Source organism: Melospiza georgiana, chromosome Z (assembly GCF_028018845.1).
Source record: "Melospiza georgiana isolate bMelGeo1 chromosome Z, bMelGeo1.pri, whole genome shotgun sequence".
Taxonomy (NCBI): Eukaryota; Metazoa; Chordata; class Aves; order Passeriformes; family Passerellidae; genus Melospiza; species Melospiza georgiana.
The window spans coordinates 21,864,220-22,152,577 of NC_080465.1; the positions used below are offsets into that span (position 1 = coordinate 21,864,220).

General features: G+C 42.3%; 2 protein-coding genes across 5 annotated transcripts; both read right to left on the reverse strand.

Annotated features, from left to right (window-relative positions):
- Positions 1-78,036: 78,036 nt before the first annotated feature.
- On the reverse strand, positions 78,037-181,143 carry NRG1 (neuregulin 1). Of its 4 annotated transcripts, none has more exons than XM_058043959.1 (10): positions 181,065-181,143; positions 179,945-180,635; positions 110,824-110,953; positions 103,980-104,038; positions 98,155-98,178; positions 93,601-93,700; positions 89,851-89,977; positions 89,198-89,328; positions 88,516-88,719; positions 78,037-84,563 (listed from the first exon to the last, which is right to left on the reverse strand). In XM_058043959.1, exons 2-10 carry the CDS (start codon positions 180,570-180,572, stop codon positions 83,912-83,914), a joined length of 2,055 nt encoding a protein of 684 aa, XP_057899942.1. In that variant the 5' UTR covers positions 180,573-180,635; positions 181,065-181,143; the 3' UTR covers positions 78,037-83,911. The 4 variants fall into 4 exon arrangements, with proteins under 4 accessions (XP_057899942.1, XP_057899941.1, XP_057899940.1 ...); XM_058043958.1 differs by having other exon boundaries at positions 89,198-89,325; positions 93,601-93,703; XM_058043957.1 differs by having other exon boundaries at positions 93,601-93,703.
- LOC131095838 (uncharacterized) lies at positions 181,023-181,252 on the reverse strand. Its single transcript, XM_058043964.1, has one exon. The coding sequence runs from the start codon at positions 181,182-181,184 to the stop codon at positions 181,023-181,025; it is 162 nt and encodes a 53-aa protein (XP_057899947.1). The 5' UTR covers positions 181,185-181,252.
- Positions 181,253-288,358: the final 107,106 nt, after the last annotated feature.

Below are 288,358 nucleotides of genomic sequence, written 5' to 3' on the forward strand. Positions count from 1 at the left end.
ACTCAGGACCCACAGCTATTTTTCACTCATTTGCAAGGTTTAACATGTTTATTCAGATAAAAAATTTTTACTTTCTTTATAATTCTGGAGGCTGGTGAAGACCCATTTGTTTCTCTATTTAGTTGTTCTTATGAGCTTGATTAAACTTCTGGAAGAGAACTGGGATTTAGTTAGCCTCCAAACAGCCTTTTAGCGTTGTATGTGTGAAGAATGGTACCTAATTTCTTCTTTTTGGTTTCATATTTTCACAGAGTGAATAATGCGAAAGGGAAGGTTTATCAAAACATGTCCAACATTTGAAACTAAGTGATTTGTTAAACAAAAGTAATATGATCCTTAGCTAGTTATTTGAATTTAGCTCCTGGTCAGAATGACCTCCAAGATTTTAACAGTAATAAATCTCATTTTATGTCTTGTTTACATTCATAGATTAGAAGAGGAAAATTAAACTTTTCTGCCCTTCCTTTTGCCTTCCATTTCACAGCTCTGACCAGACAAATAAGTAATCCTGAATGAGGAAAATATTCTCTGTGTGCTTTTGGAAGTGATTGCTCTCCCAAACTCAATTTACCTTTTCAAAACACCACTTTCTCCACGGCACAGCTAAGGATTTCCACTGGCTCAGGGTTCCCTTTTCTCTTCAAACATCAGCTCTAGTTTTTAAACTAGACTCACTTAATTTGGTATAAAGAGAAATTACTCATATTTTCATGTGCATAAATGAAAAAAAAGGTAAGTCACTGTATTTTCTACCTTCTGGTGAAAAGAAGGAAGGACTGGCATTTCCTGCAACTGAGCTCTCCCAGAGAGATGGATACGTTTTTCCTTTGAGCCTTTGTGTGACCGGAGCAATGACTAGCTGCTGTCCTCACGGCAGAAGGGAAGCAGCTGAGCTCGTGATGGTGGCATGTAAGGCAGCTTGGCCATGAGGAGCCCTCTGTGCTGTCACCCCTGACAGCACTGGACTTGCTTCAGGTGAGCAATCCTCAAAAAAGGCAAACCTAATGTACTCCAAGTCATCAAAATGCTCTGGCTGTGTGTGTGCTGGACTTGGGGACTGCTGCAGGGCAGGTGATTTTTGTGGCAGAGACACAGCCACAGCAGCATGGCAAGGACAGTGGCCTTGGCTCTCTGAAGCCTAGCCATTCATTGTACTGCCCACAAGTAATATGCCTCCCTGTGCTTTTCTGGCAGAGATCACACATCCTGGCCCAAACTTTAGTGAAAATCTGAAACCTTAATGTGAAGTGGGAAGTGGCACTGACTGCCTACCATGACCTGTTACTGGGCTGATGGACGAGGAGTTCATAATCCAACTCAGTACTGCCACAAGATGTGAGCCAATGTCCCAGCTCCTGGAGTCACAAGGTAGGAGTACACCAGGTTTTCTTTTGTTTATTTTTCTTTTTATGTAAAAGTTTTGAGAACATCCACTTGGAGAGGAAACCTGATCTCCCCTGTGGTACAGTCTTTCCTTCTCCCAGGCAGAGAAAACACACACACTGCATTTTGAGAAAAGCAATGAGTTATTTTTAGCAGCTGAGGCTGAGAAAAGCCATTTCTCCACTTCCTTTAACAAAAACATGTAGCTTAACTTCAGCTGAGGGTCATGTGTAGAACATAGAGGAATCTTTTCACCAGTAGTTCACTGCAGCAGCAATAATTGCTTTTAAATTTTAGTGGTCGTATTAAAAGAATATCAGGCTGAAACAGAAAATGTTTATCTGGTGCCCAATGGTGTAACTTTTCCGTTTTAAAAATTTGGATTATGAAATATGAGTTCATTGAAAGAAAGAAAGAATGAGAAGGATCATACAGAGTATCATAGAATGTCTTGGACTGGAAATAGCCTTAAAGACTATCTAGTTGCAACCCCCCTGCACTGGGCACAACACCTTTCACTAGACCAGGTTGCTCACAGCCCCATCCAACTTTACCTTGAGACACTTCCAGGATGAGGCATCCACAACTTCTGTGGTCAACCTGTTTCAGTCTGTCACTAAAGAATTTCTTCCCAATCTCTAAACTAAATGTACTCCCAATTTGAAGCCGTTTCCCAATATGCCCTGTCACAATATGCCCTGGTAAAAAGTCTTTCTCCATCTTTCTTGTAGGCTCCCTTCAGATACTGGAAGGCCATAATTAGTTTACCCCTAAGCATTCTCTTTTCCAAGTCTCTCAGCCTTTCCTCGTAGCAGAGATGCTCCATCCACCTAATCATTTTTGTGATCTCCTCTGGACTCCCTCCAGCAGTTCCATGTCCCTCCTGTGCTGGGAGCCCAGAGCTGGATGCAGGTTCCAGGTGGGCTCTCCCCAGAGCAGAGCAGAGGGGCAGAATCCCCTCCCTCCCCTGCTGCCCACGCTGCTCTGGAGGCAGCCCAGCCCAGGACACATTTGGCTCTGTGGGCTGGGAGTGCCTGTGGAAGAATGGCTGGAGGAAAAGGGCCTGTGGAAATGTTGTACAAGTAAACCCCATGTTATCTTAGCATTCATGTTAACTAACCAGCTTAGCATAAGTGAGCTGTACTTAGCATAACCAGGCCACACGCCATGATAGGAGGATGCCGTATCCTGCCTGCTGACAAGGCCAAAAGGGCAAGGACAGCAACGAGAATAGAAACCATAAAGTATGCATAACCACAAAGTAGGAGGAATATGTAAATGTAATCTCTTGCTTTAAACCAATAAACTCATGACATGTATGAGCAATTAAACCAATAAACTAACGACAAGTATGCACAATTACTGGAAAACAATATAAAAGTACTGGTGTACTCAAAATAAACCAAAACTTGCTTTACTAATCATATTGATTGATTGCTTGTCTTCCCTCGCCGCCCTCAAGTGCCCATGGCTGGGTCATGTCCAGCCTCTCACCCACAACCCACAACTCCCCCAAGTCCTTCTCACAGAGCTGGTCTCCATCTGCTCATCCCCAGTCTGTGTTGGTACCAGGGGTTGCCATGTAATAGACCAGGTGCGGCACCTTGCCCTTGTTAAAAATCATGAGGTTCCCATGGGTCCCTTTTCCTATCTTGTCCAGGTCTCTCTGTATGGCATCCCATCCTTCATGTGTGTCAACCACAGCACTCAGCTTGGTGTCATCTGCAAATTTGCTTAGACTGCACTCTATCCCTTTTTCTATGTCATTAATGAAGATACTGAATAGCACTGGTCCCCGTATTTACCCCTGAGGGGCCACTTGTCATCAATGTTCATCAGGTAGCCATTGACTAACTTCCTCTGGATGTGACCATCCAACCAATTTCTCATCCACTGAACAGTCCACGCATCAAATCTACCACTCTGCTTTTTAGAGTTGTGGGGGATGGTGTCTAAGTCTTTACAGAAGTTCAGATAAATGACATCTCAACTCTTCCCTTGTCCACTAACATGGTCACTCCATCATTCAAGGCTACTGGGTTGGTCAGGAAGGACTTGCCCTTGGTGAAGCTGTGCTGGCTGTCTCGAATCATCTCCCTGTTCTCCATGTGCCAGAACACAGCTTCTAGGAGAATCTGCTCCATGATATTCCCAGGCACAGAGGGGAGGCTGAGAGGTCCCTGGTTGCCAGGGTTTTCCTTTCTACCCTTTTAAAATATGGGTACAATGTTGTCCCTTTTCCAGTCACTGGAGACTTCCCCTGACTGCCAGGACCTTACAAAAACCATGGAGAGTGGCTTGACAACATCAGCCAATTCCCTCAGGACTCTGGGTTGCACCTTGTTTAGTCCCACAGTCTTATGTACTTTCAGATTCCTCAAGTAGTCAAAAGCCTGATCTTCATATACAGTGGGAAGCACTTGACTTCCCCAGTTCCCCTCTAGCAGTTCATCCACTTAAGAAGTGTAGGAAGAGAGGTTGCCATTGAAGACTGAGGCAAATAAATTACTGAGTACCTCAGCCTTCTCTTCATCCCTTATTATCAGTTTTCTGGCATTATTCATCAGGGAGGGTACATCTTTTTTGACCTTCCTTTTCTGGTTAATATACTTGTAGAAGCCCTTCCTGTTATTTTTTTGCATCCCTTGCCAGGTTCAGTTCCAGCTTTGCCTTGGCCCTCCTCACTTCATCCCTATAAAATCAAACGTCATCCAAAACCAAATGTACTTATCCAAGATTCTTGTTTTGTGGCTGTTCTCTGTAGATTGCCTTCTTTCCTTTTAATTTAATCAGCTGTTCCCTCCCATCCCAGTCTCTTGCCATCCCTGCTGGGTTTCTTGCCCCTCTCATTAGCACCCTGTCCCTCTAACCTTTGCATCTCATCCCACAGCTCACCAGGGACAAATCAGCCCTATTAGTTCCTGAGCAAAGACTCCTCAGTGAGAAACTGTGGGGGGTGAGTCCCGTCTGATGACAGCATGCCTAGTGCTGCATAGGCCTTTGATTGTCAACACCACCAAAATTTTAGCAGTGACACCAGCCACAGAGCCAAGTATTAACAGACTCAGCCAGTGCTGCTACCTTCAGCTGTAAGTATAGAGGAGAATATAACACGTGTCTCAAATTTCTAAATGTCCCAAGATCCCAAAGATCTTTTTGACTTCCCTCAAACTCTATGTTGCTACTTCATCAGCCCCAGTGATGAAGATCAGTATTGAGTAGTTGTCATGGGACAAGTGTAAGCTTCAGACAAGCCTTGTCTTAGTCTCAGATTTTGGCAGGAGTTTAAATGTAAGAAATTACTCTGGCCCACAAGTTTTAAGACTGGCATATCATGTCTATTTAAAAAATGAATTATTTATTAAATAGATAAAAGATAACAGATGAAAGGACTTAATCAGACTTACTACAAAATACAAAACTAAAAAGAACTATTAGTAGACTACGGCATAACATAGAACAGTGCACTCTATCAAGGTACCTATATTAAAGCCAGCAAAAGAAATAGTATTAATTAGGAGTAAGATGTAGTTTAACACTGTAATGACAATAATGTACACAGATTCCCTTCACTGAACCCCTGGGGAGTAACTGGGAAGTAAGCATTCCTACTCATGGGAGAAATCCCACACATTTCCAGGGAAATGTGTAGAAGATTTCTTCTTTGTGAAAGTTTGCTGTCACTTTTATAATCATAAAGGGAGGTGTCTATTAGTTGGAAATCCAGCTTATCTTTCCAGATCTCACTTTAGCAGTATGATGTTTACCAGCAGCTGGGAGATGCCAGACCATTGTTAACCCCTCAGCACCCAAATAACTCACTACAGGACAGCTTGTCCTGTTTGAGTTATCTGACCAGTAAACAAACAACAGATAAGCTCCTGTAGGAGGTGAGATGCCCTTCTCCAGTAGTAGTCTGGGCGCCTCACCAGGCTAGGAAGTTTCCTTCTGATGTCCTTAACCCAGGTCCTAGAGAGTCATCAGGTACTCTCTAGGGGTTGGGCACAGTCAGCATATTGGGTCCTCTGTTCCCCTTGGAAAAGAATCACCTACAACTATAACCCTTGTTTTATTCCTCTTGGAAGTTGTTGTGATATGAGGAAGTACACATTTCTAATTGTGGTGATGCCTCTGGTGTTACCAGGCTTTCATCCTCCTCATCCTTTGGCTGGTCTTCCATGTAAAAAGGCTCATAATTTTTGTGCAGACGCACCTCACTGTGGGAGTGAGGTAGGCAAAGAACGATTTTTCTTGTACCCCAAGCATGGACTATACTCCATTTACTCCTTTCTTTACAACTATTACCTCCTTGCTGGAGGATAGACAGAGGATTCCCTTGATCTTGCATTATTTCTGGTGGCTGCTCCTGTCTCATGGAGGCCAGAGCTTGGTTCCAGTGGTCTATCACACTTTCTGGCGCTCTAATACTCCTTAACCTTTCTACTTCATCCTGCAGCTCTGCTACCAGGCTGAGCAGGTTATCCACCTCATCACATCTGACACAACTGCTATCTCGGCTACAATCCAGCGGAAAGCTTAAGCATTCCCTATAGCCTGATGCTTGGACAGCTGTGTGTTTTTTAGTGAGCTCTGTCTGGGTCCCTGCCTCCTTTTTACAAGCACAGATGAGTGGACACCATTGTTGAGCTCTTCCCAAGAGAGTGATGGACACCACCTGGAGCTCTTGACACCTTAGAGTAACTGAGTAAACTTCTGCAAAGCAGGTACTGTAGAGACCAATTATTCCTTTTCCAGGGTGTATGGACACATGTTTTTAGCAAAACCAATAAAGTACCAGATTACTTCTTTCTCAACAATAACACCTTAAGACTTGCAAGTAAATGCTGCTGTTTTTTCTAGCTGATTTGCATTTGTCTAGCTATTCCTTTTAGGAGCTCCACTCTCCTCTACCTCTCTGATGACTTCAAGCTTGTAGCTCTGTAATTCCACAGTCACTGTTAGGTCAGCTTGTGCCTTGTGCAAGACCATGTAGAACCACAGGCAGCCCTCCTCCATGTAAGAGTCAGCAGCTGCTTAACATGAAAACCTGTCTTAAATTTAGTAAAAGAAAAGGATTAAGGAAGCTTTCCATCAACAAACTAGAAAAAAACCAAATCAGCAGAAATAAAGCAACCCAGCTTTAGACTATATTAATCAGAGAAGTCTGTACTCCTTTCCTGTGCCAGTACTTTACAAAGTCCCAGGATAAAGCAGATCAGTTTCCTCAGCAGATCAGAAATATTGATACAGTTGCCTTGCTTTTCTGGGAGTAGTCTTTTTTGCTGTTTATCTACAGCTGCCCCTTCTTCTGCCAGCTCTCCTGGCTGTCCCTATAGCACTAACCTGCTGAATGACTTTTCCTCCATAACCCCTGGGGTTCTTTAGCTATGCTGTGCAGCATGTGCAGCTCAGCCAACTTTCTGGAGATGCAATTTCCTCCTGTAGTTTATTGTGAGAGCATAAGGAAGAACTCACAGAAATAAGAGCAAGTAACAGGCCTGATATTTAGGTGTGTTTTTTTAAAAACTAACTCCGCTCAGTCCCTATATTTTTCAAGAGCCTTGAGGGTACTGTCAGCACCCTGTGTTCTTTAAAACAGACACACTGAGCTAGGCCCTGCTCCACTGTCTGACCCCATCCAGATCACAGTGTTCTCCTAAGGTTTGTTAGAAATCCTGTTAAAATGATCCATGATGTTAGGAGCTATGGAGCTAAAGACGCCAGTAGTCATTTTGATGGGAGCCCTCACATAGTGTTAAAATCTCCAAGTGCCTTCAAGTTGCTGTCACAAGGATGTCAGACACCATGTCTTACAGCATGCTTGAAGAAATCTGCTTGGACATGCAAAGCACGGAATGGAAAGATTATCTTTGAGGCCAGACCTCCATTGCCAGGGTCAGATCAAGAATAATCAGGAGGTTCCTGGGTGCCTGGGCCACTCCTAACACCCACTGATCATAAGCAGACTCCTTTGCAGCACTGCAGTGGGCCTCACCTGCGAAGCATAGTTTCTCTAGGCTACTTCTGCCTTGGGAGGAGAAATTTACTACTTTAGTGCTGAAGCTGGAGACTGGGGGCTGTGACCTCTCTGTCAGCACTGTTTGAAATCCTGTCTTGTGTGAGGCTGAGGAGCCAGCAGAGAAATTCAGACCTTCAAATTTTGATGGGTGATATTATAAGAAGTAGATAGTAAGAATCCAGGACACCTTTCTGGAGAAGAAGAACCCATGCAGAAAGGATTGGCTGTTGCCCATCATAATGGAAGTTTTCTGCTGGCACAGGAAATGAGAAAAGTTGTAGATGAGTACATCATCTCTGAGCTGGGAGCAAGCACTTTGTTTGACTGACACGGCCTGCAAAGGGGATTTGACTAACTCTTGGTGTGCCTAAGTGTCAGTAGAGAAACAGAGAGCACAGTCACACTGAAAAATGGGTCACCTTCACTTCCAGCTGCTTGGTATGAGCCAGGAGATGGACCAAGGGCAAATTTTACAAGTGCCAGTCTGCATCAATGCCAGGAGCCTAAAAGCCTGAAAAGTGTTTGGTTCCATGGTTAATAAGATGTTAACAAGTTCCTATGACAAGATGGCATTAACTGGAGAACTGAGTGGGAGTTCTGGTGTGAACCCCTTGATCTGCTGCCTGAGGTGCATAAACTGTCATTGCAAACAGCAAGGCTGTCAGGTGGCTGCTGGAACTACCAAACAGTGACTGACTTACACTCCTGAGAGGCTGCTAAAAGTCTACAGTCAAGAATAAAATTACAGAGCACATGGGTAAACACTGTACATTGAGAAGAAAAGGCATGGTTTTGTAAAGCTGTGTGCTGCCCCATCTGCCTGATGAGTCTTTGTAGATCATCCTCCAGAAAAAAAGTGCTGGCACCAGTTTATTCAGCATGTCCATCAAGATGCTGGAAAATTATGTAAATGAGAAAATTTAATGCATTTTGTGCAGAGAATGCAGGTCTTGTGTCTTGTCTCCAAGAAAGCATGCTGGATACAGAGAATGGAAAGAAAAGAGCAATTAAAATGTCTGTGGAGATGAAAAACCTTCAAAGGACACTAAAAAGGCAGGAGCTATTAGTCTGGGACTGAACTGAAGGATATCAGACTGGCATATCCAAAATCAGTAAATAGGAGCCCAAGCTTAAAGTGGAACCATAGCTCATTAAATCCTACAACACTGGATCCAAGGGCGTGGTTAAAAACAGAAAAGAAAGAAACTGCTTCTGCACAGAGGAGTATACAGAGGGGAAGGGAATTCTTGGAACTTGTTGGCATAGGAAGTTGTGGGAGCAGACTGTGTCACAAAGAGCTGGAGAAACTCATGTAAGGGAATTGCCTTGTGCCTTTTGCTGATGCAGCTTTTCCTGCTGCCACAGCTGGACACATGGTATTAGCTGAAAGAACTACTGTGCAGCAGCAGTAGCGTGTTTTTTTTTTCTCTCTTAACCATGTCTGCTCACACTTGATCCCATATATTTTCTCCAACAGCTCACTCCTCCTTTAGGAGGCTCCTTCGAGGAGCTGTGTGATGGACAGTGTCAGATGGGACGGAGAGGGACACCCATGTTGGACAAGATCCTGTCTGGTCCCTAGCTGGATGGGGTGTCTCCCATGGGGCTCTGTAGCTTTCCCAGCCCTGCACTGCACTGCAGACATGGATTGATGTGGTGTGGGCATCCCAAAGCACGTGCACCACACAGTGCTGGAGCAAGGCCTGCAGGGCAGGGTGCATGAGCACACGCCGGCTGGTGCCACTCAGCCCCTGAGGCAAGGCAGGCCTGCTTCTCTCTGCGACCTTTCCTGACAAAATGGCTTTCATTATGGGGCTAAGAGCTGACCCAAAAAGAGGGTCAAGTTATTAAAAATAAAAAAAGTAAGGGAGGATGAAACAAAACAGAGGAGGAAAGAAAGCTCTGGGCTCAAATGTTTGAGATGTCAGCCTCATAAATTCAGCATCAGCTTCCTTTGGTCCTCAAACCAAGTCAGCTCTAATGCTATTTGCAGATATAGATTGGTGTCTTTTTCATTACTGTTATCAAATGATGCATTTGTGGTGCAGCTTCAGAGCCCTTTCTGCCCTGGTAAGTGGATTATGCATCCTGGTGCCAGCGCTACTTGAGCTATACTTTTAATACTAAAAATAACAAAGAAATAATAAAATACCTCCCAGGCTTTTAGATTTTCTTCTTTTTCTTTTTCAAAGATCAAATTAAGATATTTATATCTTCAACGGGCAGAAAGGACCTGACCCCTGCTTTGTTAGCAAAATGTGACAAGAAGCACTTTCTTAGCATTTGCAATCACCACTGTTGTCAGCTAAACTTCTGGGAAATGGTGACACTGTTTCTTCTTGCTGCTCAAAGCTGAGCCAAGCTTCCCAAGATGAACGCCTCTGCAGGCTGGCTGGCTGCCTGATGTCGCTAAGGCATTTTGCATCCCCCTGCCAGCACTGAGTATGAAGGAGGAATGAGTTGCTGCCCCTTCCTAAGACTGCTGGAGTGGAAGTAGAGAGGTCCATTGTCCCTCTCCCAGTGCACATCCAACCACATCGCATCCACACTTCCAGCCACAGGTGGCACATTTTATGCCTGTGTTTGGCAGGCTCACCTGCCTGGCAGTTGTGCTGCTTGGAGATGCCCCAGGAAGCAGTGCATTTCTTTTGGAGCCCAACAGCAGTGTCATCTGTTTTGCTTCATATGAGTAGTAAACCTGACTGTGGCTCTTTAAAGGAACACTTCTCTCCCTTTTGGGTTAATGTCACCATTGCCCAGTAGAGACGAGACGCCAGCAGAGGTCTGAGTGCTCTTGAGTCTGATGAAGAATGGATAATTTTTCTCTACCAGAAATATATTAGTGTGACAGTAGGTATTTCTGAACCCATTTTTCACATTTTTTCTGTGTCTGTAATTTTATTTCCCTTATTATTTGCCTGCTTAAATCCTAAGGATATGGAAAGAAGCTGGATAGTTCTGAACTCATGTAGTAACATGGAAGCACATGGGACAAAATCTCATGTGTGATCACAGGCACAAGCTGGTACAGGAGTCTCTGGGTCCATTCTGTCAGCACCTGTTCAGCCAGCAGAGGTAAACCTCAGCTGGAAGGATTTTGGGAGTTCATTTACTTGCTACCCATCTGAAGCTCTGTGAGCCTCATGGTTTTATGCTTTAGTTTTTTGTATTTCTCCTCAATTGCCTATGATTCTTCCAATGCATGTGTGAGATTCACCTCAATTCCTGATTGCTGCCATGACCTGTGTTCTCTCCACCCTCACTACTCTCCCCTCTTTCCACAGGGACAGCATGTGCTTAAGCACAGAGTGGGGACATATTCACTGATGTACATGCAGTTAAAATAGTACTAAACATCTGTGAAGCAAGGATGAAAAGATTGCCTGAGATCAAAAGTGGTGTATAAAAATAACACCAGAAGAGAAATGCAGGCTCTGCAATGTGCTCTTCCAGTAAGAGCGGTATTGACCAAAGAGTGAAATAAAAGGTGGAAACATGAGCTACAATCAATTTTTTGGGTTTTTTAAACTTTAAAAAAAGGAAAGAGACTTAAACACTTGACAGCTGCTGAGTCAGGTCTATAGCACCCAGCATGTCAGACTCATGGTAAAGAGAGAGCAAGTGAGAAGCCAGGCAGTTCTGTAGGTGCTGCATAAAGCCCTGCTGAAGTCATTAAGCTGGGATGAGCTTATCGTGATAGTCATGAGCTTACCTGATCAGTTCAAAACTATCTTGACTTCAGGTGGTCTTGGATCTCTGTAACACTGTAACTCTGTAACGCTGCACTGTGAGAATGAATCCATTTAACATGCTAAACATTAAAGTTTAAATCTGCAAAACAAATAAGACATTTTGCTGTCTTTCTACCATTAGTGTTGGTGAGACCTCATCACCCTATGCATTTCAGCAGGTTTGAAATCTCATCCTCCTTCATTCTTACAGAGATTCTGATGAGAAGGCAAAAGAAAAAGAGAAAAAGATGCAGGACCAGAATTTCACTAGGCAGAAATCTGTGTTGCTTAACTGAAGACAATGGAACCACATTGAGCTACTACCCCAGTTAAGCTTTTGTCCATAATGGCTGCAGAGACCTCAAGAGCAATAAACGGCCAATAAATTGAATGCCATAACTTACAGCCACTGAAAAGAAACTTGGTGTCAGAAATCACAGAGCACAAAAAAGTTTGTTATATTAACAGGTCTGACTTTCTGCAGGGGTGTGTCACCTCAGGTTTTCCAGTGCTCTGCACTGTTGTGGTCTCACCTTGAATGTTGTATGAAATTTTGGGCTCCTCAATGTAAGAAAGATATTAACATCTTAAAGAGTGTCCTAAGGAAGGCAACCAAGATGGTGAAGGGTCTTCAGGGTAAGAGAGGGGTCCTGAGGGGAAGCCGTATGAGGAACAGCTGAGGTGCCTTGATCTGTTCTGCCTGGAGGAGAGGAGACTGAGGGGAGACCTCGTTGCAGTCATCAGCTTCCTCATGAGTGGGAGAGGAGGGGCAGACACTGACCTCTTCTCTGCAGTGACCAGTGACAGGACCTGAAGGAATGGCCAGAACTTGTGTCCAGGAAGGTTTAGATTAAGTATCTGGAAAAAATTCTTCCCCCAGAGGGTGGTTGGACACTGGAACAGGCTCCTCAGGGAAGTGGTCACAGCACCAATCCTGACAGAGATCAAGTGTTTGGACAATACATTCAGGCACATGGTGTGCTACTTGAAGATGGTGCTGTGCAGGGCAAGGACCTGAACTTGGTGATCCTTGTGGGTCTCTTCCAACGAGCATATTCTGTGTGGTTATTTAACACGTTGATCAGGTGGCCAGGATAAATAGGGGTACATAAAATCAAAGGCAACATATTAAAAATAAAGCAAAAATAGCAGGGGGCACAAATACACAGTCTGCAAAGGGGACCTAGCATAGGGGGAATAGTAGGAGATATTGCCTTTGATTTTAAGAGCTTGGAACTCTGTTTATTTGAGGGGAAGAATGACATCATTGTCTAACTATGTCAGCTAGAAAGGTTTAATGTGAGGAGAGATCATTACGGAAAAATAATGGAGTCAGCCACCGAGTCCATATCAGCTAGAAAGACACAGCTGTCAGCTTTTCTTCACTTAGACCAGGAGTTAAGCACACACAGGAAGAAGACAAGTTCGATCTCCTGTGCTCATGCAGCTCAGATGTAGGTTGACTGGTAGCTCTCAGGATCAGCCAGCCAGCTAACAATCAATCCTAAAAGCAAATGCTCCATGAAGCAAGGAGATGAAGGTTGTATCTTAGGTCAACCCTTAGCTCGTGTTTCTTCAGGCACAGCACGAATATTAAGTTCTGCTTCTACAAGCAGACAGTGGCTGAGATGAAGAATTAATTGCCTTGGGAAGAACCTGGACAGATTTTCAACACTTTCCAGAGGTTTCTGTTTCCTTTTGGCAGTTTTATAGTGGAGCAGATACCTTCTTCATGAAGAGATTGAATTTTCATGAATTCTCATGTCAGATGACAGTCTAAGGTGGCCTGAAGCATTCACAGAGCAGGACATGATAGCCTGCCCCTGCAGGTTTCTTCCTAGCCTCAAACCGCTGACCATTCTTAACAGTGGTGACTGATGGGGCTCCTCAGCATCACCACCTTACCATGCCCTTTTCCCCTTCATTGACTGCGCCTTCTTTCTTGGGTTACTATCTCTTGGCTTTGCTTTAAGTCTTGTTTGCCAAGACACAAGGAGGGCCTTAGCTCCCCATAGTGAAGGAAGATGGGTTTAACCAGTACAGGTGGCCATGGGTTGCTCAATGGACTACATGAAAAACTAGGGGAAAAAAAAAAAAGGGAGTATGTAAGCATGAAAGTGTTTGAAATGTTGGAGCCTTGAGCCAGGCAGTTAACTCACAGTGTCTTTGTAAGAACGCTGCCTTCTCCTTTTTGCCCTTCGTCCCCTGAGTAATTAAAAATCCAGTGGTAACTGCTGTGACGGTAGCTGATATGTCAGCGTTGTTAGTTCTCATTGCAAGGTATTTGCTGGGCTGCCAAGCCAAATGAACACTGCTCCACCAAAGTCATTCAAATGTCTCCCGATTACAGCAGCTGAGAATCATTTTTACTAGTTGCAATAAATAACAATCCTGACAACCTGGCTTGGATTCAAAGTGCACTGCAAAATTTTATGCAAGTTGTTGGAATGAAATTATTCTGGAGGCTCCAGGCACTCCTCTGGGACACAAAAATTAATGACCAGCACTTAAGTTTATCAGAATTTAAAAGAAAAATGTCCTCCAGCAGCCTCCAGTAGTGCCTCTTTGTTTTATTAATCTTTGGAGATTGATGCAGATTTCAGCTAGGAAGACAAAATTTAGATGAGAAAAAATACAACCAGAGGCTTGCCAGAAAATGACCATCAGCTTTCAGTGCAAGGGCAAGGGGATACTGAAAAATGTATATTTATCTATATAATTCTATATAATGCTAATATCCATATATAATACATATCCATCTATCTATGTACAGATAAAGCTATTATGTATAATATATGTTATGCATATCTGCAATGTATCTTTCCATTGCAAATATGTGGAGTGAATTTTCAAAACAAGTTAAGGCAGCTCTTTTTGAAGAACATGTGGTGAGGATGGGAAATCTGCAAGCCAGGAGAATTCCTTGGGGCTGTTGACTTGAGAAGTTTGAAAATTAGTGTATTGTACATAGCAGAGAGATGACTGTTATAGTAGCTGTAACACACTGGTAGGAGAGAGGAAAATGAGGGGAACTTATCTCTTCTTTGGATGTCTTACAGTCAAACTGCCTCTGATGCATAAGGATAGGTAGATAATTGAGATTATTATTCGTGAAATCCAGCACACTTGCATACCAAGTGCTGAGATCAGTTGGTAAGAGATGCCATGAAGTCTCCAAGGAAGTTGTAGTGCTTGTGTGGAGTCAGAAATGCTGTTCTTTTTCTACCCTTGCAAGACCATTCTTGCTCACCTTGCAATCAGGTGAGCCCTTTCCTTCAGAAGGAAAGGGATGACTGGGGAAATGAGGAGACATTGCATAGTAAGAAGGAGGGAGACTAGACATGGTGAACATATATATATGTTCACTTTCTCACTGGTTGGAACACTGTCTTCCTATATCACTCACAATTTAAACCTACTGCATGAAGGTAGGCAGCCAGAAGTTGCTAAGTCGTGATGTCACTTATTTGAGGAATAGCTGAAGGAGCTAGGATTGGTTAGCCTGGAGAAAAGGGAGAATTATCATTCCCTGCAGCTACCTGAAAAGAGGCTGTAGCCACGTAGGGGTCAGTCTCTTCTCCCAGTGATGGGACAAGAGGAAATGGCCTCAAGCTGCACCAGGAGAGGTGCAGGTTGGATGTCAGAAGCATCACTGAATGTCATCACTGAAAGGGTGGCTAAGCATTGCCCAGTGTCTCAGTCCCTCTGGGAGCCTCTCAGGAACCCTGGGCCAGTCCCGACACGGCCGACAGCGGGGAGACACTCTCTGTGCCCCGAGGGTACCGAGGGCACCCAGGCTGGTCGCCTTTGCAGCAGGAGAGACACCAGAGACATCGGTAGAAGGTAAAGGGTCAACTCTTAGCAGGGGTTAATCCAAGGTTTTATTCCAGGAGTCCCGAAGGAGCTCCTGCACCTCAGGGGCCTCCTGCCAAAAGCGCCGGGAGATGTGCCAAGGTTACATTTAAAGGGAGGTGGAAACTGAAAATAGATAACATTTTACTAACCAGTAAGTGACCCTAAGGGATGGGTACTGGGGATAGACATATAGGACAGCGTATGGAGCAAGGCTTGGGGGCTGACCCCTGGCCTCTGGCTGATCACTCGACGACCTGGGCCGAAGCTTCTAGATGGAGGGGATGGGATGGTGAGTGATTGACAGAGAGCCAGGGTGGGGGTTTGGGGATGATCTCATCCAGGGAGAGGGATAACACAGGTAAAGGGAGGGGGTACAGTCTGAGTTAAAACATTTGGGAAAAATATGGGGATACAAAACAAAACTACTTCAATGTATTACAAAGTATCAAAACACACTACAACACCCAGCCAAGTAGAGAAATCACCATCCCTGGAAGTGTTCAAGAAACAACTGACTGTGGCGCTTAGAACTAGAGTTTAGATGATATCATGCTGTTCAGTCAAAGGTTGGACTTGATCAGGAACATTCTTTCCAACATTCATGATCCTGTGTTGTGAAAATACACCCCTTGGACAGGGCAGATTGCACATTCACGTATCTCCAGGCGAAAAGGATTTGAACACAGCTCCTTGTGTGATGTGCTATTAACTAAGGAGTACCTTTTTTGGTACAGGCTTGAACATACCCACAGTTAAGAATCACACAATCACCGAATGAACTAGAATAGAAAAGACCTTTGAGATCATCAAGTCCTACCTATGACCTGACACCTCGTCATCAACTAAACCATGCCACTGAATGCCAAGTCCAGTCTTTCTTTAAATACCTCCAGGGATGGTGATTTCACCACCTCCCTGGGCAGATGATTCCAGTGCCCAATCACTCTTTCAGTGATCAATCTTTTCCTAATGTTTAATCTGTTCCGGGCGCTGCTTAAGACTGTGTCCTCTCATTCTGTCAGTTGTTGCTGGGGAGAAGAGACTGACCCCCATCTGGCTACAAACGCCTTTCAGGCAGTTGTAGAGAGAGGTAAGGTCTTCCCTGAGCCTCCTTTTTTCCAGGCTAAACAATCCCAGTTACCTCACAGGGCTTGTGTCCCAGACAATTCACCAGTCTTGTTGCCCTCTGCTAGACACATTCAAGCATCTCAACATTCTCCCTAAACTGAGAGGCCCAGAAGTGGACACAGCACTCAAGGTGTGGCCTCACCAGTGCCAGTACAGGGGGGCACTGCTCCTGCTGGCCACACTATTCCTGGCACAGGCCAGGATGCCCTTGGCCTTCTTGGCCCCCAGGGCACACTGCTGGCTCATGTCCAGCTGGCTGTGGACCAGCACCCCCAGGTCCCTTTCTGCCTGGGCCCTGTCCAGCCACACCATCCCCAGCCTATAATGCTGCAGGGGGTTGTTGTGGCCAAAGTGCAGGACTCAGCACTTGGACTCATTAAACTTCAAATTGTTGGACTCAGCCCATCTATCCGGACTGTGCAGGTCCCTCTGAAGAGCCCTCAGAAGAACAGCTGCAAGATGTTGGATATGCCCTGCGACACACAGACATGTGTGAGTTTACTCTTTCAAGGCCACATATTGCAAGGACCAAATCACATTCAGGATTTCCGTTGCTATTGTCCTGTGGTCTTGACTACCTGTTGCCAGGAGCTGGAGAAATCGTGGAAGTGTCTTGCTGAAAATACACCCCTAAGATTCAGACAGCACCATCAAGTTCACTTTTTACCAAAGGTAGCTGTGTGAGCATATGTTGGCAGGATAAGCTTGGTAAGGGCTAGATTTTGAAAGTGTGCTTATGGCTTTCCATGAGATCTTAAGTCTGCTCTTGGGAAAGTCATCACTGTTTGAGAAGAAGAAATTTATCTGCAGTAGCAAAAGGCTGGAATAAAGTTAAACTGGGGAAGCTAGGCCTAATACAACTTGAATCTCAATGAACTTGTTGCTATAGAGTACTGGGCTTGTACACTCTGTCAGAGGTGTAATTCCTTATTTAGGATTGTTGTTCTTTGCAGATACACATCTAAAACAATTATTGTTCTTGGGCTGATTGCCTTGCTTGTAAACCTGGCAGAAACTCACTTCAGATCAAATTTCTGATCTGTCAGTTCAAGAAAAGGGGACCTTTGCACTCTGCTGTTTATTGCCTCCAGCTCCTCAGACATTTTCAGTGCTGGAAGTGGCAACATCTTTTATGGTAGGAGGAAAAACATATGTAATTACATGAGAACACCAAATTGTAGAGAAGGAAAGCAAACAAGAGCTGAGGTCCTGGAGAAGCAGCAGAGAAAAGGAAGGAGTGGGGAAGTGGTCTTGAAAATACAGGTGGGACTGGCTGGACAACTACATGTGACAGGTAATGGAATAATGAATGGCTGCCTTGTCCCAGCATGTTGCCTCTGATGCTACCAGCTCACTTCACACTATGCAGTGTCACATGCAGGCAGAGGAAAATTTTCCAAAGACCTAAGCAGGTCATAGCTAACCTGAGTAAGGATATTTTACCTCTTTCAAGGGTCTGTAGATATTCAGGTTTCCTCTTCTCAAGTGCCCAAGAGCAGACCCCAGTTTTAATCCTTTATACTCCTTAAATTCCTGAATGTCTGTCAGGCTGATTCATACACAGACTCTGGGTGCTATCCTCTATTGATTTCCATCCATCCAATTGTGTTGCACCCTCCAACTTGCAGTGAATCTACAAGCCAGACACAGTTGCTGTGTTCATGCTGATCAGGTTCAAAAGTCATGTCAGACCAAGCTGATGGAGAATGGTAATCGTGCATAGCTGCAAAAATGAGGGTAAGGGACATGCCTACAGGACAGCCTGAAGTGGGAACTGGTTGGGCAAAACTGTATCTTGTCTGGGCAGGAAGTGCATTGTACATCAGGATGTTGTTACCATGCTGTATATTAATTGGAATATGTTTTCCTTTAATTAAGCGAGCCTTGAAACTGCCATGCAAGCAAAACAGTGTCACCAGTTAATGCCCTCTTTAGATGTGTGCTTACCAATACCCTGCTGGTCTGGTTAGTCTCTTTGACAGCTAACAGGAAAATTACCTCTTTCAACTTCCGTGGAGGACACTGTCACATATTCCGCCAGCCACTGTTCTCTTGCATGCCTCTATGCCACCCTCCCCCCATTTCCTTTCTGGAAAGAAGAAAGAGTATTACTATTCTCTGCCTTTCATCTTGAGACAAAAAAACAGCACACATTTTGCTGGATGACTTTTAAATGCAGAATTGCTGGATGATTAATGAGAATTTTATAAGAGACTTTTAACAGAATGCCTATGCTGCCTTTTATCTTCTAGTTTTCCTTTAGCTACTGCAAAACTGCCAAACTTCCACAAGGTGCTAGAGGAGAAACAGTATTTGGAACAGATAGAAAAGAAGTTATTTTAACTGCTGATTCCTTGTACAGCTCAGCTGTTCTGTGTAACTTGTGTGCTTTGTGTGTCTCCACATTTGTGGAACTGCTGTTTGCAGTGGGGTGGTGGTGGGTTGATCATGGCTGGATGCCAGGTACCCACCAAAGCTATTCTGTCCTAAGGTCTATCCCCCTTCTCAGTTGGATAGGGGAGAAAAAATAGAATGAAAAGCTCAGGGGTTAGAATAAGGACAGGGAGAGATCACTCATCAATTACTGTCGTGGGCAGAACAGACATGGGGAAATTAGGTTAATTTACTACCAATCATATCAGGGTAGTGCAATGAGAAATAAAACAAACAAAAAAAAATCTTAGAACTCCTTCCCCCCACCCCTCCCTTTTTCCCAGGCTCAGCTTTACTTACAAATTCTCTACATCCTCCACACCTCCCCAGCGGTGCAGGGGGACAGGGAATGGTGGCTGTGATCAGTTCATCACATGTTTCTGCTGCACCTTCCTTCTCAGGGGAAGAACTCCTCACTCTCTTTGCCTGCTCCAGCACAGAGAGTCTCCCATGGGAGACAGTCTTCTATGAACTTCTTAAATGTAGGCCCTTACCTCAGGCTGCAGTTCTTCATGAATTACTCCAGCATGGGCTGCCCATGGGGTTGCAAATCCTGCCAGCAAACTTGCTGCCCTCTGGGCTCCCTGAGGGGTCCATCTGCTTCTCCATCTGCTCCAGCGGGGGTCCTCCACTGGACTGCAGGTGATCCCTGCTCCGCTGCAGTCCCCATGTGCTGCAGGGGCACAGCTGCCTCACCATGGTCTTTACTCTGGGCTGCAGAGAAACATCTGCTCTGGTGCCTGGAACACTTTCTGCCCCTTCTTCACGGGCCTTAATTTCTTCAGGGCTGTTCTCTCACATACCCTCACTCCCTCTGTCTGCAATTGCCTTGCCCCGTTGTTACACTCCCCCATCTCCCTTCCTTCGTAGATACATTATCCCTGAGGCTCTACCACTGTTGCTGATGGGCTCAGCCTTGGCCAGTTGAGGCTCCATCCTGGAGCCAGCTGGCACTGGCTCTGTCGAGCGCAGAGGAAGCATTTAGCATCTTCTCACAGAAATCGCTTCTGTAGCTCCTCCACTTACAAAACCTTGCCACGCAAACCCAATACAATGATACAGCTTTAGCTGGTGAGTATGTGCATTTATGGGCACCAAAATGTTGCAAAGGCAAAATATAGCACAGCTGTAACACTTTATCTTGAGTCCATGCTTTCTAGGCATTTTGTAGGGCTGAAAGGTACCTTGCAAAAAACAAAGCTTCCCTTGAGCATTCCTAAGGGAGGGCGACTTTTATAATATCTCACAATAGTGGCAGGGAAACCTTTCTTTTCCTTTTGTGATGCTCATTTCCATTCTTTCACAACTACTACTGGCCCTTGGGCTCCCATTTACTGTGTTTTTATGACCTGGTCTCATAGAGGCTCCCTAAATCAAGGCTCTGCTTCTGTGACTGCCATACGTGTAGAGTAGTAAAATCAGCCATGCAGCTGGTAAAATAAGCCATGCAACTATAGCAAACAAGGATGCATGGAGAGGCTACCAAGACCCTTCCTGTGCCAAGCGCCCAATTAGCTGTTCAACAGTGCAAAAGATCTGCCTGAGCAAAAAGGATCTGCTGGTGACTCAGGCTGATGTATCCAGGGCAAAAATAACCCTACTGAGTTTTTCTGTATAGTCCTATGTAACCTCAGAGGAGTTTAATGCCTATACAAATAAAAAGGACTACTGACTCCGTCCCCAAATGCACTGTGGGATTAGGCACAGTACTGGGAAGAAGGCTGGAGCAGTGCATAGCAAGGGTAGGAGCCAAAGATCTGAGGTCAAATCCTTACGACCTTTGCAAATCAAGCAGACTTTGGTCTTGTTGAGGCATCACAGAGGACTTGTCAGCACAGGACACTGAAGAAAAATCATCCAAATTTAACAAGAGGTGTGCATTTCCACTGCCATAATTGAACTGCTAAGAGCACAGTGTGGATATTCTCAGAGCTGAAATGGTCACAATTCTGTTGAGTTTAATTGACTTAGGGCAAGAATTGAGTTAAATGAATTAATGCCAAATTAAACTAAACTGAGGTCATAGGGCTTTAGAGGAATTTAACAAATCCCTTTTCAAAGTTATTTTGAATTAATTTCCTCAAATGTTCCTGTGCCAACAAAGAACAAATGTTTGTCTGCAAAGGGACATTAATTTCGTTAATGTTATGGGATTAACATAAAGAAAAAGAGTGATTTGTGATTCACTCCCTGTGCATGTGCCTTTCTCATGCTGGCCTAAATATACCAATTTAATCTCATCTGCTCTGGAGCAAGCGCTGTTGTAGAGTGGACTATCAGGGGTAGCTGTTCCAGAAGAATCCTGGTACAGGAAAATGCTGAGTGCTGCAGAGAAATCCATTCCAAACTGCCAGTCCAAATTTAATTCCTTAATGTGCTGAATGGCAGTTCTTTGTTACCTCTGCAATTCAATAGCTCAGAAAACTGATATCTCCTTCTGAACACACCATTACCTACTCTCTCTCTCCCCTCTTTTTCTTTTCTTTTAAAGTGCTAGACTTGAAACAGATAAGGAAAAAAACCTAAGGCAATGATTTAAATTCTAAAGTAGTATTAGGAATGTATTGCAGGCTATGATATATGTAATTGAAAATCTATAAATACATCAGGCTGATGCTGGCTAAATCAAAGCCAGGTTTACTTCTATTACGGTTAATCTTTGGAGTGGTCTTGCTGTCTCTCCACTCCCACACCCTCATCCCTTGTGAGAGAAAATTGCGCATTCTTTTTAATGAAATTACAGCAAAGACCACCACATGTGTAATTTTAGCAACCCTAATTATTTAAATGAAATCCAGAGTAGTAAACTAAACAAACCAAATGAAACATTGCACAGCCAGATATGAACATGAACGTGAAGAGAGGGAGACAGGCACATTCTGCTTGCTTAAGAGCAGGGCGATATTTTCAGACCAATTTCTTCAGAAAATGAATGTTATGCAGTAACAATGTGCGTGTCCCAGCAGTTCTAACAAGGTGTGATTATCTTGGCCAGGTACAATCCAGTTTGAAGAGCAGGATCTCATGATAATGACATTACCCAGTCCTAGGAGAGAGCTAGAGAAGTCTTGACTCACTCTCCTGCTGAAGAGAGGGCTTACGTAAAGTGTAACTGAGCCCACACAGCAGACACACTGGATATGTGCTTTGTTCTTTCCATTGCTCAAGGAATGGCTTGGTTTTCCAGAAGCACACTACCAGATGTTCACAGATATGTCCAGATTATGAAAGAACATGGAAGAATTGTCAGCCCATGAGAGTTTCCAGTCTCGATTTCTCCACCTGGAAGGACATAAACTCTTTTCCTCAGCTCATTCCACTTCTTCCACCCTGACAAAAAGGAGTTGGCTGAGGACAAGGAACCAAAGCACTTATCAGCTGCAGAAAATTTGCATTTTACTGTCCCCAGGGGAGGAAATTATTCTTTGCCCTCAGAACTTCAAAATACTGTGCTGGGGTAGCAACAAATTGGGTTGATACAGTGGGGTGAGAGCTCTTCCCCTTTAGGAGGGGAAGGGGTGCTGGTGCAGAGCCACCAGGGATGTGGAAAGCACAGCAAAATTTAGCAAAATCTATCCCATCCCGTGGCAAGGAGGTCTGCAGCTCGCCCACCACAGGTAGGTCACTCACCTGGCTGCTAACACCAATCTGTCCCTGCAGCCTGCCTTGTGTGGCCAGGGCGAGCTGCTGAGCACACTGTGCTCTGCAAGCTCCAGGCAAAGCACCACTTGCCTCCAGAAACTGAAGGGTATGAGCAACATTGATTTGCACAAAGTGGTGTTTCATTCTGGAGCTTTTCTGCCCCTTTTTGGCTTTTGTGTGGCCGATGAATTATTTAGTAAACAATTGGCTTTCTTAAGAAAACTGCTTTGACTGCATGTGTCCACTAAGATGCTCTGGTGACATTCAAGAATAAAAGCAATTTAGAGAGGGAGAAATACCAGAATTGGCTCTTAGTAAGTCTAGAAATATTCACAGTGCAGGCCTTGCATTGAGATCAGAACATTGCACAATGAATAAATTGTGGCTGACATTTGATCAGTGACTCATTTTCCAACTATTTGGAAAGGAAGTATTGATCCCAGTGTGCTGGAAAAACTCTAACACTTTGCTAGAAAATGCCCTTTTTAATGTAGCCTTTTGGAGGGTGGGATGAGGGAGGAAATAAAGAAAAAGCATTTGGTATCTTTTTGTTATGGCTGCCAGTATATTCTTGACATTCATTCTGGACTGTCATCCCAAGTTTGCAAATATATTCCTCTTATTCTCTCATTTTTTTTTTTTTTTGGTTGACAATGGCCTTATTGTTTGATATTTACTTGTATGTAAATAGATTTGGAGCAGATAACTGAAACTGCCCTTGAAGTTAAATATTATTTAAGTACACTAGAGTAATAACAGGGTATGAAACAGGGACATTATTAAAAAAAACTTATTATAAAATAGATATTACATTATTGAAATTAAAAGACAGCTTTGGACCCTGTTGATGCCCTTATTTAGGCTGCCCTCAGCCAGCTGGTTGATGATCTGGATCGACTGTAATGATGAAAAACTGACCATAGGATTGATTGATAAACTGTGAGTGATAAACCATGTTTCTACTAGTGGGTAAGGTCAGGTCTTTGCTGCCACCTGCCATGAGAGTCAAATCAGTCAAGTCTCTGGGGGACATTGGGATGTAGCGATCCCTGCTTAAATATTTTGGGAGACTTATTTTTTCTCCTCGGACCACCCTGTTATTAGTGTTGTGGAGGGGAAAGTTGTTCTCCTCACCATCTGCATGATGAGGGAACTCTGATGAGGTTCCCTCATTTTCTGCCTTACTTTTGAAAGCTGGAGTAGGAGAAGGGATTTGGGCTGGATGTCACTGGCAAGGATGGATATCCAGGTACACACAGTGTGGTCCTTGGAGAAAGGTCTGGCTGATGAAGTAGGTAGTCTCCCCTGGCATATATAGTTCTGGTCTGTGGGCTTTTTCCATGGTCCAATCTCTCCTGTTCACTTTTCAGTGGAAAGTCCTTTTGTTCTGTGTCAGGGTGAGTGAGGTGTCCCAGCAACTCTTTCTATATCGTCTATGACAGATGTACCCTTTTTTGTTCGTGCCACAGAGAGGGCTGTTGAAGAGATAGCTCTTCATACCTGGCATCTGACGCTATCTTGCTGAATTTCTGTGTTTACAGAGGAAATCTTGAAGCTAGGAAGGTCATCAGAAAACCTTGCTAGGTTTGGGGATCAAAGTAAAACTGAAGATTAATAATATGTATTCAAAGCTAATCCAGAGCCCATGGCCAGTAAGTATAAAACAAATTACATGCTTTTTCTTTCTTCAGACACAAACCTTTGTGTACCGTTGGAAACTTGTGTTGGTCTTTGGCTTTGACATGACTCTTGTCTGTCGTATGCCACCTGTTAGCTCCTTGAGGGGAGCAGCATTAGTGCGGAGCCTTACAGGATGGATATTCAGCACGCACCATCCAGAATGCCACCACTCCTCTCTTATCCAAATACTGTTGCAAAAAGCTCTGTTTTGTGCAGCTCCGAGTGCTGGAACAGCATGTTGATTTCACCATTTCACAGCTGAATGTTAGAAGTCATCACTGAATCAGTCAAAACAGGCCCAAAAACAGCAAGGGCTCTTCTGGGGTATATATGGTGCTGCACTAGTGACAGGTGGTTTTTCTGCCCAACAAGTTTTTTTCTACTTACAGTTTTTTTACTTGCAATTATTTTAAAACCTCCTCTCAGCTGGCAGATCCCTTTCATCATTTGGCAAGGAAGGGAAATCTTGGCATTTTCAAATGAGAGCTGAGGGATGTGAATAGGTTGGAATTACAGAACTATGCTGTATGCCAAAGAGCAGTACAGCCTTTAATCATCCAACAAATTCTGTGTGCTTTATTGGAGAAATTAATATGAGAAATTAAATGTCTCTCTCTTTAAAAAAAAAAAAAAAAAAAAAAAAGAAGGGACAAAGAAGAATATTTAATTTAAAAAGTGAGGCTTCAGTGCCCACATCTTATCCAGAAATAGCTTTGAGGTGAATAAAACACAGGTTGAGATCAAAGGTCTGTGATGAGGCAGCATTTTGCTACTGTTCAGGGTATTAACTTGCATTTCCTTTGGCATCCACTGTAGCATGTCATGCTGCCAGGGCCAGGCTGAGAGCAGCCCCAGCAGTGCCCAGCAGTCAGGCAGCCCCCCCACACAGACAGCTTTTCCCTGCTGCAGTGAATGACTGCACTTTGTCCTCCAAACATAGATGGGTGGCTTGTGGCTGTGAAGAATAGAGCAGTAAGGTGATGGAGAGGTTTGAGTGCTTGGCAATGCCTCTGCTTGGGGGTTAGCGAAATTGTACCCACTTTACCTCAATCATTGCCTACTTTATACCTTTCTCTTTTAGAACACAACTTCATCTAGACTGTTTTGTTCTTCATCAATTTCTGCTCCAAAACTGAGTTGAGGTAAGCCGGGAACTAATCGCCTCCTGTGGTTGTCACTGCATGCACAAGTGTCACATGTGCATGTTGTCCCACAGGTGTCACTGGGACAACATAGCAACAAGAGATGTTGGAGTAATAACTCAGAATATGAGACACAGCCTTGCTCTTTCTGCCCTCTCCCAGTCTGAGCAAGGGAGAAGTGGGATAACAGCCAGTTTGTCAACTATTTTGCCAGCTGCAGGGAGTTTTCTGTAGACTGGGCTGAACCAAGGCAAGGGCAGAGCACAAAGATGCCTCAGTGTGCAGGAGGCAGGGGTTGTGTGGGTGCAGGATCCCAAGTTCCCATCTCCAGAATGTGTAGGAAGACATGCATGGATATCTTGCTGTGTAGGGAGGTCTGGCTTTTTGCCTAGCAATCATCTCTTCTTTCAGGGAGATGGTCACACACCAGGGCAGAAATGCTGAAGTTTGAACTCTTATAGTCCCATGGAAAGGAAGTGCTTTTGCATGTGGGCACTGAATTTTCACAGCTGACATCATTAGTATAAAGACTCTGTCTGACAGTCCATCAGCCAGTCTTTTTCCAGTGGAACAAAGGCTGGCATTTTAATGCACAGCCGTTTTTCTCTGGCTTGTCTTCGCTGCTTATCAGACTGGGAAACACCATGGAGCAAGTTTAGTGTGTTGCTGGGACACTAAAAAAAAAAAAAAAAAAATTAAAAATCTTCACGTCTCTGAAGGTGAGAAGCAGAGAGGAATCAAGGAATTAATCTAAAGAAAGTGCATCAGAAAACACTCAGCACAAGAACAAGCAAAAAGGATGACCTGGCCAGAGAAACTCTCTCTCTAGTTTTTAACTGAAGAAGAAACCATTCACTTGGCCAGGAGTCCACTGAAGTAATTTAATGGAAAACATATCCGCTTCCTTGTCTTGCACATTGTCTTAATAATTTTTTCTCCCTCCTTTTATTATAACTCAGTCAAAGATTGTGGTCTTTAGAAAAACATAATCTGTGATAACTAACCAGTCTTCAGAAACCTCTTGGAATCAGGCACATCTCTGGCAAAACTGTGATCCACACAACTTTTCACCCAAGAAGACAGAATTGTGTTTTTCCCCCCATTTAATTTTGTCAAATCTGATTTACTTTGCTAGGTTGACATTCGGCTGGAGAAAGACAGAGCAACCTTTCTGATCCAAAGGACACATAAATATAAAAAGTTTAATGTGAAGTAGTGTGTGATGTGATGTAGGGTTTGGTATTCACTTGGGAGTAAAGGTGCCTTGATTTTCTCCACACTTTGCCACTCACCTGCTGTATGATATTAGGGAACCATTTTGCCTCTATATGCTTTTCTTTTGTCCAATTACTTCATTTGTCTCTCTAGGAAAGGCTCAGATCTGTTTTCAGGGTGTGTGCCACATGGGACCCCAATTCCAGCAGGGATCTCGTAGAATTGTCGCAGTGCACTGCACAGACAGGTGCTGCGGGAAGAACCTCACTGAGGCATGGAGCTCTCTCTCTTCAAAGTAGCAACCAAAGTATAGGTTAAACAGTCTGACTGCTGTCTCCAAATGGCCTGCACATCTGAGGAAGGAGAGGCAGAAAGAGAGGCACCTCCAACACAGTCCACTCATCTTAGTCAGCTTTCTTTGGGATAAATTGCAGGCTGGAGGCGTCCACCAGGCTGACAGGCATGATGTCTTGGCTGGATTGGACATAAGGCTACAGATGTTTCAAGTGAAACACAGGGACTCCAGCCCCATGAAACAACCTGGTTCTGGGGTCAGAGAAGGAAACGAAACCAATAGACAAGGTGATGAAACTGACCAAATGCACCTCTAAGTAGAAAAAAAAAATTAATTCAGTAATAAAAATCTTGTTTTCAGTATTGTGTTGTTTTCTGCTGCCGGTACATTTGTATGGTGCAGCAGAACTTTCTCCTTGCTGTCAATGAAATATAAGCAAATTCTTAAACCCTTTCAAAGTCTCAGTCCTGCCTGACAGAGGAAATAATGAGCAGTAGAATGGACTCTTCTGTGTCTGGACTGGGGAAACCTAAAGTGAAAAATGAGCCTCTTGACTAAAGGTTAATTTAACTACCTGCAGAGTACTAAAACATTATATTGATGAAATTGTAGGTGAGAAAAATCTAGAGTGAGCACAGAGCAGAACTTTTAATAATTTTATAATATTCTGTTTTGGCTTCCTTTTTTGCTTTCAGTTTAAGAAGAAGAAATTTTAGACATGTGAAAGAATCAAGAGAATCCTGGACCAATTCACCTATCCATAACACAGGATTTGCCAACACAAGTTCATCACAATGAAAAAACTTTGCAGTAATATCTTCATATACCTGTATCACTGGAAACAACCCACAAGATATGTGGTTTCACCATGGGTTAGTGCTTGCACATGTGATTTAATAGTGGTATCTTTGTGTCACACACTGCTCCTGTGAATTGGGCATTGCAGAGGTACTGCACTGGATGAATTGTGCTCCTGAAATTTTGTTGAGGTTCCTCGTGGATGTGTTGTGTTTAGCAGGTCTCATCCTGATTTGCAGCTGCAAGTGTTTTAAAAGCAATAATGTCAATAACAACTGAACATTCTGCATGTTCTGTTTAATCTAACTGCGGAGGGCAGTGAAAGATAGCTTAAAAATGTCAGATCCTATTTCACTGAAGGAGCACATTGTTCTTCCAGTCTAGGTGATTTGATAAACTTTGGTACAGAAATGATTTGACAGCATTCCAAAGAGATGTTTCTGAGAAACTTTCCCAGTTTCTCGCAATCAGAAACAGCACTTTTTTTTTTTTTTTTTGAGACTGCTAACACAGTGCTGTTCAGTAAGCACATTGCTATCAGAAGGCTGTGAAATCTCCCTCTGAATCTGGCTCATACAAGATGTAAATTATGGTGGAAAAGCCCAAATGTGGAGAATACCCAGAAAAGAGGTGCAGCTGGTGCATTACTGTCCCAGCCCTTGCTCTGAGTAACAGCAGTACATAGAATCATTCTGAGATCTGTTCAGAAAGCATAACGAGGATCAGGGCTGTTGAAAGCATCTGCCTTGTGTGTGTTTCATATCCTCAGTGCCATCTGGTCAGCCTCCGCTGTCCTTCCCAAAGTGTGTCTCAGAGCTAGAAACATGCATGAAAATCCTGCTAGTGCAGATGATGAAATTTCTGACATTTCCTTGTCTTGCCATCCATCAGAGTATGTATTCTTTCCCCTCAGGGAATGATGTCCAACATTGTGTCAGTGTTTCTGTGCTCCATCCTCCTTTGGGAAGCTCCTGCGCAGTTCTCAGTCTTGGTTGAGGTTGCCAGGCTCCACAGAGGGACCCAGCTGTGGGCTGCTGTGGGCACAGCCCTATGAGAAGCAGGTGAGCACAGACTGGAAGAAAACTTCCCCAAGCAGCATCCAAACGCAGGCACACCAAGCGAACAGGTTATTATCCTTGCATCCGCAAAAGAAGTCCAGCATGTGGTGGACTTGATTCACCTAGACGTGTCTGTAGCTCAGTTCTGTGCAACAAGGCAACAGAAGCACAGACACATCTATGCCTGGTATTTTCCTCCCTGTGTTAGGCATATCACAAAGCAAACACAGAAAAAAATTCACTTTGCTCCATATAGGAAAAATACCACTGTGAATTACCATCTATCCAGTATGCATTTTGTTGGTTTAATTTCAGATTTTCTGCAGCTTTTCTTTTTTCTCCGCTAGTATTGCTGTTCTTTTTTTCCCCCATTTAACTGCTGCTGTATTATCTCCACAATCACACTTGATAAAAAATTCTGCTTTCCATCCGATGAGATGCAGGGCCTTGGCTTTAAAAAGTCATAGTTCAGGTCAGTAAGAGCCTCCTAAAATTCCAGCTAAATCACTTGGACTTGACAAGCTTTTCTGTTGAAGCTGAAAAAATCATGTTCAAGTAGTTTGCTTCATCTAGCCTTATGAAATAGGTTAATTATCTTGAAGAAATAAGATCCTCTGCCTAAATCCTAAATGATACGTGGGCTTAGCACTACATTGCTGAGAAAGGGCTTGGTCCCAGCTGGTGGACATAGACAGAACAATAATAGTATCCAGCTTTATGATAGCTGGGCAATATGCATGACATGCTGCCAGTCAGGAGGTCTGATCCACAGGTAAAGTGCAACTATACTGAACAGACAAAGCAACTATACTGGAAGACAGAGTTAACAGCACCTAAAATTTTATTTAGGGAAGGCTTACACTTTGTCCAAAAAAGTATCCTCCTATGCCCCATGCATAAGATATTTTGGCCACTTTTCTGCACACCCTGACCTGCGACTGGTCCAAAGCAAGGCAAGGGATAATTGGAATGTTAAATTCTTACAGGATCAGAATCTATCAATTCTGCTTGAAACTGAAGAAAAGAAGTTTAAAGATAGTGGAGAGTTGAGATAACTAGGTCCAAGAATATTCCTAATCTCTGGTTGTCACTTTCATGTTGCTGATTTTATGCATAAGGAAGTTGTGCAAGTCCTCCTGCCAGATGTCCAAAACACTGGTCCCATCTGTGAAACACTTGATCCCAGTATAATCTGATGCTCCAAGAACTCTATTTTAAATAAAAGAAGAAATATGTAACTGGTATAAAAAACAATAATATATTGTTTGTGAACCCCTAGAATGTTCTGCCTCCTTACAGCACATCTCTAATCTTACCACTTTTCACAATTTTTTCACTCCTCTCTGCCTGCCGGAGATCAGCATGTGTTAACTTAATCCTGCTGAAAATCTGAATTTTGGCTTTGAAGACTGCTGATTACAAGACACAGAAAATATCTTTTCCCATCTTTTTTTTGAAACCACAGATTTCTGATCTGAAGTATGATCACTGCAGACCCAAAAGCGGGAATAGTGCTAAGAAAAACCTGGAGATTGCGTGTGTCCCAGTTCCTGTCTTTCACAGGTGAAGAGACTACTCTCTCCTGACTTTATGCCTTGGATCCTGTTGCAGAGGGGAAACAAAAATAGGGCTGCTGTCTCCCCTGGTCTACTTTTGATAGTGTTTTTTTTTTTTTTTCTTCTCACAGGGGCTAAAAAGAACTGAAGAAGGGAGGGGCCTTTCGACTGACATAACTGCTGGCTGTAAGGAGAGAAGAACCTGACTGGGAGACAGGAAGATAGGTTTACAACACCTTCCAAAATAATAAAATACTTGGTTAACTAGAAAGAGGTTGGCCTGGACCTGGTCTTCTTGCATGTGCTTGAGCAGTGGGAAAATCAGCTATCGAGATGGCAGCAGTGCATCTGAACTGTGTGTTGGTGCTTATTTCCTTGTCTGCTCTGTGTTGGTCCAGCCTAGACAGGCCCTGATTACTTTATTAGTTTGTCGCTTCATGCGTGAGTCAGACACATGCAAGATCTGGTGGTTTGCACCCAGCAAGTTCCAGCAAAGGAGTTCTTGGTTATTACATTGCAGGTCCAGTCCTGCAGCACAGTCCTGTCAATACAGTTTCAACAGGGAGATATTCTATCTAACTGCACCTGGGATTTATGGATCCCTCTATGCACTGGAATGGCAATATGGCTTGAAAGGAATACATACCCATGTATGAGCCTATCACACATACATTCAGGATGAGCACAGTCCCAGACAAGCTCCAGGCAGATCACTCTAAGGAAGGAGTTCTGCGCACTAATCTTCTTTCCCACCCCTCTCCATCACTTCCAGGGTACTAAAACTGCTGGGAAATTGTGTCTCTGGCACATATGATAATCTCCAGCTTTTAGCAATAGCTATGCTCAATAATCACCAACAGGAATGGTGGAGGATGACAAAGGGCAATACAAAGTCAAAGTGAAAGATCAGCTCCTCACATGGTCTCTTTCATAGCTAAATGTTGCCTCTGTAAAGAGCTCAGACATTTTGATGATCTATTTACCTCCTTAGAAGAGGTAATCATACAGGGACCAAATCTCTGGTCTTTCTTTCTCACTCATTTTCCCCAAGCAAGTTCTGTCCTTAAGTCCCAAAATAAGATGCAAGATAATGGGATTTATTAATGGGAGAGAGTGGTATCCCAGTCTACATGAGCGAATGTGCAGCAGACATTCGAAGGGGTAGAAATACCAGTCCACTATTGATGAGTTTTAAAAACGTGGCAGTAGAGACTATGATCCCAGCATGTAAAGCATGGCTTTGGTGGTGCAAATCACGCTGTGAGAAAACCAAAGTTTTTGCCTGAAAGATGATGTGCAGCACCACACAAGAGAGCTTGCCTAGCCCTGGCGCTGCACAGTACATTTTCTGGAGGCAGAGAGGACAATCTGGCCATCATCATGTGGTTTTGACTACAATTCCAGTTCACCTTTTGTACAGGAGGATCTTGTCTTTAGGACAGTGTAACACGTTTTTAAAAGGGTAATTTTTCTCTGTTTTTTTTACAGGCAAAGAAAAAGAGACAAAGTGAACAAAGATACCTGAGGCCAATGAGAAGCTTAGTAACTGAATCAGACATTGGGCTGTCTAGTGGGTCAGCATCAAGTTAATCAGGTATTCATAAAGCTGTGTTATTTACTAATGTAAATGTGTCCACACTAGAGGGTGCTGCACTGCTTTTCTAAAGTAATTTCCTGTACTTCTTTTATTTAAGCTCATGCTGAACTCAAGTAAAACTTCTTTTTGCTTGACAGTGAAGATCTAAAGAACAGGAACTATGTTTGGGTAACTCAGTGTAGGCATGCAGTTTTGCTTTGGAGAATTAAGTTCCTAAGGAGGAAAAGAAACTCCTTTTTAGATCAATGAATTTGCAAAGGCATTTTCCCAGGAAATACTGTACGCATACATAACTATACATGTAAATAATCTCCTTTATTCATTAAAGCAATATAGAAAAAGGAAATAGAATAAGACAGAATTTTAACAGATACAGTGCAACAGAACTTGTGTTTCTTAAAAAAATTCAATCAAAATGTTGACAGTCAAATTTTTATGGTAGAATATGTAGATATAATAGACTGTATGAAAATCAGTTTTACCAGTAACAGTCTGACTTTAAATATCTTTTAAAAGTGCACAGACAGATTAAAAAATCCAACCCAAACACTCATTCTCCAGCAAACTCAAGAAAATTAACTTTAATTAAATTAACAAAAACCTCTCAATCTGAAAATGATGTGGGATGAATTGATGTAGCTCAGAGACTGTGAACACAGACTAGGCATGACATCAGGATCAACGACATTCCTAATCAATCAAGGGAGTGGCTGAGACTCTGCTCCTTTTAGGGGGGAATAAATTCAGAGAAATGTTGTTGAGGTTAATGGTGGCATGAATCTAAGATTTTAGCACCAGTGTCATGCTACCAAAGGCGTGTCCTTAGCAAGGAGCATGCATGCACAGATATGCATGTGTGCACATATTGAGAATGCAGACATCAGCATGTCTCAGCTACATTCTTTGGAACAATTTTCTTTGGCCTGAGAGAGGGAAATAAATTTTGCTGCTGGGAACATAAGAGCCCAGAATAGCTATTATAGAAGGAGTTAAAGGTTAGTTTTCTCAATGGGCAACTCAACAGACTCTAAATCAAACACCAGTGAGAGAAGCCATACTATGTGGAATTGATATGGACATAAATTATTCTGCTGTTTTTCTTATGTTTTCTTCTGTACTACAGTTACCTTATGCTGGCTTTAGCCAAATTAGTGTATCTCTCATACTTTTAGATACCAGACTGCACATACTTGTGAGAATTAATACACTATCTGCATATAGACCTGAGAAAGGCATGATTTTGAGCTGCTTTCATCAAACCATGGCTTCTTCCAGATCTTAGGTCCATAAGGTGCACAGGCATACTCTCTGCAAATTTGTGTTCAGGATTACAATTTGCATAGCATCCTTCATGAAGTTTGTGGGAATGCTGGATTACTCTGCTGGCAAATTTATGAGACGAAGAGAAAGGTTGTCAATAATTCAATTAAGCTGCTACTAATAATTTTTCAATATATTAACATATTTTCAATATATTTCAATGAAAATGTATATTCAATATATTCCAGTAGCTACTGTTGTAGGTCCTTTTAAAATGACTGCATAGCAGTGGAACTTGTTACATGTGAAGCTGAAAAGGCAATATGGCTGGGAAATTATGGTATGTATTGATTAATGCTGACAAAAAAAATCTCCTAGCTTCTATCAGAGGGGTAGCTGCTGGAATTGCAGGGAAGAGATTTCCAAATTAAAAAGCACTCTCCACAGCATCCAGACAATGCTGCACTTGATGCACATGCTGCAGCTTTCCACTGTGTTGAATTATCACCTGTCTTCAACTTCAAACTCACATGACACCTCTGGTTTCCTTGTTCCCTGACTTTGTGAGGAGTGCCACTCTCCTTGACACGTGTCTCCATGGCGCACTTTGCTACAGCAAAAGCTCTGCCCTCACATTTCTGCTCCTTATGGTGCTTTACTGCTGCTTTAAAAACAAGTGTTTTTATGTTTGGATTAAAACAGTAAGCAAACATACTGAAATCAGAGATGACAGTTCTATGAGAAACCCTAGTAAGTTCTCCTGAAATTCAGAGGAGGCTTTTTTGACAGGGGAGATAATTCCAAGTGCATGAATTAGGTTTTATCCTCTGGCTTTGCCTTGCATGGCTCCATGTGGCTCCTCAATGGACCATGACAACTCCCTCCTAAATTCCCCTTCAGCAGCAGACACTTCAGAAAACAAATTCTGGATGTTTTTTGCACTGGTACTCTGCACATGCCAGGGCTCAGAGTGCAGGGCTGAGCAGGGCCCCAGCAGGACTGAGTTGCCCAGACCAGGGAAGGTGGGAACGATGCTCTCCCTGCAAGGAGGAGCTGCACAGGGCAGATCACAGCAACCTGGTTTTGAGCCTGGGTACTGGAGACAGACCATGTGAGGTCTCTGAGTTGCACCTACCATTTCAGCATTGCACACTGGAGATACCTCATCCTATGAAAACAGATGGAAAGGAAACAGGAGGAAAAGTAGTACAGATAAAGCCAGACAGGGGCAAAACATGGTGTATCCTTCCCTTCCAGTGGCATAAAATGCATAGGAGTCCCATTATCACTGTGCCCTCTGCACCTTCTTCTCCAGCATATGGTATATAGATTTCACGGATGCCAGATGATATTGCAGAACCATTCTTTGAAACCCAGATGCACAAACTGTCACTTATTATTTGTATTTAGTGGATTACCATTGACCAAAGAAGATAATACTGGACTTTCTTTGCATTTGCTGATAGTAGAGCAGCTCTGCACGTCATGGGAGCTTGACCTTGTGAGGGATGAGATGCCCAGGTGCTGGAAGAATTGCTTCACACCAGGACAGTGAGAGGGACAATGTTTTTGTTGCTGTTTTCCTCACCACTGGTACTAGCACAGTGATGGCTGGGGTATCCTAGCCATCTAGCAATGCAATCAGCTGGTCTCTGTCACTTGAAGCAGGGAGAAGGTATCTGTGTGTTTCTACTCTCCTGAGGTGTGGTGCAGAGGTAAGAGCCACAGTATTGGCTGCTTTCAATAAGAGTATAAACCCTTATTGAAAAAGTATCTTTGGACATGGGAAGGCCAGGTAGAGCATGCAAAGCCTCAAGAAAACACTTTTGCTGTTTCACTCTGAAGAATGTTTTCTCATTAAACCAGCTACAATTACTTTGAAGGTCTCCAGTAACTTTTGTCTGCAGATCAGTAGGAAATTCACCTTGAAGTTGAGAAAATATTCATGTTCCTCTGTGCTCTTTACTTACCAGCTTTTCATGCCACTCTGATCTTTCTCTATGTTGCTCTGTCAGAAGTTGATGACTTTTTATCTTTTTTGTCTCTAAGTAACTTCTGTCTTCAGACAAGTTGTTTTATCTGGTCCTCAGCTTATCATTTAACCTCCCTGTGAGATGTGCTTTTCCTCTATTTCTTACCATATTATTTGTAGGGAGAGAAGAATCAGAAGACAAGAGCCCAGTCACATCTTTTACCACAGAGGAGGAATAGGATCACTGGTGATACAGGCGGAGCATGATGCAGGGAGAGATGTTATTTGTGCTTTCTCGGGCTTACTTTCAAGCCAGATCTCCTAAACTTGTATATTCAAGCATGCATAAACCACACACTTCTTCTCCCACACTGTTTGATTTATGATTCAGTGTGGTGCCTCTCTTCTCCCAGGCTTGTGTGCAAAGCCAAACCATGCCGCATAGCAGCTAGCTGGTGACCTTAGACCTTTAACCCCATCACCAGTAATGTCTGCTGATTCTTATATTTCAAATCCTGATGGATCACGTGGGTGGGCTTGTTTAACTTGCACGTGGCACTATTTGTATCTCCTTGTGTTAAAAACCTAGGAAACTGCATATATATATATATAAGAATATAAACATATATATATTGCACCACATGTTGCCAAGAGAACATAAGAGGTAAAAGCTGAGTACTTGGGAGTTAGGTAATGCCAAAAACACTTGAACTCCCTCGTGTGCGCACATTATGAAACAGTCTCTACTTACAGGATCACATTACTCCTGTTTCCACAGGTCAAGAATACTAGGTGCTGTAAGCTGGAGGAAAGCCTTGATTCTATGTCTCTCCTGCTCCTGTGACAGAAATTAGGGGATAAAATGCAAAACAGAAAACTGTGAGGAATAGGGTAGTTTGGCAACAGGTGTAAGCAAGAAAATCATCTGGTTGAGATGTAACACTTTCAAGGTGTGTGGCAATATTTAGCACAAATGTCCTGATAAAAGATTCCATCTGCATTCATACTATTCTCATGTGGTCTGGTCAGTCCTTGGGATTTTAGGCAGAAAATTGTAATTACGACCAGCAGTAAGATTCACCATCATGGGAAAAATAGAACAGAAGGGAAAGAACCATAGAGACAAAATATATTTTTCTTTCTGCTGCACATTGGTGTTCCAGAGGTGTGAGGAAGGGAAGGGATTTCATAAGACTAAATTGCAGAGTTATGTGACAGGTCAGCAGTTCCACTAGGTTTGTCCTTCATATTGGTGTGGAGTGTCAAACTCCATGCATTCAGGCACTTTACAAGTTTTTTATTGTGTATTCCAGGGAGCACAGTGAACATACTCTCCCCAGGCGTGTCTAGTGGTCTGCTGCACAGTAACCCTTTTTCTCTGTAGTAAAGAAAAAAATAATTTAGAAAAAGGAATTTAAAAAATGCAGGAAATTGAAGGGGAAAAAAAAGAGTGTAGACACAACCTGAAAGTATATTCACTTTGCCAAAACTTCATTCATAACAGTATGAACATGTTTATTGATGTTGAATTAACTTCAAACAAACACTCAGGATTCAGGAAAAATGGGTGTCGACTAGAAAAATGGCATAGCAACAGAATAGATGAAAATGTCCTCAAGGTCAGTTTTAGGACATCTGTTGTTCATAACATGTGTCTATATATAAATATAAAATTACTTGGATGAGGGTGTTGAAAACCTAAGCAATATTCAACTCTAGTTTCCGTTTGCTCCCTCTGGAGTAATTCCACAGACCTTAGTGGAGAAGATCCAGATTTACCCCAATTAAAAGATGGAAAGCACAGTCTGACTCTGAGAGCTCAAAACTCTGAGAGCTCAGAGTTTGCAGATGATGCAGAGGATGAACAAATATCAAGGAAGAGCGTAACCAGATTCCAAGGGATTTGGATTATATTGAGAATTGGAGCAGGCAGATGGGAAATGCAGTTCATTGTCAAAATGATAAAATAATGAGGCTGAGTTCAAGGAGACAATCTAGGGAATAACTGCTACATTCAGCAAACATCATAACTAGAAAAGAGATTAAGGCAAAATAATTGAATCCCTCAGTCTGTTACACAGCTACAGTAAATAAAAAGGCCTGTGAGGTATGTGCTTAAGTGCTGTAGTAGAGGTAAAGAATATTAAAGAAGATGCACAGTAGTCATAGTATCTATGGCACTGCCTAAGAAATTGTCTCTGCTGCCAATTATCAGTGTACAGAAAAGCTACCCTACCATTTTTCTTCCTTTCATGAGAAGGCCTAGCACTGATCTGGGCAATGCAACTAGGAGAAAGGACACCTTGGTGTGGTTTTGTCTCTGTCCTTTCTTCCCGTATAACTGTGAGATCCCATTTAGCAGATGGACGTGGAGAACGCCTCAGTGACACACAAGCATTCCATACCCTCACAAGAGAGAATTTAAACACTGAATTCCCCAAGAGAAAAATGTTTTAGGCTGATAGGTATGCCAGCATTTCAGGAAATCCCTCTTGTTTGTCTCGGACTTCTATGTTGGTCCAGCTTTGTGATGAATTTGCAATAATCAGAGTGAAGAGAAAGGACTCAAGAGCACCATATCTCTATCCCCACATTTGCCATTTGCCATTTGTGCTGGCACCATTCTCAGTCCCAGACTGAGAGGAACCAAGAGAAATCTTGTCTGAAAATCTGAGTGCCAAGGAGAGTGTACTCCTCTGATACTCAAGAAAGATCTGCTGGTAACAACTGATTCAGAGCAGGCAGAACTACTCATTGAGTTCTTTTCCTGAGTCTTCACTGGCAGTCAAGTTTTCCACTTTCTTTCAAGACCCCATCCTATGGGTAGGTGTGGGGGAATGAAGTCTGTTTCACTGTAAGCAAAATGCAGGTTTGGGATCACTTGATGAAGCTAAATAGCCACCAGTCTATGGGACCTGATGAAATACGTCACAGGATTCTGGGAGATCTGGCTCACATTGCTGCCAAGCCACTCTCCATCATATTTGAAAACTTATGGCAGTTGAGTAGAAATCCCTGAGGACCGGAAAATGGTAATTGTTGCTCCTAGTTTTAAAAAGGGGGAAAAGGAAGGAAAAGGAAAAAGGGGAAATACAGACTGGCAAGCCTCACCTCTATGCCTAGGAAGATCATGGAGTGTATACTCCTAGAAAGTATGCTATGGCACATTAAGAGATGATGGGGTGATTCAAGGCAGCCAGCAGAGCTTTATTAAGGGCAAAATGTGCCTGATCAATCTTGTGACCTCTGGAGTGATGGCAGTGGCCAACAGGGAAAGACTGAAAGATGTCATCTACTTAGACCTCTGCAAGGTTTTTGATATGGTCCCACATCACATCCTGATGTCCAAACTGGAGAGACATGGATTTAACAGATGGACTCTTCAGTGGATAAGGAATTGGCAGGATGGATGCCACCAGAGAGTTGTGCTCTCTGTCCAGGTGGAAGCTGCGACAAGTGACGTCCGTCAGGGCTGGGACTGGTGCTCTGCGGTGTCCTCACCAATGGCACAGACGGTGGGATTGAGGGCATCCCCAGCAGGTTTGGAGATGACACAAAGCTGAGCAGTGCAGCTGACACAACACAAAAATGGCATGTGTTCCAGAGAACAAATTGGAAAATTTTGCCTATGAACTTCATGAAGTTCAACAAATCCAAGTGCCAGGTGCTGCACCCAGATCAGCAATCCCAGACAGGAGTGAAAACTGGGGGAAGTCATTGAGAACAGCCCTGCTGAGAAGTGCCTGTGGACTCTTGTGGATGAAAGGTTGGACATGAGCTATGCACTTATGGCATGCATGAAAGGCTGGACATGAGCCATGCATAGAAAGCCAGCTGTATCCTCACTTCAGCAAAAGAAGAGTGGCCAGCAGGTAGAGGGATGTGATTTTCTGCCTATACTTGGCCTTTGCGAGACCCCACCTGGAGTGCTCTGTCCAGGTCTGAGGTCCTTCACACAGGAAAGATATGGACCTGTTGGAGTGAGTCCAGAGGAGGCCACAAGGATGACTGAAGAGGTGGAGTACCTCTCTTATGGAGACAGGCTGGGAGAGCTGGGATGTGTCAGCCTGGAGAAGGCTTCAAGGAGACCTCATTGCAGCATTCCAGGACCTTAAGGAGGCTTATAGAAATTAAGAATAAAGACTGTGAGAGCATATAGAGACAGGACAAGGGACAATGGTTTTTAGGAGGAAGAAAGTAGTTTAGATTAGATGTTAGGAAGAAATTCTTTACTCAGAGGGTGCTCAAGCACTGGAACAGGTTTACTATAGTGGTTGTGGTTGCTCCATCCCTGGAAATATTCAAGACTAGTTTGGATGGGGCCCTGAGAAACTGGATCTAGTGGAATGTGTCCCTGCCCATGACAAGAGGTTGGAGCTATATGATCTTGAAGTACTTTGCAGTCCTTCTATGATTCTATGCATCTATTATGAGGAGGAATATTTTGAGGATTCAGGTTAATACAATGGGCACATATTGCACTGTCCCTCCTCATAGAACATACTCTCACATTAATTAACTTCCTTGACAGTTCCTATAAAATTTGGAGATGAAAGTAATATATTAATTGATGACTAGTTTTTTCCTCCCACAAGGGAGTGACAGGACATTATTTCCTACACTATAAATTTGTGGTCTCAGTTCAACAGTTTACCTTTCTTAATTTCATCATTCTGCCCTTTAATTCTTACTAGTCCTGCCAGGATCACTCTGGAGGCAAAAAACTGATATGTTGAACACTTTTTGTTACAATACTATTGATTTTGATTAAATGCGCAAGATACTGAGGCTAAAGGTTTGATTTAATTTTCTGCTTTTTTTTTTTTTTTTCCAAAATCAACCTCCCTGATAAAACAGCTTTTGGATGTTTTAGTGGACTCAAGTTTTCTAATTTAACTGTGGTTTTTTTTCTGTCTCCTTTGATGTTTCCCCTGTGAGAGCAATTACAGGTTATACAGGACAACACTGGCTGTAGCTTTTCCAGCATTTTCCTAGCCAGTAATTGCCTCATTCTCACTTTGGCAAGCAGGTGAGCAGGTCTGAACGCTGCTCTACCTGCACAGCTCTGGCAGGGAAGGGTTTTAATGCCAACAAAAAGAGTAGGTGGGGAAAATGCGTGAGATAACAGTGAACGCAGCATACTTGCTGTGAATCAGCAGGTGTGTGCCAGCCACATGTCTAAGCCCTTGCACTTTATATGGAAGTGTCTTTGCTGTCACATCACTGACACCCTCCTCCTCCTCTGGCAAAAAAAATGTTCCTGTCAACCCTTCACAAGAAAAATCACAGGGGACATCCAACATTCAGAAACTGAAAAAGGATCTGGAAGTTACTCCTGAAGAACCAACCCCCCTCTCCCCGCCCCCAACAAATGTAGCTTTTAATGTTGAAAAAGAAGCAGAAGTATTGGAGAAGACCAAAGATGTTCTGTGACCTAAATGAAGGATGTCCCTTTTGCAGGTAATTCTGTGTGAAAATGTCTGCACCCTATGCTGTGATCCAGCCTAAAAATCAAACAGAAGAATTTCTATCAGAGAAGTCCGTAACCAAGCAGTCCAAGAGTCAGCATTTCATAGATTTAAAGGTCAGTAGGGACCATTATCTCATTTAGGACGACATCCGGTAAAGCACACAGGCTGTAGGCTTCATCCAATTACCTCTGCATCAGCCTATAGCTTTTATATGCCTGTGGCACATTTCACTCTGGAGAAATGGTTTTCCCTGGTCAGCCAGCTTCACCACTGAAAGCATGTGGTTTCTTAGGCATTTGTATGCAAATCTGCTGGAAATGCAGCAGTTTGCAGCAGGTCACACCCCCTCTGAGATTGCAGCGCAATTTGCAGGTCACACAGCTCTGGCGTCTGCAGTGTAGTGAGTGCTGAATGAGCAGGGAACAGTGACAAGAGGGAGGTGATTGTTTTTCATGGTGACACTGGGATGAGGCTCACTTGGACACAGCTGTGTCTCTCAGAGGAAAACATCATCTGAGTAATAAATTACAAGTTGTAGTTTGGTCTTTATAGTGGTATTTTCAGAGTCTTGACACGCCTTGTTTCTTTCTCTGTGTCAGACAAAAATGCTCATGAGACAGCAAACAGATTTCTAAACAAAGGACACACTAGTTTTTCAATTATTTCTTCTATCTAACAATTTTCTTCCAATATTTTCACATTTAAGGAAAAGTATGGTTGTGTTTTCTGATTTAAACAGCTGATCGTGGTCTCAAACTCAACTAAGAAACAGACATGTTTTAAAAGTCTTTTGAAACAAAGATGGTTAGAATTTGTTGTCTTTTTGTGCTTTGTCTATTTCAATGTAGTTAAGAATAAAATTTTATTTCACATGAAAACTAATGATAAATTGTTAATCTTGGTTAATTCTTTCTAAACAAAGTGATGTTTTTATTTCATGTATAGATTTGTATAGAAAAAGACAAATAACTAGAACAGTTTAAGTATACTTCCATTTATGCAAAAAAAGTCTGTTTTGCGTCTGTTGAAATACAAGTTCTGTACCAAAAGGTTGTGATTCCTCAGGTAATGTTAACAGTAAAAATAAACCAAGCAATTTGCAGAAAAGTCCTGTCTGGGGTGCAGAAATAGAACTGAGTATCATAAAGGCATTCACACTACACTAGAACAAGTGCACCGGTCCAGGGATCACCGGAGGAAGGATCATTCAAAGTCCATGCACAGATTTTAGGATTGGATGCCATCCCTACCTACAAACTCCCTGTGACTCCAGCCCCTCCTGGTCAGGCTGGAGTTTTCTGAAGTGCTCTATGGCTAAGACATCACTGGCTGCTGTATACCAGAAAATGTGCCAGACTCCGTACTAGCTCTAGTGGAAAGATTTGGAAAAAAGTACAGAAAAAGAGGTGAAATGGATGAGTACACAGCAGAGATTTTCAAAGAAGTCTGTCTCCCAAGGACAAATTCAGGATGTTTCTGTGGACTGGACCAGGAGTGTAGAAATGAGTTTGAAGGAAATGGATGCTGAACAGAATTAAACGCTTGGAGACGTAGCTCTTCCCAAGCTGGAAATCCCAACCCTGGCTCTGCCCCTTGCACCTAAGGAGCAACAGTCCTGAGACAGCAGTCTCAATCATTCCCTCACCCTCTCTGGAGCTTGGAGCTCTTCTGTGGTTTTGTGCTTGTGTGAGCAGTGGGTTGGATGAGCACACTCCATTCACGCCTGCTAGACTTCAGCACTATGTGCAGCTCCCTCTGTCATTCAGCACATACATCCTCTCTGCGCTTTCCTCTTGGAAAGCAAGTCTGGTCTCGTTAAGCTCTGCTGTCCCAAGGCAGCCTCATTGTTTACATCAGAGCAGCAAATCTACCAAGGAGGCCAATTAATTGAGATGTGTCTGTGGCCAGTTTGAAGCATCGAGCAAAATTCTTAATAAAGAATAATAGGGGATGGTGCAGGCCACAGAGATTATTTGGTTTCCAGGAAACAGCCTGCAACTGGGAAACCAATATGTTCAGTGCTGGGTGCCAAATTGCCAGCACAATCCTCCTGTTCCGTCCTGCAGGCAGCTAGCAATCGGCCTCTGGTGAGCTCAGACCGCCTGAAAAGCAGTGGGAGGAGCTGCTGTGAGCTCCCCTACCTTGTCACATTTCCAGTAATATGTCAGAGCAGTTGACCCCTGGATGACTCAGCCACATCTCATAAGGGAAATGCCTGGCAAGAAGATCATGCTGGAGGAAAGGTTTTAACAGCTGGGAGAAGAAGCCCCGTCATTGTGGCAGAAGAGGAAAGTAAGACAGCATGAAAGCAAGACAGCCTACCTGGACACCAGCATGCAAGGGTCAGGAGAAAATGGATGCCCCTATTGATGGTGGACTGAAGTTTTTGTAGGTCAAAGTCATCACAAAAGCCAGAGGGATCAAGCTCTGGATATGCTACCCTGTAAATGTGAAGTGTTAGGTACTTACATACATGTTTACTTGCAAGGATTTCAGATTATGATTTCAGAAATCATTGGCCATCTCACCAGGAAGATCCATCTGCTATGTTGCTGCTTCAGGGGATGAAAGACATCAAGTGACTTCTTTGATGAGAGAGTGTGTGCGCTGCTTTAGCATCCAGAGCTAATAATTTAGCAGTAATGGGGATGAAACATGCTAGGGACTCCAATCTCTTCATGTCTTTTCCTGGATGGGGCACATGGTCTGTCAGAGATGAAAAGGCAGCACTGGGAGAAGAGCTACTGCTGTTACAGCTGGCAGTGACTGGGCCATGGACTGTTGTCTGTAGCTATGGAGCCCGTGTTCCCATGGCTTCATGTCCCATAGCTAAAGCACCCCCATTTGACACAGTGTCACAACACTTCACTGTTTCTTACACAGATACCCTCTATCATCAGCTGTGGCCTTTTGTTTTCTTGATCATTTAGCTTGCAAACCACCCTGAGACCTGAGCAGAGACCAGAACAATGGTAATCCCACTTGTGAACAGTGAGACATACTCAGTGAACACATGGGCTTTTCATTACATGTGCATATCTGTTTCCAAATATTTCAGTCCTCTGTGCCATCTCTGGTGCCCTTAGGGCACATCTTGAGTTGCTGAAGTTCTCACGCAGCAAATAAAGATCCTAGCCAAAGGTCCAGACCCTCCAAGAATGAAACCAAAAGTACCAAACTCTTTAAAAGGGCAAGTATCATGTCAGTAGTAGTATTTTCTAAAAATAAGTCATGATGGTTTAAACATCTATGAATACATATTGTTTATATATATAAGCTCTCTTATAAGCTCTCTTAAACTCCTCAGGTGGGAGAAAATTCTCCTGTCCTGAAATGTAGCTCACTTAACTAGGCTTACTGATAGCAGGATTCTACAAAAGTAACAAGCATAACAAAACCTCTCTCTGAATGTTTGGATTTCAGTGGCCCTGAAAAATGTCTTATTTAGCAGCAGTCTATATGCTGCTCTAGCATCTGTTTGGAGATAGTTGGAGGTTTTTTAATGTCTCTGAGTAAAAAACCAAGTGCCCTTAACCATGGTGCAGATGTGTTCCATTCCAAGGTCTTCAAAACTCTCATATGGCACAAGACCTGTCCATTTCTCAGAGCAGTGTCATGATTTGTTAGCCATTTGTTAGACAGCTCATACCTGACTTTTTGGGGTGATTGGAACACAGACCACAGGAAAAATATTAGGAATGCAAAAAAGAAAAAACCAATTTCCTTAATACTAGCCATTTACATCTTATTAGTGCTGAATAATTCTAAAGAGTTAGTGCTGAAGAGTTCCAAAAGACTTACATCTGTGTTTAATTTTCTAATCAGAAGTAATTGCACTGGGATTAATGGGATTGTTGACAGGATTCTGCTTACAAATGCATACATAACTTTGAAGGAACAGTATCATTAACTGTATAATCACCAGAGGTACAATCCACATGTTGTAAATTTGTGCATTTGTCTTCCTCATCCCAGATAGACATACCTAAGTGTCATTGTTTGTTCAGGCAATGAAATGTTGTATTTCTCTGTGCAGAAGTTCAGACAATATAAAAGACTGTGTTTATCCCCTTGATCTTCTCTAGGATTTCCTCTGTGACTCACTCCATGCTTCTGAAAAGTTTGTAGTTTAATCCCAAATGTTATTTCTGTCACTCTTCTGGGATTAAACATTTCCATTTACCTTTCCCTTCAGTCATGAGTTATAGAGTAGGTGGCCCATAAAGACTGTTTATCTCTTCACAGTGTTTGAAGGCTTTAATTTCCATTTTCTTCCACAGCTGAAAGAGAGAAACCATTGGTGCTTTGCAATCATTTAAGCCTCTAATGTCAGATCAGAAGGATACACTGCTCAGTAGAAGCAGTGATAAATTCATACCCAACAGCCTCATATTACCCAAAGGTTCATCTATGTGTCCCATGTTTGTTGTTTTTTGATAATCATGGCCTGGATTGGAATGGACCTGAAATATCATCTAGTGCCAACATCCCTGCCATGGACAGGGAGATTTTTTTAGGCCAGTCTTCTCAACATTTTATCGAGCTGACCTTGAACACTGATGGGAGGGGTGAGGCCGCGGGGGGGTGGTGATGGGCATCCACAGTCTTCCTGGGCAACCTGGTCCAGTGTCTCACCACCTTCATGGTGAAGAATTTGTTCCTAAATCTAGCCTAAATTTCCTTTCTTTCCGTTTGTACCTATTACTCCTTGCCCTATCACTACAATTTCTGACAGAATGTTCTTCTCTGACATCCTTGTAGGACCCTTCAGATATCAGAGGTTGCTATGAGGTCTCGATACAGCTTTCTCCTTCCCAAGATGAACAGACCCAACTTTCTCAATCTGTCTTTACAGGGAGGTGCTCCAGTCCTCTTATCAATGTTGTGGCCTCCTCTGGACTTGATCCAGCAGTTCCATGTCCTTCTTATGCTGAGGACCCCAGAGCTGGATGCAGGGTTCTGAGTGGGCTCTCCCCAGGGCAGAGCAGAGGGGCAGAATCCCCTCCCTCCCCTGCTGCCCACGCTGCTCTGGATGCAGCCCAGGGTCCCATTGCCTTCCTGGGCTGTGAGTGCTCATGGCTGAGTCATGTTAAAGTTTTCTTCAATCATCACCCTCAAGTTCTCCTCAGCACTGCTGTCAATCTCCACTCAACATGTGGCTGTGTCTGGGATTGCCACAAACCAGGGACAGGACCCTGCACTTTGCCTTGTTGGACTTCATGGGGTTTGCACAGACACACCTCTCCAGCCTGTCCAGGCCCCTCTGGATGGCATTGCTGCCTGCCAAGTGTGTTAGCTGCTCCATAGATCTCGGTGCTGATGCCAAACTTGCTGAGGGTGCCCTTGATCCCCCTGTCCATGTCACAGACAGAGGTGTTCGGCAGTATTGGTCCCAGAACTGACCCCAGAGAGACACCACTGGTCACTGGTCTCCAGGTGGACAGTGAGCTGGTAGCAGCAGCTCTGTGTGTGTGGCCATACAGGCAGTTTTCTTTATCCATGGAGTGGTCCCCATTGTACCCAGGCCTCTGCAGTCCTTCTTAATGCTTCCCAGACTGCTGTTCCATACATATTTCACCGGCAACCACAAGGCACACTACTTACTAGTGGATAATAATCCTTGGGTTTAACTACACTTGAGACTGTCTCAGTGCATCGCTGATCTGGGCTCTCAGAAGACAACACATCTCCCTTGAAAGCAGGTCAGGTGTAATATCAAAGATTAGTTATATTTCCTTGTATTTCTTCTCAACAACAAATTGGGTAACAGAAAGCTGCATTAATACTGCAGTGCTTCCTAATGCTCTGGCTTTGCAGAGCAGAATTGCCTGCATTATCACACTAATGTAATATAATGGAGGAGCATTAGAAATGCTCCAGAGATCCAAACTGATAGTCAGTCTAGTCCAGGGACTGCCTAGAGCCGTGGCTGGCAACCAAATGTTTTGGAGTAAGCAATAAAACATGTGTAATGTTCCTTTTGTCGCAAGACTCTTCAGCACAAGGGAACTCCTGTCCTAAGCCCTGCTGCAGATCATTATATTCCCCAAACAACAAGGCTAAGTACCTCACAGAAAAGTTATCCTAAGCAGTGTAATTATAAATGCAGATTGTATATAATGCCATTTAAGGCATCTAATCCCTTTTTGGAAGTCTTACTGACAAATCTGCTTCTCTGCATGGCAGCACAAATTTAATTAGTCTCTGTTCAAGGGGAATTCCTCATCAGCCTGTGGTTGTTTTCTTTTTGACTCCTCCACCTGCCCTCTTCTCCCAGGGTGCACAGGTAAATACCCATGGGTGCACAGCTTGCTTTTTCCCTTGCAGAATGAATCTCAAGGGTTTCATCTTGGAGATGCACACTCAGAACACATTCCCTGTGAGATTTGCATCCAGTGCCCCATCCAACCTCTTCAATGTTCCTTTCAATATTTTCAGAAGAAAAGTGGCTATTCAGGAGTTGCACACCTTCTCCTCCCACTGGAGCACACCCATTTTCCTGAGACTCTTTTCCTGAATTCCCCCTGGAGAAAAGCAGGTCTGGAGCAGATCCTTGGCAGGACCTGAGGACACCTGTCTGAAGGAGAGGCTTCTTGCTGGAAGGAAGCGAGGTCACGCAGTGGGGCAGGTGGGGAGCTGCTGATGTGGGAAGGGAGGATAACAGGCTGTATTTGAAGAGCAGGTTGCTCAGCATCTGGGGCTTTTTTAGACAGGTAGCTTGAAAGTGTAAATTGTCTTTTTGATAAGCCTTGCTTTTATCAATTCTCCGCAAAGCTGTCCCCCACGCAGCCCCTTTTTAAATTAATTTTTTAAGTGTAATAAAAATAATTTTATCAAAATGCAACATCTCAGCAAAGGCTCCGATTTTTCACCTCAGTGTTGCCATTTTGCATATCATAATGCCATTCCAGTGAATGAAATTCATCATACCAAAAGCTCCAGCTTGGAAGAAACAAAATACCTCAATAATTTTCATAAAACCTCACATGTTCCTGTGGAATATTTTAATCTAATCAAAAGAGCATTTGCTGGATCGACAGGTGTCCAGTCAGAACATTTCAACCAGCTCTGATAAGATACTTAGCAAGTAGCTTCCAACACACCCTAGAGACTTGGGCACTCAAGGCTCAATGCAACTTCAAGGAGGTTCTTGCTCCAAAACCACTTGGTATTGATTTGTGTTAACACACTTCTTCCACTTAACACCAAAATACTACAACAGATAAACAAAAAGCAATCAAGAAATTGAGGGAAAGAGTCTGAAATATCACCAGGGATTGGAGCTTCTCCACCCGAAGCAGAGCTGGCTGCTGTAACATATTTGGCCACATGGCTGCAAGAGCATGAAGGAAGAAAACAGCACTCAGCACACAGCAGCACCAAAAAGAAATAATGGGAATTGGTAATTATACTGGTTGGGAAAGTCTCAGTGAGGTACTCAGTGAGCCCTACACTGAGCTCTTCTGGTGGCCAGGGAACTTTCACAAAAGATGTTGGAATGAGGAAACTATGAAACTGTCAAGACTCTGACAAAGCCCTGTAACATTGGAGCTCTCCCCTTCTAAACTGACATCCTCATGCAATGGACCTGAAGCCACTAAGCTGAGTGAACAAGGAAGGAACCCACCGTTTGCACCTGAGGCTACGTGTCTGGGGCAGTTTATTTCATTTCTCATAACGCTCTATTTCTATACTCTTGCCATCTTATTTCTTTTTCTATCCCTCATCTTGAAGATTGTTCTGTACAGAGCTAAAAACTAAATGTATTCCAAAACACACTGTTAATTACATATAAGACCTTTGACTGCTCCAAGCAACACATGGGATTTAAATATATACTGTCATTCCCCTGTGGATTAGCAACACTTTTAAATCTGTCTCAAAATCAATATTTTGCATCAGTGACTAGAGAAAATTAGTCTGGGACTGAAATTGAAACCTGCAGCTATCTTCATCACATCCTCACAGCTCTATCCCTCTAGGAGACTGTGCCATCTGGTACATTGAGATCAGGATACTTGTCAGGCAACAAATTGAGTTGAGAAGCTTTGGGTGCTAAGAATTCTTCCGTTCAGACTTTTACTGATATTAGCAATAGACCTTACACTTCATTAATTGCTGTAAAACCTTTCATGCATGCTCTTTCACACATCAGAACTTCTCAGGGAATCAGAAATGCCTTTGCACCCTGTTTCTGAGTTTGCCTCCCAAAAACAAAATTTTCTCATGGAAAGTAGCTCATCTGTAGTAGCTGCTAATGTCAAGTGAAGGTAGTACCTGAAATAAATTTCCTCAATGTGACCTTTCTGCAAGTCCACAGAGCACAGGCCCCAGAAGCATTTTAATTCTCAGTCAGGGAGATGCTGTGCCTGTTTCGTGCCCTGTTACACCTCCATCTTCATTTGATCTGCTGCAGGCCATGTGTGGCTGGTAAGTTAGCTTGCCTCACTCTGCAGGAAGACATGTAGCTTTCAATGAAACAGTGATCCACTGCTCCAGCAATTACTCTACCTGACAATCATTTCCATCCTCTTTTGTCTTTGCAGTTCCTGGATTTAGAAGGATTTTTCCCTCTAGTACTGTTTGCAAATAAAAACCCAATACTGTAGTATTGTTTTATTATTTGCAAACTTCTCTTTTCCAAGCTTTTAAATTTACGTATTTCTGAGCATTTTCCCCATACAAAAGCTGATTTCAGGCCAGCAAATTTTGAACTTCCAATTGTATTTTGTTATCTTGGATGGTCCCCTGTCAGTGTATCAGCAAGCACAGGATGAAAACAACTGCTTTTAAAGAGATCAACACCCCATCCTTCTCCCTCTAAATAAACCAAGGTGCTTGAAGCTGTTACTTTAAGGCAGCATTTTCAGACCTTGCACCACTTATATATCTGTATTCTGAGTCCTCTGCTGTCCCATTTCATGTCGTTGCCTCCTCCAGCATCCTCTCCTCTCCATCCTCCAGCATCCTCCTCCTTGTACCAGTGATGCCAAGCTGACACAGTGGGGTAGGGGTGGTGCCACCACAGCTGAGGCCAACAGTCTGTACCTCCCTGTCTCTGCTCCTTGTTCACAGCCCCTGTACAGAGCGACTGTGCTAACCCTTACAGCTGGAGCCTCTCACCTAAAATGCACATTAAGGAAGCCTGCCAGAGGCACTGCTTTCCAAAACTGTCCTTTCCCTCACCAGAAGTTGCTTCTTACTGATTTTTACCATTAGCCAAACACAAAGGACTACATAATGGGCAGTACACAATTCAGTAATCTGGATTTCCCTGAGGAATGCTTCCTTAGCCATTCATTATTCCATGTATTCCTGTTTCTTCTGCAAATTTTATCAGCAATGATTTTCCTGTTTCCTTCCAGATTATTGATTAAAATATTGAACAGCCCTTGGACTGAAATCCGTCCTTCAGGGATACAACTAATATCATCTGCATTCACACACTGGTCCACTTGAACAATTACCTTTTGAGATCTATTTTTTGGTCCATTTTTAATCCATTTAACAGGACTTATTGATTCCTAGACCATGCTTATTTTAAGGAAGAGGTACTTTAGAACACAATGGAAACCTTATTCATTTGGGAAAGTGCATTCATTCTGGTCCTGGCAGCCTGGGGAATTGATGTTGACCATGGTGCTGACAACATAGCATTTCTTTGTGGGTTTTTTCCCCACTATTTCCTACCACAGTTTTTTGCTGTCCAGGAAAAGAGAGGTATGAAAATCACTGCTGTATTTCAGAGATGCTGTGCTTTACATCTTCTTCAAACCCCTGTTCTACAGAGGAACTTGCCTTCTTACTGGTAGAGGTTGTTGATTACCACTAGGGAGCAGCGTTTTATCCCTGGTGTCCAGAACTACGGCCAGAGAGTTCCAGGGCTATACCCAAATCTCTTTGTTTTTAAAAGAATGCTAGGAGGAAAATGTGTTATTCTACAGTTTGGTGCTTTTGAGATCATCCAGTTTTTCTTGACTGAGAAAATCTTTACGAACTCTATGTATGAGATAGCAGGCCAGTACACCTCTTACCAACAAATTATTTGTCTTTAGCTGCACTTAACTCCGGTTATGATCTTCATGCAGGTAGAATTAGCTTTGTTGTGCTGTGGATAGGTCCTTTTTGGAGAGAAGGCAATTGAAATGGAATATTCCAAGCATGCTGAGGATCCAGGAAAAGCTTTCATTCTGAAAAAAAAAGATTGGAAGGATATCTACTTTTAAGATTTGAGACACACAGAGTTTGTGTATGTACGTTTTTGTAGTATTTGTAACCAAAACAAGCCCCAACACCCAGGCAGCTGCGTAACAGAGAGCCTGTCCTGACCCTGTCAGAGAAATCAACCACAAATGGAAACCAAGTAACCTGTCTAAACCCAGGAAATAATTAATGGAATAGCCGCAAAGAAAATTCATTTTCCTCTCCAGGAATGCCTGCAAGGCGCAGGAGCACAAGAGATGTACCTGTCCATAGCTCATGCCATTGCTTGCCAGGCGGGGGGATCACTCCCCAGCTCTCACAGGCAGACCCCTTACCCCAGAGACTTGTCTGGGCCTAATCAGTGGGAAAGAGGGGTTTATCCTGACATTTCTTGGACATGTCAGGGCAGTCCAATGCAGCTTTAGCCGTGCACTGCAGCTGTGAAAGGGATGAATCCAACTGAAAAAGGAGAGAAATGGAGGGCACATATTGCACAAAGGACAATAGGTATCCCCACAGAGAGCAAGTTGCAGGCAGTTACAGTGCCTGTGTGTAAATAGCATGTGTCTGCTCAGGATACTGGAGAGGACTGCACGGAAATCTGCTTGGCAGATGATGCAAAGGTAGTAAATAAACTGCTCCCTGTGTCTAGACAGGCCTTTTAGGGACTGCTGGAAAGGAGGTGATAGTGATAGACAGTCAGTTGTGATTGAAAAAGGGGTGGGAAAGAAAGCAGATTCTTTATGTAAAGTTTATGGCTTTAGACAGCATCATCTTTGGAAGTGCATTGGCCTATTCAAGGCCAGTCAGAGATGTGGAAAAGCAAAGCCTTGATGAATAGCTGAGCAGATGACAAATGGAAGGTGTGAGGGGGAGATATTCAGTTTCATCATAAACATTCAAATAATTGACTTTTGGAGTGGAATGTCTTCAGGTAATCCAGCATGGAAGTGGGCTGAGATGTCAAACAGCAAATCAGAAAATCAAAAAGCAGAAAAAGCAATGAATTACAACAAAGATATTCTTTGTATTCTTTGGAATGTTGTGTCTGTAAGGGTGAAATGAGAGAAACTGCACCCTCAGAAAAAGAAGAGTGCAGTAGAAGCTAATGGAAAAGAAAAGGAAAGGGGAAGGGAGAAGATATCAATTCTCATTTAAGCAGACAATGGGCAATAGGAAATAAAATCATAGCATATAGATATGTACATACATACACATATATAAATATACGTACATATGGTTGTCAAATATTGGTCATCCTAGAAATGTGTGGGAACTGAAAAAATGGTTTTAAATGAAACTACTAATAAACAGACTGTAGCAGAAACTTAGTGATAATTAATAGAGTTCTGAAATGTCACAGCAGGTGACTACTTTGCTGCTAGCAACATGCAAGACTCAGCTCAAAAGAGAAAGGCTGATAGGATTGAACAGCAGGGTAAAGATGCTATCAGGAAAAGGAAATAAGAGTTCCAATTGGGACCAAATGAAGACAGCAGGAATTCTTCTGGTTAGTCAGTTGTGAGCAGGCAGAACAAACACCTTAGAGAAGCAACATGCCAAGGGCATATCATGTTACTCCACTCATCAGGAGAAGGATGCTCTTCACAGGCTGTGTAAAAGCTGAAGATGATTGCAGAGGTCAAGGTGAGAAGATAAGGTCACAGCAGAAAACCAAATACATTCTTCATGTCTGCATTAATTCAGAATGAGCTCTCTGAGGTTCACGGTTCATTTTCAGGCATATCTTTTGGGATATGCTCAAGGATTTGTATCTAAATAAACCTATAGAATAACCTCTTAAAATAAAGAATGAAAAAGTCTCCATGAATGTTGCCATTCATCCAAAACTTCAAAAGGAGCCCAAGTATGAAATTCTCACATCAGTTACTATGGTGTGAGAGCTGCCATTTACAGCAGCCCCAGTGGAGGAATGGTGGGTGGCAGGTAAGGTATGTTTTAAAAGACCTGTGGAGACAGATGTTGTGGGCCGTGCAGGTTAGAAATTCTGATGTCCATGCTGAGCAATACAAGGTAGAATTTATTGACATAACCAATAAGAGGAGCGTACTCAGTTTTTGTGGAAGGAAGTAATGTTTCACTTATCTGTGAGGGTTATTTTGGAGAACAACTGAATTTGTTTGTGAGAAAGACCCAGGTTTTCTTAGGACCTAAGGACTCTGCTTGACTGTATTTGTTGCATCCATACATTCTGTGATTCCCTACAGAATTTTGGAAACCTGAAGCTCTGATAGGCTACCAGCAAAAATGTATTGCCTAGGTAAAGAACAGGATAAAATAAAGGAAAAAGTAAACGAATAAAAAGTCATAATTTACAGCATACAGATTGTAAATGAAACAGATCCAGACAGAAATGCATGTTGCACAGCTTGTTTACAGATGATTTTTAGAAGGGGCAGTTGCCTAATAAGGTAATCAACTTTGGCAGGCAAAGTTGGGGTAGTGAAACAAGTGGTACCGAGAAGTGTTGTCAAAAAATCATAAGAAGCAAAATAACATAAGAAAAAGTTTTAGATTAAACTCTGGTATTTAATTCAAAGCAGTTACCATGTGGCAACAGCAGTGTCAATGCTGCATATAAAGTGGTGAATTGTGAATTATACATTTTCCCTAAAAACCAGATTATTGTATTACTGTGGGTTGGTCTGCAGAAACATTTGCTCAGTAAATAGTAAAAATACAAAAAAGAACTAATCTAAAAGTTAGTAGATGGGAAGACAACAGAACAGGCTATATTACTATGTTAATCCATAAGGCCTGAGATATCCATATCCTGAACACCAACTCAAATTCATTCATCACAGAATTTCGTGCAGCCAAAGGAGCACCATAGGAATGACTGGGGTGTGGAGAGGCTGCAGCATGCAGGGTGATTAAATATAAGCAGGGTGCTTCTTCCTGAGAAGAGCTGGCTGAGGGTGAATATGCTGGAGCTCATGCTCACCATGACGTGTGATGTCCAAACCCCAGGGAAGCAGAGCTGCAGAGCTGGGAATGGATTCCATGAGAGGGAAATGTGTTTGGGATTTCTGAGCTGCCAGAACTTGTTTTGAATCTAAACTTAATTGTTGCAGAAGTTTGAATTATTCGGCTCTGTATGGAGAACAGAGATGAGGGCAATGAAAGATTAGTGAAATAAGTTTTAAGGAATATACCTCCAGCTGCTGAAGACAAACTATTCCCTGAAAGCCAACATGCACTGTTGCAGGACACACTCATTTCTCAGGAAATACAGTTCTGAGACTGACACATCCTTCAGCAGAGTTTTCTTATAAACTTTTCCTTTATTCTGAACAAGCACCAGGGCTGATATACAAAGGCCTTGAACGAATTGTGCTGAACTGCCAGATCTCACACTCATTACCATCTGAGGGACAGCATTTGGAAGCGGCCTCTCACTGTGCCAGATGCTGCACAGCCGTAGAAAAGAAGGGCAGCCTTGCATTGTGCTACAGCAAATTCTCCTTGTTGTGGGTATCAAGGAGGCCAAGATGGTAAACATGAGTGACATTAAGGATGGGTACTGTCAAGAGTGAAGGAAGCCATTTACAATAATGAAATCACAGGCCCTCATTTTTGAAATTCATGAAATGTTTAATAATAAAGTTGCCCATGCAGCCCACAAATAATGTTTTCTGCAGCCCTCTCTCCATATGTCCCCCCCCGGCCTCTTCCACCCTCTTATCCCCCAGTTCTCTTCTTTTTGAATTATTCAGTACAACTAAATGATCTTTTCTCTTTGCAGCAGGGTAGTCCTCATCCACATCACCCTAACTTCTCCACAAAACCTATCTTCTACTTCATCCACCTCAGTTTTGACTATGCCATGAAGCCCCTTGGATTGCCAGGTATCCTAACTGAGAGACACTTTATTTAGGTGTGCCTGAAATTCATGGCTTCCTCTTATCACTTCTGGACCTTCTGCTTTAGCACTCCTCAGTTTCATGTTTCTTTAACTAGATTGCTTTACCTCTGCACTCTTTTCCCGTCATTAAAGCACCATGCTTATGTTATGAATCAATTCAGCTTTTGAAAGTAGAAGCAGCATTTCGATCTGAGTGTGTGAAAAATCCATAATGTGAAATAGAAAGGCCCTTTTTTCTGATGGTGTGAGCAATAAGAAAAATTGCAAAGTTCAGAAAAGAAAGAAATTGCAGAAGAGTAAGGAATTCTTTAAAAATTTGAAATTTTAGGACAAACACCCATGATGCAAAACCCACCAATGTGTTCCAAATATTTTTGTGCTAGCACAAGTTGGATCTAGTGCTGTTTGTATGCCTGGTATCACTGCTGGACATGGAAAAGACTGTTGGGAGGGTGTTCCTGATGTTCACATAAACTTGCAAGATTATCAGTGTTAGGCTGGAGCTGGCCTGCATTTATTACTGATGCTAATTTTCATCAGGTGGACCACAGAATTATAGTATCATTTCAGCGTAATATTTGTAATATTTGTACACACACACACACACACATTTACATATATGCAGTATAATACAATTTTATAATTAAAACCCCATTATTGTCCTTAATACATAGAGGAGCGCTGGACAAACTTCAAGAAGGAAATCTTGAAGGCACAGAAACAGGCTGTTCCTATGTGGCAAAAGATTAACCATCGGGGAGGGAGACTGGACTGGCTGAACAGGGAGCTTTTGTAGAGCTCATGGGAAAAGAGGGTTTATGACTTTTATGAAGAAGGGGCAGGCAAGAGTGAAAAAAACGTTAAGTCATGTAAAGAGAAAATTAGAAAGGCAAAAGCTCAACTAGAACTCGATCTGGTCACTGCTGCAAAAGATAATAAAAAGTGGTTTTTTATAGATCAGCAACAAGAGGAGTGTCAAGGACATCTCCACCCTTCTTGGACGCAAAGAGGGGAATATTGTAGCTAAGGATAAGAAAAAGACTGAGGTACTTAATGCCTCCTTTGCCTTGGTCTTTAACAGTAAGACATCCCTAGGGCAACCATTCCCCTCGGCTGCAGAGTAGTGGCTGAGAGTAGAGAGGGATAGGGAGCAGGATAGACCCCCTGCCATCCAGGAAAGAGCTGTTAGTGAACTGCTGGTAAGGCTGGACATCAGGAGGAATTTCTTCATGGAAAGGGTTATTAAGCACTGGGATGGACTAGCCGGGGAGGTGGTGGAGTCACCACCCCTGGAGTGTTCAAGAAGCGACTGCGCGTGGCAGACAGTGCTGTGGTCCGGTTGACAAGGTGGTGATTGGCCAAAGGTTGGACTCAATGATTTTGGTGGTCTTTTCCAACCTAAATGACTCTGTGATTGTAGCACCTTGAGGTTGGAAAGGCGTTTAATATCATAAAGGGAAATCATGTACTCAACACCTCCAAGTCTATCACCAAACTATGTCCCTGAGTGCCGCACTTCCAGGTCTTTTAATGACTCCACAGCCTATTCCAATGCTTAAGAATCTTTTTGCTGAAGAAATTTCTCCTACTATCCAGTCAAAACCCTAGTGCAACCTGAGGCCATTTCCTCTTGTCCTACTGCTTTTGAATTACAAGAGATTGACCCCAATGATGCTGTAACCTCCCTTCTGGCACCTGTAGAGAGTGATAAGGTTTTCCCTGAACCTCCTTTTCTCCAGGCTAAACAACTCCAGTTCCTTCAGCTGTCCCTCAGTCTCATAAGACTCATGCTCTAGACCCTTCACCTTTTTTTGCTCTTCTCTGGACATGACCATCATGTCTTCAGCAGCACCTTGTTCTGACTTTAAACAGCCATGTCTTATGTTTCATTCAGTCTGCCAAATGGAAAGAGGCAATATATAAACAGTAGCAGGAGAGGTTTAACAATCAAAACAATCTCAGCAAATGGGAGAAGCTCTTCACCGAATACTAAGAAGCCATACTTGAGTTGCACAGAGGGAATGGGCAAGTCCTGTCTCAAAGCCAGGTCTCCATAAGGGATCTGCATCTAAATAAAGGTTGTGTTACAGACTGACACCCTAAAAGACATTAATTCAGTTTAAAAAGGAGTGCCCAAGGTGGGAGGCCTTAAAAAGCTTTGGCACCTGACAGGGTATACAGGGCTAGAGCTGTGCTTGCTCTGAGGTGTGTGGCGACACAATTGTGTGGACTGGCTGCATGACCAGTCTCTGAGGGGCCAGACTTACTGATAGCACAAATTCTTAGAGCATGATCATAACTCCTAAGACTCAGGATGAAAATGGCCAGAAAAATCCTCATGTGGAGTCTTGACCTTGTGTTTTCTGGGTATTTACATAAAGAAAGTGACTAAGGACTAAGTTGGAATCAATAGTGTTTCCCCTATGCCTTCTCTCTATCCATAAACATACTGAAGAAAAGAAGGTATCAGAGGAAACCCGGAGAGATAAGAGCTATTTTCCCTTTACTCTAGTTGTTTTCACCAGACTATGTAAGACTAGTCATGCAGCATGTGTGTTTTTCTTTTAGTTTTTGTGCTCTTGTGGGCTGTGACCTGTGCAAATGCAAGACATCACCTTTCCTCCCTTGGAAGCCAGAATTGCAGCTCTTCTCTTGGGACCCCAACTCCCAACACCTTCAGTCTCCCTACAGACCTATGTTTATGGACAGCATTCCATCCAGTCCGTGACCTTCCTTGCCATAGCGTGGAGAAGAGTCCAGCATTCAAAGGTCTCCAAAGAAAAAGAGGTAAAGCAGAAGTATGTTAAGTTTTGAAGAGGAGAAAAAAAGGCAAGGCAAGGGACTGAGGCAGTTTTCTTGCTGTGCCTTTCTCAGCCAGTAGACATCTGGGATAGGCCAAGTCCCTTGTAAACAAAGGGACACAAAAACACCACACAAAGTCAGAGTTCAATCCGCTGTGAAAGCTCATAAATAACTTTCAGGTATTTTGTTTAGTAGGTAAACAAAATTCAGGAAGTCTGACTGTCTGTCTTCCCAGAGAGACTCATGAGATGGGAAAGTTGTAGGAAAAAGCCACTAAATTACTGAGAAAAACACAGCAAAACAAATTCATGAAGCAAAAGGAAAAGGAAGTCTGGCACAAATAATAGTTTGGGTGTATCACCAGAATGACAAGGTTCAATTCCTCATCAGTTACAATTCTTCCACAAGGATGTATTAGTATAGCACAAAATGCCATGGGTTAAAAGGGCTGTGGTTTCTTCATGGAAAACTCATCATTTAGGGTATGACCACACACAGTAAATTAGTTGAATGAGAGACAGTTCACATACCAGCCTCAGAATGGAGTTTGGAAAGGAAAAATAAGAATGAGAAACCCACTGTGTTTGAATTAAGTGGAATAAATCCTCCACAATATAGGAACAGACACACTAGATAAATATGAAAGTTATCACCTTTTCTGGTAGCCTGGATTTCACATACATGTCTTGTTTCAGGAGGGATATGCACAGCAGACAACCATCTCATTAAAAATCTAACGACAAAAAAAAAAAAGCCAGCTTGCTGGCCATTGTCTACCAGTTAATTCCTTGAGTATAACAAATGCAACTGAGATGTCCAGCCAGGAGATGGAAGAAAATCCAGCATCCAGTTATTACAGTGGTTGTTTTGGAGGGCATCCAATGTGTCAGCTGAAGTTCTCTGTCCTAGCTGAAGGAGACAAATAGTGCTCCAGTGGCCCTTTCTTGAGTCTGATCTCAAAAGATCCATGTCACTGAACACCTAGGAAAGGAATAGGGCAGCCTTTGACTCTTCACATCAGATGGAAGAGACTGAATTTTCCCAGACCCTTCCTTCCAGAGGGGAGTTAAGATGTTGGCACAACAAGTCTTATAGCCAAGAACGAGCCCAGATATGTCTTATTCACTTTTGGCCCATGAAACTCTGCCTGCAGTAACTGATAGGATGGCCAGACACCAGGTCAGGAGTTGGAATTGGTGATCTTTGTGTGTCCCTTCCAACTCAGCGTATTCTGTGATTCTGTGATATTTACTGGTGTTATGTACGGGCCAAGGTCATGCAATTTTTGTGAACCTGAGATGGGCTGTCTGATAAAACAAATGGCCAGCACTTTGAATCAAACCTGGATAGTGATTTAGCATTTCAGGATCTTAGCATCTTCAGCATGCCCTTTGACATGCTTAGAAGAAAACCTAGAAATCAAATTTGGGCTACCTGTCCAAATGGCCCAGAGCCTGTTGACAGTTTCAGGTGGATTCATGTCACTGCACTGCTAAATAAGCCATATCCAGCCAATAGGAATTCACATAAGGCCAAAACTCTGGGCCAGTGGGGGTTCTTCCAGCTCCGTGGCATGTTTGACTGCTGAATTGACAAACCAGTCTTTGAAGGCCCAGTTGTGCCAAGCCATAGAGGCAATTCAGGCAGCAAACCTGAAAGCAGTATTTTGGAGAGTGTCTGTGCAGGGTCCCCCACAGCAGAGTAACTCCCAGGCCATGAGCAGCAGGAGCTGCTGAGGAAAGAGGTTTTCTGCAGCTTGGTTTCTGCTGCTTACAACCCATCTCCCCTGCACTTCTAAGGGAACCAGTGTGATTACTTCTGTTGTAGCAGCAGCAAAGACCAGGATCAAGAAATGTCCTAAAAATCCTTAAGTTGCTGTAGCTGACTCACAGTAATTCACCTGTCACGGCTCTAAAAATATTTTTAAAAGCTTCCCCAGAGAAAATGGCTTATCCTGGGTTAACCTCAATTGATTTGTTTAGAGGTGCAAACCACAGAACTTAGTAAAACCACTGACAGAGTTTTTACAGACAAATTTGCACAAAGGGTCAATTTCAGTTGACTTAGCACAATGGCTGCATACAGAAAAGGTCAAAGAACCAAACAAGGAAAGTGTCAGAACTTATTCACAAATCTAAGTATTTCTTTCATTCTGATGATTGCACTTGCCAGGTTCTATGTTTGTAGAGTCAAGAAAGAATTTAATTGCTCCATGAAAGGACAGATGGATTTCATGAAAGCTGGAAAAAACCAATTAAAACAGCCTCCTTATATTTTTGAGTTCCCAGTTTCAATGAAAGATCTTTTAAAATGAATCTGCAAACATTTTGATGGAAGTTGCACCATAACATGATACATCTTTGTTTTCCTAACAACTCACAGTTGCGCTATTGCAGATCACAGGCTGTCTTGAGGAAACTCCTGAGAAGTGGTGGAGCTTTAGATCACCACTGGCTCCACGAGAGAGTGATGAGCTGATAGTCAAGGCAGAAAATTGTCATAAATCAATGGGAATACAATTTCAGCTTTAATGCAGAGCAAGGCTCAAATCTCACCTGATTTGATCATTTTATAGCGACCTAGATGACTTAACTGCTCTTCCATCATACTCTGTTAGCAGTCAGGGGGAAAAAAAAGGTTGTATGCCTGCAAGATTTGTGTTCTTAGCATGCTGTCACTCAAGTTCTCAATGGATAATGAAGCACAGTTTGCGATATTGCTAGGACCTTATATTCCTTTTTGGGCTGAAATAGATATTTTTGTCTTTTGTCCCAAATGCCTAATTCAAGGTGACACCTCCATTTCCCACCAAGAGAGTTCCAGATGTGTCCTTCATCTTGGGACCACAGAGGCAGTGGGAACAGCTGGATTTCTGCATTTGTTTGCTCAGAGCAGTAATGAATTAGAGGAAAAAGGCAATTTGTCTGCTTGCTTATCCTGGACAAGTGAATGAAGAGGATTAGGGTATTTAATTCCTCTCAGAAAGTCTATCAAACTAGCAGAACAACTAATGAAGGCAATTTTTTCACAACTCCATTTCACTCTCCAAAGAAGATTCTACAGGATTTCACTCTACTAGACAGCACTGCTACTCTTCCCCACTTTGTCCCCATACACTACTTTGTCCCTTCAGCGGGCCCTCAGCTGCCACCTGGGAAGGTGACATAAGCCAGTGAGGTAGACCAGGGGCCACTGCTGAACTTAAATAACAGTCCTTTTTACAAAGGATTACCTACCCAAGTTTTGGCCTCCACAAAAGGTGGAAATATAATTCTCTGGTGAATACCTTCAATGACTATTATAGAACAGAGTGACTGATGGCAAGCAAGATGCATATTTTTACAGATCAATTCTTGACGAATATCAGATCAGGGTGTTTTTTGAGAAGGCAGTTCATCTTCATCAGAAGATCCATTTTCTGATACTTAAGGATTTTGACAAGTGAAAATAATTAAGAAAAGGGGAGAGATAAGCAAAAGTAAATTTCAGTGCTCTCAAAGGGCTCATGTCCACATTGCAAGAAATGCTATAAGTATTGAGAGTGAATGCAGAAATTTCTGAGTAAGGGTTTCTATTTTTAATCTCTGCCATACCACTTTATGGTTGGAACAAATCAATTTTCCAACTCACTCTACAAATAACCTCTTCTGCCTGGTGTCATCTTCGTTTGCCCTCCAAACTATAGAACTAGCTGGAAGTCCGCAGAGTTCCCAGCAGCAACAATGCATTACTTCTCAGTACCTGATTATTGTGAAAGTGAGCTGAATAGAAAGAGCTCTGCTCCAAGTGACATTTGTCACTGTCAGCCCATTATGGGTGCAAAGCTTTGGAGAGGACAGTCACCTAGCTCCTGATGGAAACAGGCTCCTGGATGCTGTTGGATGCCAGTCATGATGTCATCCTTCATGGCTGATAACTCCCTTGTCACATCTTCCCTTGTACTTCAGGAAATCTGATACTGGATGGACAGACTTGTATTCTAGAAACACGTGGAAAATTATCAAAAATTGAGTTCCTTTCCAGAGAAAATGTTTTTCTCCACCACCAACTGGCTTCCTTAGATGACTTCAAGGCTTTAACAACCACGGAACCCCACAGCACATTGTCTTTTATTTTACAATATATCTACACCACATACTCTTGCAATACCCATACTCTTAGAGTACAGGTAGGGAAGGGAAGTCTGCCTGCCTAAGGGGCTGAGTTGTTGCTCTATTCTTTTTTCCCTGAGAAAGGCTGTGCCTATCCAGGTATACTGTTATTAAAAATGCCTCACCTGGGGACTGAAACCTACTCCTGAAAAGAACATGTACTGTGCTATTTCTTATAGCAAATGTCAAGCCACTCAGAGTTTCTTTGTAATACCCTCTAGGGCTGAAGTGTTGTTTTCTTTTTTCCAGAGATGGCAAATGCATCACAGTCCTTAGTTTCAGGGCTGTCATTGAGGGAGACAAGCAAAACACAGGAGCTGAGAAGAATGCTCCTTTTTCATACTCCCAGTGCACACATTGTTCCGTGCAGTGTGCTTCTCTGCCTGCAAAGGGAGCAGTGCCAGATTGTTTATGTTTTACCTGGCGCTGTGGAACAAACTAGACCTTTGCTTTGGCATAAAGAAATAAAAAATTCCATGATGTAACGGAGGAGAACCTTCATGAATTCAGACAACAGGGCCATGAGAGGAAGGTGGGGCTTGAAGAAGGCAAAAGCAGGGACTGTATCCTTTAAGACAGTGGCACCTGGACAGTATACATCTCCAATAACATGGTCTCCACCTGATGGAGGAGTTTTTAGGTTAGTTTTTCTGGAACCTTGACTGCCCAGGAAGTAACCAATAAAGGCAATTGCACATCACACAAATTTTTAACATGCTAGGGTTTTAAAACACATTACAACCTTTGTTCCCTTCCATACTCATTGCAGCCAACTGAATCCACAGAGGAGGGGACAGTGACCCCTGACATAGGATGTAAAGAACACATGCTAGCAAAACTTAGCAGAGACAGCTGCCTGTGTAAAAGATAGTGTACTCTGGAAAGGTGGAAGCCCTTCCTGGTTTTCCCTGAGTTTTCACCAGCACATTCAATCTCCAGATTGGCAGAGCATGGTGGCATAGCGGAGAAAGGCTCCCTGTGACTGCCCTGGCACACAGCAGACACAGGAGCCATCAGGACCAGCACGTCTGCGGATGCTGGTTTTGTTCCTAAGACGTCTGCAGTACGTGTGACACTCATTTCCACTGTCCTGGGTGGGGTCAGGTATCTGTCACACTTGCCTGTCCAGAGGGCTCTTAGGGCACCAGCTATGAGGCATGGTTTCTTCTGGCTGCTGAAATGGCAACACAACTCCTCTGCAGTTTCTAGTGCCAGTCCTCTAGAGCACATCCGGCAACAAGTGAGCTCATATGACTTGAAAATCAGGATGAAATACCTCATCAATTTGAAATCCATTCTTCTGGGGTGCTTGTCTGGATGTAAAAAAAAAAATCCCTCAAAACCCCCCCCTTTGTTTTTTTAAATCACTGACCTCAGAAAAACCAGTGGATAAATTATATTTTTTCCTATGTCAACTGTTTGTTATCAGAGGAAATGTCCTCAGAGTCAGGACTAGCTGTTTTTTGTGTTTTATCTGCGCAGCAAATTCCATTAAGTGAAATCTAATGCCAAAGCTCTAAGATCTGCATTCCTGGGTAATGACTGTTTGGGGGGCATTGTCTTTGAATCAGGAGCAAACACAAGCTGATAAAACACTTGTTGGATTATTTAGTCATGCCATCTTGTGCTGGATAGCTAACACACACATACAAATCGCTAGAGTCAAAAATATTTCCTAAGTGGAACATTGATGATTCCTGAAAGATAAAGCAATGGTCTCAGGCAAGAAAGCAACCCTACTGGTGATTAAGCTGTTCCTGACATACATAACAGCCTGAACAAGATCTCCTTCTGCCCCCTCAGAGTGAAAAATCTTGTTTGTCCATGGCAATGTTGTGCAGCAACGCACAAGGGGAAAGAAAACATCACCCTATTACATCTTCTCAAAAATGTGGCTGTGGTTGATTCTTCATCGCTATGCATCATGTAATTTTGTAGCAACTATTTTGTTTGCCCTATTGCAAGGGACTTCTGCCCATCTGTAAAAAGAGATGGCAGGGCAAGTTGAGGCAGAACATCTTTCTCTTCACAGGAGCTAAAGGTCTGACATGATTATGAAGCCTAAGAGACTTCTTGTTAGGAAGATGCTGCATTGCTTCCCTCCCTCAGACACTGCATCTTGCTGTACATCTCAGACTGGAAACTCATCTATGGCACATTATTGACCAGAGGTGAAGGGCTTGTCTCTTTCTTCCCACTTCTCCCTTTTGTATCCTGTTATTTTGAGGATACAAAAGAATACACACACATAAGTATCGAATCTACTACTAACCTGGTAGAGCGACTCTCTAAAGACCCTCTTACAGAATTGCTATTTGTAACAGAAATAAAAGCTTTTGTTGTGTTTAGCTTAAGGTTGATGAGCTTTTAAAAATCAGCATCTTACCTGCTAGGTTGCAAAATATGGCTTGTTCACATGACTTGATTGCCCAAGTAACAAGAACTGCTGGATTTATTCACATCTAAGTGTTTGACCACTATTATTTTTTGCTCACGAATGGACACAATGACCAGAACTGTCTAATAACTGTTGAAATGCTACAGCAGCACAACTGCCATGATCATCCCAGGCCTGTTGGTGTTCAGGTTACATGACTGATACATGGTCTAGATCCAATTCTAAGACCACAAGCAGGCTGTTAAGTTCTGCTAGTGACTAAAGAGTTAACTGAAGCTCACACACAGAGGCAATAGAAAGACTTCTTTCAGAGTGTGACAATTTTATGCTTCTCAATCCAAGATTAGGCCACGCTTAGCCTTCTTCACCAGTCTGCCTTACTGAGGTACATGAGGTCACGAAGACAGAAAACTGCCCTACGGTTTCTTTTACAAACAAACTGTGTTTTCGCGGACTATCTTCACTGAGTTGCCAGTGCTAAAACTGTTTCATGTAAGGAGAGACAGAAAACCATGGATTGCAGCAAAGTTTTAGTCTGTAATATCCATTAATTAGCTACACTTTCCTGAAGGCCCCAATTTTCTCTTAAACAATTGCTCAAGTGCTATCATTTGGCTGAGGACATCTCTGCTCCGGTGGAGCGGCTGAGGACACTCCACATGGTGGAGTGATTGCTCGAGTCTGCAGAAAGAGCTAAGTAACACACCTCCGACTCTCCTCTGCTTTCAGATCAGATGCAGAGACTTTTCAAAGTGATGAATAGAGAGACTTTAGCACCAGAAGAAAGAGGACAAGCTTACAGCTGTTTAAGCCTGGCACAAGCAAGCTGCAGAGGACTAGAGCAGAGCCGGAAAAGGTAACCTCTCTCTGGATCCCCAGCATAAACACTTGTCCAGCTCCCAAACAGAGTGCTCCTGTCTTTGCACAAGAGAGCACAGTCCTGTGCTGAGCAGACACAGACACATGGCAGCTATATGGGTTGAGGAAGGGAGCAGCTCAGATCCCTGCATTGATGGTTCTATACCAGGTATGAGGCAGCAACTTTGGCCTTCCTTTCTCAAAGTGAAAAATAGCACTTCATGGACTGCCTTACTGATTACTCCAATGCAAGGCTTCTGCAATCTTCCCTGATTGCAGGGTACTGTAAGTGCCTTCACTCTTTTGAGGTCAAAGGCTTTTGCAGATAGACTTACTGCAAGTTGAAACTTGCAACTGTGCAGCCTGCCTTCTAATTGCAACTCAGTCCATTTACTCCCAAGGTGCTATCATTGTGTTTTGCAGATCCCCTGCTGGAGTGTTCTCTTTCTGCTATTTTGCTGCTGTTCTCATGGTCTTGCAGCCTTGACTCTGTGCTGTGCAGGGCTCCTGCAGAAAGTGACTGCCACAAATCTGAGACTTATGCCTGCTTTCCCCATTTTTCCCTGCCTGTGGTTGCTTTGATTTCTACTTGGGAGCCTGTTTTATGTAAGCACAAAGACGAATGTGCAGCATCCCATAAGCAGGGAGTACCAGGAGGGAGTCTGTGTGGCTAATGAAAAACTCTGAGACTGTTGTGGTGAAGTGTTACTGGGGATCATCTGCTGCCCTGGAGATAGAAACAGGAAAAGGACACTTGACTCTCCATTGCCTCTCTCCCAGCTGGCTGCCAGAGAGGTTTTTCTTACTTTTCCTTTCTTTTTGTCTCATTCAAATATTATTTTTCCCCCAGAGTTACATCTGCCATAACAGTTAGTGCCTGTCAATAGGTACAGACCCTGCTAATAGGGACTGTGTCTCTGTCCCACCATGCTTTGTGCAGCATCTTCTATGCTGTGTGAATTTCAAAGCTAGGGAAATGCCAGTCCTTGGGAAAGGCCTTATCCAGGAGACACAGCACCCATTGTTGATCATGGGCATGAATTCAGGTTCTGCTCTGGGACTCCTCTGAGCTGCCTGCAGAGTAGCAGGTATAGTCTGTGAGACAGCAGGGAATCCTTGGGGGCCCTGGGGCTCCCACTGTGTGAGCAGCTGTGCTGGACCCCTCAGTGCCTCATCATGAGAATGGCATGCCCAAATGTCCTTAGGAAATTGTGTGTGCCGGGCTGAAGGAGTACCAGGCAAGAAGCCTGATGGCCAGAAGTTCTAAGCAGCATTCTCATGCCCATGATAGAGTGGTAGTTGATGTATGTTGCTACAGTAGATGCAGTAACACAAACCACTTATGACTGCTTTTTAACCATGGCCCTGTAAACCTGCTAGGAAATCAGCAAGACAAAGATCATTGACTACAAGGGGTCCAAAAACCACTGCCTCTACCTCTGCTGTGTAGGGGCATTGCTTGCTCTCCTGTAAGGAAGGCTTGTGTTTGGGAATGTAAGTGTCCAGCTGGAAAGAGTGAGAGCTGCTGGGCAGCAGCTACTCTGTCTGATTGAATGAACACAATGAACACCACTGTTTTGATGAGCTCTGTTCCCAGGGTTACCGTGATCATGGTTGTTCATATTTTGTTGTAGGCATTTTTCATGGATTCGGCATTTGATTTCCACACTGTCATTAAACCCATGCTCAGGATCCAGAGTGCTTTGTCCTTCTGCTGACGTATTGGCTTGCTAAGCCTACAGGGTTAAGGTGTTAGAATAGACATGATTTTGGAAAAAATAGGCAGCTTGTTCCACAGTGGGTAGGAACCATCTGAGGCTTTATAAGAGTCAGACAAACACAGCAAGCAGATGACATCAGCTCCAGATAATGAGACAAAAAGGACTCACATCTGTAAAGAAATGCTCAGGGCCAGCTTCTGACACCCTGTGAGCCTCCTGACTGCCTTACTTATGCGCTGTGGACTTGGAAGAGATGCTGGCACTAATTTCATCAGGAGGTACTCCTGTCAGGGGGGAGTGCAGTGCTCTGGGCTCAAGCACTACTGAAATGCTAATGCTCCGGAAGCGCCGGGAGCCAGCACTGTCCAAAGGATTAGTGCAGTCATTAACAGGCTCTCTAAACACCTCTGAGCTTCCACAAGTTCGGCTTTAATGACCTCACTCCAGAGGTCGAGGTTTCCTGGCTAGACTACAGCCAGTAGAGGTTATTTGAACTTTATGCAGTTCAGCTAGGTAGTACAATGATTTCAAAAACAGGAGTTTCCCTCACCACAGCATTACAGCACAGGATATGCCTGTATGTTCCAATGTGTATCTGCACTTTGTTACTGAGGCCAGCTTAGATTTACAAGGATCCAGAAAAGCACAGGGCTAGCTTTGGGAGTTGTTATGCCGGCACTGCCACTGGAACATGAAGATGGACTTCAGGAAGTCTCAGGATTCAATGCAACAATGGAGCTTTTCTTGATGGCACAGATCTCTCCTGTTTCTTCCACACCACACCTCTCCCTGGCATCCTGGCAGGTCTGTGACCATTCTGGGGGCATCTTTTATTCCTCTCCCAGCAAATTATTTAAGCAGAAGCACGGTAGTGAGGCCACCTCATGGTTACCGCTGTGTGGCCACAGCCCTCTTTGATCGGGTGGTGGGTGCCAGCTGAAGCATCACCAGGGCATCCTGAAATCCTGAAATTGCCACTGAGCAGCCCTTGCCAGCTCCCCAGAGCAGGCAGGGAGTTGTTGCCCATGCTCCCCCTCTCAGGCCCCCTTTGAGCAGACCTCCTCTCAGAAAGGAATCAAGTAATCATAGGTCAGACAGCACCAGGTTTTGGGTCTTAAGAGAAGTCGTCCCTGTTTTGACCAGGAGAGACAGCATTGCTAATGCTCCTGGCAGGGCTCAGGGCAGGCCTCTGCTTATTGCCTGAGCAAATTCTCCAGCTGTCCCGAGGAATGGTCCCTTTCCCCCTCCTGCTCTCTTGAACTCTGTTTGGTGGCTCTTTGTCCCAGACTATAATGACCAGCAGTGTCCTTCTCTGCTTCATTCTCCCTGTCATTTTTCTGTCTCCTTCCCAAACCTCTTGGATTGCAGCAAGAAACAAGCACAGGGGAGGCAGCAGGCAAAGCCCATCTCAGCCCTCTGGCTGTTAACAGAGGGTGCAGGGGCAGAAGGGCTGTCCTGTGTTCCCATGCTGTCCTGTCCTCTTCCACGTGCTGTATCTGCCTTCCATCCATCCACAAGGCAATGGTGACCAGGAAAAGTCTAGGGTTAAAGCAGTCTCTCATTCCTTCCTAACCCAGCTCCCTAGTCTTCTCCTCCCTGCCTTTCTCTCTCTCTCTCTTCTCCTCTCCCTAGGCTCATCTCTTTGGGATGCCCTTCCTACACGGCTGTGGGGCGGACTGGAGGAGCCCAGGGGGAGAGGAAATGAGGCTGCCAGCTCCTGCAGGTGCTGTCCTTCTGTCAGGCTGTTGGGGTCTGCCAGCAGGACAGCTGGTACCCTCAGCTGTACTGAGCAGCCTGAGATACTTAGCACAGAGTCTGTCATCTTTGGCCTGAGGGTGAATGCAAGAAGGGTGAAGGGGAGGGAATACCTCTCCCCACTGTGCACCTCTTAGAAAGAAAAACAGTTTGTTATGATGCCAGAGCACCAACTGTGTTATTGCTTAATTTGCCTTTCAGGCTTTTTGCAAGGCTTACATCATAGCCTTTCAGTTCAGAGCCATATGTTATCAGCTGCTAAAAGGACTAATCTGAAAAAAATCTGACACCATAACTCGCTGAGCTGCTGAAACAGTTTAAACAGATACACCATGCTTCTGTTAACACATATAGACACCTATAAAAATGGTAGTCACACAAGCAGACAGATATTTTTCTGCCCTGAAATCAAAGATTATGCCCAGTTTTGGGAGAGATGTCATCCTGAAACAAGGAAATAAATATAGTTTTTTTTAAAAAATAGGAATGGACAAAAATTACCTTTGAAAATCTAGGTCAACATTGACTCCCTTACCTACCTGATCATGTACTCTGTCTGATACTCTAGACAGTAGAAAATGGCCAATGTTTGATTCATGCCTTGCATACAAGTGCAAATCCAGCCCTTCAAGGTATTCACAGATAATCCCAAAGGCTGGGTAAAATTGTCTGGAGTTTGTGGCCCTGTCAGACTCCACTTCCACTGAGTGTAATGTCATAGTGGATGAGATGTTTGCAGTTTTGCTGTTTCTTTGCCCTTCTGTTTTGTCACGAGCGCAGTAGATTTTTTGATCTTTATATATTTGGGCTTGTGTCTTTTCTCTGGTTAGTGTACTTGCTTTTTAACTTGTTCATTGTACGCTTTTCATCCCAAAGCCTCATTTGGGACATGCCACCAACTTCTTTGCTGTATTTGTTTTCCAGGCATCAGCTCAGGATATTAGAGTGATTAATCCACAGAGTGAGATTGAATTCAGACCGCTGAGGTGAAAAGGAACCCCTCTGCTGAGGTTTCTGCATAAAATATGTCAGCCTGGGAGCCAGATGACATAGCATTTTCAGCTATAAACTGGTGGCCTAGTCCTGGAAGGGAAGAGCTGTGTAGCTGGCTATAGATACTCTGCTTTGAATAGACTGGGTCTGTTCAAGGCTGTAAGGGAATATTTCCATCCACTTGAAGCGCCTTATCCTGAAGTGCCTCAGTGAGACACCAGGAATGGGCAGATGCAAGGCAGCACAGTGCGTGCTGGAGAAAGCAGATCCATTTCTCCCATGCACTGGAGAAAGAAATTGTGCATTTGAAGAAGATAACTGAATTTAGTCCTTCCAGAAGGCTCATAGAGGAGATGCCTTGGCCAAAGCTGAGCCAGTGTCCTTGAAACAATTTTTTATTGTCTGCTATTAAACAGGCTGAGAAAGCTGACATGACTAAACAGACTAACACCTACCTTTCCAGTCTCTCTGCCTCCTTTTAGTATGTCCTTTCTATATGAGACTTTGCAGCAAACAGACCTTTGTCTGCTGGTCTCAGCATTACTGGGTTGAGTACTGAATCATTTGCACAATCCATATGTGCGCTGTCTGCATTTCTGCAGTCAGGACAGTGCCACTTGAGCAATACACCCAAGAAAACATTTAATATAGCTGGTAAATAGGTTAAATACTGGAGAAGTAACAGATTTCTTTCTAAAGATCCCAATAATTTCAAAATTAATCATCTGGCACTGTTCAAAGACTGGATATCTCCCTGCATAAGACAGAATAAATACGCTACAGGGACTTGTTTGCAACTAAGACGATACCTTGGTTTTCCTTTTATTTTGTCCATAGCTTCTGGAAACTCTTTCCTACAGCATTCATTTAGCCTTCAGCACACTTAATCTGAAATTGACTTTGCCTGCCCTCTAGCAGAGTTTTTAAATGCATGAATAGCACTGGATAGGATAGGTCAGCATTAAAGCGAGACCAGCAATCTGATCAAATTTCTGACTTACTCTTGTTGCCTCCAGCAACACTGTCTACACATCCTGAAAATTACTTTCTAAGGGGCTGCACTTCAATGCACAGTTAAAAAAAAAATAAATTAATTAACCTTCTTGACTTTTACCTTGCTTAGGCTATTTCCCACTTCTAGAAGAGTCTTTTATTTCTCTTGCAATTGAATGGAAACCAGAATGTAACTTAGCTCCTTCAACTGAAAAAGAAACCAGACAATACATTTCGACAGGATTAAGGCCTTTATGTTTCTTTTTCTAATTGCAGTTTCAAGTGAAAAATTCTTAGAATTGCAGATATGTTTTTGAGAGATGTTTTTAATGAAGAAGTTGGAACAAGGAAGCAAGGGACTTTCTGTTTCATTTAGTGCAAATTAAGGTAGGGAAGCAATAGGGTATCAGTGGTTTAGAGCAGCCTCCGCCATTATGTGACCTTGCATGGGTCAAATTGTTGACAGAGATGCAGATTTTAGTAATTATAGCTACACAAATAGTATCAGATATAAGTGCTGCTGGAGTCCTTCTTGTGAGACGGGGTTCAGAAATTGTGGGGAACAGAGGTTGTTAATGGTGAAAGCAACAGGTATGGCCAAGGGGAAAGGCATGCCACTGAAGAACTGTCTGCATGGGTCTATCTTCAGCTTTCACAGTGCCTGTCCCTGATTCAGCTTTCACAGTGCCTGTCCCTGTGCAGGTGGACCACTCCTTTCCTTGTGGCTAACATTGGAGCGCTTCTCTGGCCATATACGCCAATTTGTTTTCCATCTATGAATACCTGCAGAGAGATGATGGTCTGTGAGAGCCTAGCTGAGCCTCTTGGCTGAGGCATGGCCCATCCTATAGGCCATGTCACAGAAGTGACAAAACTGGCAGTGCCAAAGTGCAACCTGATAATTACTGCCTATCCTTGCAAGACAGCCACAGCACACCTCGAAAAACCCAGTTTACCAACTCCCAGGGTCCTATGGGTCAGCAAGAAAATGTTACCTGGTCTGCTGCTAATCCCTCTGCGGGGACAAAATTGTTGTCCTCCACAGGGGAAAAGCTGCCTAGGTTGGGATTAAGTGTGGCAAAACAGGAACAACACTTTTCTCAGAAGGTGCTTTGGCTGCAGCCACCTTGAAGTGGAGCAGAGAAGTTAAGTTGAGATCTCAGAGAAAAATTAATGGGCAAAAGATCAAAAGGCAAAACTTTGTCCCCATCTGAGTGTAAGGAACAGTTTGTTGTTTTCTAGTGTGCTTTTGTTGTCTGAGGTCATCACTTAGGTGGTGTTTTGGAAGATGAGTGTGTTTGTACTCAGAAGTGGCAAGGATGCAGGAATGCTCTAGTGAGCACCATTCAGATGTGGCACAGGCCTACTGACTGGCCCACTGCCTGGGAGTCATTAGTGGACAGCCATATAAACATGCCCCAGTCAATGAGTTAAGTCACTCTTTCTCCATTTGTAGAGTAAACGAGGAAAGTCTTCTGGAAGCCTACTGCTACCAATTGCTGAAATCCATTGTCATTTTTTTTCTGCTGTGGAGGGTCTCAGTGCCAGAAGAGAAGCAGACCTCTCCCTGCAGTGTGACAGACTGCCTTACTGACCATTTAATTTCACATTTATTTTCCTCCATTTATTTTCCTGTGTGATCCTCCTGATCACACAGGGGTAACTTCTGTCATGCTGTTTCTGTGCATAATTGTTTGCAATGGACAAGGAACTGCTGCTTCTTCAACAGCAATCTTCTATCTAATGAAGCTGGATAATACAATAGTCCCACATGTTTTGTTCCTCCTTTTACTAGCCCTTGACATGCAGCAAATGTGCTCCTGTTAATGTAGGAGACAGAAGAGATGAGTACTTTGCACAGCCCCTCTAGAACTGGCTTTCTATTAAATAATTAAAGCACTTGTCCTGTCCTGGGCCACTGCACTCTGGCTGCTGCGTGTAGGTGTTAGGGAGATGAGCTCCATATGTGAGCTCAAAGCAGAGCTGCAAGTCCCATCTATTCAGCCCAAAGAACTGTGGTGCTGTCCCTAATAGCTGTGGGACATCCCTAAGTGTTAGAGCTATGCTGAATTTTTGCTCTCTCTCATCAGCAAGAAATTTATCTCACTCCAATTCAGTTATGCCTTCAGAACTGTTCCTGCCTTTCTTCCCCAAAGGTACTAAATACTGACTGCTGGTCAGCTTCTTGCCCTAGTCCACATGGAGAATTACTCCCCGCAGAATTACTGGTAGTCAACAGAAAATGAGAGCAGCAGAGAGATGATTGCCTCCTTGCCTTTGAAGCTGGTCATGGCCTCTTTCACATGCACTCTAGAAAGTCATCTTCAGACATCATGGAACACGACCAGACTGTATTACTGAGCACTCCAAGCAGCTTTGTTGTCTTTCACCCACCAGCAGAAATATTTTCCTCTCTCTTTCTAGAAATGGCAATAGGGTCAGATAGATTTATTTTCTGGGGTAATTTCAAGTACTGCGACATTGCATGGGATTGGTATTTCATACTTCAAACAGGACATTTGCAGCTGAAACTTCCTGCAGATTAGCTGAGAGAGAACCCGAAAGCATGGTAACAAACTTCAGCTATAACAAGGTTATGTACTACATAGCACTGTGATATTATCACTGTCACTTATTAGTACAATTAGCAATCCTATTTTTAATACCAGGTGTTGAATTAGTGACTACTATTAGCAACACAGTCACTCACAATCTGCCAGACCTTTGCAGCTTTGTGAATGAAGGCAGGGAATATACATTACATTTCGAGGGGCTTCAGAGTGCTCATCCGCAAAACAAAACTGTGGTGCTACTGAGGCTAATCAGCACATGCAAATCAGGGCTACAATCCTTGTAGAAGGTTTTCTGCTCCAGGGCAAATTAATACTCTTCAAAGACCAAGAAAAGTAGTGAAGCTTCTCCTGGGAAGGGCAGGGGTGAAGACTGTATGCATTTAACCCTGTTCTTTTCATTTCTATGTCAAAAGCGAACAACTTTTTTTTTTTTTTCTTTAGGGATGAACAAAAGCTATGAGCATTAATGGCTCATAGGTAGGATTCTTTTTCCCCAGCTACTTGAGAGATTTTGCACTTTCCCAAGCCCCTCCTCCAGAATCTGACTTCAGGCATCTTGCTTGTTTAATGCAGTAGTGGAAAAGGCTGCTCCAGAGAGGCAGAATTCAGCATATACAATATAGGTAATTTTGTACTTGGACTGAGTAAAATATCTTGGTGAGAGAGATGGTGAGATAGCTATACTAGCCTCAGTACAAGACTGAGAGTTAGGACCACTATGTTTAGCCATAGAGATACTTCAGTAATTCCTAGAAATGTCATCTGTTAAGCACAAGTCTAGCCAAGTAGCCCTGTGGCCAGGGCATGCTTGGCTCTCTGCTGTCACTGCTATTTTGCTATCAGCAGCAAAAGGGATGTCCTGTCCAATTAGAGGGATACCAGCTTGCAAAATCTGGAGGACTCTCACAGAGACATCAACTTTTGGAGTTACCAAGGAGTCCTCTGTGAGAGCCAGCAGTTGGACAAGCGCAGTTACGTGCTTTTGGCAAAATAAATATCTTGCATGGGCAGTGGATAATATCCTGCATGTTCTGGATACATAGGTACAATGTTTATCTATAGGTGAATGCAACAGCTGGTTACAAAACTGCAGTCACTGGACATTCATGTCATGATCAGATGTACAAGGGAGAGGTTCCATGTTGGTAGTGGGTGAGACCATCTGCTGCTGAGTGCTTTTTGTGCCCCCAGGCTTTGAAGGATGCTAACCCAGCCTGCAGGCTGCAGGTTTCCATTGCATTTAATCATCTCAGCTCCCACCCACCACCCCTCCAAGAAATCAGGGAAAACATTTGCTCTTTGGTGCAAGAGATTGTTCAGCTTCTAAGTCACCGGATGCCTGTGTTCTGAAGTAATTCTTGCTACCATAGCTGTCATAGCAGAGTATTGACACAGTGTCTGGTTTCAGGCCAACTCACAGAAAGTCAAGCTGTGCATTTGTTTCCTCCCTTGGGCTGGAAGGAGCACTGCTGCTATCCTGAGTGTCTCAGCCTCCTTCAGGGTGAAAGCTCTGGCTAGGTGACTTCAAGCCGAGGGTCTTCCCTGCCAGAGTGGGAGCACTTAACACCCCTGAAAGCGAGCTGCAGCCAAGGATGGCTGACCTTTGGAACCTCCACACGTGCCAAGGGCTTGACGCACTTCAACGCACTCAGCGTCTGTTTAGAGCAATGCTCTGAAATACTTCTGGAACTCCCGGGCACCCAGGCCTCTGGGTGACAGACTGCAAGGGGGGGCCGAGCCTCTGCTCTGAAATTCAGCATCATCAGTTTCCAGAGGCAGTATGGTCCATTTCCCACCACTGCAGTTTGAGATGAAGAGTATCTTGCTCAGTGTATGCGAGGAAGCCAAATATGGACAATTTGGCAAAGCTGTTTGTCTTTTACTTCTCTTCTATGACACAGAATCTCAGAGCGTCGGCTTTGTTATTGCCCCCACCCCTCCCCATCTCTTTTAATTTTTTAAAATCTAAACTATTTGGTGCATACGTATGAAAATGAGGTGGGAAACAGACAAAATCAGCTCTTTTAGATCCTGAACCAAAAATCTTTTCTAAGAGCAGCCAGGAAGTTCGTGCTGACATTGATGATGTGATCCTGGTGTAATAACAAAGAAGGAGTGGAAAGCATGCAGTTCCCCTGCCGCTGAAGGCCTACTGCAATCACCTCGGGACCAAGCTGAGAGCTGCTCTGCTGCTGAGCCAGTACAGCTCTTGTCAGTCAAATGCAGTTGTAAGACAGAAAGTGAAGTTTGCTAAAAATACCATGGTTTCCATCTTAAGCCCTAAAATGGCAATTTTAACTAATTTTGAGAGGCACAGAAATAATTAGATAAGCTCTGGACTGTATTGGACAGCAAAATAAAGAGCTGTGTGTAGGATCACTGTGATAATGATCCTCTTACCTGGACTTTATGTTACGTAAACTTCCATTCTGTTACATCAGTAATAAGAGTTTGTAACTGGCCATGCAAGTTCTATTTGAAGGAAGCTGGCACTTGGAAATGAACCTAATAGGGTTACTACATAAGAGTTCCTTTCTGCTATTCCATTGATATGACCCAGAATTTGTGATTTAGTACCATGACAACTGAGAGGTTGATTATAAAAACAGACACAAGATAGCTGTAGTCTGCCAGTTCTTATTTGGAGTTTTATTATTTTCAGCTTTATTTCATAATCATTAGCCATCAGATAAATACTGCACGTTTTAGGTGTATATGATAAGATGGTGTGTGCAGATAGCTAACTAAGTTGACTGAATTACAGGGCATTTTTAATTATTAAAATGGTTCATGTATCACTAGGATTATTTTGTTTTCTGGAGCATTGATTAGGGGATGATTTTAAAACAGTATGCTGAATTTCTTGTTCCTGGATTTATACAGCCGCATTCATCTAAGTCATCTTTATTTCCTAATTGGCCTTTATTTTTGGATTACTGCTTTCACAGCACTAGTAGTTCTCTTTGCTTTTTCTAGGAATGCTGCTCTAGCCACAGGTCTTCCCATACACATGGAGCACAGGTCTTCTCATATACATTACTGTCCATTTCTGTGGAGGATCTGACTCACCTCACCCTCAGCTTTGGGCCCTTGAGGGTGAGGAAGGGGGCACAAAATGGGAACATCCTGAGAACCAGAATATGGGACAATAATTGCCCTTTGGAAATTGTCTCTCTTTGCCACATATAGAAGGCCCAAGACACAATATTTGGGAATCTTTAGTGACTCTTTTTTTTTTGTTTGGGATTGAATCCATGGGTCTAGGGTTATTTCAATGAAATGAGAGGCACATGGCCACCCCTTACCCTAGCTGGAGTCCCCTCAATCTTCCACCTTGCCAGTCCCTTCTCAGCTGTGGTCCCGTGAAAGCTCCTCTGCAATCAGTGACCCAGCCTGTCCAACTGGGGAAGAAAGAGGCATTCCCTTTCTGTATTTTCACAGCTGTGCAGGACAAATACCACCCTCAATTTTTTCCTCTCTGAGGTGAAAAAGTGTTTTCTCTTGGATGCAGGCAGTTTTGCAGCTGCTGAATGGCCTTGTTGTGACATTTTTTCCTTTCCTGTCACCGAGCATGCACTGAACATCAGGAAATCATTACAGAAAATTGAGAGACTGTATGTGTGTGTGTACACATAGAGAATGCATAACCCAAACTGATGCAGTAATGTGCAGGGTAAGTTAAAATACCTCCCACACAATATCTGGCTTCTGAAGAATGGCTCCAAATTGGCCATTACCAGAGTAATGACTTAATCAGTTGTTAACAATCGCTGTATTCCCTACCAACTGATGTGCATACAACCTTGCAAAGACTCCCTTGAAACCTCCTCTGCTGCTGTCATCAAATGAGCTGGCCTTATTTCAGGTGTTTGCTATGCACTGCTGCCAGGGTTCCTCTCTAGTTCCTAAGGCATTACATCCAGTGCAGGGAACTCCTGCTATCCCCAAGGCGGGGAAACCTAAGTGGAAACTTAGCAGCTGCCATTTACATTAGAAGTCCGGTTTCCAACTAAAGTTGGTGCTTGGCTACCTTCTGGAGTTAAAACCTTAGAGAGTAAGGTCCAGCTTTCAAGGAAATTACTCCATTCATGCTGAAGGCTTTGTCTCAGGTCTTGACAGTCCCTGCGATGCTTAGAAAGTGCAGCACTCTAAATACCTTCTGGAGTCACCATATTGTGCCAACCCCAATGACATGGCAACTTTTCCAGATGTGCATTGGTCTGATCTTGTTCCACCTCTTCTTTGCTGGAAGATGTTTAACTGCCCTTTAGTCCTTGTCTTTATGTGTGGAAATGGGGACATCAGGAGGACATCAGTGATTTAAGACATTTCTACTGGCAGCTTTAGTCTGGAGACATGTGAAATAATTTTTGCAATCAGCAGAATTTTTCTAATGAGAGCTACTCTGAAATAACTCCAGCAAAAGGTCGTAACATCAGAAATCCCTAAGGCTCCATTTTTATTTTTTTGGAAGGTAGAATGAGATTTAGCCCTGAAAGTGCCATTGTCAAGGATCTGTTGTCAGTAAAGAAGAGTTATCAGGCTCATAACCTAGGCACAGTCCATGTTGCTTTGCTTCTGCTGCACAGGTTAATCATCACTGACAAATTGCAACCTCTCAAGGCATTTGAGATAGTTTTCTTCCCATCAGTTGTAACTGAGACAGAGAGAATTAACTTTGGGAATGCATTCTCCAAATCATGTGCTCATAAGTGGGTGGAGTTGGCATGCTAAGAGCATACCCAGCTGTGGGCTGCAGAAATGAGAAGGGTTTGCTTGATTTTCCTGTAGCGCTCCCTGACGCCATCTGCTTCCAGACCTTGTGGAGAAGTGCAGAGGCAGAAGCTTGGCAGAGAAAGCCAATAGGATAAAGACAGCATGGACTGACAAACAACTTTTGCAAGGACAGACACTTGGGACACACAAGGATGTGTTCCCTAAAGCCCTATTGTTGTGTATCAAATGTGCCATGAGGTCCTTGGCCCTCTTGACTCTGAGTGGTTCTTATGGTACTTAATTGCTTTGGAAATTGTCTACCTCCACTTCCATGTGTGAAAGGACAGTGGGAATGCCTGAGGACAGGTCTGTCCTCTCAAAGCAGTCCATTTCAACATCCTGCAATGGAAGGACCATCCTTTCCTCCATTGTAGCACTGTGCCATAATGTGCTAGCTTGGGGCTGACTGTGAGGTGACAAGGCCATATACAGCAAAGACATTCAGGTGAAGCAAATAGCCAAAGATCCAGCCTTCCAGCCACAGGATCCCTCCACATGAAAAAGATAGCAAAGTTGTCTGAGGGAAACTGAGATCAGACTGGACCACGAGGTCTTTACTCTCTGTGTTGAGAACCAGGGAAGAGGGAGAGTGACAGAAAACCCTTGCCAGTCATTTCCTACCTCCCTGTCTCTGTTTCTCTGTCCCTCCCTCTGTCCCTCCGTCCCTCCATCCCTCCCTCCCTGTCTCTGTTTCTCCGTCCCTCCATCCCTCTGTCCCTCCATGCTCCCATTTCTCCCCATTTCTCCATCCATTCTCAGTTTGGCATCTCATTCTGCACCCACAGGTAGGCCTGGGAGCGCTAGCCCTGGGAACAAATGGATGTGAAACACATCCAAGACGTTTTTACTGCATTCCTCTCTCCTCTGCTCATGCCTAGATTTCCTTCTCTTGTTTAATGCTCGTTAAGAGCAAATGGCTTTACATGCTTATATCACGTAAGCACAGACAGATCAGATATCTGGCTTCCTTCTTTCCAAGTGTGGCAGAGTTGGAGAAGGGTAAGAGCAGCACTAGTATACACAGTATTTCCAATTTATACAATCTCCACATGTTTTCAGTTCAGTTATTTCCCACATCTGATATGTTTTTCATGGATTTAGTAGTCCTCATTGGATTAATGCCTAAGATCTGGCCCCCACCATGAACCCATGGAAACTTTTACAATCCACAGTCCCTTGCACCAAGTAATTCTCCAATTTTCTTCCCCTTACATGAAGAGCTTTCTGGGAATATGGTACCCACGAGTTTTGATTGATAACTCCATTTCTTTTACTGGAACAGGTATTAAACATCCAGTCCTTTCTTACCTTCTACAAGATAAGTATGTTTCAACAGACCTTTAATATCTTCTCTCTGTGGTCCTTTCTTTCTGAATAATGATATTCAGCCTACCCAGTGCTCCCCAGACCTCACCAGCTCCAGGTATTTTTTCACCTGGGTTGCCCTCCAAATCCTTCCCTGTAATACTATTTCTATCCTGAAACAAGAAGACCAGGACCACTCATTATATTTACAACTGGCACAAATAATGATTTTATACAGTGGCATGGTGGTGTCATCTAAGAGTTCCCAGTATCTGCTTTGCTTTATTGACTGTTGCTGAACAGTGAGGTGACATTTTTGTAGAGCAGCCTCCCACAGTCCCAAGACTGTGTCATTTCCGCTCCCCCAACTCCTCCCTCTCCCCAAACCCCATCCATCTTAAGTAGTAATGGTCAGGGTAGAGCTAATAATTCTAACTTAAGAAACTAAAAATGTTTGTAGGAGCAAGAGTGTCTGCCAGAGACCCCCACAGGGATGAGTCAGAAATCTCAAGGAACAGTGGCCCACAACAATAGAACAAGACCTTTACAACAGTGTTTGGATACAGAAAGATGGTAGCTAGTGACCTGGCACAGTCTGCTGAGCAGCTGGGCCAGGACCACACATAAGCAATTTAATCCAGCACCTCTTTTACTGAAAATGAATAACAAAACCTTAATAAATCAACAATTACTTATTGCTGTATTTGGGGTAATAAATTCTTTAGTTTATCAGTAGCTTGTGGCTTCCACAGCATGTTCTTTGAACAGTTTGCCTTTCAGTTACATCCCCTTTCTCTCCTGAACAATAAATTAGCATTCATTTTTTTTTAAAGGAAAAGAGGGGAAAAAGAGGATATATTACAATTTTTTTCAAAGCAAAAGGAAAAATGCAACATCTTTTTGACATATATCTTAAAATAATATGAGGATAACTTTCTCTGAGTGTTAGATGCCTATGCATAAATAATAAAGGATGTTATGTTATTTACAGTGTTACACAATAAACTAAGAGCGTCTCATTTAACACAATATCCATAAAGACAGTAAATAATGAAAACATCCACATATGTACAAGACATATTTACAATAGAATAGAGAATTACAAATGATGATAATTGGCCATGTTCTTTGTCTGCCCTTCTCTGCAGCATTTCATAGGTGCTTTTATGTTTCTTACTAGAAGTAAGACCCAGGTAATGGTAAGTAGCCACACTGCAGGGCCAAGAAGTGCTCAACAGGCTGAGAGGTGTGTCCTTTGAGGAGACACCAGTTTGGTATCCTGGATGCTCAGGAAACTGCTTGCAGTGTGTGTGAGAGAAGCAGGGAGATGCAGCATTGTTGTTTTGGAGTACTGGAAAGAAGGAGCTTTCCTGTTTCCCTGATAAAGGCAGTGATTGACCTCTTAAACCTGGGTGTGTTGGGGTGGCTCAAGTGAGGAAGGGAATAACTGGGCCAAAAGGAGGGAGCAGGCTTTTCTCTGTTGCATAAGAACCTGTATGGAGCTGTAATGATTTACACCCCTTAAATAGGCAGGCTGTACCAGGTTGTGCACAACATTATCTAGCTATACACTCTTGAAAGAAACCTTTCATGTTGGAACAATTCCTGCATATAAACACATACACAGGAAAAACTCATGGCTCAAACTAAATGACATGGAAATAAACCAGGACAATCTTAACAACTCTGCCACCACTGGAATATTTCCCCCCTCTTTAAAGTATGTTTCTTCTTGCCATGACTTTCAGCCAAAGAACTGGCAAGCATCACACAGTGATGGCTCAAGGGTGTTGGGACTGCCTGGCTCAAAGGTCTGAGAAACGAAGCAAATATCCCCAGCAGGGGAGCTGGCCTTTTCTGTAGGCACTTGCTGGCTCTGCTCCATGCTGCTGCAGCCTCCAGCCCCTTGGCCAGCAGAAACTGGCTGCAGCCTGCCAGCAGCACCTGTGGCCAGGTAGCCTCACTAACTTCTGGGCGTGGACCTGACTGGTGTGAAACACGCTCACAGTGTGATAAACACAAGCTGAGAGGTGAGGGTCGGTGAACTCTTCCCGCTTCTGTGCGTGCCAGGCCAGGGCAATTCCCGAATTCACTGCTGCATGAATTGTGCCGTAAGGCTGGGTTCTTCACAAAGATCTAAGGGCTTAGGCAGCCATATCCCCAATTGTATTTTCTTGTTCTTAGGTCCATGTGAAGTCTCCAGCCTAATTTCATGCTTGCTCTATAACACACTGTTATATACTCTGAGGGGTAGGAATATCAGGAACTGCACAACAATTTGACTTTGAGGCACTGCAACACAAGAGGTGTGACATTTTCCCCTAGACCTATTCCAAACAAATCTCACATGTACAGCTCCCAAGTATGGAATTGCTCCTTCATTTTGTACTGTCCCTCCACAATAACAGTGTTAGTAGTCAAATAATCTACTCAACATCAAGGCTTTTTCCCTTTCCATCCTCATTAATCTGTCTGGGCTATTATAGATACTTAAACGAGAGCTGGCCTTGTGGTTGATATATGCTGGAGGAGTTTACAAAAGACCTGTCTTATAATCTCTATTCTGCCACTAAGATGGGTGATTTTGGGGCAAATCTCTTGTTTCTCTGCCATCCTTTTTCTGTCTCATCTGTCCTGCAAGGTCTTTGCAGTGTCAGAGGCCTTTCTGAAGGGAAGATATTGAAGTGCCCAAGGAAACTCAACAGTGCAAATCTTTTGGAAACTCGTGGCCTTCATTAGGAAAGCCCACCTGACCCTCTGTACTACTGAGTTGCAGAGTTACTGGAGAGATGGATATTCTGCTGTATGGGATTGCAGATAAATAGGCATGACTAAAGGGATGAAAATGAGAATATGGCGTATAGAATTTGTAGAGAGCTTTTGTTTCAGTCTGCAAAGGCAAAGTGTGTTCAAATACACACAGGGAAAAATGGCAAAGAGGACTTAAGTCCAGACAGTATGTATTTGCCATCTTCCACAGATTTCTCAAATAAGCAGTGCCATTTCAGCCACCACATAGCCCAAAGCTGTGCTAGTTTCCTAGCCTTTTGGTTCTACCACTGACATTCTAGTGGACAACTTTGTTTCCTATACTAAGGTGTTTTTTTTGCTCTTTTTCTGCTGAATCTGGTGTTCAGGTAGACTCACTTGTGTTCTTACTAATGTGATATGGTTATTTATACAGTGAAGAACTCACTGATTTTTGTCATCCCGGCAAAGATCTTCTTTTGCTATACTTTGCTTTAAGCCTCAAATCAAAAGGACACCTTGTTCAGCAAAACTCTTAGGCACATGCTTGACTTTTTGCATGTGCTGGATGTGTCAATGAGAGTCTAGCACATGCTGAAGGTAACTTTTGCTGGGATTAGCATAAGCATATGCTTGAACAATTTACTGAGTAGGGACTTTTTTGCAGGTTTGCATCTCACAAATTTTCCTTGATGTATTTCTCTTCATTTAACTAGGACCAGAATGTGGCCCAAAGGATGAGTGTAGTTTGGCTGAAATTATTTTTGTCTTGACAGGGCTCTTATTTAGAGCTCAGTAATACCTGTAAAACACATGTTCTCATTTTCAGAATCCCCAGAGTCTAGGAAAAACATTTGTTTTCCACATCAATCCTGAGTCAATGCTGTGCCAACTGAACACACAACAAAAAATCAAAAGTATAGAAGAGGCAGAGTGACCCTGACTAAATTGATAGGAATTCAGTGCAAAAGAGTCCATTTGCTTCTGTCTGGATGGATGCATCTAATCCAGCACTGACAGCATCCTTGTTCATTACTAGTCAATGACTTCAAGACTGTCACTGGCTATATAAACACTGATATTAAATAGTCACACATGGGTTACTAGGGCTGTAACTCATATGGTGTGCTTGCCTTCATAAATGGGCCCTGCATCAGCCTTGCCTCTCTCAACCCAACTAATGGAGTCAGTAAAGGTGAGTGGAAATAAACTCCACACATCTGCTTTGTCCTTCCTACATGCCTATACTTTTTAACCATTCAGCAAATCATGTTCTTCTTCCCTGAAAGGCCTTTCTTTGTCCAAGAGTAAGCCTTACTCCAACAGCAACTCTAACAAGGTATTGCTAGAAGGTTGTCAGGGTTCTTTCTGAGGAAGGAAAAAAGGGGAAGAAAATTGAGTGGAAACAAAAGAATAAGTAATGTATTAGAAATCAACATTAAGAAATAGAGGTGAAAACTGATTGCACTTTTATTAGTGGCATTTGTTTTCCAGCTAGATCTCTTCCTTGCTTGATTACAGATACCTATTATATTTGCCCCATTAACATAAACTAATATAAATGTTTTCTCTTTTTTTTTTTTTTTTTTCTTTTTTCTTCTTTTTTTTTTCTTTTTTGTTTGAATAGAGTATTGGGTTCAAAGCCTCAGCTAACTTAAACCCATTTCCTAAGGGATAACTAGAACAATTAATATCTGGAAAATAATGAAATGGCAGCTCCTAGTGATTACAAGCTAACCTCTGATTAATAATATATTTGGTTTAAAATCACAGTATTACTTTCTTTCTATAAGTAACATTACTTAATGCAGGTTGGCTTTTTTTTGTTTGTATGTTTTTTGTTATCCTGCTGTAATTAATAGTAGCATGCTGTTGGACCTACTATTATCCCAGTGCTCAAAGAAGCAAACCTTTTGGCTGGCAGAGAGCAGACAAAACTCATCTCATATACGGAAAGCAAATAAAAGTTCTCATATAAGAAACATTTTTTTTTTCCTTTTTTTAAATATTTTTTTAAATCTTTTTTTTTCCTTTCTGACTCAGTGTGTGTGTATATGTGTGTTTTTCTGGTGGAGTAGGGTGACAGTGCCATTACAGGGCTTTCTGATTTCGAGACTCTACAGCAAGCGACCAGAGGGACTTCTGCAATTCTTGCAAATCATACATCCAGTCATTATAATGCCGTGCACAAAAAAGCTAGGACAACTGAGGGCTAAAAGGTTTTGCAAAATACTATGGGACAGCCATCATTGTAACTGTACAAAACTTGCTCTCAACTTAACATAACATAAAGGCACCATTGATATCTTTCCCCATTTTTGAAATACTGTAAAAAATTGCTACATATGGCACATAACACATTTGTACATACGTATATTTAATTTATAAAAGTTTTCTTCCCCTCCTGTTTTCTATCAGCGGAATTGCTAAAATAAAATAAATTGTTTAATTTAAAGGTGGAATACTTCATTATATAAAATAAAGTTTTACATGTGAATCTATGTGTTTTACGTTTTATACAGCAATAGGGTCTTGGTTAGCTATCACACTGGACAACCTTGCTTGTAACTCTTCAGGTGTGGAGAAGCGATTTGCCGGGTTAGTCCTGGTTTCAGCCAGCCGGAAGGCAGTGGCTGGCTCCAGACCGGCTGCCCCGGGGTTCGGTATGCTCAGGAATGGTGTATCCTCACCTATTCTTTCATCTTCCGTTTCGCTCTCAGAGCTGCTGCTCTCAGAGCTCGTGTCAGAGTCCACTTCCACCCTGCTGGAAATGTGGCCGTTGGGCTTTGTTCTTTTGACCCTCCGGCTGTTGGTGAGTTTCTTTGGAGGCTCCTGTGCTGGTTCGTACTCCTGCGTGGTCTCGTACTCCTCGTCCTCCACGATCCGCAGAGGACTTGGTGGCAGGCTGCTGCTCTCATGGGTGGCATTGTGGTGAAAGGAGTTGAATTGCTGAAGGTGGTGCTCATACTTCTCATGCAGCTGCAGCGGAGTCACCAGGAGCAGAGGTCGCTCCTCTTCTATGAAGGGACTCACCGCCACGGAAGGGATGGAGACGGTCAGGCTGGAAGCCGGGGGTGACATCGTCGAGGGGCGGGACTTGGGAGAAGTTGGAGTGTGAAAATCAACGGGTGACATGCGAGCTGGTGTGGTCATAGCTGAGACATACCTGAAGAAAAGAGATGGGGACAGGTTGTGAGCGCAGGAGCAGTGATGACCTGTAAAAACAGCAGCTCACGTGGACTGGGAGAGAAATGGCAAGGATTCCCTTAAGATCCCCAGCATCCTCACACAGGGCTACTAAGGAACCTTTCCTGTTCCTATTAATCCTATAAACTGCTGATTTCTGGGACTCTGGGCAAAGACATATGAAAGCAGGAGGAGCGCAGCAAAACTCCCAGAGCCCAGCCATGGGGATGCTGTAAATTTTTTACCAGAATAACTTTTTGGAATGAATCCAAGAATGGGATTCAGAGACAGACAGGCTGCCAGAAACAAAACACATTTGCAAGTATTTTCTCAAAAGGAAAACAGCTGCTGCACTTCTGGAAAGACTTGACCAGAATCTGGGGTACATGCAAACAGACAGGGGGAAAGAAAGGAAGGGAACTGAAGGACAGTCCTCTTGGGGCTTCACCCTCTTCTGGCAACCAAACTGTCTCAGGCTAGGGAGGAAAGTAATGTTTGAATAAAACATAGAGCCAGGTTCTGCTAATTTTAAGCACCAAGGGTAGTCAGAGATGCATTTGTGCTGCTCCACTCCTGGATGCTAGTTACCCTGGCTAGTAGATCTATCTGCAAAGAAGCACAGAGTATCATTTGTCCTCATATGGGAACAAATGCTGGAAGACAGGATTGTCTGGCCTAGTGCCCATGTCTTCTCTGCAAAACTTCTCCCTGTTCTTGTGGGAAGCATAGTGGTCACAAGCGATTTCTGAAAATGAAGCTCAGGTGCCATTGCAGGGTTTGTCCCAAAGAAAGAGAACAAAAAATGTGAAGCTCTCAACTAGTTTTAATCAGTATCCATGCTATGAGGTCATGTGGATTCATGCCAGGTGAGGATCTGCCTAAAACCACTCAATCAAAAGCACAGTGCCCAGCATGACACTTTGCATGGTTGGGCTTTGCTTTTATTCTTATCCTAAATTCACCAGCCTGAATTTCGTCTGTGTCTAAAGTTAAAATTGTTCTGAGCACCATCACAGGCCCATTGAGAAAAGCTGTATGTCTACGATTGATGTAGTTTAGTTTTCCATTAGTGGTTTATTTATCTGAGCCTGAAATTACCAAAATAAACCTGAATCCATCTTTCTTATCCAATCTATGACTCAGTTGCACATATTACACTTGACAAAAATGGAGTTACAGGAAAAGGGAGAAAATGGGATGGATTCTGGACAGATGTGCAGCAGCATAAATTGATTTCACTAGAGGCGCATTGATTGCACATTGATTTACATGAACTGAGGAGCAAGGAAAAAACCAAACCTGGAGTTGTGCAAAGGAATTAATCAAGTTGGTTATACAAAGGGCAATGAATAGGTCTGTGTATTGGATGAATTAAGTAATTTTTCTGCTTCCATGAGTGAGCCTTTCTATCCTTTTACATTTTTAATAGGCATTGTCTGAAAAACTGAAGCCTTTCTACTTTCCCAGTTGGTACACTGTTGGATATATGTGACACACTGGATTTTAGCTAAACTGTTCTGTTAACCCATTGAGTTGGTTAAATGTGTTCAATGTACTGTGCAGGCTTCCAACAGTGTCAAGTTACTCACACTGGAGTGTTGTGCATTCACACATTTCTGGTCTGCTCCCCCACTCCCTAACAGAGCAGTGCTAACTAGCTGCTGTCTGCAATCTGAGACTAAGGAGCTGAACTTGTGCAGCTCTAGCCCATCCTGAAAGGAAGGTTAAAAGGTGACTGATTTATCCAGCCTCATGGCCAACTATGCTGGCTCAGTGAAAGGGGATCAGAGCGTACCCATGGCCATCCAGCACACATTAACTTGTTATATGCTGCCAGCTTCATCATATAGTCCAGCCTTTTGTGCAGAGACGGTGTTTTTTGATCTTCTCTCCTGTAAGACAGCTAAGGACATCCAAGACAAAACTGCTTGTGCCCTCTGCTTGTGTACACAGGTGGCAGGGCATGGGATCCAGCAAGTATATGGGTAATGCGAAACACCCCTTGTAATGTCAGTTCAATTTAATTTGAAAATTGAGGGAGTAGAGCCTTGGTCTACCAATTCTCAGTACAGCAACATGTGATGGCTTCAGGAAGTAATTTGTCAGCTCCTACATTCCTTTATGTTTCTGAGTAATTTTTAGTTCCAAATAACTCTCACTTTCTCCCCTATATACACAAGCCATCTCAGGAACAATTGGTGATGTATTTCTTGCTTGCTAAAAAAAGATGAGGCCTGCAATTAAGGCCCAGGGAACTATCATCTCCCATGTTCCAAATTTGTGATTGCTTCAGGCACAGGCAAGGATGTCAATGCCTGAGGAATTATCACAGAAATGTTGCTGTTATTGACCTATATAGTACAACCTTCAAGAGACAAAATAATTGATGAAATGCCTTCTTTCTTCTTAGAGAAACAAAAAGGAATATGGCCTCTCCTCTCCCCCAACTCCACCCCCCCAGTTAAATCTAAACAGTTTGTATTAGAATGATGCTTTGGGTGTCCCATGCAATGCAGGCAGACAGCAGGAATGGTCTTCACTTTCCACATGCAGATGCCCAAATATACTAAGCTGTACTACTCACCATTGGCAGGCGTGTGGCCGTGCATCCTGCTCGGTTCCCAGGCAGGAGACAACATGGTATTTACTGTTACAGGTCCTGATCCAGCAAAGCACTTAAGCACATGTTGAGCTCTACCCATGTGAGTAATCTTGCTGATTTCAGTGGGTCTACTTGCACAATTAAAAGATAATCTTGTCAAAGTGCTCTGCTGGATTGGAGCCATGGCTGTTTATGTCATGTGAGCCACATATCTTCAAATTAAATTCCATAGTAAATAACACAAAATTTTTAATGAGAGGGTAGCTTATTATCCCTGGTGGTACTACACTCCTGGTCCTTCCTCAGCGGTCCCTCTTCCTGCTGCTTAGCAGTCGTTTGTGTGGCAGAGGGAGCACCACAGAAATGGCGTTTGCTGTATGTGCACATTTATTTTTATGAAAACCACAATTTGTCTCCTACACAACTCAGTCTCCTTGGGGATTGCCTGGCTGCATTTCTGGCATCATGGACACTCCACAAGGCCAAATCCCTTGTGATTTCTAAGTCCTCAGAGAACTGGTCCATAACCTTTTGTTTTCCTTTTATTCTGCCTATGATCCCAGGGATAAAAGCTCTTTTTAAATGTCTTGTTTCTTGTCAATCTTTCTGTTGCAATTCTGGGGCCATCTTGAACTAAAATGCTAGCCTAAACCTGAGCAGGATTTTTTCAGTTAAAGTTTTTTTGTGACTGATGTACTTCTAGGCAGACCACAGCAGCTGAGGAACCAATCTTTTAAGAGAAAAAGAATTGATTGGAAAAACTTAGTGGGAAAACTCCTGGCCAGGATTATTTATAACTATTCCAGATTTAATAATTACCTGAGCCCTTCTGGCTTGCACTTTCTGTTCCTTCCTTTATTTAATAAAGGGTTAAGGGGAGTTCAGGAGCTGGAACAGTCCAGAAAGTGAGTGGGGGCATAAATTCTGTACTGCTTAGGAGTCCTTAGTGCCCTCCTCCTGTGGATCAAAACATTACTTTCTCACTGCAAAATATGTCAGTCTTCTCACTTGCATCTTCTAAGAAATTGGTAAGTAGGCAAAGTTCTGTTAATAGTTTCCAATGGAAGTTTCTGACTAATTACTCCAATGGAGCTTTTCCAGGTGTGAACTGCTAGCTAATAGGACTAAATTGAGCAGAGGCAAGAAGGGAAGAAATGCTTTTGGTAGACTTTAAAACTGCTACTCAGCTCTCCATCTTTATGAATAAGGAGATGCATGCCCTACATGAACAGCTGCACTGCCGCATTTTCTCCTGTGCTCCCAAGTTTTGAAACCACCCGAGAAAACACCACGTCTTGTGAGCTGAAAGCAATGGGGTGGTTCGTCCTACCTTTCACTGTGAGGAGAGTCTCGGTAGGAATCGGGGGTCTCCCTGGCGTGCCGGAGGAAGCAGTTCCCTTCCCGTGGCCCGCCAATGCCATTGAGACGGCCCCGGGGCCCTGCTGGGCTGGCGTGCCTGCTGTTCTCCATGGAAGAGCTGACGAGCACCGAGTGGCTTTCAGAGAGGATGCTTTCAGTGTGGCCATTGCTCCAGCTGGAGAGCATCAACCAGGGAAAGAGAAAGGGGGAGTGTGAGAGTGGGCTTTGGCGGTAACTGTGTATGAGCAGAAGTTTAGACAGGGAAAGGAGGGGCTCTGTTGCCACACAGGATATACCCTTCGGGTGGGTAACTGGAGCTGCAGAATTTAGAGAATCCACAGGAATCAAGGTGATTTTGCATGTATGGATCAAAGGAGAGGGAAGGAGGGCTTTCCAGTCATCAGAACTGTCACTGATTTAGCAATTTGCATATACTAAAATTCAGTGTGACAGTATTGGAATGACATTCAGAAAATAAAGGTCTTTGTCAATTCCTGGGAAGATAATTAGTTAGGTGATAATTGTTAGCCTTAAAATGAAAACACTATGAAGGGAGCATAGATCTTCCCTGCTTTGTTGTTTCACACATTTTTTGGTTTTACAACAGCAACAGATCAGACATTACAGCTGCTATTTGCCGTCCCCTCTAGTACCTGTGGCTAGATGTCTGGGTGACTGTCACAGAATGATGTGTAGTTGAGGTGTAGTGGCTTGTAGAAAACGAGGTCTCTGTTTCTCGCTCGATGACATGCTCACTGGAGATTACATTTTTTGAAACGTACTGCTGAAAAAACCCAGACAAACCTCAGGTTTACAAACTGTAATTCACAGCACATTTGTAGACATAATTCCCAATCCCTCCTTCCCAGATTTCAACCTTTTGCATGTGCCAAAGCACAAATTTTGTCATTTAAATACATGCAGAAACCATACTGACACACTTGAGGACATTCATGTACACCTCTGTGTACATAGCCCATCTAGACTCAAAATAGGAGGAGACAAATGATGAAAGTAGCAAAGGTCTCCATCACAAACAAGCTATAAAAATGTAGTTAACAAGGGAATGAGTCCCAGTAGACAGATGTGTGGAAAAGCAACCTCCCATTACCATCAGATACACCAAAAATACTATTCTCTGATGGAGAAGACGGCAGCAGTTTGTGATAGCAATTTTTTTCTGCGTGGAGAAAGCCGAGAGAAATCAGTCACAAGCCTGCAGCAGCAGGTAGATGTTTAAAAGCTGTGGGGTGAGCTTTCCTGTGGCACTGGCAGCCTAGGCTGACACAGGTACAGTGAAACCTACATTGACGAGCTGGACGTTATCGGGTGGTGGGTTGGGGTGGTGAGGCCCATTGGCCATGTTCATCACGTTGTTCCTTTCCGAGCGCAGGCTCTGACGAAGGCGATCATGCAGCTTTTTCCTCTGCTTCCTGTGCGCGAAACACAGAAACAATTTTAATAGAAAAAAGGAGAGCAGCTGCACCTCTCAGCATATTGATGTTGGTGATAATAATGTAACATCACTTTTTTTGCCAGAATTTTCTCCACTGCTGCTAGAGCTCAAAGTAACTCTGAAAACCATAGGCCTAATTGCAGCTGGAGCTGTGGGGACTTGCAGAGGGGGAAAGATATTTGGGATCCCTTCCAGGAGTCAGCAGGACAAGGGGGGACAGGAATAAGTGAGAGGAAGAGGGAAGCCATTTCAAAGCAGTGCTCTGTCTTAGGAGGAGAACTTTTCCGCACTCAGAAGGGAGGGGGGAGATATTTTAACCCAGACACTTTGACACCCTCACAAGGGCCAAGGCAGAGCTTCTGACAGCCCATCAAGTTACACCTCTCCGTTCACCACAGAGAGCTGAGATGTCTATGCCTCAGGGCTTGCTTGCAGACACTGGAACACGGTCTTTGTGATGTGGCAGTTACACATTTTTTGGAGGGATTCATCACCTACCTCAACAGTGTACTTCAAAGACATAAATATGTTATAGAAGAGTGCAGACTAAGCCTCAGAAATCCAAAGTGAGAGTAAATGTCATAGGCCTGAGCCTACAGACCTCCTGGCAGCTCTGGAAGGTTTTTTGTTTCAGCAACATCAGATTTGCTCTGAAGCCTAATGATTACCAGGTGGATGCCATGGGTGCTAATGCATTTAGTAGAACTATCCATGTACTAATGGCATGATCTCTGACTGACTTTGATGCTTCTACTGTCTCCTGTCCTTAGCTGCTGTTTCCCTGCTTGCTAACAATGTGCAAGTCCTACAAGGAGCGCCTGAGGGAGCTGGGGACGTTCTGCCTGAAGAAAAGGAGGCTCCTTCCTGAAGAAAAGGAGGGGTTACCTTCTCACTCTCTACAACTGCCTGAGAGGAGGCTGTACCCAGGTGAGGGTGGCCTCTTCTCCCAGGCCAGTAGCAACAGGAAAAGAGGAAATGGTCTCCTGGGCCAGGAGAAGTTCAGGTTGGACATCAGGAGGAATTTCTTCATGTAAAGGGTTATGAAGCATTGGAACGGACTGCTCAGTGGGGTAGTGGAGTCACCCACCCTGGGGTGTTCAAGAAATGACTGGTCACTTAGTGCCATGGTCCAGCTGATAAGGTGGCGGTCATTCAAAGACTGGACACAATCTCACAGTTTTTTTTTCCAACCTAAATGTTCCTGTAATCCTTCCAGCTCTCCTCAGAAGAACTTTTCAGAATCATTACAAGCTGTCAGTAGCAAAACTTACAGCATAGTAAAACCTGGCTCTGCAGAACACACTAATTAAAACACCAAAATAAATAACCAGAGAAAGGGCTATTCAATTTCAGACTTAATTTATGAATATTACCCAGTTTTCTCTCATTACACTGGAGAACTTCCACCACACTCTCACAGAATCCAGGGCAGTGAAGGGAGGATGCAGACTTCAACACACTCTGGAATGCATATGACTTTGGCTGTAGCAAAAGCTAAAATACTAAGCTGTATGCAGATAGCGATGGCAGGGTAGGACAGCATCAGAGAGAACTATTTTCAATCCTGTTTTGAACTCAAAGGGGACTATTTCAAGCTTTACAGAAAAGGAGGAGTAAGGAAGTGCAATAAATATGTTGAAGCTTGATAGTAATGAAGCCTAAAGACAATGAAAACATGATTTGACATACAGCATTTCACATATTTTCTCTGTGTGTATGTGTCTGGATAGTGGAAAATGCTTAATTTATATCACATCACATGAATGGCATATGCAGATATATCTGTCTTGGAAATGCTCCTGTCTCAGAAGGATACACTCTGTGGTTCATGTGGACTTTATGCTTTGAGGATAACCAGGGATCATCTTAGGACATGTAAGCAGTTAAGGTGATAGAGATATTTGAGCAGTGCCAGGAGATATCTGAGCTACCCAAACACCTCCTGGGCTGAGAAGCAGCACTCAAGCAAGGTTTTAACTTGATTTAAAGCTCCCCTTCATGAGGCTCTGGAGACTGAGAACAATCTGAATTCCTGAACGTGGTAGAGAAAGCGAGTTCTAGAAGGAGTCTGAGTTAGTCATCCACAGGACTGAAATCCTGGCACATGTAATCTGGGAATCTGTCCCTAGAAATCTGCATTATTCTACCTTCAGTGACCAGTGTATTTTAATTTGCATGCTTTTATCTGTGCTGGTGGTCCTGTAGTAAAAGGACACTAACTGAAAAAAGAAATTACTCTACAAAACTGAGATGAGAGAATAACGGGTGTGTACTTAAGAAGCTTATATATTCAATGTAAATGATGTGCAAATAAAGTACCTCTGAATTAAGACTCAGTATCTGAAGCTAATGCCTTGGCAATTTAGTAGCAGTATTTCTTGCAGGGAGACCAACAAAATCTAAGCTATTAAGATTATTACATTGGTTGTTCTAACACCATTCCAAGATTTATCCTGGTTTCTGAGTTTTCCCCTATTTAGGGAAAAGAGCATATGCAAGTCACCTCACAGATACCAGTCTGGCATCACTGCTGCATTTGGAGGGCCATGTCCTGGCATGGGACGCTCATCAACAGCTTTTGAAAACAGTTAACTTTTGGTTCACAGTGATTGCTGATGTCTGGGACAAAAAAAGCATCCAGACCCCTGATGGATTCTGTGGGCTCTTTATACAGAAAATCTTACTTCAGGATCTCAACTAAATGTTTGTTGAAATACATGGGGATGTGATTTCTAAAAAGCAGTAATTGATCTGATTTTTTATTACTGTTTCAGCTGCTCCCCACTGACCACTGGCACAAGGTTATGGGTAGGAGCAGCTGTGTGTATGTGTCTGGACTCTTGCTGAGCAGAACAAATCATCTCCCTCCTCCCCCACTTTTAACACATCCATTACTGGTGGGGCTTAAAACAAAAACGAACTGCCAATCAGGCCTTGAAACAGTAAATCATGTTTATACAAACGTGGAATATTTATGATAAGGTCTTTCTGTGTTTTGGTGGGGAGATTTATAAAAGCAGCCAGTTTTGGCAGCAGAAATTCTGCTGATGTTCTGTGTAATTTATAGTCCAGAGCATCTCATGCATGTTTGAGAGTCACCCCCTGTAATTCAGAGACTCACAGAACAAATTTAAATGCCTACTTTTGCACTGAGAGCGCTTTTCTGTTCAATTTTTTGGCCTTTGGTGTATAGTAACTTTTACCATCATTAATTGTGTCTCAAGTACAAACAAATTAGGCTTATACATAAAATTCACTGCTGGAAAGCAACGTGATTCCAGGGTTGGAGTTTGTTCCTTTCCAGCAGGGGAAACCAGCTGAAATGGGTGATAGAAAAGAAAGCAAACAAAAAAAGACAAAAAATTTCAAATTACATCTGAAGACTGAGAATCTTTCAGATACCTCTCTTAATTTTGCTGTGCTGATGGACATGGAGACTCACATTCATCTGGCTTGGACCAGAGCACCCTGGTCACATGTTTGTCTCTTAAGCTCACCTCTAGAGAAACCCAGATACAACCTTATGCCCAGAGAAGCTACAGTCAACTGGGAAGGCCCTGACCAACAACCACAGATACAAAATAGAAGAGAAAAGTTTACTTGGTTTTGCAGTAGGCCACCACACACATGATGCCAACTACTAGAAGAGCAATGCAAATGCCAGTTATGGTCAGCACCCGTTTCTGGTACAGTTCCTCAGCTTCTAGAAAGGGACAAAAACAGAGAAAGTCACAACATGGAGGATGGCTAGGCAAGGAGCACACAGTCAACAGCTGTCATGCTACAAACCACCGCACAGATTCACACAGCCACACCAAGACACAGCCACCACACTTCAGGCAGACTCATTATTGACTGCAAGAACAGGACTACACCACAAACTATTAACACAATACTGGGGATGAGAACAATTACAGAATTACAGTCAAAAGTCACTTTTTTTTTTTTTTTTAAGCCAACAAGAATATTATCTAAGAAACAACTTCTTAGTTGACAAACACAGCATTTGCTGAAAATAAAAATGAAGTGTGGTAAGGTAATAACAAAAATTTGCAAATGCTTTGAAAGTTTTGCAAAGACAGCTGGAATGAAAGCCATTTTTACAGGTTTTATGAGAAATTTATTTTCTTATTATCTTTTTTGGATTGTTTTCACATGCAATATCCCTCTGGTCCCACGTCAATTTATATCTCAGCTGTCTTTACAGGAGAAATTTTAAAATACTCTTGTACATTTGAGACATGAGCTTGGCTTGTAATTATATCACCAATGGAAATGAAGACAGGTTTTGAGCTCAGACTCTTTCAGACTCTTTCTCAGTGCTCCTCCTAAAACACAATATCCACAACCAGCAGTGCCTTGTGTGAGAGAAATGCAGAGTTTCAACTTGTTTGTGACCAACAAAGGAACTCTCTACCTAGGGTGGCAGCTTGCTCAGTGATGACAATTTGTTACCAATCTCAATTATCGGAGATATTTCACTTTTATAAAGGTATTGGTAGCGCTGCTAATGTTTGGGCTGGAGCTACTGATGCTTTCCAGCCTTGCTCGTGCTTGGCAGAGAGCAGTGCTGAGTGCTCTGCTGGGGAAATGTTATGTAAGGAGTTCTGAAACTCAGGCGCGTTCTGTGTTGACACTTTACAGAGGAGGATTTGTGCTCCTGCTGTTAGGACAAAAATGGATGTCTAGCTTTACTCAAGTCTTGGTTTTGATTAAGCAGAGAGAACAATAGTGATCTGCCATATTAACCACAGTCAGAATACCAGCAGGTGATTAAAAATAAATGAATGAATTAGAACCGCACAGCTTTGCACTACCTTTGGGATAAATGTCAGCATTATTCCTGCTGGAAGGGACTTACATCTGTCTGGTACAGAGGAGCACAGTGATCTCTCACATGTGCCATGTATCTCTCACATGTCCAAATGATGTGCTGTCATAAATGACAAATCAGTTCAGAGGAAAATACTCCTTACTGAACAGGGAGTAGACTTCCCTTCTTTGTGTTTCCTGGGCTTGTCTAGTTTTATTTTAAAGTTGCTGGGGGTAAGTGGCAAATACTCCATGCAACAAACCAAAAAGCAAAAATAAATCTTAATTTCTCTGATACAATGCACCACAGCATGGAACAAGTTTGTCTTACAAGCCAAACCCACTGTAAATCAAACACCAGCAAACAGGTCATGAGCACTGTCAGACAAAATTAATAGCACTAATTATTAACAAAGATGGGGGAAGAGGAAAGAAGAAGTGAGTGTGGTGAAACTAGGATGCTGCAAAAATTTATTAAAGAAAAATAAATATCACTCCAAGAACAGAAAGTCAAAGAAGAGAAGGAAGAAATGGCTGAAACTCCAACCGCACCAAACTATGACAAAGAAAAAGAGGAAGGTGAAATAAAAGGAAAGACAGGAAAAAAAGGATACAGAAGTAAACTACAGGCCTGGCACAGCATGCTTGGAAATGGAGAAAACCAGAGAGAAAAAATGCTTGGGGACAAAAAAAAAAGGTTGAAGCAGAGTGTGAAGGGATTTCTCATACAGCATAACTCCTCACCTAGGCTAGTTAGTGGCACTGGATCCCCTTCCCTTTTTTGCCCCTTCTGAAAGCGCTTATTAGTTAGCCATGGAAATGGTGTATTACAAGGATGTCACAGGAAACAGGAGAATTGTGCTAAGCAATTTAGGGGCTAATTTGAAATGCTTTGAATTATTATTATTATTTTATTGTCATGCTGTCAGCTGTTAGCTTATGAAAGCAAAATGAATAATGATGTATCAACCTCTTTTTTTTTGTTTTTGAGCACAAGGGAGAGGAAGTAGAAGATTAACAGTGGACACTCTGCTCAGTTTTTGTACTGAAGGAAAAATTGCACTGACTCTGGGGGGTTTGGTGCAGGCTGAGGCAGTTGCAAATGAGCTGGGCAACTGGCTGGTGATGGCCTGAGTGAGTTTGTCAGTGGGCCGAGGCTGGTTTCATATGTGTGGGACTTTCTGGGTGCTCACTCACTGCAGGGGATGGGGGATGATGAGAGGGAGCAGGGCTGTGGGTGCAGCCCCGAGCAGTGCTCCCAGCACCAGCAATATTGCTGGGACTATAGGTCTTGATGGGCATGAGAAACTAAATCCCTGGATCTGCTTTCATAGCCTTACTTCCCTCCTGTGCCCTTTGAAACAAGGCCCAAAGGAAAAAGCAGCTTGGCATGGTATGCATGAATGGTGGTGCTGCCATGTCCTCCCTCAAACTCCAGGAGCAAGGTCTGCCTAGGAAAGCACTTGGGCATGTCATGCCCAGCAAACCAGCAAGGTCTCAGGTAAACAGGGCTGTGCTCCTGGCTGGCAGGGGACAGCCAGCGCCAAATGAGGGATGCCCAGGTGTTTTGCGGGGCCAGTGAGGGTGACAGGATGCTGGCAGCTGGGACGTGACTGGGATCCTGGTCAAGGATTTGCAGATGGCATGCTGCCTCAAAGACAAGCCTTGGACTCTGTTTAAGGGCAAGAAGAGTTTTGTGAAGAACTCCTGTGGGGCACTTGGGTTACACTACATCTTGCCCCAAAACTGCCTTCTGTCTCTGACCAGCGTTAACGTTTATTGAGTCAGTTAATGGCACCCAGCTAAATTACACATGCTGATTAAACTACCTTGAAAAAAATTTATAGCAGCCTTGCAGGAAAATCTGTAAAGAATTTTATGTGCAGAGAGAATTTAGGAAAGATTTTACCCTGTTAAGTATTAAAAATAATTTCAATAAGTTTTTTACCCTACAGAATGCTAGGAAAATCAAATCATAATAATACTTAAGTCAAGGTATTACATAAACAGCCTTTCAAATATTCATATTATGCAGTTAATTTCACATTACTCTAATTTATACATAACTGATGATATGTGAAGTCTTGAAGTTGCTCTGTTTTAAAGTTTTTCTTCTTACATATCTCTGGGGATTTTTAAAAGAATTTAATTCCAAGAGGTTGTTCTGCTAATGTAATTTCAAATATAAAGCATAATTTGCATGTCAGTCTTTTAAAGGACTTTAATTTAACTCCTCATATGCTAATGTAGCTGTACGTCTTCCACTATAATCTAATACATATGAGTGGGAATTACTGCTAACTTAGGATAATAATAATAACAACAAGAAGCTGGGTTGTGAGTGATTTTTAAAATTTGGCCTTGTAATGGGTTTTCCACAGTTCACAGCTAAAGCTAATGACATTTTGTGGGGGCATTTTTAATAAGAACATGAATGAAAACTGCCTCACAGTCTGTTTTTTTATATTTTTATTTACCAAAAATTATGGGAGATTCCAAAGTAAAAATGACCTGAATTTCAAGTTAGCCTATTCAAGTAATGCATTATTTGTACCTCTGAATACAAATAGCTAGTCAGATAAGTACAGTCTATTCATGAATAAGACTTAAAAGATCTATTTCTATTATATTTAAAGCTGAAGTGTAAAAACAGTATCCATTGCCAATGTTCTTGTTGAGCTTAGTTTTAGAAATATTCAATTTATTTGCTGACTTGAGGATCTGGAGTCTAGCTGTAAACTTCTACTTAAATTCCTAAATAACTTTCAGTCCACTTTGATTCTACAGACCTGGAAAGGAATGTATATATGCATATAATTTACAGATATGTATAGGCAATTGGTTTACACATGATGTGTAACCACCAAGATGTGAGTTTAGACATGAAACTTGACTTGAAAATCAGAGCTCAACACTGCAAATTTGCGTAATTTTAAGTGGCCAAAACAGTTTCTACCTTTTAATATGCTAGTTAGACATTTTGCTTAACACTTACAGTATTTCCAAAACCTGGCAACCCAAGAAAAACTCACCAAAAGCAGAGGTCAAAACTAGTCAAAACTATACATCAGAAAAAGGAATGTACACAATGTTATGATCACTCCGTAATTCCTAGAAACTCCTTAAGTCTATTAATATCCTATCAATATTTTGATGACCATTTTAGTGAACTGATCTCCACTAACACTTTGACAAGGGTTGTTGTTATAGCTGTATGATCCCTTTTAAAGCATAAAGAAATTGGTTAGGAATTGAAAAGGGGAAGTGGTGAAAAAAAAATTAAAAGGGGTTTATCTCTCAGGGTCTAGAATCTGCAGGCTAAAAGGAATGATTGTTCCATACCCATAAATTCAATCCCAAGATGCTCTGCCAATGCAGAAAGTTGTCAAAAAAAGAAAGAAAAAGGAAAAAGTTTCAGAAAAGAGCAATACACTGTACTTAAAAATAAATTACATATGAGAATTACAGCTATTCTGTGTCTGCACATGAAACAGGACAAAGGGCACATGGTTATGTGGACAGTGCTCAAGTGCACCTTTCTTAGCTATGTGACCAGACCTTCTGCAAGGCTTATACACAAAAATATGTATATATGGAGCATCTGAGCAGCCACAGTCCAGGGAACGCAACAGGAACCATTAACCCTTAAAGATCTTACTGAGATGAACAGGGCTAAGCATGCCATGTACAATGGCTGATTGTTTTGGGAACATGACAGGAAAGGGATGCTCTATGAAGGGCAGCATACCCCTGTAAATGGGTTGTGCATTGCTCTCCCTTCTGACCCTGCTTCTGTGCCCGCAGTGTGTACCCTTGCTCTTGAAGGCTGTGACCCAGCGGCGGCTGGCACTGATTACTCAGTAGTGGGAGTCTGCTGCTTTGCAAATGGACTGCAGCAGGCCTCCAGCTTCTGGAAAATGAGGAGCCAACCCCCTTTCCCTGTCTTTGGACTGTGCCGTGTTGGCAGAACAACTTGTTGATCAGCTGTATGGACCCTGGGGTGCAGGGGTCCTGATCCCTTACACAAATCACTGCCTAAATCAGTACACACAGGCCCCAGCACCTGTGGGTCAAGAGGAACACAGGTTTCCCCTCAGCAGGTACCTTAGGAGACCCTCCCCATGGGGCCAACACCACAGCCATGGTAGCTCTTGCCTTTTTTTGTTCTTGCATGCTGTGAAATTTACATCCAATGATAATTTTCACAGCAAATGGATTTTTTAATGTAGTTTGCACACATGGGGAATGTAAATTCTTTGTTGTCCATCAGTAACATTTTAAGGGTTAAGTACGTTGGAATCCATCCAGGTCTCTTCCTAAAGGGCCAGTATCACATGCCTACCTGACCTCTGCTAATGATATACATTAGTTGTAGAGAAGGCTTGATTAAATCTTCAGTAAAAAGAATGACATGCCCATGCACATATATTGCTGTAATTATGCTTGCTTATAGCTAAGACACCTAGTTTGAAGGTAATTTAATTTTAGGGGAGTCATTCATATCATGCAGTTTCTATTTCATATAATTCAATAGGGAGTTGGTATTTAAAATCAGAATATATTCTGTCTGGAAGGCCTAATAAGAAAACATGCTGAAGAAACATGCATTGCTTATTCAAACCTAGATGTTATGTAGCTCTGGCTTATCTATGGTATTCCCAGTTACATTCCTTAGATCTGATAAGCAGAACATCCCAACACTTCTCATTTTATAAACAGGTGATTATTTTTGATATTTTCCCACTTAGCCTGAAATTTTTGCACGCTTTTTACATGCAATGTGGCTTCTATTGAATATTTGTCTCTGGGTGCTCTAAGAATAAGTACAATTAATTATTTTTAACAACTCTGTTTTCATTCTGGTTGTGACTGGGTGGGGGATATGACAGACTTGTAGGAAAAATGCTTAGGAAGCAATTTCTTTTTCACCAGAGTAATTAAAAACTACAACTTGTTGGATATATTGTAGCCTGCTGAGATGCAGGGTCTACAGAACAAGAGGAGGGTGCTGGGAAACGCAGAACAGAATCCTTGAGCACGGCATGCTCTGTTTATGAGTGGCGTGCCACAGCTGCGGTTGAGGGGGCTGCTGGATTCAGGTGGGTGGGCAGCCAAGGGACACGGTGCTGCCCAGGGATGGGTGAGCACCACCTCAGGTGTTTGTAGAGAACTTGCACCTGGCAAAGACAGGACCCATCTGGATCAACTGCAACAGCAGAGAGGTCCAGGAAGACCGATTCCAACTCTTAAGCACCAAAGTGTCATGTTTCTTTCCGTGGGTAATGAAAAATGCTAAAAATATAAGTTTTTCTTCATGCAATTTCAATTAAAAACAAACTCAAATCTAAACTACCAAAGAGCAGACCCCCTGTCTGTCAACAATTTCTATTTAAGAGACTGGGATACAGTCTTTTTGTGACATTTAGATTCCCCTTGGATCCAAAATCGGGTTCATTTCAATAGTACTCAGGTTGCAAAATTGGTTTTGAATTTAATACATTAAGTTCAAAACCAATTTTACAACCTGAGTACTATTGAAATGAAGTCCTGTGGCTCCTGTAAAAGTGACCATTGGTTCAAATCTCAGGAGTGTGGAAAATTTGTCCTTTCATAAATGAAGTATCCTATCATAGCAATTTTAGCACTTAGTGAATATTAACTGAGCAGTTTATAGTGAAAACCTGTTTTTTAAAATTCTGAGCAAAAGATGGACAATGGAATTTTTGAAACCTGCTCGTTCATTTAGGAGTCTTAGTCTCAGCACATAGAGTGTACAACTTAGGGTGCTGAAAGGCTTTAAAAAATGAAAATTTCAGGTGAAATTGTCTATTACCCTCATGCAGATGTGACTCCTTCTGCATGAGGGTAATAGAGAAATATGTAGAAAATGAGAAATACTGAAGTAGTAGAATAGCTAAAGGCAGACTTTTGAAGACCTGTACTTTATATGAAAAGGCTGAAAAATCAGGCCATCACACAGTAACTGCAGTTTTGATCATCCTTCTAGAACATCAGAGCTTTTCTCTTGCCCCCTTTAATGCCTCAGCCAGCTTCACTGTGACAATATGAGACAAGGGCCATTATAATCTAAAAAGAAAATTCCTTCCACCCCTCTTGGTACTGTCCCTCTTGCTCATCAGGGATGGCAGAGCTGAAATGGACACTGTTTAAACTGGTGCCTCGTGCTGAAGGATGGCATGGACCATGTTCAGGTGACGCCCAAGAACGGCCACAGCCTGCCCCCGGCCAGTTCTAAATTCACAATTCATATATAATTGTTAACTAGTCAAGTAACCAAGTGCATAGTCCCTTTGAGTGAGGTCCTTGGTCCATCTGGGGCATTTGAGAGGACAAAGGGTTCACCTGTGATTAAACTCTAGGGACATTCCGTCGGCCTTCTATTAATTCATGGTTTTATCACTGTTTCTTATCCCAGGGACCATTCTGCACAGCGCTGCTGTAAGAGTTCTCTTGCCTAACTACATGAAAATTACCCAAAACTTTCAATGTTAAGTCATTACTTTTGCTCTCCTCCATTTGCTTTGCTTCCTTTACTACAAGGGGGAAAATGTGTGAATATTCATACGGAAAATGCATGGAATTGATGTATTTTCGCAACAATTTGTGGACTGCCTTCTGCTGTCTTATGGATCAGTGGTGGATTATGAGTCTCAAAGTCAAAGCAGTCACAGAAAAAGCCCAGGGCTGCACACCTGGTAGCAGCTGTGACTGCTATGCTCAAGGAAAGGACACTCACTACAAGGTCCGCCCAGCCAGGCTTGTGAGATGAGTCAAGCTAGCCTTGCACTTTGTTTGGACAGGGCATTTCCAGAATGCCCAGTGGTGCCTTGTTCTCATCTGGCAAATGGTCCTCAGCCCAGTAGCTTCAGGGCTCTTAAATACCAACTCCAGGGGAGATTTCTGAAGAAAAATTTTCTTTAACAGCCAAATGACGACAGTAACAACTCATCTGTAGGCACACTTGGCTTGGAACCCCACTGACTCTTTCTTTCCAAATGAAGAAAGACCCTTCTAAAAGCAAGTGAAATTAGATAGCTGTATGGTTCACACATACACTTTTGTTTCCTACTACCACTTACACTGTTTAGCTCCTCAGTTTACTCTGTACTTTGCAAAAGCTGCATCCACAGAACTAAGTTTATCATCCACAAAATTGGGTGCAAAATATGAGCTTGGCTTTAAGTCCCAGATGTAACATTTGCCTTTAGAGAACTGTCTAAGTCCTCTGTTAAATAACATGGTCTGGTCTGCCTTGGGTATGATAATAAAAAGTAATATAAATGCTTCTTCATTGATTTTTTTTTTGGTTAAGTATAAATGTGCCCTCAGTGGACCCTTTCCAAAAGTGTAATTTCAAGATCTTAAGCAGTATAAGAAATCAGATGTTGCAGTGCAGATGCAGGGCAGGCAGAAGTGCCAGACTCTCATAGCCATTGGCTGGGGCTCTCAGAGTGGCCTAAGGTAGGTAGAGGTGTGCTCTCTGCCTCTGGAGAGGAAGTGCTGACCAACTTAAGTACTAATAACTATGTGTAATTCTTGCAGCAAGGCAAGAGCATCTGTGCCTTTTCCATGGCGTCAACTTCAGAAAATCTCAACCTGGTGTTTTTAAACATCCCAACCAGGGTTAGGAAACTGAAAAAGAAAGAAAGGAAAACCTGCCTAAACTTTTTTTTTTCTCCTAGGTTGGAAAATGAATTTATAATCAACATACAATTCTTCTTTAGTTTTCAGAAAAAATTCAGCAGCAAACAATGGATCTTATATTTTTTACACCACCTCCTTTTAAATTATTATTCTAAGATCAGAAAATCTGAACTGCACTTTCCACCACAATCCACAGAAAAGGCCGCTGAAATCTAGCATTTGATAAACAAATACCGTAATAGCATTAAAATTTTTAGTGCCATCATTACCAGAGGCATTTAAATATAACTCACACTAATAAAGCTTCTAAAGTAGGGCATAAAATGCACACTTGAATGCTGGAAGGTCCGGTCCCCAGTCAGCACTCTTGGGATTTATGTGGGTAGCTTCTTTGATGGAAAGTATGAATTATGTATGGATGTTTTTCATCCATCAGTATAAGAGAAAACCTGTGCACCTCTTCAGGCTCCAAAATGTCCAGCACATACTTACAGCTTTTTGTCCTATATACCACTGGAAATTAAACTAAGCTAGCCTATAGTCTTTCTGTGCTGGCAAGTAGTCCATCAAAAAAGTTTCTATAATACTGCTTTTAGATCATAGTATATTCTGATGCCAGGAACAATCAAATGTAAGTAGTACACTTGCATTTAAATGTAAAACCTAAGCAATTTTCTTGTATGTTACCTTTGATTTTGCTATAGCCAATAAGAGAAAATAAAGATATAGTGTACCTTCTGCTACATCCTTGTCAAATAATAATAATTAGCCCATTTCCCCATGGGAAACCTTATGGGATGTGACTACAGTGTTGATTCTAGCAGTCTGTGTATATGTGTGTCTGACACTTTCATTTGGCCGATTAATCTTTGATCTCTTGCACCTGTTACTCACAATACTCAAAACATGTTAGACCTCATTGTTTAAGTAATGTCTTTTTTCTTTTTCTTTCTGTGCTCTCTCCACTGAAGCTTGGACAAGGAGGAGGAAGAAAATATTGATCCTGTTTGGCAAGTGCTCACTAGAAACAATGTAAGCACTTCAATTACATTTAACCTCTAGTTCCAAATGTCATATATAAGTAGAGGACTAGCTACTCATTCTTTGGTTGAGGGAGTGCTGGCCTGTATCATGACTCTTAAGCTTTTTGTGGCAAATAAAAGGGGAGACTTTCAAAATTTCATTTTTGTACTTTTTCTGCTTGATGTCAGCAGGGAGTCCGTATCACAAAGTCAGAATTAATTTCACAGCATTCTTGAGCCTTGCATTTCCCCCTACCCTCAATGCCCAACAATCTCAGGATTGCTTTCTGTTATAATTTGCAATTGCTTTTTGTTATCATTTTCATGCAACAGGCAGAGACAATCAATATTAGGCCTTAGGCAACAAATCTAGTTACAGATTAAAAAAAAAAAAAATTGAAGGAAAGATGCAGCGACAAGAAAGCAGCACCGACTGAGCATGCTTCTACTGTGGCACAGACAGAAAAGTAGTGGACGTACTGTAGAAGCTGGCCATTACGTAGTTTTGGCAGCGATCACCAGTAAATTCATTTGGGCACCTGAGAGGAAAAACAAACAAAAAAAATGGTAGAGAAAAAAACAGAGAAAAGAGAAGAGGTGAATATATGCTAAGAAAGAAGCTCCTTCAGTGTCAACTGATATGACTTGGTGAGTTCACTTTCAGAAACTGAATCTCGGTTTAGTGTGTTAAAATAGGTCAGGATGTTGAGAGCAAGTCATTTGCTCTGTGGAAATGTAAAGAAATACCCCCTGCAAAACCAGCCAAAACCAAACCAATCCAGATCAAAATGTGTTTCAAGATCTGAGACAGAAATTCACCATTCCAGAGACCGAGATTGGTTTTAGGATGCTCTTTCCACAAGGCAGCAAGACACAAGATCTGTACATAGTCATCTCCATGAGTTTGGTCTTTTAGGGTTGCACTTAGCTGCAGTCTCCCAAAAAGGAAAACTGCCAGTGTGTGCAAAACAAATGCATCTGTGAATGAATGGAAAGATCAAAAATCACACAAACGAGAAATATTTTGGAGGTCAATAATGCCATGGTGTACAGATTGTACTTCAGAAAACCAGGTCACAAATTAGTGAGTAAAGAGGCCGGTTCCAGCTGAACTGTGAAAACACCAAGTACTATTGATTTTGTTGCTGTAGTTGGGGAAGAAAGCAAAGTTCAGATTATTTTAACATACTTTCTTGGTTTTGGATTTTCATGGGCAGAGTTTCAGTACATCTTGCTCCAGTGAATCCAGGTTGGCACCTAAAGGGCAAAAATGTGATAAGCAATAGTACACCAAAACCACTGCACTAACAGACTTACATCTGCTGGTCTATGGAGTGCAAGTGCATTAAGTGACCTCCTGGTTGGGTGTTACTGACAAATGATCAGAAGAGAGGCAAGAAAGTACAAGTTTTCCAGAAGATAAAACTTTGCAAAATTTACAGCAAAAATCCATCAGAGGAAAAAAAAAAGTATTTTCCCTTGTCTGTTTTGAAAAAGATAGAAGAATCATGGCTAGCAAAAATGTGTACCAGCTCACTGCTTATTCCATCTCATGAAGGGCCCAGATTGAGTTCTTTTTAAAAACTTGCAATGCAGTGCATAACAACAATTTACACTGTTGCTTTCATTAGTCACATAAAATCTATGAAAATACCATGATTTTCTTATTTCTGTGGTGGCATATTGTGTCTTCTGGTAATTTGCTTTGAGGAGGAATAGTTAGTACAGCGATCACCAATAAGCTGCAAAAATCCAAAAGGTGAGAAGACAAAGTCAGACCCAAAGGGAAGTATATTCAAAATGGCTCACAAGAAGGTAAAATAAGTCAGTCCAGAAAATAAGTAAAATGAGAGGGCAGAAGTGCTCCCAAGATTTGCAGCCCTGGAGTTATCTGTCCTTCCAGTTCATAAGCTCTTCTGCAAAAAACTTCAGGGCAGCTTTCTCCTTGATCATAGAGAAGGAATTTCTCTTCTATGATTTGCCCATCTTTTCTGCTGCTGCCTACCAATTCTTCCTTCATCTTCATTCTCCATGGTGGGGCAGGGCTCAGGCTCCCAAAATATCACCATAGACAGGCTTCCTATGCTTCAGACTTTAGTGTGAATGACTGTCCACCATACTAAGGATCTACAGATTTCAATCTTTCCTCTTTCTGTTTCTTCTCTCCACTCTTACTCAGCATTAACCTGAAATTACCTGGTATCTGCTCCTGTGAAAACATTTCAGTTGTGTTGCCTGTCTTCGTGATGCTTTCCATGACTTTGCCATCATGCAAGAATCTCACACTCTTTTTCTCCTGCTGATGTCATAGGTGCTGGCCTCTTTTTCAAATTTCTTCATAAGTTGCTTGCCACATGCTAAAAAGCCTTACTATTTGCAAATACTTGTTGGTCAGAAGAATCCTCCATTTCTTCTATCCATCTGAGTTTCATGTGTGCTGAAAGCTGTCCCAATATTTTAAATTCTGCTTTTCCACAATTGCCTCTAGCCCTAAAAAACAGGGATGCTGCCCTCGCACAAGTGAGACTTTCAGAAAATCTCTTTGGGAAAGGATCAGTGTCAGGGATAAACACCAGTATCTTGTTCAAATAAACCATGCAGGAATGGTATTTGTGTAATGAAGGTATATTTTGAGGATCTGAAGATGATTCTTTGAACCTGATTTGCTGCAACGATATATTTGTTTATTAAGGAAGAGAGTTTGGGTTCTTCAGAGCCAAAGTCGCCTCTTTTGGCGAGTACCCAGTGTGGAGAGATCCCAGTCTCCACAGACATATTCAGCTGAGAAAAAGCAACAAGGGTAACTCTGTCTTCAGAAGATGTTTTTGCTAGGCATAACAAAAGACTTTGCACATTTGAGAGAAGGTAAAGTGCTTTTGATAGAAAGAATTTTGATCTGTGTTAATGAATCACCAATAAAAATATTCTGCACTTGTTAAATGGCTGTCCCTGGAAAGCTGGCATTTGCTCATGCTTGGCTTTCAATTCACAGGGTCCTTTACATCTTTGTCATCAGGCTAAATGCTACAAATTCCCAAGGAATGTGATTGAAAGCCTCATGTTTTCCTCCTGCCACTGGCTGCTGGTGGTTGCTTGCTTTGTCTGTACTAGTTTTCAGATGTTGGTGCAGCTGTGGAGGTGATGAAAACAACTTGAGCACTGGTATAGACAATGCAGAAATCACTTCCAGACCAAGCAGGGCCAGCCCTGTTGAGAAGGTGCCGAAAACAGTTCTAGTGTGTTTATACTGCTTTGAAACCATTGTCAGCAAATGGGCTGCAGCATCTGCCTCGAGAATGAGCCCAGGGCGGCACAGACGAGAGGAAAGCTGAGATGAGCCTGTCCACTTACAAGGATGTGTGAATGCTAAAGGTATTTCATTGCTCAGATGTGCACTGCAGCAGTTTCCACAGTTTCCAGTTTGAAAGGTTGTTTCCTGTGGACCGTACTTTTACAATCAGTTTGCTATGGTGTCCTTTCCCAAACACCTTTTCCTACTCAAAGTTTTCAGACATTATTTCTTGTTGTGTTTTTTTTTTTTTTTTTTTTTTTTTCCTAGATCATTATCCATGTAGCATTTTCCTTTAGGACAGTAGCAAAAGTTGAGGTCACACAACTTAGAGCAAAATGTATATGTTTGTGCTCTGAGAGCCTTGTAATTTTGTTTCTGCCTTAAAAAAGGCTACTTGAACCATTTATTTCTTGTATTAACAGGGTAAAACCAAAATAACAAACCACATATAACAGAATAATTGCTTTTTTCCTTCTACACACACTAGTTGCAAAGAGCAGCATTTGCACATGTTTGGTGGACGCTTCTCAGAACACTGAACACATATAATCAGACTGTTTTTCATCACAAGGGAAATGGCTGAATGGTTCGTATTTCCATTTCATTCACTGCCTACAAACAAATGCATTGTGGGAGAGAATTTTTTTTTACCATGGGAAGTACAGTACTTAGTAATCCATTTCATGGCCTAAATCAGAACTAGTATTTCTATCCTGTCTCTTGAATGAATACTTCTCGAATTTCTGCTTGCAAACTTGCTGGTTTGAAGAAAATTCTGCCCATTTCTATTCTACAAAGGCCTTTGCATGGAGACAGATGTAGAAAATGGCTGTATCATTAAATAGTACATAATCCACTCCTTTGCTGTTAAGAAAAGCAGCAGCACACTTCTGTTAAGACAGTAGCATTTTTTTCACCCAATGAAATTCCGTTGTAAATTTCATTTCTTCAGTAATAACAAAACCACTAGAAAAGATGATGTCTGCAAGTTGGAAATCAATTGGTCAGATTATCAAGACCTTCATGGTATGAAGCAGAACACTCCAAAAGTGTAACAGATCTTATATTCACATAGATTTTTTTCAAGAAAGAAGGAAATGCTAGGAATTTTGCATTTATTGAAATCTTTTTTCTTCAGTGAACCTGGGGATGCATTTCCAAGAGAATAAAAATTACTTAGGAATCCCAGTCTCACAGGAAGCCAGTAACATCCAGGCTTCTTAAGTCGACGATGTTTTCAAAATGTGACTCATGTTTTTACGAAGCTTCTGAAAATTTTATACACTAGTTTATTTAAATAGTCAAAGCTTCCTATTTCATCTGTCCTATTTTGAGAGTGTTTTACTCAGTCTTGGACTTAATTAAAATACGTGTGGGGAAAATACATGCTACCACAGATGCAGCTGTACATTGCTTTACTACGTCTTCACACATTTCTTGAGCATTTCACATGGTTACCTTGTGAAAGCAAGGAATTTTCTTGAAGTTCACACTAGTATCCAGAAGAGCAAGATCTGATCCTGTCCAGATCATCACTATGTATATAATAAAACTTTATTTTTTAATATGTAGCCAGATTTTAACTGAAGATGAATTTAGGATTTTTTTTTTTTAGTAGAATAGGGAATTTAAAAAACAGAGATTACTTGGAAAATTCCATGGTTGTTTTGAATCTGAGTCATGTTTTTTTGGTTAGGGATAAAACCAATTTAGAATGATATGGCTCATGCTTTAGAAATTTTGTTTTTGCTCTTAACAGATGGACCATATGGAAAAATGTGAACTTGCTACTGAGGCAGAAATATGAAGAGCAAGTACCATATTTCAAGCATTCTGTTTCCACAAGCATGTTCTGGGAGTAGATTTGTTTTCTTAGAACAATGAAGACAATGTGTAGTAGTGAGATATCTATTTTAGATAACTGGGATGTTAGAATAAATAGGGGACATCTTTATTTTTAAAGAAGTAAGAAGAAAACTATATTTTTTCCCTTCATTTTCATCCACTTTCAAGTACTCACTTTTACTTCTTATGTAGCAGAATTGCATTGTTGTACTACACAACATAAAATTTTTGTTCTGGCAAGTATTAGAGGGCATAGCAAGTGGCCCTGCAAAATAATGGTAGCCCTGACTGTTCTCAGGGTAAGAATTCTTCTCCACTGCCTTCTTGTAAATGAGATTCACCCTGTCTAAGTTTACAGCTCTGATGCTTTTTCCAAATAGGTCTTGGACCACCCAGGCAGAGGCACATCTGCCAAATCTGGGAATCGTCTTTTCCTTAAAACACAGCCCCAGAATTAAAGGTTATTTCTTGTCCACAATAGGGAAAAACAGCCCCCACATTTTTCAAATGTCCCCAAGATATTTTATTAAAAAATTAGCCAGTCTATAACATCATTACAGAACATACACAGATGTCTGAATTAAAATGAAGAAGTCTTCATACCAGTGAAGATGGGATACCTCTGAAACTACCAAGACAATAGTCATGATTAGCAAGCCTGCTCAATGCTCAGCTCTGCCATTCACTGGAGTTTTCTGAACAGTGTTTGGATAGGAAGCTGAAACACACAGGCTCTTGTACATGCTTTGGAGAGTCATAGCAAACTGCTCATCTTGACTGCTGGCTTACAACAACCATGCAAATTTAACACAAATCTTTCTTTCTCTTTCTCAAAAAAGAATCCAACCCACAGCACACATAACTTTTCCAAATTCGCTTTAGTTAAAAATGATCCTAAAATTCAATCAAGCATTCATTGCTTTCAGCAGTATAGCAATCCATGAAAATCCATAGCAAAACAAAGCCCATGATGTGAAGGTAACATCTTTCTACAAAAAAAAAAAAAAAAAAAAAAAAAAAAAAAAGGAAAAAAAAAAAAAGAAAAATAAAAAAAAGAGAAACTTGCAGGTAAGCCAGCACATTGTGAGGTTTGGTGGGGTTTTGCTGGCTTTTGTTTGTTTGTTTTCCTTTAGAAAAATCTGAAGACAAAAACCCAAAAAAACTCAACGAAGACAAGCAGTCAATTTCTTCCTGGCCTAGGGAAAGCATCACAAATCTTCACCTAACTCACCTACCAAAACTATCTTCAAAATTAGTGGTTTTTAGTTTTTAGTCCAAGAAGACTGAAAAATTATGCAGTTTCAGCAAATGACTGTCTTCACCAATCACTATCTCTTTGTCTGAAAACAGTAATACCCTCACAAAAGTGCACCCTTTTCACTCACCCCTCTTAGGTACCAAGCATGGTACCAAGGTTTAAGGGTTGAGTTTCCTCAAACTAGTGTTTCCTCTCAAAATAGTGTGAAGAAGTCCCTATGACTAGTTCATCTTCAGGGGTAAAAGCTACATGACATGCTCTCAGAGAGGAGATAAATTCCACTGCTGCAGCTCCTCAACAATGTTCTCTGATGCAAGGGACTATTGCAGCAGACAAACACAGCACAACCAGGACCTGAGAAAGGTGCACAAGCACCCCACTAAACAAAACTCACATGATTTCATGAATCAAGATCAGCACACAAAATAGTAACCTCCACCATGACCATGACATTCATTGACTTTATGCAATTAAATGCAACAACAGCTGTGAATCTGGTCTCACCAGAAATTGTTCAGTTACTACATCAGACAATTAAAAGAACAGCTTCTTCTATACAAAGTGTAATATTCAATGCAGTTTTCCACCCCCTTCCCCCTTTTTCCCCCTAAATGTAGAATATTTAGTTTACAGTGTCTGTTTCACTTTTTTCTAACATAAGGATCAAGTTGTGTTACTTTGTGCCATATAAACACCAATAGAAGATGCTGTGCCATCACCATGTAGAAATATTTCCCAGTTAGCCTCTACTTTGTTTCATATGCCTCTGTAGAACACAGAGGTTATTCTTGGCATTCTTTCCACATCCACATGGTTAAAAAATGAAGAAATGCAAGTTCAGAAGAAGACATCTTTCAGGTGCTCCTCTAAAGAAAAAAACATTTGTGAGACCTGATGGCTCTAACAGAGAAACAGATAGGATTTCTTACCTGCACAGGTATCTTGGGGGGTTTGGGAGGTCTTTAACCATGTAACACTCTCCCCCATTCACACAGAAGGCTTTCTGCTTTATGTCACATTTTGTGAGATGACTTGTCCCAGTTGTAGATGTGGAAGTGGCTGCAAAAGATAAGAATGAAAACACAGATCAGAGGCTGTTTTTCTTTTTGACTGGTAAGTGTACTTCTGTATGAGGGAAGAAGTAATGCTAGGGAGGATCTGGCAAGCCCTTTGAGCTCTCTATCTACTGCTACCATAAGCACTAATCACTTGACCCTGTATTTTGCTGATTGCCAGAGACAGTGGAGTTTAAATACATACATACAGAGACACATAACCCCTACTCAGCCTGGGAGGAAGTGAGGGTTTTCCTAGCCCTGTCCATGAAGTGGACTAAAATTTTTGCAACACTCATAGGTGTTTCCTTGAAAATGTGTAATTTATGTGCATTATTTTTTATTGCATTAATTGCATTCGAGTGATTTTGGGGTGTGACAGTCATTACCGATTGCTGATGTAGTGTCCAATGATAAGGTCCTGGATGATATTTCCTGCTGGTATTGCCTTGAAGCAGGTATTTTTCAGTGAAGCTTAACCTGAAGCCCTGTGCTTATTCAAGTCCAGCCACTTCGTTCTCCCCAAGGAGAGGGTGAATGGCTGAATTCTGACTGTCTCTTTTCTTGCTCATAAATGAGAGCTGTGACTTTTCTGGATTGACTCTCTAGGAGGAAGAGAGGCTTTGTTCCTTCCTGTGCATACACAATTGCTACCATTATGTCCACAGGAATCTTTGATCCAGAGGCCAGCCTAGCATCTCCTGCAGTTGGGCTCATCTGCTTGAGATGAGCATGAGGTTTTGGGACACCAATGCTGCTAAAAATCATTAGGAGTCTAAATTGCTATTAAATGAAAGGATCACCCTGATCCTTACAATACAGTGTTTTGTAGCTTACTCCCAGCTGGATTTAGGGAATATCTAGAGAAAGCAGGAGCATTGTTTATTTAGCAACCTTTAGGGAGGCTGCCAGGGAAGGATAAGCAATCACAGTCTTAGGATTTGCCAATGCAATTTCTGTCAAGGATATGCTCTTCATAAGCTCACAGAAAGCAACTCAACTTATCCCCCCAAGGAGAGGGATAAGCCCCTTTGATGGTGATGGTCTGTCCACATTGTTTGCAGGTGAAGCTTAAACTCTTGACAATATGCCCATACATTTTAAATGGCTAAAACTAACTAAAGTGACTACCTGCAAACTGTAAAAAGTGGTGGAGATTCTTGCATGGTATTTGTTTATTTCCAGACATACAGAAGTTAGGAATTTTGCTATTATGATCAAAAAAATCTCAATATTTTTGTTTCTGACAGACAGTTTGTACCCTGAGGTGAAACAATGCTACTACCTATTGACTGATTTCACTGGAGTTGACTAGAAAGCTGCAAATACCTACAGAAAAGTTGTTTGATATTTGAAACCTTTTCTAACACAAAGGCACCCAAGGAGTATGCTCATAATAGGTGATGTGTGACATTCTACCATTTCCTGTGCACACTGAATCTGAAGGAAACATGGTTTTAGCAGATCAACTATGAACAAATACCACTTATGCATTTCAAACTATAGTATGATACAGTCCCTGTCACATTTCACTTATATGCATTTCATATTATCTTCCAAGTAGACGCATATTTAGCACTTGGGAGAATGCACTACCTTGCCTTCTCTCTCTTTCTTCCATGCTGCCTTGCTTGTATGGGGTGCTCTCCTCTAACAGGCCAGGAAAAACCCTCCATTGACCTCCAAAACTGAAGCTCCCTTCTGCTTCTCACTTGCATCCACACATTGTGTCAAATCTCCACAGATCCTGGTCTTGACTGGGGCCTCTTAGTGTTAATGAAATGCAAACATGGAGTACAGATTCCTCTTAATAACACATTCCTTTTCCCTGGCCTCTCAAAGCATGATTTATATCCTCTCAGACCAGGATAAATTAATGTCTGGTCTAGGGGCAGGAAAAGGGGTCATGTTTTAAGAGTAGTCTGAGACTCTTTCAGCTAGCACCAGTTCAAACAGGACTTTGCACCCAATGTTGACAAAAGGCTGGCCTACAGACTGCCATCCATTTAGCAGTGAAGGGTCCTCTATATCTGATGTCAGAGGCTTGACCACCATCCTTGAGGATCTCCCCTCCCTTAGAATGGGGAGATTTGCCTTGTAGAAGAGACGTTCCTTCTCTGCTGGTTTGAAAGAAGCCTGGATTATTATCAGAAAGGAGATGCCTGACATGACAGGCTGTGTCATACCATGACCTAGGATGTAACAATGTGGGTGAACAAATTCCATCTGCATAGCTAATGCATACTTTGAAGCCTTTGTGAGTCTCAACATGCACACAAATTAAGCTTATCATTGCTGATAAACTATCCACCCCTTAATAAAGGACACACTTCAAGCTGTGAGTCAAATACCTGAGAATATCCCTGAGCTCAGTGCTCAAATTAAAGCCAGTGCATTAATTTGAAAGGGGAAATCTAGCAATATTGTCCGCAACATTTTTAGAAAAAAAAAAAAAGAAACCCCACCATTTTGCCACCCTGCTGGCTAATGTAGTGTTTTAAATTGAACATTGAAGGTAGATACAGTAACAAGTGGACTTGTAGCTATCTGTAATTGCTCCATAATCTCACTTGCTTTTTCTTTACGCAGAAGTTCAATCAAAACCAAAACACCATGGAGTTTCAAAGTTACCAGTGATTTCCCAACTGATATAAGTCAGATTTGGACAGCAGGAATTGCTCTGAACTGATTATCAGAGAGGGGAACAATCTGCAGCTCTCAGAGGAATCTCATGACACAAGAGCTTCATATATATTTGTGAGGAGTATCTTCACCCATGGTTTGGGCATCACATATTCAAAACTGTTGTATAAATCTCGCACAAGAAGTTTCTCTCCATTACTGATCTTCTGGCACCATAGTCCCTGTCTGTCCGAGCTTTGTAATGAGTTGAGGGGAGGAAAAAGATCGACCGGGAATTAGTTCTGATATTAATTTTTCTTTGCAAAGAATGCATAGTTTTTATGGCATATGGCCAGTATTCAGTGCATGCACTGTAAGCCTACTTTGCCAATTAAATACAAGAAACACTAACTATGGGTTTGGGTTTCACTTAAAACCACATAACGGAAGAAATGTTGTGTTTGGGAGCAGGTGTTCATCAGAGCCATTTCATATAGTCCTTAACTAGACCCAAAATATGGCCTTTCAGTACAACTCTAGCAGACATGATCTTGGAAAATGTTAAGAGGGAATGACCAGCAGGGATGAGGTAAAGCACACAGCTGTAGAATGTGTATCTGTACACTGTTACTTCTCCACCTAGTCAAAATTTGTACCTACTTTCTTTTTTGAAATGTTTTCTTCAGCTATACAAGCACAAGAGAGAAAAGCTGCTTTTTTCTAACACAGCTTACTGCAAGAATTAAGTTACACACAGTACAGGTAAACCACAATTTGAAAATATCATGCATGGGAGAATATCTGAAAACACTGCATAGTTTACCTTCCCCTCTCCCCTCCCTGAAGGCAGAAACACCATATTTAAAAAAGCAGCTGCAGGCAGTGTGAACAAGGTCACTACTTGTAAAGCAAATATTCACACGGCACTGAAAAACAATGAGATAGTCTCCCATTCATGGGAATTGCCTAAAGACATTAACAAGAAGAAAAATAGAAGTTATTCCATTTTAAAAAAGCAGTTCTATAAAAGGTGAATTACTGTTGTAAAACTGCCTTAGGTTCATTTCATGTCAAACAGAAAAAACTTCATGTAATTCTGTTCTTACCTGGGAAATCTCTGACCCTTTTTTTCTGGTCTGAAAAAGAAAAATGCATTCTCTTTCTCTCTCTTGCTTTCCAAAAAACCCTCTGATGTTTAGTAGCTACAGCATCAAGACTCCCAGACCATGCACAGACTAGACGGTCCACTGAGAGGAGCCCTAAGGGATCTCTTAATTCAGACTAAGAGGGAAGAGCTTTGCAACCTAAACAGAATAGTATCCATGCCTCTTTGAATTGAGTTTCTGCAAAGGTGGTGTAAAATCAGAGGACACACTCAAAGTCATGCAAGGTAGCTAGTGAGATGCTTATGACTCAATGGAGGCAAAGTGGCATCTGCAGCACAAAGGAAAATTTGCCATTCTCACTGGAAAGTCACTCACTGGAGCTAAATATGCCACCTTATTGAACTGCAGATGGACACCTTTCCAGTCCCCTTTTGTGAACATGGGGCTCATGCTGTTGGTGAGAAAGGGACCTGCATGGAGTGAAGGATGGACAGAGGGCCAAAAAGAGGTACACACAAACATGCTTTGGTGTGACATAGAGTCTGCTCCCAGTTGAAAGCTAGTTTTACTAACTCATATTCCTACAATTGGAAGTTCATTCTTTCTTTGAAAGCACAGTCCAGCTCCCTCTTGACTTGCTGATATGCAGTTTAGAGATGCCCATCCCTGATCTGTAGGGTACATTGATTCTCTGTGCAACCTTGGCTGTAGCATTTAATTCCTGTGTATCTCCATGAAACCACCTACTTTCTTCCTGCTGAGTACTGAACCTCTTCAACTCACTCTGACTTCCCTGATGAATCCAACTTGCAAGGTACTTACAGTACAGAAAAGCTTGGCATTTCTCTACTGCACTGAATGAAGAAAGCTGCTGGTCCCAGTGTAACTGTGGGCAGCAGAAGCTATATGCGTACTTTCAAGGAGAAGAGAAGCCAAAACCTGAGAGCAATCAAAAGTTAGGCCCTTTCTGAAGAGACAACATCACAAGACTTTCCATTTTACCAGGTGTGTAAAAAGATGTATTTCATACAGTCCTTTACACTTAATTGCAAAGACCTCAACTGCATGTAGCTGTGAACATACCAAAGTTTTAAACTACCAACACCAACAGATAAACACCAGAGGAAAAAACCCTCCAAAACAACCAAGTCTTTATATGAGACATTTACAGTATATTTCACGGGGCTGCTCCGAATTTTTCACATTGTTTTTGTGATTTAATACCCTAAACTGGCTGTTCAATCCAGTTAAAATTTGTTTCAGCTTCCCTCTTCACAAATAACGTGCAGTGTAAGAGATTCCTGAGACCTCTACACGAGAGGAGGACTTGTTCAGCCAGCAGCTGGAATTGAGTGCTTGAAAGTTAGTGGAATTGTTCTCTGGCCCTAAGACAGTACTTTCTCACTTTGGCACTATCTCTATGAAGATCAGGGCCAGCAAGAAGGAAACAGGAAATCGCCGGGTCTGCAAGATAGAAACTTCAGGAAAGACTGAGAGCACATAAACTCTTGCTGAACCAAGGCGGCATGTCTCTCTTCCCCCTATGACACAAACTCAGTGGTGGTTTCCTTTCACAAATCCAACCTTAGCAAAGCAAAGCAAAAAAAAAAAAAAATTAAAAAAAAGAAGAAAAACAAAGCACAGACGCTTCAGCTTGCTGCACCACCCGATCGCTTCCTCCCCGATAGGCCAACAGACTGACCCAGTTGGCAGGCGCGCGACGGCGAGACCTGCACAGCATCTGGCTCACCACAGAGGGTCAAGAGGTGACACAGGCTAAACACTGCTGATCAAGAACAATTTTTGTTTGCTTCATTTAACTTTGAGATGGTAGAAAGCATGGGCACAGACACATGAAGTTCACAAGTTGTTAGTGAGGAAATGCAATCACTGCTTGCAAAAGAAAGTTTTCAGAAGAAGGGTGGAAAACATAGGCTGTGGAAGAATATTAGTGAATAGAAAGACTTGGTTGAAACTGAGCTTTGAGACAAGGCATACTTTTTCACTACCACAAAAGATGGCAGCTTGCACTTGAGGGTGGTGTGATAAGTGAAAGGTTTGTAAGAGCCTTTAGAAAACTTTCCCTACCTGGTGAAGGGAAACATGAATGGTGAAACACAAGGCAGTGACAGACCAGAGCATCCCTAGAGGAAAAAATGTGTGGGTGGTAGAAAGAGACAGAAGGTAAAGAAAAGAAAGGAGGCACAGAGGAAATATACATAGATTGGACCAATGCAGGAAAAACAGGTCTAAGATCAGAAATGCTAAACTGACAGGAAGTGGTCAGACAAAGTGGTCAGACAAGCCAGACAAGGAAGTGCTTTCACTATTGGGAGACAACCTTGCAAGAGCCAGGAATGGGTGGGAGGGTCTGAAAATTTAGAGACCTTAGATTAAAGCAGATAGCAGGCAAGTAGCTGAATCCAAATGTCATGAATGTTATTCAGTGAGGAGTCCTTTGCTGCACTGGAGAAGATCCTATCATGTAGAAAAACCTGAGTGGCCAAATAAACTTTAAGAAAGTATTCCTGGCTCACCTTATTTTGGAGGTCACAAGGCCTCTTTTCCATGTTCACTGCACATCAAGGTAAGGTACATAACTTATTGGTCTTGAAGTAATGGGCTAAATAACGGGCTGAGCCCAAACTAAACAACCATTAATACATTTGCCAGGAGATGCTTCATCATGTGTGTCTTATTCCTGTGTGTCTCACAGCTCTTCTACAGAGCTCTGAAAGGTCTCTTCAGGCTGCTGACCACCAGTGCAGATGCAGAGGAGACCATCAAAACTGAAAAGGAGACTTAGAGTGGAGGTGGAGCTTCACAAAGGAAGAACTGCCTTGGTTGTCCAGTTCCTCCCCTGTTAGCCCTGCTCCCAATGGAGCCATTTCACTTAGAAGGGAAAACAGCTGTTGGACAGGTGAGAAGCCATCTTCTGCTGAGTGCCAAGGCACAGACACCAACCTCAGGAGAATTGACTGCACCAAATCACTGGGCAGATCAAGTTTTCCAGTTGTTGTCATGACCCTGTCTAATCAATAAGAAAGGTGCTATTGCAACCATCTGCATCTGCATTGCAGCCTGGAGAGGTGACTGATTGGATCTATATGGAAATTAAACTGCTGGCAGGAGGTCTGGACTCAAGACAGTAAAGCAGAGAACTTAGGCTCTTTTCCCAAGTCCTAAATGTCCTGGTTCTGCAAGGCAGTGTGGGGGGGCATCCTAATCCAAACAGCATTCTTTCTGTATGAACAAACCACCATACCCAAAGGTTTTAATCCAAGAAGACTTTTCACTTAAAAAGCAGGGAAGAAGAACCTTGACAGAACTGAAAGGACAAGCACACAAAGGCTATGAAGATTATGAAGACAGATGGCTGTCCTTCAAGAAAATGTCCCAAGGGAATCTGAACATTATCTTAAGGCCCTTTCAGCTACCGAAATTCAACCGCAGATTTGCATGGCAGCAAGTTTCCTGAGAAATGAGACAGCAAGTACAGCTGTATTACCACTGCTTCCCCTGTCTCGGGATGCAAGCTCTGGATTTTTTTTTCTCTATTACAGTCCACATATGATGTTTTCTCTGAGTGTTCATCATTTAGCTCACTTGTGCTGTAACCAATATTCAATTACTCAAATAAATCATGGTAGAAAATCTAGATCTGGTTAGTTGCAGTTAGATTCAGCTCAGATAGCTGTGCTGTCTTACACCTCCTGAAAGTTACTGTGGCAGATTACAGATTCCATTTGGTACCATCAAGTTTGCCCTAATGGGTATGTAGTGATACTGACATAACTACCTCCTTATCACATTGAGTACTGAAATAATTTCATTCCATTATAACATAGTCAGTCAAAATCTATTCTTGTTCCTCTTTCCTCTGAAGGATTTTTGTTATTAATTCCAAGTCACCAATTATACTTGTGCAGATCAGTGCAAAATGGCTTTACCTCTTTAGCTCTATCAACTCACAGAGAAGCAGGGATAATAAAGAATATTTAGCAGCTTATGAAGGAAAGCCTGAAAGCTTTTTATTAGAAATTATGTTTCATATAAATTCATGATAATCCCTGTCATGAATCCTCTTTCAGAAAAGCACTGCAGCAAGAATATAATTAAAAATGAGCCAATAAGCCCACACAAATTTGAGATTGCACTCAAGCACCCACTTAATTTATTGTCACATTCACTTCCATGTTTCCCCCTGTGTCTTTATAAAGTTTTTCTGAAGGAGAATGATTTCAGCATGGTGCCTTAAGTGTTTAGTCTTGTTGAAAGCAAGATTTACCCACTGAAATATCTCACGTTAAATAAATTTGCAAGAAGAGGCTGTGTCGGCAATCTTTCCTTGAAAAATTTTAAATGTCCACTCCAGGATTCTTAGGCACCCATTAATTTGTCTCCTACAGCATACTCTGCAGTGAAAAACATATAGGTTACTAATTCCACAATGAAACAAGCTTTCATGGACTTTGAAGCACATCTTCAAAGTCATTAAGGACACGTTTCCTCCCCATGCCCCCATCCCCAAAGCACAGAAGGCTATCGGTTGCTTTCCTTTTTGACATCTGCTTCAGGAAGGTGGTCATGAGAGGAAGCCTCTGGAAATGTGAGGCATGAAAGGGATGTGCTAATCATGAAGGGAATAGGAGCTCAATCTGTTCAAGCAACCTGAGGACCCTGGGCGGTGGGGAAGAGCAGAGTAGCAGAGATTAGCTTTTAAGATTTAATTGTAGCCTTTTCATAAGCTCTGACACAGACTAGTGCAGAAACGTGCATTCAGTTCTGAGTTGAAGATACAGCAAAGGCAACTTCTGTAGAAAACACAAAGGGCTGCTCACAGGGTGCCAAATATCTCCTTGATATCTTTGATAAGAAAGCATTACAATAAAAGATTCTCAATAGATAGACAGATATGAAGATAAGCAAAGAATAAGAATGCTCATTAAAGACAGCTTCCTTTCTAATGCACTCAATTTATTTGTCAGTTTACCTGGATATTTGTATTACACCAGAGATTTCCATGACCTTTATTTTTTACCTTTCTTTAGATTTAAAATTTCCTGTACAATTCAAAACAAAGTTTTGAAATATAACCTGTAGGCAAGAAGACAGGCTTTACTCTTTTGCTGTTAAAAATAATACCTCAACTTGAAATGTGTCAGCTTCCTTGGAAAAAGGTATGATAAAATCTCAGACAGAGCTGTTAGGTCTCTTATGCAGGTTCTGCTAGAGAATCGAGTCTTCTGTCCTCCTTGGGAATTGCTCATTGAGACCACAGAGAAAAATTCTCTCAGGGTGGTTGCAGAGGGAAATTTTGACTGTGTTATCCACCAGCACAGCAATGGGACCTATTGTTTTGAAGAATACAGAGTAACCACCTCCCTGTTTGGAATTTCTCTCTCCAGAGAAGAGTGGTGGAGAGAGACATTATTAGGTTATGCCTTGCTTATAGCAAGATCCTTTGGATTCTTTAAGCAGGGTCCTTTAATTGCAAACTGTCAAAGCCCTTAGAATTTCCATCAAAGAAAGCTTTCTGTAGCAAGGGAACATTTTCTCATTTCCCTCCCTAATTTCCTGCCTGGAGGTACGAAATTGTCACTGTTTATAGCGCTGCTTGAGCATGAGCGTGTGCGAAGTGGCACTCAGGGAAATCGTACTTGTGACAGTAAAAAGACATACAAGAATGGCCTAGAAAACATGACCATTAGGGGAAAGTGGAAAGATTTCAGGTTGCCTAGCCTGAAAGAATTTTTTTTTCATAACTGTGTAGTGTAGTCCTGGTGGGACTGACTCCCACAGGCTTCAAAAGACTGTGTGATGTGTCAGGAGCAGTCACATTAGCAGGCAGCAGCCCGGTGTCCTCAGTGAACCCCGCCTAGGACCTCTGTGAACTGCTGCAGATGGCAGCTGTGACTGCAGAGGAGCAAATTCTTACACCCAGACCGGTCCTGACAGTCTGCTCTCTTTCCCCTGCCCTCACTCCTGCCACTTCTTCCACTGCCTGCATTAAAAGGTGTGCAGTAGTTCACCTTGGGCTCACTGACAAAGTTTTGCAGCAAAACTTCAGAAGTTCCTGCAAGAGCAGTGGAATGCTGTCTGTTACATCTGCTGTCAATTCAGGCTTTTTAAAAAATGAATATAATGGTATATTTGTTGCAATAGAAAGGACTACCTTCATTCTATCAACAATACTGTTTGTTCTGACATGTATTTTTCACCTGCTAATTTTATTTTATTCAGCTGTTGTTTCTTCAGTTAAGCTGTATTTTAATGTGCTGGTACAGTAATGCCATTTAATCAGTTCCCGTTCTCAAGAAACATCAGAGAGAACTATGCAGTAAACATGTTACTGTACCAAACAGTTTTCAAATGTTTATGAAATGATTGAAGTTTTTTTCACTTAAAAAGAAATACATGAAAACAAGCACAACATTATTTTTCTAGCCTCTAAAAAACAGTCTAGTAACAATCACTGCAGAAAAATAAAATGTGTTCTTGCTGAGAATAAATGGCACATTTTCTCCGGCAGCTGATTTCTACAATCTGGTAATAAATCTGTCAAAAAACAGATTTATAATGGAATGCTAACAGATTCTGGGCAGTTGCTCTGCTAATAGAGCCACTTTCATACTCATGTATTCATACTGACGTGCAGAAAGGATGGATTTGCAGGAATGAGAAAATGGTTCAACAGTCTGATAAGGACAAGACAGGCTCTGAGTGAAGGAGAACATGCAGTGCAGATGAACATCATACTTTCTACAGAAAGCAAAGATTTTTGTCCACCTAAGGGAGGAAATGTGGCAACAATGCATGCAGCCACACAGCCAAAAGAACTGCCCTATGTACACCTAGCAATTGCCTTTCCAGCATAAAGCAAGTTGCTAAGGCAGTCCTACTGTTGGTCTCCTTGCTCTTCAGCTCTAAAAGGGATTCTTTGCTGGTATGGAGCATCTCATGTACAAGGAAAAGCTGAAAGAATTGAGTTTGCTCAGCCAGGAGAAGAGAAGGCTTCAGGGTGACCTAACTGTGGCCTTCCAGTACCTGAAGGGAGCTTACAAGAAAGATGGAGACTCAGCTTTTTTCTGCAGACTGAGCCTAATCTTTAAGGTTCCTTGCATGTGGTACCCTACCAATGACCTTCCAAGCACTCCATCTTCTCACAATTTTTTGAGCCATTTGGTATCAAAATGAAAGTATATTTTCATTAGTTAATGTTAAGGTGAGTTTGTCTTTAAATCTTCTTTCAGTCTACAGCTGAACTGTTACGGTTTCTCAACTGACCCATCTGTTTTATAGTGCCACGAGGCATACATTTAAGAAAGAAATCTGTGCTAATGGGGACCTTGAGTATCAAATGTGTCACTGTCTCTTGCAGGTGACTCGGGAAACTGCTGTCCACCACCCTGCAAGACAGACCCTGGGCATTTCCCTCATCTCATTGCTTGTCAAACAGCATTATTCCATGGGTTTCAGCCAGCAATTTAACAAAGCCCAAAAGATAACCCAAAGACTGGAAGAAAATAGAACACCTGACCCCAGCAAAACTCGGTGTTATTCACACAAAAAAGCAGAATGTGTTCCACATATGACAGTTATTGGGTAGATGTACCAATCTAAGGACAGAAAGAGAGAAGCTTCTGAAAGTCTTGAGGACAGGACAGAAATTTTGCACAAATCAGTGAAAAGGGAAGCTACCAAGTGTTCAGAGCCAACATCACAGGTGAATGCTTGATAAAGACATCAGTGGAGCTCTCCTGAGCGTAGAGAGGACGTAGGTTTTTTTCTTGAATAGTATCTTCTAATATGAGGTAAAACAAGAAGATCAAAAGTTGGAGCTCTTTTAAAATCCTGGGCCAATCTTAAAAACTCCTGAGTTTAGTTTAGAACAGCAGGATATATATATATATATATATATATATACACTAGATATTTTTATTGTTTTGTTGATAAGCTTTTGAGCTTATCTTGTATGGCAATCCAAACAGTTAGACTTTCCCTTTTTCCTTCCGAGTGAAAGCTAAAATGTAGCTTGAGGAAGGAAATAATTTTTGAAGGGATTCTGTCTATGTTGTGTGCTGGTTGCAGTAATTCAGCATTTTACCATAGCCAGGAAAACATTGCAATCCATTGCAAACTGCCTGTAAATATTGCTTTCAAAGGTTCCTTGGCTGCTGTACCCAATAATGTTGCAGATTGAACTGCAAGGAGCACATTACCAGCCTGTGAAAGGATAAAGGATTTAGTAATGGCAAATTTTTTTATTCTTACAAATTTTGAGATAAGGTTGAGCCTTTTAACAGGGCAAAACTAGTAACTGGTTGGTTTTCTCCAGGGCTGGCAAGAGTGCGGGGGAATGGACTAGGATACCAGCCTGGCCTGTGTGGCAGTCTTGCGGCTGTGCCCAGGCATCACATCCCTGTGCTGCTAGAGCTGCTGCTGTTGGCACAAGGCTGCACCTGAGACTGCAGGAGCTGCTTTTGGGGAGTGGTGCATCTTCCCTTTCTGCTGTCAGCCCTCTCCTGCAGCCTTCCTTACCAATCTGCAACCTGCAGAAACTCAGCAAGCTTCCTGGCACAAAGATCTCAGTAAACATAAGTTGAGAACATCACTTCTAGCCTAAACCTGTGTTTTAGAGGAATCATTTCCTTGCTGGAAAATGACTTCAAGGTCAGTGAAGACAAGTCAAATTTGAGTATGTCAGGGAAAAACAGAATGATTTTTCTTTCTTCGGGGTGATTCTCTTACAGCCAAGCAAAGCTGACTTCATGTCTTCTCCAACTTTCCTCTTGTATCAGAGGCCTATGTCAGCTGTCTATCTTATATAACCTTGATCAGCAGGACACAGATAGTGCTGTGGCAGACATTGCTGTCTTCGTCCACTTACTCATCGCTTTGTTCCACCAAAGCCATACATTTTGTTAGTGGCAGCTGCCACATCGTGGAGGTAATGAAAGCCCTGGGTTGGTAATATGCCAATGGTAAGCTAAGTCACATGGCTTGTTCAATCTCTTACTCTCACAGTGCTGTAGATGTGACCTCTGGATGCCATTAATTTTCCATGGCCTTTATGAAACTCATTGAATGGGATGAAATTGCATTTTGCTGTGCAAGGAGTCTGCTTTGAGACAAAAGGGCAAACAGTCCAGGAGAATTTATCTGCCAAAGTCACTTATGACTTGAATGAAATAAGAAACTGATGCCACTGAGGGAGGGGGAAGGGAGACAGAGACATCTTCTCTCTGATGTTTTTGCATGATTTCTCTGCCTTTATTTACATGCACCAATGAAAATAAAGTGGAGAAGTTTCCTTTAATGCCTTAATGCTAGAAGCAGCTCTTCAAAATAAATAGCTTGAGGCAGTGCTGGCATGCAAATGAGTAAATTTGAGCATCTAGATGAAAATTTTCCTTTTTAGCTAGGGATGAAAACAAAGACTAAATTAGAACATGCACATGTGGGAAAGATAAGTCTAAATCAGTGGATGATAGCTCTGATTAAAGCGTTGACTAATGGAAAAATGAATTCACAGATAATAAACTAAGAATGATATGAAATACATTTGCTTAACTACTTTTTTTCCTCCTTGCTTTGGTCTGTTAGCTCTATGTGGTCTTGCAGAAATTTACTGTGGCATAGGATCTTCCCTTCATTACTCATGCTGATCAGAAGAAATGTGGATATCAAAGAGATATCCATTAAGAGATGATGCTAGAAAAAAATAAATGAAAAAAACCCCTTTTTATATTTTGCAAAACTAGAAATAAGCTCAAGGAGTCCGATGAACATATTAAACAATTTTGTGCTTCCAAAAGCACAAGGAACAATTTTTCGGTTCTTGAGTTTTATTTTTAACTAGTAATCAAAGCGAAAAGAAAAGCTTCAGAAAATCAATGGACAGCAGTTATGAAGAAGGAGATCATGAGGAGAATGTTTAATATTTTAGAAGGGATTTGAAAATGAACAATTTGGAAAAGGAGTTGGATCAATATTTATTTTTCTACTTTCTTGAAAACGAACAGGAAGACTGACAGTCATAATTTTTGCTGCAAGGAAACAGTTTTGTTTATGAATTTGTTCTAAATTATGGTGAAATACACTACATGAAATATTGGCAAAAAAGGAAGATATATATAGCTTTGAACTGAATAATTATAAAAATCTTTTAGGTATATTGTCAGGCACCTTTTTCTCTATCAGAGAGGAGCAGTATATGCTGCTTGTGTCATGAACATCATTACCTCTGTCTGAAAAGTAATACCAAATTTTCAAGAAATTCTATCAAAAATGCTTTCCCTCCTCTTCCCCCCTGACCTTGTTTTAGCATTCAGTAGTTGAGATAGTCAGAAAGTGGTTCTCCTAAAAAAAAAAAGACAGAAGCATTTTGCTATGGCATACTGCTGGTTTTGGTTAGAACAACTTGAGAAACTGAGCTGATCTTACCTTGAAGCTGCCTTGAATTAGGGAGTCCAAAACTGGAGGTACCTAAAAAATCAGCAGCATCTTCCTAAATTCTGAGTTTAAATGGCAACAGTATAAGCTCCTAGTAGAATTAGGAGTCTGTTGTCTTATAACTGAGATCAGTGTTTGGCCCAAAGTCAATAGCAGACACATTTTACTAATGAGGGAGAACAGGATGCCATTCATTAACTCCCATCTTTCACACATATTCAGTGTGATCTGGAAGAGTGTGTCCCATTGAAAAAGAAATGGAACAAGCTATCACTTTGAGATAAATCAGGAAAAAGAAATTTTCAGGGTTTCATCTATAACTGCTTGAAATTTGCTAACTAGGCTGTTTCCAGTCTCAAAAAGAATTATGGCTACCTAAAATTGTACTTCTGACTCCACACAGAACTGAAGTCTGGCTCTCACTGTTGCAACACTGGACCTCTGGAGCACATTTACCATTTCATTACCATTTAACACTTACCCTTTCAGTTTTCAGATCCTTTTACCCTCTACCCGATAGTTTATTTCAGGCTATGCCAAACCAGCAGTCCATTCTGTCCGTCTCTGTTTCTTGTCACAATTTTCCCTCTAGCCATCCCTACAGCCCTTCTCTTCACCAGCTGAAGCCACTTCCCTTTCTGCTCCCTGCCCCTCAGCATGCCCTTGGAGTAGTGGCCCTACAGGAGGCAAGGACAGGAGAGGTGTCTTTGGGCTGTCTCTGTCATTCGTCCACACCCTGACAAACGCTGACCTGCCCCTGCCCACGCCAGCCAGATGTGCAGCAGCCAGAGATGTGCTGGGATGGCAAAGGGACAACTTCTCTGCAGCCAACATGAACAGGGCTGTCCTCTTTCCCTACCTGCAGGTATGTGTCTGTCTGGAAGGAAGGAGAAGTGAGTAATCAGGTCTAGAAGAGAGGCTGGGAGACAGTTTATGTGTGGGAGCAGGCTCGACACAGTAACCAGACCCATCAGTAATTGCATCCCCTGCATGTTCTGGTGTGCCTGGCTCCTCTCCTAGACTGACTGCTCTCTTGAGACAGGTCTGGTTATATCTTGATACAGAACATGCCCATGGTATTAAATAGAGAGTCACAAAGAAAAGCCTCAGTTCAGCTACTTAGTCAGAAAAAAAAGGTATTTTAGAGCTTATTGCTCTGGATTCACACTTGGAGATTCAGCTTTTCTGTGTATTTTTTTCCCTAGCACTTACCTAGGCTTTTCTGGATTTTCAGTAGAGAGCAGAGAGTGACAGACCCATTATGAGAGGAAATGACCAAGCAATAGACCTCAAAAGAAGACAGGCAATTATCTGAGCTAATTCCAGCAATGAAGTAAGCAAGCTGAAGAAAGAACCCCCCTTTCTCAGTCTGTTAAATAATAAACTTAATTAAATTTTGGGCTTCAACCCTATGCAAAACCTGGCACAGACAGCCGGCTTAAAGCACTACCTTGATGCAACATGCACACGTATCTTCCTTCCCAAAGGTATACAAGGATTACCCACTGGTTTGCAAAGGGACCGAATATCAGTCTCATAGGCTTTCAATTGCCTTGAAAAGCCCTGCCCAGAGTCAAACTTCAGTGAGCAGATCTGGAGAAGCTCAGATCACCTGGTGCTGCTGTGTTCAGTGCCAAGCTACAGTCAGCAGAGCTGTGGGAGCATCCTCTGACTGTGCGGTAATGCCAGCCCTGCTCATCAAGGACAGAAATTTCCCAGACATGCCAATCTTTCCTGCCCCTCCTGCTAAAACACAACCAGCTCAGTGCCAGGTTTTGTGCTCTGCTCCAGCTCTGCACCAGATATCCATGGAGCTGATTTTACTGTCTGATCAAATCATGTGCTGGCTCAGCCTATGCTTTCATACATTGCAGCCTACACAGTGCAGCTTAGTAATGCTACTTCAGTCCCTCCCCAGTTATGATACAATGTCATTTTGTGAGATCATCTTCTCCAGAATTCTTTTAAATATTGAACAAAATTTACACTTACAGCAAACAAGCACGAATGCAGATCATGTCTGCCACCCACAATCATTTTACAGTGACCTCACAAGAAGTGGGATCTCAAAAAGTGGGATCTCATTCAGATCAAGCGAATCAAGTGAAATTTTCCAGCTGGTGGCATGCATAGAGGCAATGGTCTGTTGAGTGTGAGAGTCCAATGTAAATTAAAAACTACAAGAGATTATTAGCTCACAGAATTAAAGGCACGATACTTATGTGAAAACATAAGGAAAAAAGTAGAAAATGTATCTCTGACCATTACAGTATGTCCACATTTATGGTTTTTTACTTTCTAAAGAGCATGTTCAGCCACTAAGCTTACAGCAGACTTCAGTGTTCTAAATATTTGTTTTGAAGGATCAGCAAACCCTGAAAAGGAAAAGACATATATGGGAAAGAGTGCTTATGGATCCCAAGACTTACAGATCTTCAGATCCTTTATGTATGACTATGATGCTATTTTTGTCCCTTGGAGTGCTTAAACTCATATGTTTGGTTTCCTGCCTTCTAAATATAATGTCTGCAAAACTTTTCTTAAATGAAAGATTGCACTTCCAGGTGGACATTTAAGCATATGGAAACACATATCACATGCAATTCCCAGTTCCCTGCTCATGAGTCTGGATCAATTCCCTCATTCCTTAGAATCAGCACATTACCACATTAAAAAAAAAAAAAAAAAGGTTTGGCTAGATTTTATTGAGCATATTCCAGAATTCAGCTTTGCCCTTGACTCCGTCTCTATTTAAATATTTCTTCAATTAAATAATGATCTCATACAGTATATTTTTTCATAGGTGTTGAGTATGAACAGCTTTCACTAAAATCAAAGGCACTGGCAAGTGTTGATTACTTCTGTTTAATTAATCTTCTACGCTTTTTTTCAGACATTCATGCACAACAGAAATCTCTCATGACAGTAGTAGCTGGCAGCTCTCAGTGAAAGAACAATGATTTATGAGATGGATGGCATGTTGCCAAAGGCTTGCAGGCCCTTGACGTCAAGCACTGCTTTTGGATATCTGAGCTGATCAATGAATTTGGGCACCTGAGCATGCGAGTACACAGCTGGACTAACTGCAACTGCCCTCATCAGCCCTTTCTTAAAATGAGGCTGCATTGCAGTGAGAAGCATCCTAACAGCTCCTCTCTTTTCCTTCTCTTTCTTCTTATTTCCATGTAGTTCCCTGTGGTGACACTAAAAGTACATGGAGGTAAAGAATATAGGGACATTTTATAGTTACAGTACATCCAGACTCTCTAGCCTTTTCTAACGTTTCTGTGAGGATACAAATGCTTATGCTGGGATTACTATCAGAATTTCTTCTTCCAACACATTAACAAGCCCCCAAAAAACCCTCCTTGTAACTGCATGCAGCTATTTCAGAAGAGATAAAATCTGGGCTTGATCTCCTCTACTGCACAAAACTCTAGGCTGTGTGCTCTCTTTGAAAGTACTGGAGTCTAAAGGGAAGAAGGAAATTTATCTGCCATACACGACAGATGAGATACTGCTAAAACCAGATGAAAAAGTGGCTGGGAAGAGACAACCTCATTTCTCTTGGGAAGCAGCAGAAGCAGATGAAACTGTATCTTTCCTCCACCTGCCTTCTTTTTTTCATAAGCCTCTGTGGAGGAGCCCTCAAAGTGATGAACAAATGTGAACAAGGATGGGGTGGAAGGGAAAATCCAATTAGACAAAAATCCTATTCCATCCATTGATGGTCCAAGGTGCTGTTGGGAGGGCATGGGACTTGCAAAATAGGTCTGGAGCCTTCCTCCTCCTCCTCCTCTTTCTCTTTCTCTTTCTCTTTCTCTTTCTCTTTCTCTTTCTCTTTCTCTTTCTCTTTCTCTTTCTCTTTCTCTTTCTCTTTCTCTTTCTCTTCCTCTTGCTAACCTATTCTTCCAGCCTTGCTATATCTCTCAGTGTGACCGACCAAGACCTCAAAAGCAGACATGTGCAACAGGTACCCTCTCTGGCCATGGGCACCTTTGCATGATTTGCTAAGGCTCTGCATCAGGAGAAAGAGGAAAAGGACAACCAGTTTCTTTATGGGGCATGGTAAATCTTTGTGCAAGGGTGCTGCCACCCAACAGCTCTGTGTGTGCACCTGATACTTGTTCCTCAGAGATGGGTGAACAGGCAGAGCAGCAACAGAAGGCTCAGGCAGACAGGTCCATACAATCGGAAAGACTAGTGACACTCTGGTGTGCTCCCCCTAAATCATATTCTGGGAATATCTCCACCAGCTACAAGGAGTACTGAAAACAACTGGCTTCTTCATTAGCATGCTGAGAGTTAACATTGAGTAAACACATGCTTTTCTGCCCTTTCACCTCTAAACCAGGAAAGTAACTTTTCAGACTGCTTATAAAGGGCTATGAAGAGAATAAATCCTCTTATTTCAAGGGCTTCAGTCTGCCCCACAGGGGATGTGCAAAACATCTGAAAGACAGCAAATTGGTTAACACCAGCTGCGAAAGAGCCCTGTGCCCTGAGATTCAGGTTTCTGTATGCTGCACAGCCCTACCATGCAGGGACACAGGAAAAAACTGTCACATTCCAAAACTGTGTAGGCTCAAGCAGCTTTTGTTCCTGAAATCACAACAAACATAGTTCGGCTGCAGGTGAGTATCAGCTCATGGACACCTGGACATCACTCTCCCGCTGCCACGCTGGAGGAAGACCTGAAATGGGCAGCATCACATCAACTAACAGGGAACCCAATCACTTCCAGAAGATACAGGGGGCAAACAGCTGGTCTCTGGTATCAGTCCCAAAACACTGAAGCAAAACAGTCTGTGCAGGGTCTTATTTCCTGATTGTTTTGTTTCTTCAAGCCTCTGAACAGCAAAAATGCAGGAAAGTAAAAACCTGCAGGGTAGATGAAGAAAGAAAAGGCTTTGCTTGCCTTCACCTGGGACACAGTTGCTGATACGCACTGGTACTAGTGTGGTTTGAATCTCCCAGTTCCTCTGGCTGTTGGAGGCAAAAACTATCTCCTTCATCATATCTAAGTGTCTGTGCAATCACTGTTCTGTTTTGCTTTTTTTCCCCCACCATGAGTACACATGTATTATTAAAGGAAAAAGATTCTTGAAAGGGCCAATGAATTTCAAGGCTGTAGAGAAGGCAGACCAAAAATTACAAATGTAAATTGGGATTGTACTTGGAGGGGTTTGTCTTATTCCAACCAGAACTAATATGTTACTGATTTCTTGTGAGATTTATTCTATTAGTATTACAAAAAGTAAAAAAAAGTAATTGATTTTGCTTTGTAGCTATGGTTTGTAAGTGAAAACATATGTCAGCTCCTGTATCACACATTGATTGTACTTCTGTCTTACTGATTTTCAGCGTCCTAAGTCTGTTTACTTCAGAAAATTTGATCTGATTAGTTAGAAAACTTTCTTTATAATGTTTAGCTTTTTCTTCATAGTCTCTCTGCTTTACTTTTTGGGACCATATATTCTCTGAGTTAACAAAGCATACAGGAAGTTTTCTCTGCTCATCTGACAAATTATTTAAAACACACAAGCATGCTATTGAAAGAAATCTAATCTCTTGTTACAACATCCAAATTAGACTGTTTGATAAGGGCTACAGATGGTCTTGGTCTGCTAGTGCAGAGAAACAGTGAACATTTTTAATCCAAATCCACCTGTAAAGAATCAAGTTTCAAGTTTCAATGTGCTGTGTGTTTCTCTCTCTTTTTTTTTTTTTTCCTTCTCTCTTTCTGGAGAGCAAAAGTCTAGCTACATTTATTCCTAGCCCAGATCCACACAGAACTTGTTCATGGGAGCAAATCCATTCATTTTTTATCAGCCTGGGGCCACGACATAATCTTATAAAGAGAATTGTGTTTTCTGCAAATATCTACAAGAGCAGAGTGGAGTAACTGAAAGCAAACTCTGGGACTGCTCTCTGGAAGTCGTGAGATGTTCATCAGCTGTGACAGAGATCCCACAGCCTGAAGCAGGTTATTAGCTCAGCCTCTGCACTAGCCACAGCCCCACTGCTCACCTCTAGCTGTGCTGTCCCTGCCCCTTCATCTTGGATATGCAGTTGCAAGGTGGTTGAAAATGGAGGAAGACAAGTCTGTAAGGCTCAACCATCACCTGGCAGCAAAAGACAGACCCAGGAGAAAGGCCTGTAGGGAGAACTGCTGGTACATTTGCTGTTGTTACTCACCTCTGCACCATCCCTCTCTTGTTCAGTGGGTTGTACTACAAGTTTCAGAAGACCTTCTCCTCTATGGGGATATGACAAACACGGTACCACCTTGAGGCAGAAGATTCTTCTGCCTGTGTGCTTTGGGGCTGAAGGTGAAAGAGCTCTGCAGCACTGCTGTACATTCCTGTCTGCCCAGAAGCAGCTGGCTGGCTGCCCTTGGAAAGCTGCCATTTTTATCTCGTGATGCTGTCGACTGGCCTGAAGGACCCCAGCAAGCTTGGTTTCTGATAACCTGATAGATTTGCCAATGGCTCATTCCTTAGCTAAAGCATTTCCTTCTGCTGACCAGTCTCAACTGCATTGTTTCCTGGACTGAGCTAGTGCAATCTTCCTCTTCACTGCACATAACCTTGTCCTGAATTCCTATTTTGCTGCAGGATTTGAAATTGGCCAGATACTGCTACTTGTACCTTTACGAAACAAATGTTTCCAAGAAGAAAATGGCAGTTTCCACCAAGCAGTTCCATAGACAATTTAGACAATTCCATGTTCAGGAACCCAGTTCAACAAATCATTGTTCTGGTTTCAAAGTATGATTTTCTGTGGTGACAAGCTTCACATTTTAACTATAAGCAATATATTATTGACTTTGATCAAGCAATGTGTCTGAGAACATCCTTTCTTTTGTACTATTGGATAAAGAGAACAGAACCTCCTGTCAATCCTCTAAGGGCCAGTTTTAAAATCACCAGTCTCCCCAAGCTGTCCCCCAAGTACTTCAGCACAGAACTCCTCACACAGGAAACCCCCTTAGACTTATTCCAAGCCCACTGCTATTCCTCTAACTTCTTGCCGATTCCCTTTCTACTCTGCTATTTTAAATATGAAACGAAGCAGGAGGCAGCACTCCAGAGTATTGGACTCACCATTTTGTATTAAGGCATTATGACATTTTCTCTATAGCTTTCCTATTCTAATTTTTATGTTACCTAACAACTGCATGGGTCTTTGACCACAGTGATATGTGCAGAAGAGCCCTTTTTATGGCTTTAAAAATAACAACAACAACAACAATTACTGAACTACAGCTGTACTAAAATAGCAGAATAAACTTTGCATTTCAGAAACATCTGTAATGCACATGAAGACTCATCCCTACGGTCCTTCCAACACAAAGTCAGCAAAGAGACGAAAGATAAGAGACGATATGATAGACAGACGGTCAGTAGCAGAGACAGAGAAAACACTTGGTTAACCTGAGTAAAGACCAAGAGTGTGACTGAGTGCCGTGGTTCTGGCTTCCTCTTGGGAAATGGATAGTTGAGCTAATTACACGTATGTCCTTTATCACTTCAAGCAATCTAACCAAATGGGAGAGGAAGCATCACAAAGAACTGCTAGGAATACACCTGTTTCCCAAAGTCTGTTTTCTTGTATCCAGAGGCCTACCTCTCACACTGTCCCCCCAGAGGCTCTCTTCTTCCTCTTTTCTCCCTGTATCATGTATTATTTGCCAGATCTGTTTAATATGAATCAGGAGAAATAACTGTTTCACAAGTTCTGCTCTAACAGATCTGCACAGATACAGTCACCCAAGAGACAACGAAACTTTAACTGACCTACTTGTAGCCAAAGCTTAACTTTCAGCAAGGAAATAAGCAATGACTTTGATCCAAAGTTTTCAAGGAAGAAAAAAAGAAGAAAATCAAAGAGAAAAGTCAGCCAATTATTCCTGAAAGACATAAGGCATTCTATAGTGTATTTTTCAGGGTAGAGGGGAAGGAGGAAATGGGGAGCTCTTAATTCATGTTCCTCATTCCACAGGTCTCAGGGGTTCTTTGAGTCTTACAGCTGGTCTTATTTATAAATAGGTATATCTCTCACTTTTTATTTCTTGCTTCTTTGTCATGTTCCTGCTGGCACATCTGGTCCAAGAATGGCCACTAGACAGGAAATTATTGCAGACACTTTAATGAACTTTCTTATTAAAGTGACAGTTTTTTCCAGTTACCAGACTCATGTTGTTGAGACTGTGTGATGCTAAATGAAGAAGAAAGCCTCTATTTCCTCCTTCACCCGTTTCCAAAATTGATTTTAGAATAGAAAAATTTCCAGTATTGATATCACTCTCTCTAGATTTAACAAAAGATTGCCTTGAAGTTTGGAAGAAGAAAATGAGCTCAATTTTGGCATCAAAATGTGCCAAATCTTGCAGCAATAAAGAATAACCTGATAAAATGAGAAAGACTTTTCCAAAGACTGAAAAGCTGCCTTCTTCTACTACTAGTCTGATTTTCTCCAACTGTGGCTTTCTGTGGGGACTGTTTTCTGTCAGAAGTGACACTGAATGCTGTCTAGGGAAGTTCTCAAAATTGATTAGTGATGCTTTTGCTGGCTCTTTTGAGAAAACTTTCTGCCAACAGGTTTATCCAGATGAGTGGGAGCTGTTCTTTAAAACAGACATGCATTTTTTGTACATGCCTATTCAAAAGAAGAAGATGCATCTGAATGTTGGTTGAACTCCACCTTTTTTTTGGGCCAGTCTCCTCCTTGCCCACCTCTCCAGTACCTTCTCCAAACTCCTCTTTTCTTCACTCCCTGCCCTCCCCATTGCATTGCTGCAGTTATACTCTCCCATCTGAAACAGAATCACAGAATCATAATGTTGGGAAAAAACCTCTAATGTCATGGAGCCCAATCTTCGACTTACCATCACCTTGTCAACTGGAGCAGCGCACTGAGTGCTATGACCAGTCATTTCTTGAACATCTCCAAGGTTGGAAGCCATCTCATCCCTGGACAGTCCACTCCAATATTAAACAACCCTTTCCATTAAGAAATTCCCCCTGATGTCCAGCCTGAACTTTTCCTGCTGCAGGTTGAGGCTACGTCTTCTCATCCTGTCTCTGGTCACCTGGGAGAAGAGGCCTATCCCCACCTGGCTACAGCCTCCTGTAGGGCACCTATAGAAAGTGATAAGGTCATCCCTGAGCCTCATTTTCTCCAGGCTAAACAACCCCTACTCCCTCGGCTGGTCCTCACAGGACTTGTGCTCCAGACTCTTCACCAGCAGCTCCAGTGCCCCTCTCTGGACACACTCCAGCACCTCAGTATCCTTCTTGTAGTGAGTGGCCCAGAACCAGACACAGAACTTGAGGGGTGCCCTCACCAGTGCCAAGTACAGGGGGACAGTCACTGCCCTGGCCCTGCTGGCCACACTATTGCTGATACAGGCCAGGATGCCATTGGACTTCTTGGCCACCCAGGCAGAGCTGGCTCATGTTTATCTGCTGTTGACCAGCACCCACAGGTCCTTTTCCACCGTGCAGCTTTCCAGCCACTCTGTACCCAGCACTGCCTGAGGTTGTTGTGACATGAAGATAGGACCTGGGATTTGGATTCATTGTGTGTTTTAGCACTGGCCTTGGCCCATCAATCCAGCATGTCCAGATCCCTCTGCAGAGCTTTCTTACTCTACATGGGAACCCCTCCCTAACTGTTCACTAAGAACAATTAATGTCAACTGTGTTGATATGCTCTTCTTTCACAGGGGCTGTAGCTCAGTGAGATTTTTCTGGAAGGTCCTAGGAGAAACCTAGTCTTGGCAAACCTCTTGCTGTGCTAGCAGAACTGGCACACCTCCTCTCCTGCACAGAAGGTCCCACTGAGATTGCTTTAAAAATTAAAAAGCTGCATTAAAAATAAAAGAGGGTTTTGATTGGCTCCAGTGTTACAGTGGAAGAGGATGATGTGGCCTCTCGGACTCATACTGATGTTCATACAAAAAGATGTATGTGGTTAGGTGTCACTGAACTCGATAGATTACATCAGTATATGAGGCTAGGTATTAAGTTTCCTGCTATTGAGTATGGGGATAAGCTAATTTCTGTTCTTTGCTCACAGATTCTGAAGGGAGAAAACTCATTCTGCTTTCCCAAAACTTTTGCTTCATTTCTATTTAATTCTGAATTTATTTAAATAAAGGAAATTGTTTTTGCCAGACTCTGTCTGGATGTGGGCCAGTTCACCCAGTGTCTCCTCTCTGACAGTGGCCAGCATCAGTTGCTTCAAAGGAAGATGCAAGGTACTCTGCTAAGACTCTGTTACAGAAGAAGCAGGCCCGAGGGAAAATTTCTTCCTAAATCCTGCTAGCTAGAACTTGGCTTCTGTCCTGATGCCCGAGAATTCCTTCCAAGATGTCTTGTTTATTTTTAAGTATTAACTGTTATGAATCTGGATAATATTGCTTTTCATGTTATGCCTAACCCTGTTTTGAACAGGTCTGCAATCTTTGGCTTCAGTTGTATCCTTTGGCATTGAGTTTAATAAGCTAATTGTGTATTATGTGAGAAAGTACTTCCTTGTACTAGCTTTCAATTTTTTGTCTGAATAAACATTATTTCACCATTTTATCCCTCCTTCCCTTTTTCCTGTTTTCCTCACAAATATTCACCTCAGAGCTGGAGCAAAAGGGAGAGATATGTACTACTGGTCCAAGTTGTGCCTATGGCCCAAAACATAGGTGATGGGTTTGAGGGAACACATCTCCCAGTCAACCCCACACTTAGCCAACCCCAAGCAGTCTGCACTATGATGTGCCAGCACCCCAAAAGCAGAGCTTTTGTAAACAGCTTTTAGAGTCACAGATGTCTCTAGATCAAAAATTGTTTAAACTTTCTTGTAACAGCTTATAATTTTTGATATTTTAGTTCAGACATTTATTTATTTATTTATGTAATATATTCACTGCTTTATTACAGACCAGTATTCTTTAAGACCAGAATTGGCAATTGCAAGGGTAAAATTTGTTATTAGTCACCAGCCAGCATTCCTCCTCACTCACTAGATATACTTCCCCAGAAAGGAGACAGATGGCAGTGCCAGCAAAATACTTCCTTGGAGATTTTCCATCAAGGAAAACTTCCTTAAATTAAAAGCTGAGTTTTCTGAGAAATCAAGTAAAAAAGTCTGCATAAGTAACTTAGGACTTACTCTTCCATGTTCTTCATATCTCCTAGTATATGAAAAGTATAAATTACTTTCCCACACTGCCTGTCACTGTGAAGGTTCTCTGTTGAAGGTGCAGAACTGCAAGTCTGCTAGCGGCCATCACTCACATTATCTCAGGCTGAATGGGCTCCACTGGCCTCCAAATAATAAAGATCTGTGAGTCGGAGATGTAAGTTTGCACTTACTCCAAGGCTGCATGGATGGCTCTGCAGCAGCATCAGTGTGCTCCTCATGCAATGCAGAGGAGTATGCAATACAATGAGCATTGTAGCATTAACCTTTTGCCTTAAAAATCCCCAGAACTGCAATCTGTTCTGGTCACTGTTCTGACATTCAGATGTGTGTACCACAGCCTCTACTTTATACAGACTCTCTTCTCTGTCTTCTAGAAAAAACATATTTCAGTCCTCCAGGCACATTAATCACTAGCCAACCAAGCTGTTTAACTAATCAAAATCTGGGTCTTATAGCTGATGCAATGTAATGAATCAATTTCAGTGCCACTGTGGGCATACCAGGCCCCTCCATCATTGTCATCTTCTGGACTGGAGGAAGTGAAACTGCTTCATTTTCAGTAACCCCTTATTTAAAGGCAGAGTAGAAGTGGCATGGCAGTTTTATTCATGGATAGCCCCTGCTCAGGGAATTTGAGGAAGCCAGCTGTACAGAAAGTGGAGGTGATTGCTAGGCATTCTATCTCATGAATGTGTTTTTGAGAGCTCCGGAAGATCACCCAAGCCAAAGTACAGGCAAGGTCCAGTGGTGGCCTCAAGGTTAACACAGTACCTCAAAGAACAAGATGCTCATCAAATGACAATATAAACAGCTCAGTGAAGGATGGCATGGAAACAGGAATGACACTGAACTTTTCCTTTGCAGCTGCTCTCCATTCTTAGGCATTGCCTTGTGTCAAAGAACCAATGCTTCACAGCCCTTTTTCTAATAAGTGTCACAATGAAGTAATTGCTTGAAATGTCTGGAGTCATGAACAGGTATAGCACCTCACTGCAAAACTGGGTGAAGTAGCAGAAGATATTTACCCAGTACTGGGTTCAAAGATAAAGATAAACAAAGATAAACAACACAAGCACAAGTAAAACAAAAGGCAGTGAAGAAGATGGGTCTTGCACAAGTCCTTACTCAGGGTTAAGGGCAGCTGTGAACTGCAGAAAAGGAAGAACGTCTTTTGCACAACTCTCAAATGGTCTTTTGTGAGAAAGAGAGGTCTCCCTGTAGAGCCTGTAGAACTGTCTGCATTTGGTATCCTGTAGAGCCATAATGCTTTCTTGCAACCTTATTTTTTTTATTTGGAAGAGAAATTGCAGTGGCTTTCATAAGCTAGTCAAGGACTGCAAAGAACATCCCAAAGAACCCATACAGTCCAGACATTGCAGTACCTGGGAGGAAGCTATGCATACCCCAAAGCCCAGCACCCAGCCATAGCTAGGGATCTGCCTACCTGTGTAATGTTGTGTTACTAAAAGGACAGCACTGAACTTCCTGAACACATTCTGCCTCTCCCGCTTTTCCACTTACACAGGTGCTTCCTGAATGGGGTATGGGCATGGAGTGGGTGGGAGGTGGCAGTAAGGGAGGGCACTGTGCAACATTCAGTCTCCAAGTGATAACAACATGAATGATGGTAGCAAAATCTGGAGAGGACACTCAATATTACAAGACTGCAAGGAGATACAGACGAACAAAGCAGGCAGCAACCTGCTTGCTGCAGCACCCTGATGAGTCATGTTGAACAGGTACGACAGCTTAGCAGGAGAGGGGGAGCTTTTACCATTGCCTGTTCCCCAGGAATGTCTCTTCTGAACATTGCTTTAGACTTTGAGTAACCCTCAGCTACTGTCTCCCAAAGGAGAATAAAGGACTGGAGCTGTGTTTGGCATAGTACACGACAAACAATTCCTGAATATCTCTCCCATTCACAGTCAGACTTCACTTGTTTCAGCTCTGAACACTCAAAGTTTTAGCTTTCACAAATACATAGTAAAAGGACAGGTTTCCATCTATTGCTGCATTGAAACACATCCCAAATCTTACACAGGAAAAGTGCACCAAGTAAGACTGCTCTTCATCTTAATTTTATTGTCATCAGAAAGACCTATATTGGGAAAATCGTGAAAGTACTTGTAATTTCCCGAGTGCACGCACAGTGTCATGGGCACCCTGGTGACACAACCGGGTACAGAGTAATCTTGCCTGCATTGTACTTAGAACGTGATGGTGAACCACAGGAACCATCTGGAGAGAAAAGCAACTGCCAGTTGATTTGGGCAGGAAGAAGTAACAAGATGTAGCAGTGCTGTAGGTGCAGCCAAGTCACTTGGAAAGGACTGAGGCCTCACTCCAAACGAGGAAGACTTAACAACTGCCTTAGCAAATGTCCCTAGCAGGTCTGAAGGCAGGCCCTACCAAAATGCCACAGCTACCCTCTTGGATCTTCATGCTGCCCAACATTTTTTATGCATATTGAGCAGAGAAAGAAAGAGGATGACTGGCATTTTGACCTTAAAAAATTAAAGGCTACCATGTTATTAGAAGAGGTGGTGCTTTGGTATGGGTTGATGCCTGGTTGTGCTTAAATGCTTTCAAAGGCAAATAAAGGATCGCTCTAATTCCAACATTGCCTGGACTACTAACTAGGAAGTCTGAAGCTGGAAGCAGTCATACTTTGCTAGTGACACAATGCAGGATATTAAAAAAAAAAAAAATTCTAAGACAATTAAAAGACTGTAAATCAACCTCTATTAATATGAAGCAAGATTGTTACAATTTTTCATTCTCCTGACTTAGAGAAAAGCTATTTTCATGTTTCTACAAAACCCAAGCCAGAAATTTGCAAGAGTTTATTTGGTTTATCCATTCCTCTAGGGCTACTATGCTTCACTCTTTACACAGACCAGTGCATTGGCTTTCAATTAAAACAACAGAAAGACATAAATCTAGGTCTCTTGCTGGAGTTGTTTCTGTAAATCATCCTCCCCCTCTATCCCATCCAGTAGCCACCAGAGATATGAAAAAATTGTAATATTGAGTTTTTATGTATGACAACCTTCCTCCTCTCTCCTGTTCAATTATCCTTGACTTTCTAAAGCTGTTAGTACCTAGCAAGAATTACAAGTACATCACAGATGGACCAATTTCATTGAACTGTAATAGGAGGGATTAATTCCAAGCTTAACAAGGAAAGCTAATCCAACCTTAGCTACAGGGAGACCACCTTCTTTGTTCTGACACTGCAAAGCCTTCTTTTTACACTGACAGTGTCTACAGCTTACAGATTTTTGAAACCATGGTGGTGGGGAAAAGAATTAGCTGCATGAGTGTATCAGTTGCATCAAATGTAGTTTTGACAGAGCTGGCATTTCTGAGACTCTGCTTGTACACTTGCTTTTGTACCACAGTAGGGTACAAAACACATTGAACGTACATTGAACGCCTTTGCTGTCATGATCTGTAACAGTGAAATGGAAATGAGGAGAGGAAAACACAGAAAATTAGGGCTCTTTGGAGAAGAGCACTACAGTTTTTTTCATCAGAAGGTAAAATGTAAAAGTATTACAATAAATTATGATACTCTGATTTGATGAGGTTTCTCTGACAGAAGAGGATACAAAGAAATTCACCATCTCTATATTATGAGTTCTTAACTGTACTTCGAGATAACAGTTTTCACTTCAGAAGAAAATGCAATTAATTTAAAAAAAAGAAATGTGGGAATCTGAGGCCACCATCTACACTCTTCTTCCTGAAAGAAGGCTGCAGTATTACCAAAACCTAACCACCACCTTAGACCATCTTTCTAAGCTCTTTCTTTCTTATATACAGGAAGTTGAAAAACTCCAGAACTATCAAGAACAATCACAAATTTAGCTATTCTGCAGAGGATTTCCAAAGGGCAGTTCAGGACCAAAGACCAGAGTCATGAGAGACTCTCTTTCATATCAGGAAAGGGACATTTCAGCACCTTGGTGTACAGGCTACTTTCACCCACTGACTGCCAATGTGACACTTCATTCCTCATTCCCATCTGTAGAAAATCCATTCTCAACTGATGAGCATTCATAACATGTGTGAGTCTACAAAAGATCTTTTGAAATCTGTGATTTCAAGATTTCAACAGCTCTGTCCGTCCAAACTAGTTGTTTGTTCCCAAAGACATTTCTTCCACCAGGGCCCATCCCTGCTGCTGCTAACTTCTGCTTGCATTGAGATTCCACTGGTCCTCAGCTTGGGCAGCCTTTGTAACTTCCCACGTTGCAAAGCCGATACTCCCTTCTCCATCATTTTCAGGCTTATGGTGATGCCCCACGAGCACTACAGCCAGTTCCTGACCACATGGGACTGCTGCTCCCTGACCAGCACAGGGTTTGCAGAGCTGGTCTCCCAAGGCACCTGAACGTTTGCAGGTTTAGAGGTTGTTTGACCAACGGAGTTGGGTTTCCCAGGGCAGCAGTGTAAGGGTTGCTATCTCTCATCTCTCAACAGAGGTTCTGAGGAACAGTAAAACCCCTTTCCCATTGACAGCACTACACAACTCCCAGATCTAATGCTGAACCTCCAGGCTGCTGGGATTGACATGAGAAGAAGACACAGGGTACACAGTGACAGACACCACAAGATAGGCAAGCCCTTAGCATAGCCCTGGGAGCTGCCTAAGAGCAGTTAGAGATACACTAACAAATGGTGCATTTTGCTTTTCATGCACTCTTGCATGCCACACTGTTTGTAATTTTGAAGGCAACTTCATGCAATGGCCACAATGCAACTATATGAATCAAACACAACCCAGATCACATTGAATGTAAATCCAAGCTGTAATGCATAGCCCATCAGCAGTCTACCTTGTATGACAGGCAGACAGAGTGACAAAGAAAATTAGCTAACTAATGACTAAAAGCCTCCACGCACACGCATGCGCCCACACACACACACACACACACACACACACACACACACGTGCATGCAGTCACACAACCTTGGATGCAAAAGGCTAAATAACAGAATCATATCCAATGCCAGAAATATTGTAGGCTCATTAAAATGCTGGCCAGACTGCTTTATGATTACTATCCCAGGATTTTAAATGATAGCTGAGTTTGAGACAAGCCCTTCAGAACAAAAACTGACAATGAATAGAGGAGGGAAGTGGAGACGAAGAGAGTGAAAGGGAGTTAGACATATAGGAGAGACTCTTCTCCTAGAGCAGCCAGAATTAGTTGACAAATAGCCACTGTTTCTAAGCCAATGTTCGTTCTTTTCTGTCTATTGGGGCATTATCTTAGATGATCAAAAAATTGTGGAAATGAATGAGAGAAGCATAGAAGCATAAGCTATTTAACATTGCTCACAGTAACTCATAGCAAATCAAAGGGGAAAACAGAAATGTGGCCTGTGCTACATCCTCTCAATGCAATTGGAAGGATCACTGATGATGCCAGCTCTTATCCTTGACTCTTTGGGGTGCTTTGCAGTTGTTAATTTTTAATTTGCTCTCCATTTGCAGTTTAAGACTGCTCCAAGTGAATGAGCTAGGATGTGTCTTTCAGCTGAAAGTAAAGCAGATCATTTATAAAATGAAAAAAAAAAATATATAAGGAGATGAATAACAGTTAAAAAACCCAAAACCCATGCCTCAGGACAATGTGGTCTTTAGTCACAATTCCAGATATTTATTCTTCCAGATGATGAGTAACACCAAGCAAACTCTTCTCAACATTGCATACAATGCTGATTCACTCTGGGAGGCAGATCACCTTTATTTTCCCTTAATGGTGAATCTGTCAGCCATGCCAAAAATGAAGTAAGATATTCTACTGTTTTCTCAGGGATCCTACTACTAGCTGGTACATACTTTCCCTCTAAATTGTCCCCTTATCCTCTCTCCACCCTTCTTTTTTGGGAAGAACATGGTTACCATAGTGAGCATAATCTCCATCATTTCCTATCAGGACCACACTAAATCAAATCAATCTGCTCTTGACATCTCTGTCCTCCCACTAATTCCCTGTTGTCTCCCCTTTATAGTATTTGCAATCCACAGAGACAGAGATATTTTAGACACACCTTGATCATAACAGCAACAAGTCAGCATCCCACATGAGTGCAAACTGGGTGTCACTAATAAGAAATGGCTGTGTGAAGCGGCTGAATGAAGCTGATGAACCACCAGGGAGCTGGCAGGCATCCAAAGGACTGGTAAAACTCTGCCTGGGGCAGACCTTCAGCCCCAGCACCAGTGACCAAGCCTGTAACCCTCACTGGGCTGGCAGTTTTGTACCTTGTCCAGATCCCACATGATTCAAACAACTTACAAAACTAATAGGCAGAAAAGCAGAAAATGGAGGCAGGCAGATGTGAGTTAATACTCACACAAAGGCCTGAAAAGGAGTGACTTGCACATGCTAGATGCTGACTACAACCTGCTGCCAAAATACCTTCTCTCTCTTCCAAATGCTATCAAGGTTGATCTATCTTTCTGACAAGTGCACCGATAATGTAAATGAAACATAATTCTGCATATGGGTGCTTTGGAGTAGCGTCCCTGCTGCCACCATATAACTCGGTATCTAAAGAGCCAGCTTCACACATGACTGCGAGCTCATCCCGTAGGCACTCACAAGATATTCTTTTGCACCACCAAACCTGTGCTGCAAAAATTTCCCTAGTCTTCCTCTCAGAAAAACAGAAAACTTCTTTTCAGTGAAATTTTTCAAACAATGCTCTACCTACACCATGAGGAAAGGAAAATTTCCATTTGAATAGTGTGTAAAAATTGCAAACAAATGACAGCATGGACCTGTCATGGAAAATTCCACAGACACCTAGCTACATGGCACTGGCTACTGAAATTTCAATATTTAAAAGAAAGTAATTTATTTTTGTTATGTAAGATTTCTAAGCAGTTGCTTTCTGTTTCTGCTCAGCACTGGATGGCCTCCTTTATGCTTAACACAGTGTAAGAGTGGCAGTGATGTCAATTCATTGTTGCAGAGGAAGTAAAAAGCTCTGAGCTTAGACCTTGGCAGGTAAAAACAGTTTTGCACTTAATCTCTAAACAAATGTTTATTTGAATAAAGTTTGTTTTACTTGAATGCTTTTCCTGAAAAGTCTGACAGGAGACTGGTAAACTTTTCCCTAGGCACCCAGTCTCTGGACAGATGAAAAGTAAAGACAGAGCAGTGGGACTGAAAGCAGCCAGAGGCTCTTAGCCCCATAATCAGGTTACAAACAAACCTCTCTTGACACCCTTATATCCTCCCCAGCACCTGTGCCTTTTCCAGGGCATTTTTAAAGAGGTGAACATTTCTGCAGCAGTGGCTTGTTGAGTTTTGCACCATGTTTACTTAGCAGTTTCTTACAGGACCACAAACTGCTGTGTACTTGAGTTGTCCTGGTCAGCTTCTTCCTCTGACCCTCAGCTCTACTTGTGGTGCACCAAAATATGCCTTTCTTTGGAAAATTTGGGCTGGAAACCCTTGCCTTTTAACAGGCAAGATCTGTGACAGAGCTGAAGGTACTGCTGTAGTATGAGGCTTAGCAATGTAAAACGACAAACCAGGCTAGCCTGTGTGACTATGATCTGTCTGAGATCTGAAACTGAAACATCACCTCATGGGAATGTGGCTGTGGCTGTGCTTCTTCACACCCAAAACAGTGACAAACCTAAGCACACATAAAATGCCTCTGGAGGCAACCTAGGAATCACAACACGCAGAAATAATTTGTGCCTGTAGCACAGTTAAAGGCAAATAGAATCAGCAGGAAACATTGACTTTTTTGTTTATTTGGGTTATTTTCCTGGTAAGTGACATAGTTAACAAAGACCCATAATGAAAGTATTCTTAAATTTGGAGAATGACAGAAGTGAAAGAAAGTGGCACAACTCACTTTGATCACAATTCACCTTTATTTTTTATTATAATCAGGTTAAGTGATGAAAGCTCATTTGCCCACCATTGAGAAAGTGCACAGACACAAGGGGAGATGGGGGGTCCTCAAACCATGCCCTGCCTGGCCCCTCCCAGAGCCATCACAGGAGCCTTCAGCCACACATCAAGGGATGAAACCTATCACTGTGATCCAATTCCTAAGGCTTCCTGGTGCAGCTTTCAAACAGAGGGGTGTTGCTGCCTTTGGGTGTCTGTCCCACTCACTCATGGGATGTGAGGGAAGGACATTCTGGCATGGTACAAGGCTCAAGATGTTTAGTGAAGGAAGCAATGGCAGGGAAGGAGAGGGATCTCAGAGGCTTGACAGGGAATACATATGGGGAAACAGGGAAATATGAGGACAATACGCATAAACAGGCACTGATCACTGTGGTTCTGTGGCTGCGCCTTGCATTTGATGAGAGCAGTCAGTCCAAGCTACCCATGAAACTCCCATTTCCAACTCTTCTAATGGGGGAGTGATGTGCCTGTGTCTACAGATCATGTGTATATGTACATGTGTCTGTGTGTGCATGCCTGCCATGAATGGGTGCCCAGTTTCACTGCTGCCTGGATCTAGGGCGCGGATCTGCTGCAGTCTCACTGCAGTGGGGCTATCAGATTTGGCCACTTACTAGCAAATAATATATTATATTGTCTTCAGGAGTTTGAAAGGTGGGCAGCATAGAGCAGAACAGTACTAAACAATTACGAAAAGCATGGTGCTTTGTATCCTACACAACAACAAAACCAGGTTATTCTCTGTCCAGCTTCACAAGGTTCATACTTATCTAACCATTGCTCACTTTAGATACAGATAGATACAATGTACATCTCCTTGGGATGAGGTGATTAAAGGAAAAAAATGAACATGCTCATCCTTTTTTTGTCCTATAAAAAGTTTTCCATAAAAAAATGACATAATACCTGTTTGAGAAAATAAGACTTTTAAACAAATTAGGGAATTAAAATATTTTTGTCATATAGAGAAACACTTTTAAAACTAGCTGGGTTGGTGGAAAATGCACCAACCATCATTTTAGAAGTAGAATGTTCATTTTTTCTGGTCAATTGTAAGGCTCACTGTGCAGATGTTAGTAATAGGAGGTCTCTCAGTGAATACAAAATTTTTAAACTATTTTTTTAAACTATTTTTTTAACTATTTTTTGGCTGCAAAACTTTTTTTGTTTTTGGAACACATCAGGGACAAAAAGCATACATGTTTCAGAGGGGGGCGTTATGACTTAGGGATGCTGACTGCAAATTGAAGGCAGTAAACTTTAAGTGAAATAAAAAGTAATAGAAGTTTCCTTTGGAAATGCTCAACTGACAGATAGCCTGCAAACATGATGCTCACCTCAGATGAAGATGCAGTGAAGAAAAGAACCTTTGCAACATAGAAGGATAACAATCATTTTTAGGTAACCAAAATTCAGGGAAAATTGCATCAAACAGGTCACTCAGTATACCACCTTGTTACAGAAAATCCAGGGTAATGTCTCAGGTGACTATCACTCAAGTCACTTCTGCCAAATTCCTCATAGTCTGCCCTCTGACCTGTCTTCTATTCCAGTGCTCTTCAGGTTTGGAGGTTTGACACGTGACTGTTTGTGTTGGTGGAAGATAAGGGTGTCTTGGTGACAGGTTTTCCGGCACTCAGCTGGCCCATAGTCTTCGCGTCTAGAATTCACAGAGGCTACTCACTGTGGTTATGGGAAAGCATCTGGAGAAGCAGGACAAGGAAAGACTGGTGGGGGTGGGCAAATCCATAGAAAGGAAACCGCACAGCAGCACTGGAGTTGCATCCTTTGCCCTCCTGCTTGGCATTGTACTGCATATGAGTTTGTTGGCAAAACCCCTACAGGGCTGCTAAGACTGTCCTGCATCCTCAGGTGGGATAGGACACCTTGAAGATATTCTGCACTGAAGAAGGGGAGGTGCTATCCATCTGGCTGCTCTTCACTGGCACACAAACCCAGACATCTGGCAGATCTCCACTAGCCACCTTCCTGACTAGGGAAGGCTTACTTTTCTTCTCCTTTCCTCCCATTTTTAACAATTCCTTTTCATTTGTGCTTTGCTAAATATGGGCCAGGTGTGGACAGGGTCACTCCTTCAATAAGCTTTGTGGTATTTTGGATTCTTTTCCCTCCTGACTCCCTATAAACAATCAGTGAATGCTGGGAGGGATCTCCTCCATCTCTGTTTTGGTGTCCCAAGCTTTTCTGCTCTGACATTGCTGCCATGAACAAAGACTACCATCACACTCAGCAGTGTGGATTACTGTCTCTGTGCCTTCTAGTGGGGATAGATGCCTATGCTGTTTTCATGCGGGTGTTCAGCAAAAGATAAAATGTTGAATCCACTTTTCTCTGCATCAGCCTACTTTCAATTTGCCTTTGACTAAACATGAAGTATCCAGCTTCTTGCAAAGAGCATTAGTAACTAAAGTGTGTCTGGCTCCTCACTGTTACTGATTTTGTACATTCCCTCTCTTTTCTTTCTGGTTTGCCCTGTTCTTGGCATTATTTGTCTCAAGAACACAGAGTACTATACACATTGCTCCTCAGGGACTTTCAGATTGGGCCATAAAACAGCAGACATACTCTCTGGTTTGGTTTTTTACATTGTGTTGTGGCCATGGCTGAGATAGACATGAAGATCTTGGGCACACTTTCATTCTCTTTCATTCTCTGAAGGTAATTCCCTGTCTTTTGAGGCTATTTGCTACTTTGGGCATCTCTGGAATAGTACTCAGTTGACAGCAACCATGTCTTCCATTGAGAGGAAAGCTTTGATTCTTTCATTACCATCTTAAAACAGAGGAGGATGTTTTTTGTAACCTATTTATGGATGTGAAACTTTCTTTGCTTTTCACACCTTTCCTTCCATTTTAAGCATGATCCGCTAAATATAATGGGTGTATGCAACGCTTTTGATGTTTGCAGGAGATATCCCTGTCACACCACTGAAGATTTAATTGCACTTTTTGCAGTAACAGAGGTAAACAAGTAACCTTCTCCTGCCTTAGGATAGAACCCTCTTCGTAACTCTTGTACACCTTAACTTTTAAATGAGTTAAGGTCTCTATTAGGCAGCAGTGTCTTTGGTAGACTGATGAACTGAATTGGAACAAGCTAGGCAAGCTTTTGAGCCCACCAATGTATTTTGAAGCCCCTACAGTTTCAACAAATGAATCTAATCCCAGTGTTCTTATACTCCACAAGCATCACTTTCTGCTGGTGCTGAGACTTAACTTCACAAAGGTCAATGTGGCTCCCCACATCTGTGGTGAATACGGCTTGATGCATCTGTACATGTGCTGTATATATATTAGTGAGCCTCTCTTAATGAAACTGACTGAGCTAAGATGTCATGGACTTAGCTGTGGTCCCAATGTTGTGGATGCTGGGTTATCACCTACAGGTATTGTCAAACACAATAACATGTAAGTGGCTAAGTTTGCTAAATTTATCATATATTTTGCCTTCAAACACTTCAAATGCTTCTGGACCACTTGCCCTCTCTCCTGATTTCTTTGTGTTGCAACCAAACCAAGAATATTTTTGAAAGCCTTACTGTTGTGTCCCACCGTCGCTCATAAGCCCAGCAATTCTGCTGCCAACACTCAGGAAACTGGGTACACTCAGTCTGAGGTTTGTGAATTGCCAGTCTGTCTCATCTGCACCTTGTGTCTCACCACCATCAGGTAACGCGACCATACTATTTATCCATGGGCATTTGGTCAGAGTCAGCATCAGCCTACTGCCTGCAACATGGATGCTAACAAATAGCTTCTAAGATGCCTGTAGGTATGCAAGACCTCAGTTCAATGATGCTAACAGCTCTGCTTCATTCTTTGAGCTCTTTGCACACAGTTTCTCTTCTTTCCCTTCACTACTGCCAAGGATCACAGCAGTTGGTAGAAACAAGACACCCTGGGAAACCATGTCCTGTTTTCACTTTCTGGCCTGTTCTTGTCTGCAGGAATGGAAGGAACTACAACCGTGGTGACTTCAGACACTGCCCTGGGCGACTTCTGTCTACATCTCACAGCCTAGAAATCCTGGGGCTGTCAGGGTAAGGAGCCTTATGCATGGAAATGGCTTTCCCAGTGAGTGCAGCACAACAAGTTTTAATATCTAGTTGAGTCTTCAGGGCTGGATCCTGTCCAGGCTCAGCAATGTGATTGTACATCACTGGCATTTCTTTCTGGCTGACTGGGGCAATGGGAATCTGCTGGGTCACTCCAGCTTTTCTGACACAGTCTCTCCATGTTCTACACTGCTTGTGTTGAGTTGGAAATACAGACAGGTACAGTGCTTAGAAAAATACCTAAATGCCCTTAGTCTGCATGTTTCAGCTGTAAAGTACAGTTACAAACTTTACAGCCATATTCTCCAGTTCTTGTATCCTCACCTCTCCTCATTTCCTGATGCTTTCCCTAAACTGTTCCATGCAGAAAAAGTTCTCAGACCCTCTGGGATCCCTGCAGAAGGTTTTGTGTATTTGACTGCTGGGACCTGAGGAGCAAGGCAGTGCTCATAAAGGAGGTGTCAGAGAAATTCCTCGAATGACAAAGTGAGCAAATAAGAACAAAAACAAACCCAGCATGTGCACCTTCCCTCCAGCCTGGGCTGCCTCTTACCCATTCTGCAGTGCTTGTACTCCTCTATTAATGTGATGTTTCCTGGGAAGTTGTTCAGAAAGCCTCATGTGAAAGTTCTGCCTAGGAGAGATAGCTTTGCCTGGCCACTTTGACAAAAGCAGCCGCCTATACCCAGCACATTCTATTTGTAACATTATCTTAGGAAGATGCTCACAACTGATGTCCGCTCATAATAAGAGTTTTCCTTTTCCTTAACTAGCACTTTGGTGGGGAGAGGAAAGCTTGCACATGCCTTAGAAGTGAACTGCTTGCCTGTGTGAATCTAAGGCACAGGACTGGAGACAGAAGAGGGCAGAAGTCTCAGGAGGGCATTGCTTCTGGGCATGGGGAAGAAGTACAGCCAGGAACACTACAGGGAATTAGCAGTGCTGGCTGCGCTGAGAGTCACATGAGGCCTGGGAACAGCCGGGCTCTTGGCTTCAGTTACGGAGCAGCAGAACTGCACTTCAGAGACCACTTATCACTGCAATAAATCTTGCTTCTCACTGAGTACATGTGGAAGCTGAGACATTTGACAGCGAGGAGGGCTCCTGTAGGCAGGGGTTTGGCAGCACAGGCAGGCAGCAGTTTGTACAGAGCTACACACTATTGCCAGTAATGCGACAGAAACAATACTCTGTGACTAAAGTTGCTGTCTATAAGTATTTTCTTTTTTTGTTCCTGGTGTGGGCAGTGAGAAGAGGGGGATTTAGATTAAGAAATCTCTTTATAAGCAAAGAACTGAAAACAAAATTTAAAACAAATCCACAGCCTCACAGCTTCTGGATAACACATCTTTCATCGTTTCACCCACCCAGTTACCCCCAATCCCCCTCCCAGCCTCATCAGCAAGCTGCTGGCAGAGTGAGCCTTTCCTTCAGCATGCAGAGCTGGTCTTGCCATGCTCCCATATTTAATGCTGCTTTTGCTGCAGAGAGCATGAGATGTCAGTGCCTTCTTACACCTTATCCACACCCTGCTGCACGCAGCGGTGAGTCAGCACCAGATGCTTGCAGGCCTGGGAGTCTCAGTTTCATCAACTGTAAATCCCTGCAGCTCCACTGGCTACAAGAGCTCCTCAGAGCAACACCAGCTGGAAACCTGCCCTGTAAATCTTGGGGGATGAGCTGCCCAAGCAGCTTCTCCTCAAGCTGGCCCTGCACAGGGGTCTCCTTCTTCCTAGTTTCCAAGTCCATTTCCACTCCTCCTGAAACATGAAATGGCTAGGTGGAATTGGGAGCCAGGGTTCTTTGTTTAGACTAAGCATGCAGAGTTTGCTTCATCTGTAGTCTAAAGAAGCACAAATGAAAGTCAGGAGCTTCTGTGCCTGTGTGCAGGGAAGCAGAAGGAGTGCAGCCTGCTTCTGGGTCTTCATGGGAAGAAAACGGGCATTTGTAAAGCCTGCACACATCTAGTTTGGAGACTGAATATCCATTATGTGCGCACTATCAGCAGCCTATTTTTAGCCACTGGGCAGTCAGAGGGTATTTGTCAGTGTAGTGTTCAAATCTTATCCCATGCCTTCCATTTTCTTTCCCTCTCTCTTCAAGTCTTCACCACCCCTCCCCCAAACTTCCCCCTTCTTATGGAATCTGAGAGACATTTGGTGATGTAGGTAATGAGATTCCATCTCCACACAGACCACATTCAAGAAGGTTCATTCAATCATTCAAGAAGGTTTTACCTCTTTCCTCCATGACTTTTCACAACAAACAGATCAACAGACAGTTCTATGATCACATAACAGAAATTTCCCCTTCCCTTCCCTTCCCTTCCCTTCCCTTCCCTTCCCTTCCCTTCCCTTCCCTTCCCTTCCCTTCCCTTCCCTTCCCTTCCCTTCCCTTCCCTTCCCTTCCCTTCCCTTCCCTTCCCTTCCCTTCCCTTCCCTTCCCTTCCCTTCCCTTCCCTTCCCTTCCCTTCCCTTCCCTTCCCTTCCCTTCCCTTCCCTTCCCTTCCCCGGGCTGAAGCATGACCTTCTTCTCTGCATTGCGCCATGTGATACGCAGCAATCAGAATCTGAAACACTGACACTATTTTGTTACCACAATGACTTTGCAAGGGCATGTGCCTCCTGGTACCCCCAGTCGAAGTGAGATCATGGAGCCTGAGGGGTTAACAGGAGTGACACAGCCCTCACACGCGTTGCTAGAGACGGGGATGACAGAAGCAGCGCACAATCTGCTAAGTGAAGGGCTCTTTTAAGGGCTTCATCAGCACACAGGGCCCGCAGTGTTGACATAGAGGCACAATACATTTTTATTCTGCTATGTTTTATGCTATATCATATCCAAAAAACTACCTCAAATGGTCTGAGGCACCAGAAAGAAATGATAAGATATTGCAAAGCAATGAAAAAAAATGGATAGTGTTGCACTTACAAACAAAATCAGGTAAAGCATTTCAAACAACAGCACAAAATAGGACTGTAACATGGTTACTACCCAGAAATGCTCAGCTACACAAAACTGTTAACAGTCTAGTTATTTTAACAGCATAGCCTCTAAATAAGAACTGATTTTTCATATCAAATTCTCTTATCTAAAAGAATTCCCCTCACTTAAGAATTCCCTTATTTCCCCTCATATTAGGATGGAGTCTGGACTACTTCCAACATAACTCCACTATAACCAAGGCATCTTGTCCTCATCTGTATAGAGTTACCCCAAGTTAGTGCTGTACTTTCAAACTCAACTGTGAGTCCAGAAGACTGGCAGTAAAAACATCCATAGGCAGTAATTTCCTCATCTACTCCAGCTCTGTCCCCAAAATATACAAGGCTTCACTGTCCCTGTGACTTAGAAGTAGGCAGACCCCAGCAGGCAAAAGCTGTTATACTGATGGAGAACTGAAAATATTCAACAGCTGTGAGTCTCCCCAGTCATTTACCTCTGAATTTCAATGAGTATCTCAACACTAAATCAGTCTCTTCCAAAGTTAATTTATAACCTTTTTTTGTCTCTGTACTAGTACTCTAGAAACTTGTGGGCAGGCTAGTAGTTTTACAAGGTTGGTTCACATGTTTTGTCATCTAAAATACTACAAATAATCCTCCTATTCTTGTCTTGCAAGAAACAGGCAAGAGCTCCAGTGACAGCACTCTTTCAGGAAGGGCATGTTAGCAATCCCCTGAACTCAGTAAGTGATCAGAGGTACCTAGAGGCTCAAGGGTAATGCAGAATGAGGGTATTAAAACAGTCTCTGTAGGCCATGGACAGAGGAAGGTTACCCCAGAAGGGTGCCAGCATTCAAATGAGACTGCTGCACTCCTCCACTTCCTGAGAATGCAGCCTTTCTCATTCTGCTACATGGTGAGTTAGCAGAAACTGATGTGCTAACTGAGAAATGTCTTATAAATTACAGTCTGGAGATGCTACTGACTGAAAGCATGCTGGCTGTGGTGCCGGTGTGCTGCCTGCCTATTTGCTTGCTGTGTGAGAGCAGAGATTTTCTCTCATTTTGGAGATCTCACAATAGGAGTTGTGTTTCCCCAGAGGGCACCACCTGCCACCCCCACCACCCACCCCCTCCTGCTTCACACAGCTGTCTTTGGCCATGTCCACGTGGCATTCCTCGCGTCTGGGGTAGGTATTTCTGCAATGGATCAGTTTTCATGCCAAACCCCAACACCCAAAAATCAAAAGCAGAGCTGTAGAAGCAGCAGGTTTGTACTCCTGGAAGAGGACATGTAGACAGTTCAGGGGGTGTTACAGAGCCTATTCACTCATGACTAAGCTATTTTTGATTTTTTGAGTCTTTTAATATTCAAACAACATTTCTTCCTTCACACTGTGCTGGAATCACAATGTGAAAGATCACTATTTTTCAAACCACAGTGCCACAGACTGTCCAAGGGCATGAAGCACAAGAAAATCTGGATTTGTCTGTGTAGCATTTTGGCTTGTTTGCTTATTTAATGAGTTTTTGTTTGCTTATTTAATGAGTTTTACTGTTTGCATCTCCTCGATTTCTAGGGAAAAAAGCCTGTTCCAGTTGTGATGAAGATACTAACACCTTCCTAAAACAGGTGCTTTTCAGCAAACCTTCTGAGGGTCTTCATGATAGACCTGTTGGGCAGCTGGGATGAGGACTGGCCCCTGGCAGAGCAGCCTGAAGTCTTGGAACATATAGTGAGGAACAGATCACTGCACAATGGTTTATAAGCTGGTACACAGACCACTTTCAAAGGCAGATGTGCCCATTGCAGACCTGGGTGATGCTCTTTCTAATGGTGATACTACCATCTTGATACCTCAGAGTAGCAGCTTAAAAACTCATTAGAGTAGGAAACTACTTGCTCAGCACTGGGCTGCAGCAATGAAACAGGACCTGATTTCTTGTGTATGACTGCAACTCAGCTGCTCATACTGTTGTCCTATCCTTGTAATAGAAAGGAACACACTGCAGAACAGTCAAAGACTAGTTCCTGCCAGACTGCATCCTAGAGGCAGAGCATGCCCCTTATTTCTAAAATTATCTCCTTCGCTGCATGGTTTTGGCCCAGGGTACTGCCCATGCATTCACATCACCTCCTGAGACCACACACACACATCCTTGCTTGTGCATCCTGTTTCCATCAAATGCCAGGAAACATTACACATAATATATAATGCGCATAAAACCACAAGCATTGCGATAGGGGACAAAAGAAGATGAAAAATACATATCTATTTTAATTTGCTTGAATAAAATGGCCACAAATGAAGCTTAAAAACTACAGAAACAAGACTCAAACTATGGAGAACGAGACAACAGGGATCTTATCCCTTCCAGTGTGGGGGTCAGGCAGATGTACTGGGGAGGTATGAACAGGAGGAGAGGGTGACAGATCTCTGATGCTGCCACAGCTACAAAGCAAGCTGTTCTCTCTGCCACACTTCTCTTTTTCAGAGTAAGAGCTGTTAAGAATTACACTACTTGTTATGTCTTCCTCTCAAATCCTGTTCCTGCTTTGCATACTGCTTTTTCTGTATCCACAGCTATCCTTATTTTTCTCCCTGTAAATCTCTGGAGCATCTTTGCATTCTCCTCAGGGTGCCTTCCATCCTGGCTTAGGAAGTTAGTCCCTGCATTTCCAGAAATGTGTTTGCTGCTCAAGTTTGTTAACCCCTTGCTCACTTCCTCCGACTGCATACAACTTGTTCCACCTAACTTTCAGTTTTGGCCTGAAGGCCCTGTGTGTGGAAGGAGAATCAGTTCCAGCATCAGGGAAAGCAAGATACCAACAAGGCATAGGCCTTAGGGAGAGTGAGATGTGCATATTCAGCTGGCTGTCAATGTCATCTGCATAGCTGAAAAATCCCAGAGGGTGTGGATTAGCATGCGTGAGAGTTAAGGTGGGGTACTCTGCAGTGAAATTTTTTTAGGAAGCACTGACTTGTTGCAAACCAAAAGTCCTAATTCCTACAAAGTTTTCAGCTGGACTTGAGACAGCAGCCTTTTGAGAAAGGGATGGCTGGTGTGCTTAGCGAGGGCATAAGAGACATGGTATCAAGGCCCTTGTCCCCTGAAGTGGGAATGCATCTGCATTCCATGTACTGAACTAGATTATGTTCACTGTTGAGCTTCTAGTGCTCAGTGCACTGGAAAAGAATGAGTTATGTTATGGTGCCCAACTGAAACACCTCAGCCAGAGTCCTGAGCAACCCAAGAGCACATCAGCATCTTAGGGCTTATATTCACGGGCGCTGCCTGTGCTTTTAGAAAGTGGAGGTGCAAATACTGCCACCTTGAGAGGGTGAGTCTGTGACACCAGCAGGAACACAGCAAGCCCACTTCTAACCCAAGTACAGAGAGGACAATAATCCTGGGCAGATGGTGTAACTCTTTTGTAAGGTCTTGTGCAGGGCCAGGAGCTGGACTCAATGTTCCTTATGGGTCCCTTCCAATCCAGCATATTCTATGATTTTGTGGTTCAGTGACCTAGACATTAACCACCTCCTTTCTCAATCCTCATTCAAGTTTCATCCCCCACTGCCTGACTCCAAGAGCCACTCTCCATTCCAGCACTGGTCAGCTTTATGAGCAGAGCTGAACTGAGGGCAAGAGCAATGCTGGCTTATTTTTCTCACATGGAGATCCAGCACAATTGCTCCTGCAAAACTGCAGAGGGCTCTTTGCAGATGCAGCACAGGACTTCTCAGAGGACAAGCTAAAGGTAACTGTATGGAGTTGATGTACAAAAGTACTTTAATTGCTTTTGATGCTGCAGACTAACTTCATTAAGCCCTAGGCAGATGAGTCACAGTAGCAGGCTGTACTGGTGAAGGAAACACAATGGGACATAGGGAGAAAGTCAGCCTTTCCACAATAATTAGACAATTACTGTTTTAAGTGGAACTGCCTGCTATCTTGCCTTGAGCTGGACTTTAACAGCAGGTGATCAGAGATGTCCTCAAGGACCAAGATGTTAAACAGTGTCCAGCTTATCTGGCTTCTGTTGAAATTAATGAAGCAATGGTTTTCCCTCAAGGGGCCTAAGTGCCTTCAAAGCTCACACTTTCCTTACTTCTTTCCAGCAAAGAAAAAATTAGTACACAATCTACATCCACTGCCTTCACACAGTTAGATCTTGTTCACCTGGCTGAGCCTCATCAGTATGTGTAGGGGAAGAGAATGTCCTTGCTGCGAGATTGAACCTGGAAGACAAATCCTGCTACATTCACAACTCATCTGGCAGCAAAAAGGACACAGCACACTTTCTGCCATGATTGTGCCATGCTGAGGTCCAAGTTCTCTGTGTTGTGGTCACTGATACACACAGTAACTAATGTAGGTGTGGGCCTTGTTCTTGAGATGCTGGTGCGATCTCCACTTGCCTGTCCAGAAATGCACCTGAGACAGACTCTTGGCAGGTGTCACCATGAGCTCGTGTCACAAGAGCTCAGGCCTTGCTAAAACTGTGATGGCAAGAGAACTTAGAAGGAAGCAATCCTGTGTGAAGGCTTGCTTATGAATTTGGGTGTCTGAAATTATTACTGTTACCTGTAGAAAGAAAAAGCTGTGATGAAGATCCTCCCGATGAGATCACACCATGAGACCTGCCTCACCAGCTACATGCACATGGGCAATGTGAGCTGACGGAAAGGGTCCCTTCAGCTTTTCCATCCACTGTGGTCAGTATGGGTCCAGCACTTAACAGACTCTGACTGCAGGAGGTGGTCCCCTCAGTGCACAACAAAGGGAAAACATGCTGCCGCCCAAAATGGGGCTGCAAAACGAACTGCAAGGTTTTGTACTTTTTTTCCCTTTTTTGGTCTGTTGACAAAATACCTAGCCCTCAGGTGAGAGTGAATTACTTCTAGGCATTCATGTGCTAGAAAGCATTCAAACTCATAAGATACTCTTCTAGGACTCTGTTACCTATATTTTTGTATCGCAAACACGTACTGTGAAGGCAAGAGCAAAAAAATTCAGTGAGTTCAGCTGAATTAGGACGGACCTACTCCTGACATAATGAGTTGTCTTACTGATATTGCAACAATGAACACTAATGTGAACGTCTTCTATTACTTCTTGTCCCCCCACTGTGAAGTAAGTAGCTATATCCTGAAAATTACCAGGCTCTAAAATGTTATCAAATATTTGCATGAACGACACAATTTTCATGACAATATTGTCCTGAGAAGAGTTATTACATAATACATTTGCAAAAAAAAAACTTTGCCAACAAACTGCAAAAGATTTTTAATTTACCATTAAGTGCTGAAGTTTTTATAAAAATCTTGAAGTTTATATAAAAATCTATTTAAAATTCCATGGTATTGGAACTTTATGCTTCCCTACATCTTTAAGCAATTCATTAAAATAACCATAATAACTAAGGAATGCATAGCAGTGGCTGTTGCTGCACAGATCTAGTAGTAACTGCCGAAGCAAGCAACTTTTTCAGAACCTGATTTTTATTAGAGTTTTTACTTTTTGCTGCAGAGACTATGTAGGAGCAGCTGTAGCTTCTTTGTGCAAGTTTATTTGGTTTCTCAAGGACTAAAATATGCTTCTCCTTCTTTATGTTTTAGTGTGTGGAGGCAGAGTGGGGATGGATTTTCAGCTAGCTATGTGTTTGTGCCCTGACTGTTCCCGGTGAAGCCTAGATCAAACTCTGTTGGGGACAATCCCTGCATGTTTAACCATTAAAAATAACAAGTCTCATCATACATTTGGGAGAGAAGACAAATGTCAAATTTTGCTGAGTCAGTCTAAGTTATCTGTTCTCCCACACTGAGGACTTATTGCCATTATAATATCTGATTCTTGATGTTTTTGTAAATGAGAATTACAAGAGACAGTATGGCTACGGAATTTTTCCAGGTAACCAAACAGACATCTTTGAACTTCTTCCAAAATCTTTTACACTTCCCTTTTCCATTCTCACTGTTAGTTTATTTTCATAATCAATACATTTATGGAATGAGGGCACAGTGGTAGCAGCTTTCTAAAAACTACATAAAAAAAGCCAGTGCTTTCTTGTGGCATCCCATGAAAAGCAACGTTCACCAAGGCTCCCTCATTTCAATTGCAAATCTGGAATGTGGCAAATTTATAGAATGGGTGTGAGATTGCACATTTAAATGTTAAATCTGGGTTAAAGCTGCTATAAGACTGGTTCTATTATCCTGCCGACACATTCACTGGATTTGTGCTGGCATGGAAGAGGAGGGTGAAAGACTTTTTTGTGGGGCTCCCAGACTCCACTGTCACATTTATAATTGCACAGCTCCCAGGACAGCAATACCAGTGGTCTCTTGTCCCTCTGCCTAAGGGATGTCTTTCTGGCTCTCTCCCTGCCACAGGATACATGCATTGTTTTCTGGCACTGTGCTGCTTTCTACCAGTTATCTCCAGAACCATCATTGAAGAAGCCACATGGATGGAGGAAGTGGTGGAACCCAATTAAGGTTTTGCGCTTTGCTGGAAGGGAAATAGAGTTTTATTCATGGCTCTGCTATATGCTTCCATTGCAATGTTAGCAAGTGAGGATGTTCTCAGACATGGACACTAATCTCATTTCACTCATTTTTCTGACAGCTGGGGCCTGATCTTTCCAAAACATTGTGTCTTCTGAGAGCTGCTGGCAAGGGACTGAATGGGTAAGAGAAAAGTCTCAATGCTCAAGCTCTGAGGGCATAAGGGAGAGACTATATAAGACGGTAGCACATTTGCAAGTGGTAACACCTGGTCCAGTTCCTGTGGAGAGGAGCATGAACACCTGCAAAGCTACATAAGAGATCTCACATAAGAGCTAAATCAGTGGGGTAGTTCTCGTTCGGCCACTATCTCGCCCTTGAAAGTACCAACAAAGACTCTCAGCTGAGGATCTCTGACTTAGCCATCTGATAATTTGGCCACAGCCATCTGATACCTCGGCCAAAGAACCCATTTTGCAAATCACATGTAAACAAGTGAATGACCCAAACTGTTTTATGTGACTCATACTCTCTGGAAAGGCACTCTGTAAACAGTTTTTATGGCTAAAAACGATTATAATCTGTCAATTACAGCATGCTACGCAATGGGGCACAAGTGTTGCACATTTTTGTCATTTGTCACACATTGCTATGGCTTGTGTCACACACTGGCAAAACTCTAAAGGTTGAGAAGTTTGGTTATGGTTTTGATAGTATGAGTACATAGCAGGCAGTCTCTTCATGAGAAAAGATTTTGAAAAACAGAAGAAGGATGCTGGGAACAGAAAGAACCAGCCACAAACACACAGGTAGGGATGAACAATTCTACAAAAGGATATCTGAGTCATTATGGATCACAAATAGTGGGAAACAACAAAGCCACAAAAAAATCATGTCCCAGGGCATGCTGCATTAGTAAGCCCTTCATGGAAGACTGCAGTCCACTCTCTGAAGAAGGAAGATGTGGACATACCAAGAAGAGTCCAGCAATAATCACCCCAAACACGAGCATGAACACATGAATACATGAATAGAAATGAGTGAATGACTTTAAGGTCAGAAATGCTGAAATGGGGCAACAGATACTATACACATTCAAGATGCAGACCTGGCCCTTAGCCACATAACAACTTAATGCTACTGCTGCTGCAGACCATTGCAGACCAAAATCTGACTTTGCCAGGATATGGAGGTTCCCTACTGATACCAGATACATGCTGTTTGCATTTGCCCTTTCAGAGCTCAAACTCTAATGCAGTTCAGTGCATAGGAGAGGCTAGCACCACAACAGGCCTTGTAATCCCTTGTAATTTTCAAGGAAGGTTTTTCAGATAACTTGCTCCATGCTTCTTCTGGTAGAAGCATATTAATTAAATGAGCCTTCAGCAAATTTCTTTCTGCAACCTTTAAACTCTTACGTTAAGAGCACTAGCACTAGACAACAGAGCTAAAGGACTTTAGTTTTTAGAGTAGGTTTACAATGCTTTTTTACAATTACAACACAAAAATTTCCAGTCTGCTTGGAGCAGCTGAGAAAACCATTTGTGTGGCTCAGAAGTTCTTTTTATACTCAAGAAGAGTTGTTATATTCCATGGACATGATTTTCTGAGCAACACAGGACATGCAAGTCTTGAGACAGTGAGGAGAAATTAGTATGGAGTGAAAAAGATCCCGATACTTTGGCAAACATTTGGTGTTTGGATCACGGTGTGTTTGTGTGCATGTACGTGTGCATATGAACACATGAAATTCTGTATAGGGTTGAGTGGAAAGTAATATTTGCAATTCATCAGCTTAGTGTCATTTGGAGGATGCTGGATGTTTATTACTGGGACTATAATAGTAATTTCCTGTGGGAAAAAACTATTAATGGAGTAATTCCAAAAAGTTTAAAAGATTATCCAATGTGTTTCTGAAACATTCTAGAGGATTTTAAAAATTTGTAACATCATGCAGATCTTCCACCAATAACATATATGGGCCTGTTTATTTTTTATTCAGCCAAAGTGGATACTTTTTAGAACAAGAAAAAGTAAACCAGAAGTCAGGCCTGAAGGAAAAAAAAATCTGTTGAAGTCTAGATTCCTGAAGTTGCCAAGATTTAAAGCCCGTGTTCTCAATAAAAGGTTATATAGTTCATCTTGCCAATCCCAAGTGCTGAAAAGTCATGAGATTTGCATGAAAACTAAAATCTCACTAAAATGATACACTAGGTTTGTCCTCTGGATTTTTGATCTTTAACTGTGCAGATTTTCAAACTTATTTTTGCAATCATCACAACTAGAAATTATGGAAAAATAGCCTTACAGAGGAATGAAGTACAGATACTCATGTAGTATCAGAACTGAATAGGCTGATACTTTGTCAAGAAAGCTCTGAGTACCAAGAGTTTCGTGTCTGTATCTTGGTACCACAAGCCAAGCTCCATTGTTTATGTTTTAATTGCTGCATCGGTGGAATATATCACTTGGTTACAAGCAACCTCTAAGCCAATTGTTCTGACAATCCATGTTTCTGAACTGCTTTTTATTGCAAAACAGGTATCTCTAAAGAACTATTATAATAATTAACATTTGCAGATCTTTAGTCAATTGTCATTAGTAATTTTTGACAACAGCTGACCAAATCAGGGCCTCGATCCAAGTAACAGCTGACACCATCTACATTGGTTGAATTCACAAAAGCAGGAACTTTTATTGACAATCTAGGTAAATAATGACAGAACAGATGCTATGGGGAAAATGTGCTACTGCAGCAAGAGCTCCATATCACCTCCTTCTGCAGGCAGAAAGCCAGTGGAAAGCAATGCTGGATTTCATTTTTGACAACAGCGAAATATTTATTGTGATGAAATAGACCAAGGCTAGAGTATTACCGTGCCTGAGTGGGTGCGGCTGGTGAGAGAGAGACGGTGAATCTTGTATCTTGATCAGAAGGCTTGATTTATTAAGATAATATATACAATACATTATTACTATACTAATAGAATATAGAGAGAGGTTTGCAGAGCTGCTAGCTAAGCTAAGAATAGATAGAAAGAATCCACAACAAAGTTGTGTCCAGGGACTCAGTCCCCTAGCTTGCACTGGTGATTGGCCCTTAATTATAAACATAGGAAATGAGCCAATCAAGGTGAATCCTATTGCATTCCACAGCAGCTGATAACAATTGTTTACCTTCCCTTCTGAGGCCTCTGCCTTCCAGAAGACACAGAAATCTGAAAGAAAGGATTTCTGTGGAAAAATGTCTGCGACACTAGAGATGCAGAAATTGTTTTTCCACTGGCAGTGCAACCTTTCTCTAATGCATGGGCAAATCTTCAGAGGGATTTATATACCTAAATAAGGTGGTTGACACCTAAGGAGATTTACTAAAAGCATCAAACTTTACCCTTGAGTAAAACGCATCCATTCTTCCCTGTCTGTCTCCATCTCATAGAGTTTTTAAGAGGAAAAAGAGAGAGGAGATCAAGGACATTTCGTGCATTGTCCACAATTCCTTTTGCATATGGTAATTTCTATAATAACTTCATCTGCTACCAGTGGGTTCCAACAATTTGCCACAGAAGACACATCCACCAGCAATAGCTGAGCATGTATCTTCCACACCTCTGAATGTCAGCCCCACTGCAATTCCCCCGGTGCCTTTCACTTCTCCTTTGGAGGAAGGTGGGGGGGGTTGGGGTGGGTATTCTATATTAATTCCTCCCACAGGTCAGGATTTCACACCTGAGTATAGAGGGGTTACTTTGATCTACTCCCATGCATGAGTTGCTATGAGTCTGTGGGAGCAATATATGAACTTGCATGATCAAAGAAGGAAACAGCAAGAATTCTGACCATGTCCATGTGGCTTTTATGTAACAGAACAAAGCCTGTGCTGTGAGGCATTTTGCTCCTGTCCACTCATGTAAAGTCTGCCCTGATGTGTTTCTCATCTGGGGCAGGAGGGACAGGTTTTGAGCTTGGAGATGTGTCTGGTAGTGGGGAGGGAGGCCAGAGGAAGGAGGGACACAGTGGTCTTGGCAGAGAGCAGTTCTTATATTACACAGCATTAACTAAGTGCTGCCACACAAAATGAGCCAGCAGCTGCGACTTTGTTTTTGTAGGGCTTTTGCGTAGAGTTACAGCCCAAACCAGCAGGCACTACAGACCAAGCCCTGCTGTTTCAGCTATTGTGCTCTTCCTTCTCATATGCCCATGAGAAGTCGTCACAAACTTTGCCCTTAGCTGGGCAGCACAGGGGACATCCAACATCCTTGGAAAGTGCTTTGTTTTTGGCCAGGCACTGGGGCTGGTACACTCTGCTTCTGCTGAGGCTCAAACCTATAGCTTTCTGCACTGCTGCTCTGAATTCCTCTGACCTTTGTCCAGAGCAAAGTGAGGCTCTGTCACATCGAGATGCAGCCCTGAGAAAACAGGTCCTTGCTGTCCACCATGTTGCCCAGAACAGTGTGCCTCTCAAAACACCACTCTTGTGCTTGTGGAGAGAGCTGATTAGTTCTGCCCCCCATTCAGGTCATGTTCAGCCCCCGTGGCAGCACACAGATAATTTGTTGTACCTAAGTGGGCTGGTCGATACACAGTGGGGATGATTCCTGCCCTAGGCAACTACTGCACAAAAACACACCCTTTTGTGATAATCTAGGTCCTGACTGGATTTCAGAACCTCTCCCCATGGCTGCATGGTCCAGAACTTGCAAGAGCTCTATTAGTACCAGGAAGACCCTGTACTGCAGGAATGACATGGCAGCAGTTAGGCAGACAAATGCATTTTATGAGAAGCAATTACAGAACTAAGTGTATTTGCATGAGAGGAAGTGAGTAAAACATTACTAGAAAAGGTCTGGTACAATTGTCATCCCTAAGATTAGCAACACCCTGGAAAGGGGAGTGGGAGGCTGTATGAGAATCCTCATTTACTAGAGACCTCGCTATCATTTTCTGCAGATTTATGAACCTGGTAGCTTGCTCACAGTTAATGCCTTAAACTCCTGAGAAGCCCTTTTTGGGCAGAATAAATTATGGCCTCCCCCACCATGGCAGGAACAGATTGTTATACAGTTCTCCAAAAGGACTTAACTGCACCATGAAAGATGAAACAGCATGACATTTCTTTTGAAGGAAAAGTAAAACTAGTTATACTCTGGGTGTATGGTCTTTCTTTTAGAGAAAAAAAGAGAGATGAATAATAGATGGCCCTCTGGAAAAACTGTTCCAGCAGCTCTTAGCTGGAATCAGGCAGTGCTAATATACTAGGGGCTTTCAGGATTATTCTATTTAATCTCTGTAACAATATAGTAATTTTAGCCCAGTGAGAAGCCATTGCAACTCTCCCATTTCCCCTATAAAGACCTTGAATTTCTAAGCAAAAGGAGTCAGCCATGTCCCAAGGCAATAGATAAAGAGCCTTTAGCTTCCCTGTCACTCTCTAAAAGTGTCAGATAACCAGGACATACAAGGCATGCGAACAGGAAACCATATACCACTGAAATGCTTCAGAATGCAAGAGACCTCTTTAAAAAAAAAACAAATTCAAAACTACCTTGGAAACAGAAAGTAGATGAAGGTGGCTGGGAGACAGTTAATCACAAGTATCACCTTAACACAACAGGACAATTAACCTTGTTTACTACAGATGTTTTTGGTTTTGGGTTTTCAATTCTCCAAGAAAAGGTGAGAAGACATGGCTATAATATATAAGGCCACCATCTACAGCATGCTGAATCCATATTTCTCAATTATCTTCCAGATACTTAGATTTAATACCTGTAGAAGTCCACACAAGCCCACAGAGATCATCCCAACAAAGTAAATGAAAACAAGCACTTGATTGTTCCAGTGTGTTTGGTAAAAGCTTAACAGTCAGGCTTAAAATTACAGTTTCATTAATCAGGCATTAACACACACATGTACTCTATTGTACGACTAGCTATAAGAAAATTAATGATATTAATTCTCTCCTAATGATATTAACTCTCATGACAGATCTGCCCTCTGCCACATCCACCGACTCACTGGAAGAGTAAAAAATAGCCTACAATGTGTTTGCTTTCTGCTCCAGTCTGAATGTGAAACAGGTCTATCACATGGCAGAGCATCACTCTGGCTGTTGGTAGTTTGTGAACCAAAGAGTTCTTCGGTGTCTAAGAGGCAGGCAGAATTTTACTTCACGCCTTGTGGACTGCAGCACTACACAAACTATGCAACCTTTCTCAGTAACAGAAGATACTGAGAAGTCTCAGAAATGTTGTTTCCCCACCTTACAATTGACTACTCCTCTCATATTTACCAAAAAGCACTTGGGGTGCAGGATGGATATAAGCTGTGACCTGAGAAGGCGCAAAAGCCAGGAAAATATCTAAAAGAACTAAGAGATCCTGACCCTCAAATTTTAACTATGTTGACATGATCATTCCCTGAAGAAGCACTGGGACCTCCTCACAGTCTGCAGTCCTGAAGAACAATCAACGAAGTATAGAGCCCTGTTCTGGAAGCTTAGCATCAGTCCTCACCTAAAGGGCAAAAGGTCATTTACTGTTCAGGCATCTCCAGGTTACTGTGTGAAACCACAATCTTGCTCTAGAAATGTCTCCTCTGGAAGGTGAATTTACAGCAGAGGGCTGCCACAAATGAGATGCTACGTAGCACATGGGGACTGGGGATATGGGAGCATGATGTAAGGCTCTGTGCAGCACTCCTTGGTCATGGAACAGCATCACTCACCCCCTCTTGGGGCACCCTTCCAAACTAAGCATTCCCCCCCGCTCTGCACAAGTCTCCAATCTGACTGTAAGAATCTCCAATCTGACTGTAAGTAGACCCATTACAGCCACAGAATTTCCAAGTGGGCGCCCACTGCTCATGCAGCAACACTCATAAACTGAACTCCAAGGGCACTTTGAGATAAGACAGATGGAAACGGTTTGTTCATTCACTTGCACATCAGTCTCCAGAAAGTCAAGGACCACAGCCTCATGTAGGGGGTACACTGGTTGATAGTGTCAGTTTCTTCTCTGTTCTGTGGGCCACTGGAGAAGAGCTTCACAAAGCAAAGACAAAGTAAAGCTTGATCTCCTGACTCTGAAGCAAGGAAAAATCCCTTAACCTCTCAATCATCACTGATGCTGGAGCAGAGGCCTGCTACCTTTTAGTTATCATGTGTTGTACCAAAAAAGTTGTGATCCATCCATTGCAGTGCACAAGGACCACATAGAGGCTTTTGTCCCTGCAGTAGGCATCATGTGCTCTGCTCTGATTCCAGCAATTTCCCTGCAGTTCCAAGCCAGATGCTTTCCAGAAGACATGTTTCATTGCCAAGGGGGATTTAAACTGTTGTCATGGTGTCCTATCCTAATTGTGAAGCAGCAGAATAATTTGGATCATGACTGAAAAAGTGTTTCAGTCTTCTGTAAACAGCATCATAGCAGAGCTGAACATAGATATAAAGAGAATACAGCTCTGTGGGTTATCCCAACAAATGGTGACATGCTAAGTTTGGTACAGGAGATATCATCCCATGCAAACCTTCATTTGACCTCTCTTCTACAAGTCTGGCAGCGACCCAATCCCATGCATTTGTGCTCTGTACCAAGCTGTCTATCTGTAACAAACCCTATATTAACACTGGCATTTTCCACTCAGAAGCAACAGTATAAACCTGTTTTGGAGCTGATTTCATGCAGGACTCTGGGAATGAAGCGCATCTAATGTAATCAATCTTGCATTTCTAGCTGAGGCAATGCTTAGGTTGCTTTTTGCTAACAGCAGCATCTATATAGAACTGGTACATATTCCTGCTGCAGAGAAAAGAAAACTGGCAGGAGAAGAAAGGATTATTCCTGGCATCATTTCTCCACCTACACAGCAGAAGACAGAGCTGTTTCAAACCAAGCAATTATCCTCAATTTATTATATTAATGACAATAGTGAAGGGCAAAGCTAAAAAATCTTTCTGGACAGGGCTGACAAGCAAGGAGGCAGTTTCTGCCAAAGAAATTGCACTTAGGCCTATAAGTGTCCCATGGGTATTCAGAGAATGCTTATGTCCCTTTTTCTCCTGCTCAAAGGGTCAGCCTTTTTGCTTGTTGAGCTGGAACTATCCTTGGGCTGTGTATCCATCAGACACCTGCAACCTCCCCAGTTAGTGCTGTAGGACTGCTGGCTCTTCTAGCCACAGGGCTGGCAAGCTGTCACCACTGCAGCAGGGTGGTGATGCACAGCAGGCCCTTCACAGCTCCTCTTGCTCCCACAGCTGTGCTGCTCTATCTGGCAGAGTGTGGGTTCCTTCCTCCTCCAACCCAAGCAGGAGAAAAGGGGACATAAGCACTCTCATGGTGACTGTTGCCCAGGGAGAGATCCCTTGGCCAGTGACAGGAGGTGATGATGGTGTGAAGGTCATGCCTGCAACCTTGCTTTGTGCATGCACATCAAGGATGCTAAGTTTAATGGAGCTTCATGAGTGGCTGAGAAACTGAGGGCTGAGCCCATTCTATATATACAATGGACAAGCTCAAAAAACAGCCATTGGACCAGACAGTGCTCAATCAAATGATCATCCGATTTTGTGTATTTATGTACAAAAATTGAAACTAGCCAAGATTGGAAAGAAGCAATCAATTTATATTTAAAACAAACAAATAAACAAAACAAAATCAGAAACCAGATACAAACACAAACAAACAGGCCATGCAGCTAGTTGAGGTTCAGATACAGGGTGAACAACTATTCTACAACACTCAAAGCTCTCAACCTAGGGAAATGTGATCAGCAGACCTTGGTTAACTAGTGCTTTGTCAGTTGTCAAAGAAGAGCAACATTGCTTCTTTTTTTTCCCCTAAAGGGAGCCATTAGCCAACAGTCTATTATGTTCGGTGACAATGACACAAAAACAGTCTGACTTGAAATGTCAGGATCTTATTTTGTTTGCATTTATTTCATTCATTTTTAGAAATAAATGCTAGAAAGGCATTTTAACTGTGAAGACATATTGTCTTCCTATGTATTTTAGACAATATTTCTTCGCAGAAATGAAAAAGAAAAAAATCTTGCTAAGAGAAGGATTCCAGAATGATTTTTACTTTGCGGTGTCTTTATGCACATGCCTGTAAGTATAAGTCTACCCGTTATTTGTGAATTTTTCTTCCTGGATTTTCCTTAGTAGATGCTACTGCTTAAAGGGAGCACAGCTGCCTCTCAGTCTGGGGGACTTCATTCTTGGTGCTGCCAGAGGTGCTGCCAGACTTTCCTCTGTTGTACAGGGTAAATCACAGAGGCATCTGTAAGAGGGGCTGTTGGCACTCAGAGACTACGAATTCATCCAAGCAAGGCAAAACATTTGTAAACTGTCACCTACAATGTTATTATTGACTCATACTGTGCAAAATGAGACTGGTGAGTTATATTTCCTTAGCTCTCTCCCAGTCTTGTAATCGATATGAAAGTCAGCTGCTGTCAGAACGTGAGTTGAGTAGAGTTAAATGGAAAATAATTCTGGTTCTCTCCATTTCATGCTATGCAAACTGGGGTCCCATCTGATCCTGGAGGATCCTTTGCCAATGCCAGCACTGATATTGCAGAGCTCATGGCACCAGTCCTATAAAGATTAACAGGGCAAAAAAAGTCATCATTACCCCTGCAGCAACACCATTCTCCACTTGCTTGTCTGGATATTCCCACATGCGCGGCCCTGACTCTTCCAAAGGAGGAGGTGATGTGCCCGCACAGCACAGCTTTGTGTAGTCCAGATTAGGAGCATCTCCCCTTATCTTTAACCTGAGCAGCCTCCAATCATTTCAGTTCAGCATGCAGCCTAGCTGAAAGGGCTGGTGTGAGCTGCAGTGACATTTCCACCACAGCCGCCATTTTCACATCAGACTGAAGCCCATTAGCTGCTAAACTGGCTACTTCCTGGCTCTCAGCTGAAGGAAGCACTTTGTTGGGAATATAATCAATCTTACCACAAAACTGGCTGGTGCTCTCTCAGGTGATTAAACAGTCACATGAGAGAAAAATGACACAATTCAAGGCTTGCTCTTAACCGAGCTAGGACATGAAAAATGAAAAGTGTCACTATAGTACTTACTATAACTATAACTCCCTTACATCACCACCCCCAAAAAGGAAACATGAAATGCAGCCCTTCTGAAATGGACACATGCATAATTCAAAACATGAGCTGCCTTAAGGAGCAGAACTCTGGGCCCAAGTCTGCTGAGAATTACAAACAGCACCAGCTTGAGAAGCAATGAGAAGGGCAGATCATTAACAGTGCAAGAAAATGAAGCACAGGAAAGACTGAGGTTGAGATTATTGAGGTTGAGACGTCGCAATCTGACAATTTTAAAAGCTCTCTTAACAAGTGAACATCCCCAGAAACTCTCATACTTTAAGAAATATCACTAGATTTGTAGCCCTTCTGCTACGCAGTCTTCTTATACTTCAGGAATATTCACCCTATGGGACCTCCATGAGGAAGGAATATAATGCTTTTTAAATAGGCAGAATTCAGAGCAGATTAAGTGTTAGATTTCAAAGCATTGTTCTAAGGTTTCAAATTATCATCCTAACATTTCTTCTATTTCTACATTTAAGCCAGGAGAGGTCAAGCTACAACTGGAAAGGTAGACAGCATTTCCAATCCTGAATTCAACACAAGGTAAAACAAGGGTCAGTGTAGCTGAATTGCCCACTAGTTTTCAGTGAAAACTAGAGTCAGTGTGTAGGTAAAAAGTTGTTTCAAATAATTGTTGTAATCATGAAGAAATCTCCATCAACCCAAAGTTACCAGAGGGAGAGATCTGAATTTGCCAAAGTTTTTCTCTTGATGAGATTGGGATATGAAACACTCACCTTAGGGTAGCAAGTTACTGTGGTACAAACTGGTGACGTTGCTGTGGTTGATGGAGGTTAGTTAACCCCCAAAGGAAAAATTCCTGCAGTTTAACATGTTTATTCTTAAATGAACTGTGGTTAATTTCCAGCTTAGAAAATCCATCTTCAGCTCAGTCTCGCATGATGCAGATTTTCCTGCCACATCTGAACACTCCAGATTTTCTCTTATGTGATCAGGACACAGAAGTCCTGATCAAGTTGTTTGATTTTTCTCAATTGAATGACATGTTTAAGATCTCCTTTGAGTGGGTAGTACTTACATGACTTGACCAACATTTGCCAATAGTGCTTTTTGAACACTGTGTCTGAGTCATCATTTTTGATCAATTATCAGACAAAAAATGCCATTATGTCATTATCATTTGTAAAACAGAATAATGTATGAAAATCAAGATATGAATTAAATGTAAGTTAACATCAGACAGTAATGCTGGCGTACCCATTTGTTAAAAATCAATGTGTATTAGCATGCTGAAAGTATCAGTAACACCCCTGAGAAGACATTACACATAATCTGCAAAAGTAAAAGCAAAGTATAGCCATGTATTATTCTGCAACTTAGGGAAGCTGCTAGATATGTTAAGGACAAGTAAATTTAGATTCTTCTCTGAATCCTGGCATATTGACATGCAATATACTCTGGATCTCAGTCCTGTTCAGGAAACGTCAGAATATTTTTCTGCCTTCATCTTCAGCCCCCTCCTCTGCAAGCTTCTGCCCAGCTAAGCGATTTTTGTGAACTGGTACTTTCTCTGATTCACAGCTAGCAAATCTGCTTCCCGGGCTTGTAATAGTTATCTGAATACACTAACAGAACATGTCATTTTAATCCTTCCTCCAAATTTGGAGAAGGAAAAGCTGCACACATTAAGCAATCTATTACCAACAATCAGGAAAATTACAGGGTTGCTTGAGAAGCTACTTGTATGAGAGGCCTCTATTAATCTCTACAGCACAGCAAATTCAAATGCTTGGAGATAGCAAACAACAGAAAGTTGTTAGCCACATTCTTAAACATTCACACGTTTAAATCCCATTTTGATGGCTTTACTGGCCAGATGCCATTTTATAAGCCAAAAGGAGAATTTTAAGGTGCCTTTCTGTTAACTGATTTTCAAGCAAAAGTCCTAATGCATTCATTGGCCTTTTCATCCAGAAACACAGCCTCTCTTTGCTCACAAAGAGAATGCATTCACAGTTGTAGGTCCCAAAAATTATGCAGTTGGAGGAATTTGCAAATATTGTCAGTAATGACATTCAAAATCTATTACCACTATACTAAATCAACACCTCCAAAAATAAGGGCAAGTTGACTAACCTCCATGAGGCAAAGGCTGGGGCACACTGAGGGGTTTTGAACAAAGTGATGGGAGGGAATTCAGTAACAGAGAGATACTCTGCAGTGACTGCAGCGGAAGCAGAGCAACTCCAGCCATTGGGGTGGCTGAAGAAAGCAGGGCAACTCCTTGGATCTCTCCATCAACAAAAAGTGTGCACTCAGCATGGCCAGATGGCAGGATGATCTGTCCTACAGAGGATCCCTTAGAACTGAAGGATGGACAGAGGGAATGACTGAATTCCTATATCAGATCCTAAGCAGGGTGAAAGCTGCTTTGCGATCTGCTGCAAGTTCCATGCAGGCTGTAAATACCTGTGGCATTGGAAAACAGATTCTTCCTGCTTTTATCCAGTCAAGAAAATATCAGACCTTCCCTGGTCTCCTGTGCTTGACAGCTACAATCAATTCTTTGCAGTTTCCTGGCCCTTTCCTGGCTACTTAATTATGTTCTGCTCTTGCAAGTATGAGCTCAAGCTTATCCAAGATCCTGCATCAACACAGCAGGAAGCTTTTTGTCTTGCTTTTGATCCTGTACTCCTTAATTCCTAAAACCATAACAACATATTCAGTGGTTGGTTCCCTGATCAACTCAGGCTAGATACATAAATGATCATTCTTCTATTCCCCAATTCTTGTCCCTCTCACCCTGACACACTTTATTTCCCTTGCTAAGGCATTTTTACTGTCACACTGCTAACTGTCCTGCTGAACACACCCACAACCCAAGAAAACCTATTTTGAAAATATAAAAATGTCTTTAAAATCCCAGATGTCTTGACATTATTAGCCATTGCAACTTTCTTGGTCTATGATCATGCCCCATTATTCTCATGTCTTGTTATTATAAAAGATGCTCAGGCATAATGAAACCCTATCAGGATAAGTCCATTAAGCATATCCACTGTAGGACAGAAAGGAAAAAGAATCCATAGGCATCTTAAAGTATCTTTAAGCTGGGAAGACAGGAATAAGGACCAAAATCCTCCATCCCACTAATTCATGCACTAGGACAGTTTCCACTTTTGGAAGGAAGAACTAAATGTTGGAGAATTTGAGATAATAAACTGAATGAAGGGCAAAGTAATGAATAATAAGCTGAATGAAGGGCAAAGTGATGAAATGGTCCTTGGGCCAACAGTGGGAGAAGTGTCAGTGGGGCATGGAGGGAGAAATCTCTGAAAGCATGAGCAGAAGTCAAGTGTATAGGGGAAGTCTGCACAGTTCAAATTATTGAGCTGGCCTCCTGTTTACCCAATGAGACTTGCTGAAGGCATCATTTGGAGTAGGACAGAATCAGATGTGGAATGAGGGAGATGAAACTCCTCCTAAAATACACACAGCATTGCCACAGCTGGGCAATATTTGTCTTTTCTTCCCTTGACTGGCCCTTAGAATTATTATTCCAGTGAGAAGCAGTGTACAACCCTGGGAATTAAAGAAGAGGGTTGGTGAGGGTCCTTGCATGTGTGAGTCATTGGTCTTCAGCTCTGACTGGACTACTGATTTACTGCTTAAAATATTAAAAAGCCACTGACGATACTTTACACATTTTGAGTACTTCTAAACAGTGATCAAGGCAATGAGCAGCAGGTTTTGTTGTCTTTTGCTGGGATTTTGCACTACTCCATGTCTAAGTACCATCAAAATTATGTCTCTATTTATCTGAAAAATAAGAAAGTGTGAAGACTGATGAAATAATTCATGGACTGAAAACAACTTCCTTCATGGGGAGAATCATAGAGTTCAGCCTACCTACCCTGTCAAAAAGGCTTACTAATGTTGAGCTGATTACCGTGTATATGGATCTTCATGAGTGGGGAACACATGGCAGGAAGGAGTGAAAGGTGTAAATGAACGAGTGGCCAGAATACAAACAAGTATTTTCAAAGTCAAAGTAGGTGGTTTTATCTAAAAAAGATGCTAGAAAAAGGGAAAAGGCAGACAATGTCTTGCCCTCAGGTTTCACACCACAACTGGAAGACCCCTTAGTAGGGATGACACTGTGTCATGTGCATTCCAGTGCTCTTACAGGTCTTACAGGGCTACAGATCTGAGAACCTTTACACCAGTGAAAATTCAGGCCATTTAATTCAAGCTGAAATACTAAATTAATTATCCAGATTAATTTAATATAGAGAAAAGCCCAAGTTTCTCTTCTCAATATGCTGTTCCAGTAGCCTTACACTGGCTTCCACTTGCCTCCTTAGATGATTTAAGTAATCTTTTATGAGCTCAGAGATATTTCATTTTTTTAATATGAGAAAAGCTTTTGAATGAGCTTGATACTCTTTTTTTCTACTTTGATCTGTCTAATCACATGAATTAATTGACTGTTAAAAATTATAAAATTCAAACATCTTTCAGGAATTCCATACAAATACTGAACAATGTTACAAATCATGCTTAAGATCACAGCTTCATATACTTCCCCCAGTGCCATGTGACTACCAACCCAGTATTGATTTCCTTTCATCTCAAAAACTGAGACAATATTCATTGCCAAAATAAAAAGCTGTGTGAGTTATGAGAATGCACCGCCAGCAAGTTCCAGGATGAAGCAGAGATATAAAAACTGGGGGAGGGGGTAGGGAAAGCATATGTGAAAAATCTGAATTTACTCTTGTGAGAAGATATACATTGAAATAAGGCTTTTGTAGCTAAACAAAACAGGACCAAATGTAACAGATGGATGCTGTAGTACTACTGATCTTGTCCAGAGCTGAACAGACCTTGCCTCTGGTTTACCTTAGGGAAGCCTTTAGTGATAGCCAGCCATGTCCCACTGGATTTGTTCCTGCACATTCTTCCTCAGCTGAAACCTTTTCTTTTGTCTCAGTGACTAAGACTTTAATGTGAATGGGGGAGAAAGATGAGACAAGTCAGGGTGTAAATAAGCAGAGTTCATATTACCTCAAAATAATGCATTTCTCCCTTGCTGCTCCCTAAATGCCAAACAGTGGTCATGCTCCAGCTCCTGAGTTTCATGTGTACCTCCTTCATGTGTACTGTGTACCTTCATGTGTACTGTGTCTGGTACGTCACAAAATGTTTTAAAGTGAAGGATCAAGATGAGATTCACATTTCCAGCAAAGTGGTTGCCTTTCAGTATAAACTGCGAAGATAGCCAGTGTGCTAATATAAAACCGTCCACAAAAGACAGGGCCTGTTCCTCTGTGTGGTCTGTCTGAGGAACAAGAGGGCAGAAGATTTTGGTAGAAGATACTCTAAACCCATCTATCCAGCTCCAAAGTACACACCATGATTCAGTCCTTGATTTTATGTGGCTTGAACATGACCTGAAGCACCAAGATTTTTGTTGCCGCCCAACTTAGTACTGTGTAACAATAACCTAGCTTTGAGTCCAAACAGATCTGAATCCCTCAAAGAAAACAAATCTCTTCCTTTAGACAGAAAAAGCCCTTTCTCCTAATTCCAGCCCATACAAGGTGAAACAGGCATTTTCTTTTCAAAATTCTTTTATCACCTGCTATGGCATTTTTTTGGTCTGCCTCCCCTTTCCTGAAAAAGAGACAGCGCAATCTCTGCCCAGGTACTGTCTGCAGCAGATTGGCATCACATGTGCTCCCCCTGAACCAGCTGCCTCATTGCATTGCTATTGATTCTGAGTTGGATTTCTGCAGCAAATCTATTGCACTTCCATTAGCAAGACTGCAAATGATGAAAACGCTCATTTATATCATCCCAGCTCTGCACCACAATTAACCTGCTACTTAGCCTCCAGCAAGCCAAATTGTGCTTTCTCATCTGATGCAGAGAAAGTTCCCCGAGGTTTCTCTGTAACCAGAAGTTAGGCACAGCAAATCTGAGGTAGGCTGCTGTGTGCTTTATTTGCAGTGCATTAACTGGAAATCAAACAGTGTAAAAAATACAACAGATACAGAAAGAGGATAATTTTAGTTCTCTGCAGTGAAAATCCAACCCTGAATTTTGTAATTACATCAATTATTAATCAGTTTTCCTTAGAAACTTTTGATGCAGAACAGTTGCAGATGTCATTTTTTAATAAAGAAATAATGGCCATATCTACTGTATTCTCTATACTCACATATCCATCTGTATATAATAAATGAGGAGGGAGAACATGCAAAAGGCTCCATGCAGAGTAATTACATTACTTACTCTCAAGGAAGTTTCAAAGCAAAATGAAGCTTTAAAAAACAAATACAAATGCAGACTACTGTTTTGTACTGAGAAATTCAGACTGTTATTAAGAAAAAACACTCCTAGAAATGCTGCTTTTTCTCCATTATGTTCTGTGCACAATGAGTGGTTCATGAAAGGAAAACCACACCCATGAGGAAAATTTAAAAGCCATGAAATTGGGGTGCTTGTCCAAGGAAAAGAAACACAAGACCAATCCATAGTTTGCTGCACATTACACAGAACAACTGTTTCCATGCAATCAATGAAAGCTAAAAAGGGGGGTGGTAGAGATACTGAAAGAAACAAAACAATAAATTTGTCTGAGTAAACTGTGCCTGCTAAGGACGTTTTAAAGACAGTGTGAGCAAACTGGACTGCGGAGGGGAAGTCTCAATTATTGTTTTGCAAGGCTTAATGGACCTGAACTCCCTAAAAATTGCTCCATCTTATGCATCTCACCCCATCAGTCCCCATGAGTGCTCCTGTCACAAGTATATACCTCTAGGAGTCATCATGACCTTTAGAACAGCAGAGCAATACAGACTGGCTGGCTCAGTACAGTGGCACTTGCTTTATTGCTGCTTGTTAATGGAGGCCTGGTAGTGTCTCCTGGGCTTACTGAGATCAGCATCCCTTAACTACGCTCCTGAGTTAGGCTCAAAACTTCTCTGGCATCTTAACCATGATTAACTGTAACTTCCCTGTGACAAGATGTTGTTAATCCACAAGACACATAAAGAAAAGTCATGGCTTTCAAAATTACTCCTCATATTGTGTAGTAGATATTTAACTTAGAAACTAAACTGCAAGGGTAGTCTCCCTGTAGACCCATGGGGAAAGAGAGTGACTCCTGTTAAAGAGTCACTCTGGGAATTGTCTGGGGGAAGTCCCTCCCTTTATGCTGTATATGTAGCTGAAGGCTAACTAGCTTCCTAATGCACGCACTTAAGTGAGGTATCTGAAGCTAATCAAATCCAGTACTGTGTCAGAAATGGACCAGCGTGTGCTTTAAGTTCCTGCATCATCAAGTTTTGGGGAAAAAACAATCTCTCCTGTGGCACTGCCCTGCAGAGCAACAGTGAGCACAGAAAAGGCTGAAGTAGAGCCTGTGCTGTATCATGTCCTCACCACTCCCCTGAGTACAGCCCCCTGCAGCTCTCTGAGACATCCCAGATCTTGCCACCTTCAGAGGTCGCCAGGCATGGACTCAGTCCTACTGTGTTGTGATAGGGATTTGAAATATAGCACATGGGTGGTCAGAATTAGTCTTTCAAGAATAAGAACAAACATTGCATGAAGATTCTATGAACAAACCCTCTGTCCTTAAATTGAAGTTAGAGGGCTTCAGCACTTCTAAGCAGAGGGAGAGGATCCCTCTAGCCTGCTATCAAGCTAAAGTACAGACCTTCTCAAATTACTGTGAATAGGAGAAATGACATCAAATGCAGAGCTGAGAAAGAATGAGTGGAAGTGAAAGAGGCAGGGAAAAAATCTAATATTTACAGTATGATACAAGGTACAGTACAATTTTTATTCAATTTTCCCCATCTCTAGCTCTAAAAGGACACAAGAAATTTAGCCATTGTGCCTCAACTTAAGACTAGTCTTGCTTCTTTTATTACACTACGCCTTTATCAATACAGAAATCTTCCTTTCCTTTGACTTACCTCTTGTATGTTAATATTATTTTTCCCTTGCTGAAAGAGAAAGGAAAGGTGAATGCTTTAAAGCATTTCCATAATTAGGGAGCTTGTTTGTCAAATTAGAAGGCGAGCTGAGACTACTTCCCAGGTAAACAGCCACTACCAGGCTTTAGAAGCAATCTTTTAACCTTTTTCCAATTAGGATGAGAAAGCAACATCCTTTGCTAATAATGACCCAGCACAGCTGAAGTGGAAGCAGAAATTAGAAACACTGGAAGGGAACTGTCCCTCAAGTAGTCAGAGGTAGTTGACAGTAATGTAGAACTCTTTTTCCACTTTGCCACATCCTCTAGGCGAGGCCCAGCAAAAGTGAGAAAGGAAGTACTGCCTGCCTCCCAAGGGACATACACAGGTCCAGTGCTGTAATGAGATGACGACATGCCTGTTGATTGTCTGCTGGCCACCAGCATGGCATGTGTGTAGCTGGCACATCAGCACATGGTACCTGAGCCGGCCAGGGAAGCCAGAAGGGAAACGGACGCAGGGGCTGCGTGGATGTGCCACCAGGCATGTGCATCCTCTGGGCCCTGCTCTCTGATGGTCCTCAAGCTCTGCTCTCAGGGAAATCCACTCCAGAAAACTCATGCTGTGGTCTGTCTCCTGACCTGTCTCTTGTGTGCCCTGCGGCACCTGACAAAGCTATAACAGTTGTGGTCCCAAAGCCAAGGCCTGCTTGGCCTGCCAGGGCCTACAGTGCCTCTGCTCGGGGGCAGAAACAAAGCACAGGAGTGCTGCACTGTTTTTGGCAGAGCTGTCACCCCAGAAAGGCAAGCTCTGCACAGGCCTTACTGGGAGTTTTGTGGGGAAGTCTTCTTAAATGGAAAGAGGAGGCTGTCGGAAGACCTTTAAAGAGTGGAATGGTTGGTTTGCAGATATATAAAAACTATTGTTACAGAAACACATTTTTTGCAGTACTACAGAACTGAATCTCTAACCAGCCTGGAAAAAGGATGGAATTGTGTTTGAAGGTGATAGTGTTAGAAGAAGTGAAATTTAGCTCCTGAACTGAGTTAGTATTTTTACAATCTTCATGTCTTCTCAGAGGAAGGGAGATTGTAGGTTAGAGTGTATTATTATATCCTGCTTGTAATGATATCTTCTCTGGTGTAAATACGCTAAGATTGCCAATCTCCCTAAATATGGGAATGCTTTAAAACATTCATCTTTCCTTTCTCTTTCAGCAAAGGAAAAATTATGTTAAAATACAAAAGGTAAGATAAATGGAAAGAAATATTTTTCTGTTGATAAAGGGCAAAGAATAACCAAAGGAACAAGACCAGTCTTGAATCTAATACACCAGACACAATTATCAGGATTGTCTCTCTTCTCCTTTCTCTTCCAGGCTCCAGGAGAAAGAAGAATCAATTAGCCCTCTGCAGACTATGACCTTGAAGGATACAGCTTTAAGGGGAATATGCTGAGTAAGATGGAAAAGAGAGGAGAAGAGAAAAAGATTTGGAAACTCAGGGAGGGGATAGGTTCAGAAACAGTACATCAAGCACAGAAGATGAACTGTGCTTTTTTTTTTATTATTTCTGCACTGGAAAAAAAATTTTCAGCACATAAAGGACTTTCTGGGAACATATTACCTCACTCTGCCTGAAAAGAAAAAAAGGACACTGAAAGGAGAAGGGACAATCCAATTTGCAGATGCTACTTTTCAAGCCATGTCACTGAAAATTTTATAGCTGTCAAAGGCATTAAAAAAAAAGTTAGCAGTGATGCAATCTGTCAACCTCTTCAACAAATCTTGCTATACATAAAACACAATGATGTGTTTGAAATGCAGCTGTTTCAAAAACCCCAAGACAGTGCTTTAAGAGCTGTCCAAAAAAGTTCTTTCCATGCCTCTTGGAATTCTCAGGCAGACCTTCTGCCGTATATTTTTCCAGCTAGATTTTCTGCTTTTTCTTTGTAGATAATCAGAGACGCTTGCCACAGTCAGAATTATGTACCACAGTTAGAAAAAATTCTGTCTATGCAACATTCTCCCCTAGAGCAAACCATCTTGATCTGCTACCAGTTCTCCCTCTCCTTTCAGTCTGTAGCTATGGAACTCCACAATGCCTTAAAAAAAAATTTATCTTTTAAAAATAAGGCCAAACTAAACAAAAACCTAAACCCCAAAAACTCCTACACACACAAAACCCCCAAATAAAAATATGAAAAAAAACCCTCTCAACCTAATCACCAAACTTCTGGAACACAATTTATTTCCCAGATGTAAGCAGCTCTGAACGCAGATAATGGCTGTTTGTCAGTGACAACTCCAAAGAATCTTTTCTGTGCCCCTCTGCCCTTTCCTTTACTTCAGAGATAAAGTTAGCATGTTTTTGAAAAAGGTTTGTCACATATGTGGAAATTCAAGAGGGATTATTGAGGCAATTATGACTGAATAATTTTTAACACATTTTACTTCATAAAGTGACCAGACTGGTATCTGGTCACTTTATGAAGTAAAATGTGTTAAAAAGTCATATATTTAATGTCAGAATGTTTGCACTACAAAAAAAATTTTATGCATCAGCAATATTTAAAAGAAAGCTCACTTAGAATAGTTCTATTTAATTGCAAAGGTGGTTAATTCAAGTAATACCACAGACAAAGCCCCCTGTCATCTAATGGTACAGCAGTATTTCTCTATTAGACTGTTTTCATCGGACAAATTACTTTTGATCTGAAGGATGGCTGCCACACATTATCTAAGCAAGAGGCAGCAGGGTTTCTGCAGTAATACTCAGAACTTTCTTTCACTCATTCTGGAACTGCTGTTCAAGATTGACTCTCAGCTGAAAGCACCTCCTCTGAAATCACTGTAGTTATACTCATTTTCACTGGCAAGGGGGTTGGCCTAAAAAATTAGATTTAATCTAAACACCATATATCTATACTAAGTTCAGTCCCAGTCAGGCTAAACTTAGAAGTGAACTTCTAGTGACTTCAGAGCTCCAGGGTGAGGTCCAGAATGTGCCATCTTCAATGTGACAACCTGCGGCACTACAGGGAAGGCATGAGGGAGAATAAATGACATGGGGTCCTGCAAGGAAATTTGTGATGAATGCATTTTTTCACTCTGATCACTGCAGCTTTCCACAGGGAGCCTCAGCCCTGTGCCCTCAGCAGAAAAGTGCGCTGTCTTCTTTATTACTAGAGTTACACAGCTTTACACAGCTCAGAAATTGCAGGCTTGGTTTGATTTGAATTTGGTGGGTTAAAATCATGAATGTCAAAGAAATGACACTTCAGCAATGCAGTATTTTGATTCTTTATGATTACCAAGAAAATAATAGAGATATCTTTTTTTGTTTGTTTTTATGATGAGCAAGGACTAATTTGGAAATTGACTCTTCTCACAAGGCAAGAATGCTTTCCTGAAATGCCCCACAAAATGCAGTAAAGCAATATATGAGAAACAAGTTAAACAAGAAGCAGCTCCTAGAGATAGGGGAAGCCACAGAGAAATGTATGCTTTGCTCTTAAGAGAAAGGGAAAAAACATAAGCTAGATGCTAAATTAATAGTTCCCAGTTTCTAACTGCTTCAAATCTGCTGTCGCTTTTTCTCACTGTTCTGAGAGTTTCATGAGGATGATAGGGATATCTGGCAGCCACAGACTTCAGGAAGGATGTACCAGAAATGCTCTGCAGGCAAGGCAAAGAACACACATGGAAGATCCAGCACACGAGACAAAGCCAATTTATAAGCAAAATACACTACGTGGAATAGCTATCAGATAAACCCTTGAAGCAAATCGTGTACTTCCCTGCAAGTGGGTGCAGAGAAAAAGGTGGTACTAGCCCTTTACAGACATCCCAGATGAAGTACTGCACACTTCAGAATTAAGTTCTGAGGACTCTAGATGCTGTTTTCAGAAGGCAACCCATGCTATACCTTTCTTAACATGCTTAAGCTTCACAAGTCAATCACATCTCCTTGTAGACAGTCACAGAACAGTTAAGTGCCTTTTTTTTTTTTTTTTTTTTATGTGAAAGGGAAAAAAACCCAAAGAAACACATAGCTTTTACTTACAAAGTTTTGGAGTAGTTTGGAGATTGGTTTCTGTTGCTTGTGCCTGAGATGCTGTGGTAGGCTCCAGAGCGGGTGGTGACAGCGAAGGTGCGGCAGAGGACAACAACCCAACATCTAGGATGCGGTTATATAGAGAAGGCTGGAGGAATGGTTTGGAGGGTACAAGTGAGCTGTCACTGTGCACTGTCACTTCAGTCTTGCTCTTGGGGCTAGGTACGAGGAAGGGTGAGGCATACACCTCCGAAGGCACCCAGGCAGACAGAGCTGTAGGATCCACAGCACTCTTTGGGTCTTGTCCTATCCTCCCAGGGTCAAGATGGGTAGGAGAGTCATACTCAAAAATCTTGTCCACAAAGACCCACTTGAGACCAGCAATGCAGAGGCAAAGGCTAAGCAGGCAAGCCAAGATAGGGGCGATGCAGATCTTTTCAGAGTTGAGGCAGCCCTTCAGTCGCTCTGCCTCCAGGCACACACAGCAGGTTGCGGCAAGGCCTGCTATCCCCTGGACCCTCCTGTCCTCTCTTTGGGTCCCCGGCATGTTCTCCTCATCCGGGAGCCCGTTGAGGGACGCATCAGGGCTCAGCTGAGCTGAGGGGCTGGGGAAAGTGTCGGCAGCTACTTCAGACATGTTTAAGCATCAGCTCTCAAACAGCTCACCTCCAAAAGGCCTTAACTCTATCACAGTCCATTACTGTGAGACACAGACAAAAAGAGACGGTAGTAATAGTCACAGTGCTCCGCAAAAATCACAGAGTGGGAGTCAATAAAAGGTCGAAGCTCAGCAACATCATCCAAACTGAGAGAGGAGCAATGCACAGGAAAAATTAGATCCCCCCCAGTCCCTGTGCCCCCAAGCCCTCTGTCACTGTCTCTGCTTCTCTGAACTGAGAATGGCTTTGTAATTATTGAGCTCCTGTCTGCTAGACACTTTTATAATTCCTTAAACGCTTCTCAAGCAATTCCAGCTCTTCTGCAGAGGGAAGAAACATTCCCCCAAAAGCAAGCACAACAAAACAAAATAGGGATAAGGAGGGTCATGAGATAAAGAAAACCACAAACACTGAACAAACTGACCAGATTAAGTAAACCAGTAGCCCAGAGCGAAAGGCAAGACTCTCACCTTGAGCATCTGAGGCTGGTATCTGCTCAGACGAGGAAAACAATTGTCATGCGGTAGAAGGAGCAAAAGCAAAATCTCTAACAACAGCGGCAACGGTAGAAGTGACAGTAGCAGCAGCATCCTGTCGTGTTACAGCGGCGGCTGAAAGAGGCTGAATCATTACAGAGCAGCAGGTGCTCGCTGTCTGAGCATCACTGCAAACAATATCATTACAGAGAGGTTTGAAAGCAAGAGCGATGCCAAGACGGTGGTAACTCCCTTTATCTCCCCTCCCTCTTTGTCCTCCTGAGCGCTCATTCACTTTCCTCCGTTCCCCCCCCCGCCCGCCCCGCTCCCCCAGCCCCCTCGCAGCCTGTTTCCCTGATGTACAGACTCGCTCCTTCCTCCCCTACCCCACCCCCCGCACTCTGCAGGGCTGCTCTGAGTGAAATCAGTACACCCAGCAATGCAGGACTGTCAGTGACTTCCTATTTTATCCAATTAGGAAGAATAAAGGCCATCAAATCAAAGGGAGGGAGCGGACAGGAGTTGCTCACCCACCCACTCCCTCTCTCCAGGCAAAGCGTGGCCAGAGGCAGCAGCGGCCATCCATGGCAAAGTCCTCCAGCAAGGACTGGGTGTCGGTTGGAGCTCTTTGGGTTGGACTGGGCTCGCCTAGGCTGATACTCGATCTCTCCCAGGGGGAAGACCTCTTTCCAGAAGCAGTTTCTCCCTGCCTGACACCTAGAGACAGCTTTTCTTTCCAAGCTCCTGAGTAAGTTTTATTTCCTAGGAATAAGGTTGGAATGTATCTTAGATCAAGCAGAGGAAATGAAAAACCCCAAGCCATTCCCATCTCTGATAAATTTTCATTCAAGCTATTGCAAAGAGGTTCGCTTTTTTAAAAATTCCATTTTCCAACCTCTTTCCAGACCCTTTTCCAAACACAAAAAACCCCAGACTTCACACTAAAGACAATTCCTGAATTCCTGAATGCACTCTTCAAGAGCTCACATATTGCCAGAATAGATCCTTATTCACCTTAGATTAAAAAAAAATTAAACTATTTTATTATTTTTTATTATTATTAATTAAAGGCTTATACTTTGTTAAATTTGGCTGACATTTCTCACTGTCTCTAATATGTAGCACTACCATTGCCACCAATGCAGTATAATACAGAGGTAAATCAACAGTCCAGCTAACATAATGAAAGTAAGACTAGAATCAGATCTATTTCCAGTCTCTTTTGTCTCTTACAGAAAAATACACCTGTGCAACAATAAAGATGTGTATGAAAGGCAAGGCACTTATAGCACAATTTTTATTAAGTCCTTGAACTTAATAAAAGCATTTGCATTGAAGTTTTGCTGGTGAGAATCCCCCTTTCTGCATAGTATGAATGGCTGCAGGATGCATAAGGAGACAAAGAATCAAGTGCTAAAAATTGCTCTGAACTAATTTTTGTTGGTGTCTTGTTTAGGCACATGAAAGGTAAATTCCTTTGTAGTTATCTATTTTTGGTAGTGTCAAAAGAGGCATCTGATTCTATCCATGTTCTCTTTCTGCCTCCAACTCTACTCCCATCTCACCCCTCCTTCCATGGGAACATTAGTAACATTCACATGAAAAAGATTTATCAAAATCTGAATGAATCCCATAGTGTTTTTACGGACTGTCACGTCAAGGACTAATTGATGGATGTCTGATCACAAAGCTTCCTGTGAGGCGGCTGTAGCCCACTGAAGTAATCACAATGCTGCTACAATCAAGTGCTTGGAGCATTTACCTTAAAGCACAGCTAGTGATAACACTCTCTGAAGGAATGTAAAAAGATAAATCATCTTACAATCTAGCCTACATTACCACTGAAGTGTCTGGTCCTTAGGTTAACGATGTGATCAGCAGCCTCAGACAGAACGAACAGCTTGCACTGCATATTTACATACATGGCTTCTCTTATTACAAAGCACATGTTCCCTTTTGCTGGTAATATCCTGCATCAGTGCAGTCTCTCTCGAGCATCTCAAAACCTATTTCAAACAGCACTGACAACACAACCTCTGTAGAAAGTGTAACAAAAAGCAGCATTGCCAGGACAGGTGCAGTGGTCTGTGGTACAAGTAAGCACAGTTTCTAGAGAAAGGATGCACCTTTCATTTGATTAACTGATAAATCTGGGAAAACCAGACACACTTTCACACACCCAAGTTGTTCCTCAAGTATGAAGCTACAGCATCACTCTTTAAAGTGGAGTGCAAGTTGACAACCAGCTGGGAATATTCTATTCATTCATAGCACAGATGAGATACAGCATCTGAGTGCTTGGCAGAAATTTTTTAAAATTCCTTTTCTTCTTTATCCATGTCTAATTTTTCAACCTTCCTATTTCCAGTAAGAGAATTTTCCCTGCTGACACTTCTCTGAGCCTGTGTTTAATCCCCAGTCCTGTCCACATCTTTCCTGCACTGGTCTTCCTGGCAAACTGCCTGCATTCAATCTCCAGTAATCTTCGTGACCCTCCATCCTATCTACACTTATCTGCCCTCTTTATATCATGTTCCTTCCTCCTTTGCTCGCATCTTCCTGGTGCCGAGCTGAACAGAAACTAACGTGGAGAATTTCCATCTTCCGTGTAAGGGCTGCCACGAAGTTAAACCGAACACGCAAAACACTGCACAGCTGGACAGAGGTGTGGCGGGCTACCTGCACGAGGGCCGCGTTCAGGGGCTCCTCTGCATGTGGGGGCATCGCCCTCTTTCATACCCGGCTGCCGCCAGGAGCCGTCAGCTCGCACGGACCGGGAATGGGCTCTTCCAAACGGCTCCTGCCCCAGCCCGGCTGGTTAAACTGAGGCCGGAGAGCATCTCTCCCCGCCTTTTTCTCCTCCACCGGCAGGCCCAGCCCGCCCGCAGCAGCTCCTCCCGGCAGGCAGGCAGGCAGGCAGGCAGACCGGCAGACCCGCACCCCCGCCGGCTCCGCGGCCGCAGCGTGCCCGCGGTCCCTGGCTCCCGGCCAGGCTGCAGTGCCCTCCTCCGCTGCGGGTCCCTTCCCCCGCCGCACCTCCAGCCCTGGCGCGCTGCCTGCCTGCCTCAGCATCACGCAGCCGGCTGTGCCCAGACCTCCTCCCCCTCCTCCCCTCCGCAGGGAAGCCTGCAGAGCTGCTCCAGCCCCTCAGCTCCGCAGGGGCTACGGGGCCTGCGGCGAGGAGAGCGGGGCGGCACCCGGCGCTCTGTCCCCGCCTTCGGGGTGCCTGGCGGCTCCCGCTATTCCCCGACGAGAAAGGAGAAAGGAGGTGCTGAATCATCGCCCAGCCAGCTTCCCTGGCCCCGCTCCACAGGTGGCCAAAGCCAGGGCCAGAACACAGCCTGCCCGCCATGCTGCAATCCTATTCCTTACGGGCTGCTTCCTCCTGGGACCTTTCGGACCAAAAAAACCTCGTACGCTCTACCACGTAGATGGGGTGGATACGGGAGCACATTACTGTCTGAGTCAGCTCTCGAGGCTGTAGTAAAAGCTCATTGATGATGATCTCTCACTTCGGGTCTGAAAATAAAAGTATAAACTGAAGGTACAGGTCACTGACTTCAGGGGTCCTTCCCGTTCCTCTTGCCCCCAAAGCAATGCAGAAATGCTTTATCCTGCAGGCGTGAGCTTTTTACATTTCTGTAGAGACACGCTAGTAGTTGCATGTTGTGCTTAAACACGGACTCTGCCTGGCTGAAGGAGATGAGAGGCTGGGAAGAGTCAGGAACTGGCTCATTGGAAGGGAGGCCTGGAAAATCAAGTGGTGGCATGACCTTGAAGGTAATGAAGTTTTACTGGGGTAGCCCATTGGTGGTATATACAGCAGGATAAAGGAAGGAAATTACTTGCCTGTTTCAGTAAGGTTAGCTTCATGTGCAAAGCTTTATTCCTGATTCCCATGTAGCTCGGGTCTCTTTGGCTTAGAGGAAAATACAGTTTGACTCCACACTAATGAAGCTGATCTATGACTGAGCTTTGGGCTCCTGCCAAATAACAGGTTGAAACTAAGAGCCTTAGAAAACTGTAATTTTATTTCATGGAGTGTTTTTGCAAAGAATCAAGTGGGGGTTTTTTTTGCAAAGTTTCACTCCCAAAAGGCTCAAGGAAATAACACAAAACAGCAGTTTTATAGGTGCTAAAAGAAGGTGCACTTCAAACTGCAGAGGACTATTTTCTCTGGCCAGCCACAAAGATGCGAATAGATGTGTGATTATGACCAACATCATCCTGCAAACTAGAGCACAAGTACCATTTAACTCAGCTTACCCTTCAGTCATACCATAATAAGACCCAAACCTGCTGAAAGTTCTGGAAAGTAAGCTTGGTGAGTCATTCTCATGGAAGCCATTGAATTTCAAATATCTATGTCCTTCAAATACAGTCTCAATAGTCCACAAAAAGATTCCCTAAGAATTATCTACTGTCTTGCAACTGCTGGGACATTAGGAAATTAAAATACCTCTTCACAAGTGGTTATTCATGGCTCTGCTGTATAACAGCATAAGAAAGAATACTCAGAAGACCATACATCAATATAGGACAAGTGATATGCACCCTGCCCCCCGCCCCCCCCCCCCCCCCCCCGAACTGGCTTCCTTTAAGAACATGTCTATTCTTCAGTAAGAAGCAACCAGCAACATGCAGCACCGACTGCTCCATCGTGTGTTTGATTGCACCCCTTTTTCTACCATATACTGAGAAATTAAAAGCATTGTAACTAAGAAACTAAGAAGAAAAAAAAAGTGCATGTTCATTAAGAAGAGATTGATGAGGAAGATAAAAGGATCACTTTTTATTGATTGCACTTTCTTCAAATTAAATAAGTGCACTATATAAAGATGGAGGGGTGACCCAAAGTAAGTGATCAGGCCCAATGAGTGACATTACTGCCAGCAGTCATGGTGTGGGAAGAGGGGCCATCACACACGGTAGAAAATGATTCATTTATTCATCCTTTCAGTGTTTCACCAATCTCCCTTCCCTAATCCATTTCCCTTGGACTCATGCCAGCATTCTTTGAGTCCTTCCAAAAGCCCTTACTAGGAACCTCATCTCTCAGCTCAAATGGCGCAAAGAGAAAACTTCATTTTGCCTCTATACTGGTCCTGTCACTGAACTCAACATGTTCAAAGGGGACAAACTGTCACTTGCACACAGACATCCTATTTTTCACCTGATGTAAAGCAAATATAACATAGATGATAGTGCTGCTTTTATGCTCCTGCCCATTTCCATCAACTTCTTTCCTTTATTGGTTTTAAACCCTCTGCCCATTTGTAGCCATACGTGGGTGAGGAGATGAAACATCAAGCCTCTAAGATAAGGCAAGAGAAGATGAACAATAAAAATAAGCACATATTCAGGCATAAACATGAGACTAAATGTGTCAATGTCAGCAGAATCATTAGTGTTAGCTTAATTTCGTTGGTATAAAGGATTGCTGTGGGAAGACCCCCTACTTTCAGACAACATAAAAGATGGGACATGGGGAAGCTATTCTAACCCTCTTTGTACCCTCAAGCCAAATCAACTACATTGGATGCTGGTGTTTCAGAAGCAGGTCCTCACACTCGTATGTTACTTGGAAATGTCTGAAGTACAGTATACAAACAAACAGCAGTGATTCTGAAAATGTTTGGGAAAGCTCATGTTGCCTCTGTAGCAGTATTTTCTGTATTGGCATCACATGTACACATTTACACCAAGCATTTACATGCTGTAAGTCCAATAGTTGTGTCTTGCAGAGACAGTGATTTGAAAAAAAACAACACAACAACAATGGCTGTTCTAAGAAGAGTTTATACTTTAAATAGCTACAGCCAGTAATTGAAACTGAAAACTGCCATAAGACGGGCTGTTATTTCAGGGGAACAAAAAAAGTGTTCTGAGTCTTTTCATCTTCAAGTGAAATGTAAGACACTGAGTTTCTTTCATCCTATTCTAAAGCAGAGCTAGTGGTACTATACCAGACACAGAAATAGGACACAAAACCATAAATATCAGGGTTTTTCATCAATGGCACTGACTCACTTCCCCAGCCTCTGCTAAGTCACAAAACGGGGATGGGCCCCACCACTGTTCAGGCTAATGGTAATTATCTCGACCATGTGGTAAAGGAACATTTAAGAGGTGCAAAGACAAGAAATGCACTCTGCTAGGCTCTTTTGCCTGAGGGCAGAAGCAGACAGAGAAAGTCCATGTGCAATTCAGATGTTTTTTAAATTTGTTTGGGAATTGCTTTTTTTCCCAGATCTGATTTCTTCACTCTGTCATTGGCATCTCCAGCAAACCTGCTGGGGCCGTTGTGATTATTTATTTTCCCACTGTGGCAGTGAGCTGGAGCAGCAGTGAAGTCACAGGGCTCAGGCTTGGTCATTCCTCCCACCTACCTTAGTACTGCACTCCTGCTTTTGGACCACTTTTTTCAGACAGAAAAAATTCCTCATGGTATTCATAGGACAGCTGCAATTGCACACACTGCTATTTTGCACAGGCTCAGCTATGCAGGATTTTCTGCTGTCAGCCTTTGTATTCACAGTGCTCCGACTGCTGGCAGAGTCACTGGACAATGATAATTTGATTGAAGGTCCTGAAAACCCTGAATCAAGGCATTACCCTTTCTTCACTGACACACAGTTAATAAAATACTTAAATGTGCATCTAGTTAAACAAGTTGGTGAAATGCCTTCCTGATTAGAGATGGGCTACATCATATATCTAAGTGCCTTTTTGAATCAGAGCCTAATCAGGAACTGAGAAGGCATTTTTGGAGCATAGTGCAGTGGTTTCATGATAAACAGTTTGGGTGGCAATATTATCCTTTTCTTTGCCACTCCTTTCTTTTTGCTCCTTCTGTTCTATCACTTGTACTAATGCACTAACATTGTTCAGCCCTAATTCTCATGCTGATCCTGTAAATACCTATATATCTCCTAGGCTGGAAGAAAGAGAATAGGACCATGCTCCAGAGGCCTGAAGTCTTGATCTTGTCTTCTCACAAAAGACTTCACAGAGCGAAACCATGACCCAAAGCGCTTCCTGAATCTGTGCATAATTTAGGCAGAGGCATGTAGAAGATCCCAACAGGATACACATCACTCTGAAATATCTTGACTGTACTTACGGCATCTTTTGTTTTTGTTGTTGTTGTTTTGTTTGAATAAACAGAATTATTTTTGTACCTGCACATATTCTCAACAGCTGCTGTTTAAATCTTAAGGCACCATACTTTATTTCACTTTTTAATATTGTAACTGCTCATGGAGTTCTTAATAGAGTAACTCATTACTATATGTTCATTCAATAGTTTTGCTATTAGAAAAGCAAAGAGAAGTCAAAGGCATGGAGGCAGCCTACTGCATGGAGGAATTTCTGTATCATTAAATAAACATGTATTAATGATAGGACATTAACATATTTGTGGCTTGGACTTTTAAAGTACATCTTACAGTAAAGTAATACTTCAGGAATCTCCAAATTTCAGAATTCTGTTGCACAAAATATTATGATTTCACCTCGAGACCTGGTTTGCTTAGCAACTTTCTACAAATACATCTAAATAATAAATTAATCTAAATAAATTAATCCACCTTATCCTAAATTGAGATATTAATTAAATTACACTTGTAAGGTTCAGTTCTGGTCATGTTTATATGTTGCCTGATTATGCATAAGTTAGCAGAATTGATATTCCACTGTTTGAAACAGATAATCAACAAGATATTTTTAAGTGCAAAAATTCAGCAATAACAAAAGCAACAGCTCTCACCATGCCTCAGAATCTTAGTACCTAGTACCATTTAATATTTAATATTCTTTCTTAGTGCATTCAGAAGGCCATAGAAGGCATGAATCACTCTGCTGAAATTGGCAGGAAAACTGCCAGTTTCCAGCAAATTAAGACTTATTCAAATAAGTATGACAAAGGATATTTCTTGTTTAGTAATGAGTTTGTAGTCTAACCAAATACGCTTTTATTACATAGCCAAGTTTTAAATGCAAAGCCTAACGTGTCACATCTTTATCACTTCTGCACCTAGGCTCTTTTTTTGGTGCTCTGTATGGTCTAGCAGAAAAGCAAAACTCTCATCTCCCAGAAATCAATAGATTTAAGGTAGTTAACTTTTCTCACACACAGGACTTCCATATTTGTGCATCAGGCAGAGTCTTTTCAAGAGCAAGAGAGGAAACCGGCAAAGAAGAAACTCTGAAACCTTAAAGAAATGTTCATTTGCCTGATGCAGGTACAAAGCTACAGAGCAGACTCTGTGCTGCTCCAGACACTGAGCAGACCCCTACACCAGGGCAAAACAGATTTATTACAAAAACTTGTTCATACTTAACACATGGGCATACAACAGCGCTGCGCAATATGCGCTACTGAGTGATACAAGTCCTGTAATGTGGCTTTGGAAACATCCCCTTCTGCAGGACATTGAACAACCTAGAAATGGAGCATCAGAGGCAGTGACAGAGCTGATACACGTATACATATGTATCAGAATGAGTTTATAACATAATTTCATTTGAAGGATTCATTATTCCTGCAGCATTTCCTGCATTCACACCGCCGGTCATGTCCACTGGGGGTGCATTATGTGTGCCTGTGTTTCACTGCAGAGGCTACAGAGTAGCAGTGAGACTTCAAAAACAGAATGGCGAGGACAGACTGTCTTTTTCCTTCTTCTTGAGGATGTCTAAGGAATAAATGCATTTACTCTGAAAGGTTATTTGAAAAGGTGGTCCAGAGAGGCAGGGCTAAGATCATCCTGTATTCTGTGTTCCCAGCCAAGCTCATCCATATTAGCATCCAGAGAGAAAGTCAACTAAAATAGAGCTGTCCTCATGTACATCATTGCAGGTATGTTATGCCTGTGGAGAACAGTGGCTGCGAAGTGGAGAAGTGAAGTCTACAGGGCGACAACAAAAAGAAAAAGGCACTTTGTGTCTTTGGCCTATATGCACATAAATTAAATTAAATAGAGTCCCTAAATCCCCTCCTGACCAGGGCCACACTTTGAAGCCAGACCTTATAAAACTTTCCCTTTCCTTCAGAAATTTGCTTCTGCAGTGATGGGGTCAAATATCTTGCCAGTGTGAGCAAGATTTCATCCTACTCAGCTATGGAAATAGTGAAGATCCAATACATTATTTCATTTGAGAGATGCTTTGTTCTTGCTTTAACTCTGCATATTGCTTAACTGTTGCTTAACTCCAATTAAATTAAAAGCTGCCAAAGGCCAGAAAAACCGCTCAGTGTTTGTAATTTCGCACTAAATCCTTTGTCCTTTCTTCTGATTTCCAATAAAAGAACAACATTTTAACAACTTTGCACATGCTAGAGGACAAAACAAGGATGTGACCAAAATAGATTCCATTCTAAAGGCACTAGCTCCACAGGACAAAGATCAAGCTCCCAAGGATGGACCAGGCTGGCACCCATTCATAGGCAAAACATTTCTATGTATTCCAGAAGCCCTCAGTTTAGTTAAGGCATGAAATGACAGGGGGTCTTGAATTTTGAACTGCTTTTGCTCTGAAGAGTAGAGATTGTGCTCCTGCTTCACTGATGAATTTGAAATGATCCTCTGAATATTAGTAACATTCTCTTGTTACTAACACTTGAAAGATATGTGAAATTTGGTATACTGCATTCCTTTCCTTCATCAGGTATCAGTTCATGGTTTCATCAGGAAAGCAGCCCTGCGCAGCTGCATAGAGTTCACTCCTTGAGACTGCCTTGAAGAATACAATATGACTAAAATTCAAGTGAACTGAAAAGAATTATATCATTTTGGCCTGCATTACTGAGTATGTGCTAGTAACACTAGACAGTGCAGGTGTAAGCAGACAATACACTTCCCTTTCTAAACTAGCCTGCTTAAGAAGTGCTAGTATTATCCCAACAGTGACTATTATTGTTAGACAAGGGCTAATTAAAAACCTATGCAGCTGGGTCTTATCAGCATTAATAATTACTTGTATCTCTTTCCACCACCTTTCACCTCCACCTCCATCTTCTTTCCTCCTCTAACAAAAAAAAAAGGTAATCTCTGTGCATGTATGTAATTACAGGAAACATTATGCATTATTAATGCAGCTGCAGCAGACGGAAAATTCAGGTTTACTGCTTACCAGTGTAGAGGTAAGTTAGCTACTTACCTCTACTGGCAACAGTCAGCTTGCCCATAATGAGACAGTTTCCAAGAGTTCCAACTGAAGAGGCTAAATAATACAAACTATTTGGAAAAGCACAGAAGTTGGAAGGCATGATGCATCTGAATCTACCATTGAGATGGACAACAAAGGACAACTGTAAGAATTAGTCCAGGAAAAATTAAGTTGCAACAATAAGATTGTGCATTTTCTTTGATCTATGAATGGGATTATGTTCAAAAGCAATTACACAAGCTACAGAGGCTGGGCAGAGAGGAAACAGGTACAGATAGTACCCCATGAGATGAAGCACCTCAAAGACAGACCTTTACGATGCCTTTTTCCTACCAAAACAACAGTATTCACAGTAAACTGAAAAAAGTATGCATATATGACCTGTGATTTCAAGGAATATGGGACAGGTCAGGCCAGAAGTACTCATTTCCTGGCACATCAAACAGTGACCTACGATTACAGACATGCATCTCTCAAACTGGTATCTGTACATTAATGCTGAGGAAATGCCTTTCAGATTTCATTTTCTGTTGCTCTGTACAACATATTATGGGGCATAGAACATGAATACAGAGCCAGAACTCCTGAAATGAAGGCTTAGAACAGCAGAAACATACTTTGTTTCTGCTGTGTGACTTGAACAAGCCATAAAGTTACAGATTAGATACACGCATTAAAGTCAGGGACACTAATTCAGACCTGCTTCCCCAGCAGAATGCTTTTGCGCAGTTTCAACCTGAATCACAATTTCTTTTTCCCCTCCTCAAGGGATTCCTTTCTTTGTACAAAATTTGTAACTGCTCTTGATAAAGTGCCAAAAATATAAAAAATTATAGAAAGCAGCAAGGAGCTGTCCTAAAGCTGAAGAGTCAGAAGCTTCTCCCACAGACTGCTGATGTATCTCACGGATTTAAGGGATCTGCCAAAAAAACTCAAGTAGACTCCCTGCCCAGTAGGTCGGAGTGGAGGCCTCTGGTCTGCATTCAGAACCAAAGGGCTAGCTAGCATGAAATTTGGCACACATGCAGTGTTAAAGCTTTGTTATCCCAGATCATTTTCGTGTTACTGAACAAGCGCTGCAAAGGATTGTCATGACACCTACCATTTGGGTTGTAGTCCCACACTTAACCCTGCTGTCTGACAGAACCTCCCTTGTGGCTTCAGGCCAAATGTTTATTCTTCCCACAATGGGAACAGTTGGGCATAATGGAGATTAGAGTAAAAAACTCCACAGTCTTGCCTTTGTAGATGACTTTCTCTGGTTTGAGTGGCAACAGTTAACTATGACCTTTTCAGCTACCCACGGCCATTGACTATTTCAGTACTGCAGACAGGCTTTTTAATACCACTGTGGGGAACAGTGCACAGATGACAGAAAAATCCTTTGGTAATTATTTGGGCTAATCCTATTAGGAAAGAAAGGCTTTCAATTGCAAAAACAACAAAAAAAACCTTCAAGAGAAGAAGCCCACCACTTCAAATTAAATCAACAGGCCCATCCAGTCCAGGATAGCCTGATTATTATTGTACATAAGAAAGGTGGTGTTAACTGAAATGAAAAAATATTTAACATTATAAGAAGTTTATTTAAATTTTTAAAAATGCATTTGAAATACTTATAAATTCAAGACACTGCTTCCCTGCTTGTATTTTATTTGCACTTTATTAGTCTACAAGTTCTACTTGTACATTTTGCAAGACTTTTACAGAATGGCATAATTTTATAAGGATTTTGTTTAGGCTCCAAATTTATGCTACAAGATAGGATACAATTTATGTTCCTAAAATTTTCTCTTATTTCAATGCTGTGGTACCATGACAGTGGTAGAATTAACTCTTTCATGTGCTCATCAGAAATTCAGCTAGAGTGTCTAAAATGACAGTAACTTGATTTACTGAGCAATAAGAGGAATTATTCTTCTATGGCCACCGGCCAAACAAGCAATCTTTTAATAAGGCATGTGCAGTCACTGCATTTCCTTTATGAGGGAGAAGAAAAAAAAAGTGTACTCAGGCACTTAAAATGAACCTAACTTAATAAACAGGCAGATACAACCATGTGGTCTTGGGCATTATCATTTCCTTTCTCACACCTGCAACTGTATGAACTGTATGTGTCTCCTCTCCATTCCTTACCCTAGAGGTTCCTTGATAAACCAGGATCCTGCTCAGGTCCTTTTGCAATCATAGACTTCACCCAACGTGTTAATAGAAGCTTTTGGTTGTATTTTAAAATAACCTAACATGGCTACCCTTTTCTCTCCCTTGAGAGTCTTCTTTCTCTCCTGAGATCACACTTTCAACACTGGCACGATAGACTGTTTTAGGAAGAAATCCCACATTCCTCCTGCTGAAGGAAGTCTCCAACTTTGCAGGAAATAATGACACATTTTTTACATCAGAGATGTGAATGTCACTGAAGCTTTTCTGAAGACTTAATGAACAGAGAAGACACATGGTGAACACTCTCACAGAAAAATAGTAGGTGCATTTAGATGATCACAGTTTAATGCTTTCCTTTTCTTTCTTTTTTTCATTTTTTTCCCCCTTCCTTAAAACTTTGAGGAAGCTCCTCAAAGGCAGGATCTAGGAGATAGACAGACGTGGAGACAACTTCCCATCTCCATCTCAGTAATCTTTAGCATGCTGGCTGTCTGCCTGGCTTCCCACTCAGCACATGATCATGGAACAGACTTTGGCAATTGTTTGGACTAATACTCACAAGAAATAATTTTAGTTTTGAGGCATCAAAAGTCTTCCTGGGCATCCATTGGGATTTCTGCACATGCATTTCAGAATTCATGGGTTGGTCCCTCAGGAGCCAACTGCTGGTCTGGGATTCCCAGCCTACATTCATACTAGTCCTAAGGCATCTGCCTAAGGCTGCTCAGGAAATTTTTCTTCTGACCAGTGTCTTGTTAACATCCAATTCCTAGACAGTCTTTTTTGAGAAGGAGAATATGTCACTGTGACTGTTGTCCCTGTGACAAGTTTTTGCGTTTGCAGATGTACAACTTCCCTCAAGTTAGAAAAAATCTAATCAGGATTGCATATCTGTTAAAGACTGGGAAAGAAAGACTGTTTGATGCCTGGGAAAGAAAGACTGTTTGACCAGCAGCACCAGTCGTCTTTACCCTGAGCATGAGTGTGAAAATGCAGGAGAAAGAGGCAGATGCTTTGTGGGACCTCTCTCCATTTATTTAGCAAATATACAAGTAACTGCAAGACTTCTTTACAGCCTTTCACATAGTGAAAACACAGCAAAATATTTTTCTAAGTGGAGGGAAATATTTTCCTAAGTGGTGAGAGAATGTGAGAATATTTAATAAAAGCAAGGGCCATCTGAAAAGTACATTGCTGCTGTCAGTAATTCATGCATGAGTTATAAAACTCAAGTAACTAATTTTGAGCCTGTCTTCTTTTGTAGAGCTGTCTTTCTAGCTGAGATCAAACACATTGTTTAGTGGATCAATCCCTTTCCCCTTCTCCTTCCCCACAAACAATCCTATTTAAACATCTACATTTTCTTATAGTAACATTATGCATTGTGTCTGAAATTGACATGATCATGGAAATTCCCAAAGGAATCTGGAGCACGGCTCATGTTGCTCTTGCTGCACAGGAAATGCAACCGTTCTTACTCATCCTTCCTCTATAATGAAGAGTCAGATTCATTGTCTTGCTGTGCTGAGGAGGAAATTGCTGCATAATCTCCTTTCACAGCTAGACAATCCCCTCTTTCCAAAGCAGGCTAAGCATGCAAATTCTCCAGACATATTTGATGAATTTCTAATCACAGTGGGTGAAACGACAGGGCAAAGGCGAGTGTCAGTGACAGAAGCCTTGTGCTAATGCCCTGCTGAAGACATTGTTTTCCTTGTATATTCACCCACATATTAATTGTGGGTGATACATATTAATTGCATCTGCTCTGGGACAACTAAACCATAATCAGGTCAAGCTGTGGCCAGTCTTAAGATCAGTTAGAAGCCTTGAAAAGACTGACATAGGGATATTTCTCAGCACTTCACAAAGTGAAGTGCAAAATGAAACCACCCCAAGGCTTCCCAGTTTATGATATTACATCACCAGGGTAGTGAAGGGAGTGCTTTCAGAGAGGCAGAGTATACCCTTCCATCTCTTGAGCTAAGAGAAGAACTTTTGTGGACTGTGAGGAGCAGGCCAAATTACGCCTCTGCAGCCTGTCAGGTGATTTTACAGTCCTCTGCAATCAGATTTTCCTGTAGGGGGAATACAGACATTTATTTTTTCCAGACAGATATAGAAAAGAAAAAAATATCTGCCATCAAGAAGCACTTATTTGCTTAGGCCTCATTCAAGTAGAGTTCTTAGGGAAATTCTGAGAAAAGATTTGATAGTTGCACAGAAAATAGGAATATTACTCCTGCACTAACAAAACCAAATGCTTCTTATGCCCAGGCTAGTAAGTCTCATGCTGTATCATATATGCCAATAGTTAAATGCAGGAGGACAAGGATGACATTTTCTAGGTAATGAAACAAGTCAACAGTTTTCCACGAGGACTGTTTTTGCACTTGTCTCTCCCTTTTTGACCTTGCCCACAGACAGGGGACAGTAATCAGTAAAGTATTGACATATAAATTGGAGAGGCCAAACAAGGCTACAGAAAGTAATATAAACAAGATTACAGAAGAGACAAGACTCCTCATAAACCTAACTAGAGAAAAATGGGAGTCAGAAAGGTTGAGTTCCCTCTCCTGGTCACAGTGTGGGAGAAAACTCATTTAGCAAAAGCATCATCTTTTTGCTGCGCCTTTCCCCGAGTCTTTGAGGCTTGTCCTTGAGCACCAGTTGCTACCTGTGCCTGAGACAAGAACACAGGGTTTGGTGGGTACTGGGGCTGGCCAGACTGTTTGCTGATGCATGTTTCTGGCTGTTCTGCTTCCCCACCATCTGTGAGCATGGGGTTGTGGCAGAAATTCTCCTCAGCATCAAGTGCTGCCTTCCAGAACAGGTCAACTACCCTTTCTTTCTGTGGCCAGGTAGAAGAGTAGAGCGCCATGATTGCTTCACATGTGACCAGTCTGTCTGGCTGACAGCTGGGGCTTTTGTTCAAGATACTTCAGTTTTGCAAGTTGGCATTGTGCACAGAGATACTGCTCAAATTTATTTGAAACAACTATTTTCTGCAGAGCTACTGAGGGTCAAGACATGATCCTTACTAGGACTGAGGAGTCATCAAAGATCAGAAAAGCATATAAAGCTCTTTAAAAACTCAGAAGGCCGTTATTAGTCGGTGTTTCTCGCAAACGCTGTAATGTACTTTGTCACACTGGCAATTTCTTATGGCAGTGTCTAAGAAGTCAGTGATGAGACTGACACAGAGGCTAAGCAGAAATGCCAGCTCATACTACCATGCTTTCCTCTCCTTTCTGCTTATACTATCTTTTCCTGTGATCCACCACCCCTTCAATACTAGCATACAGCAGATGAAATCTAGAGCAGAAGGTCAAAGATGTGTTAACCAATTCTCTGGTTGTTTCCCATTTCAGAGTTAGCTGATGCCCATTTCTTCTTCCAAGTATTTTTAAATAATTCTTTTCTTCCTTAAGAAATCTCAAAATTTGCAATAATCCCATGTGAATCATCAGCTCTGGCTAATGTGTTTCTACTAAACTTACTTGTGCCATATTGTGTTCTGAAAATTTGATGACAATAAAAATATTTGACTCTCTTTCTGACTTTGTTTTTCTCCACCCAGAGAAAATTTTTCATCCACTACTTCATGCATGATGCTCTCAGGTTGTTGTGAATGGCAATCTCATATTTTATAAGATATTTACAGATAATAAAAGCTATTCCCCAGGACGAAAGAACATCCACAGGAACAGATTCTTATCAAATTAAAAGGAAAGACTCCCTCCTCTGTACACAGCCTTCCTTACTGACCATCTGCTAATAGCGTCCATGTGTCTATGAAATTCATTTGCATATTTAAATTGAAAAGCTCCATTTGCTCAGCCTGCCTATAACTGAGCTTTCTTGCTGAGGTGAATATTAGGTCTCTGATGTATGCATATCATCCAGTGAACATATAATGAGCAAATGCAATCCATATCCAATTATCTAGAGTTTTACTGCTTATTTTCTACATGTAACTCAAGCTGTAAGTACAGCAGTACATTAGCTCTCCAGGTGTCGATTTAGCTGGAAAAATTAGTACTGTGCTGGCATTTAGCTCTTGACCTTGGATGTGTAATTCAGTCATGCTGTTGCTGCCAACATGAGAGGTCACTTACAGATTTGATGCAGGACGGAGACATTGTGGGTAAGACACAGAGAATTCTCTCCATCTGGCAAAAACATGCAATTGGTTAAAGTAAACAGTCCCTAACCCATGTCTAATTTCCTCCTGCCAGCCACCAGGAAGAAATTTCACCAGTGCACTGACCAAAAGCACTGGCTGATCACACAGGGAGAGGATTTCAAACTTGTGTTACCTCCCATGATGCTTGGGATTGATCTGCCACTCAGTGATCACAGCTACACTGGCATGACTACTAGTCCACCAAAAAAGATACAGAATCTGAATATGTTCACAGCATTCCTTCCCTGGATCTGTCTTAACCTGCTCCCTCCAAAGTGAGAAATATTTAAACGAGTTACAAGGATGTACTCTGCAGATGCAGCTTGCCTGGTAGCCAAGAACAGCATCTGACTTAGAGCTCATTACACTAGGGATCTGAAGCACGAGTTCTTCAAGACAGATCGACATGCATTTGAATGAGCTGCATCACTGCTCAAGGCAACTCTTCATCCTTCCTGCAAGATTAGTGTTTAAGATTCTTCTGGCCTCTCACAGTCTCTGAGACAACTGTTATCTTACTGTCTGTCAAGTATTAGTTGTCACTGTGTCAGCTAATGGGTTTTGCGTAGATTATTAAAATATTCAAGAACTATGCATAACCTTGCTAAGCCAAATATTTCCCCAGTGGGAAATGGAAGGAAAGAGCCATTCCAGGGAAATAATAAAATAATAAAAGTCATACTAGCAGTATAAAAAGTACAGTGCAAGATCCAATCCTATTTCATCGTGTGCCCTATGGAATCACTCCATATTTGTATTGTTTTAAATAACATAAAACATTTAGGAATGCAAAACAATCAGTGCAAGTTTTGGACTTTCTCAGAATGGAAAAAGGCAGGGGGGGGGGGGTGGCATTTAATCAGGCAAAAGCACCAGACATTTAAAGCTACTGTTCTCTCAGAACAATAACTAAACTGTTGAACTAATGCCCCATGGCACTGGACGTCAGTGTTCGAAAGCTTACAATAGATGCTTAGCTACAACTGAAAGAACATTCTCAGTTACTATATATAAAAATGTAGACATTTCAAACATTTAAAAGCATCATATGTGGTTAGCTTACTTCTAATTTGAAAAGACTAGAAAAAGCATTCTGCCACTGACAGTTTGTGCCACAACTGGCACCAATAAGTAGGTTTTTACAATGCAGGTAGCTGTGGCTTTCACAGCTGGCTATCTGCCTGCAAAATAGATATTATTAAAAAAAACCACTCTAATATTTCTTTCCTGGAGTATGGCTTATCCTTTTCTTTTAGAAACCAACCATTCCAGTAATACTCCTCATCAACTATGCTGACATTTTGGAAAGCTCGTCTAAATACACTGTCAGACACCTGACTGTGTTACTAAGAGTCATATTTTGGATCATTGTGAATATTACCAGAAAGATATCAGTAACAGAGTTCAGATTCCACTTGATACACCTCAGAAAAATAATCACTGTTTTAAATTCTGAAGTGCTATTACTAGCCCATGTATAAATGGGAAACTTTTAGATAATCTCAATGGCACATGGTATTGGTAAAACTTTAGGCTGCAGAGCTGTGTCCAGTCAAATCCTTCCCTATTCAATATCAATTCTGGACATTAAATGCTCTGGAGCAAGGAGCTTTTCTTTGCTGAATAAATGAAACAGAAACAAATGTACAAAGAAAAGAGCCAAATGCTCAGGCTGGGGAGAAGCTGTCTCCTCTGTTGGCTTGAACTGCAGTAGGTGTTATCTCACATCTCTGCTCAAGAGCAGTGACCATGATTACTAAAGTTGGGAGGGCTGGGGTGTAATGCCAGGTGTTTTTTGCCCCACAAATACATGGTCATTGGGAAGGCCGGGGTGGGATAGGCAGCCTGACTGCTCAGATGTTCCAACACTGCTCAGCAGGAAAGAAGACAGATCATGCTCTCAGTCTAAGGGCGAGCATGGCTAGGCTACATCTACATCACATAGCACTTCACTGTGGCTCTGCCCTTCATGAAAAATCATTTACATGTGTCTTCTTACAGTTCTCAGTGTCTATATTGTGGAAAGAGTGAGTCTCAGCCCATCCAAGTGGTGTTTTCATGGCATTACTATAACTTTATGATTAATTCCCTCTGGCATAGTTAAAGACACCTATGAGCCTTTGGGGGTTGCAGTGTCTGTGGGGATGATATGGGAGAACTGCTCAGAGTGAAGGGAGCTGGGCTGGCAGGGTGGTACCCATACTGCCTCCTGGTAAAGCTCTCAGTGCACTCAATCCTTCTTATTGGCTTAGGTGTCCTGAAAATCAGTAGCTGGCATGGCCCAAAATGACACAAGAGAGCACGTTAATGATGAAATGGGCAAACACTGCTCCAGCACTCCATCTCGCTCCTCAGCCTCACTCCATATAGCACCCTAGGTTTAGCCTTTATGATCACCATAAATTAGAAATGCCCTACACTATTTTAGCTTTCAACAGAATTGATAAAGTTTGGAAATTGGAAGGCTAAGAAAAAGTTTCCTCTTTTGCAAAAAGCAGATCCCTGCAGAAGGATAAACCTGGAATTTCTTTATTTACCAAAGGATCTCAGACAGCTGGATACACACTGTGATCAATATAAACTACCTGTAAGGCCTATGAGCTCTCTATATCCATAACGAAGCTGAAAGGACTAGAATGAAGTATAGGCAGCCAGGAAAAGAAAATCTTATGAGGAAATGTAAGAGCCTTTATATACATACATAGTCACTGAAAGAAGATACTGATGTCCATCAGACAAGAGTAAAAGGATAATTGCGCTAGGGCACAGCTTTCTTTTCAAAAAACCAGAGTGGGTGTTTTGTGATACTTGCCAGCTACAGTGGATGCAACTCAAAGTTACTGACTAGCTGGCTACTGCTAAACGTTTAGGAAGATGCAAACCTAGAAGGAAGATCACACTGTAAAAGGCTGCTCTTTAATAGCCGCAATGACTACAGCGATTCCTTCTCCTTTCTGTACAAGGGGAGAATGTCAAGAACAGCAGAAACCATTAAGAACCTCCGGGAACATTTTGATAATGAAAGTCACAGGAGATACAACTTTCCCATTTTGCAACCAATTAGAAGAGGTTACCAAAAGGCAATTTAGAAGAGATGTGGACATGAAGGATAGGATAATAATTTCTTCCCGAGGGTTTAGCTTGGCTCCCACGGCACTATTACAGCACTGCTAGATAGGAATGTGAAAGAAGACTATTCCTTTTAATTTACCTGATAGGAACTGCTGTAGTCTAAATTGAGTCTCAGCCAAGGAGTGCCACTGTGTTTGTGGAGAAGCTAATGAGGGGACACAGTGATGGCTTTTCAAAGCCATGCATCTATGGAAAGTTCACATTTATGTGTTCAATACTCTCCCTATAGCTTTTGAAATACCATTTCTGTGATGCAGCCTACATTTTTAAAGAAGTAAATAGTGATTTATCTAGGGTTTTTTAAGTAAATGGAAACATTCAGAGCCATATACTTGACAAGTTATTCTGAAAAGTAACAGCTTACTTTTCTGTTAATCTTTTGTCTACCACTGTGTTTTTCTTTGTTCCCTCTCCCTAGACATACCATCTGCCTCTGTGGTTGACCAGAACTGCCCAAATTTGAAGCTCATAATGAAAACAAAGCAATAGATCCAGGCTCTTGACTCCCTTGTATTTCATTAAATTTGTATTTCTACTTCATGACAGACCTCCACTGCCAGTCCATGAACTTGAAACAACCCGTCATGGACCATGCTTTGCCGCAGGGTGTCTGTTTACAGCTGAGGCAGCTTAAGATCCCTCCTGAAAGAATGTGGACTAGAAAGCCCAAAACACACCATCTAAGAAAGCCTGCTTGGTGTGCCTCCCTGTCAAAGGGAGCCCAGCAAGCTTTCAGGTTTGATAGTATAACTCAAATTTGCTAACTTAAATTCCCTTCAGCATTTTTATCTCTGTTGGACCTTTCCCTCTAAAACTGACACAAGAGAAACTCCACCTCTAAAAACAGGAAAGTGGGCTGTCATCATGTCTTTCTGAGGACAGAAGGGTCTCTTGAATAGCACAAAGCAACTTGCATAGCTTGTCTCTCCTGAGGTTAACTCAAGAGAGTGCCTCAGGATAAACTCTTTGGGGGCAGTACACGGAAGATAAGGAGATGAACAGCATGTCTGGACTACAGGAGTAAGTTGGGAATTCCTTATTGTATTAAAATACAAATACTATTTTGTACCCATGCACATGCTCATAATTTTTTGTTGGTTGAGAGTATCCATTGTTCATACTTATTCTGAGCTCTTTGTTTCCCTTACGCCTTCCAACAGAACACTGACAGCATTGACTACAGCATGGATAATAACATGAAAGAGATGCATGTTTCTGTCAAGGTTACAGATTCCATTTTATTCACAGATCACTGTCCTACTTGCATGACCACCTGTTGTGTACCTTTACTCAGTGAGAACCACCCTGATGCCTCAGAAGAGGAAAGATTTTGAGAAGGCTGATCCAGTACCACAAAGTATGCTCACAGTTGCCACCCAGAAAGAGTATGGGAGGAACAGGAGGAGGCCAGGAGGAACAGGAGTCCTTGAGTATCTGTTTTTTTCACAGTGATAGTACCTGGGACTTTCTCGGAAGACACAGTGACCAAACAACTGCAATCAAAACACTGACACCTCCCTGTGCTACAAGCTCATATCCTCCAGTATAGCACAGGCTTTGCTGGCAGATCAGGAAGATGCTTATTTTGCTCTCAGGTGGGCAAATAGCATGTGTCATTTCAGCAAAGTATGAATAAGTCTGAAAGACACAAAGTAATGCTCTCTTAGGAAAGAATTTGCCATGACTTGACTCCGTGAGAAGAACCTCAAGGGAAACCAGGCCTTACCAATAGACTATTGAAGAAAAATTCCCATATGATTTGCAGGATCTCAGAAAAGAAAGTCCAGACATACTGAGGGTTCCTGAGGAAAGGCAGGGATGAAGCCCACACTTTCCAGCTAAGGACTCCACTGACAATGTGACTTTTGGACAGCTACCTTGGTGTGAGGGTCTCCCCTACTCCATCATGAAGGACACATACAGTCTTTAAAAATCCTTTTGCTGAAAGATGGGAGGAGTTTCTGGAGTTAGGATCTTGGAAAAGAGAGGATCCTTAACATGTTGAAGGCAATGTGATGGGGGCTTGAGAAATTCCTTTAGAAATGCTACAGACAACAGAAATCTGTTACTTGTATTTCACCAGAGTAGACTGCCACATATTTGATAACTCCTTTTATGGTGTAGTACATGTGCTTTGGAAAGCGCATCTTGAAATAAACAGACAGAAACCATTGCATTCACCAGCTGAGTGACAACACAAGCTCTCCTTCAGAGCAAGACTGAGGGACCAAGAATGCAACTACAGAAAACCCTGTGAGATTAAGTGGTTTGGGAGAAGGCATTTATTGTCACACCATCTTTAGACTGGGAGTCATACAAAAGATTGAAAGCTGTGTCTCTGGGAGATTTTACCCGTTTCCATGAGTTTGCCTTATCTGTAAAATATGACTATGGGAAGCAGGGTTTGTCATGCCACACAAAATCATGAAAGTACTGAAGTTACCACTGCATTGTCCATTGTCGCTGGTGCCCCCTATGAAGAATGAAACTGGAACATACTGCACACTGTGGTAGGTTATAACAAAGGACTGACACTTCATCACTGCTGCTCTTTCATTAGGATTTCACCTACTAGGAGGTCTAAACTCATTTTACATTAAATAAGAGCTAGTTATCTAGTTCCCTTCCCTTAGTCACTCACCGCGTCCTTAGAACAAAGCAAAGTATTCTCTCCAGAGGCCATTATTAAGAGAAATAAACCCATAGAAAAATGCAAGAGGTGGTATTGTGTTTTCCTTTGACCCACTTTCCCACCATGGCTTTCCTGGAGAAGTAGCCTTTTAAGCTATGGCACAGATGAATTCTGATAGCTGAAGATGTCAGACTAATTTTTTACAAGAGCAGGAGCTGGGAGTCCTGCTGATAGCATAACTGCAACCTAAGTAATCGCCTTCCACATCTGAATCCCTTCAGCTGTATAAATTGGTTACAGTATTCTCCTCTTCTCATCCTGCCTCAACTGACTGTACACAGTTACTTACTATCTCATAAGAAAAATTCTGTTTTTCCATCCCAAAATAGCTGCATTTCAGAAGTTTCTGAGGTACTATCACTGCATTTAAATTTCATGACAAAGCAGCAGAAGTTTTTAGAGAAGAAGCTGAACATGTTTTAAAGAAGCTGAACATGTGTTCAATGGTTAGACATTATCCCCTAGTTTTTTCTGATCCTTACAATGCGTGGCAGCAGTGTCAATCATATTATTGTCTTTGTCTCTCCATTGTAGAGGGAATACTATAAATTAAAATCTGTCAAACTCAGAATAAAACAAACAAAATACAGTAAATGTAATTAATGCAGAAAAAACCAGATATACTATATTTCACTATACTGCAAGATACCTAGTCATTAAGTCATGCTGTATCTTCAAGGAACTGCAATTCACATGGACCTCAGTAAGCAGCAAAGACTTTGCTCTCTGTTTCCTTGTTTCCATAAGTTTTTGCCACACATGAAAGGCAAGTGCACTCCGGTTGGTAGGTAGGTATCTGTGCATGAGCACCATTAAAAAATAAAATAAAGAAATCTAAACAAAGTTCCAAAAATCAGACAGCAGGACAACTTAAATGGTCTGAGAACTTGATACAAATCAAGATTACCATTTAAAAATTGCTTGAAATACCAAAAAAATTAGATCTTTTCAGGTTTGGGTATTCCAAAGGCAGAAGAAAAAGCCACCTAAAAACTGTATTGTTTAGGGTCCAAGCACTCTGTCTTCCAGAAGCTTTGGATAAAATTTGTATGAGTTTTAGAAAATTCATGGTTTTTAAAAGTGGACTTCTGTCAGGTAAAGGGATAAGAATTGGGTTCACTTTAGCAGATGAAGGAAAGCAGAATTTAGCAAAAACTTGACTTGCTTTTTAAGATTTTAGTATACACAGATAATTTATTGGCCAGGCTCTTTGCTTTGTATATGCAAAGATGCTCCTGTTAAAAATATTCTGTAAACCAATGACCCTAGCAACACACCACAGAAGGTTTTATTGCTCAGCATTGACCATTTTTATCAGTATTGTACTAAAAAAAAGGTGACAGGCAAAAAGTCTTTTCAAACTTCCTTTCTATGTGCTGTATCTGGTCATAATTTAATATACATACTGGAATCTCTTACTGCATGACAAGAAGATGAAGTGTTAGGAAAGTGTTTTGCTGCGACAGGCCTGGAGCTTGTAAGTTAATAACTCCAGAGAGGAAGGATGAGCAATCCAAACTGGCACACTTCTTACCCAATTAATGTTTCTTTTTAAAATTTCTGTGCGGGTTTTAGAGGCCAACAAGAAAGTCTGTAAGAAAACAAGTTTAAATTCATCTATGGGACAGATGATCAGCAATGAGTCTTTCTCTCCAGGAAAAAGCTAAACAAACCCATTCTGTATTCCTCTGAAAAAGAAGGCACAGGCAAGGTAGGATCAGCTTCCTACCTGTTCTTTATTCAAATTCTTGCCTCCAGCTGGGCATCACATCAACCTGCTAGATGGAGGACAGGAGGAAGCACTCTGCAGAGAGTATGTTCCAAGTGATGGAGGGATGATGCTAGCTCACCATCTTCTTAAAACAGACAAATCTGAACTGAGAATCCCTGGATAAGACAATTACATCTGAAACAGGCAGACCGCATGGCATGTCCAGTTTCTTTGCTCTTTGCTGGGGGAAGCGTCTCCACAGACATTTTGGGAGAAGCCCTTAGTAAGTTGTGCAAAAAAGTACGAGGGTAATGCTGCAAGGTGCAGCTAAGCAAATGCTTCTATTTGACACATATTCCCATAGACTCTGTGCAATTTTCTCATTTCCTACTGCTATAAATGCTCAGCTTTTGACCCAGTATGGCTCTCAGAGCATGGGTTTCCAGACTGATGTTGCCCATAGACAGTCCTGCTGGCAGCTTTAATACATGGTCTTTCTGAATGTGACAGCAAAATAATGAGTCAAGCCTTTCTCCTTAACTTAAGAATGGAGGTCCACACTCTCAAAGTGGACTTGATTTAGAGGAGTGTAGCAATATGTGAACATAAAAGGGATCTTCATGTTTGGGATGTTAGTTGTGGAGGGTCTTACAGAAGCGGGATTTTTTTCTAAACTTCTTCCTCTCTGAATATCTGTCACTGAAACTCCAAAAGAAGCAAAGCATGCCACATGTCCGTTGTCTTGTGAAAGCCCTAGGGGAGAGAACCTACTGAGTCACTCTGCTGTTTTCAGGTCTTTCCCAGTGTCTGGCCAACAGTGACAGTGCTGGCATGTTGTCTAAACATCTGCTATTGTCTGAGAAGTGGAAGGACACAGTTTATTTTATCTCCTGTGGCTGCTACAAGATTGACAGGGACAAGTGTGAAACGGACATGTCACACGGAAATTCAGAAAAGAAAATCTCTAAAGAACTTTAAAATAAGTACATGGTCAACTCCCTCATCACTCTGTAGTGTGAGTAGACATTCACATCTGTTAGCAATAAACGTTGGATCCCTCCTGCTTTTCCTACCCAGCACAGGCAGCAATATCCAATATTGCCCTCTCTCCTCCATAACTTATTTTAGTGACTTGAATGGTACTAACTGCAGTATACATTAATGCTCCTAAGAACAGAACGGTGAGGATCTACTGTTTTAAGCAGCTCCACAAATTATTCCTGCCTACTCTGCTACTAGTCATCAAGGGGAAACAGAGGCCAAAATCCAACTCTTCTCACCTTGCTGGCAGAAAGCTTCTTAAATAACCCATCAAATTTCTCTAATTCTTTCAACACACACTTAAAAATTATCAGCTGAGATGAAAATCTAGAAAAATACAGAGATATGGCTTTGACCTTTCCTTCTGGTGCTGCTACAGTAGCTATTAAATGTGAGTTAAGGGCATTCATGTATAGTTTGCTATAAAGCACATTTTTTAGCAGCCCTGAAACAGTCAGAGTAGATCACACCATTGGTCTATCTCACCTGCCATCCTATTAGCAGCTGGTAACACTTACCGGTTTAGGGCAAGATTAATACCCCACCTCCCACAACCCCACTGTGTGAAGTGGCCTTCCACTTCAAGCAAGACTGCTCAAAACCAGCCTGATAGATGGTAGATTTGGTTCTAGTAAAGAACTGGAAGGCTCTTCCTAAAGGTTCTCAATTGTACAGGATTATGGCTGATCCATAAACCATAATGCCCGGGAAGCATCACTTCAGAGGAAGAAAAGAGTCACTTTCCCCACTGGTACCTCTGCAGTTTCCAGTGTGCTCCTGAGAAAAGCAGAGAGATAATCTCTCCTTCCTAGGAAACAACCATTTCTGGCTCTCTGTCCCAACTGAGGGAAGACGCACTAAATGATGTTGTCACCTTCCTCATTTTCTTCCCAAGGGTAGTGGGGCATAGAAGAAAGAGTGAAAGAACTCTAATAAGCACAGCTGGCATACAGATGGAGGGAAATGCACCCAGGTGGGCATGGCTGGACCTGAGAGTGCTCCAGCTACCCCAGGACCAGGGGATGTGGAGGCAGAGGAGACAGTATTTGAAGCAATACATTGTGTGGGGAGGGCAGGGACGGGAATTCCAAGTAGGAAACACTGGTGTAGTTTCCTCCTCCTTTGCCCTGCCCAAACCCACATTTGACCTTTCTGAAGGAAGATGTTTGAGCCTCAATATACAAAAAGCATGTCTCTGAGAGTTCTAATAATACATAACAAATAACGATTGCACCGATGGTTCAGAAATCCCACTCAGTCATTCCTGATCTCTTAATGCACTTTTTTTCCCGAGCTGGGAATAATTTAAAGGGTTTTGCCAGCAATAATTTAAACAACTTGCATATACTTACAGGAGGAAGTGTTTGTTCCTTCTGTTGAAGCTTGTATCCTAAGCATGGGTTCTGCAACACACAGAAGTAACAATAAAGTTGTAAGAATACAGCCACAGCTACAGCACTATACTGGAGGAGCCTGAACATTTTTCCCCAGTAGAGATTTCTTTAATTTTTAGTTTTTTTCCTCAGTAGTCAGAAACCCAGCAGAGCAGAGAAAAAAAATGAGATAGCTTGAGAAAGCAAAGAACTTCAAAGTTGGTTCAGCATGTCCTAGGCGCACTGTAAATAATCAATTATAGCAAAAATGCTCCATAGTCCTGGGAGGAAAGGCCGTGAGAAAACTGGCAAAGACAGAGTAAAATTTTCAGCTGTTTCTGACAGACAGCATCAGAGGAAAGTGGAAAGCAGTAGGTCTTGAAGCTCCATATGCTGACCCAGGAAGCACTAGTTTCTTATCTTCTCACATAACTCCTATTAAACAGTAAGGAATTTCAGTCAATCACAACTATAGTTTAGGACTTCTGTGGCTTGAAAGATAGGAGGGTCTATGAGTGTCATCACCTCAGCAGAGAGCTGTAGATAAAAGGGAAAACAGAACACATTCCAGACCAAAATGGGACATGGCACCAGCCCCAAAGTGGTTACAGGAACAGAAAAAGAATGGTAAATAATCTTGTAGGATAGTGGAAGGAAATGGACCTCAACACAAATCACACAAAGGAAGCAATCAGAAAAGTTTAGAGAAGAAGCAGGTAGCCTGAATCTAGGTCTGAACTATAGGAAACCTGAACCACACAGCAATTAAGAGCCATGTGTTTGGGTGGCTTCATGGGCTTTCACTATCTAACAAATCATGTATGGTGTCATGCATGAAAAAAGAATTCCAGAGAAGGCTTGAGAAGTATTATCAGCTGAAAGGAATAATTTGAAGAGGGAATATTTTGCCTAAGGTGGCAATGTAATGTGCTGGTGTGGAGTAGAGGTGGCTAACAGCCAGTCTGTGAATTCTAAGGAGCAGGTCAGGCATACTGCATGCTCTGTAGTGAAACATTTAACATTTCATGTCACACAGAAAAGATGAATCTGTTGCCTAACAAAGCCTGGTTTCAGGCAGAAAAAACTCCCTCTAAAAAACTAAGACTGCTCTGTAATTCCTCCTATCATCAAAACGTAACTGTAGCAATACTTCAAGAGATCTACATCCTGGTGATTCGAACACCAGCACTTCAAAATAGTCTATCTTAAAGTAAAGAAACAACACACTAATTAATTATTTTCATTTGAAAGTCCTGGAAAAAAATCAGTGCCCAAAACCCCAGGCACTACTGGTCATCAGGAAACTCATGAAGTGTTAGAGAAAGACATGGTCTGGACCCAGAGTGGGGATAGAACAGCAGGAAAAACAGCATCTGTCTGGGTTTGGTCTCTGCTCCAGCCACATATCAAAGACCTCCTCAGAGCTCCATGTGGAGACCTCCACAAGCAGCCACTAAACATACTGCTTTTTGCTGTTCTGGGGACAATACCTTGATGTGCTGCTTGGCATGAAATCTGCCCGTGCAGAGATTCATCAGGAATGCAGCCAGCTTTTTGAACATCCCAGCTTCCTCCTCTCCAGCGGCACAATAGCAGTAAAGAGAAGGACAGTACTGTAACAGCAAGCACTTAAAGGGACATAAGCAGGGAAAGAGACCGCTCAAGAACAAGAAATCCATGGGAAAGGAGGCAGCAAAGTAGAGGGACTACATTCTTGCTGCACAAGGGAGAATGCAAGGCAAGCCCAGCGGAGTCAGTGACCAGCGTGTCACCTTCTTTGAACAAAAAAAGGTTCCAATGGTTACAGGACACTTGCTATTAGTTATGTGGTCTCATATATTTCCAGTGAAGCACCAGTGACAGGCCCCACTGAGAACATGAAAGAATATGGGCACAGCCAACGTCTCTTCTGTCAGGCAGCAATGCCAAGATTTCAGAAGTAGGTCGCCACACACACAGATGCATCAAAGAAAAGGCTGCAGGCATGCTAAATGCAAAATCTGGCAATCACACTGTTTTCCTTGATCTAGCCTGCAAACACTGTCATTTCACACTAAAACCTGTCCCTGCCAGACATAGCTTTCCCAAAAAAGCTAGCAGGACCCCAGCCTCTTTGCCAAGGAGGATACGTGCATCTTGTAAATCCTTGGGTTGCCCGGCTTACACACGGTTATCTACAATTGTCTCAGCCAAAGCCATCAGTAGTGACAAGTACTTGTATTGTGGCCATATATAAAGTAACTTTTTACAATTAAGGAATGAAAGCAGCTTCTCACTGGGGTTAATTCCAGCAGTATTGCTACTCTGGAAGTATGCAATCTGTAACTGCAGGAAGGATGCTGAAAGCAAATTCCATCAGCCTGAAAGGAAACCACCTGGAGAAGGCTCCTAGTATGCCAAGGCAGCTTCAAAAGTGGTTAAATTACTGACAGTGAGTTACCTGTCTACACTCATAGACCCTGCAGAGCTGCCAGGAATTGTATTTAGAGCCCTGAGGAACAGAGAAGTCTAGGCAACAGACTTTCCTGAGGGCACATCAATATGCCTGTACACTCAGCAAACTCACAAGCAGCTGCTAGGATTTATACGAGAAGGAGGTAAGAGCTTTTTTAAAACATCGCTCCTAACAACACAAACACTTCTTCAATTGGGCTGCTGAGGCCTGACAACTGTAGATTTGCTTCCTCAATATAGCCCCAAAATAGTAAAATATATGCTTAATCCTTCTTCATTCATTTCTTGGTCCCTGAAGTAGCTCAAGGTGCAAGGTGATATGCAGAAACAGAGCTGCTGGATGTAGAAGAATTGTTCTCTGTTAAGGAGCTGTTTCAGAGCTGTAGAAACAATTTCAAGAAGAAATGAAAAGAAAGAGACAGAAAGACTGTTAATTCAACTTACGTGAAGAAGTTTTTGTCACTTCTGTTGATACTGGTGTCTTGCTGGTACTCTCTGGAAAACACAAGAGGCAACAAGAAGTTATAATATGGTGTCAGATGATCCTCAAGCAGCATTCAGCTCCAGAATGCACAAGGTAAAGAAGAAAAAGGTGTTCAAAGAAGGAAGTTTAAATTTTGCTCCAGTGGGCAGAGGCTTCAATCAGATATCAGCTTGCAGAAGTTTCTTTTCAGGGAAAAAACCAAAAAATGATGGTGCCTACTAGCAAAACTGAAGAAAAAAGCCTACTCCTGAAAGCAGCCAGTTGTTCAATCTCTCATTTTCCTCTGGAAGTAACTGATCAGTGGCAACAGGAGAAATCTGCAGATGGCTGTGTTTCTGGAAGACGTCAGTGTGAGTATTCACTCCTTATGCTTCTAGGCAGTTAAATTTTGCAAAGAGGTGTCTCTGTTCATATCACTTGAATTGCTGGTAAGTACACCCAATAGTGTCACTTGCTGCTTCAGGGAAATCTTCTGAGCCACACATGCAAACCCTGTCCCTCATCGGCTGCTGGGGGCTCAGTGATAGAAATCAAACAGTTGTTTTGCTGAAGAAATGGGAAAAGTTGTGCTTCCATACTGGTCCTCTGTAGATGTCCATACACTGCTGCTACTTACATACTGGCACAGACTGCTTGCACTCACTGGTTGAACCAGCTGATGGCTAAGGGGGATGATGTTGCCATATTCAGATCCTTGCTAATGCAAAACGCGCAGATGGGAGAACACAAAATGTAGAAAGCCTTTGTTTAGGTTTCACAGACTTGCACAGAGACCTTGTTCCAATGACAGCATTGATTTGCAAGTGCTCTGCTGTCCCCACAAGCCACAACTGCAATTTTTTAGGTGTGAACGAATCACTCTTCAGCTGTATTCATCAACAGTCTTGGACTTTCCCAAGTTCTCAAAACACATTTCAGACATTAAGTGGTGCAGTTCAATGCAGCTGCACAAGTTTCAGCTCTACAACTGGAGAAAGGCCCTGAATGCCAAGAGAAAAGTCTTGCCCTGAAACCTCAAGGCACACCAAGAATCCCCAAGCAGGTCAAACACACAGAATTTTAAAAATACCTCATAAGAGATTTAGGAAAGAGAAACTCCAGAATGTTTTTATTCTGTTTTGTGAATCTGGATTCCAGTGGTTCTCTGCTCATTGTCTCCAGAGTTCACAGAAACTTGACCAGAGACAAAACTAGTCCCAATGCCTTCCCTTCAACTTCCCTCTTGTTAAACTTTAATATTGGCTCTACAATTTAACTTCTTACTTGCTTGCTCTTATTTTGTATTTTTTTTCCATTTTGGTACAGCTTTCTTTGGCAAATGTACTATTTGCCTAGTTAGTACATCCCGGTTTCATCTCACTAATGGGAGAGAACATGTTATGCAGCATTTCCTTGGCAGCCAGCAATGCATGGCATGCAGTGTGTATCATAATTAAAATTTTTAAGATCAAAACCTTTGCATTAGGTCTTGGAACACAGTTGCCTGTAGCCAGGCAGCTTTCAGGACCATTTTTTGGGTATAGCGGCAATTCCTCTATTGTGCAGCTGGGTTGTCTGAGCAATTAACCCTTCTTAGTCACGTCAGGAGATGGAACAGGTCTGACAGATGCATAGCTCAGCATCTGGCACTACTGGAGCAAACTTTTCTTTCACCATTAAAGCAACCATGTTCCATTTAGTGCCTGTGCGGACCTTGATGAAGCATTTCTTACTGGCACCTCCCCAGCCCAGCTGTGTTAGTACAAACGCCGACGGGAAGCTGCCAGTGGAAAAAAAACCACAGCCAGAGCCTCCTACACCTGAAACGTGCTGAGAAACACATTTGGAAAACATGTGGCAAAGTCACACTTTACCAAGCCCCACTAATAACATTCGTGTTAGCAACAATAACAGTGGATGCTAAAATTTGGAAGACACAGCAATTGTGCGTATTGCTTACTGCACACAGTACACCACAACCATAAGAAAGACGTTTTACAGTGCCTGGGAAGGCTAGCACAGATCCACATGGCAAGCTGTCTGAACACAAGAAACATACAAAAAAGAGCCTTCTCATAGCAGACCATCAGTACTTGCCTGAGGTGAAAGAGCTGGGACCATTTTTCAATCATAATACTTTTACTGCTGCAGTCTGCTAGGGTATGGAGATGGCAGCCTGCAGCCCTGTCTTCATCATCACATTTAAGTTCCGAGGAGGAGCAGCTACCTCATTATAAACAGTTCTGTCTCCTGGCACTTAGGAATACTAAATCTTGGTGAAGTGCTGTTTCCTGAAACTGTATGCTTGTGCAGGGGCTAACTTATATAACAATACTGAAGGATCCATGAGAGATCCTTGTCTGGGGATGTTGTAAATAGCAGGCCTCTGCAGCTTCTCAGTCCTATTTCCTTAGTACTCAGGCCATCATCTTCTGTTGTTTAGCCTGACATAACAGGGAAGAACTCCTTCATAACATACAAGACTCCCAGTAACCCCATGGCCTTGATATGTTGATCCATCCTTCCAGACAGGGAACTTTAATTGTGCTGCTGAGGACTTGTTGCATGGGCAACAAGCTCTGCTGTACGGCTGTCAGGCAGGAGGTCCTTCCCCTCCTCAGTCAAAACCTTTTCTCCAGGATATTTAATATTTATAAATTTATATATTTAACCAAATATTTAAGAGCCTTACAGCTGCTGTTGTGAACAGCTCTATGCATACCCTCACAGCTTTTTTGCCCCCAGTTAGTTTGTCAGAGGCCTAATGCAAAAAAGGCTGCTTGAGCAAGCTGAAGGAATTTTGGTTTGAGCTCACAGGTTTTAGTTCAGCACTTGCAGGTCACTCTGAGAACCCTGACAGGAACAACAATCTGAGCTCTGAAAAGAATTCAGACACCACAGGTCATTGGAGCTGCAAACAAGCTTTCTGTCATGCTGAGGTGTACTTTCTGGCAGTGATGTAAGTTTTAAGTCTTTTGAATTGTTTGTGTTGTTAGGGTGATACCATCTGAATTATACAAACAATGACACAAACTAATATATACCTTGAGGAAAGGGGAGCACTTTCTCCATCTCTGTCACTTGGTCTATAGATGCCAGAGCAGAGAGTTGTGTAGAAGGCTGGAAAGGCTGTAGTCAGGGGCCTCAGAGGCATGCAGGCATATGCAGTAAAAGACACAGGGTGATCCAGTGGCTAAACTAACTTTCAGGTTCTTAAAACTACCATACTTTTCCCCTTTTTTCCTCCAAGAAACTACTGACCAGAGTCAGATTAAAAGAACATTGCCCTCAGTCCAAGTATGTCAAACTGCAAGGAAAAGTTCAAGACTACTCTTAGGGGAGTTGCAATACCAAATTGAGTGACGGCATTTCTTTCTAAGACCAAATAAGTGGTCTAAGCATGCTGATTTGCTCCAGGTGAGAATCTGACTCATTATGCCAGCCAGTCAAAAACAATGTCCCAGATTGCCTGCAATTATGCTAGAGGGTACCCTGATCTATTTTAATCAAGTCTTGAACAGAAGAAGGGACTTTTTCTGCACTTGAAGTATTTCACCGTTTGTCACATGCTCCATGGGTACTAGATATAAGATGTTTTTACTTACTTATTTCTCAGTCATCTTCTTGAAGCAAAGCTACTGTCTGTCTTCAGAAGAGGAAAAGCAAATTAAAATTGAATGAATGATGAGTGTCAGATTCTTGTTGATTATTGTATGACTTGGAGCTGTTACTACTACTGCAAGTCCTATGGATGCAAAATCAAAAGCCTGCATAGGCCACCGTGTAGCTAATGAATTTACCAAGGTTCACCTCTGCCTGCAATTGATACATTAACAGATCACCTGAGTTAACAGCACCATCAATTCAGGCAGAATTGCCCCAGCCATTCACAATGATGAGTCAAACTACATCAACTCACTTCCCAACAGACAGCAAGGAATAGCGTTCACCCTAAACCCAGCACACAGCCCAGCAGAACCATCACTGCAGATTTCTGGCTTTTGAAATATCTCTGCATTAATCCACCCTTTTGTACCCTGAAACATGCTGGGCACAGAAAACATCCTCAGAGAGGCATAAGAATCAGGCCAACAGGTCATAATGGAAAAGACTGACACCACGTGCAGATAGAGCATGCTTGACTCTTTATCAAAAAGATATCACTTAGCTAGTTGCCTAAATACAGGGTTTTGTGAGTAAGTTGAAAGCTTTGGGTGTGCTGTGAAGTATTCTGTCAGTGTTATTCATCAAGTATAATAAGGTCCTATGCTGATGAGAAAATCCCTGAAAAATTCACTGCAGAATTTCGCCTGGGTAAAGTAAGAAATGAGGATGCACAAAAAAAGCAGTTACTATTGCATTAGCAAACTTGTGTACTATTTATACACCACCAGGAGAACTTCATGCCTCTCTTCTGACCTCAATTACAATCTTAGGTGAGCATATATGAGTGAATGAAAATAAGAAGGCAGCTCATATCCTGTGGGCAAGTTACACTCATTATAAATTTAAAAGAGAATAGCTACTATCACTTGCTATTAAGGCTGGTAAAAATTGTGTTTGTCTAGCTATTTTTATATTTGTTACATTTTTAATCCACACACGTGGCTCTATCTACAAAGATTTATATATCTTTCAGTAAAACTGGAGAAATTGAAAAGTCTGTGTAGATTAAAACTGTTTGTGTGGGATGTATGTTTATGTTTATGTATAGCAAAATCTTGCACAAAAGCAAATTTGGCATTTTTAAATAACAACAATGTTTATAATCGTAAGAAGGAAAGGAGTTACTATTGCACTGAATATTACTGCTTTAGACAGAAAAGTTTACCTGGGGAATGAGATCAGGAAAAAAAAAAAGTCTTTTCTCACTGAAAACAACAAAAAATATTTTACAACTGTTTTATCGAGAAATAATTAATTTTTCTATGCTTGGAGCAGAGAATTGAAAACAGCAACCTTGGTGGTAGAAAATGCATGGCTTTTTGTATTCTTGGGGAGAAACACCAACACATTTGCCTTGTTCTTCCTATGTTTTTTCCTCATGTCCAGTGGTAGGTGATATTAGAGACAAGGCCTTTGGTCTGGCTCTGGGGTTCTCTTTCATGGCATATGCCGGTAAAGAAAATTTCAGCTAAAATACTCCTAGTTTGACAAAATTCTAGGGAATTTAAATGCAGATTTTTATTTTTTAGATACTGAAAAACACTAACCTTACAGTGGAAATAAAAATAACCCCATTCCTAGAAAGCCCATTACCTTGCCTACCCTCACTCTTAAAGCAACCAGCACAAAGGGAAAGGAAGATCTAGTTTGCAGACAGCAAGGCATACATAATAAATATGACCAGGTGAGGTCACTAAATTAAAGGTCATAACTTAAGTTATGGTTCACACAGCAGACCAGACCAGTATCACCAGACCAGTATCATAAGAAAGTCAGGCCCTCTGGCGCATTTTTCTTTACCTCACTGTTACTCTACCTGCTGGAGTTAGAAGAAAGCAATCTCTCTGCTCACTTTGAGAGACTCAGCCTTCACAGATACCTACAGTTTAGTTTTCTACAGGGACTCCTGGACTACACTGGACCCCAAGAGCTCCCCCAAAAGCCCATTAACAGGTAATAACAAGAGTTAAATATACTGGATTTTTGTTTGCCATTTTGTTTTTTTCTTTTAGTTTTAAATTCTTTCTTTCTTATGAATATTGCAGGACCTCCCAGCTATACAGGACCCAAGTAATGACTGCCCTTCAGGGCTCATTACCGAGTTTGGATCCCAAATCTGTCATTAAGCTAGCAAGGGGAAGAGGTCAGGAAGGAGGGGTGAGAAGGTCACCCATGCAGGGGGTCCATCCCTGTTTGCAAGGCAGATGTTGCCCTTTGAGGCCATAAGGATCTATTGCTCTTAAGTCACCAGATGTTGCCCATGCTGTTTCTCAAATCCAGGTGGAAAATTCCACCATTAGCAGGAAAATTATGAACAATTTTATTGGTAATTTATGAGGAACACTAAGCAGAGGGGGCTCAGATGTATGTATAGCAACCAAATATGCATGATTGATTTATTCCACCAATGAATGCTGCCATGCCTGAGTCTAGATGATCAAATAACACTGAGATGTTCCGGTCCAGATATCATTGAGTTTCCAGTTCAGATCTTTACAGACAAGAGCCAGCTGGCAGGTTTGGACTGGATTCCAGTTGGCCCTGCACTGGCATGCATGGCTGTATTTTAAACAACTTACACTTCATAACACAATTAGATAGATTTTAACATATATGTTATGGATGCACATAGCAGGGCTTGCCACAAATACTTTCTACTGGGACCAAGCTCCCACCTTCTAGCAGCAGGAGTGTTTTGCAGTCATTCAGCATAGCCCAAAAGGAAGTTCAAAACTCCATGTCACATAGCAAAGGAATGAGGTTCCTGCATGCACTCCCATGACACCGCTCCTTGTCTGAGAAAGCAATAGAAAATGGTCAAGCTTTTTTTTTTTTTTTTTTGCATTTATCTGTAACACTGCCTAGGCACAGTGCCTACAGTTGAGTTACAGAAACTGTATGGAGCTTTCCATGTAAGCAGCTAATGAGCAACCAAAATTTGTATTCATGGAAACAGAAACACCTACCTATTTTCCCTCTTAACAACATTCCAGTAAATAACACTTGATCTTTTATATCAGTCTCCCGACATCTGCTTATGATTATAATACCATACAGCTAGAATGAAATTCTAGCACTTGAGATTCTTTAGTTGATGAAATAGAATAGCAAATACACAAAGTGAATACAGTCAAGCAATTGCTGTGTGATTACACAACAACAGACAGACAAAGACAAATCCCACTGGAAAAGGTTTACATTTGGTTTTCTGTTTATGTAAATGCCTATCTCCCACTTAAGAGCACAGAAATGTGGAACAGAAAAGCACGCCTGGTAAATTCACATTGCTATAACATCTTTAACTCATCTATGATATGTAGAGAACTTCAGCTTTGTTTGCTAATATGGATACGTTTTTTCCTTTTCGTACTTCACAACTGGATGGACACTGGCGTTTGAATTATGGGACCTGAATTAGCCAAAGCCACACTGGAAAAACACGATTTCAGTTTAAATCACAACCAACCTCAAATTACAATACCTGAATTAAAGCATCTGAATCACACTCAAGCCTTTGAATAATTTTCCTTCAGATATATTCATGCCTTTGTGTTTATTGTTTTAGAAATCAAAACAAAAACATATCAACATATGTGAAAGTAAAAATGGTGGCAATCAGAGCAATACAAATATTACTTAAAGTGAGAAGTTCTGGTTTAGCAGTTCAGGCTGTGATATGTTTTAGGTTAAATGCAACTTCCCTCACTGTGCATAACAAGAATTAGAATAATATTCCTTTCATCATTTTGTAATCTTGACTAGACAGTGTCTTAGACCCGGTGTTACACAGAAAATGCTCATCTGTCCTGAAATGTGTAGGAGACAGCCCATTTGCCTATAAGGCAAATTGAACATCTCAACCACATAACAGACAAGTCAGGCTCAACTAGTTTTCTTAGTATATCTAAAAGATTTCAGTGCTTCCACGTCATGTGCCAAGCTTTGTCCTGCTTCCAAGCCCTTTGTCCAGTTGGCAGCTTAAACACATGGTCTTTCTGAATGTGACAATAAAATAATGAGTCAAGCCTTACCATTGGTGTCTGTGATGATAACACTGGCTTTAGTACTGTCATTTCCTAGCTTGCTGCTCACTCTGCACACGTATTCCCCAGCGTCGGCCAACGTGGCTCTGTAAATGTGAAGCTCAGAGTATTTCCTGTGAAATCAGAAAAAAACCATATAAACATCCTATACTGGAATAACAGTCACTGCATCAACCAAAGCACTTTTCTCCCCACCCCTTTCAACAGAGGGTCTTGTCTTCCATTCTTACTGACAGATAAACACTATCCAGGCTTGAAAGAAGGGAGGATAATAAAAAAAATCTCCTGCAGGCTGCTGGAAAACAGGCATATTTATGAATCCAAATGAAGATACTTGCTTATGCTTTTCTGTAAGAGAGAAGTCTTTGCTTTTAAAGAAAATCTGGAAAACAACCATCCAACAACCATCCTCTCTCAGACAAACTGTTGGCTGTCCAAGAAGCCACCAAGATGGGTGTAAGACTAAAATAGATTACCCTTCCCTATAGGTTCATATTACCAGTAGTAGAGTTCTGGACAAGTACTGAAGTTCCTAACATCTGACTAAATAATCATGAGATTAGAACACACGTTTTAACAGCCACTGAAGCCCCAAATCATTCTCCAGTGCTAACAAAAAGAAAAAAAAAAAGGGCAAGAGCACAATTTTCATGAAGCTACATTTTGTTCCTGGCTCAGAGATGTAATTTAATCAGTCTCCAAGGTTTTAAGATTAGATTTTCAAATGCAGAACTCCTGCCTACCCATTAATTTTGTAGGAACATGTTCTGGTGTCATTCATGGGGTCCCCACCTCACAGGATGGCAATAATCCCATTATCTAGACTGCACAGAATGACTAGCTTGGCGAAAATGGACACATTACTGCTGTTCCCAGTTACTATTTAAAAGAAGTGCTCTGGGGAAGTTTCTGCCTATCATAAAACCTGATCTACAGAACAGTCACTCAGAGTGCATGAATGCTGCCTTCCCTAAGCAGGCCCACCCTTACTTGAAGGGCTGATCCCCAGGAGGCAGTGTTTGCTCACTCTAAAAGCTCACAGTAACCACCATGACTGCTGAGACAAACAATGTTTGGGGAGATGCTTTGCTTCAACACTGCTATGTCTCCTAACTCTCCATGCAGAAATCACAACTGGTTATCCCTTCTGCAAATCACTGAGCAGGGCTTGGTTCAGACCAAAACCAGGTCTGTCATAGCAGTGCGGGCTTCTGAAGCAACCGGAATGTCCAATGTCATTTTTCAATACATCCTTGTGAGCCACCCCTACCTCCATCACAGGACATTATCCCATCTGCTATCTGCTGTCCACACCTCTGCCTACTGGCAGGTCAGTCTTCCCTGCCTCTATGTGAAACTCCTATTCTTTAGGAGTCAGCCCCCATGGGATGAAAGCAGGGTGCTAGGTGGACCCCTCTCTGCCAGAAACCTGCATCACAAGAGTTGCCCCCCATGTACTGAAAGAAGACTGATTCCTCGAGGCCACTGGGCTTGGAAGAGGGAGGAGGCACCAAGCTAGGATTATCAATTTACTCAAGTTTTCTCAAATGGTAATGAATAGCTGAGTATTTGGGCTCTCTTCTCAGGAAATGTTAGGAGTCCAGTTCCCAGTGCTGAATTAATTAACTGGGCTGCACTTCAGATGGCATACAAGAACAGATTCTAGCTCATGGCCACCATAAATACGTGAGAAAAAAGTGGTAAAGGCACTGACAGAAACGTCCAAAAGTTAAATGCTACTGTATCTTTGTGTGAAAGTAAAAACTGACAATGGTCCTGCATATATATTTCAAAAATTGGCCACATTTCTAAAAGAATGGGGTGGTTATCACATCTTTGGTATTCCTCACTCTCCCACAAGCCAAGCAATTATTGAAAGGGCACATCAGACATTAAAACTCATTCTAGATCAACAGAGGGGGAGTAGAGGTAACACCACAGATGAGGTTGAACAAAGCTTTGTATGTTTTTAATTTTTTAAACAGTTCGGTTGCAGAACATGATACAGCGATTTTTAGGCATTTTTTCAAATAACACACAGGCGAAACTGAAAGAAAATCCTCCAGTTTTAATTAGAAACCCTGAGACTGGACAAATTGAAGGTCCTTTCCGATTAATCACTTGGGGCAAAGGGTATGCTTCTGTCTCTACAGGTGCAGGAATTAAGTGGGTCCGAGCCAAAAACGTCAAACCATATTGCACCCCAGAACGTGTTGGTGAGTCTAAAACCGAGAAGCAAGTACGCAGACGTGAGCCGAACAGAGGGATCCCAGGGCACGCCTGACGTTCCTTGTGCATCGGTGGAACCTGCAAACTCTGATTTTGTGTCTATGTTATTTATAAGTGTGTCAATTGTATGTCAAATGTTTGTTTCGTAGAGCTGATTTTTGGCAAAAGTGTGGGTTTTTTGTTTTTGTTAGGTTGTAGATCCCTTCTGTTGGATCTTCAAAGTCAAATCTTATCTTAAGGTCAAAAGCAAAGTTCTTAAATTGATATATGTGTGAGGATTTTGCCAAAACTTAAGTCATGAACAGAAAGGAGCAAAATCAAATTGTATATGTTGGTGTTGGTGGGTTTTAATTGTTTTTTGTTGTGCAGCTTTGCCTGTGGAACAACCAAAAACAAATGTTTGTGTGACCTTAGCCAAGGCAGCTGGCTCAGACCCTATGTTTGTCTACTTCAGAACCAGAAAAACCTTTCTCAACCTGTCTGGTTGGTGTGTCAGTAAAAGATTTGCCTTTGGTCAAAAAACAATCCAATGGTGAGCCAGATGAAATTGACAATGGGAACAATCCTGCATTGAATTGGAACGTTTGGGCCAAAAAACTTCCCAGAGCAGTATCTGAACCCCAAGAATTGGAAATCCTTAGTTCTTTAACAATGGATTTTTGCTTCACCTTACAGCTAGTGGTTGGCGAAAAGTGATCCTCCAAAGTACAATGTTACTCCCCATTATTTTGCATACAGAAACTTAAGGTTTTGGTGTAATTTTTCAAACAGTTCAGATGTGCTTTCTGAGGCTGACCAATATCCATGACAATTGCCCAAGGGATATTGGTTCATTTGTGGAAATAGGGCTTGGCAGGGCATTCCATCACACCTTGAAGGTGGCTCATGTCGCATTGGGATGCTCACTGCAATTACACCCACTGCCAAAGTGGTCATGAAAAAGAAACAAAGTGGAACAAGATCTGCTTGTCATTATGATGAGAACTGTAAAATTGATTTCATACCTTGGAATGCTGCAAAAAGGGTTTCAGCAGGTTTTTTTACCCCAATTGGGCTTCAGCACTGGCATTGAAACAATTAGATAGGGTTGGATGTTGGCTGAGTAAACAAACTAATGCCACACCCACTGCAATTAGTGACGTGTTGACCAATGTTGATAGTGTTAGACATACTACCCTTCAAAAAAGAGCAGCAATTGATTTTCTTTTACTGGCACAAGGACATGGTTGTAAGGAATTTGAAGGATGTGTTGTATGAACCTGTCAGATTATTCTGAATCCATCCACAAAAGCATACAAAAACTGAAAGATTTGACAGCCCAAATTAAAGAAGATGGTGGGTCCTGGTTAGATTGTTCCAAGAATGGAGCTTTGAACCTTGGCTAAGGGAACTTTGCAAGATAGGTCTCTATGTATTGGGTGTTTTGGTAGTGATATTAATAGTAATACCCTGCATACTTCAGTGTGTGCGATGAATGATGAATAAAATGGTCAAAGAAGATTTATCATACAAGAGAGAGAAATAGGAAGTGGATTCACAGAAAGTGCTCAAATCTCACAGAGATGCTGGATGAAGGTACAGAAATGGAGGAAGGTTTTGAGTTAAGACCCTGGAATCAACAAGAGTTTTTTGAACAATGACTTGTAACTATTGTCAGGCATGATTTATGCCCTTTCCACTGACTGGACCTTCACAGCATTAAACTGCTGTGCTGTAATATAGCAATGCTTAGTGTCAGCAAGAACAGGCTTTAAGCAGATAATAAGCAAAAATATTATAGTAAGGCTATGAAACACAAGTAATAAACCACACGATTATGAAGGTTTCTTTTTGGGTGAACAGAGAGGGGGAATTGTGGGAATCCATAAAATTCAGAGGGTTTTAGGAAAACTGCAGAAGGCAGGCCTCAGATGCAGCAGAATTGTCAGTGGAGCTAAAAGCAACAGTCATGAGATAAGTCAGCAGAAAAATTATTTAAGCTGTAGAAAAGACATGGGCAAATAGAACAATAAAGCTATGTATTAGTGCTCGTCTAGCTTTCTAAGTTGCAGAAAGTTTGTCTAGCAAGATATTAGGAAGGTTAAGCTTATGAATGGAGCTCTGTGCGTTGTCTCTTATAAACGGGTATTGTATTTGAAATAAGCAAGCATTGTTTTAACCAAAGCTACGTGTGCTTATGGTGATTGGATAGAATTACTGTCAATATGCTTTTGCTTTGTGTGATTGGTCTAGAAGGTTATAAAGTACATTGTAACATTAAGTTTTCCGGCCTGCTGCCTGGATTGTGAGCTGTTAGCATCATTCCCTTGTCATAACTATGTAAGGAGACTGATGCTGAAAAATAAACAGCTTGAGACACTCTCCCAGCAGCCCCGTCCTGTTCACGTCTGTAAATAAATTGCTGGCGTCATTGACTAACAGCTATGCTTATACAAGAGTAAAAGTGGCCTGCTTTTTAATTTTCCTGCCAGCGATTCACCTTCACAACAGCCTGTTGAGGGCCTGACCAGAACATGGTGTGGTGTTCTACACCACCTAACAGCTTGTGTGGACATGTGCTATTTCCTATATTGCAACAAGTTATCTCGCAACCATAATTGCGGACACTTGTCTAGATGGAGAGCAAGTTGTAACCTTAGGAAGCTTCAATTGGCAATGTAAACAGGCTTAGTGATTTTAAGAATTTGCCGTAACCCAGTGAAAAGGAAGGAAGCACAGCTGCAGCTACTTCACTTTAATGTGGGCACCCATTGTATTACTTGCTGCAGTCCTCTCCATACGTTGATATTGATGCAAAACACTTCTCGGGCCTGCTTGGCTTTATGAAGAAACTCTTTTCCCTGCACATTTATTTTTACTGTTTTTGTTTTCCTTGATACATATGGGAGAATACAAGGAATTGTGTCTTCCTTTTATGATTTTATTTTCATATTAAAATAGGTGAAGCATCAACATTTCTTGAAAATCCATTTCCAAAAAGCCAATTTTACTCTTGGTTTTAGGAAAAAACCCTGTATGGAGTTTTGTCTCTGACAGCAGGAGAAATAATATGAATATTTATAGCCTTAAAAATATCATTACGAGGTATTGGGACAGAATTCAAAACAGTCAGAGCAGAAGATGACTCATTAATGGCTGTAAATGAAGCAGTTTCCTAGCAATGCAGTACTCCAACAGTACTGACTTAAAGTCCCTGATAAGGAATTTTATTTTCAAAGGCTTGTCCTTTTCTCAAACTGTACTATGCTACTTCAAAAAAATGCCACTCCCTGTAAGATTTGCTTCTGCTGAATCTTGAGCTCATTGCCACTGTGACACTGCTGAGGCTGTATTCATACATGAAGGCGAAAGAAACACGGCCGACCTTATCTGGTTGCTTGAATTCATTTTGCTTCCAGTCTCCATCTGTCATTCAGAATTGCCTGTCTGCAGGGAAATATCCAGGCTAAGCTTGGTACCAAAACCTCAAGGTACGGGGCACTTACACACGAAGTTTCCTTGTGCACTGCTGCACCCAAAGCCATCATCTAGAAGTGGCAAACACCTTGCCTCTGCCACAAAAAGAGCCCAAACCTGATAAGGGAGTCTATCTACATGTAATGAAGAGCGCCTGACTCATACAGCACACTGCCCAAACCAATAATATACAAGTCTCATCTGCATTTGAAATCAGAGAAGGAAAATGAAATGCTATCACAGTGAGAAGACAGCCATGGGAGAATTAGCTAGTAGGTGAAATGCTTTGTCTGAGACCTGCTTTTTTTTGAATGTCTACTGTCACGAAGAAATGGCTTAGAGCCTGGACACACAAATGAACCAATCATGGCCTCATCAATCATCAGCAATCATCAGTAGAAACTCACTGACTGCATGCTCTTACTCTGACAAATCTGAGGTAAAAGTGAGTGCTTTAAATGCATTACATTAAAATTTAAAGTCATTCAATTTCTCTCGACTCTCCAGTGTAATGAGAACAAATATAGCCATTTAGCGTGATTCACCTGCTATACTGTCATAGAAGTATAAAGTCAGAGTAGCTTGGGTTAGAAGGGTCTTTAAAGATCATATAGCCCCAACCCACTTTCCATGGACAGGGACACCTTTCACTGGATCAGGTTACTCAGAAAGCTTCCAAGGATTTGGAATCCACCACCTTTCTGTGCAATGCGTCAGCGCCTTCCCACAGTCACAGTAAAAAATGTCTTCCTAATTTCTAACCTAAAACTACCCTCCTTCAGTTCACAGAGACTCCCCCTTGTCATGTTACTCCACTCCACCATAAAAATTCCTTCTCCAGCCTCCTTGCAGGCCCCTTTAGGCAGTGAAAGGTGCTGTAAAGGTCTTCCCAAAGCCTCTTCTTCTCCAGGGTGAACAGTTCCCAGTCTCTCAGCCTATCTTCACAGGAGAGGTGCTCCAGCCCTGTGATCAACTGCTCTTCTCTGGGCTCACTCCAAGAGATCCATGTCTGTCTTGCATTGGGGGTCTCAGAGCTGGATGCAGTAGTCCAGGTGGGGCCATCACATCTCGGGGCTCTGCATCCTCTGAATCAACCACTCTGAAACTATCTGAGGGAGCTTAGAGAAGTGAAGTCATTTGACATGCAAAAAAGTCTTTGGAGGCTTTAGGCTTTGAGGAAGCCTGCATTGCCACAGGGTCTTCTAAACTCTCAAAACACTAAAAAAAGTCAGAATGTGCTCCACTTTAGCAAATCCTTTGATCGAGTACTATTCACACTGGCTATTGTGCCCAAAACACCAAGCTGCTGTATTATCTTTAACTTGACTACTTCAGGTGTAAAGCTAAGGTCTTCACTTCCAATTTGTGAGATAGATACTTCATCATACTGCCAGCTATTTTGAAGTTTGTTAAAAAACATAAAGCTATTTATCTTTAGCTCTGGCTACATAGCCAAATAAAAGACCTTTAATTTATTCCAACAATAAACATGTTTTATTCTGCCATCACACAAAAGGAAGGGTGATTTCTTGCAAATTGATAGAAATCAGTGGCCAATGAATAATAACACACAGAAATAAACTTTGTGAGCTTTTTGCAAATGTGTTAGAAAGTGTTATTTTCAAATGTTTGGATTGAAGGTGCCAGTAAGGCTGTGGTATTCTGCATGCTAACGGTTCTTCAGAAACATAGCCTACTTTTTATGTAGACATTTGAACTTTAAAACAAACATTAATCCTACACAGCTTATCAACTACTCTAACCTTCGCAGCTGATGTTCCTCAACCTTGGTAATAGTAAAAAATTCACATTAAAATGCTTGTGTAACAATACAGAAGCATATGAACATGACAAACACTTATCAGCGTGCTATCATGAAAAAAAACCCCAGAACATAAGTGGGGAAAAAAACTCCTTGATCTCTGATACTGCTCTAATTTGCAATGGGATCTTCTAAACGTGGTTTTGCTTACTGAAATGTGCATGTCTTTTATGCGTTCATTTACACTGCATTTCCCCCACCTCTTTTTTAGCTTTACAACACCTTTTATCAAAATAAAATCTACTTTCTCTTAAGGTGTTCACTTCTACTCAGTCCCAGATGCACACATTAACAGCAAAAGAAGAAATGGCAAAGCAGTGACGCATCCTCAAACTAAAATGTCAAAGTAGGAAGGCAAAGAATATCCTTCAGATGTCAGCAGACATCCCTTGTAGTTTCCTTTTTTGTACTCGACATCTAGTGACTTTCATGTTTCTAACTAGAAGTGCTTCTCCATTCCACACTGACATTTCTAAAACACAAGAGAGAAACTCCAACAGTGCATGGTATCATTGTGACTGGGGAGGCACAAACATGTGAAATTCAGGTCAAAGCCTGCACCCTCTCCACTTACGGTGAGTGAAGATGACTTCGTATTTCTATCTTCCAGAAAAAGGCACAATTTTAATCTTTTTCATTATGTATCTTTTGGGGAAGTTTAAACACTTTTTGGCATATCAAGCTGAAAAAGAGTCTCACACTTCCACATGCATCAATATCAAATCAATGGCTATCAGTTTCCCTTCTGACAGCTCCTCAAAGATTTTTGTGGCAAAAAAAAACACAAAGAAGGGATCTGGCAAAAGGCACTTCCTTGATTCAATGCTGAACTGGTGATGGTCAGCCCGACAAGGTAAAATCCTAGCCCCTAGCTCCTAGTTTGGTCAATCAGCATCAGCCAAAATGCAAGTGGAGGAAATACTGACTGCCCCTCACAGGCAGCACCAGGTTGCTGGGAAAGCTGAGGGCTAGGCTCTGATCTGAACATTTTCTTTACAGAATAGACTGAAAATACAACTCTGACGGAGACATATGGCTCTGCAAATGAGTCCAGACAATTTGCCAGGCTATCTGCCACCTGGAACAGCTCCATTTTGCAAATGCTGAAAGGAGACATCACAGGTTCCTTCTTGACATCTGTGCAACTGTGGCATGGGGGCTGTGGTGGTACTGCTCTGTCCCTCTTCATATTTCATCTTGTGCCCCAGGCTGGGGTATAAGAAACTGCCAAGGAGGGTAGGACTTCTGAATTTTAACCGGAATAACTCTAAATAGTCAAATATCTATTTGTTTATGGCTTGTTTCATCTAGTGAAATGAGCCCTGACACAAAGTATGGGGGCACTGAACACCTTTGAAAGAAAAATCTCTTGCATTCCAAAATTTCTGTGACTTGAATGAAGGGAAGGCATGGCATGGTGCACCAGAGAGCTGCTGGGCCTACTGAGAGCAGAAGTGAGAGTCAAAAGACTGTGTTCAAACAGATTTTCATAGGTGGTGACAATTACAACTTTCTAATGTAAACAACAATGCAAGACAAAACAGCAAAAGCCTTCTCCTGCCTCAATGCAGTAAAAGCATTGTGTAGTTTTCCCCTGCAGAAAAAAGGCACCAGTCTCTCTTCCAGCACTGGTCATCAGTCACATGTGGGGAGAACTTATCACCAGACAGGCAGATAGGATTAGCCTGCTTTGCTATTTGGCCGACATCTCCTACACCAGTGCCTTGTTCTGCAAGTGCAGGAATGCCTCTGGTAAAGGACTACTGCATGCTTGCAAAGACATTCAGAGCTAATGAGAACAGCATTCAGCCGTTCTAAAGGATTAAACTGCTGGGAAAAAAAATCACTAAAATATTTCAAAATCTGTGATCCTTTGATGAATTTAAGTATTTGATTTTAAACAATAAACAAAAAGTATCTCTATTCTTGTTAGCAGTTTAAAAATGGCCTGTCTCCAAGGTTTACTAGTTGAAATCACAGCCTTTGGCTATCAGAAAACAACTGAAATTGAGAAGGGAAAATTAATTTTACATCACACTCACACTTCATTCATACTTTCAGGAACAATAATATTGGTTTCTGTTTTCTTAGATTTTCTTCCTCTGTAACTCATAGCTTTCAGCTTTGTGTTACTGCATTTAACAATCTCAATGCTTACGTTCTGGTGAACATCACTTCCCAGCCCTCCCAGCCCCACTTGAAAGATATTATTTTGTACTTACTTTTGTTTTTTTGGGATCTTGATATTTTCCGGTCTGTTTTTTTTGGTTATTTCTTTCCCATTCTTTAACCATTTGAATCTGAGCGCAGGATACTCTGAAGTGGTTTCACACCTTAGCACTAGCTTCTGACCCACAGTAGCCTCTTGGTTTTTCATTTCCTTCAATTTGAGGGGCACCGCTAAAGAAATAAAAGAATGTGGTGGTGATTAAGCCATCCTCGAAAGGGAAAACGCTTACTCAAGTTGAGCTAGGCAAACCATGGACAGTGAAACCCCAACCAGACGGCAATACTTCAGCAAAAACCCCTGAAAAACAAGTATTGTCCTTAAAGCATAAGGGCACATTTAATGATAGCCCACTTCGATGCTTTGGAGATCTCCTATGACAGTCTTACAACTCGCAAGCCACAGTGAGAACCAAAGTGCTGGTTCTGAATATAGCATGGAGCACTAACAGCATTCTTTGATTGTGTGCACCTAGGCACAAGACAGCACACTGTGGCAGGCACCTCTGACTGGCAACACAGAAAGGCAAAGGGAGGGGACCTTGCTGCTTTACTAATTTCAATTGCTATGAGTTAGGGACTACCCAAAGGCTCCAGGTGCAACTGATCTGACAGGCAGTTAAAAGCATAAATGTAAGCTCTACAGCCTCCCTCATGTCAGGGAAAGGCTTTTGTCCCCGCCAAACATTACAACCCACATTATACGCCTACCCCAAACCTCAGCTTGGTCATATCCTTTCCCTGAGGCAAAAGACAACAGGCCTGGAAGCCCATCAACGGAATCAATATCAATTAAGGGTATTTTGGACCCAGAAGGGGACAATGCATTGAAAAGGCTCAGCCAACACACTACAGGGTTCCAGCTGAAGCATCTCAATTTCTACCATGTCGTAGCAATAACGTTTCTTCTACGTGTAAACCTCCAGCCATTTCAGACTTTCTAAGGTACAGACCTCTGAAATTCCACGTGGCTACTGGTCTTTGAGGAAAGGCTTCACAAGAAGATGCAGTCCTTCTGTGAGAGGCTACTCTTCATTTGACCCCCGTGCATTAGCTGTAAATCAGCCACTACTGTGCTCCAGTGCATAGGTAAAACACCCATACCTGAACTTGCTTTCCCTGAGGCTTAACATAACACCTTTACTACACAACTGGGGAGGGCTAATATGGAGTACTGCAGCTGGTCAGCTGGTGGGTGATAGCCCCTAAATCCACCCTTGCTCAGCTGTGCCCTGCCTGAGCCTCCAGGGAGTCACTATGGCCATGCAGTGCCTCCAGCTGCAGGGCATTTTGTGCCTTGAACAGCTATAATATTGTTCAAGGACACAAATGGCCACTGTGGTCAAATAATTCTCCATAACATGCAGATTTAAAGAGACACCAAAGGGTCTCCAACAGAGCCCTGTGCAAGAAAATATCCGAAGAAACTGGACACTCTTGACTATGTTTTGGTATCTGCTCCTTGTATATTTGCAGTGACTTACTGACATCAGTTGCCCCTAATTATTATTCCAGTAAGACAAAAAACAAGTAGCACCATCATAATCATAATTATGAGAAGCCCAAATAAAGGACTGATATGCACATGTCCAATAAGTGGGTGACTGCTGAAGGCAGTAGCATGGCCTATCCCTCATGTAAGGCAGCCTTTCTCACCCCAGGAAAGCAGAGGAAAACTTTTAATTTCCTGGAACTGAGCCCAGAGCAGCATAAACGGTGCTGTTTGGGAAAATGTGGTCTGCAGTGACTGACCAAATGAGGTGATACCTGCTGTGACACCAGCAGAGAACAGAAAATGGACAAGTCTTCCATAATTAAAAAACTCCTGATTAACAGGAAGGTGACAACTTTGTCCATGCACCTCTGCTGGTGTGGACAACAAGTTTCTGGCAGAAGGTGTTCTAGACATCAACAAAATGTCTGAGAGAGAGACTTCTCTAGCAATGGCATCCAAGGATGTGGTACACACAGGGCAGGCACATCTGTCAGGGTTCCACTGGGATGGATCAGGTAAAGGCCCAGCATTTCATGACAAGAAAATCTTCTCATATATTGGTTTCCATTTTCTCCCACTGTCCTGAATAATTTTGGAAATTTCAGTGTGTTCTCAAAACACTATGAAAACAACTTTTGATTTCAGAAAAACAAGTGCCCACACACCATCCTGAAACCAATATGTTTAAATAAATACATACACTTTTATAAGTGTGTGTTTATATATATATATATATATATATATATATATACATTTATATAAGAACACATGTAAATATTGTCTGAACATAAGATTTTAGGTTAATAATGTTTAAAATTTCCAAGAAAAACAATTAGCATTAAGTAAGAGCCTTACTACTGAGGCTTGTGCTAATAGCTTCATTCTGTCATTGAAGAGTTAAATTTATAGTCTTTTGTCACTATGTAAGAAAAGGAGATGCAGAGGTTTGAAATACAAAGGCATTATTCCTTATTTTACCATCTTTCACTTGTAATAGTCCTAGTCTGTATCTTGCATAAATTAAAAGCATCACCACAACTGCAAGGATGAAAATTTTTGTGCTAAGAACTTCAACTAGTTATTGCCTGATCCTTCAACATAGCAATGTGAAACTGGGAATAAAAGAGAGATGCCATTTTGTTCCTGATTTTTATTTTAATGCAGTATTATCTGCTCAAAATGACTTGCAGATTTTTTCCTCCATCCGAGCTGTCAGTGAAAAAAAAGAAAAGCGTTAAATTAATATGCTCAACTCTTGCCATAATTCAGGAGTTACCGGGAAACATAAAAGAGGATTTAATCAATGGCAGTGACCCTCACTAATTCACAGTAACTCGCTGTCCAAGCATGCAGGCTCTCCAGGGAAAATCGTAAAAGCTGTTCACAGACATGACAGAAAAGAGATTGTTTCTTGGAGTTTTTTTTTATTCTTTTCATTTACATGATGTTTGTTTCCTTTCAGTTACAGTTTTGCAAAAGTTAATCAGACCTGCCAGGCATATGAGAAAGCTTGTGCTGATAAAACTACAGCATTGTACACTTGGATCAAGATCAGCTACAGCTTCAACTGTTGCAAGAGGTAGCTGAGTTCCATCACAGTCTGTGCCAATTCTATGGTGCTGGCAAGACAGAACTTTGTCTGCAGGGCAAAAATGCTTTTAGAAGAGACAAAAATGCTTATAATTATAACTAGACATTGCTCTTCCTGATACCGCCCTCCCCTTGCCTCTTCACCCCTTCCCTCTTTGTCCCCTCAGCATCTCCTGCCAGCTTGGCTCCCTTCCTCTTCTCCTTGCTGTGCCTGTCACGCAGCAGCACCGCTCCTGCCGCCAGCGAGGTTTCTGCCCATTGTGTGAGACTGCCCATGGCAGGCAGGAATGAGGCAGGAAGGGCAACAAAAACACTTACTGCATTTCCTACATGTTGAAGTGCCACTGGGGACACAAGGACTCAGTTAAAATGAAAATGGAAGGGAGCCTCACAGCATTTCCTACAGGTCACTATTTGAGCAGCATCTTTGTGAGCAGCTCTGGTATGGCACCAGCAGAGGTGTTACACATGCCATCCATCACAGAATGACAAAGGAGCAAACAAGAACAGACAAATCCTGAAGAGAAACTGCATAAACTAAGTGTGGAAGTACCCAGAAAGAGGAACTGCTTGAATTAAAGATCTGGTGGGGCATCTACTTTATCTGTATTCCTTGTACCAAAATGTAGTAGGGCCTCACATTTAAGAGTCAATTAGGCACACAGAAAGGCACCCAGGCTTCTCACACTACCCAGTCAAGATGTCTCTCTGTGACCCATGGACCTCCCCTGCTTTGACAGACTTTCTAAGAAAGCAGCAAGGGTGATAACAGCGAGAGAACACAAAGCTGTGGAGCAGTTGTGTCAGCAAAGCCACACACAGTTGGAAGGGTTTAACAGGCAAAAGCAAGCAAGGTGTTAGATCTTTCCTTATTAACATGGCTTGAATAGCTGTCATTTTGTTAGCAATTTTTTTCAGAAACCCATGTCTGCTGGCCTGCATAATATCATTGCAGATAAAGAACACAAATTTCCATATTCTCTCTGCAAAAGACTCACTGATAATGTACGAGTGCAGATAACTTCTTCTCCCTGGACTTGCGAGTTTGGCAAAGAACATCAATCTCCTCACTTTCAGTGCTTGATTGTATAGTTAATCTGCATGGAAGCTCAACACATTGAACAAATTAAACAGGAAACCTGCAAAATATTATCACACAACCACACTCAGCTGAAATTCCATGAGTGGTTGTTTTTATTTCCCTGTCTTTTCTTTCCCTAGGAAGGCACAAAGCCTTTTGAGAGCCTAAGCACAGGAATGTATTAGGCATGCTTGCCAGTAGGCACATGTGCAGAGTTTGCTGCACAGAATTGTGACAAACAGCTTGGTGAGGGGTAATAGAAGCCAAAGCAATAACATCCATTGCTTTGGCCTCAGACTTACTGTCTTTTTTTCTTTTCTGTTTTTTTAATTTTCTTTTTTTTTTTTCCCTGTACAATGCTCAAGGCAGGGAAGTAATGCAGGACAAATTACATTATTTCCAAAAGCCTTCTCCCCTTGCATATGAGATTATAATCAAGGTCAGACTTACCATCAGGTCAGAAAACCATCAGGTTTTCTAAACATATAAGCTGCACTTTAAAATGCACACTGCTCCCGCTCAGACAAAAAGCCTCACTGCAAAGCCCCCCAAACCCTAACCAAACAAATAAACAAAACCACCAAGCCACACAGCAACGAAAATCCACAAACAAATAAATAATTAAAACCCACAAAAATTTGTGTTGCTTCTCTTGGTTTTAATTCTCCTATAATTCTCTCAGGCAACATTTGAATTCTTAACACTTTTCAAAATTGGACTTTTTTCCTGCAAACATCTCTGCAGGAAGTCTCTGTGCAGATTACCTACAAGACAAAACTCTGTGCGAAATGATAGAACACCCAGCTCTCCAAAATACCAGAGTAACTGAACACCAGCTGAAGGACTCGTGTTCAGTGAGAATCCAAACAAATGATTTGGCTACTTAATGGGAAATTCTGAATTATTTTGAAAATACTGTCAGATTGCATTTCAGGTCTGGGTCTTGATATTTGTATACTTGTGTCTGCACAGACAAGAGCAAAAAGAAAAATGCAAACCTGATAATTATCTTGAACTACACATAAAATCAACATCCACAGAATATAATTCTTTCTAGTGATGCTAAAATGAAATCTTTACAGAAATTTCAGGTATTGCAAAAGCCAAAATAAAGGTGAGTACCAAAGGAATGGCAAGCAACATGGTCAGGAGCCAAGAAATAAGAGAAATAGAGAGAAATGGCGCTATAGCTGTGCTCTTTAAGCACTGGAACAGCATGGAAGCAGCAAATGCCTCTATAAATCAAAGTAACTACTCCCAAAAGCCAGTCACAAAGACAGCTGCTAATCTGACAACCAGGTTTAGGTATGATGGTACTGAAGTCTCACTTGGTCCTGTCAAAGTAATGCTGCACCAACAAACCCACAGATCTCTACCAAACATATTTGTTATTTGGCATGAGATGCTTTCAAGTGCATGCTGTGTCATGCCAGTGTTCATGGATATTTATCCCTAGCCATGAAGCTGCTCTGGGAGCTTGTGTAAATCTCCTCTGCATTCTCTCTGTCACAAGCCCAGTAAACCCTGCCAATGAGAGTACCATGGGCCAATTCATAACATGGCCTCGGGAAGGCAGGATTTTCAACAGGACACTGAAAATGGGCACATGGAAGAATTACTATGCACAAAGAGTAGGTCTCTCTCCTGCCCCCACCCCCTCCTTCCACTCAACAAGCAAAAAGCATCTCCAGTAGAGTGAAAAAGGATGGTAGTGACAAAGCAGCATGTCTAGAAGTATTGTGTCCAGGAGGAAAGCCTGAGAGCATCCATTTATTCAGTGTAACATGATAATGACAGGCTGTCCATTCTCCTGCAGACACTCAAGATATCAGTTTCTGAACTTAGGCCTCCTCAGAGACAGAGAATTGTGTTCAAAGCAAAATGTAGGTTTTGCAAGGGAAGCTGGGTGTGAGCAAGTGTCTAACCTAAAGATTATGATTTAAAGGTCAACACCTAATTTATTTACTGATGATCGTGTCTGCAGGAACACGCTGCCTGATCACATTAAATACTCTCTCCTCTGATTCTCAGTGCTTCAGCTACTCCAACTGGCTGCATCCCTGGTAAGCTTTGATTATCCTGTTAGACACTGTCAATACAAACACCTGATCACACAGACTGAAAATGTGGGACAGTGTAAAACAAATATAGTTGATATCCAAAAAGTGGTTCAGTGAAAACAGCTTGTAAAGTTCATGGAAGAATCTGCAGGTCCATATTTTACATACCTAAGTGCATAAATGGGGACTCCAGAATCTTTACTTGAACACTAAAATTAAAGTAAGCCAAACACAGAAACTCTGGGCAGGGTAAGTCCCTTGGGCTTCAAGGGGATTTGCAGGTACTTGGTATTTTTTGATTTTTTTCACATGAAGCCACTTTCAATTTAGGAGCTGAATTTCAGGACTTCAAATTTAAAAAAAGTTTGACTCCGGTTGTGTGCCTTGAAGTGAGATGAAACAAGGAATGATATGGCAGTTTGCCATACCATACATATATCTCTTCTCTTGTTTGCTCTCCAGTGTAAGAATGTTAAGCACTAATTTCTACTTTTTCTTGAAAAAAAGTCATTCAGTGACTCATTAAACAGAGGGCAGTGCAGCTGATATAACCACATAAAAGCAAAGGCTGCAACTACACTGTTAACTTGTCTGTGTCTCAGCCTTCACTTTATGGCCAGAGCTGTAAGGTTCAGCAGACCACTGGACTGAGGAGCATGGAAAATTTAAACTTTGGGACTCCGCTATGGTACTTGTGTAACTACAATGGTATGCCCTAAGATAATGTTGGGAAGAAAAACCAAACAAATGGTATAAATTCAGAAGCTATTTCTCTGCATTAATGATGAAAATCCAGTTCTTTGGCAAGTCCTTTTTTTCCCCCCATTTTTTTTCTCTTTTTGGTAGAATTTACTTTTTAAAAATAGCTTCCTTAGAGCTTCAGCCTCTCAGGCTTCAGGGTCTCAAAACTGCTGTGGCCATCTCCTCCTCTCCCTCTCACATTTCATATTCTCTGGTCTACTCCTGTTTTGACATCACCAGAAAACACAGAGATTTCTGTGTGTCAAATCCTGTAAGCTTTGCAAATCCTATGCGCTATACTTTGTAACTCGTGTTTTTATCTCAGGCCTCCAGCTGCTTCTCCACCCTTTCAGCATTTGTCCATCATGCTCTTTCTCTTCACACTGTTCCAGCAAAGCTGGGATTCTCACATGCAAAGGACATGAGTGTGGAGAGTTTTGTGCAGACGTGGCTTGAGGGAAAAGGCTATGATCATATGCAGCTGGTTAAGCAGTAAAAATGCAGCTGTAAGCAGTAAGTTCTCAGCCTTTTCTTTACGAGAAAACAACAACGCCGTGCTCTTGAGTGAGTAACTAGAAAACAACAACACTGTGCTCTTGAGCAGGTAGTAAGACAACAACAGCAAGATGTATAAACAGGTACTAGTCTCGACAGAAAACTACAAAGCATCTTGAGAATGTAGCTACAAAAAAGGAGTTGACATTTAATCTGTAGCTAATGATGAGCTTAGCTTTTGCAATATGTATGAGCTTAATTAACACTACTATAAAAGCATGTAAGCCAGATCAATAAATTTGAGACTTGCTGATCATTAGATGTGCTTGCCTCCCTTCGCTCCGTCACATGAGTCATTGCTTTCTTCTGATCCTAGTCACCCATTTTTGCTTCTGGCTTACACTGTTCTCTTGGCTTTGCAGCATTTTCTGATTCCGCAATAGTTCCACTTCCCAAAGTGTACCATGACTCAGCCAATAAATTGCCCAGTGTAAATCTACCCATGGCAGGCTTTCACATGTCTAAAAATCCTTCTCCTCCTCCTGAGGCTGTGGAAGATTTAACAGAAGTAGTAACAATACACATCCAGCAACACGGCCAGCACACTTTTAAATCCCTGGTCAGAGGTCTTTCTCATTGAGTAAGGCACATTGTCCCTACTCCAACAGTGACAGCTCAATCATATATGTATAGGAGAAATACCCAGCATCAAGCAGAATTTCAATAACATCAGACAATATTATGGCCACTGTATGCACATAAGCTTTCCCAGTATTAAAATAGTTTTCCATGTTGAACAAGAAAGCCAGAAGGACCTGCTGTCCACAAGGATATCTTACTAAAAAATGAGAAAATACAGGGAGTAGTGGGTGCCAAGACAGGTGAAATACATGGAAATGGTGGTCAGAAGGCAATACCCAGAATGTGGAATGAAGGTTACCTTAATAGGTCACCACTAACCAACTTCTCCTGTATGGGTTCACAGAGCTAGTCACTGCCACCACTAATAAGGACACATGAGTAGTCTGAGTTTAGGGATATAACCATTGGAATGAATAATTAGCATACAGGAAGAAACAAAATGGAATTCCCCAAAACAATTGACTCCCCAAAGACCAAAATAATCTCCCTCTCACTAAGTTCACACAGAGGCCAACACTTTTCACAAATTAATGAGAAAACGTCTGGATATCCCAAGACACAACTGGAAGTTTAGGACGTTCATCTGTTTGCCCTTGTTCCTCTACACAAAGAACCACTCATCTATATTGAAGTTTTGGGGTGGGAAGGTGGAAAACCTAAGCTGAAACCTGTCTGCTGGCTTGCTTGACATGAACAGAAAGAAAATAAAATCACAGAAATGAATTTGGGAAAACCAAGATTAATTGGAGCATCAAAATGAAGAAGTTGTTGCATTACTGGCTGCATAAAATATTTACAGCAGTGTGAAGAATTTTGAAACTTTCAAGACATTGATTTGCTTAAGCACAAGTCAAACTTAACACTGTGGGTGGGTATGGTTCCTCATTCGTCACTTTCCTTCCCCTCCTCTCATTTAAATTCTTTATGGTCAGCTCTCCTAGCAATACTCCCATTCTAGGACTTGTGTGGGTGTTCAGCACAGGCTGTAGAAAGATATAGGCCTACAAAAACATCTGTATACTAGAAGACTGCACAGGCTGGAAAGCAACAGTAGTTCTTCCACTGCAATCTCAAAGATTTTCTAATAATTTTCTTCTGGCGTTGATCACAGATAGAGCAGATGACTTGCCAGCCCCACCCCAGCTATATAACAACTGAAAATTCAATGTTCCCTGCCCTCTACTCAATTTGAAATATGACTGCTTTTGTACCTGCACACTAAAGGAAAAATCATAGGGTCTGACAATTCCAGAAGCGACACACCCAAAGCAAAAGGATGTGTTTTTCCCCAGGGACACAGCACAACTAGTCCAGGTCACTGAAGCTGACAAAGTGGCCATCGCTTGGAAGAACCTGTTGGAAATTTTTTTCCTTTTTTTTTTTTTTTTTTTTTAATTTTGTTTTGAGTTTTTTGTGGGTTTTTTGTTTGTTTGTGTTTGTTATCAGGAGGAGTGCAAACCCTTTAGCCAATGAGACAGAAAGCCATATGCCACATTTCAGGAGTCAGGGAACTGGATACACCTGGGCATTGGAAGAAAAATCATGAACTCAAACCCAGCTCAGCAAAAATTTAAACATTATGGCATTTAACATTATGGACTTGCACAGTAGGCAGAGAGATTTCATCATGTACCCTTCAACATAACTTACTTCCAACATACTTGAACTCCAATTTATACTCTGCAGTTGTGGCAAATCAGAAATGGAAACTGCAGTGAAAAGGAAGCATTTATGCCACAACTGTTTGAAAATGTACATGCTATCTTCAGACAAATGAGAACTTGAACAGAATTCTTACAAATGCTGCAAAATACTTGCAATTGGGAACAGCTTGCAAAAATACATAATTGGAAATCTCCCCATTAGCTAAATTATTATACAAGATTAGACATCCTTTTAAAGGCCAACCTCCAAAAAATCCATAACCACATGATAAGTAAAGTGCAGATACATGCTGTGGTGCAGCCATCACTTGAGGAGGGACAAGACAAATTATGCACTCTGAAATGGTTTTGGACTCTAGGTAAAAGTTAAAAAATTATATTGGGAAAATAATATGGCTTTTTAAAGTATATTCCAGCACCAGGAGGTGCTGGAATTGCATATTGAGAAATGTGTGTGAATGGTAGGAAGTGATCCAAATAGGAATGGAACCTTCACACAAATATAGAAAAACTGTGACACAGATCTCCAGGCCATCAAGTCCAGCCTGGGGCTTCTGTCCACAACAACACAGTCCATGCTGCCAGTTCAGCCTTTCCTCAAGATCTCTCAACGGCCTCAAAATCTAGGAGTACTTGAAAAAGACTAAAGCATGCAAGAAACAGCTGGTAATTAAGTAACACTCCAACCCCTGTGATCCTGGCCACCAGTAGCTACTGTCAAGGAGGAATTACAGATTTTATTGTAGAACAATGATATTCCTTATGTAGAAGCCACCAGTGAACCTTGTGGACCAGCTCAAATATATGAAGGGCAGTAAGTACATGTATCATTTGCCAAGCCTATTTCCCAGTCTAGAGGCTCCATCAGCAGAACAGCATTTATATGGTAAATTTTAGCTAAAAAGGAGTTGGAGAATAAATTCCACATAAATTCTGAACAGCCTGCTAGCAAAAAGAATAAAGACATGGTAAATCAAGTAAAACTCCCTTCCCCCACTACATTTTTTAAACTTACTAGTGGTTTCTCTGTGTTACTGTTTTGGATAAAATCACACCCAGAAAATTGATTACATCAATTTTCCGGTATCCAGGGCTTTACTTACTATATTATAAGAACCGAAGGCCCAGCACAGAACTAAGGTAAAATTCAGGCCCTGTGAAAATAAAATGCTTTGTCATTGATTCGTTACAGCTAGACTTTCACCCCAGAAGATGGAGGAATGTACTACAGTTTCACTGAAGGAAAATATAGAGACCTTATCTATATCCAAATTTGCAGCGATCTAATTAAAACATTAATCAATTATATTTAGGCCGATGCAAAGTCTCACTGTGAACACATTTAAACCGATTTAAAGCTGATCTATGATTAAACTCACATTAAAATCAATTCCTTAATAAATTAAGTTGAATCAGAAGCTTAGCTTCTGGATTAAATTAGCCCTAACAGGTCTTTCTAGAGGCAATGCTCTGTCTGCCTCAATAGCATTAAGAAATCTAACTTTAATGACAACAACTTTTGTGTGCCAACACTCTTGCATGCATTCAACATCCAGGGTAGAAAGACATCATCATAAACTTCTGCACAAAAGGACTAATCAGAGCAATGTCCCAAACTTTTCTTAGCTTCCATTTTATTTAATTCTCAGGGAAAATAGCCTTGAGTACAATATGATCATTTTCCTACTACTGAGTTGGAGATTTTTGTGTATCATCTTCTGCGATTTATCTGTTCCATATAATATCTACCAGAAGTTTCAGTTTGTTGTAATTTGTGCAACAGGAAACTTTTCCTTTGCTTTTACTTCCTATCCAAGGCACCAACTTCAGTCATAAATCATGTGGACTGCATACACAAAGCATGCAGCATAAAATGTGCTTTTTTTACTGCTGAGGAAATACTGAAGAGCACTAACAGAACCACTGCAAACCAATCTGCAGCAAAGCTGCTTTCACAGACTCACGCCAGACCTCAAGCCAGCTCTGTACAGGTTTGGACAGGTGAGCTCCAAGGAAGGCAGCCATCTACATAATCCCTACTATATTAACAGAATAGAAAATCTCACACAAGAGTACCCTGAGACAACTGCTCAGGAAAAAGTCCAAGTTAGGAAAAGCCAGAAGGCTCTCACCCTGTGGTGTTGGTGTTATGCTGCAGCAGCGTGGCAGATTGCTTACCTCTTTCTTGGAGAATCAGAAATAAAATACATTCTCCAGCCTCATCAAATGTGGCCCCTGTGCCTCTCTGAAGCTCTCTGAAGTAAATAACTTCAAAATCTGTTAAGAGGAGGGGCTGTTCCTTATCAGGCACAGGAAGGATGCTTCCCTAGGCTAGATGAGATCAAGAATGAAAACAGGTTCAAATCTCTCTTAGGGACTATCTGCATAGTGTTCAAACCAATTTTTACACAGTGCCAGTCTTTTCTTTCTTTAACTAATCTTTAAAAAAGCCAAAAGAAAAAAAGAGAAAAAAATAAAAGGGAAAAAGAGAGAAAGGAAAAATGAAAAAGATACAAAGGAAAAAGAAAAAATGATAAAGAGAAAAAGGAAAAAGGACAAGAAAAAGAGAAAGGAGAAAAAAGAGAACAGAGGAAAAAAAGCAGAAAAATGCAACTCCCCGAGCAACGAACTAACAAACCCACAACAACAAAACAAAAAATCCCCCACAGACCAGTCTTTCATTAACCAAACAAAACCACTTTATCCTAAAAAGATGGTATCATGTCAAATTACAATCTAGATTTTCACTGGAAATAGCACACAACAGTTAGAATGCATAACTTTCTCCCCAATTGTGCTGAACTCTAGGGGGTTGTCAGTCATCTCTTTTGTCCACATTTTCTAGAAGACATGAGAATGAAACTAATATTACATAAAAAAATCAGAGATAAAACTTTGATCCCAAAGGGGTTTCAAAACACAGGGGTTTATGAGGGAAACTTATGCAATCCCAGCAGGAGAACTACCAGGTGTATTCTGTTTCCTGTAAGACTCAGTCCAGTAAGGTGACATGACAACAGATAACAGGGCTGTCTCACAAGAAACCTGGTGGCAGGTAGGGTTCACTCTTTGCTATTGTGCAAAACTGAGTCTGCTGTTTACCTAAAATAATGTATGAACAAACTTTGTCTTTTCTACAGATTGTTTTGTTGTTGTCGTTATTTTTGGTTGGCTTTTTGGTTTGTTTTGTAATTTCTTTTAAACTTCTGGCTATTCTCTCACAGCTTGTTCCACTGCACATGAAGCAACATGCACGGCTCTGCTTAAAGATGCTCATTTATTCTCTTTCGTCATGAGCTAGACTATGGTCTGAAATCCATAGAGCAGACCAGGACTCTCTTGGGTCCCACACACTCTTATGCTTGGATATCACAACAGCCAATAAAACACCCTTATTAATTACAGTCCAGGATCCTGCTGACACACTGAAGGGAAGATATACCCCTGGGGAGATGCAGCAACACATGGGCTGGAAACTCCTATGATAAACAGACGAAGAAGTGATATGCCAAACCACCTCCTGATGGACTGGAACCTGATTCCAGACATGTCCAAATGTCCATTTCAGTATTTCCTTCTGCAAGGTTTGTCCCACACTGCTAAGTACGTAATAATGAAAGCTATGACAATGACAGCCATAAAGATTGATGGAAGAAGCCAAGGAAGAATCAGAACAGTATCAGAAAGCAATGTTCAGAAAAAAAGAACATAAAGGACAAGTTCACTGCATCTGCTGAAATTTAATATCCTGAGTCCCCCTTCTGGCTGTAAAGGGAATTCTATGTAGGAAGTAACCAAGCCAGACACCATTACTGTTAGGGGAAATGGAAACAATCAATAGAGCAAAATTCTTTGTAGATGATAAGCATTCTGTTTTCAGAGTATTAACTGATTCATAATCTGTATCTGGCTACTGAAAGATGTCATAAAACCCAATGGCTGAAAAACATGATAAAAAACCCTAGCAGTACAATTACACTGAAAGTCTACCATATTTTTCCATTTTAATCACTGTTTCTGGAAAGAATTTAGGGCACGCTTTGAACTTTGCAAAACGGTATTCCCACGTCTGATCTTTTTACATACTGCTTATTCCAGGAGCTTCATGAATTTCCAGTAGTAAACTAACAGATCAAGGATTGAGGAAAAGCAGCATCAAATGTGTGTTTTCATGAAGCCCATAGAACAATATTTGCAATGGAGGAAGTGAGCACACACTGTGTGTTCAGGGATTCTCAGCAACAACTCTGACACAAGTTGAGAGAGAATAGAAGAGGATCTAAATCCAGCAAATCACCAACAAAGTGATTGTCTCGTCTGGCAGTGCAAGGCACCTCCATCTGTAGCCTCTGCAGGCCCATCCAGGGTAGACTGAACATGCACCAAACACGGAATGCAGTCATGGAAGCCAAGGTTTCCATACTGAGAAAGGCAAATACCTCCAGAGCCAGGTACCCTCTTTCTCACAATATTTTCATCCTAGCCTTTCCCAGTAGATTAAAAAAAAAAAAAAAAGTTTTAAATTGAATTCCTTAATATTATCAGTGCTCAGGGGATGGCATTGGTTTTGACGGTACTGAGATGTTTGACAGCTGTTTATCCTCATGACTTGTTTCCCCAATCAAAACATTCTTTAAGTAATCAGAGGAAGCACTGAATTTAAACAAGAGGTTTTAAACATCTTTTTCTTTTCTTATACATCATTCTTTCTCCAGAAAGAAGGGGAAAAAAAAAGGAGAAAATTTGTCACTGGCTTCTAACTCTTATGACACCCTTATTCATAATTAAGCATAGACCTTAATTTCAATTTGATAACTCAGTTTCCCAAGTTCTGAGGATATTCTATATCTACAAGAACAATATAAATTCTTACAGTTTTGATTTTAGGTAAGAAAATAATATGTTATCTAATGTATTAGTTATCTTACTGATTATTCTGCAGTGATAGATAAAGATCAAAATATAGAAAAAGACATGGACTTGGCATTAGGGGAAACTAACAGACCCCTAGTGAGAGGAGAAAAGCAGAAATTTTATTAAAAAATGTTTTGAATTCAGACTCAACAGGACCACTAAACAAGCAAGTACTAGGAGTGACTTAATGAGTTACATTTGAGTAAATGGTCATCACATCCCAAAAAAGTCACCTCAGTTTTAGGCACAAATTGAGAGAGAAAAATACTTCCTTTTTTTCCTGTTTTAGCTCTTGTTCAGCAATTTCACTGTGACTTGGTCATCACATGGAATTAGATGAAAAACAGTGAAAAAACTTTTCTGCAATCACCAAAACAGATAAGCCTAACAATCAAAAAAGATCTCAGGCAAATCTCTACACATTTGACTTTCCATGTGGGGAAGCTAGTTAGTAGGATGGGATGTGAATTCACAGAACTCTGGTCATTTTACACTCAGCCACCCCAGGCATTGAATTAATATTGACTGACGTGGCTTAACTGTTAAACTGTAGTATCATATTAGAAACCACTGACATGAATGGTCCTTCACCCACAATACTGAGTCCAAGTGAATCAGAGAAAGGTACAGAGGGTCCTTCACATCATCATGCAGGCACTCTGCCTAGCAGAATGCTTGTACTGCACCCCTTCTTATGAGGTGTGATGTGAAATACTGTAAAACTGGATGTCTAGGCAGGGAGTTGTCCATCAGGGCTAACATTCAAGAAAATCACTCTAAGGCAGGCACGTGGGATGTGGGAGGGCAATAGAGCTCAGGAAGAAAAGGCATTCCCCTTAATAGAAGTCACAGTAGACTTTTGATAGAATACCTGCTCGGGGACTGTTTGGAGTAGGAACAGAAAATAAGGGAGAAAAATGCAACAAAACCTCAAAATCAGCATTGTTTTCTCCCTACGCCCCAAGATTCATTTCTATGCAGACCCAAACCCCATATCCAGACATGACAAATGCTGTGTAATGTGACCACTCCTCTCTCCCACATATCCCAGGTATCCTGGGCAAAACAGCGCAACACTGGTGCAGCTGGGTGAGGACTCAATTTCTGGCCATTTTCCATGCAAACTGTTACCTGATCTTCAGCAATGTTTTTGCACAACCTGTCTTAAAGTGCTTCTCTTCCACTCGTCTCAGTACACCCTGTGGTGAGGGGTCCAAACAGTCCTTTTGTACCCCAAGTGCCCGCAAGATGCATGAATGTGGTCAGTGCAGACTGGTGGATATAGAAGCAAGGGCAGGCAGGGGACGTGTGTAAGGAACTACTAAGGATTTACCGAAGGCGTGCATTTTTCTTGGATTGGTTAAATCCAAGAAAACATTGAAGCGAAAATGGCTCTTCCAAATTTGTGTGGCTTTGGTATAAGTCACTCAGAATGATTCATCTCTAAAATGGAGCCTCTACTCCTGGCCTTCCCACAGTTAAACTCATTCACTTCAAATGTTAATACTTTGAGTGCCTTGCCTGGACCATCTGTAGGACTGATCACCTGGAGGGTCTGTGCAAAGCAACCATTTGGCCCCAAACAAACAGTTTAGCTGACTAATTTGCTCTTATAGACAAGCAATTGTTTTGGCATAAAAGCCTGATCCGCTAAATCCTATCCCTCTCTTAAATGCTTATTCAAAGTTCTGCTCTGGCCCATGACATAACTCAAGGGTTCTGGCTCCCAGATCTAAAATAATTAGTCTGGGGAAATTAAACTGTGCTCTCTGCACACCTGTGGCTGGCTGGGCTCCCCTGCCTGACAGCAGTGCCTCTCCCACACCAACACAGGCCGGCTGTGAGCACAGCTCCCAGGGCTGCCGTGCCCAGGATCCCCCATCACAGGAACCCGTCAGGAAGAGCCACGCTGCTCCTCATGACACCGAATGGAACCACTGGTTTGGCAAAGAAGCTGCTCACGAGGGTCTCTGCTTAGAAGATTTATATTTTAAACAGGCAACAGCTAATACCAAGGGGGAACAGATACATTACCAGCAAGTCATTTCCAAGCAGCTAATAACTGTTTCCTTACCCACCAGATCCTAGGATGCATTTTCAGGTTTAAACATAACATATACATTGTAAATAGCGGAAACATCTGGGGTTTATTATAACACCACTTTGCTAGCCTTGGGCATTGTACAACTCCCTCAGGCCACGGTTCACCCTTGACCTGCCAAAGACGATTACTGTACTCAAGCAACTTCCCCTGCTCCACAGCTGCTTGCCTGCCCCTCCCCTCTGTCAATACTCACCACCACTATCATTACAGCTACCATCCCAGGACAGCCAGTCAGAAACCTGGGTTGCCACGGTCACTGCATGGCAACAGCGTGGCTAAGCAGGCGAGGAGAAGATGATGAGGGTGGTCAGTGAAGTCACTTAGCTGGCCAACCCCAGGGGAAGTAGGGCTGCCCAACACCATCTGTATCGACAGCCTTTTTTCCTCTCCCACAAGGCCACCTTCCTTCTCTGTTCCACTCATTCCACCCTTGTTGTGGGTTCGGTCACATCTCAGTTTCCCCCCCTTTCCCAACTTCCAGTCTCCCACTGAGCCAAAAATGACCATGTGCTTCTCCCCTGCTCTTCCTCCAGCCTTATCTCCCAGACACATCGTGCTCCCCAAGTTCTCTGCCCTCAGTCTCCTCCCTCCTTTTTACGTCTCCACTGAGGACCTCTTATTCACTCATTTCCCCACTGCTCAATGTCCAGCCCCACAAATCCCAGTCCTGTCCCTTCTTTTCCTACAATTTCCCTGTTCCTTTGAATATGGTCCCAACCTGACCTCGGCCTGGTCACACCTCTCCCTGGGTAACATCCCATATGCAATACCACAGCAACACTGCAGACTGGGCATCTGGTTTCCCCTGGCTAGGGCTAGAAACTTTTCCTGGGCTCATCAGCAAAAGGAAGGCATTTTAGGGTCGTTGGTGCAAGGACAGACTGCAAAACTTTTGCTGAACTAATGCAAAATGTGAATCTAAAGTACTTCCATTACACTTAGGTGAGAACACACCATCAGAAAAATGTCACCTTAATTCTTTCTGCTTTATAGCTAAAAATAATAAAAAACCACAAATGATGATCCAATATGACTTAATGTATGCACTTTAAAACTCATTTGGACGAGCCTTCCACGTGCCCCTGTATAAGCAGACCACTGACCACAGACTCTTCCCTTCCAAGCCGTTTTTGCCTGCATTCGATTCTCCCTGATGAATGCCTGAACAAGTGGGTAGAGTGGCAGCACTCAGTGGTTCTGTTTAGAAACACAGCAGAAATAAAATACAACCTCAGTTCCAGAAGTGCTCTCTACTGCAGAGCAGACCCAGCAGCCTCACAGCCAATCCATGACCAGCTGCACCCCTGTTTACAGCACACAGGAGAGTAATGCCCTTTCATAGGAACCTTCTGGTATAAGAAGCCTCCCTGAGAGGTAACAAGCATTCCAGCAACAGTACATACATTTGCAGAGTGGTACAAAGGTTCTCTGCCACCCCATCTTGAGCAAAGCCTACTGACTGATGCTATACCCATCCTGAACTCCTGAGAGTTCACATGCTAGTTACGGGAGCATTTCCTCTCCCCATTCTCTGCAACACAGAGGTAAATTTATGAAAACAAGCATCAGAAATTTAAGGTTTTATTACTCAGTAGTCTGGTAAAATCCTATTTCTTAGGAAAAATTATATGTAGCATTGTCTTATTATTTTTTTATTTCTTAATTTGTTACGTTCAATCTACTGATCAATTTAAACATCATCCTAGAATTATGCCATAGTAAAACAAATGCACATTTAGAGAATAAATGGAATTGATTATCTTCTGGAATAAAAGGCCTTACTAAATGACGTATTTAAATACAACCCCTCAATCCCTCGCTGAAGAAGCACCTGGTAATTCACTTTTTGGATCAAATTGCAACTCCACAAAAACTTTATGACCTCATGTGGTCTTTCCACCCCCACATTCCTACCTAGAAACACTATATACAGTATGCTCCAGGCAAGAACTGAGCTAGAAATGTGGATGGTGGTTCTGGGGAAAGAGATATAGCAGACACAGGGCAGAAGCACAGCACTGAGAACATGATAAACAGACAACTGCTTAGGGAAGATGCCCTGTAGACTCATTCCTGGTCAAGTGATTGTCCTCCCCTCTTGTTTGAAAAACCTTCCACACCCAATAATTTCCCTTGTCAAGCAGGCCTACATCACTTCATCCTGAAGCATATTTTGTTATTTATAAAAATGACCATTTTGATCAGACAAAAAGCTAAACTAGCTGAGTATCCCACCTTCAGCTACAGCTGATTATGAGTGACAGGGGTAAAAAAAAACAGCAGTCACTGGCTGTGATGCCCTTGGACATAGTAAAGCCCTACAGGTCAGCAAGCTGCAGTGGAAGCAGGTGAGATGCTTGGGGGCCTTTTTGGTGTGATGTAGATTCAAAAGCTGCCGCTTGCTCCTCTGGTGCTCTCTTGGCGGTGGACAGAAACCTCCACAGGCTCCTAGGCAGGACATGGGTCTGGTGTCGTGGGGCTTTCCACTGTCATTCGTGACGCCAGCCCTTGAGCAGACTGGACAGACACGTGCCCTGCTGATGGTCAGGAGGAGATGTGCAAACACTGTGAGGGTAATCCTGTCTTGTGCTTTTTATCTTATCTACTCCCCAGTGTAGAGTCAGCAGTCACCATGGTTTTCTGCATGGAAATAGCCTCACAAACTAATTCCAGTTCTAAAAACCTCAAGTTGTTCCTTATCCCTCAACTCCAAAGTGATTTATAGCTCTTATTTGTACCTGGAGTCTTTGGCATTGATATGAAATGAACTAAGCTTTGCCATGAAACTGATAGCAAGAAACACCATGAAATTTGCCATGAAACAAAGCGATTCTGAGACTGCTTGGTATTTCTATAATCTGTTAAGGAAGTTGTTTACTAACTGCAGCTTAAAAAAAAAAACCAAAGTGAACTCATTACTTTGGACATTTCTACATTTCCCTGATGACCCATGGTGAGATTTTCTGGTTTTCCATGAAAAGTTGTTTCCCTGCATTATCAAAAGAAGATTCATCTTTTGCTCTCTATCACGTTAATACAGAATTAAAAGGGTTACTTAGGAAAATACACTGCCTTCTCACAGAGGCTTTCAGTTCTATTCTTTAAGGACAGCAGTGTTTTCCAAATTTGTGCCATCTGGCTGTCAGCATATTTCACAGGACCACTCCCCAAGGAGGTCTTTTCAGGAGCTCCATAATTTTTATGGAACCATGAGTTAAAAATGTCTTAGAAAATAAGTCTTTTCTTGACATTTCTCCAGTGGATAAATTCTGTGTTGCAATATAGCTCTAGGAGGTCTTGAAATTCAAATAAACTCCTCTCTTGCTGCATTTGTGATGGACTGGAGTGCATGTGTATGCACAACTCCACATATATGTTTACACTAATATTGCTCTAACACGACTCTGGGGAAAAAAAAAAGAGCTGGCCTTCTCTTTATGAAAGCTAAATAGTTTAGAATAGAATGAGTAAAAGCTATCACCTTGCTGTTATAAAGAGGGTAAGATGAAAAAGATGCCAAAACAATCCCAAATGTACAGGTACCTGATTTCACACATCAGATGAGTTAACAGCAAACATTAGATGTAACAGCAAACCTCAACAGCAAACATTAGATGTTCAATTTAATCATCTTTCTCTGCCTGTTACCTCTTGGCCAGCAGACATGACACAGCGCATTATATAAATTTCTTCCATAAATGGTTCTTGTGGGTCCTTTCATTATTCTCAGTTTAAATAACTTGCAGTGTGACCAAAGAACACCTAGGATGGCCTGCTTAGAGTTTAAGGTATATGGTTATCTGTGTAGGGCAAGAGAAGGGAAAACCTACACCTAGGCACACAGCCCCAGCTAGTTTAATTTGCCTTAGGAAAGTGCTTAAGCTTTAGTGTGCAAATACTTCCAGTGGTGTTCAAGGAGTTTAAATGCATTCCTTAAAGGTCAAATTGTGTTTGTAAGTAAGATGGAAGATAATTTTCCTTTCAGGGTTTAGGTGTGGACACAACAGACAGATACACAAACACGGTGACCTCAAAACTGCCTGTAACGGGTAAGAGAGATTGGATAAAACTTGCTCCTGGTGATTTTGATCCAAATGCCCAGAAGAAGAAAACCCTTCATCAAAGACTTAAGGGGTAAAAAAGCCATGAGCAAATCAATGACAGGATACCATCTGTAGCAAAATCACCTGTGCAGTTGAGAGGGAACATCAGGCAGAGCAGTGGACACCATCTCTCCTACCCATTAAATGTCCTCCTGCCATTTCATCTCATTTTCATGCTGATTCCCTCTTGTCAGTGCCATGGAGATACCTTCCCACAAGCTCACTGTGGCAGCAATCGCTCAGCACAACTTGCCACTGGAACAAGTCTGACCTTGACATCAAAATGGAAACAGACACTCAAACTAAAGATCTATTTACCTCTTTTGCACAGAAAAAGAGCTATATAGACCTAGCAGCTTACTTCAGCAGCTCCCAAAGCAGCTACTTTAATGGCACTTGCATACAAAGTAAACCTGAGGAAAAATTATGGGAGCCTAGAGTGAACCATGAGAAGCATTTAAAAATCCAACTTGGGACTAAGGGACTAAGCAATCCTCATCCACCTTTGGTGCCCTGGGAATCTGTCTTTGCGCCTCCCCTCAAGAGGAAGCAATGTCACTGACAGCAGCTGTGCAATCAATTCCATACCTTCAAAACAAAATGCCTAGAGGAAGCTACTTCTCTCTCAACATCTCTTAGAAGTTATATCCTTTCCCTTGGTCTTTTCTTGTGGACTGAAGCGACAATCTCTCAACAACAAGCTCTGCCTTCATCCTGCTGTACAAGACGAAGGTACAACTCTTTTTGCAGCCAAAGAATTGGTTCCCCTCATGCAATCTGCCTAGAAACTGGATTGTTCCATGCCTGAAACTGGCTGGATCATTGCTATCAGCTTAATAGAAGCAGGTGTGAGCTGGAGAAGGGATAAGAGAAGCTGGCAAATTTGGGGATGGAAGCAAGAACACTGACTGCTGAGACCAGCGGGTTCTGTTATCTAAGGAACTGACACGAGCCTCAAGAGAGACCTTGCAGCTATAATGAGGGATGATGGTAGGATGGTCCCTACACAGAGGCTTCTCCCCCAGGTGAGATGGTCTTCACTCTATGTGTGAGGACAGAGTGGAATGAGAAACATCTTCACTCACAGATGGGGAAAAAACCCAAGGCATATCAATGCCAAACAACCCAGGAATGTAGCTGAGTTAACAGGACAGTTATTTATTTTAAATCCCTCTCTCTGACCTTGTTTCAAAAATCTTCCTGCTCTTGCTTCAGTTTGTTGTTATTGCTCTGAAAGTTTTCCAATTTCTGACCTTGCTGGCACTTCATAACACCAGGAAAACCTGTGCTTAACATCAGTTTCAGACTGGTTGATAATAAATCTCTTTTTTTTCCACAGTTCATCTTATCATCCAGCACTTACACTTAGCCTTTTGCACACTTGCTGTACCTTCTCACATGCCATGAGCAACATGCTTAAGTAAAACTTGCATTTAAATCAAAATGTACCAAGATAAAAAAGATTGTGCTAGGACTGCTGGAATCTAAAACACTAAGTCTGGCTCAGAACGTCTGCCAGACTAGAAGCTTGTAACAGAAAAAAAATCTCACACACTGATTTCTGCATTCATCCCATACCTTTTGGTTGAACTATAGCCCATCTTTCAAAAATTATGCCAATCTTCATCTCAGATGCTGTGAGGGACGGAAATCCTTCACATGCCCAGGCAAGCTCTTTCACTGCACAACTGCCTTGACTTTTTAAAGCACTAGCAGCTGCATTAGTCCTCCAGAGCTTGACAGAGAACACACTCTTTATGGGGCAGTTTCTACTTCTGCATTTCCAGTCTACTCTTTCCAAGAATAGGGTCAACTAGCAGCTACCATGTTTTCAGGTTTGTTTTTCAAAGGCTTAGCTAACTTGTCCTAATGGGACTTCTCGTGAGATGATCAGATGATGACGCCCCAAAGCTGGCATGGATCACTGCAGAATGGGCAGAAACAAGAAGGAGGCACTGGCTGCCCTGGAACACCAGTTTTTACAGGTCAGACTGTTCCCACTGGAATGGGGAAGCTCTGCATGGGAGGTTTCTCTTTCATTCTTGCAAAGGTACATACTGTCCTTGGAAGCAGCCTGCTGGAAAACTTTTAATAAAACCTTTTCTCTGAGGGTTTCTCACTCAGGGAGAGTCCTGCCAGTGACTCTCCCTGAACCTGCAGGTCTGGCACAACAGCACAGCTGACATCTTCTCTGATGCCCTTCATCCCCTATTCACCCTGTAGAAATAGCTCCTACCATAGGGCTGCACAGCTCCACTGGGACAGCAATGTGCCTGCTACCTAAAAAGACCCCTCCTCTTCCTATGTCTCCTGCAGTAGACATATCAACTATGCACAGCGACCTCCAGAAAACTTGTTTTCACAAAGAGAAAGGAATCTTTTTGACAATTAAAAAAAAAAAAAAAAAAGGGCAGGTGGCAGGTTTGTGGTACACATATTTTATGGCCATGTGCTAGAAACCACGGTGGATAGAAGGGAGAGGTTAGACTGAGAGCCAGGAGACTCTGGTTTCTGTGATCAGACTGATCTGTTGTGATCCCAGGCAACAGGAGGTTCTTACACACAGGGTGGTTTGAGGACAGAGATTTCAGCTAGACCTCAATGACTGTGATGACACAAACATTACCAGTTTATTTGGTGCAATTCAAGAGGACATGCAAAAATATATTCACAGAATAACAGGGCCACCCATTCCAAACATAGTACAATAACTTGGAGCAGTTTTCAGTGCTGTTTTGTATACAGGTGCAATATGGCATTAATATGGCATTACAGGGGCAAATTATGGCCCCTTTTTCCCTCTTCTAAGTCCAATGGACTTCCCCAAAGAAAAACTGAATAGACTGTAACTGTGGAAGCCAACAGTCACACTAAAATATCACACCAACATGTGCTCACACGCATATACACACACAAATACATGCAAATTGGATTTAGAATTTAACTCTTCTGGCAGTAATGGCAGCGATAACAAGCCCTATCTATCACCTCCACAACTGGATGTTACTAGGGACTCTGTTTAGCCACCTTAAGTATGCATTCATGCCTTGGTAACTGCCTTCAAAGGGATTAACCATTAGCCATAGGACACGGCATGGGGTTGACTCAAGGGTGAAATGGAAGCTGTTAATGCAGGAGAAAGGCATCGAGCAAAGCTCAGCCTGAGTCCATGACTGAATGCCAAGCCCAAACTCCCTGATCTGGATTCCCTCTGCTTACAGAGGTGGAAGGACAATCAGCTCATAAAACCTGAGGAAGAGATGCACCAAGCGAATGAGTAAAGGCTCCCAAGTGAACAGTCACAAGCGGATTAACATCTCCCTCTTCCTCCCTGAGCTGTGAAGCCGGTGGACTTGGTTGTCAGAGCTAGGATTCAAAAGGCCCATAGTGAACAAACTACATAACATGGTCAATTTCTCCCCAAATCTAATGCTCCCACAGAAAATTACACAACCAGAAACACAAAACCAGACACAAGTAGTATTCTACTTCACAAGTGCATAAATGAAAAACTAGCAGTTACTCCAGACAGGAGGTTACGTTAAAGACCTCTATCAGTCCCTTATGAAATATCTTGGTCTACTTTCCTTTCATTGTTTTTTTTTTCTTCATTAACAGAAATAGAGCAGATGGGATAGACAAGATGAAGGGGGAAAAAAAGAAGGAAAAGGATGGAGAAATAATAGGGAATAAAGAAAGATGGGAAAAGAAAGGAGGGAGAAAGAAAAGTATGGAAGAAGGACAAAAAGGGGTGCATAAAAAGACAGCAGAACAGATGGATGGAAAGGAGAAGGGAAGAAAGAAGGGAAAGAGAGAAAGGACAAAGAAAGGGAAGAAGAGGAATAGAGGAAGTGTGGTAGGAAAGGAAGAAGATAATGAACAAGAAGAAGAGCATTCCTGTGATCTCACACTAGGTGACTTCATGGTCATATTGCACGAAATCAGAGCAGAGTGTTTTTCACGACCCAAGTCTCCCTCCCTCACAGCTTCTCTACCTGTTTACTGCACATCCACTGACCTTCAACACAAGACAACACAAGACAACACAAGACAACACAAGACAACACAAGACACAGCAGGCTGAAGAAAGCCCGCTCGGAGCACCCCCCGGCGCTGGCGGCGCCCCCTCAGGGCCCGAGGGCCGCGGTCGGTGCGGCCGGGCCCCGCCGCCGCGGGCAGAGCGCTCCCGCCGCGCCCCCTGGCGGCCGCCGCGGGCACCGCAGCCCAACCCGCGGGCAGCTCGCTCCCGCCTTCCCCGCAGGCCACCGGCCGCTCTTCTCCCCCTTCACTGCTAGTTCGATTGTTTTCTTTATTTCTAAAGCAGCACGTCCATAGACGCCTCCGCACCGCAATCCGTCTCTTCTCTCGGCCGCGCTGTCCGTGCGGCGCCGCTGTCGCCGCAAGCCCGGCTCCGGCACCGTAACTCGTCCCGATGCAAGCCTGCCACTGCGGACTTTGCAGACCTGCAACTGGACCCCCTCCCCCGCCGAGCCCAGGGCCCCGGGCACCTGAGGCAGCAACTGAGGGTTAACTCAACCACCTCAAGCACACTCGAGCAGCACTTTGCACAACTAGAATGACTCATACAAAATCCTGACACTTGGTTTGTTTTCTTGTATCATAACGGAACACGATAAACTATCAGTACTGTTAAAGGCACATTCACTCGTGTTACTTTTGGAATGTTAGCAAAACACTGATTTGGTAAGAATTCATAGCATTTCCAGATCCTGACACCCTGAGACACAATTGTTCTCCACTGTTTTGCTTGTGGTTACAACCACCTGCCTCAAAGGGCTATCACATGCTTGTAGATAGATTGAAAGGGGGGAGGTAGGGAAAGGGAGATGCTTGGAAGAAAGTTTTCCACAGCTCTGCATTTAACTGGCCTTACTTTAAGAATAACAAATTGCCACTTCGGTGCCTAAAGTCGAATGTGTTGTCAAAGATCCTCTATGGCAAGGCATTCACAAACCAGGCACCCAAAAAGTTTTTTGTGAAAATTAAGTGACTGTGATTCAGTAGAGAAGATGAAAAATGAGCTGCCCCAAATAGAGAGTGCTATACAGAGAACTATTCTGAAATATCAGCTGCATAGGATCTTTTTTCTTTTTTTCACTTATGAGTGCTCTTTCAAACTGCCTTCTTCAACCTTTTCCCCCTCCTTTTGCAGTTACTGCCTTTCCAAAAATCTGAGTAGCCCACAACTACAAATAGACAAGCTTAGATTTAAGAGTTAGCTCACAAGCTTTGCCAGAGGTTAAAGTTTTTAAATCCATGCATATCTTAGCAGGCTTTGGCATTTCTACATGAAAGATAAAAATTTTGTCCAGCCTTCCCCAGCCATCAATATTTGCACAAAGCTCAGAACAGTTTCTGGATTTATTTCACAGGGGAATGTCTTTCTATACACATGCAGTATTTACTGGACAACGGTACTGGTATGTTCTCACCATTCTGTTTGCATTCCCATGGCTGCAGTCAAGTAGTACTTCTAGTGTTAATTCAAAAAAGTTTGAATGGTGACTAATCTCGTTTATTCAAAAAAAAAAAACATGAATGCACTCGCATGCTTTTTAAAGGATTCACTCTCAAAATTACTCTGAAGATTGTGTGGAATGTTTGGAGAATGCAGGCATTGCACACAGGTAGAGAGGCTTTCCTCACAGAAAAATGTACAAGCATACTGCAGCACATAAATATTTTGGATTGGAAACCAAAAGAAGTTGTCACTCCTTCTAAGCAATAGTTTATCTCTAGAAGTGGACTGGTTTTGTTAGAAATCACGGCTTCCGTTCCATCTCCCAGATTCTAGTCTTCAATCCATGATGAAACAGTGATCAGTCTTCTCATATCTCTTTATGAATACTGAACATCAATTTAAATTTAGCAACTGTCAGACTGAGCTCTAATCATCCCAATCAAGCTCTCACCTGCAGCTTGGTCTTTAATATGATAAAAACCATTTCTTCCTCTGGCAACAAAGCCTGCTTCCAGGATATGGTCAAACATTCTGCTCAGCCACACTCATCTCATCTGAACTTCGTGCTGCTTACTCTGTCAAGCAGTATTCAGGCTCTGGCATTTTATCTAATTCTAAATTAAACCCACCAGGAGATACTTATTTTCTATGTCAATGACCACAGTCTCTCTACTTTGGGCTCTGTTAGTGCAGATATGTTCAGAACAATGCTGCTGAGGTCACTTCACTGAAATGGTAATTGAAGACCCATTTGATGGTCTTCCCTCTTTCTTCTCTCTGTTTTGGCACCAGATGCTTGTGAAGCCTTGCTCTTCGTACCTACTAGAGAGTGGCTGACAAAACCCTGGGCCAGAGTTGGCAGCACTACCAAGTCTTCACACACCTCAAGGTATTTTCCTCAGAAAGGCTTCACATCTTCTCACACTTTGTCCTTTCAAGCCCAGCAACCTCACCCTGGTCTTCTCTGCTGAGCAGAACTACCTGAAAACTTACATTCCCCAAGCTGTCTGGAAAGAGCAAAGAGGCTGGGCTGATGTGCTGGTACCCCACCTTGCTGACACAAACACAGCTTCCACAGGGTGATTTTTCCAGGGCTGACCCCTCTCTCTCAGCGCACAAGCCCCACGTTATGCAGTCCAGCACTAAAGCTGGGCAGGCAGAAGGCTGGGCTGACACAGGGACAAGGGCCTATTTCCAGCCCCTGTGCTCCTGCTCTAACAGCACCTAAAATCAGGAGCAGTGCCTGTGTGAGGGGCAGGTCTGGGGACCTTGGATGCCCGACCTCAGCCTTCCTGCATAAGCTTTCTCTGCCCAGGCTGGATGCACTTTCTGTGCGCTGGCAATGCTCTAGGAAGCCCTGCTGGCAGATTTGTGGAGCCAGTCTGCACACTCATTTGGCAGGGCAGTTCACTGACTAACTTGGAGAAAAGCTGTAACCCTCTGTCCATTTATAACACTCTCTTCTTCAGTCTTCCATGCTTTGCATTTATCATGGTCCAGAGTGCCCTGCTAAAGGAAGCCACAGTCACTCTGTTCTTGACACAAGCCGGACACTATCAGTTTATTCAAGAGCACTTGTAGCAAAGGGGAGTAAAAGTTCTAAATAATTTTAGTGACAAAGAGATCATACCAACATGGACCTCCCCAAACTTTTTCACAGAGCTCAGACTCCACCTAGGCAGCGGAAAACATGAAGATTTTTTCTCTGTTTCCACTGTGCAGGTGAGCAGAGAAGGCCATACCTCCTTAAACTCTCTCTCTCTTTTTTTTTTTTTTTTTTTTTTTTTTTTTTTTTCTCTCCAATAACTAACTTTCTTGTCCTATAGTAGCTTTGGAGTTTCTGGGTAAGTTATGACAGAATAGGAAAGATTTTCTTATACCCTTTCTTCCCAATTAACAAAGCTGATTCTCAATCCATTGAGAAAGTACCAAAACTTCCGGACCCAGGATTCAAGTGCATATGATATACTTTGACAGCCAGAAGCAAACTAAGTTGCAAGGAGCTTTGGTCAGAAAAAACTGCGCTAATCAAAAAGCTGAACACCTCCTAAAGATTTCTGTGCTAGTGCCAGATCTTAAAACTGAGGACTATCTGCAAGCCACTGCTCTTCAGGAAAACCCTAAGTGGATGAAAACTCTGTGTAGACAAGAACACAACAGAGAAGATGATAATTCCTGACATAATTCAACTAAAGAAAGCAGGTAACTAAAAGAAAAACTGTTTCATAACCTCTCTGCACATCCTAAATACACCAAATGACAACAGGTACAGTTGCAAACCTATATTAGCAAAAAGGAAAACTGCAGTCCTGTCAAAGTGAGAAGGCCTTCATAGAGTGCCCAGTCAATACTGTTAATCAATATGAGCAGACGAGTAATTAATTCAAGCTCTAATATGCTTGAACAGAGGGAATAAAAGCCCATGGCTTGAAATGCAAAATTGCTCTCTTGTTACGTTGTGCTTTAACCACTCTTTCTGCTCTTTCTAAATGCCCCTCCAACCAGGTAATAACCCTAAGTAACAGATTAGATAAAATCTGTATGACATTGCCAGTGTGACATTAACTGATTCAGAGTAAAATTTACAATCATGCGTTATGCTGTATTTAATTTTCCCATTAGAGAGACTACATGGGTTAGCTACACATGTGAACAATCCTGCCACATACACTCATCTTGGAAGGAATGGGATTTTTATTACATAAGATAGAAGAATGTTCAGTTCTTGCCCACACAGGAAACTTTTGACTAGTAATGTCAGGTATGGATGAAGGCGGTACTCCTTCATACCTATAAAAACATACTGGTGCTTTGGAGGCCTGAGGTAAGCACTTGCCAGAAAAGTGGTTCATTTCTGGTTCAAACACTGACATATTTTGGCTTAGTAAAGACTTAGCCTTCTGGAGTTTTAGCAAAGCCTTAGGAGCTGGCATGATCTGAGACCTGCCCTGATGAATCTCAATCTACATTTGCTACCCTTCCGATTTGCAGGTAAAATACTCACCATGGCAGACATAATCAGACTGAGAATTAACCACACTTAAATACCTAAACTTAAGGTGCTATTTACCTACATGGATTTTTCTGCTCTTCTAGCTCCCTTCTACAGAGAAAGAACACCATCTTCCCAAAAATCTCTGCCTAGTTTAGAAGCTGACTTGGTTGGATTACTCAAAAAAATGCCCTCTGGTTCACAGCTCCTTTCATTACTCCCTCAGCAACCCGCTTCACTGCAAAAGGAAAACTGCACAACAGGACAAAGAAATATCTCCTACATGAATGGGATGGGATGCTATAAAACTCTGAGGTGCACAGTGAGAAAACGCGTGTCTCCTTGACAGATCTTTCCTATCACAAATTGTCCAACTTGTCACTGTCTTCCTGTTTTCTGTCAGCCACAAAAACAAACAAAAAGCCTTGCAAACACTTCAAACAGCCCAGCTGTCACAGATAAGTTTGCCAGAGGTTTTAATGTTTTAATGCCAGAGGTGGTTAGTTTTAGCAGGAGATGCTTACACAGTGTAACAGCATCATAAAATCTGTGAAAGAGAAAAAGAAGGCCAAAAGAAGTGTTTGTCTTTATCTTCACATAACAAGGGAAACCTCCTGTGCTGCACCTGAAACTTGTTTACAGCCACTGCTGAGCAGAAGCTGGGGGAGCTGCATCTCCAAACAACCTAGAGAAGAGGACGCAGTGGGCAGCGCTAGCTTGTAAAAATTAGTAGCCTAAAGGGATATCTGCTGCTGTTGAATCACACATATCCTCCCTGATGGCTGATGACTGAAGTCAAGGGCAGCACTATGTTGGCCATGATACACTGAGCAAAATTAATGTAGGTATATTTAGAAAGTTTTACCCTACTGGGCTTCATGTTAATTTGTCTGTTGGGACAGGAAAACAACACAAAGGGGGAAAAAATACACAACCAAACAAAAACCCTAAAACCAAACCACAGGCAATTGACTGCTTTTCCCAGGCTTCTTTCAAAACAATTTCTCACAAAACCCCAAAGAATTCAAACGCAGCTATACATTGCTGTTGCAAAAAGCTAGAAGTATCCATAGATAGTGCCAGGCTTTCTGATAAACTAGGTGGCATAACACAAGGTCTCTATGAAAAGCATCATGCACTCATATGTATTTGTACTCTGCACTAGGAGTCTTGATCTTGACTGGGGCTTTGGCTGACAGAGACAAGTAACTACGGCGGGTGGGGCAGCACTCTCAGCTGAGACCACTCTTTTGGGTGCTGCTTCTGGAGACCTATTGAGGAGGACAAGGGTATCACTGGCATGAATTCTTGTGCTTAATACTGAGAAGGCACGAGAGGAACAACACGTGCTGCTAAGTGAGCTAAATGTCCTCTCTGATCATCCCTGAGTAAATAGATGCAAGTTTAGACAAAATACCCCATATGAAAGTTGGCCATCTGTTCAACTACGCTAAGTGATTTCTGAGGAAAGGAAGGGACAGAAAACGTGTTTTGTAACAGGAGAGATAGCCTCACGCCCTCCAAAAAATGGAGGGAGGGGGGCAAAAATATGAAGAAAGCAACAGCTGACCGAGAGCCTCTCTGGAGTTCGGGGCCAGCGGGAGGGAAATAGGGCAGCAGACCGAACGGTGGTCGGACAGCCGAGGGGCTCCCGGCAACGCCGCCGCCTGCGCCGCTCCGAGAGCTCTGCGAGCAGCCGCGGCGGGGCGCGGAGGTTCCGCCGAGCCGGGCAGGCTCGGGTTAGCTGAACAATTGTTCAGCTGCCGCTGCCTGCGGATCCGCGGCCGCGCAAAGGGCGCGGAAGGTCCGCGCGAGGCAGCCCCCGCACCTGCCGACGGGCTTACCTGCGGTGGAGCCGGGCGCCTCGCCCTCCCCCGGCGGAGCGGGCTTCTTGCCGGGCCCCTTGCCTTTCCTGCCCTTCCTGCCGTTGCCGGCTTTTTTCTTCTCGGCCATCCCGGCTCCGGCCGGCACCGCGCTCCCCGCTGCCGCCGCCATCCCCGCGGTCACCCCCTCTGCCGCCGCCGCCGCCGCTGTCGGTTCCCGGAGCGCCCGAGGCTCCAGCATCGCTCTTGCCTGCCGCTGGGACTTGCAGCCGCGAGTTCCTTGGAAGTTTTCGGAAACTCCTCTTCGGGCCTTTTTTTTTTTCCTTCACCCCCCTCCCTCCTTCTCCACCCCCTTTTTTTTTTTTCCTCCCCCCGCTTTCCTTTCTTCACTACTACTACTAACAAACTCCAGCCCACAAACACACCCCTCGGCACACGCCTCGCTAACGCCCGCCCCGGGCACCTCTCGCTCGCTCTCGGGAGGAGCCTGCATGGCCCCCAGGGTGCGGGGCGGCCCGGCCCGGCCCCAGCCCCGGGGAGGGCGCAGGCACCGCGGCCCCGGCGGGGCGGGGCGGGGCGGGCAGGGGCCGGGCAGGGCAGCACGGGGCGGTGTCGCCGCCGGAGCCGCCCCGCCGGCCGGCGCTGCCCGGGGCGCGCAGAGGGGGCGAGGCCGGGGCCGCCCCCCCCGGTCAGGGTGGCCCCGGCGCGGGGTCGCAGAGAGCGTGAGGCGGGTGCGGTGTGCATCAGGGTATTGACATGCTGCCGCTCAGGCACCTGCTTAAACTGAGGCTTCCGCTTAACCTGCGAGCTTACCGGCAGTGCCGCCTCCGCCTCGGCGGCGGGGATGCTCAGGGGATGGAGGGTCTGCGAAACTAGCGTGCGCTCCCGCACCTGGTGATTTGCAAGGAGGTGCTGTCCCGGGGAGGTCTCACTGTTCTCAGTGTGCCTCCCTTTCTACTTTGGTGCCTTCTCACGGGGCTGGTCCCGGAATCACCAGTTCTCACAGCCAACAGTTGGTCAGGTAAAGCCTTGCTGCAGTCCGCAGACGAAACTGTACCCAATACAGCCATACCCAAGACTACTGTGAAGCAGCTGATAACAGGGTAAAGGCACCAAACTGAACTCCACCATCAGCTGGAAAACTTCAGGAATCTGTATATAATTGTTCAGCTAACCTGAGCCATAGTCCCTGATGGTGGAGATAACAGTTACCTATAGGACTTGCACTTACACATTATTGGGTGGAAAACAGAATTCTCAGAAGTTATAGAAAAGATCAATACAAAGTACTTGAAGTCTCACAATGGAGGGTCTTTCCTGGAAAAGTCATGCAATGTGGAAAAGCAGACTGAGTCATAATCTAAAACTAGGTTTGCTGCTTCACAGCCTCTGGTGATTCCTCCTCTTGAGGAGAGTTGTGCATGTGCCTTGGACATCAAACAATGACCATCATGCACAAAAGGTGCTTTAAAATTCTTCTTTGGTATTCTTGGACTGAAGACATTAAAAAGATCTTCCCAAATCAGGCCTAGAAAAGACAAAACACTGAAACCCTATATATACTGAGTTCCTCATCTTGGCTGAAATTTTTGAACCCAGTTTTTTCAACATACTCTCCTGGTGCAAGAAGGTTTTGAAGAAGCAGTGGCTAGCCAGCATTTTGGTTTTTCAGCATTTGTACTTTGAAACAAACAGAAAAAAGCCCAATGTTGGTCTAAGTCCTTATCTGTTTGGTAAAAGAAGAGCAGCAAACAACATTGACTGCAAAACATCAAGGCAAAAAAATTATACCTCCTAAGTGGCCTGGTGATACAACTTTAGTGAAAAATCAAATCAAGATGGGATGGGGAGTAAGGGGAGAAGACATGCATACGATTCTTAACACGAAAAGTTACAGATGCATTTGTGTCACATTTTGGGTTTCTTGACAGAGAGCGTTACGACATCCTTCCTCAAGTGCGCTGAAATGAAGTTGGGGCGATAAGCTCCAGGCCGGGCGGGGAGGAAAAGCAAGCCGCACGGAAGAACAGCTGAAGATGGGGAGATAACACTGGCCGCAGTAGCTCGGTTTTTCCTTAAGGGGTCACTACTTAGCAAGGAGGGAGCCTGCAGCGAAATGTTAGAGACTGTTGGCTAACGAAGTGTACTTTTAAATAATCTCGAAATAACCTGGTTTTCTGAACTCTAAAAAATCTAAATACTCAAGCATTATCTTCAGGCTGTGTTCATCAGTATTAATTCGTCATTACAGGGAGTTATCAGCACTGAGGCACCATGAGCAAGACACAGATGCTGGTTTTGACGGTGAGATGCTGTGGAGAGACTCCAGCAGCCCAAGAATGCATTCAAACTGACAGGCTAAAAATGAAACTCCAGACGAATTCCTGCACCTTGTCTTTCAGAAGTGGGAAATTTCTCAGAAAAACATACCAGAATTTCTGTTCCAGAAATAAGCCTATGATTCCGAGAAGAAAGATCGTAATTCATTTTATACAATGTGTCATAGATCCACTGCAGAAGGGTGTGATTTACTTCTGTATACACCAATGCCAAAGACGGTGGTGTTGCTTACGCAGGTGAGTCTGCCTCTCTTTCTCTGCTGTTGCCATTTGTGAGATACTTGAGCAGACGTTAATGCAGCCATTCTACCCCCTCAGTGGCAGAACTCTGCAAAACAGCTGGCTTAGAGATCAGTCAGAAAATGCCCAGTGTACATCAATCTTCTGAGCTAGTACAGCTCAGTCCAATCTACTCTAGTATTTCCAAATCTTGAAATACTTTACCTTTTCCTACAGCTAAGGGCCACTTTGGACTTCTTGATCTAGAGAGATGGGACCATTTACATAATTTCAGTGGAAGGGAACCTAGCTCAGACGTGTCGCACAATCTCACAAAAATTGCACCGTTACTTTCAGAACAGCAGTCAAACATTCATGTGCATCAGTTCATAATAGGACAGGTAAAAAGGAGTGCTGCCTGTCACCAATACACAGGTAGAGACTGTGTATGGAGTTTTACATCTCTTTGCTATTTCCATGTCAACTTCTTCAGTACAAAAATTAAGCTCTGCCTATTCCTAGGCTCATCTCATTGTTGTTAGTCTGGCTCTTCTGGACCTCTGCACTATGTGAACTTGCTTATTTGCTTGTGAAGTGAATGCAGAATGCTGCTAAGTCTAATATTTCACTCATATATACATCTCTGCAAACTGTAATGCAAGCTAGACGAGACAGATGAGTAAACAAAAATAAACAAAGCATGCTCCAGAGTAACAAACAGTTGAATATAGTTTTAACAATCTGATTTTCTTTTGTTTCTAAGTCCATTTTTACAAATATGCTGACTGTAAAAGAGACCTAATTACAAATACTTTGGAATTCCAATGTATTACCAAGAGAGAAAAAAATGGTTTAAGACCATTTCTTTTTTCTGCACAGAAAATGTACTCATTCAAAAAAAATCAGTTCCTAAATTGATAATTAAGTTCATGGTTTAATCCTGTTCTTATTCTTCTCTCAACTGAGGACTGGCATTTTCTTTTTCTTCATATTGTGCTCCTTAAAACCCATGAAGACGAGTAGAAAACTATTTGCATAAACTTCAAAACTGCCTGTTGCCCTCCACTGGTGGCAAGAAAACAGTAAGAACTGTCATCCTAAACAGACTGAAACGGGAACAATGTATTGTAAACATAACTGTGAATGAAACACATTCTTATCTTAAGTTTGACTTGAAATTTTGTCAGCAACTAAGCACCAAGTCTTTGACATCAACTCAGCTGAGTCAGGACAACAGTACCTTTTGTTCTACTGACATTTTGAAGATGCAAATCTTGATTACACAGAAGTGTCCTAACAGTGGTTTAAAGGTCAAGGCAACATCTTTGGCAACAGCAGCAACTGTGACAGGTGATGACGTCTCATTAACGTCTCTTTTCAGGAAATGGCACATTTTGGAGTTGTTTGTACATGTATCTGTATATATCTTACTATAAAACAAGACCTGCCTCCAATTTGCCAACAATTTTTACCGACTCAATCTGTGAAACTTCAGGAGACTTTCACAGCAAAAGAAATGGGTACTTTAACATCTAATATTTCAGAACATTTTATGTCATTCAGTTCCCATGATAAATATATGCATACACACACACACACACACACACACATGCAGTGGTAGCCCCATTAATGTGTGAGACATTGATGCTGTTTGGTGTGGGCTGAATGTCTCTACAGACTACAACACTCCTGAAATACATCATTAGTTATAACCCAGGATATGGCCTCTGAAAATACCTAAGCAAAAAGGCATGGAAGGTGAAAATCTATTAATAGGAATAATTTGGCTTTCCCTGTTTGAATCCAAACTATTCCAGCTCTGGCAGTGAGGACTGCTCTGAAGATTGACAGCTCTCTCACTTCACTGATGTGACTCCACTGACTCATGTTTAGTCCAGACATTTTGCTCTCATGGAAGTAAATCCAAATTAATTTTTTAAATGTATATTAAAGCTTCATTCAATTTGTGTGTGGGTATTCTAATTCAAGACTTTAAAAAATATGAAATTAGGTTCAGATCAATTCACTTGGTAAGGTAAAGAAGACCAATCACATTAAAAGCACCTTTGATTAAAAATGCTGAAACAGAGCTTTAATGTGGTTTAACAAATTCACATTAAAGGCATAGCTGTTTTGGATCCAGACTGATTTTCTTCTCTGTGGGCAAGAGTTTAGTGGCCAAGCATGATAATCCCCATTGTCCCAGTGCACATGTGAGGGACCAAAAGGTCTTCCAAGTTAGACTGGCACACTGTGCATAAATCCGTGGTGAATTTGTACCCCGACACAATCAGCCCCCAAATCTCAGAATGAATGTTGGTCCCAGCCCCTTCCCAGCCTGCTCTCTCATGGTCAGCGGTCTTGGAGTGTGCTCAGCCCAGTGGGGCTGGAAATGCTGTTCTGTCTCTGGGCCATCATGTCACACAGGTATGCTTTGTGTTGTCTTAACACCATGAGTTCAGGGGAGTTCTGGCTTCTCTGATTTCCTGCAAGCCCCCTCTTCTGCAACCACAAGCTGGCATGTCCTGCAGTAAGCTGGCTGAGAGAGCACAGGCACCAGCATGCATCCCTGCCATGTTGCAGGAGCAAAATTTCTGCTCCTGGCAGGGTGCAATTTACTGAAGCGTGTTTTTATCCCAGTGTCCCTGTTGAAATCAGTTGGCTGAGGGGTCTCCAAGACTCCACTTTGTGCTACCTTTCCTCCACAGGCTCTGTGAAGAAAACAACTTCCTTTTGGAACCAGTCAGTGCAATACAACACGCACTCTGGAGCATGTTCTGCCCACACTATCATCCAAGGTGTTTACAGGAATCTCTATGAGATTGTCTCAGTGGTATGCAATCTCCACCATATATCATCTTCAAAGTAACCCTGTGGGAGTGTGGCAAAGCTGCTGGCTTCTTTCCTTACAGAAGGGGAACAGGACTTAAAGAGTATTTAGACCAAGCAAAAAACTCTCAGCTTCGGAGCTCCAAGCTTGTCATAGTCTGGTCATCAACACAGTCTCTTGAGTCAGGCACACAAGCTTCACATTCATCACCTGAGGAGTGTTCAGTGTCTGAGGGTGGGAGTCACAACTGGCATGGCTGCTAAGCAAGAAACTAACAAAGTGTTAACAATGAAACAGGATTTTTCACTGAAGGTTTGGAGGCTTTCAGCTCCCTGTGACAATGAGGTGCCTTCACAGTCCCAAAATGAAACAAAAACACCAGAGAAAGAGAAGATACTATTTGTAAAGGATAACAAGGGACTGCTTCCCTCTTGCATGTGCTTACAGTTCAGTGGTGGCAAATGCCCTCTTCCCAAGGATTAGAAACCTGACCTCAATTTTTTCATGTGCCTGAAGAGATGCGAGTGCACATCTCTCATCTCTCAGGAGACCGTCAGGCTCTTAGGAAGCTTTGCCAGAAATTTTGGACTGGTAAAATACTTCGGAGAGCAGGAACTGGAATTGAAACCACCCTTTCTTTCACCTAAGTTCTCAGACCAGTGCCATGCTTTCTCTTTTTGTCCCAGTACAGGATTGGACAACTTAGACTAGACTGACTAAGGATATTCTCTTGTTTAAACATACCAACAAATCTAGCACTATAGACCACACATGCAGATATACATTTCTTGTATGTATTTCACTGAGAGCTCAGCTAAAAGTCCTGCAGTTAAATGCAGGAATTGTTTGGATCCATTCCGTCATTAATATACAAAATGAAGGATGAGACTTCCCCTATGTACATACCTACTCACACACATGTGCTCCCAGCTACTGCAGAACTGCCCTGATTCAACTGGAGTTTCAACATTTTTGCTCATGAAAATCAGTTAGATGACCAGCTGTAAACAAAAATATATTGCCTATGGGGTGAGGGCTCTCTGTGTGGGCTTTATTTTCCCCGTAACTCTTCTTACTTAAATCCCAAGCAAAAATTAATAAATAGAGTATTAGGGAGGATGTACAGTCACTGCAGTTTTGTTTTAAGATTTTTCATCCAGCAAGAAAATGAAGATGTGTCTAATCAAAGCCTGAAACTGTGGTAAGATTCCCTGCTGTGTCTTATCTATGTAAGAAATTTATATCGATAGCTAGCAAATCTTGACTCTTTGAAGCTCAGGCTTCAAAAAGTCATGTGATTAATTGCAGCATCCCTGGTAAAATCAATGGTTTATCAGGCATTATATCAGGCACAAGAGTATTTCTATAACAACTCCTTTGCTTAAAGCCAGAAACACACTTAGGTACCTTTTATAAATGGGATTTGGGAGAAATGGTTCGTTCAGAAAGTTTTCATGCCTTTTCCTTTCTAAATAAGTAGAACTTTGGGTAAAGTGTGTCTGATATGCCGTTCCTCCTATCAAAGTTTCTCAGCCTCAACCTTTACGGAGAATTTTCTATGAGCAATATGTTGTTTTCACTGAGTTGTTTCAGAAAGTTGCATTCATTTCCCATCACATCCAAGCAAAAGATAATTTTGGTAGGCTTGCCTTAAAAAGAGAAATATGGTGTGCAGGGGTATCATTTCATGCTGTGAAATAAGGATTGAAGTGAAAGGTTAAATAGGAAACTAGTCAAGTGGTAAATTAAAGCCCAGGGAAATCCAGTTATTTCAAGCCTCAAAAAATAATGTTTTGAAATTGTGTTTAACACAGTGCACTGGTGGGTAGGGTGGAGGTGGGGTTTACCTGCAGACAGGCCAGTGCAAAACTGTGTATTTGTCTGTTTTGAACCCTGCCAAACATAGCAGGCCGGGAAGATGAGAGGGAGAGCAGTGGGCGGAGGGAGAAATGGACCCCAAATACATCTAGGGACTCAGTAGTTATCCCAAGAACAGAGCACTAGGCTGAAATATGGGAGTTGGGGGCACAAATCCAGAAAATTGCTCTCTACATGCCTAGTTCTTGTAATCTCCTTTAGGAGCCTGCTCCTGGCCAGTATTAGAAAATGGATATTAAGCTGGATGGGACTTTAGTTTGACCTTATATGACCAGTTCAGTATTCTTTTACTTTGCATTCAATTAAATAAGTGTCTTAAGTTTCAGGTCTCTATGAGACTTCATAATACTTTTAAAAGCAAGTGGTGACTTTATTGATCTGTGATCTGCTGGTTTAGAGTTCATAGGAACTTTTTACTTCTTCCCAGACTAATTACTTTCTTGGTCTTCCACAAATTCAGAGACATGATGTAAAGGCCTCTTGCCTTAGCCTTCTGTCACATTTGTGGTGAGTGGACCCTCACTGTCACTGTCTCATAGTTCCTAATTTTGTGGCACCAGAAATTACAAAGCTGTACACCTAATACAAGTTTGCCAAGGTGGAGTTAAAGCTACATATTAAATGCTACATATTGGTGGTTTGGGTCTTTCATCATTGTTTTTTGTTTGGTTTTGTTGTTGTTGTTGTTGGTTGGTTGTTGTTTGGTTTTGGCTTTCTTTGGGTTTTTTGTTTGTTTGTTTGTTTTTACTGGCTTTGCAAAATCAAAAATTAAGGTAATATGGGTTGAATAATGGTGGTGGGAAATTTGAATTCAGCATAAAATATCAGACAAAAGGCTAAATACGACTTTGTTTGGCAAAAGATGTGGTAAGAAAGGTGGTGAATCTAATGTGAAAGTCAAAGAAAAATCCAGACATCAGACGTCTGAGGATTGAAAATTAGTATGGCTCCTTTTAAGTCCATGGAAACAGTGATTTTCATGCCTGAAAATTTGTCCCTAATAATCGTGGCTACTTCTAGTTGACCCCTAGTTTAAAATATATAGATAACAAATAGTTTTCTGTTTGCTGAGTAATTCCTCGCTTTCCAAAGGAAGTCTGAATATGGAGTCAGGTGGGAGAGCCTCAGCAGTGTTAGTGTTCTGATGTAATCAGACTGGTGTGATTTCCTCTGTGGATAAAACTTTTGTGAAGTATTCTTTAGACAGAACTCTTTCCAGATTCTCAGGCCATACACACACGCATGCACACAAACACACACACACACACACACATACACAGAAATGCAACTCAGAAGGTGCTGTGGGGCCACACAGATCCCAGTAAACACAATACTTCAGCGTGCTTGAAGACCTAACTACATGTATATTTAGGATTCTTTTGGATCATTGAAAAATTGCATGCTGTACTGCCAAGTTTCAGTGCTTAAAACCACAAATAACTGGAATCTGGGTACTTCCTTTTGGGGCAAAGTTTTTAAAAACCTTCATTAATCCTACCCCTATGAAAACAATGCAGAACACAGTTGTCAGGGAATAAAATGTGTGGTGCCTCTGTCACTAATATCTTTCAAGTGGTTTTAATTGACTCATAAAACATTCAAAACTGAGCCAAGACAGGAATCCTATTACCCTAAATGTACTGGTTCTATACAGCTTGCTAGTAAAGCACTGAAAGTTGTGGGAGCACCTCACTGAGCAGAGAAAGTATTTTAATGGCAATTCCTCCTGCAAGTTTACTCATGAATTACAATTGACAATGAATATGCTATTCCACAAGCTCAGACCTTTGCCTGTTCATGATTAACCCACAGAAAGACTGCAAATATGTTGGTAATAGGGGAGCGTATGAAAGTGGTATTTATTAATTTGATTGCTATGTGTAACTCTATGTGGGCTCATTATGCAAACCCATTTAATCCTGTAGTTTGCTCCTAAACTATTCCTCACAACTGCCACAGAGAATTCGGTAATCTAGAGTCACCACCTCAGCTATGGGACTAGTAACCAAGTTCTCATAATTTATATCTGGAGGTGGGAACGTAACATTTATAACAAAAACCAAGGTCTGAACCTAATCAGAGGGCAGACAACAGCCACTGTTTCCACTTCATACTGACCTCTAGTCTCTGTCAAGGGGTATGAAATATTCTGTCTTCTCTTAGGTTTCATTCTGCAGGTAAATGGTAGTCAGCTTCTTATTAGCATTCATTCACTTTGCCACTTTAGTTGTATGGTATTTCCAGAGGAAAAGACTGTATAGCAACAATTGACCACAGCCTGATGATTTAATAAGAATCTGTCAGTGAAAGCTATTGCTTTTAAATATTCTGGGTTGTTCCAGTAACTGATGTGTTCCCACTGAGTGATTGTAGGAGAGCACTAGTGATAGCAACATATTGAACAAAGAAAACTAAGAGAAGATATTTTGATCAAGTCTCTTCACAAGGGGTCAGTTGCCCAAGGACACTGACCAGAACGACCAACTCCAAAGTACCTTGAGAGACTGTGCAAGTAAATCATCCGAGAAAATTACCACTGGGGAATGCACACTTCCAATACAGTACATTAAGAATTACCAAAACAATACCTGCAATTTTCTTCTCTCAGGTAAGAAGCTCTCTTCTTATACAGCGTAAAGAAATTAAAGACAATTGATTTGCAAGTACTAAACTCAGCTGTACAGTTCTCAGTGTTGCAGGATCATGGTAAGCAACAAAACAAACTGGAGGCATTCTACTCTCAGCCCATACTGCAAAGAAATTATCAGGTGATTACAGCATGGCTTTTTCATGCCATTCCAGAAACATGAACAAAACCCAGAGCATGAGACAAAGGCAGGGAATGAAAAAGAAAATAGTCCGGAAAGGAATAAAAGCACTTCTGCACTCTGTGCAAGAGTTCTGAAAATCTAGGCTGTCTAGTGCCGCAGCGCTCCCTTTCCCTGGCTGCAGGATGAGCAGCACTCAGCATGCCCCTCTGCCTTGCAGGCCTCCCCCATGCACTGCTTTCAGCCTCTGGAGCCAGAACTGGAGTCCTCTAATGTTAACAGCAGAAAAAAATCAGGTTTAGCCTGTGTTTTTCAAACACCTTCTGAAAAACCTTACTAGAGCCTCACTGTACAGACAGTTACCATTTAACAAAGTGCAAAGTAATGGATAAAGAAATCTCTTGTGTGCGTGGGTTGAATTGCAGTCTGCAATGGCAGATGGTCCAGCAGGTGCATGACTTGTCTACAGCAACAGGATGCAAAAGATATTAAAGAATCTGATGAAGTGTCTGATGGTCAGGGACACCTCAAGAAAATAAGTCACATTGATGCAGATCCCAGTGTTCTGGCAAAAATGAGCAAGTAATGAGAGAACTATCCTGAGTAAAGTGCTGAGAGAGAGAGGATAAGCTGCACTAGTTTGGAGGAAATAATTAACTAGCAAGAGTTGCTGTACTAAAATCAAAATAGTTAAGGATCAGCAAATGCAAATGCTGTTCCCTGTGAACAACTGGAGAAGGCAGGCCTAGTTTTGAAAAGTCACTTTTCTGAACTTACTGTAGTTTCTCAGGTAAGCTAATGGTTTTGGCAGGCCGTAATGTGATGAAGAGAAAGAAACTGTGCTGTGACTTCCCTTGGAGCGGAAGAGTGCCCTAGCATCCAGGCTGACCCCACACTCTGCAGCCCAAGTTGCCTGAGGATCTGGATGGGGTGGATGCAGTGAGCAGGCTGAAAAAAGACAAAAGTATCAACATTCAGCAGCTTTTGGTGTCTGAAATGTTTGGGGAATAGTGTTTAATCTGCTGTGATTCCAGTGTAGCTCTGTATAAATGCAAAATTTGCTCAAGAGGGGGAGAGCGTTCTCCTTCCCTTGTGTTTATTGTCTTTCATTCATGTGTTCAGAAGGATAATTTAAAAACCTTTAATTATCTGCATTTTGGACTGGAGTCCACAATAAAAAGCCTTTTTCCTCACTTCTCCTGTGTTCTTTAAAAACCTATACAATCTTCCAGCAAAATTCCCCCTTGCGTGTCCATTTCTTCCAGCTCATCAGGACACACCTTTGGCCTTAAGACAGCTGTTTTGCTCTTCTTCATTCTGCAGAAACCCTCGGGTTCTTTTCTTTTTCAGGCAGGAAATGCTCATGGCTTGGAAACTGCTGATCCGACCTCTCAGCCTCAGTCAGAGCTGCACCCATTCACCCAAAAGAAAATCCAACCCATGCTTCAGACATTGCATGTAGTGTTTACAGGTTGTGGTTACATTTAAAGCAGTTTATCTTTGTTCTTACTAATCAAAAATGTGAAGAATTTACAGCAAGTTTAAACAAAAAGGTGGGATGTGAGTCAGCTTCTTCAGTCATCTGTGGTTTTACATGGTCAATTAGCTACTGTTTACTCTAACATCCATAGATGCCTTCTGGTAATCAGTAAGGAAATGACAATGTTCACCTCCAAGAAATAGTAGCCCTGTGGAAAGCACCTGGGGGTCCAGGTAGACAACAAGCTGTCCATGAGCCAGCAGTGTGCCCTGGGGGCCAAGAAGGCCACTGGGACCCTGGGCTGCATTAGGGAGAGCATTGCCAGCAGGTTGAGGGAGGTGATCCTGCCCCTCTGCTCAGCCCTGGTGAGGCACATCTGGAGTGCTGTGTCCAGTTCTGGGCTCCTCAGGACAAGAGACACGTGGAGCTCCTGGAGCAGGTCCAAGGGAAGCAGTGGAGATGATGGGCTGAGAGGAGTACCACCTCACTTGTGAGGAAAGGCTAAGGGAGCTGGGCCTGTTCAGTGTTGAGAAGACGCTGAGAAGGGACCTCAGAAATGTCTAATCTGAAGGAAAGGTGTCAGTGTATGGAGCCAGGCTCTTCTCAATGGTGCCCAGCAACAGGACAAGGGCTAGACAGAGCAAAGGACAGAGACTGATGCACAGGAAGTTCCACCTGAACATGAGGAAGGACCTCTTTAGTGTGTGGGTGAACATGAATTGGAACAAACTGGTCAGAGAGGTGGTGAACTCTTTCTCGCTGGAGATATTCAAGATCTGGGTACGATCCTGTGCCCTGTGCTCCAGGGAGACTCTGCTTTAGCAGGGAGATTGGACCAGGAGACTGGGGTCCTTTCCAATCTGGCCCATTCTGTGATTCTGTGGTTCTGTGAAAGTGAGGTGCAAGGGGCAAAGTCCTGCACCTGGGCCAGGACAGTCCCAGAGACTCCTACAGGCTGGAGAAGTGATTGAGACTAGCCCTGAGGAGAAGGACTTGCGGGTGATGGTGGATGAAAATTCAACAAACCCAGCAGGGGAGGGAGGGGATTCTGCCCCTCTGCTCTGCTCTGGTGAGACCCCACCTGGAACCCTGCAGCCAGCTCTGAGACCCCTGCATAGGACATGGAACTGTTGCAGTGAGTCCACTAACTGACCAGGAAGTTTATAAGAGGATATATAAGAGGAATACAGCTCCTTCCCTACAAAGACAGACTGAGGAAGATGGGTCTGTTCATCTTGGAAATGAGAAGGCTGTGTGGGGACCTCATAGCAGCCTTGCAGTATCTGAAAGGCTCTACAGGGAAGCTGGAGAGGGACTCTTTATCAGCAACTGTAGTGAAAGGACAAGGAGTAACGGGCACAAATTGAAAGAGGAGAGAAATATAGGTTAGATACTGGGAAGAAATTCTTTCCTGTGGGGTTAGTGAGACACTGGAACAGGTTGCCCATGGGGCTGTGGGTGCCCCGACCCTGGCACTGTTCAAAGCCAGGCTGGATAAGGCCTTGAGAAATCTGGTCTAGTGAGAGTTGACCCTGCCTGTGGCACCAAGAGCTGGGACTACATGATCTTTAAGGGCCATTCAAGCTCTTTAACATTCTATGATTCTGTGAAATAGTAACTGTTCTTGAAGATTGTCAGCAGCACCATTCCCTGGATTTAACTGAACTAAGTCTCTGCTATTAGGGCATTCTTTTAATGACTCCTATGGAAAAGATGTGAAAACTCATACATGATACAATGGAAAGCACATGAAAACTATGGCAGAACCATAAAGATGCCAGATGTTCAAAATGTTGTTTCGTCAATCTACAGAGCTGTTCTATCTGATGTCTTTACTCAGGACACACGATGCTGTCTTTTTTTTTTTTTTTTTTTTTTTTTTTTTTCAGGCTGTGTTGCTGGTAAAATTAGGTGGTCCCACTCTGAGATAGGGTGTAGGACACATGAGACCTGCTCTGGCCTTTTTGCCAGCCTGTGAAGACAGGCTACCTCACACATGGCCTCACCCACAATGCACCACAGGCCAGAACCTTTTTGAAGATGGCTGGCAACTTTGATTTTATGGTAAAAGGTGATATCTGTTGTTCACAGAGAGAACAGTGACAGACTATTATTGCAGCCTTGCACCAGCCACAGAAAAAGTTGTTGATAGGGAGAAAAATATAACCAGAGTGGGGCCTTTATACTTTGCTGGACTAACTATATGTCAGCTTTCAGAAATGTTGCTGCTCTCTGGGACAGGTAAAACAGTGAGAACTAGTTTTGTTCCCTATTCATGGACAAGGATTCAAGACAGCTCTGATTTGACCCCACCAGTAGCACCCAGAGGGCCAGATTCTGCCCTGGGTGGCAGCAGGTGACTCCCAGCACAACAGGAATGCCAATATGTGGACTCACAGCTCCTGCTGGAGCCATTTTACTGGAGCCAACAGTGTCCATGGAGATTGGTCACCACCATAATGAAGGTTATACATGACTCTGTGCACAGAGGGGGTATTTCATTCCCTCTTTCTGTTCTTCATGTGCTCTCTCTCTCCACAGTTCTTCAATGCCTCTCAGTTTTCTTGGGAATGGACATGCTGAGGTAAGTTACTCCAGAAGCTGAGTTTTGGGTGTTTGGCTTAAATGTGAAGCCTAAAGTGATCAGTAGAGTTGCAGAAAAAAAGGAATACAAAGATGCCATAAAATTCTCCACTCAACAAGAAAAGAATGAGGCATAGTCCTCATTGACCTATCACTGCATTGTTGACAAAGAGGAGCAAAATTTGAAATGTGTTAGGCACAACTGAAAGGACATGAGAGCAGAACTGATATACCCCAAAGGAGTATTCCTGGAAGCCAGGTCAGCTGAGATTAGAAGGCAGGACACTGGAGTGGAGGTAGATGGATTGGAAGATTTCAGATGAAAAACTCTTCCTGACCTTCACCAGTGCATGGATTTCATGGTTTTTACTGGTACATGGGTTTCAATGCATTTGAGTTTTAAACAGATACCTCTATATACAGCACAGCTGGTGCTCCACCCAAACAGCAAATTCTATGATAAGAATTTTTGGGAAAGAGAAGGAGAAGAAAACAGAAAACATCTCTCTGCCAAGCATGGTTTACAGCCACATTAAAAAACCTCAAGCCACATGCAGTTCTTGCTCCTGCATCTGCTCTGGGTAAAGTACAGAGAACAAGACAGATGGCTGAAGGCATGCAGTCTGGTGGATGTGGTGGAGTCCCTTGCATGCAATATAATTGTTATAGAAAGACAATTATTAGGGAATTATTGAAGTAAGGAAATCAATGAAACAGAAAGTGGCACGAACACAAGCCCTGTTTGAAGTATGAAAAGGAGTACGTTTTCATACATCATTTAATTAAATACATTGTGGAACTCCTAATCACAGCACACTGTAAAGGGTTAAGATTTGCATGGAGTTCAAAACCAATCTGATAAACTTAAGGACAAAAATTGATTCAGGTGCTGTTGCATCTAAGCCCATCATCCATGAGAGTCAAGTTCTTGGAAGCTGGGAAATCATTCCCAAAAATCCCTCTCTGTGTGCCTCCTATGTCCTTATGCTCTTTTGTTGGCTAGTCTCTGGGGCAGGATACATGAGGTATCCCGAGGTACATGGTCTTCTGATCTCAACAAAGTTGAGGCAAGCCATGTTCTCCATATCATTGTTTTTGCTGTGATTCAGCCTGACTATTTTTTTATTTTTCAGTTTGTAAGTCCTACAGGGCAGATGGATTGTGTAGGAGAGATCGATGGTCCCCTTAGCTCAGGGCCCCTCAGACTTCATCCAGGCATTGAGTTCTGTTTGGGCCCCAGAGAGGTGACAAAAAAGAGGGGTTCCAGGAGGCCTCTGGCTGGGTGGGACTGGAGGAGGGGCTGGTTTGCTCTGGAGAAGAGATGGATTTGGGGCACATGATAGTATTCTGGCAGTGGCTGGTGAAAAGGGGAGTGACAATGGGCATAAACTGAAGCATAATGGGCATAATCTTAAGCTAGAGAGGTTCAGGCTGGATATAAAGACACGCTTCTTTCCCACACGGATAACCAGGCAGGGCAAAAGGATTCCCAGGGAGGTTAAGTCTTCTCTAATCCTTGGAGGTTTCTAAGACCCAATTTAAAAAGTCCTTGTAAAGCCTGGGTAAAGTTCTTAGACTCTGTTTCCACTGAGCCCTCTGGGCCCAAAGATAATGTAAATGCTAATGAAATGCCATAATTTTTGTGTGTCAATTCTCTTAGCTTTTGAAATACATGTATTCAGGCCTTGGCATTTATACTCATGCGAAAACGGATATTAACTTTCTTCCTCCTTAACAATAATTACCATTAGACCACTCCATATTAAGAAAGAATAAGAAAACATATTAACTCTGGCAAAAGCAGAGGGCAGGTTTTCAGCTGTTGCAAGTCATTGCAGTGTCACTGGAACCAAAGAGGCTGTGCTGAGCTGCACCATTTCAAAGTCTTCCCTCACAGACCTCGAATGTCCATCCCTCACCATCCCCTCTCACTCGCTGGAGTGTGGGTGGGTGGTCAGGGAAGCTGCAGGGTGCCCGTGGCTGTAGAGGCAGGTAGATGGGCCAGGAAGTGGCTTGGCTGGGGCACAAGGCTGTGCTTGTGCTGGGGGAAGAGTGCTCAGAGTCCACTCAGTCTCAGTCGCGCTGGCAGAGCGTCTAGCCAGGCGTCTCACACCGGCACTCTGCACAGGAGGAGGAGGTGGAAGGGAAGCCTGGTGCTGTCTCTGCCTCTTGCTGAGCTGACAGGACCCTCCTTTCCCTTTGGAGGGAGCTGCTGGATGTGCCAGTGCTGGGCAGTGGGGTGCAGGCACGGCTGTGTCAGCGGCTGTGCTGCGGGGTCCCAAACAGCACACCACAGAGCGGCCTTCCGACTGACAGGGGGTGCTGGCATGGCTGCATAGCTTCCCTTTCCTACTTCAGCACTAAACATGCTCTTTAAAGAGGAATGGCCCTTGCCTGGGATTTGCTAACTCCAAACATCCATCCTACTCTGTATTGGAATGATCAAGACTAACGGGCTAGATTATTGTCGCCATTGCCACAGGTGCAGTGTAACGCCAAATTTGTCTTAAATAGAAATAGAGAAAGTCCTACCAGCAAGCTCAGTGTTAAACTAGCTTTGGTGCTCTCTATTGGCCTAAAAAATACTTGTGCATGCTTTAGACCTTATCAGTGTAACTCTGCTTGCTATCCATATCCAAAACAAAGCATCACCAAGCACCTGTTTTGCTTTGCCTCTTTTCCCAAAACAAAGTGAGGACACAGACAATACAGTGATGAAGCATTAAATCCATGTTCTCTAGCTGGAGCAGAAAAGAGTAAATGTCCTGGCTGGCAGCAGCAGCTGTGCTTAGAGGAGGAGCTGGAGCCTGCCCTCTATGAGCATGGTTTTAATGATGAACAGGCTTTAAGTCTTCAAGCTAAATTCCTCCCAGAAGGAAGCTCCCAGCTGTAACACATCACTGCCACCCAGCAAATCAGGGTCTTGAGCATGATTTCTTAGGCTCTCCATTTCTCTATCCAGCTTTATGCTGCTGTTTCTCCTGCTTCCCTTTCCAAACTCCCATTTAAAAATGAGGATATTAGCTGGTAGGCACTGCAAGGTAGTGGGAGACATATTTTCTCATTCCCAGCAAAGCATGAAGCAAGGCAGGATGTGCTTCCACAGAGGGACCTGTGAACACTTGCACTGGCTGCTCATGGTGCACACTCAGCAGAGAAGAATTTCCGTACACATTTTGGTGTTCCACCTGTGTCCAACCTCTTAACTGCAACCCAGAGTGATTGAGTAATCTCATTTATGTTAGTGGGACTACTTACTATAGCACTACTCATCAGGAAAAGAGTTACTCCAGGCAGGCTACAAATGCTTAATCATGATCATGCTTAAATTTGTGTATGTCTGCTTTAGGCATGATTTAAACATGATGCCTTAGAACAGCCACAAGCTTCTGAAAAGTCAGAGTAATGCAGGACTGACATAGTGTTTCAAGGAAAAAAAAAACATAGGCCAGAGAGAAGAACAAAGAAGACATTGCAAAGAAAAACAAAAATCAAAAGAAAAAAAGCAGGAAAGTAAAAAAAATTGCAATACATGGCTGGGTTTTGAGCTGTTCTATTAGTACCAATGAGAACATTCCACTTTTTTAATATAATAGACTGCTTCAAAAAGCATAAAAAATTATGTTCATGAGGTACACGCCCTGTGTACATCACCTGCCTATGTGCAAAATAGTTACTGAGTGGGAAAGCTACTCTATTTTTATTGGAGAACTGTAAACCAGGGAGAACGGGTGTGTTTAGCCCCTTGTTCCCTGAATAACAAAGCTCTCAGACTAAGACTGCATGTCGCTAATACTGTTCTTGTGAATTGTATGGATTACAACTTTTATGAAATGATTTGTGAAGAAACTTGTAAGATATTATGTTCAAATTTACTGTCTTTATCTTTGTAGTGCATTATATGTCCAGATTATTTCTGTTTTGCAGTTCTGCTACATATCTTCCTAGTGGACAGTGACAGCAGTATATGGTCACAGTTCAAGCATCATAGATGCTTGTAAATCATACAAAGGTATTTCAAATTTCAGCAGGGTGACTCAGCCCCCACTGCTAAAGAGAAGAGAGTCTCTTCTCTTTAGCTTGGTCACATGGGCTTGGCATTCACTCCACAGGCAACTCATGTCCCGAGTGATTTCTTGGAAGTGCCAGCATTTCCTTGTGGAACTCCTTTCACCTCAAACAAGCTCACACCCTTCCTGTACGGCACACTGCAGGACACGTGCTGGGGCCAGTTTGTGCCTTGCAGCAACATCTCAGCAGGCACAGGAGTTACCTGGGATCACACCACTTTTCAAAAGACTCCCGAGCCAGACAGTTTTCAAAACCATGTTTTGAAGAGCCAAGAACATCTTCCCTGCATCGTGAGCAGCTTTTTCTATCACCTTCATAATTTGCAGTGTGTGTGCACCCCATGAGTATCCTCCTGCTTGGACCAGCTGGATGACAAAATTGAAAAGGAGGGAGGCAAGACAATCTTGGGTTCCGAGTGCCAGGTGAGGAAGGCTTCTGAATCTAGAGTCTAGAACCAAAGTCTTCCTTAGTATTATGGAAGATGAATTTTACACAGGGCCCTGGGCCAGCTGAGGAGATTTACAAAAGACCTCACTAATTTTTCAGTTCCTCTTGAAATATGTCCTTTCAACAGCACAGGATCCTGCTGCTGTCTGCCAGCTCTGCTGAGGAAGCCTTTAGAGTGCTCAGTAGCACCACTTAAAGGAATCTGAACAGAAAGTGTCAAACTAAATGAATCCTGGAAAATATTGACCTGAGGCATAGCTAGGAAGAACAATATTTTTGCTGGACAGATGTGCATTTGGAAGAGAAAAATAAACATTTTGGCTACTTTTATATGATCCAGACTCTTCTTGCATAGACTTACTTCAACTAGTGCCATGTGTCTGGGCACTGATCTTCTATACCAAGGCTTGAGTCTGGTATAAGTCTCAAGCCTTCCTTCTCCCTTCCTTCCCTTCTACCATTCTTCTTTTTAAACCTTCTTTCTGAATTTTTTTTTAATCATAGGAGGGATGACCAAGGATTTCAAACTGCAGACTCTGGAAAAAACTGCTAATGCTGCTGCTAAAGTTCTGATCCAGATCTGTCAATTGCACTTTTCATATCTGGGTTTTCTCCCTGATGGTGCAAAAGAGTATGCCTGGCTGTCTCTCATAGCCAAAAAATTCAGCAAAGCTAAATTCAGCCCCAGCAAAATCCTTACAAGAAACAGCCTCTCGAAGGGTGCTGGAACTCTCAAGCACTGGCCCAGGCTCTCTTCATGGTAGAATCCACCTTGATTTAACATGCAGAGAACTGGCAAAGTGGGTTTTTTATTGGTTGGAGCTCGGGAAACAGAAGAGAGGTGTGAAAACCATAAAGATAGTAATTTTCATAACAAAGATGAAACATTTGATGATCGCTTCTCTTTATGAGTGCCTAGTTAGACGCAACTTTAAAGCCTTTATTTTTAGTTTACAGAGAGGGATCTTTCCTTTCCTTTACTTTCTTGTGCCATCCAGCTGATACTTGTTCAGGGTGGAAAATCACTGTTTAGACTTACTTTGAAGGTACATAAACACTCACATTAAGAGAATGGCCTCTTAGGTAGCTGTGCATGCCCTAGTGATCAGGCTCTTTTTCTGTGCCTTTCATTCTGTACTTGAAGTCCAGTAGGAATCAGTCACTCATAGTGGGGGCATCCCTCTCTTCGTTTTTGCAGACAGGGAGCAGACAAAAGGGGCAGGCTTCCCATTCCCATGGCCCCAGCAGAGCCATCCCTGAGTGCTAGCTGAGACATCCCTACCATGAGCAGGAGAAATTGCAGTGGGTCAAAGGCAAAACTGATGCAGCCTCCCTGCCATAAAAGTGAAAAAACTCAGCTTCCTCTTTTTATATGTCTTTGGTGGTGTTTTGAAAAGTCTGCTTAAACCAAACTGATCACTTCCAAATTACCTGTCGAAAGCTGAGCACATTAATTCGTGTCAAGCCCTGTCCATTTTGTGTGATTATTGACAGGCATAGCTGACATTCCAGTGATGTAAGTGAATGAAGGCACCTAGAACTGTACTCAAGGTGCCATTTTGGATTCTTACTTCTGCAGGTAGTCAATGGCAGAAGTATGTTTAACACCTTAAAATTTAATGAATTTATAACCAGTGATATCATCCCTTCTGTGCCCTAGGATAAAACAATGTCTCCATTGTCTCAGAAGCCTTTGAGCCCTGAGGAAATCAACACATTGCTTGAAATGTGACTGACTAAAATCTGCACTAAAACTTAGATTAATGTTTTAAGAAAGAAGTAGGATAGGAATTAAAAGCAAGGGTGTGACACAGCCATTTTTTAAATTTTTGGGCATGGTGTAGAGAACATAATCCATTCAACTGCCTTTTACAGTGTTCCTTACTTTCCATTAAATGGTCTTCAATTCAGTACTGCTTAACCCTTTATCTGAAGAACTGATATTTTGTTTACTTCAAGGAATGGAAAACTTTCCTCGTGCTTTAAGCAATATCCACAAGCTAAGCCAATTTTTGATACTCAAAGGCTCTTATAAGTGAGGTTTAATTTCCTCTCACCAGCAATCAGGATCAGATTTCTGAAGAGATCCTAGTACTTTTGCATTAATATTAAGCTGTGGTATTCTTCTTAAGGAAAGGATCAGAATTCCTGAGATGTGTTTCTCTAAAGATGAATACTGGATCCAACCAAAGAGGCCTAAAAGTCAAGAGCTGTAGTGAACGCAAAAGTCACAATGGAAAAAAGAGTTATTTCTGACTCTACCATGAAGGTGCTGTCTAGGAAGTTGAACAGACAGGTTATGGTCCTAGAACTACTTTGTAGTTTTTGACTTTATAATCTTACTGTTCTTTCAATACAACTTTTAAATGTAAGCTGATAAAATAATAATATTAATGCTAGTTCATGTCACAAAAAGAGGCTGTAGATAATTTCAGAAAATACTACAGAAAGTACCAGATGGACAAACAGGTAGGACTGTGTTGTTACTGTGATAATTTAGGAGTAAAAATGGGTCAATGATTGAAGGAGGGGTAACCGTCTCTTAATTGAAACAATTGATAACAGTAGGAAAAAACTGATGAGCTAGAGAAAAAATAGGCCTGCAGAAGTTCACTGTATTTTTATATATATGAGCTACTCTGATAGAGGATTTGACTTCTCCATACAAACCATGTCAGCTAAATAGGCTAAGGAATCGCTTTCTAGACTGATTTGAAAATTTTTTCTTGGATCGCCCTGCTAAACCATGGGACTTGTTCTCCTGTTGTCTAGGCTCTTCGTGTAATGAGGAACACTTTGTGTTCCTAAATGCAAATTACTTATTCATAAAGGTCACAGCAATGCCTTTAAATCAGACCAGTTTTGTTATCTGAACAAGACCTGTTGGAAGAGCAAGCAGCTCTAGCAGTCAGATTTTCCCTTGATCTGAATGATTGCTGTATTTGTTCATACAACAGATGGCCAAGATAGGACTTGAAGAACTGAGTTAAAATAACAAGTACAGCTTTATCATTCATTGAAAGCTCATGGAAATCAGAAGCCCGTGTCGGTCACAGTGACACCTCTGTTTGGTGGCTTTTCAGAGGCAGCATCACTTATTTATTTCCCTTTGCAGCACAAAAAGCCCAATGTGGGCATCCATCCATGTCTAGCATGTGATGGATCTGCACAGCTGAATGATGACATTGAAATAAGCTTTCCCTTTCCTATGGTCAGGATCTCACTTAGGTAACAACAAGTGCAGAGCTTAATCTGTCCAGAGAATTTTCAATGACAGAGATATGTTTTCTGCCCTGTCCCTACCAGACACTGAGCAAAAATGCAAGAGTGGGGACTGCATACTAGCAATTGTGAATTTGGTGCTTCTCAGCTGCAGTGGGTTGAACTGTTGGGTGAAACAAGAACAAACGCATGTTCACTCAGCTGTTATGTCAGTGCTCACCAAGAAAACTGTGGATTTTCTGCTTATTTTAGTCACACCAATCTTGTAAATATCATTCAGCCTGTCATACACGACTACAGCTTATAGACTTTTCCATGTGAACTCCTGTCTTTCCTTAGACCCTTGATGAACAGAACTGCTCATCTGCAATGGTGCCTCTCAATATACTGGAAAATCTGACAGTGTCTGATAACAGACATTTCTGGATTCAACTGCTGTAAATAATTCTGGGAATAAAAATAATTTAGAAGATTCCAAGTGTTCAGTGATAGCACACCTAAGTATTTTCACCAAAAATTTAAAATAAATAAGCAGTCAAAATATTTAATGAACACAAAGCCAAATATCAAATTTCAATATATACATGTAACAACTTATTTTCTACTGCTTTGCTTGGACTTTTGAAAGTTATGTTAGGATAAAAATAATATAAGTTAAAATTGTGGTTTTTGAGGGGTTTTTTGTTAAACATTCTAGGAATTTAACTTATTTTAAAATTGCAATTCAGTATTAAAATATTTTTGCCTGAGGAGGTTTCAGGCAATTCTGTATAATGCCATATGTGTCTTTGTCTCTTTCCTCCTCAACACCATTCATCTCATTACCTGACTGAATGGTTTGTAGGACCTTCTCTCTGTTTATCACAACTTGGTCCTTCCTGGATTGCTGGTGCATGAGCAGGCGGGGAGCAGGGTGAGGCAGAGGGAAATCAGGGTAGAACCAAAGCCTGCTGGATCTTTCTGCAGAGATCTCTCACTAGGAGTGAAGATGGAGAGGGGAAGAAGCTGTGTCCCATGTCCCTCACACCCCTTCTCAGCTTCCGGTGCCACCTGCAAGGTGGTGCAGGTCTTTGCATGTAAGAGAAGGAGATCACCTTTTCGGGTGGTATATGCTGCTCAAGCAGATATCTCTACCTTTTCCATAAAGAAAGGGAAGGGAAAACAGACTATCTCAGCAGGGCCACCTTCTACAACTGCATGTCAGAAGACCTAGGTTACTGCCTGATTGTCTCTACCTAAAGGCAGTCTCACAGTGAAATTTGTGTGTTTAGGCCTTGGTCATTTTGATGGAGCAAAACCGCAAATAATACATTTGAGCTGAGTGGATATTTTAAAAGACATAGACACAACCCCCCCCCCAAATCCTGCCAAGTGCATGACAAGCAGCGAGTACATAAAAAAGTCTTCTCCCACTTAGAGGTGAAGTCTGGAAAAAAAACCCAAAATGGAGAAGTACCCATTTTGTTTATGTAGCTTTATGTTATTATGAGACATCTGGTAGCTTTTCTGAGACCCTGCCCCAACATTAGCTCCACCAGAAAGAACTGCTTCAGAGACCATTGAGGAGTCCTTTTAATACTGATGTCCTGGCTCATCTGGTTGTGGTTGGAAGTCATAGCCATACAATCCAGAAAGGCACATTTCCTTCTCCCTCTAAGGATTTCCTTTTAAGATGGCAGTTGCTGGTGGATAGACACTGTTATTTTAACAAATGAAACCTTAGAAGAACAGATTGAGAAAGTTCTTAACCGCTTAAAGTGCACCAGGGGCAGCTTTTCCATGTTGGTGCTTCCATTTACAAAAACCCTTACCAAAGCTGTCACAAAGATTAAATACAGATAAGCCCCCCTGCATAGGGGCCAGACCATTCTAAAGTTCACTTTATTTGTGTTGCCTTTTTTCTCTGATCATGTGACTGTTGAAATCCATCTGCTATGCCTTGTCTTCCAGGTTGCAGGTTTTTGCTGGACTTTTGTCCCTCACAAGCTGCAACATTAGGATCATTGGTACATCTTAAAGTCAACAAAGCTGAGGGATACCTTTGAGCAACATCCTCCTGCACAGGTTTGGAGAGGCTTTGACAAATGTCATACTGCAGATGTGTAACATGGCTAAAATAACCATGTTGAAGAAATTCCATTGGAAAAGTTAAGATATTTGAAACCATTTAACCAGCCTAAGCAATCTCATTATAGTGGAGGCTTCCAGCATTCATCATGACTCTTAAATGTACTTAATTTTAACATTCGCTGTGCTCCACCTTGCACAGGTATAAAGAGCAGCCGAAGGAGTAAGTCAGTGTCATACTCCCCCCACCACTTCTTTTTAGAGTGAAGCATACTTTTGCTCCTCCTGGATTTATTTTCCCCTAAGGCAAAGATTATGTTGACTTAAAGCTGCAGTGCTAGAGGTTATAGAAACACACGGACATGGTGTTTGCTTTCTCTTCCACATGCCTTGCTCTGCTAAGTCTGTCTCTTAAAAGGCAACACCTTTGTTACAGAAACATGTAAAGGGAACTTGTAAGTGACTGCACTCACGCTCAAGCAAGTGGGAGAGGGGTCATAGATGTCATTGTGCCCAAAGCAAAAGAAAATTCTTCCAGAAGTGAAAATCAGCATGTTCAGACAAGCACTGCAAGGGTGGTACTTCACTCCAGCAAGGATCTCTCTATATCAGCAGATGCAAGTGAGGTAGTTTCAGCATGTGGGCGTCAAATGAAACCTAAAGTATACGGTGGACTTAGTGACTCTCCATTTGTTAGCTTTACAGACCTGAGTTTGCAAACAGTTTGGATAATTCTGTGACCCAAAAGAAAAGCCAGCTGTTTCCAGGCTTCACTTTCAATCACTTCTTCCTACTCTCTAAAAACAGGAAGAGGAAAAGAGTACATATAAAAATATAAAAGAAATTTAAAATCCTGCTTCCTGTCATAAGAGGCTTCAATTGACACTTTGTTTTGTTTGATAAAAAGCAGTGTCCTTGTTCCCTAGGGATCAGTAGGCAAATGGCTACTTCCCAGCAGGGAGAACTGTGTGCCACAGAAGAGATTTATGATGTGATGTCCCAAGGATTCAAAGGATTTCTCTTTCTCAATTCTTCTCTGGAGTCTGCCCTACCAGGAATATGAGGTAAATCCCCTACTGATCTCTCCAATTTGGGAATTGCCATCAGCTATAATGGGGAATAAGACTGGAGCAATCCAACATCCAAACATGTACAAGTGGTTATAAAGAAAACACTCTGCAAGTGTTTTTTCAGTGTTTTTGTTTTCCTATTCTGGATCTCAAAGGTCTTTACAGGTAGTTCTCACCATGTATCACTGAGAAAGGTAAAACCATGTCCACAATGGCATGACTCCTGAATAGGCCAAATAATTTAAGAGCACTGAACAAAAAATCTAGAGCTGTCAATGTCTTGTGGGTTTGATACCACCATGGGGCATATCAAAATGAAAGTAAAGAGCCAGCAGGCTCCTTACTTCAGAATTTTGAAACAGCATCCAAAAGGGTACTTTTGATTTGAACATAATTTCTCTTTCGTGTTCATCTCCCCAGCAAAGGTGGGCCTCAGTGAGTAGACCTCACTCCTTCTTTTTGCCATTATATAAAGGAAGTTTCTTGCTGTATTAATGCGAACTAAGAAGCCATGGAACTAGGAATGTGTTTGAGCCATTCAGTGAGGATTTCCTGCATGGAAATGCACGAGACAGAAATAAGATCTGTTGTGGGACTGGGGCCGTGCAACCTGGATTTCCATGGAGCCTGTTTCTGAATGCAGAATCACCTTCAGCCAAAAAAAGAATTGCATCTTAGGATGATTTATAATCCTTTGGCTGTATTGTGACTGTAAGTACAATAATGAACTCTCAAGGCAACCATTTATTCTGCTAACATACCCTTTTACATCACCCTGACAGCATATTGTAGCTTTATATTGGTTACACATTATATTTACACCCTCTTTACACTCCTGCAACAATGCAACGAGAACACACAGAAATTAGAACCTTCTTGTTTTTCATACTGAGAGAATGTAATATTCATTATGAACTTCTACTCCAGTTCAATGTTAACCACACAGAAAGCTGGTTTGCTTCTGGATACACTTTTTTGTGTTGTCCAACAGACCTGGTGACTTTGGCCACTTTTTTTTTTTTTTTTAAATGATTATGATATGAAGGAAAATGTGACTGCACTGTATTTAAAAGGTGACTGTACCTTTCCACCATTCAGCAGCTTGTCATAGGTGTGTCTTGTTCTTCTGTAGGTGCCAAATGCCATGGTATCACTGCACTGAGACATTGACTCTTTCCAGGCACAGCTGAATTCAGGATCACCTGGACTTTGAAGGTCCATCTCTGGTTGCCCCTAGGCCTCAGTTTTCAAACTGATGTCTGTATGGACAATTAGGCTTGGGATCAGCATCCCCAAAACCATCTGAGAGGTGTGCAGGAAACTGTATGAATATGATGCTTCTAGACTTTTCCCCTTGCTAGCAAAGATGGTAACTGATTTCCCAAGCATCACAGAAGAGAGCTGATGGTCCTGTCCTTTCCAATGTTAAGTGTCCAGAAAGGTGCTGGAGTCAGCATTCCTGGAGGTGTTCAAATCTGGTGATGTGGTTCAGGGGTTACAGTGGTAGGGGTAGGTCGACAACAGGATTTGATGATCTCAAAGATTTTCTGAATTCAATGGAAGTTTGATGGATTCTGTTGATTCTGTGATTCGGAGCAACAACAAGGCCTGTGGGTGCTCTGCCTGTCTGCCAAAACGAGAGTTTGATTTGGTTCAAGTCATCTGTCCTTCAGCTTCCCACCTTATGAACCCTGTCTTTCGTTTGCACCTGCACACATTGACTGCAAAGACCCATTTTTCCTGCCTCAAAGGTAAAATTGCCTAAATAAAAGGCTACATTAGACCTTGGAGCTCCCATAGCAATAAAAGAGACACTTGTCTGCTTCACTTCAACAGGAAAGAAAGGGAAAATCATTGATCAGACTGGATATTGGACTGGACAATTGAGTGCTAAGTCATCTGTCCAATCGATTATCCACTTGAAGTAGTCAATCTCTTTTGTAGAAAGAGGAATATATGCAATTTCTTCTGACATCAAGCTGGTAGATAGCTACAAAAGCTTCAACAAACTCTGAGGAAAACCATGCAACCTTTTTTAATGCACCTTGAAAGGACAGCAAATCTATGGAGAATTGACATTAAGGTTTTGCTCAAAAAGTGAAGAGAAGAAATGCACTAGAGATTTGGTAACTTTTAAAGAAAACATATCCAAATCAGTTGTGTCTTGTAACTTTGAAAAACTCAAAGCAATTGTTGCTTTTCCTTCAGATGCTTCCAACTACCTCATGCAAGGTGCATATGAATTCTCTACACAACTGGAGCAGTTTAGGTCACTGCACAGACGGATTTCTTTTAAATATATAAAGCTGAAGTTATTCCTAAATGGACCAGGAATGTCCTTTGCACTGAGGTGCAGTAGTGCTGCTCCTGTAATTGTAGGAAGCCATGAAGGCCATTTCACACTACCATGAGGTGCAGCTAGGATATATGTCTCTAAACCACAAGCTCTGGTGGTTTCATCTGCTGTAGGTTAAGAGTAACCATGCTCTGCCTTCCACCCCTCGATTTAAACTCTGTATTCAGTGGGATGTGGCATAGGCATGTTTCTCACTCCATCATGGGAGTAGCATCTTCTGGCAGAGAAGCAATGTAGACAGCTGGGAGCAGTAAGTTTGATTTGCTGCAAATGAAGATACCAGAACTCATGGCTTGGGGTGCTGACTGTAACTTAGAATCAGACTTATTTATGATCCACCTTCAGGTTTTGTGCCTGATTCTTTTATGCCATGTTATTCGAGGCACCAGAGCCCTAAGGGCAACCAGAGGGAAAAAAAAAAGGCTACAAGCTCTTTACAGACATGATAATGATGTATATTTGTGATTACAAGAAAGGCTGGAAGGTGCTATGGGGTCAGTTGTACTTTGCTGTCTTCTAGCTCAGTACCTGCTCTAATTATAACTTTTAGATTGCTGGTCCATTTAACAGCAAATATTAGCAGAAGGGCAAATAAAAAAAATCAATACTGTATTTTCAAGAAATCAAATCAGTCTTCAAGGTTGAGAAGTTATTTTCTTAAATAAAAGGACACCAAATAGAATTTGGGCAGAAGTCACAGCAGACCACTGATGAGTCACACTGCCTAAAGATGGTTGTGTACTGAAGCTGAATAGCTAGCAATATATCAGGCTTTTAGCTTCCCATAGGGCAGAAGGAGTGGGTTCCCAGTGCAAGGAGTCAGCAGCCCCCCTCAGTCTGTGTGATGCCTGCTGGCTGGCAGGCCAGGTGCCTTGGGAGTGTTTCAGGATCTTGGGCAGATCCTGCACCTGCAGGAGAGCAGACGTGTCTGGTTCAGCAGTGTGAGGGTCAGCCCTCTCTCAGGGAACAAGCAGATCTCTCAGCCCACATGGAAACTGGCTGCCTTTGCCACCGAGGCTGGAATATATGGGGACTTGGATTAACAGGGCAGGCAATGAAGAGCTAGCTGCTGGGAAACATCAACTTCTTTTACGTCATGTGTGCAGAAAACATTTGTCCTATTTTGTTCCTGTTGACAATGAAGAGACATGATTTTCCATAATTTTTTGAGTCCTGAGGCCATGGAGGTGGCTGTATATGGATACCTAGAAAAAATCTATTGGCAGAAAAGACAAAAGCTAATTTGAGGCTACAGTTTACTAAATTTTAGGGGGTGGATGACTGCTGGTAGCCAAGTTGTTTCTGGATCTTCCACTCCTTTTGTTTTCTGGCTGTATTTTTCTTCTGTGTTACATTACTCTACATAAAAGTATGGATAATACTGCCTGGCTTCCACTGAAATTGGTGTTTTGCCTGGTGGCTGTGAAAACTCTGCATTTATTTTCTTTCAGAGTTTTGAATTTCCCAGTTCTGACCTCTGAGAATCACACCAAAAAAAAAAAAAAAAAAAAAGCACACTTCTTTTTCAAACTTAGCATGAACTAATCTTTAAAAATCACTAAGAAATACAAGAAATACAAGTGTTGAAGATGGGTAGGGGTGAAGATCAAAATCACCACCATTTCAGTCCAGGAGATGACAAAAACTCCAAGTGCAGCTCTGTGCAGGCTGTTTGAGAGTGGGTCCTGATACACACTAGTTCTTTTTCTAACTAGCCCTCCTGCAGATACATTCACATACCTTCTACAGGATTCTGTGCTCTGCCTGTTACACTGTGAATTCCAGCCATGCTGTCAAGTGTCTTGTAGGCACAGTTTGTCAAATCTCTTGAGCAAAACTTCTCCTCATGTTATGAACTGTTATTAGTATTTTGAGGAAGGGAACCTGCTGAGTCAGGAACGAAAAAAGGTCTTACTGCAACTCTCCTGGGACACCTAGCTGTCCT

Excerpts from the sequence above, each read along its gene's own strand:
- NRG1 (XM_058043957.1), bottom strand. The coding sequence starts at position 180,572 with ATGTCTGAAGTAGCTGCCGACACTTTCCCCAGCCCCTCAGCTCAGCTG. Across the intron at positions 104,039-110,823 it reads CCCCCAAGATACCTGTGCAG|GTGCCCAAATGAATTTACTG; the intron begins GTAAGAAATCCT and ends TTTTCCTCTCAG. Across the intron at positions 93,704-98,154 it reads TCTTGGGATTGAATTTATGG|AAGCTGAGGAACTGTACCAG; the intron begins GTATGGAACAAT and ends GTCCCTTTCTAG.
- LOC131095838 (XM_058043964.1), bottom strand. The coding sequence starts at position 181,184 with ATGCTGCTGCTACTGTCACTTCTACCGTTGCCGCTGTTGTTAGAGATT.